This window comes from Mustela lutreola, chromosome 17 (genome assembly GCF_030435805.1).
Source record: "Mustela lutreola isolate mMusLut2 chromosome 17, mMusLut2.pri, whole genome shotgun sequence".
Taxonomy (NCBI): domain Eukaryota; kingdom Metazoa; phylum Chordata; class Mammalia; order Carnivora; family Mustelidae; genus Mustela; species Mustela lutreola.
In genome coordinates, this window is record NC_081306.1 from 37,523,534 (window position 1) to 37,778,377 (window position 254,844).

General features: G+C 54.9%; 4 protein-coding genes and 1 pseudogene across 17 annotated transcripts; 3 read left to right on the plus strand and 2 right to left on the minus strand.

The window, feature by feature from the left end:
- Positions 1–7,369: 7,369 nt before the first annotated feature.
- Positions 7,370–45,186, minus strand: MMD2 (monocyte to macrophage differentiation associated 2). 5 transcript variants are annotated; one of them, XR_009349248.1, is made up of 8 exons: positions 44,418–45,179; positions 23,264–23,345; positions 21,701–21,861; positions 19,519–19,593; positions 16,918–17,019; positions 16,120–16,189; positions 12,228–12,589; positions 7,370–10,113 (listed from the first exon to the last, which is right to left on the minus strand). XR_009349248.1 is itself a non-coding variant. In XM_059154800.1 (7 exons), the coding sequence occupies exons 1-7, from the start codon at positions 44,462–44,464 to the stop codon at positions 12,386–12,388; spliced, it is 741 nt and encodes a 246-aa protein (XP_059010783.1). In that variant the 5' UTR covers positions 44,465–45,179; the 3' UTR covers positions 7,370–12,385. The 5 variants fall into 5 exon arrangements, 4 of the variants coding, with proteins under 4 accessions (XP_059010783.1, XP_059010787.1, XP_059010786.1 ...); XM_059154800.1 differs by having other exon boundaries at positions 7,370–12,589; XM_059154804.1 differs by lacking the exon at positions 44,418–45,179 and adding an exon at positions 32,639–32,843 and having other exon boundaries at positions 7,370–12,589.
- A 15,290-nt stretch (positions 45,187–60,476) lies between these two features.
- WIPI2 (WD repeat domain, phosphoinositide interacting 2) lies at positions 60,477–98,194 on the plus strand. Its single transcript, XM_059154468.1, has 12 exons — positions 60,477–60,735; positions 67,266–67,348; positions 84,936–85,105; positions 86,410–86,506; positions 86,872–86,969; positions 87,366–87,458; positions 90,961–91,031; positions 93,640–93,747; positions 94,451–94,615; positions 95,426–95,533; positions 96,252–96,382; positions 97,502–98,194. Exons 1-12 carry the CDS (start codon positions 60,662–60,664, stop codon positions 97,612–97,614), a joined length of 1,311 nt encoding a protein of 436 aa, XP_059010451.1. The 5' UTR covers positions 60,477–60,661; the 3' UTR covers positions 97,615–98,194.
- A 15,300-nt stretch (positions 98,195–113,494) lies between these two features.
- On the plus strand, positions 113,495–135,823 carry SLC29A4 (solute carrier family 29 member 4). Of its 4 annotated transcripts, XM_059155097.1 has the most exons (12): positions 113,495–113,581; positions 114,188–114,276; positions 124,811–124,981; positions 127,554–127,685; positions 127,919–128,032; positions 128,431–128,559; positions 129,858–129,932; positions 131,458–131,705; positions 132,225–132,360; positions 132,443–132,630; positions 133,537–133,777; positions 134,783–135,823. In XM_059155097.1, exons 3-12 carry the CDS (start codon positions 124,822–124,824, stop codon positions 134,920–134,922), a joined length of 1,563 nt encoding a protein of 520 aa, XP_059011080.1. In that variant the 5' UTR covers positions 113,495–113,581; positions 114,188–114,276; positions 124,811–124,821; the 3' UTR covers positions 134,923–135,823. The 4 variants fall into 4 exon arrangements, with proteins under 4 accessions (XP_059011080.1, XP_059011079.1, XP_059011081.1 ...); XM_059155096.1 differs by lacking the exon at positions 113,495–113,581 and having other exon boundaries at positions 113,912–114,276; XM_059155098.1 differs by lacking the exons at positions 113,495–113,581; positions 114,188–114,276 and adding an exon at positions 121,410–121,613.
- A 1,272-nt stretch (positions 135,824–137,095) lies between these two features.
- Positions 137,096–220,836, minus strand: TNRC18 (trinucleotide repeat containing 18). Of its 7 annotated transcripts, none has more exons than XM_059155090.1 (30): positions 220,447–220,836; positions 217,809–218,241; positions 198,113–198,268; positions 195,885–196,010; positions 193,750–195,456; positions 186,848–186,950; positions 186,338–186,543; positions 185,751–185,897; positions 185,111–185,301; positions 183,343–183,769; positions 181,014–182,024; positions 175,938–176,113; positions 175,271–175,407; positions 174,917–175,045; positions 173,080–173,251; positions 171,303–171,663; positions 167,330–167,602; positions 162,450–162,692; positions 152,345–152,775; positions 148,551–148,703; positions 148,033–148,174; positions 146,251–146,368; positions 145,806–145,881; positions 145,608–145,716; positions 143,506–143,622; positions 142,751–142,915; positions 141,043–142,361; positions 139,195–139,431; positions 139,010–139,084; positions 137,096–138,709 (listed from the first exon to the last, which is right to left on the minus strand). In XM_059155090.1, exons 2-30 carry the CDS (start codon positions 217,993–217,995, stop codon positions 138,503–138,505), a joined length of 8,901 nt encoding a protein of 2,966 aa, XP_059011073.1. In that variant the 5' UTR covers positions 217,996–218,241; positions 220,447–220,836; the 3' UTR covers positions 137,096–138,502. The 7 variants fall into 7 exon arrangements, with proteins under 7 accessions (XP_059011073.1, XP_059011072.1, XP_059011074.1 ...); XM_059155089.1 differs by having other exon boundaries at positions 183,343–183,772; XM_059155091.1 differs by having other exon boundaries at positions 181,026–182,024; positions 183,343–183,772; positions 220,447–220,835.
- LOC131820248 (U4 spliceosomal RNA) lies at positions 180,543–180,611 on the plus strand (annotated as a pseudogene).
- Positions 220,837–254,844: the final 34,008 nt, after the last annotated feature.

Sequence of the window (254,844 nt, forward strand, 5' to 3'; positions counted from 1 at the left end):
GTTTATAGGGTAGTCAACCTCCAAGGGGATCCCCAAAGGGCCCTCCAGCCTCAGCAGCCCTCAGACGGATGCCGTCCTGACTGTCAGGCTGACTACATCTCCCCAGGGTCCATGAGCCAGACCCACCCAGCAGAGCTGCTCCCAAATGCCCAACCCTCAGAAACCGCAGGATGAGAACAGTTTCTTATTGATTTAACCCACTGGTCTGGGGACAGTTTGTGACGCGGGAATAGATAGCTAATACCTTTTCCGGGAAGGGCTCCCTGTCCTCCAGACTTGGACCTGCACTGCTCTCCTGTGCTCCCGGGTTCGCATTCTATCAAACCCTGCCTACCTGGCCTGCTGCCCGCTCTATGACCCCTCCAACCCAGCACTCCAGCCACGCAGAACTTCTGTTCTCAAACGTGTTCTGTAAAGGCAATCCCCTCATTTGCCTTGGTTACTGCAATACTGGATGCCTAGCAGGTGCTCAATTAAATACTGGCTAAATGAGTAAACAAAGGAATTGATAGATTGCCACCCATCTCCTTCTCGTCCCTTCAGCTGGAGGCTTATCAAGGGCTAACAACTGAGTTTTATTCATCTGCCCCAGGCCCATGGGCAGGTGAGCAAAATAAGTTTTTGAGCTGCAAGATTGAATGTCTTCGGAAATCCAGGGAATAAAACAGTGTTGAGCTGCCCCACTATGGCCACCAGAGGGCGACAGAGACCGGAATATCGTCAAGGAACGGCGCTGGCGGTCCAAATGCAGGGTTCCCAAGAGATGACCTGTTTAGAGGCAGAAAGACAGGGCTCCTGTCTCTGGGTGGGGGGGGGGGGGGGGGGGGAGGACCAGAGGAGAGGAAGGACAGGTGGCAGCAAGAACATGCACGGTCTTAGATCCCCGTCTTTCTTTCTGTCCAAACAAGGGATTGAATCCTGGGATTCCATTCTCAATGAACTCGGCACTGAAACCCAAATCCGGGTTTGGTGGTTCCCTGTACACTTGTCAGCCAAAACTCAGTGATTGTTACTTTTCTTGCCGTGTTGTATGTTGAGCAACTTCCAGTCAACAGTGTAGTACTTCCTGGCACTGGGAACGTATGGGGTACCAGGAATATGGAGAAATGATACTCGATATTACTCAGTTTAAAGTTGATATGGTTATTCTGATGTAGGTGCCTAATAGGCATTTCGATCTGCAGCTCAGGTGAGACGTTTCATTGGAAAACACTGATTCCAAGCACAGACACGGGAAATGAAGCCAGGAGTAGGTGTGTCCAGTTGAAACAAAGCTTTCCACGCCATTAAAATGGCTGAGGTCAAGGTCACTTGACCCTTGCTTGCTTGGTCTGTTCTACGAAACCTGAACCCCATTTGTCAAAGATTTTAGTGCCGTAGGGACTTAAGAAATCACCCACCTTTGTGGTTAGTAAACTATGCATGGGGAGGCAGGCTCTGGAAACTCTAGTTCCAGTCTTGGGCTGGGGAACATACTGAAAAGTTGTCTTTTCAACCATAGGAATTAGGATCAACTACGACCATGTGACAGGATCACAACATAAAATCCCGAACATGGGCACAGGTGGTCTCAAGAAACACACGTCTGAAACCAAATATGTTCGGCTAAGTCTGATATTTCATTATTTTGTTTACTTGGTTTGACGCCTGGGACCATTTCTTACGGAGGGTACCGTTTGGTTTATGTATGTACGAGAACAAATAATTAAGACTGAGAAAATATGATGCAGTAACTTTTTGGAAGTGAGAATTGGGAACACGTGGTCATTTTTCAATTTGGGCTGAAAGAGCTTGGTCCAGCTGGAGACCTTTCTATCACCCAAGGAGAGACATGTGTTGTTGGGCTGGCAGAAAGGGCTACTTAAGATGGCGAAAGTTCTGCAACTCTGCTTTCCAGAGTCTTGGAACCTCGCCCGAGGGTGCCCACCTCCTCCCGGTGCAACTTTCCCGGCTCCCCTTCTCCTGAGCCCTGAAACTTCCTCCGGAGAGTGTTTTTAATAAATCTTGCCTTGCAACCACTTTGCCTGGTGTTGTGTTTATCTCGCCGGAAAAAAAAACTTTACATGTGTCAGAGCCTTAATCTAATTCAGTGTCTACACGGAAGCCACGAGAGGCTAACCGACTTGCCCCAAAGCACGAAATGTTATAACATTGCTTCTCTGTCGCCAAACACATTCAAGAAGAGGGGCCAGTGGGATAGACCAGGATTATGAACGGTGATAATTTCTGGGTGATGGAGTTTGAGGCAGGAGCCAAAGATAGCCTGTGGATACATCTGCAACCTACACACTCCTTCCACTGTAACTCAGACTCTCCGTCACCAGGTGGTGGGGAGATCTGCCTTCCCTCCCCCTTGAACTTGGGAGGACTTTTTTTTTTTTTTCCTGGAAGGACTTTTTAGCTGTGTCTACTGGAGAACATGGCAGAAGTGAAGACTTCCACAGCTAGGTCATAAAAAAGGTCGTGTCTTGTACCTGGCTCTTTCTTTCTCTTGGGACCCAGCCGCCCTGTTGGAAAGGGAAACTCAGACCAAGGGGCCAGTCACTCGGTGTGTATTAAGATGTCTTTGCTTTTGATGTTTCCATGGCTGGGCCCTCACACCCATCATGGGAAGACTGCCCGTCCCGGGGGGTAGTTGATCTCTGGAGAGAGTCACCCACCCACCTGCGAGGCAGGTGGTCTCCAGAAAGAGATGGCGACCAGCCCTCCCCCACCTTCTCTTTTGGGCTCCTATATTCTCCAGACCAATACTCCCCTGGCCTCTTCACCCCAGGACCAAGTACCACACAAGGAAGGACAGACAGCCCCTCGGCCCCAGAGCCTACGGAAATTCTTCAAACTAGTCGACCTGAAATCTGATCCTAAACCTTAACTGTTCTTTCCCTCGGAAACCACAATTCACATGTCTTCCCCTTGCTCTCTATCTCCTGATCGACCCTAGAGCTTCCTGCGTGGCCCCGTGTGGCATCCTGTGCTCCCCACCACCACCCCCCGGAACTGTGAGGGACACACTGTCCTATCCAGGTCAGTCATTTCCTGATCTCTTGGCCTTACCATCCCTGAATAATAAAATCTACATTTTAGAACAGGCTGCTTGGTCAGTCTGGCACCCTCCCCGGCTGCCAGGGTCACCCACCGGACCTGTGAGCGGACGGAGTTCACCACCAGGCTTCACACCTCGGGCTGAGGCCCAGACTCTGAATTCCCAACTGACGGAAGCCATGAGAGATGCCGGTGATTACTGATGTTCTAAGCCACTGTATTTTAGGGTCCCTCGTTTTGCACCAAGAGACAGAAGAGTTTTTAATTTACTTTACGCTTTTCTGAATATTCCAAGTATTCTACAGTGAACTGCTCTGATAAAAAGAATGAACAGATGTCATTTTTTAATAGGTCTTATTTGTTTTAAAGATTTTATTTATCTGAGAGACAGAGACAGAGCAGTTGCATGAGACCACAGGAGGGGCAGAGGGAGAGGAAGAAGCAGGCTCCCCGCTGAGCAGGGAGCGGGATGCAGGGCTTCGATCCCAGGACTCTGGGGATCATGACCCGAGCCGAAGGCAGATGCTTCACCAACTGAACCACCCAGGCATCTCTGGACAGACGTTACTTTAAAAAGACAGCCAGACAAGCGTGACCCATCTTGAATTTTTTTTTTTTTTTAAGTTCTTTCTACTCCAGGGCAAACAGTAACATTGACCAGCAGGATTATTCCTCTTGGCTACAAATGTTTATCAAAGGTCGTATTAATACAAAAGAGAAATTTCACAAACACAGAGAAGGTCCAATACCAGCAGGACGTCTTTTTTTTTTTTTTAAGTCATGCCACAGATGCTAGTTTCCAACACTGTAGACACGACACGTCTAGAAAAACACATGTGAAAGGCAGTCAGACCTCCTGCTCCCCAGCCCCACCCCTCAAAAGAAAGGACTTCCCAAGCAACAGGAGTGGAAAGATTCCTCGTGAAACCCGGGGGAGTAAACAGGAGTGGCGGAAAATTCATTCCACGGGAACCAGGGCCCGGGATTTGAAATTGCTTCTGGGCGCACAGTAGCTTTTGCAAAGTTGCTCATTTTTTAGTCGGATTCGCTGTCTCCCTACCTTCCCAGCCCTGACTGAAGGCACAATGACCCACATTCCTGAGGTCTCTATGACCATCCAGCCCCTCTAGGTCCCCCGAACCTGGGGCCATCATCAGGACAAGAGACCCCAAAATTGGGTTTTGGATTCCTCTTAGCGGGGTCAGGGTTCTGAGCAGCCAGATCCTCCAAAGCTCCCAACTTCCTTCTCCTTAACTGTCCCCATTTGGCCCTGGGTCCCCAAGTTCTCAAGGTCTGGCCCCACGAGGACCCCTGCCAACCACACAACTGGGCACTTCGTACATAATACCAATGCCCATGCCTTCCTGGGACAGAACCACCGAGATCAGTTTCCAGAGCTGATGGCCCAGACCCACTTGTGAGACATACAAGCACTGTTAACAGGTTGCACCCGGCACGCTGAGAGAAAGACAAAGGCAGTGTGGGAAACAACCCTGTGCATCACGCGGCGACGGACGTGTGAACCGGCATCAAAGTGTAAAATGCATTTCTTATGATGGATGTTGATCAAAAATTTTGGAAAACACAGACGTCTGGGAATAAATGGAGAACGGCTGACCCACACAGCCTCAGCCTGATCCCATGAGACATAGGTGAGCCTCCTGTGAGGGCCTGCAGCTGGGACACGGTGACCCCCCCCCCCAATGGCAATGCCACAGCAAGGGTACAGGTGGGTTTGAGAGCCCATCAGGAGGCCGGCTTTGCAAAGAGTAGGTGTCCAGACACCCGCGAGCTGAGGTTGTGTGGGCAGAGAGAATCCACGCAGACCTGGGGTAACCCACTGTGGCTTCACCCCACCACCCACGGGGCCCCAGTGATGAAGGGCCGCCCCACAGCTCGGGTCTCTGTGGCTGTCAGGCCCTGTGGGAGGCATTGGGATCCAGTGTCCTACACCCCCTGGGGAGGGCCCCAGCCTTGGCCAGTTCCCAAAGGCAGGAGCACATTTCATCCTTGGGCCTCGCAGGGCTCAGGCAAAACTGACGGAGAGCAGGAACCGAGCAGCCAGAAAACGGCATTGCTCCGGTCAGGGAAACGGGGCCCTGGAAGGACGTGAAAGAGATGCCTGGTCCCCGGTCCCCAGAGCTCAGCTCCCGGGGAGCAAGGCAGCAGAAGGAGGACAATGTGACAGTCAAAGGCCATGACGCGGATTCCAGCACGGCCCTGCACCACGGATGACCTTGGGCAAGTCACATAGCCTCCCTGAACAGCCTCAGTTTCCCTGTCTTGCCGGTTTTGCCGGGAGAGGTACACAAGAATGGGAATGTGTACACGTTCAGAGCTGTGTGTATACTGCCTGTTACACTGATAAAGACGGCGTCGACTGCAGAGACGTGTACGCAGACCTCAGCATGCTGCTCAAACAGCTCTCCAGAGACACCAGGCTCTGATCTGTAGCCTTTGCCGATTCCCACGGCGTCAGGATTCCCACTGAGACCAATCTCACACTGCTCCTGGTTTAACAACTTGCCAGCCCCGGGATATTTAACCACTGGTCTCCAGGATGTCATAAGCACGCAAAGCACAACACCTCCACGGCCTCCTGTCTCCCATGGGCAGTGGACAGCGACAATCAGGATCCCGTAGGCCCAAGCAGCCATGTAACAGGCAGCGGGCAGCGGGCAGGGACCCCTCCCCAGTCCGCACCTCCCTCTTCTGCCCTACCCCCACTACAAACCAGACCACCTGCAGAACAGGGCTGTGTTCCCCTCCCTACCCGCCCCCCGCCCCCCACAGCTCACGCCCCATGCCAGGGCCGGAGCCGGCTGCTCTAAACCTTCCAGAAAAACCAGCTCTTGGTAGAGCCCACTCAGGGCAGAGTCAAACCCACTACAGGCTTGAGTTGGGAAAAACCAGCCCGGGAGCCTCCTACCAGCATTCTGGCTTGTCCTCTGATGTTCAGACTCGCCTAGAGTAAAGGCCAGGGCAGAGTCCACGAGGACCACCGTTGGGAACTTGCCCAGCCCTGGATGCAAAGGGCCAACATATCCACAAGGGTGTCCCAGACCAGTGCCCACACCTGTCCTGCCTCCCCATCCTGCTCCCGTCTCCAGGATCCTGCCAGTGTTTTAGGGAGTGAAAACGGGCTAAAATGAGGGAAGTGTTGGTCTGGGATCTCAGCCCCTCGAGCGACATTTGTAACCCGCTGTAAAACAGGGAAAAGTCTAGATCAGTGGTTCTCCACAATGTTGGGCCTCCCAAGTTCCTTTCGGGGGCTCACGAGATGAAGCTGTTTTCATGAAAGCACTACGATATGGTCCTGCCTTCATGCAAATGGTTTCCAGAGACAATGGCACAGGTGACTGTCACACACTCACTGAAACCCAAGGCAGGGGAGTCCTGTGGGCTTCTGCTGAGCCAGATGTTTAAGAGATTTGCAAGAACGTGAAATCATGCCACAGCCCCCCACCGAAGTCCCTTTTTGTTTAGAAAAATGTAGCTCTTTTTAATAGAAAAAAATGTTACTGATGTTAACGTGTAGGGAGTGTATCTTTACGTGATTTAAGATAGTTTCAAATACTTTCAGTTTGAGTTTCTAGTATGGCGAATGTTAATATTAGATATATCTAACAATACTGAACAAAAGTTCTTTGGTGTCCTCCATAGTTTTTAAAAGCACAAAGGAGCTCCACGATCATAAAAAGGCAGGAGAAACACTACTAGCACTATGATGAAATAGCCCCCCTCCCCGTATGGGCTTTGTGCCCACCCTGGACATGCACAGTCTGGAGACAGACCAGCAGCTGACAATCAGCCGAGCGAGACCACCAGCTCCTTTTACGGCTGACCAGATGGAAGCCCAGAGAGGGTAAGTAACCTGCCCCAAGTCACACAGCATGTAAGAAGTTCAAGCGCACTACAACCATACACGGAAAACTGGGCCACGAGGGAGGGCTCGTATTTCCTCCCTGCCAGACACAGAGACCCCATGCCACCTGTGCTGGGCTGTGAGAGAGGCAGCAGGCTGCACATTCTGTCGCTGGAGGGGGACAAGCCTGGCCACGGTGCCTGGGGAAGGAAAGAGAGGGCTGTGGGAGGAGAAGGCACTGGCCCCAGCTCTCCCCGGCTCTGCACCCCGGGCAGGTCACTCCTTGGCCCTCCCCCTGACTCTCTGGGTACAAAATCGACCTGTCCCAAGCCTTTTGCGTCATGTTCAAGGTCTTGCTACTCAGCCTCCCAGCCTTGGAAGCACAGATCCCGGCCGGCCACCTGCACACAGGCAGGATGTCCCGCTGGGACCTGGGGCTTGGAGCTCTTTATAGGGGTCCAGTTTCTGTGTGAGCAGGATAGCCTCAGGCCAGAGAATGTCCTGGGTGTAAGCCCAGGGATGGGGGGCGGCACCACTCCTGCCGGGCTCCCGGCCACTAGGAGCCATGCCATATGGCTACACATTCTCCCAGATCAGCCTCTTTTGAAAGCTTCTGTCAGTGCTTCCAACACGGACCTGGACATGGGGCTAGTGAACAAAGCCTCAGACCCTCAGTATAACCAGTCAGAGCACACAGGCCAGTTGACAAGCCCAGCGGCATGTCAGCAGCAGCTATTCACAGGCTGGGAACCCTAAAATGGACTTGCCGGTGTTTTAGGGAGCAGACAGTGGAGCGGGGGAGAGCCCACGGCTGCCACTTATTCGCTGTGTGCCCTCGCATGAGTTACTTCACTTCTCTGAGCCTCAGTCTCCAAGTCGATGAAAGGGGATCCTCCCCGCTTCGCAGAGTTGTCGTAAAGACCACACAAATCCCAGGGCTTGGCACAGAGCTTATGAAGCATTAGGGATGGAGCCCAACTTCAGGAATGGCCCGGGTAGAAACACGGGCTGCTAAGGGGTATTTGTGAATTTCCGACCTTATGAATGTCGGAAACGAAGTGAGAGAGAAAGAGCCCAAAGCAAGAGCCATGGTTAGGTCCTTTGCTCCTGGACACGAGTCTGTCCTCTGGATTCTGACCCGGGAACCCCATCACTGACATGTGGGGCATGGCCTCCAAGTAGATGAGCTCCAGAGTGGGGCTTCTGGAACCGGTGTCCAGACTCCAGAGCACGATCCTGATCTACTGGCTCAGCAGCAGTCCTAGGCGGGGTGGCAGCAGGGATCTGGGGTCCAGCAAACCCCTGCAGAGGCTCCCTGGCCAGATCCGAGGGAGTTGAGAGTCTGGCATGCTGGCCCGTGGAGGGCTAGACCCTGAGCAGGTCTGCCTGGCTCCAGGTTTCAGACCCCGGAAGGCAGAGCATCTGGGCAGCCCAGTGCCAGGCCCACTCCCCCACCTGCCAGGGCCCCCAGGGACCCCTAGCTAGCTCCGTAGCTCCGTGAGGATCTGGGAAGTGAGGGAAGCCGTGGAGGCAGTGGTGTGCCAGACGGGCCCGTGCGGGCCTTCAAGGGCCAGAGAGGGGGAATCCCTCCCAAGACCTCTTCCGTGATGTCACCTCAGCGGCTTGAAATCAGCCATGGGAACATTTATGCCATGAAAATCAGCAAATGCTACACACCAGTGTTTTGTTTTGTTTCTGAAATTCTTAAGGATGTTCAGCCCAGCATTCCTCCTTGGAGGACAGACATGGGGGCAGTGGGTGTCCTTGGAAACAGGTGGTGCGGCCGTGGGACCTGACACTTAGAGATTAGATAGTCCTGGCTTCAAAGCTTGGCCTTGCTGGATGGATGCTGGGTGCCCTTGGGGAAGTCGCCAAACTTCTCTGTGCTCTGGCTTCCCACTCTGTAAGATCAGCAAATGGACCTTACCCAGCAGAGGGGACTATGTCAACCAATGGACAAGAGCGTCAGGAAGCCGCCAGCACAGAGACCGGCCCCCCGGGAGGGGCGCCCTTTGGGTAAAGCCTCTGCCAGACCAGATTCCTGCTCCTTCCCCTCACACCTGCGCTGCACCATACCTGTGAGTGTGTGTGTCTGCATACTCACGTGGGACGGCCCCAGGTTCTTTCGGGACCCCGCAATGTGGTTCCCAGAACCCACCTTTCAGCATCTGGTCGTGCAGTGTGTGGGGGTGAAACTGACCAGTGCCTTCTTGACTAAGTCTCTAGGTTCATTTCCCAGACCTCTGAGCTCTACCTGCCTCTCTTAGCACCTGAGCTGTCCCCCACCCCTGCTTCCCAGCAGGGGCCAGACCACAAATTCAGGAGCTCAGTGGAGCTGTGGGAAAACATTCGGAGCTCCATAGCATTTGCAGATGAATTTGGAAAGGAGAGCCTGGTGCAGTGAAAACCCAGGAGGGCAGCATTTTCCGGAAGCCCTCCGGGCCACCCCACTGTGCTGGGCCCCCGCCCACCACCAGCCTGGCTTTGGGCCCTCCATCCAGACCCCCTCGCAATTCCCATCCTGCCCCCATCCCTGCCCAGTGCTTTCCTAGGATCCTCCCCAGCCTGACCCTGGAAGAAGGACGCTCAGCCCTGTTCCCACCATATGCACGATTTCCAATCAAGGAAAAAGGCAGCTCTGGTCCGTGATGTTGGCTTAAAGCCCACCGGCCTGAAAGCTGCTGGCTCCGGGGACGGCCGTCAGCAAGCTCCGCTCAAGGCCTGTCAGGGATAGCCTGCCAGCTGGCAGGCAGGACTCTCCACCAGCCAGCGCACCTGCCTTGGCTGGCCCTCATGATGGCCAGGGGACTCGCTAAGCAGGCTGTCACCTCCAGGCCTGTCCCCCAGCCCACCTAACTCAGGAGCAGCAACAGAAGAGCCCGGAGCATCGAAGAGTCCGGAGCATCGAAGAGTCCTTCTGACCTTCTCCCTGGTTTCCTGGGACATGACAGCCACTCTGCAGGATTGTTCTAGCATGTGACAGCCTCAAAAGTGGCCAGGAAGAGGGAGCTGGCATCTGAGTTCCCAGTGCCCTGCCCTCTCTACCCCACCTGCCCAGCACACAGACTGGAACACTTACCCACAGGAGGGACTGGCCTGAGGAACATCTTTTCCTTCCCTGCACTGCTGGTGACACACTTTGGGGGAGGTCCGGGGTCTAGGTTTGGGTGAAATGGAATGCTGGGAAACTCACTTTCACAATGATGCTGAGGAAGAGAAAAGGTTCATGGGAAACAACCTTAATTGGACCAAGGGGAAGGAATGTGGTCACGGCCCTACAGCAGTGTCCTCACCAGCCTGTCCACAGTCGGAAATTCCACCATTAGTGATTCACTCCTTTGGCCAGCACAGCTGACACTCCTGGACGAGGGTCATCTTCATTATCAAAGGCTGCTTCCCAAGGACAGCTAAAGGAGCTAATCAGAATACCAGGCTGGGTATTTCACATTCATTACCTCACTGAATCTTTAAGCAAACTTGCAAGGTGCTGCCTTACTATCCCCACCTTAGAGCTGAGGTTAAGGAACTTGCCCAAGCCCTTACAAACAGAAGCAGCCAGACTGGACGTCAAGTCCAGCAAGATACAGCTCATCCCTTAAAGAGCTCCCAGGGTGGGAGGCAGGTGCAAAGACCAGGGTGATGAAGGATAGAGTTCCGAGCCTCGATGCAGGTAAGCACAGGGGCAGGGTGGAGGGGAGGTGATGGGAAGTGGGTGGGAAGCCCTAAGTCAGAGGAAGGCCAGAAGTCCCTCGATACTGATGCCTGAGCAGGGCTTTGCAGGATGAGTAGGAGTAAGAGGGGTGGATGAGGGGGTGAACCAGCACCTCCAAAGATGGGCATAAAGGGGCAGGCTGTCTTGGGGACAATCCAAGATCAAATAGCCAAAAGGAGGGGGCAGAAGGAGATACAGGTGTCACAGAAGGAGCTCAGCTCTGGGGTCAATAAAGAAGTCCCAGGTCAGTGTCTCTGTCCCCCCATCACTGGCAAACTTCCTCTCCCCACACCAACCTCCAACCCTGACCCCAACTGACGGTGGGCATACTGGATGAAGGCAGCTTCTGGAGGCTGGGTGTGCCAGTGTAGAGACACACACACACACACGGCAAGCGGACAAAGCTTACCCCCAGAGTCTGTCAGCTCAGAACCCGCCTGTCTGAGGAATGTGTCTGATGGTTTCCTACTGGCTTCGGTACATGGGATTTCAGGAACTCTGAAATACTTTGGAATGTACTAGAAATAAGCACAAGGCGTCCTGTCTTGGAGGCTGAGAACTGTCTGCCTTGAGAGATGCTTGATTCGGAGAGTCCCAGGTTCCCGTTCTGCTCAGGAGCTGGGCCTGGATCCCCTTCCCCAGTAAACATCCAAGCATCAGCTACAGAGGGGCCAGCCCAGGCCCAGGGTGGGGATGCTCTGAGGACAGGTCCCTGGAAGCCTTGTCATGGGGCCACTAGGGGCTTGAGAGGTAGGGGCATCCCAACACTGGGAACGCTCTGCCCAAATCCCTATCAAACTAGCCAGGTAGCCAGGCCTTCTCTCCAGGTCTCATCGGAGGAGCCTCCAAGGGCCGCTGCTCGGCACCAAGCAAGAATCTGAATGCTGGCATCACAAGCCCTGAATCTGGAGCAGGTGAGCAAGTCCCCCGGAACGAATAGCTCCAATACTTTCTCTGGATTTTTTTCAGCAGAAGAAACGGCCAAGTAACGGCTTCCTCATCCCCTACCACTCACTCCTCCTCTGTTCTGAGAGACAGCTATGCGGAGCAGAAGGCCAGCGGCTGCTTGGGCTGTCTGCCTCGGTCTCCCTTCACTGCCCCCCAGACGGCCTGCACCGGGAGATTCCCCCGGCAGGAGATAAGCAGGCTCCCCAACATGGTCGGACCGTGCTCCCACGGCAGGACACACTGGACAGGAGAGTCTAAGGGGTGCCATTGTGAGTGATGAGTCCATAGGTTCGTGGCCACTCAGAGCCCCTCCCAGAGGAAAATCCTGATTCTGCGCCATGCTGCAGTTGATTGGTGATGTCTGCTGTGGTCACGGATATTCACCATCCCTGATCTACAGGCTGGGTGACCTCTTCCCTGAACAGGACACAATCCCCCAGCCAGGACTTTGGTCGCAGAGGAGGCCCTGGCCAGTGAGGTACAAACTACTCCACCGACCCCCACACGGGCCCAGGGTCCCCCTCGTCTGCCAGGACAATGTCTGCTCCCTTTTCTGTGGATGTTAATGTTGGTTGAATTAGGAAACACTTGCCTAGAATAGAAACACGTTACAGGGTTAATTGCTTCTCTGCCAAAATGACTACATGCTTTCTTCCTCACCTGGGACCCGAAGGACATTCTGGCTGTTCCCAGGAGTAGCCTCCGACCCATCAAAACTCTGCCCGTGGACGTGCAGACGGGCCTGGGAGCAGTGCTCTGGACCAGAGTTCATAGAAACACTTCTCGCGATGCTCTGGCCCTGTGCAGTCTGGGCTGCCTCATTTGGACACCTTGGCCTGCAGGGTGCTGGGCAGATAGAGGTATCTCCAGATGGCATAGTAGTGGGTACCAGCCCCGAAGGCCACAAAGAGATGCCAGATGGCGTGGGCAAAGGGGATCCTCCCGTCACTCTTGAAGAACACCATACCCAAGCAGTAGAAGACCCCTCCAGTCATCAGCTCCCAGATGCCCTCGGTGTTGGGCTGTCAGGAAGGACAAGGGTGGGGGCACAGGTCAGAGAGGCAGCCGCCAAGGCTGAGAGCCCCTTCCCACCACTCCCCCACACCCCAAAACGAAAAGAGACGTGGATGGCGAGCCAGCCCAGATGCCTGGGTAGGAGGTCTCAACACGTGTTGTCTATCCTCTCCAACTTAATTCTCAGATGTTACCATTTCTATCAAAATCTCGAAGACTATTCCGGGTTCACAGCAGCCAAGTTTGACGTATACTGTATCACAACTTTCTTAAAAGGAATACAGGTCCGGGATGAAGAATTATAGAGAAACCAAACAAAAAAACATTAAGAAAAAAGGAGTCGTCCTTGCTGTCAGAGATGGGCGCTGTTAACACCCACATGAGTGCTTCGTGGTTAAAGGGAATGGCAGAGACTGAGCGAGGAGAACCTGCCATACCATCACCCCCCCACCGCCCCCCGCCTCCCCGGGGCCACCCATACACCTGTTACAGGCTCCCACTGCTGACAGTATCCTTCCAGAAACACACGCTAGGCACTTCAGGTGGATGTACGAGGCCCAGGAACTGACTGTTCCAGACAAAGCGGTTCCTTCACCATCTCCTCCACGCTGCAACTCCACCTTGGGTCACTGCCCTGTGGGGGGACCCGTCCGCGTCTCACAGGGACAGCCCCCTCCGGCGTCTGAACAGCTCCATGGTATTTCAGCGTCCTTGCGGACACGGATGCCCTCGGTCCTCGAGAGCGTCATACTGGAGCATTAATGACCCAGGAGACTCAGCCCCTCCCCGCTCTTGCAAAGGAGGCAGGCAGGACCACATGTGGCGGTCATGGAGACGCGCCCACGGCACGCACTACGGGAGGAAAGCGGGTCGCAGAGAAGAGGAACAGCGGAGTCCGTATGTCTGCGTGGCCACATCGATTTGCATATAAATAAATAAATGAAAAGAACTCGCAAACTGAACGGTGGTTGCAGCTGGGGCACCGTACTGGGGAGGAGGGGGATGGGGGGCTTGGTTCCTTCACGCATTTTCAGACTTATTTTTTGCAGGGACTGTGTATTTAACTATACCCTGACTATACAGAAGTATATATATGTACTTAAACATATGTAATACATCGTTTGATGGATATTGTATAACTTAGTACTTATTTCATGCAATTTATAAAATTTATACATTTTTTAAAGATTTTATTTATTTATTTGACAGACAGAGATCACAAGTAGGCAGAGAGGCAGGCAGGGAGAGGGGGGAAGCAGGCTCCACGCTGAGCAGAGAGCCCAGTGCGGGGCTCGATCCCAGGACCCTGGGACCATGACCTGAACTGAAGGCAGTGGCCTAACCCACCAAGCCACCCAGGCACCCCTAAAATTTATACATTTTTAAGTAAGTTTCAAAGAGTTTTTTAAAAGTCTAAACTTTTTTTTTAATCTTTTTTTTTTTTAATTTATTTATTTGAGAGAGAGACAGTGAGAAAGAGCATGAGTGAGGAGAAAGTCAGAGGGAGAAGCACACTCCCCATGGAGCTGGGCGCCTGATGCGGGACTCGATCCCAGGATTCCAGGATCATGACCTGAGCCGAAGGCAGTCGTCCAACCAACTGAGCCACCCAGGTGTCCCAAAAGTCTAAACTTTTAAAAAATATTTATCTAACATAAATTATATAATGTAATATTTAATATACTTCATAAAATTTTTTTAAGTTTTTAAAATTTAAATTGCTTTAAAATTTCAAGATATTACAATATAATAGTTGGTTTAATATAATTCATAAGATCTTTAAAATAAATGTAAGTGAATTCTTTAATATTTAAAAAAATTAAACATTTTTCATTTAAATGACAGCATACTTATTTTATTTTTTAAATACTCTTCATAGATTTTTTAACTTTTTTAAAAATACATTTAAATATTTTAAATTTTTTAAAATGTTAAAAATATTTATTATAAATTTTTTAAAATCAAAAAACAAATATAAAAGAATTTTTTAAACTTTAATATTTGTTTACTATAAATTATATAATGATATAATGTAAAGTTTAACTTAATAATCCTCAGAATTTTTTTAATTTTTTAAAAAGTAAATTTAAATATTTTTTAACTTTAAAATTTTAAAAATATTTAATCTAGATACAATAATATAATATTTAATTTAATATTATACAGCCTAAGGTGTGCCTGGGTGGCTCAGTGGGTTAAGCCGCTGCCTTCGGCTCAGGTCACGATCTCAGGGTCCTGGGATCGAGTCCCGCATCGGACTCTCTGCTCAGCAGCGAGCCTGCTTCCCTCTCTCTCTCTCTCTCTCTGCCTGCCTCTCCATCTACTTGTGATTTCTCTCTGTCAAATAAATAAAAAAAAATCTTTAAAAAAATTTTAAAAAAAATATTATACAGCCTAATAGATAAATATACATATTTAAATAAAAATGAACTTGGAGGGGAAAAGGCAGTCTGTGAGAATAAATACAAATCATTGGGGAAATGCTGAGCAGACGAAATGATGGGGCCACAGATTAAAACATAATTAAGCTACCTTAAGCAAAACAGCTTGGTGTCAGGATAGAGACGGGCCCCTGGGCGAAACAGAACTGAAATAGCGAAGGGAGACCCACATCTACGTGTGAATTAAACGTGACCAAAGGAGCTCATGGAAACGACAGATAATTGACATCACTGGCTAGGGGCTCAGGGACGGATCACCGCGTCCAGGAGAAACCACAGCGGGAAGGTTAAACCACAAGACAGACAGGAGAAGACACAGGTAAACATTTACGTGAACTTGGAGAAAGAAGACCCTCCTAGCCATACCGCTTAGGTTTGTAAAGCTATAAAATGTTTAAAAACACAAAACCCCTACTAAACTCGACAATGTAGAATTTTACCACCTCCCAATAAACCACTGTATAAGATAATAAACCTGGGGAGGGTGCCAGGCTGGTGAGTTTACTGTGCCCACTTGACAGATGGGACAACTGAGGCTGGCAGAGGCGAGGTGGTCCACGTGTGGCCCACCCAGCTGCTTCTCTGCCTGGGCTCTGCCCCTCACGGGTCCAGGCGGAGCGGCCCAAAGATCCTCATCCCCACAGTCAGGGGTGATGGGGGCCAATCTCAGCTCAGCCACTCAGGGGCGCCCCCACCCCCTGCGTGAGCCAGCCAGGCCGTCATGAACAGGACCTCATGTCCCTCTCCAGGGACTTGGGACTTACTATGTCCCAGGCCCCGTCCTATTCGCTGTCCATGGGTCTTCCTATCGAATCCTTAAACACACAGGGAGCCTGTCACAGGGATGGGAGCTGAAGCGGGGGGCCGGGGGCTGACGCGGGGAGGGTCGCCGTGCTCCCTGGAGGTTAGGCAGGGTCAGCCCCTGCAAGGCCAGGGAGTGGAGCCCCCCAGGGCTAGCCTCTCTGCTCTACTGAGTACCTCTTGAGGCCTCAGCTTGCCCAGGCACCAGAGGCGGGGCTCAGACACGGCCATCCCCAGAGTCACTCGGGGTCCCTCCAGCCCGCTGGGGGCCCCCTGGCCGGGTAGGTGGGACTCACCATTGAGAGGATGACCAGGGCGGGGAAGAAACCCATGATGACGTAGCAGAGCAGCTCCACCAGCTTGTACCTGGCAGGAAGACAAGCCATCTGGGCCTCGGAACAGCCTCCCCAGGAGGAATGGCACACAGCTCCCCGTTCTGGGTAGGAGGGACACCCCAACCAAAGGAGTGAGAAGAACGCTGCCCTCTGCCCAGCCCTCCTGGGCTCTGACGTCACCCCGGGACACGCGGCAGGTGCCGGCAGAGCTGGGTGGCCCTGGGCAGCTGTCCATCCCTCTGGGACTTGGTCTCCATCAGTGGGAGAACAGACCAGGATTGTCCCTGCTAAGTATAGCGCATGTGCGGGCCCCTGCCACAGCTCGGGCCAGGGGCTGTCATCACCACAGGATCCCAGGACCTCTTCCCCGCCAGGCCCAGGCAGCTGCCCTCCATCCGTCCGAGTGGCTGCACTGGTTGACAGATTTGCCCTCCCTGGAAATTCCAGAAGTCAGCTACTCCTTTTTGCTTCCATAGCTCTGTTTCCTTCCTCATACAGCAGAATGGAGCCTCTCCCCTCATCTAACAACCCAGCTTAGGGAACACAGGTAACACGGAACCTACAAGGTCTTTTTTAAAACCTCTTCAGATCGACCCTACAGGCTGTGGCTCTGGTGGCCACCCCCGGGGCCTGAACCCCAGGATGCCGGGCAGAGCTGTGCCCTCATGTTTTGGGGTCGTCCTGGAGCCTCCTCTCCCCGAGACCAGGGAGGAGGCCCAGCCCACCCGATCCCCTGCCCCGTCCCCAGCCTTGGCTTACCGCTCGTGGAAAAAGAAGACATAAATGGTGCCCACCGAGGCCATGATCCAGACCAGCCAACGCATATGGGAAGCCCAGGGGCCCAGCTCCCGAAGGTTCAGCCTGAGAGAGAGCCAAGAGCACAGCCTGAGGGGGGTTACCCGGGGCCCAGCCCCTCCTGGGAAGACAGACCCCAGAGAAGCCCCAGGCCCCGTGGCTCTGCAAGTGGGATGTGGGCTCTCAGGGTGGAAAGACAGAGAAACAGACAGAAACAATAAGCAATGATTAGAGGAAAAAGGCTCTTCCTTCCTGATTCTCCCACCAGCTTCCAAGAGCGGGCTTCTCTCTGCGCTGCTGGGCTGAGGCCATTTCCCTGGGGCAGGCACCTGCAGGGGCCTGGCTCTCTCTAGCATTTGGCTACAGCAGCAAGGCCACACCCACGGCCACCCTCCAGCAGCCTCTCTGTCACCTCGTGGGCAAAGGCCAGGACTTTTCCGATGAAAGGGGGGGGAATCTCTGCCCTGGACAGAGGTGGGCCTGGTCTTAGCCGTCCCTCATTATCTGTCACTACGGGCTTCTCTAGATTCTGTGTTTGACCTTCATTGATGGATTCTCCCCTCCTCTGATCTTCTACGATGAATCCTTTATACCAAATGTGCCGCGTTCAAATCATTGTATGGTTTCTGTCTCCCAACGGCACCCTGCCAGATACACCGCGCTGTGGCATTGTCACAGCAGCTGGGAACCAGGAGACCGGTCCGCACTTAGGTGAGGACATCTCCCGGCGTGTCGCTAGGTGTGGTGGCGAGCAGCGAGGGGAGAGTAACAGGCCTGTATTATTTGCACACGTGAAGAGAGACGTGTAACTGTGTGCGGGACACCGATCAGAGCCCCTTGTCGGGTGGGGAGCAGGAGATCCTTCTAGAAATGGTTGATGATGGCAGGGGTTGCGGGGGAAAGGAGCCTTTCACTTTTTTCTGGAGTGAATTTCTTCAATGAGAATGTCTTATATACAACCTCTGTCCACCCCCGTGTCCCCCAAAAAAGCAATCGGCTCCGAGTCCAATTGTTATTATAAAGAAGCTCATGTATAACTGGAAAGCCTAAAGGTAAAAAATAAATAAATAAATAAACCGACACATTACTCGGAAGAGCCATTGGTGAGGATCATTCTAACTGGCTTTCCGAACAGACACAGAACAGGACGGTGGGAAGGAGACTCAGTATAAAATGGGTCGGAGGGGACGGGCAGAGGAAGGGAAGGAGGAGACTGGCTCAGATGGGGTTGTGGGGAGCCTCGACGACACAGGTCATTGCTTACTGAAATATCCCACTGAATCTCCACCTGACTTTAAAAGAAGAAAATGAACCCTCCCCTCCCCCCACAAAAAGTGTGCTGCATTGCAAACAAATATTTCTGCTCCTCTCTCTCTCTCTCTGCTACTCCTGAGGCTTTCAAGAATCTTTAAGAATAGGGGCGCCTGGGTGGCTCCGTGAGTTAAAGCCTTTGCCTTTGGCCCAGGTCATAGTCTCAGGGTCCTGGAATCGAGCCCCGCATCAGGCTCTCTGCTCAGCAGGGACCCTGCTTCCCACTCTCTCTCTGCCTGCCTCTCTGCCTTTGCACACGTGAAGAGAGACGTGTAACTGTGCAGGACACCGATCAGAGCCCCTTGTCGGGTGGGGAGCAGGAGATCCTTCTAGAAATGGTTGATGATGTAATCGCTGTCTGTCAAATAAATAAATAAATAAATCTTAAAAAAAAAAAAAAAACATAAAAATATGGGGTTTCCTGACTGAGGCAAGGATGGGGAAAACCCATGGTCACTCACACCCCCACCCCCCCATGGTCTTCTAGGGACCTCCAGGGCTTTTCAGAAAACGGCGTGAGAACCATTCAAAGAAAAATACCCACCAAATGATTCTACACCGTCTTGCCCCATGTCCCGCTTTCCCATGCACCCAGCCCGGAAACTGGTCACCAAGCCCCTTTGTCTGTCTAACTCCTCCCACACAACCAATCAACCCACTCGGCACATGAAACTGTTTCTGGAGGTCAGAAAAGGCCGCCTCTTAGCAACGTCATAGGATTTGAGCCAACACATCCATGCGCGGGTACTAAGGAGACTGACTGTGGCAAGGTCTCTCCTACCCAAGGGATGGAGCGCCCCAATCCCAGAAACATCTACAAGCAGGGGACGGCCAGGAAATGTTATGCTGTTGTAGAAAAACAAAACAAAAGACGGGGCATTCTTCAATGTACTAATACAGAGAGTCGCCCCCGGTGAAATCACCAAGAGAGCAAAAGCAAATCAGAGTTTGTATAGTGCCCCTCCTTTTGCATTAGAAGGCGGAGGAAAAGTATAAACACAGATGCATTTATGGTATTATGGGCACACACCTGGGGGCTCTCTTTGCACAAAATAAGTCTGGAAAGAGACTCAGGAAACTGGCCGTAAGTAGTTGCTTCCAGAAGGAGAACGGGCAGAGGGCGTCTTTTTACCGACATGCTTTTGTGCGGGGGTCAACAGATGACCCAGCCAAAGAGAAGACATTCAGAGAGAGGAAGCCAGGCCAGGCCCCCCACCACCTCACCACTGCCCAGGAGGATACAGAGATACTCACCAGGGTGCGTAGGACGCCGCGATGAAGAAGTAGATGACCATACGGTCGAACATGTGCAGGCAATGCTCCACCATCCTGGGGCAGAGAAGGGGTAGGGGACAGGGTTAAGGTCCCAGAGCCACGCCCTGGGACAAACGTGCCTCCTTGCCCTGTAGGTGCAGAGGGGACTGGGCTGGAGGCTCAGATGCCAGCATTCTGGTTCAGGTCCAGGTCTGGAGCCAGAAGACCCAAGTTCTAATCACGACCTCATCACTTATGGACTATGACCTTGAACCAGCTCTCTGATCTGTGGGGTGGGGAGGACACCAGCAGCCCATCACAGGGCGGCCGTGCGGGTTAAGCACATTGGTACTTAGCATAGCACCGTGCGTATCAGGATGTGCAATAAACCTTCACCGTTTTTGTCGTGACCTCACGTTGAGTAGCCAACGGTAGCCGTCAAAGTGTTTGCCCAGTGTGGTGGCCAACCTCCAAAATGGTGCCCAAAGAGCCCCACGTGCTGGTATCCACACCCATGCGTGGTCCCCTGCCACGATGAATAAGGCAAACACATGTAACCAACAGAGGGCTGAAGAAATATAGTGATTTCTGAGGCTGGATCATAGACGCTCCAAGGTTTTCCGTTATTTAAAACCCCTGTGACTGGGGCGCCTGGGTGGCTCAGTCGGTTGAGTTGTCTGCCTTCGGCTCAGGTCACGATTTCAGGGTCCTGGGATAGAGTCCCACATCGGGCTCTCTGCTCAGCAGGGAGCCTGCTTCCCTTCCTCTGCCTCTCTGCCTACTTGTGATCTCTCTCTCTGTCAAATAAATAAATAAATAAGTCTTTAAAAAAAAAAAAAGATAAAACCTCTGTGACGTAGGGTAACGTATTACAGAACCACAGATAACTACTATAAACTGATTCTGCCCAGAAAACCGCAGCCCTCGGTAAAATGGACCAGGGATCCTGCGTGTAGTTTCATCGCGTGTCCTCCTAGAAATGAAAGTGGCAACAGCCGCTAGCGTGATGCGTGCAGCGTGGGCCATAAGCACATCACTGGTCTAAGCGTATTTATGAGCATTAACTTCTTAATCCCACCTGGAAGACAGGTGCTGTTTTTTTCACCGGCTATGTGACAGGTGAGGACAGGAAGGGCCAGCACAGTCCCACCGGGGGTTAAGCAGGCATTAAACCCAATGACTGGTTTCTTAGTGAGAAAAAGGGGAGGGAGATTTGGACAAAGAGACACACAGGGAAGAAGGCTGCGTGAAGACACAGGCAGCCGGGAGTGACAAGCCGGAAGTCTAGGAACACGGGGGCCCCCAGAAGGTGAAAGAGGCAGGATTTTCCCCTAGAGACTTCAGAGGGCGCACGGCCCCACCGACGCCCGGATCTCGGCCTTCTGGCCTCCTAAACTACAAGAGAATGAATTCTGTTGTTTCCAGCTGCCCCATCCATGGTCTTTTGTTGCAGCAGCCACAAGAAACTCATACAGTGGGGCAGGACCGAGACCCACAGAGAAGGCAAGAACGGGAAACAGGAATGGGAGCTAGAGCAGAGTCACGGGGCACCTGGGGGGAGGAGCGGGCCGCTGCAGCTGGAGATGCGGGGTCACTGCAGAAAAAGGGACAGAGCTTCCATTCAGGAAGAGGAAGAAAGTTCTGGAGTTGGGCGGTGGTGTTGGACCCACAGTGTGAACGTGTTTAAAGCCCCTGAGTTGGATGCTTCAGACTGGCAAAGAGAGTCCATTTATGTTATGGGTATTCGCCCCAGTGTTTTTAAAAATGGAAAGCAAAGCAAAAATTTAAAAAATCCGAGACAATGCTCAGACCGCAGAATTATTGAAAAGATTACGGGTGATATCTGTACGCGAGGCCTGGACCTGGGACGGTGGCGGGGTGGGGGGGGTGCCCAGAAGGGGAAGGTCATTCTGACGGTTCTGACAGTTAGGAGGGTCCCTCGTAACAATACTGGGAGCTGGGGGCTTGCTCTCCGGGCTTCTTGGGGGTGAGCAAAGGAGGCTCATGGGGGGGTGAGGTGGTCTGCCCAGCTGGGACCCAATCCCGGGTGGCCAGCCGAAGCAAAGACAGCGTGACAGTCATCGCCCCAGACCCCTCTGGGTTCAGCTAGGCACGCCCCCCACCCACCCCGCCCTGGTCACCTGCCCGGCCCACATCGCTCCCGTGGACTAGGCAGAGGCACCTGAGATGGCTCTTCTTCCAGGAGATGGTGTGGAACACTGTGGACACCACGAAGAGCCCACAGAGGCCAAGCCCATAGACCCAGGCGGAGATGGCCTCCCAGTCGTCGTCGGACAGGAAGTAGAGGTTGGAGCTGCCGAGGATGCTGGGAATGATCCAGAGCTGAAAGCAGAGAGGGGGCGGGTGCTGCAGGGCCAGGCTTGGCCGTGGGGAGTGGGGAGGTACACAATCCCTGAGCTTCCCCGAGCATGTGCCCACCGTCTCCTCCAGACTCGCAACGTCCAACAGAACCTCCGTCCCTGGTGGGAAGGTCCCAGACCAGCACCATCCAGCATGGGATCCACTGGGCCCCTGACCGCCAAGTCGTGACTTGCCAATAACGTGAAGTTTTTTGTTTTATTTCATTCTCATTGATTTTAGTCTCAATTTCAGCCACCCCACGGAGCTCGTGGCTACCATATTGGGCAGCACGGCTCTAGAGAAGATCGTGGAAAACACGAAGGCTCCCCACCTCAAGGAGCATCGCTGGTCACCAGCCTCGCGGTCCCCGGGCACGCCACGCTACCCCACACCCGTGTGGTTGCCCATGTAGTTAGCGCCTTCTGGAGAAAATAGACCTCCCCACCAGGCCCACCTGGAGAGCCCTTCTCTCTTCACACCTTGGTTAACCCATCATTTCCCTGGAGAAGTCTAGAACTCTCCAAAGCACTTTCAGGGACCCCCCTCCCCGAAAGTGTGCCCAGTTCTGCATGTCGGGAGCACCTTTTCAGGAGAAACGGTCTCCAATAGCCCCAGCCAAGAGAACTGTAACGTGAGTCGCCCAGGTCATCTTGGATGTTCTGGGACTCGTGTTTTTAAAGGGAGAAACAAACAGGTGAAATGAATGTGAATACTATATTGTGTTCAACCCAGTAGATCCAAAATACTGTGTACTATACACAAATATATTAAGGAGATATTTTACATCCCGTTTTCCCTGCCATGGCTTCCCAAGTGGGCATGAAGGTCATGCCCGCGGGACATCTCCAAGGGACGCGCTGCATTTCAAGGACACGATAGCCACTCGGGGCCAGCGGCTACCAAACCGGACAACGTGGGTCTAGAGTTTTCATGATTTCCAAAGGGGTCCCCTGCCCAGAGAAGGATTTCTTAGACAAGACAAGGACTCCAGGCAGAGGGAACGGCATATGCCAAGACCTGGAAGTGTACCTTCTATCCAGGAAACAGCACCTTCAGGCGCTGGAACCTGGGAGAAGGGTGTGGCAGGAGGGAAGCCGGCTGACTTACGAGCTAACTAACACTGCTTCCTATGGGGTCCTGATGCTGTGCAGGAACCAGGGAGCCAGGAAGGTTCGCAGAGCAAAAGAGAGGCACGCTCAGTACCACAGTCCAATGTACCCAAATGGCCTTCCCTCCAGATGCCACTCACTCTTCCAAGGGCCACAGAGGCTGTCAGTCGGGACACTGTCGTGGAAGAGAGGTGGACTCTCTCCAAGGGTGAAGAGGCTGCGCCCCTCCCACCTGAAAGTGTCTCCTGCTCTCCATCCCCCAAAAGCCAACTCACAGCGTGGGTGGCGCAGTTGGCCGCATGCTCGTACTCGGTGGGCTGGTACCTCTTGTGGGCGGGGACTCGGTGGTTCATGAACCTGGAAAGACAGGAATCATTCCCGGAAGCTGGGCCAGGAAGCCGGGAGCAGCTGTGGTCCCAGGATTCCCCGGAGACCTGACGTTGGGGTCCCTCCTGGTGGGAAAAGAGGATCCCTCCCCTCCCCCTCCTCCCTCCCCTCCCCATCCCCCTCCTCCCGAGCCCCCCTCCCATCTTCTCCCCACCCCCCTCTCCCCCCTCTTTCTATGACACTTTTTTTGAACTGGCCAGTATGTAGTAGTGCCTGATCCCCAATGTGGTATTTGCTGCAAAACTTCGCTAAATACAAAATTCTCTTCACTTCCTGTTTCTCTTTTCCCTCCGTGAGACATAGCGCAGGGCTCCCTGCTCCGACAGCCTGATCGGGTCTCACTTGTGCCCCCACCCGCATAACCACCACCACGCAGGAGGAGCCCGAGCTCATGCCCCACCCCCCACAGGAAGGGCCCTTAGGGCCCCTCCCAGTGACTCTTCCCTCAAGGGAAACCACTTGCGACACTGTCATCATTGATTAGTTTGGCCCGTTCTTGAACTTCCCATCAATGAGATCACACAGCACAAATCCTTCTTTGTCTGGCTTCTTGGGTCCCACGTGACTTGGGCGAGATTCATTCATATTGTTGGACGCCGGGAGCGGCTGTTTTCATCGCCATAGAGAATTCCAGACACTATTTATGTTATCCGCTCTCCCAGAGGTGGACGGTCCGATCTGGGGCCACCACGGAGAACCCTGCACCACACAGTTCATAGAACTCACAATCCAGAAGGCACCAGATTCAAGCAGAAATCCCAATACCATGTGATTCATACTCCCCATCCTTTCAGGAAATCCTCAGGAGCTCCTACCACATGCTGGCTGGAGTTGAGAGGAGGGATAAGGCAGAGTGTGAAGGACTCCAAGAGGGCGCAGGCTCCCCAAGGCACGGGCACACCCGCATAGCACCCAGCTCCACAGTGGGCACCAGCCAACAGGTATCAAGGGATAAGTGAGTTTACCAGACAAAAAGACAGGTAGGAGAAGGAAGGGCACTGGCCCACGAAGAAGTAGACATGGGTGTGCAGAGCAGGGTGGCAAGCAGCCCAGCGTGTACGGGGCAGTGTTACGGGCTGGTGTCTTCCCAAAATTCCTATGTGGATGGAGGTCCTAACCCCCAAGGACCTCAGAAAGTGACCCCATCTGGAAACACAGCTGGAGCAGGTGTCCTCAGTTAAGATTAGGTCCCACCGGAGGAGGGCAAGCCCCTAATCTGTTTATGGGGAAAGAACCACCGAGCCGAAGCCCACGAGACAATGGAGACACAGATCACAGTGATGTGACCACAGAGGGCTGCTGAAACTGCCAGAGGCTGGGAGACTGGCACAGAAGCCTCTCCAGGGCCTCAGGAAGGAGTCAGCCCCGTCGACACCTTGGTCTTGCACTTCTGGCCTCCGGAGCTGGGAGACCAAATTTGTGTTCAGTCACCAAGTGTATGGCCATTTGTACCATAGCCCTAGAGACCCTAACATAGGTAGGCACTGTGTTCATTTTGATAGATGCCGCCCAAAAGCCCCCAAGAGGGCTGGTGCCAACGAGGCTGAGGGCGGGCAGAGGCCAACTGTGCAGAGACACGGCCGACGTCTTTCTCCAAGGTGGGAAACCGAGTCTGGGGCTGAGGGAGCACTTGTCCACCTGCCACCAGGCACGGCCCGGCCCGGCCAATCTCTCCTCTGCTCCCTTAACAAACACCAGTAAGCTACCCACGGTGCCAGCCGCACGGGTTCAAGGGCGACATCGCGTTGCCATGGCGACCCACGATGGGCAGCTCTTTATTTGTTTCTGGGTTTCACAAAACCCTCCTTGTCTCTGCCCCGTGCTCCAGCCACTGAACAGGAGAACGGCGGGCGAGAAAAAGGCTGGGAGACGAGAGCCCAGGGCCCCGGGGCAAACGCCCAAAAAACAGAGTTCCCACAACCCTCCAGAGCCAAGAACTTTTTCTTTACCTCCTTGTGGCCTACTTTCTTCCTTCAGAGCCTCTAGGCAGTCATTTCTTAAGAGAACAACGAATTGTTTTATTTAGGCTGTCACTTTTCCTTTGCATTTACATATAGTATAATTTCTTGCCCTTTTTTGCTACCCAGTATTATGAGCTCAGGCAAATGGAGACTGACGTCACCACCACCACAATCAAGATTAATAACAGATCCTTCATCCTCCCCAAACACCCACACACATGGGGTCCCTGATTACCCCTCCCTAGGCGCGTAACCACCACCCTGTTCTCTGCCCCTATAGCTTTGTCTTTCTACGTGTAAATGCCCTCGCAGGGTTGGCCTGCAGCAGTTTTGTTTTGGGTTTTTTTTTTTTTAAATGTCTAAAAAGAATTTATTTTATAAAGTCAAGTGCTTTCAGGTGGGAAGAAATGGCTCTGAATGCCAAGCAGGGATTTACTTAGTTCTACTTAAAATACATCTAAGGGGGCACCTGGGTGGCTCCGTCAGTTAAGCATCTGCCTTCGGTTAGGTCATGGTCTGGGGGTCCTGGGGTCGAGCCCCGCATCAGGCTCCCTGCTCAGCGGGAAGCCTGCTTCTCCCTCTCCAGTTCCACTCTGCTTGTGTTCCCTCTCTTGCTGTCTCTCTCTGTCAAAAGAATAAATAAAATCTTTAAAAAAAAATAAAAATAAAATCATCTAAGATAAACTTGTTTTATACAAGGAGAAAATGGGCCCTCCTAAATCACACATTACTGTTCTTGGCGATTATTCTCAGCACTTCCATCCTATCTCTCTGGCTTTTTTACTGGGCATCATGTATGTGAGGTCCATCCGTGTTGTCACTGTGTTCCGATGCCTCCTTCCTTTTTACTGCTGAGTCCTATTCTGTCGTCTGGACGTACAACAGCTTGTTTATCCGTTTCCCAGTAGAGAGATAAGGGACTCATTTTTAACAGATGAAGCATATAGATAAAACTGAGAATGTTCTAGAACAGAGCTGACAGGCAAGGAGCAGCCTTCCAGATTTTGGGACGTTCCTCTCCAAAGAGTTGATATTTCCAGGAGGCTGTTACTAGTTAAACTAAAGGAGGGAAGTGAGCCTTTCTGCCTCCTCTCTGAAGAACAGAATCACCATTCTGTGGCCAACCCTTCTGCTTAGATAACCGCGGGGCCATGGCATTTGTGAGGGAAGGGGAAGGCAACTCCACATGGAGAGCTCCCATACAGTCAGGATCCAGAGTGCACGCCAGCAGGGAGGCAAGGACAGAGGCTGAATTCCATTCTAAACAGATGAAGTCAGGGCTTTGGAGCTGGGCATAGCTGCATGGAAAATCTCTGCAGAGTTACTTAGGTGCTTGGAGACCTGGGGGGAAATTACTTCCCTTCTCTGCACTGCAGCTTCCTTGTGAAAAAAAAAAAAAAAAGGAGACACTACTACCAACCCTACAGGTACCATGAGGTGATATGACTCAAAAGTGGGGCACCTGGATGGTTCACTCAGTTAAGCAACTGACTCTTGATTTTGGCTCAGGTCATGATCTCATGGGTCATGAAATTGAGCCCCATGGCAGGCTTTGAGCTCAGTGGGGAGTCTGCTTCTCCCTCTCCCTCTACCCCTCCCCCTGTTCATGTTCTCCCTCTCTCTAAAATAAGTAAGTCTTCTTAAAAAAATGGCTCAAGAGGCCACAAGAATAGACATACTTTTCACCTCTTCCTGGAGAGCCCAAAGAGCCCAGGCACCATTTTTCTTACTGATGGTTGACCCACCCATGTACCTCTCATTAAAGCCCACCACATCCTGGCAAAGTAGATATTATTATTCCAATTTGAAGGTTAGGCCAGTGGTTCTCAACCTCGGCTGCACAAGGACGGGCAGGTCAAAAAACCGTTATCCACCCATATGATAGGATAATACTCAGTGGTAAAAGGGAAGGACATTCTGATATCTGCTACGCATACAAACCTCAAGCATGGGATGCTGTCCCATGAGTGGAAGAAGCCAGACACAAAAGGTCTCATATTATATGGTTCTATTTATACGAAATATCCAGAATAGGCCAATCCGTAATGACAGAGATTAGAGGTTGCCGCAGGCTGGAAGGAGCAACCACTTAATGGGTACAGGATCTCCTTTTAGGGGGATTTGCCATTCACTTTAAAATGGCAAATTTGGGGACGCCTGGGTGGCTCAGTTGGTTGGACAACTGCCTTCGGCTCAGGTCATGATCCCGGAGTCCCGGGATCGAGTCCCACATCGGGTCCCAGCTCCACAGGGAGTCTGCTTCTCCCTCTGACTTTCTCCTCGCTCATGCTCTCTCACTGTCTCTCTCTCAAATAAATAAATAAAAATCTTTTTTAAAAAGCGTAAAATGGCAAATTTGGGGGGCACATGGGTGGCTCAATCAGTTGGGCATCTGATTCTTGATCTCAGCTCAGGTCCTGATCTCAGGGTTGTGAGTTCAAACCTTGTGTTGGGTTCCACACTGGGCGTGCAGCCTACTTTAAAATGAAATAAAATAGGAAATTCCATATGTCAATTTCACCTTAATTTTTTTTTAATGCTAAGAAAAAAAAATCACCTAGGAAGCTTTTAAACATGCCAATGCCCCCAGCTACATCCCAGATCAAATCATCTGGAATCTCTAGAGCTCCACGGCTGGGACCCAGGCATCAGTATTAAAGCTGGGACATCAGTGGGCCGCCGAGACAGAGAAGCACTGAGTGAGGTACATGAAAAGCCCAAGCTGGAAAAATCCCAGTAAAGGAGTTAATCTGAATATCTAACAGTAGATCAGTGGTAAAGGCATCCAAAGATGCCTGGGAAAAAAAGAGAAGAGGTGGATGGTATTGGGATTTCTGGTCACAGAGGACTTTGGCTGCCCCTTATTTCTTTGAACTTGTAGGACTGGGTGGGAGATAAAAGGAGATTTCCCATTGCCCTATACTGTCTGAATTTTTATGGGATTATATTCAAGGTCTTTGTGTGTAATTAGAAGTCAGTTTTTTTAACTGTGTAATGAGATAGGAAATGTTTGCCATATATCTTTCATCAGGTGGGAAAGTGACTATATAACTTATTATGATTATAGTAAGGTCAAAATATGTATACAGATGGAAGAAGTCCCATTAATGCACGAAAATGAAATACATATTTGTGGTGAAGCCATAGGATTCACTCTTTTTTTTTTTTAAGATTTTATTTATTTATTTGACAGAGAGAGAGATCACTAGTAGAGAGGCAGGCAGAGAGAGAGAGAGAGAGAAGCAGGCTCCCTGCTGAGCAAAGAGCTCTATGCGGGACTCAATCCCAGGACCCTGAGATCATGACCTGAGCCAAAGGCAGCAGCTTAACCCACTGAGCCACCCAGGCACCCCATAGGATTCACTCTGGATGGCATTTTTCTTCTTAAGAATTAATTTAAGGGGGGCACCTGGGCATCAGTGGGTTAAAGCCTCTGCCTTCGGTTCAGGTCATGATTCCAGAGTCCTGGGATCGAGCCCCGCATCAGTCTCTCTGCTCAGTGGGAGCCTGCTTCCCCCTCTCTCTCTGTCTCTCTGCCTACTTGTGATCTCTGTCTGTCAAATAAATAGATAAAACCTTAAAAAAAATTCATTTAAGGGTTTGGAGGGAAGAATGCCTATCAGATTACAGTGTTGTATCATGGGCTGGGAGAGATAATGGTTATGGGTGAGAATGCCCTTCCTTAGGAGACACATGCTGACCTGTTGGAGGATAAGTGTCCGGATGCCTGGAATTTATCCTCGAAAGGTTCAGAGAGAAGAGAAAGTGATAAAGCCAACATTGCAAAAGGTTAATATCCAGTGACTCTAAGTGAATGGCGCTCATGAACTTTTCTTGCAACTTTTTTAAAAAGATTTTTATTTATTTATTTAATAGACGGAGAGAGATCACAAGTAGGCAGAGAGGCAGGCAGAGAGAGAGGGGGAAACAGGCTCCCCGCTGAGCAGAGAGCCCGATGCGGGGCTAGATCCCAGGACCCTGAGATCATGACCTGAGCGGAAGGCAGAGGCTTAACCCACTGAGCCACCCAGGCGCCCCTTCTTGCAACTTTTTGATACACATTCAAAATCTTCCCGAATCAAAAGTTGGGGAAACTTTTCTTAGGGTCACTATGCCAATGCTTTTATGATGTAAAGGTTGCAGCAACAGAAGACCAGTCCTCTGCTGGGAGGTGATGTCACAGACACGATGGGATGGTCACACAGAAGACAGCAGTGGGAACTTCTGGAGCCCAAAGGGCAGCAGGAAAGGAGTGGGAAGGTGGAGGAGTGCTCAGAGGCTGGAGGTGGGGGGGTCCGCCAGGCTGGAGTGGGAGCTGGGCCTGTGGCAGAGGTCAGGAGGCAATCCCAGTCCCAGGATCCCAGCGCTGCAGCCCCAGAACCATTCCTGACTCATTCCCCAGGAAACTGACCCTGCGCTCAGTGCACAGCTGCCCAGAATAAAGGAAGTCCTGGAGGACAACATCTGGAGTTAGGCTGTCTACCCATGTCCCCCTACTCTTGTAGGGCTGACAGAGCTTTCTCAGCGGCTGCAAAATGTTGCCTTATCCCCATAACTCCCTAAAGACATTATCAATGCACCTCGGTATTACAGATCTCAAATCTGAACATTTTTAACTGATCATGAAAAGGAGAAGATAACGTGACTTTATAAAATGTTTGCATTGGCTCTCCCACTGTCCACAAGACAACAACCATACTTCCCAATACATTTCCAGTTACCAGCTTCGGAACTAGCTGGATGGGAAGGTGGGTAAGTAGACCGGAGAGAGGCAAGCGGCTTGATAGGCAAGTAACTAGGTAAGTAGATTTTTGTCTGGAAGGTTGGGTGGATGGATCCACGAATGGGAAGATGGGGAACGAATGGATGGATGGATGGATGGATGGAGGGCTGGGTGAGTATGTGAGTAGGAGAGATAGGCACACAGCTTGGTAGAAAAAGAAGTGTATAGGTAGACGCAAAGTTGTCTGAATGGACGGAAGGATGGATGGCAGAAAATCTGTTTTCCAAGAGGAACACCAAATCACTTTCAAGTGTTTCCTTCAAGTAAATTATGCTTAGCTGAGGCTCAGTGTTCTGCCTAATATAGCACCGGAGTCCCAGGAGATGCCTGTTCCAGTCCTGTCTTAAAGTGGCAAGGGCTTTCCCTTCCCTCCTCCTGCCTGAGCCTTGCTGCAAAGTGAGCAGGTCCGAGATTCTGACTGCCCTCTCTCTTACACAAGGATTCAGAGACGCTGAACTACAGGCTAGGAAGTAGTGCCGCTGAGATGTGAGCCCAGACCTTCAGACTTCTGGTTTATTCTCTGCACTGCACTCACGCCCCCTTTCAGCCCTGTCTTTGGTTCTGCCATCAGTCTTTTACATGATAGTATAACATATCTGGGCTTCCTCTCCAGAATGGAGAATCTGGAGGCAAAGAATGGAAGGGACAGAGCCCTCTCCCAGCTCCTAAAATCACTGCCTCATTGGCCAGTGGTCACAGCAACCCTGGTCACAAGTGGCCCATGATCCCCAGTCCCCCCCCCAAGCCCCAGCTTTGTCAGTCCCTCCCATCTTAGAAAGTCTAACACCAAGACTCAAAGATCTCATACACCTGGGCAAAACCCTGGTCACAACACAAGAACAAAAAGAGCCTGTGTCCCATGGGGACCTGCTTCTTTTGTTTCCTATCCCTGCCTTAGACCCCACAATTTTCCCCACCCCAAAAAAGCCCTCCCCATGGCCCATAGCCATCATGTTTCTGGGCCTCCCACATATCTTTTCTTCTGCCTAAAAATCCCTTCCCCTCCTCTCTAGCTGGAGAACTCCTATTCAGCCTTCAAAGCCCAAGTCCAAAGGCCCCTCTGAAAAGCTTTTCTTGATCCTTACACCCCCATCTGGACTGGAGAGTAAACAGCTCTCTCTCACCTGTAGGTCTCTGCACAAGCCGCTGCTGTCATGGACCCCTTCTTTCTCTTCCTGGGGCATTCCTAGGCAGAGAGAGTGGCTCCTTTCTTTGGACTCCCACAATTGCCCTTGCAACGCTTATCATAGCACCTGCGACATGGCCGTGGGTGCTTCAGGGTCGGTCTTGGCCCCCAAACTGCAAACAAGGGCCTGTCCCCAATTTACCTTCATCTTCCTGGTACCAGGGCACAGGCAGGCATACAACAGGTAAGGCCCATGTCAACTACCTGAATCGCCCATCATCTCAGTGTTTATGAAGTCATTACGACTTGAGAGATAACAAGTTAAGAAAAGTCCCGGCTTTTAAAACCTTCCAAAAATTTTGGAGCAGACAGACTCCCGAGACGTCTGGGTCAATCCAGCCAGGATGAGAGGTTAGTCCAAGGTCATGCAACCTAAGAGACGGGCCCAGGAGCTGAACGGGAAAAGCAGAAGATGTGATGGGAAACCCTAGGGGAGAGACCTCGGAGAGAAGGGTGGGAAACACTACTTTTTTCCCTTATATTTCTGCATTCATTGTTTCACCGGTTCCAGTGTCCATCTACTACATCAGTAATTTTTTAAAATCTCATCGAAAAAAAATCTTAAACACGGAAGTCCGTATTTGGAATCCGTATTCGAGACCAGGCGTTCTCAAAACGACCGCATCAGAGTTGGGGGAGGGAAGCGGCTGGTCGCAAGGAGAATGCTGGAAACTACCCAAAAATGCTCCTCCAGGGCAGGAGGGACAGAAACTGAGGGAGCCACACCATGGAACGGCGGACTGGGTGGACAGGCCGGCAGCTGCACAGGGAACCCGGCGCGCATCTGAGACACGGCGCTGGACCACGGTACCGCTCTTCGGCTCTATTTCTAGAAATTTCAAAGAATCAGCCACAGGAGGCTTTGGTGATAAAAACCTGGACAATGGGTACCCTCGGGAGTGGGGGACAGTGTCTGGAGCGCGCCTAAGGGGGGGTGTCTGGTACTGTTTGACACTTTGATCTAGGTGCTGATTCCCCAGCGGGTCTGGGGTTTGAACTAGAAGCGAAAGGCAGGCTCTCCTGTAGGTTATCATCCCGCAGAAGCCCGCAGAGCAGCCCCACGCTCCCGAGGGCTAGGTCTGGGTGGGGTCTGAAAAGGGATGCTTTTCGGGGTGCCTGGCTGGCTCAGTGGGTGAAGCATGGAATACCTGACCTCAGGGTTGTGGGTTCAAGCCCTACATTAGGTGTAGAGATTACTTAAAAATAAAATATTTTTTTAAAAAGAGGGGTGGAGGATTGCTTTTTAAACCATTTCTGCCCCAGGCGGGGCCGAGGGTGGCTGACCTGCCGGGACCCCACCGCCTGGACCCCCCAGCACATCCCAGCTGCTCACCGCCCCTCTTGTCAGGTCCAGCCTCGGAGCTGCTGCAGTTTCTCCCTCTCCTCCCAGCCCAGGCCCAGGGCTGTAGCCCCCAGAGAGAAGCCGCCTTCCTCTCCCAGGAAAACTAGAGCGGCCGGCCCTTCCGGACGGGGCCGTGCCTGGCAGCGGGCAGCCCTGGGATCCCAGGACAGAGGACTAAAGAGATGCGTCCAGGCTTCCACACAAAAGGGGATCTTGTCTGTCTGTCCCACAGAGGCCAGGGCAGCCCAGGGCCAAGCTGGCCCTGGGCCCTGAGAGCCTCCCCTTCTCCAGCTTGGCCCCAGGATGCTTCTTTGTGTCCATTCATGAATGCAGGCCCCTCCTGGGTGCAGACAGCATTTTGGCTCAGGCTTTGGGAGAGAGTTTTTGGGCCGGTGCCTCCCCACAGTGGTCTCAAGATCAAAATCCCCAGGGAAAGCGAGTGGGAACAGGAAGGGGGAAACTGAGGAAGGGGTGAGAAGGGGACAGGGGAACTCTGTCACCGTCTGTAGGAGGGAACACAGGCCTCAGGGCATTCCATGTGGACAGCACCTGGAGGTGTGTACCTGGAAGGACTGGCCGGACAGACCTGGACAGACCCCAGCCCCAGCGCCGTACCCTTCCTGCGGCTCCCTGGGGAACGTCCTCCCCTCTGGGATAATGAGAGTCCCCATCTCTGAAGCAGGGACCACCCCTGTCCCCTGCCTCACTGAAGTTGCTGGAAGACAGCAAGTGAGAGACCTTTTGAACCAGAAATCCTAGGTTGGGCGAGGGGCCTTCCACAGTCCTTGCAACAAAAGCAGAGGCAAGCCCACCCCCCCACACCCAAGCGCGCAATGGTTTCCTGCCTGTGGCACTCGGCCTATGCCAGGGACACAGTGAGCCGAGGAGGGTGCCAGGCCTCTGTGCCCAGTGGGGAGCATCCGACGCCTGCCCCACACGGCCTCCCAAGCAGAACCAGCTTGCTTCTTAACAAACCCCTCGGCGGCTGCGTGCCCTTCCCTGGGCTCATTCCCCACTCTCTTGATGTGCCTTGGGATCACCTCTCACACTCGCTGCTTGCCTTTGGGTCCTTGTCTTGGGGTCTGCTGCTGGGGAGACCCAAACTCAGGCAGCTTATCTGTGACTTAAGAGTCGGCCTCTCCGGACACCAGCCACAAGGCCCCCGGGCAAGCAAGCACCATCACTTCTCGGTGCGTCCAGTCCCATCTGGGGATGCGGCTGTGACACCAGAAGGCTTGTTTGTACAGCACTCCACGGTTCGCAAGGCTCGCTCACACCCCACCCCCTGGCTCCTCCAGGCGACAGCTGCCTGAGCCTGGGACCTATGCCTGAGCCTGGGACCTACACCTGCTCAGTTCACTGACGCTTTCCCTGGGGCAGAGCCTGAAATGAATCTGAAGTCACTCCTCACCTCCCCTCCAAAGCCCTCGGAGCTTGCGGGGGGGGGGGGGGGGGGGCGGGGGGGCGGCGGCGATGCTTCCTAGCCCATTTTTCCAAAGAGGAAATGAGGCTCATAAAGGCGGCCAGCAGAGTACAGCCAGACCCTGACTTAGGGATGCAAGGGCTTCTCGGGGACCATGGCCCTGGCTCTGCCACCAAAACGCATGGCCTGCAGCCTCCCGCAGACGAGGCCGCCCTGGCCTCCCTGACCCATCCCCATCTCGGTGGTCTTCCCCTCCCTGCTACCACGATGGGACTACAATCCAGAACATCCCCCCTGAGAGCTCATGGAAAACATCCCTTTCATAGTGACGGCCCCTGGAACGACTAGCCCTGCCAACCTAGCGTCACCGACGGCCCTCCCGGGACAGGCAGAACCACAGGAACCCCGAAGCAGAGGGCGGGGGATATGCAGAAGCTGGATTTCCACCCAGCTCCATTACCTATGACCAAGATTCAGGCACCCATCCCTGAGCACGGAGGCTGCCTGCTAGGAGATCTACACCTCTCTGGGACCAAAGGCACACATACACACACATGTACACACACATGTGCACACACACACACACACACACACACTCACAATCTTAGAATATCTACTCTACAAACAGACTCATTCACTTTGTCCTCCGGAGGCCTTTCTTGCCCAAAAATGAACCATGGTTTTCTCTTGGATGAATAATGAAGATCCCACCACTTGGGTACACTAAGTGCAGAGAAGTTTGCGGGGGGGGGGGGGGTGGGGGCAGGCGGGGGGATGGTGCTGAGCAGCCGGATATTCAAAAGGAGCCAAGGGACCCCAAGATCAATCTTGGCATCAACGGAAATGGGGAAGTCAGATGTCTAACACCCCCCCCGGAGAGACGCACGGTGAAGTGTCTTCCCTTTCTGGCCAAGAACGTGATCCTGAACCTGATCTAGCCTCCACAGGTATGCTAGCTAACACAGCGCGAGCCCCATGTGGTTAAGGAAATACACCTTCTCTAAAACTAGGTAAAAGTTACAATTCAAGCGCATCAGTAGCACAAGGGAATTATTGCCAACACTCTCAGGTTAGGGAAAACCTGTCCTCACCAGCTAGAGATGTGCACTGAAATCAGACCCTCCGGGATTTGTCATCAAATATGGTGGCAGAGAGAAGAAAGATGAAGCAACTTTGGCGAAACGTTGGTAACCGTCAAGTTCAGGCTACAGGGCGTCGGGGGTTCATTCTTCTCTCTGCTTTTATGAATGAAAGTTTTCATCAGGTGAGGACTGGAGTATTTACACAATCGCAAAGTAATCCCTCCCCGCAAAGGCTACCAATTACCGAAACCAACAATAACTTTTATAGACAGAAAACCTGGAGGACATCAACGTGAGCAAGCGATTGGGGTTCACTGCCCGTTACGAGGCGCCTAGAAGGACTGGCATCGCTTCCACCAAAAACATGGAGACCAAAAACATGGAGCCTCAGTCTAACCACGAGACCCCCAAACAGAACCCAGGGACCCCCACACTGGGACAACCTCCAGAACACCCGGCCTGGACACCTCGGGCCCAGGAAACATGGACATCTGACAGGAAGATGGGGGGTGAATTCTGGATTTGATGAGGTTAAGGAAACAGCGCAGGGCACCCCGAATCGGACTTGGCAGCCGGGACAGTGATGGGGCAAAGTGGCAAAGTCAGAATCTGGAAGGTTCATGAAATAACCTTGCATCGATGTTCACATTCCTTTTTTTTTTTTTCCTCCTCTTTCCCTTGCATTTAATAAATGACCTACATGTGTGCCCATTTTCAGCTAGGTTTCATTTATTTATTTATCTTCTTTTTTTCATCATGGTAAAATATTCTCAGTGTAGACTTTACTGTCTTAACCAGTTTTCAGGGTCCAGTTCAGGGGTGACAAGCACGTTCACCCTGTTGAGAAGCCGCCACCACTATCGGGCTCCAGAATGTTCCATTCCCCCCCACACTGACCCCCACCCCCGCCTCAGGAGACGCAACAAGCTGCAATCCTATCTGATGGCACTCTCTCTCCTTTTTGGCCACACCTGCCTCCTCTCACTCCACTGGGCTCAGGTGGAACCACATACCATCACCCCTGACAAGCCATGCCTGACTCCCAAACTCCATGCTCCAAAGGATCTAGACTTGACATAGCCCTTCCCCCCTGACCCCGGTGACAGGCCCAGGAGTGGCCATGCGATCCAAGCCAGGACACAGACATTCGAGTCCAGGATAGTGGTGATTCTGCCAGGAAAGAGAAACTCTGGGTCCACAAAGGCTGCGAGCAGTCCAGACAATGCAGCCCCCAGAGGAAAGAGAGCCCAGAGACAAAGAGAGACAGCCCGGGTCCTCTTTGAGACCCTGGATCCAGCTGCACCTGAACCCAGACACTCCTGAACTTTTTCAGTTCTGGACACAAACTCATTTCTTTTTTCTGATGTTCCCTTCTCTCTCTACCTCCCTTCCTCTGTCCTGCCTTCCTTCTCTCTCCTCTAAGCCAGTTCAAGTTGAGGTTTTCTGTTATTACTTATGCCTGAGAGTACATGGCTGACCCTCAAGCACCAGCCCCCCCACCCCCAAGCCCCGGGCACTCGAGCAGAAACCGTGCCCATCTTTCCCTGCATGCTTGTCAACATTTCAATTCTGCCATCACTCACATGGTATTATTGGGAAACTGAGTCCTCCCCTAAAGCATGAGCTTCCATATGTCTTGGATGGAGCCCGCGATTCTGTATTTCTGACAAGCACTAGGTGACGCCAGTGTAACTGATCTATGGAGAACCCTGCAGAGCGGCCTTAGAGGGTCCTGCTCTCACCAACACCCACAAACCAACTTAAAGGATCCTCATGCATCTGGGTCACGGGGGATCCAGTGCTCATCACTGGCAACAGTCCGAGCTATCGCCCCAGCCATCTACTTTAACCCAGGCAAGACCCAGGAGAGGACTTCTCCACCTCTCTTGTCCCGTGTCCTTGAGACCAAAGACAATTGCAAACCCATACAGTGGAGTACTGTTCAGCCCTAGAGGAAGGAAACTCAGACACAAGGGATGAACCTTGCGGACATTCTGCAGAGTAAAATAAGCCAGCCACAAAAGGACAAACGCTATATGACTCTACTTACGAGAGATCCCCAGAGTCATCGGAGTCCCAGAGACGGAAAGCAGACGGTGGTGCCAGGGGCCGGGGGAGGAGAGGCAGGAAGGGGGTATGTGATGGGACCAGAGTGGGCGTGATGATGCACAGTGACGTGAACGAGCTTTTATGCCCCTGAACAGGACACCTAAAAACGGCTAAGATGGTAAATGCAATGTTAGGTATACTTTATCACATTAAGAAAGAAAAGACCGTGTCCATGTGCTATGGAGGTCTGTGGGTGACACCAGATAACGGGGAGGACATGGCCAGCCCCAGTGCTGAGGTCAGAGGGAAGCCACATTAACCCATCCATCAAAGCCTTGCTCTCGGGAGACATGGCGCACGGGTGCCTACCCGAGAGTCACTGCCCAGCGGTCTCAGCCGCCGTGTCCCACTCTGCCCATGGTTCCAGGCTCCATATATACTCAGGACCTGACCCAGAATTCCCAACAGGGGCACATGGCAGCCGAGGAATACCATGCACGATTCATAAATTCGTATTTACCCTGAACTTGCCCTCATCGGGGCCCGATGTGCCCACCAGAGACATGATACCTACTCTTCACCTTGGCTCTAGAGGTGAGAAGTTTCCTTTTCATAAGAGGAGACTCCATCACACTTGCAAAAAAATAAAATAAAATAAAATAAAAATACTTCAGCTGTACTTAAGCCCTTAAATAAACAAAATACACATACTTTATTTTACGTAAATACTTTCTGACTTCAAGTTTTATGCTTATTAATCTTCATTTGTATTTTGCCTTTCAAATTTAAGAAAAGTTTGGATACTCTAGAGTATCAATTTTTTATATATTTGGTTTACTTTATAATTGTGGGGTATCTTTTATTTTTATTTATTTATTTTTTAAAGATTTTATTTATTTGACAGAGGGAGAGAGAGCACATGCAGGGGGAGCAGGAGAGGGAGAAGCAGGCTCCCTGTTGAGCAGGGAGCACAATATGGGACTCGATCCCAAGACCCCAATATCATGACCTGAGCCAAGGCAGATGCTTATTAACTGACTGAGTCATCCAAGCGCCCCTAGATTTGATTTAAATAACCACAGGTAGGGCCACGTGGATGGTTCAGTGGGTTAAGTGTCTGACTCTTGGTCTCAGCTCAAGTCTTGATCTCAGGGTAGTGGGTTCAAACCCAGCGTCGCACTCCATACTGGGCATGGAGGGGACTCTAATTACTTAATTAATTTAAATAAATAAATAAATAAATAAGTAAATAAATCAAGAGCCACAGGTGGCCTAGTGCGACTGCCCTGGATTACACAACTCTAGATGATTACTAGAACCCAACTTAAAGGGAAAATCTTGAATGGAAATAACATAATTAATGATTTTGCTGCAATGAAGAGAAAAATAACTGGTATGAAATATACAGCAATGAACAAATTATGCATGCCTCTATCTTACTCCCCATTCAGGCACGGCTGGTCCAGCTATAAATGCCAAGGCACCCGCGGCCAGCCTTCAACCGCCCGAGGTCCACGCTTTACCAGAGTGTTCCATTTTTGTCATTATAGAAGTATATTTGCCCAAGAGGACAGAACCTGTTTTGTTGAAAAGCCTGTTAGCTAGATTTTCAACTTAAAATATTCAGACATATGGTGTGTGGGCTTCCCGCAGGACACTTGCTCTGGCCCCATCATTGCTCAGGACGGGCCTGTCGGTGAACGAAGGAGGCGGCACACAGAGAGCACGAGCTCTGGCCCTGTGCCACAAACACAGGTGACCGTAGGGATCGAGATCCCCATGGTTGTGTGGGAGGCAGAAAAGGAAAGCACGGTCCAGATATGAACCTCACTATGTGCTCTGGGACCAGGAGCAAACCATGTAAGGATAAAAAACAGTGACTCCTGGGGCGCCTGGGTGGCTCAGTGGGTTAAAGCCTCTGCCTTCAGCTCAGGTCATGATCCCAGGATCCTGGGATCGAGCCCCGCATCGGGCTCCCTGCCTGCTTCCCCCTCTCTCTCTCTCTCTCTCTCTGCCTGCCTCTCTGCCTACTTGTGATCTCTGCCTGTCAAATAAACAAACAAACAAACAAACAAAAAAACAGTAACTTCTGCCCCCAACAGCTAAGGGCCAAAGGAGATGGTGAAAGGAAGGTGCACGGTCCAAGAAGGGTGCCATGGGTCGGTGACGAAGTTGCCTACTTAAGAGAACCCAGCAAAGAGATGAGCAGAATCAGAACACAAGCTCCAAGCTCCTTCCACTCCTGCTCCCCAAGGATACCGCTGTGGGAAGAGCTGGGCCCTGACCTTCATGTGGCCTTAGCGGCAACTTCAAACCCGTGGCAAGAACAGAGCGATGGGGGCCATTCCTGGGGGCACCCCAAGACCTGGTCCTTATAAACTGGGCAGTCAGTGAGCATCACAGGGAACTGAGACCCACAGGTGTTGGCTAATGCCCAGAGGTTAATTTCCTTGCCCAAAGGTGCACAGCCACTAGTCATTCACCAGATCTAACTGGTACCTACTCAGATGAGGTGCTATTCTGGGCCCCAGGGAGGCAACAATGGGCACAGACAGCGGAGACGACTCTTCCCAGCCTCCCTTGCAGGAAGGTGTGGCCACATGCGTAAGTCTACCCCTGGGAATGGGAACTGTCTTGTAGGACACAGAGAATCCAGCTTGGTTTTCTTCCCAAGTCAAGAATTAGAACACTGCCAGGACCCAGAAGCACCCTGTGTATTCTCCCCTCCCCTAGAGGTAACCACTGAGCTGATTTTGCAATAATCGTGTTCTTGCTTTCCACATACCTTCCTTCTTCTGCATTCCTAAACGACAGTTGGTTTGCGTGTTTTTAAGCGTTGAATGATGGGATTCATACCTTCCTTTGTGTTTTGCTATCACTCAACACATCTATGAGATCTATCAACACGGCTGACTAAATGGGAAAGTCACCCTCCTGCAGGGTCTTTATGGATATCCACCATGCTACCGATGACCTTTGGGATGTCTCCAGGTCTTGCTTATCACGAACGACACTGATGAGAAAATTCTTGTTCGTTTCCAGTGACGCACGTGTGCACAGGTTCCTCCAGGGAAGATCCCCAACGAAAAACGAGCAGCTTTTGCAAAACAATCGGTCTTTTTACACTTTGTGTCCTCTTGTTTGTCTTTTTCTCATTGTAGTTGTTTACATGTTCTGGACGTTAATTATCTTGGTGGGTAAATGTGCTGCAAATATATCCTTCAAATTTACTTCCTTCATGGCATTTTTCAGTGACTAGAAATCCATAATTCTTGGGGTGCCTGGGTAGCTCAGTGGGTTAAAGCCTCTGCCTTCGGCTCAGGTCATGATCCCAGGGTCCTGGGATCAAGCCCCACATCAGGCTCTCTGCTCCGCGGGGAGCCTCCTTCCTCCTCTTTCTCTGCCTGCCTCTCTGCCTACTTGAAATCTCTGTCAAATAAATAAATAAAATATTTCTTAAAAATCCATAATTCTTAATGCAGTCTGGTTTACCCATCTACCCTGTAATGATCTTAACTTTTTGTGCCTTCAGAAATCTTTACCTAACACGAAATCCAAAAGATAGTCTTTCCTATTTTCTAAAAGTTTTCATTTTTTAAAAATTTCACTTCTAAGATTTTTAATCCATCCAGAAATGTGGTAGGGCTCCAGTTTCACTGTTTCTGTCTGGATAACGAATTGTCTCAGTACCGTTTATTCAATGGACGAAGCTTGCCTCGTCTGATCAGCAATACTACCTTTCTCAAAAACCAATGTCTTTATAGGCATGAATCTGTTTCTGCTCTCTTTATTCTGTTCCACTGGCCAATCTGCCTAGCCCTGCACCAACACTACAGTCTTTAATTCCTATAGCTTCATAATAAATGTATTTCTTGATCTAGGCAGACCATTCAAGGGTTCCGGTTAGAACCTGAAAGATGAGCTGGTCCAACCACCCAATGAAAAACAGAGGCTCAACAAGAAAAAACATCTTTTACAGTATCATACAGCATTTAACTTGGAACAAGGTTAAGGGCTGAATGGTTGTGTTCTCCCTCCTCCCCACAAAAAATTCTTTTTTTTTTTTTTTAAGAGATTTTATTTGACAGAGAGTGAGATCACAAGAAACAGAGAGGCAGAGAGGGGGGAAGCAGGCTCCCTGCTGAGCAGAGAGCCTGATGTGGGGCTCGATCCCAGGACCCTGAGATCATGACCTGAGTCGAAGGCAGAGGCTTAACCCACTGAGCCACCCAGGCGCCCCCCCACACACAAAAAATTTTTACGCTGAAATCTTATTTCCAGTGTGATGGCATCTGGAGGTGGGACATGTAGGACATAATTAGTTCAAGGGGATGGGGCCCTCATGAATGAGATTAGTGCCCTTCTAAGAGGCCAGAGAGCGGCTCCTTCTCTTTCTGCCACATGAAGATACAACGAGAAGTCTGTAGTCCGTAACCCAAAAGATGGCCCTCGCCAGGACCCAATCATGCCGGCACCCTGATCTCAGACCTCCAGCCTCCAGAACTACGAGAAATCATTTTCTATTGTTTATAAGCCATCAGTCTACGGTGCTTCCTTACAGCAGCCCGAACTAAATGAAACAAACGCACATCTCTCGTCCTGGAGGATATTCCTGTGCTATTGAACACGGCAGCCGCCGGGCATGTCAGGCTCTTGAGCACTTGAAAAATAGCTAGTCCAAACCGAGACGGGCCATGAGTATAAAATACACAAATAGATCTCAAAGACTTGCTGAGAGAATGAAATGCAAAGAGAATATTAAGTATCTCATGAATGATCCATTCATATTGATGACATGTTGAAATGCAACATTTTGCATATTAAGGATCAATTACAATACATTTTTTAAGTAATTTCACTGTTTTTTGCCTTAGAAAACCAATCACACTAAATTGAATGGCTACTAAAAAACGTACAATTACGCATGTGGCTGGTGTGACATTTCTACTGGATGACGCTAGCTCATACTATTAAAGTCACTCAATCAGGAAGCCTTTATTAAGAACCTAACTTGTGGGCTGTGCCAGGGTAAGGGCCATGCCACAAGGAAGGGAACAGAAATAGTTCTAATTGATGTCCTCTACTTCCTCCCTGGACTTGTCACCCATAGAACAGAACCGAAAAAGCTCCTGGTCCAGCCCCTGGCACAGCTGGAGAGCTCTAACCCAGCCAGGGAGGGCAGCACCAGAGTCCAAATCTACAGCTCATTCAGAACAACCCTCCTGTCCTTACAAATCAACCAGCGGAGATCCAGAGAGGTTGAGACACTGACCCGAGACCACACAGCAGATGCAGGACAGGCGAAGGCCCATGGTACCATGGTACAGGCTTCAGAGCTCATTCTGCGCCTGTTTGCACCTGCGGCCTCAAGTCCTGGAATCTGCCCTTTCCTTCCAGCAAACCCTCTATCAACTTCTACCTCAGAATAGCATACAGGACCGTTGAGAACAAGCCTTTGAAAATCTAAGTGCCCATATCAGAGAGGATTCCATGGATTGGGGCAGCCAGTCCCTCCCACCTTCCAGCCAAATGAAAACCCACAAGAACTTCCCCATGTGCCCCCTTCCAGTGGGACTCCCCAACCTCACGAAGAAGACATGCACAGCCTCCCCCCTACCCATGCCATGCTCAGCCTGGACATCTCTGATCAAGCTCTGCCATCTGACCAGAACGTGTGGAGACCTCCTGGGGACAGGGACCCTCAGCAATTGTCAGGAGACAATGAGCCACATAGATGTGAATATCAAAAATGATGCCACTCTGGGGCGCCTGGGTGGCTCAGCGGGTTAAAGCCTCTCCCTTCGGCTCTGGTCGTGATCTCAGGGTCCTGGGATAGAGCCCCATATTAGGCTCTCTGCCCAGCAGGGAGCTTGTTTCTCTCTCTCTAACTGGCTGCCTCTCAGCCTACTTGTGGTCTTTCTCTGTCAAATAAATAAATGGGATCTTTAAAAAAAAAAAAAAAAAAAAGATGCCACTCTGTCTCAAATTCACCCCCTGCCTACCCCACCCAGAAGCAGTAGACCCAAGGGGCAGGGCAAAAAGTCAAGCAGAGCAGGCTGGGTGCCCCCCCTGGGTGCCCAAGCACAGGCAAACGCCCACACTCCTGAAACAGCTTGTCCTCCCTCAAGACCTCTAGGGCCTGAGGGCTACTTCTAGGAAAGGTTTTCCTGCCGGCTTTCAGGCAAGCAGACCCCAAAAAATCTCAGAGAAACTTAATGGTTATGAACCTCCCCCATTTAACTTGTAATCAGTGCAAGGTGGAGCTTGGCTTCCACTCCGCAGTCCGGCGGGGAGGGGAGGGGGGGGGGTATCTGCCATCACCATTTTAGGAGAAACTGAGCCTCAGGGCTGTGAAAATGCCAAGATGGACAAGCAGCAATCCCTGGGTTTTAAGCCTCAGTTTCCCCACCTAAAAAGAGCTTTAAACTCATTCCTCCAGTTGTCATGGGGGCGGTGAAGGCTGGGGGGGGAGTGGGGGCGCGGTGAGGGAAAGGGCAGTGTAGGGGATACTGGGGGAACCCCGCTGGGGCGTGCCAACACCTTTTCTCATTAACAGAAACACCGGATAAAACTGAGCGATTACTCTGCTCCGGGAGCCACGCAAAGTGCCTCACGGGGTGCCCAGGGACGGGGACGTTCATTATCCCCGTTTTGCAGACCTGGAAATTGAGGTTCCGGGAGATGAAGCGACTCGCCTCGGGGCTCGCCGCCAGGAGAGCAGGCGCTGGGAACCCGCGCTCCTTCCGCTCCGCGGCGCAAAGCTGGGCGGCGAGACTCTCCCAAAGACCGCCAAGTCTCCTTGCTGGTTTCTTCCGGCCGAAGCTAGGGTCCATTTGTCAACTCGAATTCTCGGCGCGGCGAGGGGAGCGAGGCCGCCGGCGCGGGGCCGGGAGAGAGCCTCGACCGCCCCTCCCCGCGCGCCCCCTCCCCGCGCATCCCCTTCCGGGGCCCCCCCCCGACCGCGCGCGCGCGCGTCCCCTTCCCCGCGCGCCCCTCCCCGTGCGGTCCGCTCCCCGCGCGCCCCCTCCCCGCGCGTTCCCCCTCCCGCGCGCGTCCCCTTCCCGGCTCGCCCCCTCCCCTCCCCTTCTCCCCGCGCGCCCTTCCCCGTGCGGTCCGCTCCCCACGCGTCCCCCTCCCGCGCGCGTTCCCTTCCCCGCGCGCCCCTCCCCGCACGCCCCCTCTCCTCCCCTTTTCCCCACGCGCCCCCAAACCTCACCTCGCGTACTTCGTTTTCTGGAAATCCAAGAGCCGGGGAGCGAACATCGCGGCGGTTCCATCAGCACCCAGCCCGAGGCTCCGACAACCGGCGCGAGGCGGGAGCGCGGGAGGCAGGGAGGGAGGCGCGGGGCGCGGGAGCAGCAGGTAGGCGGGCGCGGGGCGGGGGCCGGCCAGGGGGCGCGCGGAGCCCGAGCTGGAGCCGAGCCAAGCCGGAGCCCGAGACGCCGACGCCAAATCCCTAGCAGATGGGGCGGGGGCGGAGCCGGCGGGGGGGCTCCGGGCCAATCGCCTTAGTCCCCTCGGCCGCGGCCCCCTCCCGGAGCCCCGCAGACCCCTCCTGCCCTGGCTGGCTAGGGGAGGAGGAGGGGCGATAGGGAGGGATGGGGGCTTCCCCTTGGAGCCCCTTCCCTCCCTCTCCGGGTGTGCCCTCCCCCGGTAGTTTCCAGAGCGAGGTCACGGCCTGCTAGACGGAGCCCCGCTGTCCTCGGCCGGGACTGGGCTGGAAAGGGAGCGGACACTGCTGGTGCGCCAGGCGTCCAGGCCCCCGGCGTGGCCGGCCGGGGGAGTGGACTTGTAGCTCGCGCTTCCCCCAAGGCCAGCGCCTGCTGCTTCCGAGCGCCTGCGAGGCGCGACGGCCCATGGGATCCGCCCGGGAATGGCCGCAGTCTCTGGCGGAACCTCTCCACTCCCAGAGACTGTGACTCTAGGAACCCTCACGACCCCCAGACAGGGGCACGCGCATTTTAGTGTCGGATCGCAGCGTACCCACGATCTGCCCACTCACCCACCCCACCCCCCATCTTCTACGAAATGCAGCTCTCTCCTTTAGGAGACCTTGGTTCGGGTTATAGGCTGTGGGAAACCACCAACAGGAGCGGATGACACTTTTGGGGACTGAAGGAAGCAGAAGAGCCTTCACCATGGAAAGACAGGTGTCTAAACTGAAAGGCAGGCACCTCCTTCCCCTCTCCTCTCTCTTCCCTTCGGTTCCCAAACCCCAGCTCCCTGTGATTTTAAATAACAAGGCTTTCTTTGAGATCCTAGTACACATTCAGGAAATAATCTCACCCAGGGCAAAGCCACCCTATGGAATTCATTTCTGCACTCCCAAATGCTGGGCACAGAGACACCCAGGATTAGTGTGGACAAGAAGAATTGCGGGTACAGGCATTCACAGGCTGCGGGGAGAGGGAGGGCTGGAGACAGGGACCAGAAAAGGGGTCTGGGGATGTTTAGGAGGTCAAATGGATTTTAGAAGTGAAGGGTGACCCCTAGGCTTCTGGCTGGCCCTGCTGGGTGAGTACTGATGACATTTGTGGGTGTGGATAGAGGGGGAGGACACCAAGGGAGGAGCAGCAGGGAGTTGAGGGAAGATACAATTTGGGTTTTGGCCAGGTGGACTTGAGGTCAAGGTTCCAGGTGAACTGGAAAGTTCCTCAGAGCAAGCTGCAGGTTTTGAACTTTCATCTGGACCTCCCAGAGCGGCGACCTCCAGCATGAAAGCCACCAGCCTCCTGTGTCTGGTTATTTCTACGTTAAACAAAATGAAATGCAATTTGAAATGCAGCTCTTGGGTCACACAAGCCACATTTCAAGTACTCACTCACGAGCTACATGTGATCCCTGGCTGGCGACGAGCAGCTGTTGGAAATGAAACAGAAAAGACATTCCGTCCAGAGTACTCGATGCCAGGAGAGAATAAGTCACGTTCAGGAAACTTGTTTCAGTTGTCTCTTTACATTTTGGGAGAGGCTCATGGGTACAGGGACCAACACCTCCTGTCCTCTCAATGGAGGAGGGAAAGAGACTGAGAGGGACCAGGGGACCCTCCCCAGGTCACACAGCCTGAGGACCTGCCCAGGATCGGAGCTCTGAACCTGCATTTCATGGCTTCTTCCCTGACCCTAACCTCCCTCACCATTGTTGGGACCCCCCGACCCAGGCCTTATTGTTAGTCCTACTGGGACACACCTGTCCCCAGGTGCCAGGCATACCTCCTCTTCTGCCCTCAACTTCAATTCCAAAAAGGTCCCTGCTGACTTTATAGAAGTGAAAGCCCCCAGGGGTCTGACCTCCCTGTGGTCCCCTCTTCCCCAGGAAGTCCAGGGCAAGCCCGGGGCATCGATCATCATTGAGTGCAGCCATCCAGAAGCTGAGGGAAGCCACAGGTGTGGGACCAGAGCTCCGCAGGCTGCTGGCCCGCTGGCCTCCTCCCGGCCCCAGCCTGTGGTCTACCTTCCCTAGGTCTTGGCAGTGGGCTCAGTGGGGCCCCAGAGGAGACCCCTGAAGGGAAACACAAACCTCAAACTGGATTTTCTTTTTCTCAAAGAGCAAAAAAAAAGTTGAATAAGAAATGTTACTATTTTTACTGCTGGGATCCAGTTGTTATGGCAACTGAGGGCCTGACTCCCGGGGGAGTCAGGGTTAGACTGTGCATGAAGGAGATGGGGTGGGTGCCGGGGGTGGTAGCAGCCACCAGCCAGGCCTTGGGCTCCTGACCCTGGAGCCCTCCGGGATCGCCGCTGCCCCACTCCCACCTCCCCGGTTCTGTCCTTTCCCCCCATGGCAGAAGTTCACCTGTGCCCACGTCACTGTGGCCAGCCGTCTGTTTGGTGCAAGCCTACCTCCTGCTCACTGTGTGGGTTCGGGCTCCCCCAGCCTTGTCGCCGGGCCTGTCCATCACCACTCCTGGGAGGGGGTGCCTGTCCCCTTGTCTCCAGATGCAAACTGCAGCCCTTCCCACAGTGACAGCTCACGGTCACCTAAGAGATCGGACCCACGACCAGGTGGCCAAAACCCACCCCATCTTTCCTGGGACTCTGGGGCTCCTTCTCTGACCCCCGACCCAGAAGGCCACCCCACGCCACCCCCTCGGTTAGGCCAGCCTCGACTGGGAGCTCTGAAGGTGGCCTTCCCAGGATCCATCACCTGCCTCTGCCACCAGCTAGCCTGTGTGCCCTGAACCCAGGTGCTTCCCACTCGGGGCTCAGTTTCCCCACTTGTAAAGTAGAAATAACAGCACCTTCCTTGCAGGATTACTGAAGGAACAAAGGCAGCCCGGGCCCAGTGTCATCACTGTTACGACCCCTCTAGTCCCCTCTGTAACTCTACAAGGGAGGAGTGCCCTTCCTAATTTGCAGGTGGCTGTCCTCAAGCAGACACAGACCTACATCTGTCTGTCCCTCAAATGCCCTGCACTGTTGAATGCACACTGATTAAGCACCTACTGTCTTCCTGGCTCTTTGGAGGGGCAGAGTGGCAAGCAGGGTGGGAGAGAAAGCCGCCCACCCCCAGCAACCACCCATGCTTTTCACCCCTTCCCTGGATGGAGCCTAGACCACACCACCAGTCTCCTCCCATGAGGCCATCCTCTGCCATCTGTCCCCAGGACCCGATGGATGTCCCCTTCTGACCTGACCTGATCCTCCTCCTCCCTCCTGGTGACTTCTGTCCTCAATCAGCAGATCTATATGCTTAGCAACAAAGTCCCCATTGTCCCCATTGTCTTGGCCTCACCAGCCATAGACCAGAGCAACTTTCTGAAACACAAGTCTGATTAAGTCCCTCTCCCTAAAATCCTTCAGTGGCCCCCTTCCCTTCAGGATGGAGTTAGGATAAAACAGCCTTGCCCAGCCCCCATACCTAGCAAATGAATCCAAACAGACTCCCAGAATGTGTACAGGTTTCTCATGCTCTGTGACTACGCAGATGCTGTTCCACCTGGAAGGCCTTTCCCTCTCAGTTTGGCTAGCAGGTCTCTAGTTATTCTTCCAGATCCAGTTCAAAAGTCACTTTTGCTGGAGGTTTTAAGGAAATGGGCTTTCCTTCTCTTTGTGCCACCTTCGAACCAGCCCAAGGCCCCATGGTATTATCCTGTCAAAGCCCACCAGCAAAAGACTTCAGGGAGGTTTACTGACTGGTTGCAAGAAGTCAGAGGGCACGCCATGGGGAACCATAGGGGTCTCCTCCAGGACGGGTCAGGAAAGACTCAGGGCAGAATTTGTACTTGCCTTAGGTGCTTGGGGAAGTTCAAGGAAGTGGGGTTGTACTTTTTACTGGATACTATTAGGAAGCAGGACCAATTTTTGGTGGCATATCTTCTTCTCTAAAAGGGGGACAGAGCAGGGGGAGGGTGGGGCTGTGATTGACAAATCGGTGAAAGTCATTTATGTTAGCCAGGAGAGTATGGCTTTTTGGTATTTTTGTGCTTTGCACGGGGACCTTAATTTCTGTGGCTAGACAGGTTTTTGAGCTGGTTTTGGTCTCTGTCTCACTATACCAGAGTCACAGAGTGGCGTTGTCTGCAACGGGTAGACAACCCCTGGCTGGCTGGGACTCCCTTTCCTCTCTCAACCCTCTGCCGTGAGATCAGCTTCCTGCCCAGCTTCTTCTAACCTGTGGGGACCACGGCTACGGACAGGACTGGGTTCAAGGTAAACACCCACGCCCGGTAGGTAGACGGTGAGTGGACAGTAGGCAGCTGTCCCACATAACTTTTCTCTGGCGTTGGCTTTGCCACCAGCCAGCCACATCTTCCTGGTGTGCAAAATAGGAAGAAGAAGGATAATACAAAGCCAGACAGGTGCTTTGCCTGCATCGGCCTCTTTTCCTGTCTCTGTCAACTGCCCCGGGTCGGTTCTGCAGTGGAGGGGCGCTGTGGGAACTTTCTCACTGACTTTGGCCCAGGGGTGCTCACCTTCCAGCGTTTCCTGGGAAGCTTGCCACAGTCCTGATGCCTTGGGCCCCCTCTCAGAGCCCCTGGCCAGTTGGTTGGGGAGCCGCTGAGTACCTGTGTGGTTCTACAGATAATCTGGGTGAAGTCCAGACAGAGTCTAGAGTGTAAGTCTGTCCTTGGTCTCCCTACCCCCCAGAGGTAAGGCTCCCCATCCCAGATCTCACTGTCCACGCTCTTCTCCAAACACCACCCACCAGACTGCTATCTACGTGACCGAAGACCATAGGGGTCAATGTCAAAAGTGTAGTGCACTCTGCGGAAACGCCGGAAACATTTTTAAATCCTCCATCAGCCCCTTGCACCTCTAATGATATGACAGCAAACACACTGAAAGCTGACATCCACACTGAAGCAGTCCTCAGCTACAAACTTGCAAATGTTACTCCTTTCAAGCTTCTCTCCAGTTTCTGGCTGCTCTTGGTCGTTTCAGATGGGATCTGATGCGGGGAACAAAGGCAAAAGAACAAAAAATTAAATTTCCTTCCGATGTACAGCCCATTGACAAGTCCCTGGGACGGGCAGAGTGACCTTCCTCTAGAAACTGCCTCCATGTTAATCTTTGCTAAGGTCAAAAGGCAATCTTAGCTTAACATTATCTTGACCTCCGGGATCCTGTAATTCTCCTTTAACACGCAAAAAAATCCTTTGAAAACTTCCTTTATCTCTACGTCTTCCCCCAAGATTTTTCTTAGCAATCATCCTCCAAGCATGTGCACCACTGATATGCATCTGAAGGGTCTCATGACTAGGGTTTTACTAGACAGGAATAAAGATCCTTTTCCTAACAACAGCTAGCCCCTCAAGGTCCTGGAAACCTTGCTTCCAAATTCCTAAGAGACTTACGCTCTCCCTAACCGCCTCTCAACTTGAAAGTATATAATGCACGGCTCTTTCTACCCAGGAGTCCTGTCCCTGTGCTTTAATTAAACCACTTTTTTGCACCAAAGACATCTCGAGAATTCTTTCTTGACCATTTGCTCCCAAACCCCAACACTTCCTATATCAGTATCTATATCTATATTTTATCTATAATCCATCTCTATGTACATGTATGTGTAATTTATATACGTATGTCTGTATACATACACACACTCACATATAATTTATATATATACTTGTAAATATCAGATTTTATAATATATATTCAGATTTTATTTGATCCAGGTTGTTAAATAACCAATATTCAATCTAGTAAAGCCATAATTGGTTTTACTAATCAATTCATGAATATCGGGCAGCATCCCATGCAGCAGGCAGAGGGAAGCTCCACTGCAAGGAAAGGAAAGATTTTTTCAAGACACAGAGAGAACGGAAAAGGGACACTATATGCAAAGAATGCGTTATTTTAGACAAGTTTGCCCTCCTGTGGGGAACAGGAAAGTGTCTATCTGTCAATTTCCTAGTGCCAACCAGGAAATTCCAGGTTAATGGGTTCAAGATTACCTTTGCGGGGGAGGGGGGACACTGCAGTTAGATTAGGTATTAAGTCCAGGTTTCCTGATGTGAGGCTCTTAACACAAATGACTCCCTTTAGGGCCGATAGCTTTCTTTTTAACCATGTCTGTCTAACTACTGCAGAGCTTGTCTGACCAGGATCCCCTGACCCCTGTCATCGCTCAGAACTGGGACTCTTGACTGTCCATTCTTGGTTTAGCCTACTGTGTGCTGGACTCTGAGCCTGAAGGAGCAGGGTTTGTCCTGGTCACTGATCAGCTCAGCTGGGGAAGCCACTGTGACCGGGGCAAGGGAGACTTTCCTCTCTTCCAGCTTTGCGGGCCTGGAACCAGCTTCAGATCTTTGCAGGAAGGCAAAGGAGCAGCTCCCAGAAAACAGCTTGTTCCAGCTGGGGTTCCTGGGAACTAGGCTCTGAGAAGAGATTAAGGCAATGAGATTGATCAAGGGATTATTCTTGGGGTGGACAGCAGGGGCAAGGTGGTGGGAGGGGGGCGCTTCCTATCCACCAATCACTGGGTGCAGCTGCAGGAGAGGGGCACAGCAATCCCTTAAGGGGTCTGACAGCCTGGAGCGCACCTCCTCATTTCTAGCAAGTGCCTCATCGGACCCTCTTTGAACTGTCCCAGACTCCCACCACCTCCAGAGGAATGCTCTTCTCCCTTCTGCTCTACTCCAGCCTTAGCCAGGAATCCAAATCCCGAGCTTCTAAACCAGCAGAAATGAGAGCAGGAAGTGAACTAGGGAAGGGAGGGTGTGGGGGCCAGATCCTGGGGCATCTGGTCTCTGCATTCTAGACACCCCTCATCTCAGCACACTATCCAAATCCTGGAGGAGGAAAGGAACTTGGAAGTTACCTCTGCCTTTGCCAAATGCCCAGGGCACCATTCAAAGGACATTAGACCCAGAGACGCGTCCACACAGGCTGAAGCCAAATTCAAATCCAGGCCCTCCACTGACTTGGGGGCCTCAGATTTAAAGCAAAAACAACCAGGCAGGTAAGATCGGTAATGATAACCTGATTTGTCATGAGAAGAATGTACACCAAACTTCTTGCTGGGGGAGGAGGTGACTTCCCCCTTAACACGAGAGGATTGTCCTCTGGCTTTTTATTTAAAAAATTTCCCTGGGACCCCAGGAGGAAAATATCATTTTCTAAATATTCATAAAAACTGGTGTGATGTGGTAAGTAGGTTTTAAAAAACCTACTCGTTTTGGTTTTATACGTACAAGAAACACAAAACTTAATTGCATGTTTAAAGAGAAAACCATAGGACCAAAATGGCGTCACTTCAGTTAAGGCCCTAAGTCAGCCAAGACTTAGGCCCAATCCAACTGCAGTTTCAAATGACCCAGAAACATAACCTTTAACAGGTCAATAAGGGAGTTCCCCAGTCAGCTCTAGGAAATCTATGTATAGACCCCATCCATTCCCCTTAGAAGGGTGATCTTGCCTAAAACAATGGATTCTTTGTTATAACAATCTTCTCTATTTTTTAGAAAGAATTTATTTATTTATTTGAGAGAGAGTGAGAGTGTGTGTGCACACAAGCAGGGGAGGGTGTAGAGGGAGAAGCAGCTTCCCTGCTGAGCAGGGAGCACCATTTGGGGCTCGATCCCAGGATTCTGGGATCATGACTGGAGCAGAAGACAGACACTTAACAACTGAGCCACCCAGCCATCCCTGTATAGCAATTTTTAAAAAAGATTTTATTGATTTATTTGACAGACAGAGATCACAAGTAGGCAGAGAGGCAGGCAGAGAGAGAGGGAAGCAGGCTCCCTGCTGAGCAGAGAGCCCAACACGGGGCTTGATCCCAGGACCCTAAGATCATGACCTGAGCCGAAGCCGAAGGCAGAGGCTTAACCCACTGAGCCACCCAGGCACCCCCCGTATAGCAATTTTTTTTTTTTAAAGGCCGTATCTTTGTACCTGTCATGCATATATATGCAGAAGAGATAAAGTTCAACTGTGTGGTGCTCCCAGGCCCAGTTTTGCTATAATTAATAATTATAAGCTTTAATTAACATCAGTCACAGAAATGTTCACTGTTTGAATTTCCGGGAGCTGACTGCCTGCTCTGGCTTTCAGCCCTTCTCTCTTCGGGGCCTCTCTGATATGTCCCAGGCCTCATCCATCCCTGTCCAGTCTGCTCTACTCTCCTACCTCCTGATTACTGGACACCCCAATCCCAGCCCCAACAAGAGGATTCAAAGCATAGGATCCAGCCTTTAGAGAATCCCCTTGGGTCCACTGTCTGGGCCTTGCTGGCCTCTGGTGGCAAGAAGCAGAATTATCACATTATCACACATTAAAAATGACAAGCCTGGGAGCTGGCTCAATCTGGAAGTGTCGGGCTGAGAACAGGCCTGCTCACCCACCAACCCACCCTGAGGATATAATCAGAGTAACCTTCTCAGCAATACATGTCAATTTCTAAAATGCACGGACCTTTGCCCCATTGACCCCCGCTCTGGGAATCACAGATAATATCTTCTTCCCAAAATGTTATTTCCTCTAGTTCTAAGTCAAAGAGAACAAGAGGAACATTCTCAATTATCCTCGTGTTAAATGAAACCCACAGGAAAGTAATCAGCCAAATCCAGAATGTGGGGAGCTCTCCTGCTACACCAGGGAAGACTGACTTCATGCAGAAGCCAGAGTTGAAAACTCCAAGCCTGAAGAGAAATCTGGTAGATTCCCACAGCCCTCCTGGGATTCCGGACAGCTCTGGGAGCCAGGAAGAATGCACCACTCCAGAACATTCAGAGCGGCTGTAAATGGGGTAAACTTGAAGGCATTCTCCGTGCTGTATCCAGCTGCGTCAAAACAGGTGGAAACCTCATTGGCACGAGGAGCTTACCAGAAGTTCACACCTGCATTTACGGGACAGTTAGGTCCTGCTTCTCAATAGTGTCTCCTAGCAAGCCAGGGTTTCAAATGATATTCCAGTCAACCTGGCCTTATGGAAGACGGTGCACATGCCCAGGGCTACACCCTCTCGGGATAGACCAGAGAAAGAGCACTGAGCTACGAGTTTCTGGCTGAATATGGCAGAAACAAGTAAATTCTCTGAATTACAAGAGCAGCATCTATCCCATACATACAACAGGAATGGCAGAAATCTAATTGGCCAAGGGGCTTTTGCACAAGCTTGGACTCATCAGTGGCTCCTGCTGCACCAGCGATGACCCTAGATAGGCATGTTAAGGGGCAAAAAGAAGAGGAAAAAATCAGAGATTGCTCAGGGTGGGACTCAGGGATGCAATTCTCAGAATCAGTCCGGCCAAGCCACTGACCAAATAAACAAATTCCAAATGGAATCATCCTGTAGAGGCAGAAATGCTTTTGGCAAAATCTAACGACGTTTCACAATGAAACTCAACCAACTCGGAATAATAGGAATAAAGGAGGGAACTTCATCCACATGATGAACTAGCAGACTCTTGGATCAAATAAAGGCAGGCTTTGAAAATGGAGCTCTTTGGGGAGCCTGGGTGGCTCAGTGGGTTAAGCCTCTGCCTTCGGCTCAGGTCATGATCTCAGGGTCCTGGGATCGAGTATTGCATGGAGCTCTCTGCTCAACAAAGAGCCTGCTTTCCCCTCTCTCTCTGCCTGCCTCTCTGCCTACTTGTGATTTCTGTGTGTGTGTGTCAAATAAGTAAATAAAATCTTTCAAAAAAGAAAAGAAAAGAAAATGGAGCTCTTTGGCAAAAACTGTACCAGAATGGTGACCATTTTTTGGGGATGGGAGTTCTGGGGAGCTCCAGGCCCTTTCCGCCCCTTCCAGTGATGGCTAGACTGCTTGTTTTTACACCTGTCACCATCGCAAGGCTGCCGATGTTTAAAGCTACCGATATTCAAGCCTACCATGGAGTTCGGAGGGAGAGATGGTATCAGGAAAAAATAAAAATGCTATAATCTGCTTTTACAGAGATTCCGCTGTTGTGCTTGTATAAACACCTCTTAGAAAGTTGCAAGCCTTAAGAGTTCCAAAGAAGGGGTGCCTGGGTGGCTCAGTGGGTTGAGCCTCTGCCTTTGGCTCAGGTCATGATCTCAGGGTCCTGGGATCGAGTCCCACATCGGGCTCTCTGCTCAGCAGGGAGCCTGCTTCCCTCTCTCTCTCTCTGCCTGCCTCTCCATCTACTTGTGATTTCTCTCTGTCAAATAAATAAATAAAATCTTTTAAAAAAATAAAAAAGAGTTCCGAAGAAGTTAATTTTGCTCATTTTGGGCAGTGTTCTCATTGCTTGCACGGAGGCATGGTTTTCAAAGATTCTTGCCCGCCTCTTCGGAAGTGCTTGCTGCCATTCATCCAATCTCCATAGCGCCCCCAAGAGGCGAATTATCTAGTCCTTGTTATTATTCAGGAAATAGATGTTCAGAGAGGGTGCGATCGTACTTAAGGAGACATACCTCCAGAGAGCCTGAACCTGGATTTGAACCTCAGTGTGCCTGTCTGATTTCAGTGTTGTGCTTGTCCCGACCTCCCTCCCACTGCCTCACCTACTGCAAGGTACACTCCAACGCCCTTTCACTCAGCCCGTAGTTCCCTCCTCTGTGCCAGCTGTTCAACCCACGGGTTTATTTAGAAACTCGCCCGTGGGAGGATTGCTCATCTCTGAATGTGGCACATGAGAAGACTACTTGAGGAATGCTTTAAGCACCAGCAGATGACGGTTCTGGTCTAAGGTCGAAAGGAGGAAGGGAACCTCTTCTTCATGGGATTGGCATCGTCAGGTCAGTTAGCTGGAGGATTCCTAAAGTGATGAGAGAAGGTCCCAAGCATCTTTCCTGCTCTACCTGCCATCAGGAACGTCAGCTCATGCCGTCCCCAGGTGAGCTGGGACACAAGGGTGCGCTTCTGAGTCACACACAGGTCAGCTCTCAGGCGCAAATCCAGGCTACTACTCCCCCAGCAACACTCGCCTGTGGTTCCCGGTGCCACCCAGAGAGGAGAGCAGTGGGACCAATACCGGGTGAGTGGGCAACAGCCCTCAGCTCCAGCCCATTATGGGCATCACAAATGGAGGCCAGAGTTTAGTTCTTCAGGCACTAAGTTCCAAGTTTCTAAGTAATCTGAGCTCAGAGTAAACAAGACAGACAGAAACCCTCCCTTCCTGGAGGATTATGTTCTGGTCAGAAGGGGGTGTTTTGTAGTCCCCTAGAAAGTGGTAAGTCCTATGTAGAAATATAAAGCAAGGAAAGGGATAGAGAATGTGAGAAAGTGTGGATTACCTTTTTTTTTTTTTTTAAGATTTTTGTTTATTTGACCGAGAGAGAGGGATCACAAGTAGGCAGAGAGGCAGGCAGAGAGAGAGAGGAGGAAGCAGGCTCCTGGCCGAGCAGAGAGCCTGATGTGGGGCTCGATCCCAGGACCCTGGGATCATGACCTGAGCCAAAGGCAGAGGCTTAACCCACTGAGCCACCCAGGCTCCCCAAGGTTACCATTAAAAAAAAAAAAAAGATTTTATTTATTCACTTGAGAGAAAAGAGAGAGCTCTAGTAGGGCTGGAGGGGAAGGAGAGGGGCAGAAGGAGACGCAGACTCCCCACGGAGCAGGACCCTGAGACCAGGACCTGAGCAGAAGGCAGATGGTTTGGAGGTTACCATTTTTAAAAGGGTTATCCAGGTGTTCATACCATATGTCTTCGGGCCAAGAAATTACATTAAGGAGAAGGAAGCTTGACAATGGGCTCATGCCTTTGGAATTCACCATTCCTCTCACGTATCCTATTACCCACATAGATGGTAGAATGGCCTCCTGAAGGCTTAGCCAGCTAAGAGGCCACACCCTGTGGGGTTGAGATGTCATTCTACAACATTCAGGACATGCTGTCAACTGGCAGTAGAGATGGTGGCATTCCCTTGCAGATTACAACTAATAATCCACTGAAAAATTTTTTGGTTTCTATCCCTGCAGCCCTGGGTTCACTGGATTTTGAGATTCTAGTCTCAAGGACCCCTATTACTTCAGGGAACAGAGTCATGGTTCTGGTAAATTGGAAATGGAGTCTACCCCTCCCACCCCCACCCCCACTCCCACCATTTGGAAATCTTCATTGGCTGAACCAATGGAGAGAGAAGTTATTTTCCTGGATGAAATAATAGAAACTGGGTGGCTTTTCAAAATGAAGTCAAGGACGGAGTCTAGAACCCAGGGGGTTTATTCGAACACCTCCTTACACGCCTTTGTTAAAAAATAATGGTCCACAGGAAATTGTGCCAACTGATAAAGACAGAACCACTAAAGACATTGCTTCTGTGCTACACCTTGACTTCAGTGATTGGAGGTGGGCTCTGCAGACAGCCACATAGGTATATTTATACATTTACATATGTTTATTTATATAATATATAACTATTTATATATATTATATATTTATAATATATATTATATATAATTATTATATGTAATATAAATATAGTTGCATATATTTATATATACATATATTCTATATTTACATATACTTACATGTATGCCTATATACATATATATATATATATACCCAACCACTAAAATCAGGACACAGGACACTTCCCACTCTCCAGTGGGTTCCCTCCTCCCCACTCCCAATCAATCCCCCACCAGAGGGAAGCACGACTCTGCTTGTTTTTTACTTCATATAGATGGACTCATATAGTATTGTGTTCTTTTGTATCTTTTTACTCTTCTCACTCAGTATTATACCTGTGAGATTCATTCATGTGTGTGTGGCCTTTTAATTGCTCTGTAGTATTCTTTTGTATGAATGTATCACAATTTGCTTATTCATTCTGTCATAGATGAATGTTTCAGTTATTTGTAGTTTAGGATTATTATGAAAAAGCAGCTAGGAGTGTTCCTATACATGTCTTTTGGGAAAATATATACTAATCACTATTGAGGATATACCTAGAAGTGAAATGGCTGAGTCATAGGGAATATGTACGTTTAACTTGAGTAAATACTGTCCAGTTTCCAAAATGATTCTATTTTTTTTTTAAGATTTTATATTTAAGTAACCTGCAATTTCTACACCCAGTGTGGGGCTCAAACTCAGAACCCTGAGTTCACACACCCTATCCAATGGGCCAGTTGGGCGCCCTGATTCTGAGAATTTAGACTTGTACTCAGTGTATGAAAGAAAGTTCCAGTTGCTCCAAAGTTATTGTCTACACTTTACGTTGTCAACTATCTTTTTAAAAAAAATTTTTAAAGATTTTATTTATTTATTTGACAGAGAGAGATACAGCAAGAAAGGGAGCACAAGCAGAGACAGAGGGAGAGGGAGAAGCAGGCTCCCCACCAAACAGGGAGCCCCCTGCGGGGCTCCATCCCAGGATCCTGGGATCATGACCTGAGTTGAAGGCAGACGCTTAATGACTGAGCACCCCCCCACCCCACCCGGGGGGCCAGGTCAATTATCTTAATTTTAGCCAATAGAGGATGTCAAAAGTTTGGAATAAAAAATGACAATCAGGGGTGCTCAGTCATTAAGCATCTGGTTTCGGCTCAGGTCGTGATCCAGGGTCCTGGGATCAAGCCCCACATTGGGCTCCATGCCCGGCGGGAAGCCTGCTTCTCCCTCTCCCACTTCCCCTGCTTGTGTTCCTTTTCTTGCTTTGTATACCTCTGTTAAATAAACAAATAAAATCTTTTTTTTTAAGATTTAATTTATTTATTTGTCATAGAGAGAGAAGCAAGAGCAAGCACAGGCAGACAGAGTGGCAGGCAGAGGCAGAGGGAGAAGCAGGCTCCCTGCCAAGCAAGGAGCCCGATGTGGGACTCGATCCCAGGATGCTGGGATCCTGACCTGAGCCAAAGGCAGAGGTTTAACCCACTGAGCCGCCCAGGCACCCCTCAGAGGTATATCATTATACAGCAGCTCCTACAGGGACTATTCACTCTTCACAGTGATTGGTTACGATATTAGAATTTTCTCAAATGCAAGAGAATTGGTTAGCAGTTATCACATAACAATTTTGGGGAACTACTTTGTTTCACTTATGATTTTCAGAGACACCAGCAAGAAGTGACTCAGGACGAGTTAGCCTTGCCTGTCTTGCAAAATAAGCTAAATTAAACTTTGCTTGTCTGACTAAACTGGTTTTGTATACTCAGAGTATTTTCAAATCTGGTCTCTGTTTCTTCCTTTTTTTTTTTTTTAAGATTTTATTTATTTATTTGAGAGAGAGAGAGAGAGAGAGAAAGAAAAGATGAGGAGGTGGGCGGGGCAGAGGGAGAAGCAGACTCCCGCAGAGCAGGGACTTGACATGGGACTCCATTCCAGGACCCTGAGATCATGCATGACCTGAGCTGAAGGCAGATGTTTAGCCAACTGAGCCACCAGGTGCCCTTGGCTAGTCTTTGTTTCTATTTGATTTTAACAGGTAGATGCACGCAGTATCTCATTTGCTTTTAATTTGCATTTCCTTGATGAATATTAATGATGTTCACCTTCTCAGGGGCTCATTAGCCATTTTGCTATTTTGTGAAGTGCCTGTGCGCAAGTATTTTGCCCAGTTTAAAAAAAAAAATGAGTTGGTATTTTCCTTACTGATTTGCAGAAATTCTTTGAACATTCTGGAAAGACCTCCTTTGTCAAAACTCATTTTGCAAATATATGTATTGCAAGTATATGTAACACATTCTGAGGTTTGCCTTCTCAACATCTCTTGATCGTTTATTGATAAGCAGTTGTGCTTCATTTTGATGAAGATTAATGTTTTATATGGTGGTTGGTACTTTTTAAAGTACTTGCTTAGAAAACTTTATTTACCCCAAGGTCATGAAGACATTCTCCGATGTTTTCTTCCGGAAGGCTTCCTGTTTTACCCTCACATTTATGTCTACAATCCATCTCAAACTAGTTTTTTAGTTAGGCGTGAGATAGGAGAGTCAGCACCTTTTATAGAAAAGACCCTTCCTTCCTCAACGATTTTCAGTGCACTCTTGTCTCTGTGGTTAGAAATAACTTCCCTACCCACAAATTTGATTGTGCCGTTCTCCTGCCTAAGTATTTCCAATGGCAGCGCATTGTTCTTAGGATAATGTTCAGTCTTTTGCTTAATATAGCTTAACAACACCCAGCTTGGTTTGGCCACCTCCGATTTCACAAGTCAAATCTGTCTCGTGTTCGCCGTCCCATCTGAGCTCAGACACACTGAGCACAGCATTCCCGGGACACACTCTCATCTGTGGACCTTTGCGATACAGAATGCTTCCATCTCCTTGGACTGGTTACCTACGATTCAAATTCCAGGTCTCCCCTCCTTCAGGAAGCCTTCTCTGACTGCACGGTCCTTATCCTTTAAGTCTAGGTTGAGCGACCTCATTATAAGCTCTCTTGTACCCCGGCTTGTAATTATGTTTAATTACAAGTAATCTGTAATTTCTCTAAGGGAAAGGAGACCCATTTAGTTCACATGGAAAGTACTTCCTAAATATTATTTAATGTATGAATATGTATAAGGTGGACTCCTCCGCGTGGGCCTTGAGGAAAGGGGTTTTTGTTCTCGGATCCAGCACTCGGCAAAGAGGTTAGTCTTTCTGAGCTTCAGTTTTCAAATCTGTAAAATGGGAATGCAGTGTTCTCTAAGTAGCATTGCTGTAAGCATCAGATAAGATGCTGTACATAAATATTTAGCACGACTGGCACATGGCGGGCTCTTTTAATATGGATAAAGTGATGGAGTGTACCGAGCACCTAGTCTTCTCCATGCGCATGCGCCGCCCTGGGTCCGCCAGCAAGCCCGGCTGGCGCGTCCCCACGCGTGCGCGTGTTCGACCAGAACCCCAGGCGCCGGCCAGAGGTGAAGGGGCGGGACCTCCGCAGTACGCCTGCGCCGTGGGGAGGCCGTGCGCCGAGGAGGCGGGGCCGCGCAGGCGCGCAGAGTGCCCCGGCTCCGGAGCATAAACAAGAGCGGGCACGGGATGAGGCGGCGGTTGATCCCCGGGCAGCCAGCTGCGGCCAGCGAGGCGGCGAGCGGGGCCCGGCGCCGACCCTGAGCGCACCCGACACGCCCTCCCGCGCGCGAGCCCCGGGCCGGGCCCGCCCGCCGCGCGCCCACCATGAACCTGGCGAGTCAGAGCGGCGAGGCCGGCGCCGGCCAGCTGCTCTTCGCCAACTTCAACCAGGACAACACGTAAGGCCGGGCGGGCATCGGGGGGCCGGGGCCTGGGGCCGCGGCCTGGCGTCGGGACGGGCGGGAGCCTGGGGCCGGGGCTGGAGCGGGCGGGACCCCGACCCGGAGGCCGAGGCCGGGGCCGGGCCCGAGATCGGGCCTTGGAGGTTCGGCGTGGAGGCCGGGGAGGGCGGGGGCGCCCCTGGGGGCGGGCCCGGAGCGTGGAGGGAGGGGCGCTCTGCTCGGGGACCCTCCGCGCGCTGCGCTGGAGCTGCGATCTCTGGGCGGGGAAAGTGATGGAGATAGGGAGGTGTTGCACCCACCCACCGAGAGGTTGCTTTACCCTGTGGGACCTCCCTTCTCACAAAGTTGGGGCACAACTTTGTGGCTTGACCTGTTGTCTCAGACGCTTCCGAAGCGGTGAGAGTGCGTTTCTTCCTGTAGTCCACCTCCCCTTCTTCGTCAGCCCTCTTCCTCCACTCTTTCCCTTCTTCAGGACCTTCTCCTAGTCGCCTCATCTTAGGGCCTCTTTCCCTTCTTTGCTTTCTTTTACTTCTTGTCTCGCTGTTCTTTTTTAGGTGACTTTGATGTCCTGCCCAAGCAAGAAACAGATTTAGCAATAACCCTGGCCTCTGATCTGGGGAGAAACTGAGCCCAGAGGGACATCCTGGGGATGTCCCAAGGGGAAGAGCGGCCACTGATGCCCACCCAAGGTTTGGAACGGTGTTTGTCCAAACCCATGTGGGTTTGAGGCTGATTCTTCGGAGGCTGTGTGGGTGACCTGTGAGGATAGTTAATAGATGAAGTTTCTGGAGAAGGAAGGAGGAGTTGTGGAACTGGAAGGGAGAAGAGCCATCTTGGGAAGTGAGTAAGAGGAAGTGATGTAAGTGAGGAGGAATGGGTCATTGGCTTCATAGTAAGTAGTTGATTGAGTTGTTACTGGCTGAATGGTATCAGCAAAGTAGAAAAAAAAATTTTTTTTAATGAAAAGTTCATTGTGGAAGGGCAAGCAGCAGGTGCTCAGCAGCATCTCCCCAGATTTGGGAGGTTAGTGCAGAGGGTCCGGCAAGGGAACCCCACTGAGGGTGGAAAGGAAGCCAGTCTTCTTCAGGGACTGCAGGTGAGGAACCTGAAGTTCACAGAGGTCCAGAGCTGTACTTGGATCTTCCACTTGGCCAATAGTGGAGTGGGGGATGGGACTGACTTCTTTGCCAGTGATCTTCCCAACCTTTCCCCACTGTCTTTTCTACCTAAAAGGTAGGAGTTTGAGGACAGTGAATTTAGAAATCATACTGTAGCAATAACTGCCAGATATATAAGCATACTGTGTGACCAAAAACCAGTACAACAGAAACATCTTGGACAACCTGTTGCACATGGTTGTAATTGGGATAGACTATATTATATTCATCCAAGAAGCGAATAGAGCATTTCAAACCATCTGTGATTTGGTTTTTCAGCCCTTAGTATTTTGAGATCGGTAAGAAGTGGTAGCTTCGTAGTTGTTTTTATGTCTTGTATAAATTAGTGAATTTCCAAAACATTTTATACCTTTTTTTTTTTTTCAGGTTTTCACTACCCATTGTTTATTTGAAAGTAAATAAAATATGAGAATGTGTTCTCTTTGGCTCTCATTTCAAATGGGCTACAAATCCCATATATAATAGACTGTATCAGTCTGGCTTGAAATTAGACCTTTTCACACTTAAAAATCATGTGCTTCCTCACTCCTCAGTGGGTCCTGAAGTTCAAGAGATTTCTGAGATTTCTGTGTCCTAATTTGGACTTGCCAGAGACCTTGATATAGTATGAATATAAATTGTTAAGGGTAAGTTAGGATTATACTAGAAGTTTATCAGTTAAAATGACTATAGTTTGTCTTAAAGAAACACACGAGTTCCTGAGGAAAGGCTGCACGGTTTACCCCTTTGCCTCCCTTATCCATCTCTAGAAACTATAGAGGAACACAGTTTTTCACAAGACAAAGGTGATTGGTGTGGGATCCACATCCACTGTATTGAGTGAGAAAATCTGGAAGCCATTTCACTTAGTAGAATAGGTGTATGTTACGCAGGAAGGCTTAACAAAGAATACTCCTTGTATAGCTAGCTATAGCCTGCTTTTTTTGTCCAGAAAGTGTGCTCATTTTTCTAGGATTCTTTCCCTGAAAGTATGAATAAGTTTTGTTTTGTTTTGTTTTTGTTTTGTTTTGTTTTGTTTTGTTCTTAAGAGCACTGAAAGCACTAAAACAGCTGATCTCAGTCACTTATTGTCTAGTTAGTTCCAATCCTAGTTTCTGGAAGTAACAGTGTGGAAGGTCTATTTTGGAGGGATTTTTGGCTTTTGAAATTGAAGTTAACAAACTATTAAGTGGCAGAGTGTCACTTAAATGAAAATGTCAAGGACTGAAGTCCTCCATCAGATGCCACTTAGCTTGTGGGAAGCCCGTAGTTGGGCAACGTCTGTTTTAAACAATACTCCAAAAGGGGCAGATGAAAGGAAGGGACTTGGTTTTCCAAGTTTTTCGTTTGTAGCATTGTTGTTGTTAGTGTCCAGAAAAGTTATAGAGATGCTTGTTTAAATGAGATTCTTCTAGGTTACAGCAATTATTCTGGGAAAGTCACTAGTCTCCACTTTCTCCTCATCAATAAATTGAGAGGTTTGGTTGTGGATTGATTTTAAGGATCCTTCAGCCTTAAAGTTTTAGGTTATTCTGCCTGCTGGGTAGAGAGTGTGTTGGAGGAAGGCAGGACAGTCACCCAGGAGGATATTGTCCAACAGCAGTGGCCCGTGGAGAGCAGCCTGGTCAGCCGTTGGGACTTGGTGTGACTTGTGGGATGTGGAAAGTGCAGGGCAGTTAAGGTTACTCCCAAATCCCTCGTTTGGGTTTAGGGTGAATAGTGATTCCATTATGGGGGAAAGGTTAGAGGAAGTTTCAATCTGGGGACAAAGGGTGAATTCTGCTTTGGCTCCTGTGGAATTTTCAAGGCTGTGGGACTATGCAGGTGGAGATCTAGGCTGGAAATCTGTGAGCTGAGGGAAGGGCCTGCTGCTCGATTAGCTTACAAGCTAGGGCCCAAGGTCAGCAGTTCAGGTGGTTTCCTTTTTATGGGTGTGGACGAATGCTATGCAACCCTTTAATCAAGTAAGAAGGTGACGGAAAGGGAAAGCTTTTCGGGACTAATTACTGATAAGAAGGCAAAGAAAAGAAAAAAGGAGTTAAGAAAGAGATCTGATTCACATTTGAGGGTTTTTTTTTTGTTGTTGTTGTTTTGTTTTGTTTTTAGTGGCATCACTGTCTTTTAGATAGTGGACACTCAAGTTTAAATTTAGTGACAGACTTGCAGTTAAAGAGGGTGGGTCAGACAGGAGCCTTTATTTTGTCTCCCTCCCAAAACCCTACTACAAATGTCAACCAGTAAAATACCAAAAGATATTTTAAAAAAGGTTGAAACTGGTAAGGAAGGAGTCACTAGCAACAATATTTTGGCAGCTAACAAGTAGTAAAGGAACTTGGCTCCCAAATTTCTAGTGGAGAAAGTAGAGAGCCAGCCTAGTTTAAACTGCAGAATCCCCAGGCTCAGGATTGGCAGTCTAGGGAAGCTCCAGAAGTGGGATACAGGGGGACAGGATGACAATACAGAGGATTGGCCCCAAGCATGTTCCAGAAGCACTCCCTCTCCCATCCTAGCAGAGGACTTGGACCTTGTCTCCAGGGTATATAATGGAGGTCTCAATTTTGACAGCAGGTGCCTCTGAAGGCAGGGGTGTAGTAGTGAAGTGGGGGCTTGAGTAGATCTGTCCTTTTTTCTATTATAGTGAGCTGGGTTTTCCCTTTGTCAATAAAAGATCTCTCTCTCTCTCTCTCTCTCTCTCACACACACACACACACAAACGTTTATTGGGGAATAAGATTATTTAAGGAGGAAATCTCAAACTTCTCTGTTACTCTGCCTCTCCCATTAATATGTCTGCCATTGTATGGTCAGGCAAATCATGAGAAATTATTAAAAATAGGACCATTCCCCAAAGAGGGATGTACGAACCTGATTGCTGGTGTTACCACCCTTTAAAAAAATCTACCTTTATTGATAAAGTATGCATTCGTATTATAGTATATATGCATGTCAAAAAATAATTGAAATAACTGAAATATTTTTGGTTACATTTTTGGCTGACTGAGGTTTTGTAAACCGTACAATTAAAATTCTAGCTAAGGTGTTTAATATCTTAAATCAGCTTCGGAATATCTGTAAGAACATCTAAGTTCTGATGTTTGATCACCAAAGCCCAGTTTTGTTTTGTTTTGTTTTGTTTTGTTTTTTTTAAGATTTTATTTATTTATTTATTTGACAGAGAGAGAGAGATTACAAGCAGGTAGAGAGGCAGGCAGAGAGAGAGGGGGAAGCAGGCTTCCCAGGACCCTGAGATCAAGACCTGAGTCGAAGGCAGAGGCTTAACCCACTGAGCCACCCAGGCATCCTCAAAGCCCAGTTTTGACAGATTCTTCTGTTAGGAGCACAGCATCAAAATCCATGTTCTCATTAACTAGTTAAAGCTCCTTAACTCTGCCCATGAAAGAAACCCTCTCTAAGCTTCTTTTATATATAAGGCCAATAAGCTTGGTGATTTGGTTCCTAAGTCAACAAGAAATTAGAATGGGAGAGGGGCTGTTGATGCCGGGGGCAGGGCCACAGGAAGTGACACCTGTCAGCAGAACAAAAGGTGGAAAATGTATTTAGAAACTCAGCACTACAGCCTGGCCATCTGAGGTCAGTACACAAAACCCTCAACTCCTTGCTAGCATCTGAAAGGGTCACTGTATTGTAATAGTAGGGTAAGTTTAATGATGGGAGCCCCGGAAAATGTTAAGAATTTCCCATCCCCTTGTGATAGGAACACAGGAAAGCATATAGTACAAGAGCGACTTTTTCTCCTTTTTTTTTTTTTTTTTTTTAAATTTTAAAAGATTTTATTTATTTGTTTGACAGACAGAGATCACAAGTAGACTGAGAGGCAGGCAGAGAGAGAGAGGCGGAAGCAGGCTCCCCGCTGAACAGAGAGCCTGATGCGGGGCTTGATTCCAGGACCCTGGGATCATGACCTGAGCCGAAGGCAGAGGCTTTAACCCACTAGGGCACCCAGGTGCCCCCTTTTTCTCATTTTTTAATCAGAAATGGTAGGGGGGAGGTGTTGGTGCTTAATAATAGCAACCATTAGTTATCTGGAAAACATTCTCCCAAACACCCAACTTCCCAAAAGTTGTAGATTGCTGAGAGTTTGTCTTATTCTTAGCTTTCCTAAGTATTCTTCTATTTTTTTTTATTGGCACCTTATTGCTTTTCAAAATATTTACAGGTAACAATACCTAATCACTTCATTGATACAATTAATTCAGTACAGTGAAGTATCCCCCCCCCCCCAAAAAACAGACTGGTAGAAGGAGTTTTGTTGTTCTTTATACATCTAAGATGTATAAACCCATTACAGCTTAAAAATTTAATAGTGCTTATAAGCAGCTCCGTTCTTAGAATGTACTCTCCTCCTGCATATGGATGAAAGAGAGGTTGGAAATCTCGAGTTTTTAATAAGGTTTTTAATAGGTGAACTGGCCATTAGCGGGGCCCTGGTTTTTCTCTTGGTGCAGATCCTCCTGGTCTTCTGGTTTGTCTCCTGCCCCTGCTTGTCTCCACGCCCTCCCAGATACAATTCACAGCGGTTCCAGTGGCCACTTCCTCGCATGTCCCACGCTTCCTACTTCCTTGGCGCATCTTCTGTGTCTCAGAGCTGTGCTTTCTTCTGTTTGTTTGTTTGTTTGTTTCCTGCGCTCAGTCACGTTCCAGCGGGTAGTATCGTCCAAGGAGGAAAACCCTCATGGAGGGTCCCCCGGCTCCTGTGCTGGGGGCCTGGAGGGCCCGCGAGGTCCCTTGAGGCCTCTCAGCCACCACCTGGGGGCTGGTGTCCGGTGTGAGTGGCTTCACCTCTTCTTCGTAGGTCAGCTGTGCAGGCTGCTGCCAGATTCTAAGTTCGCTCTTTGCTCCGTTTTATTTCCAACCCACTGTCCGGCCCGGGCGTGACACAGGTGGTCGAACTGCATTTGCTGGGGTCTGGCCCAAAGGCCGAAGGGTGTCCTCGTCCCCTGCGCTGTCCTTGTCTTCGCTTAAAGTTTGGGGCGTCAGCTTATTTAGCCTTTGGACTGGCATGTAGGTGAGATCACCTGAGACACCCCACTCTGCCCCGAAGGGCTCATTGACCTAGGGCCGATTACTTCCATTCATTTGTCGCATTTATCTTTAAGGTTTTGTAGGCTTTAGACAAGAATACTGCCTGGACTTCGCTGACCTTCTTTCCCTGGCTGTGAGCCGGGCCATCTCGCCCTGCCCCTTTCCCCTTTCCTGCTCAGCCACCACTCACCTGCCGCTAACTCTCTGAAATGATTGGTGCAAATTTTTGGTAGAGTTGGTGGTTGCTGGTTGGTAACTTGGAGCTAGTTTGTGCATTATCACTGTCTACACGTATCAGCTCTTATTTCTGATTTGGCTTTTTTGCAGGTCCCTAGCTGTTGGTAGTAAGTCCGGTTATAAATTTTTCTCCCTTTCTTCTGTGGATAAGCTGGAACAGATCTATGAATGCAGTAAGTGTTTGTTTTATTTTTCCCCCTTCTTAAAAAAAAAAGACAAATGATACTTGAATTGGAATGCATTCTCAAATTCTGACACTGTGATTGAAGCCCCGAGACCCCTTGACCAGTGTTCTTCTCATCCCTCGATCCCCACAGATGGTACGTGTCCTCCAAGGTCTGTGCGTGCGCGTACTTCCACGGGTACGCATAGAAACATTTGTTTTATGGGTGGTTTTTTCTAACACATGATACCATGTTGTATGTATTATTCTGTCATTCCTCCCCACTTTAAATGCCATTATGTAAACCATTTTGGTTTCTGTTCTAAAGGGCTTCCAGAAAATGGAAAACCTCACAGCTGCTGTAGGAATGATTTATTTTCTTCTGTTGTCGTCTTCTGGCAGTCGGGTCACCCACATGTCAGAAGCGATACGGGACTGTGGAAGGGTTGTGTGAGCTTTGACTTCATGCTCAGTCACTCACTTGTGACTTTACATAGACTGCTTCATCTCAGACCTGAGTTTCTTTGGTTTTCGTTTGTGTGTGTCTGTGTAAGTCATGCTTGGAGATTGCATGGGAGGTACAGACCCCTCCTCCCCAGAGTGAATACACTAGAAAGCTTGGGGCTCTTCCTACATACATAACTTATTTCCTATGCACTTAACGTAGTTACACACATGTAACATACACGTAAAGGTATATTTTTGGTTTTGTGTGTGGTTTCGTTTTATAGAGGCGAGCTTGTAATACACTTTGTTCTTTATTTTTGTTTTTAAAAACGTGACCTCTTTTAGATTGACGTGATTGGATTTATGTGCAAATGTTGGGAATAATACAGATGCCTTACACCCTTTTCCCAGTTTACCGCAGTGATAGCGTTGTGTGAAAGCGCAGGGTAGCGTCAACTGCCAGGAGAGCAACATTGACGGGACCTGTCGCTCCCATTCGGGTTTCCCCAGTTCTGCTTGTACACGCGTGAGTTTTTAGAAGTTCTGTACGGTCTTAACGCCCTTGCACGTTCCTGTTCTACCAAAAGCAAGACTCTAGAAAGTTCTGACACGGTGGGATTCTTCCTGCTGTCCTTTTATGACCATACTTGTCTTCCTTCTGTCCCCCACCCCAATCCTGGCTGATCACAAATCTGTTCTCTGTTACTTAGATTTTGTCATTTCAAAAATGCCATGTGAATGGAAGATTATAACCTTTTGGGGTTTGCTTTTTTTTACTTAGCATAATTCTCTGGAAATTCAGCCAAGCTGTTGTGTGTGTGTTGGTAATTCCTTTTTTATGACTGAGAAGTATTCCATGGGTATGGCCGGACCACAGTTTACCAGTCCGCTGTTGAAGGGCAGCTGGGCTGACTCCGGTTTTTGGCGATTACAGATAAAGCTGCTGTGAACAGAGCTTTGGGTGGATGTAAGTTTCTATCTTTCTGGAATAGATACCTAAGAATATATGCTGGGCCATATGGCACCCCCCATCTTTTTTTTCTTTCTTTTTAAAGAAGCTGCCTAAGTATTTTCCAGGTAGCTGTACCGTTTTACCTTCTCACTGACCATGTATGAGAGATCCACTTCCTCTGTCTTTGCTGGCATTTGGTGTTAATCACTGTTTTTTTCACTGTGGCCATCCTGATAGGTATCAGCAGTGCGGTTCTCATTGTGCTTCTGATGGGCTTTTCCTTAACAGCTAATGACGTGGAGTGTCTTTTCACATGCTTATTTGCCACACGCATATTCTCTTTAGTGAAATGTCCACGTTTTCGCCCATGTTCTCATGGGATTATTTGGGTTTTTCTTTTTTGATGTTGAGTTTTGAGAGTTTTTTTTTTTTTTTTTTTAAAGATTTTATTTATTTATTTGTCATAGAGAGAGAAGCGAGAGCAAGCACAGGCAGACAGAGTGGCAGGCAGAGGCAGAGGGAGAAGCAGGCTCCCTGCCAAGCAAGGAGCCCGATGTGGGACTCGATCCCAGGACGCTGGGATCATGACCTGAGCCGAAGGCAGCCGCTTAACCAACTGAGCCACCCAGGTGTCCCAAGAGAGTTCTTTTTATATTCTGGATACTAGTTCTTCGTCAGACATGTGGGTGTTTTGTTTGAAGATTTTATTTATTTGACAGAGAGAGATCACAGGTAGGCAGAGAGGCAGGCAGAGAGAGAGGGGGAAGCAGGCTCCCTGCCGAGCAGAGAGCCCGATGTGGGGCTCGATCCCAGGACCCTGAGACCATGACCTGAGCCGAAGGCAGAGGCTTAACCCACTGAGCCACCCAGGAGCCCCAGGACATGCGGTTTGTAAGTATTTTCTCTTTCTATGATAAGCAGCCCCGAAACCTGCCTGTGGCCTGACCTCTGTTAAGAATCCTTATTAGAGAATTAGGAGCTGTCCACACAGCATACTTGTAATTGGTCACATGGGGTGTGCATTCAGGGAGAGACTGAATACTTAGCATTTCAGCTCCGTGAGTGTGCAGTTGTACCACCGGATTTCTTCCTTATTAACAATGTCAGTATCTCCCTCCTGAGCAACTATTCCAGTGCTGCCAACTTGGCTTTCTTGATGGTCTGGTGTTCCATTCTGGAATTCTCTGCCTGCCGATAGCTCTGAAGAAGGGGGAGGTGGGGCGAGTAGGGCCAGCAGGCTTCTCCTTCGTTCTTGGTTCCATTCACTCCATGAACACCTCTCAGGGACCTGCTGTGTGCTGGGCCCTATTCTGCGCATGGAGATGCGGTAGCGGCCATGTTCCTGTCCCCTTGACACTTGTGGTTAAGTGGAGAGAGACAACAGAATACATGGATCTGTGTCCAGTGTTAGGCTGGAGACATGGCAACAAGCACAGACACAGATACCACCTCCCACCCCTGTTGCATAAGACGAAGACGTCGGGGAAATGTCACTTCTTCTGCTGTTGCTTGAGATGGAGGAGTTCTTGTGGTCTGCCCCTAGGGGAGAGGGTTTACAGCCTCCCTCCAGGCCTCGGCCCCCTCTCCTCAGTAGCCCTTCGGGTGACCCCTCCCCTCCATCAGTGGAGTGGCGGACTTCTCTGCTCTCCGATGGTTGTTGCTGCCCCAAAGGCTAGCACCCAGGCCTTCCCCCAGGAGCTCTCCAGTGTTTCTGACTCATATTTCCTGTGGGTTGCCTTAGAGTTTACTCCTTTTTTTGTTTTCAGACTTGGCCTGCTGATGATTACTAAATCTTCTTTTCAAAAAGCCTCTTTTCTTGTATGAAGCTCGAAGATGCGATCTGGGTGATAAAACGGCTGGGAACTCGTGTGCTTGCTTATCTCAGGTGGCTGTCAGTAGTTTGAAAAAAATCTCCAAACTGGTCACCTTCCCATGGTCTCACAGAGATTGTTCCCTGCAGGGGATTTCTTCAAAGAAGGGTAGCCTGATCTCTGAATTCCATCGGGTTTTTATGAATGACTAAAACATTTACTAACTCTCCGCCCCGGTGAGCCCCTGAATTGTGCAGTGAAAGTGCGGCTGTAGTGACTAGGGTCAGTCACCTGCTTTGAAATCCGTAGAATCCCCCACCCCCAGCACTCATCTGTTCCCTTGAACTTTATTTACTGATTCTTGGTGCCTCATTTTTTTTTTTAAAAGGTTTTTGGTGGAACAAAACGTGATGTCTTGATAATACTGTAAAAAGAGTGGGTATTTAGTGACCAACATGGTAAGGTGGAAGATTTCTTTGATCTTCTCAGTGAACTTTGACCCTTAGAAATAGGTGATGAAAACAAAGAATTTTTTTAAGGGTTAATACTTTAAACGGGAAGTGATAAAATTCTTTCTTTTTCTCCTGGAAATTCTTTTTCTCCTGGAATGGTGTCCAACTCTCCTCTCTCTTGCATACTTTCTTTCTTTTTTTTTTTTTAAGATTTTATTTATTTATTTGACAGAGAGAGATGACAAGCAGGCAGAGAGGCAGGCAGAGAGAGAGGAGGAAGCAGGCTCCCCGCTGAGCAGAGAGCCCAATGCGGGGCTCCATCCCAGGACTTTGGGATCATGACCTGAGCCAAAGGCAGAGGCTCAACCCACCGAGCCACCCTGGCGCCACCTCTTTTTTTTTTTTTTTTTTTTTAAGATTTTATTTATTTATTTATTTGACAGAGAGAAACAGTGAGAGAGGGAACACAAGCAGGGGGAGTGGGAAAGGGAGAAGCAGATTTCCCACCAAGCAGGGAGCCCGATGTAGGGCTGGATCCCAGGACCCTGGGATCATGACCTGAGCCGAAGGCAGATGTTCAACCAACTGGCGCCCCTCCCACACACACTTTTATTGAGTAGATCAAAGAATCAAAGAATGTCTGTTCCGAAACAGGTCAGCTACCGAATCAAGATTGGTTTCTGGGGACGCCTGGGTGGCTTAGTTGGTTAAGCAGCTGTCTTCGGCTCAGGTCATGATCCCAGGGTCCTGGGATCAAGAGTCCCACATTGGGCTCCTTGCTCGGCAGGGAGCCTGCTTCTCCCTCTGTCTCTGCCTGCCACTCTGTCTGCCTGTGCTCGCTCTCGCTCCCTCTCTGTCTCTCTGACAAATAAATAAAATCTTTAAAAAAAAAAAAAAAGATTGGTTTCTGGAATTTTTCTACAAATAGACCCAGAGCAAAGAATACACGTGATGCTTCGAGGTTTCGTGCAGGCTCGTAATCTCAGCTGCGTTTCACAAACTCAGATCTTTGCTCTCGGTTACTGTTGCTGTCACAGAAAGAATGAGCCAGAACTGGTCTTGGGAAGAACAGAATGAACAACTGCTCGTTCTTCTGCTGGTGATTTAAACAAACAAACAAAAAAAGCCTTTCCCCCAGAAATAGTGGAAGATTTTTTTTCCCCGTCTATATTGTAATTTCTGAAGCTGCAGGAACTCCTGTGTATGTATTTCCTGTTGTTTGTGCCCATGCCCTTTTGTCCTGTCATTCTCTCTCTCTGTCTCTCTCCACTCTCTATCCCTTGTGTGTGTGGAGATAAGTACATAACATGCAGATATGTTGATCTCCCTTCCCTGAAACAGGATTGAAGTGAAATCCTTCCCCCGTAGACAAAATAAAGGGTGTGTAGATGTCATTTGTAGAGTAGCCCATAAGTTGGGAGGAAAAGTTGGCTTTTTCACATTCTGCATTGTGTATGTTTGCGTTTTTAAGTGTCTGAGCTAAGAAAACATACCTCAGGGAGCATTGAGCTCTGAAATCGAGCTTATGCGGACTGTTCTGACCTGCACAAAGGTGACCGGCCCCTGCTTTGTCACCAGCCGGACGTCCAGACATAGAGCACCTGTCATCTGAAGACTCACCGTCGTCGACCCTACAGGCTGTCACCTGCCCCTGAAGGTCTGAGAAATGGTGCTCTTGAGATCGTTCCGATTTGACAGACAACCCTGGTTGGAATATTCATTTCCATGAAACATGGTTTTGGATCTTAGGGGAAGAAATCCAGCGGCCTTTCTCTGCCTAAATCCATTGTGATAAAGAGCGGGCTCTTGCCTCTCCGTACAGCTGCAGGTGTCTGGCAGATGTGCCTCGTTTGGACGTGCGTCTTGTCTCTTCCTGGTTTCTAGAAGTTTTATCCTTGTCAGCTCAAAGCAGCACCTGCAGAAGCAAAACAGCATTCTTTTTTAAATCAAGTAATTGGCGTTCTTAAATGAAGTTTCAGATGGGCAGTCTCTGGGAAGAACATTTGTTGGAAACTGTAGCCAAGGCCTCCTAGAATGGGCCTTGAAGACCAAGCTTTCAGCAACACCTGAGGTCACTGAGGTTTACGTTCAGACTTTCTTAGGGGTTGGTGGGTCAGGGGAGTGTTTATCGGGTCCGGAGTCTCCGTGGCAGGCCACCTTGAAGAATCATAGACATTTAGCCTTCTTTATCCCGCGTTCATTGGATGCAGGGCCCTTGGGTTATGGGTTGATGGCTGGTGTGCTATAGTTGCGTGGGAGGGCTGTGTTGAGTCTGCTTCGGTTTAGTGGGAAGTGACTGCCCGTGTGTACATGTTTAAAGGTGCTCTTGAGAGTGAGGTATCCTGTAAGAATGTTACAGAGCCTCTTGGAATCCTGCAGTAGAAAATTAACTGGCCCTAACCACCGACAGCACAGAAAGGCAGGGCGCGTTATGAAGGTGTGTTTCTTTCTGAAAAGGCGGAGACCCTTGGTGCAGGACAGAAAGGCACCCCAAGGCCGGTCCTTGTGTGTGGTTGCCGCTTCCCAAGTGGGGACGGAAGCAGGTTAGCTGCGAGGTCACCCGACTCATCTGCCCTTTGCACAAGGACCTTGGGCTTTTCCTGGTTCCCGGCTCCTTTGGAAGTCTGATGAGAGCTGTGATGGCTTCTGAGACCCCGAGGCCTGCAGGAGGTTTCTAGGATTCAGGGCCTTGGAGTTTCCGAGAAGACCCCACTCACCCCCACCCCTGCCAGGAGGTGCCACCCAACAACTCACGTCCGCCCTCCACCCCCGCTGTCTACACTTCTTACCTTGCATCTTAACATTTTGGCCAGAATCCCAATTCTGCAATCGTTTGTGCTGTTATTTATTTACTTATTTTAAAAAGATTTTATTTATTTTAATTTGACAGAGAGAGACACAGCAAGAAAGGGAGCACAAGCAGGGGGAGTGGGAGAGGGAGAAGCAGGCTTCCTGCTGAGCAGGGAGCCGGATGCAGAACTCTATCCCAGGACCCAGGGATCATGACCTGAGCCAAAGGCAGATGCTTAAGAACTGAGCCACCCAGATGCCCCATCTGTGCTGTGTAACAGCTTTTTCAAGATGTAACTTACATACTGTAAAAATCACTGATTTAGTGTACAAGTCAGTGGGTTTTAATACATTTCCTAAGTTGTACAACATACCGTAATCTAACTTGAAGACCTAGTTCTCCCTAGAAGAAACCCTGAGTCCCTCCATGGCCACTGGCCGCCTCCCTGCAGCTGCCTATCTGCTTTCTGCCACGGCGCGACGGCTGCCCTGGGCAGCTCAGATAAGCGGAGTCCGGTGTGACCGGCCAGCTTTTCTCACTTTGAATGTTTTCAAGGTTTATCCACGTGGGAGCCTGTCTTGGCACCTCATTTCTTTTACTGCCCAGCAATCCCCCCTTCCACGGACACACCATGTTCTGTTGCGGGATGCCGGGGGGCTTCTCCTTCTCGGCTCTTGTAAATGGTGCCGCTGTGAGCGTTCGTGTGGACGCGTGTTTTCTTGCCTCTTGAGGCAAGAGACACCTGTCCGAGTGGAATTGCTGGGTGAGATCTCTCTTTGGCCCACTGTGAATAGAGCGGTCACGTAAACCAGAGCTGGGAAGATGAGATCAACAAAAGAACATGTATAAATGGACAGATACTGCCGACTCGCCCTTGAAAAGGGTTCTTACTAACAGGGTCTGGGTGCCTGTGTTCTGACCTTGGCACTGGGCATTATCAAACATTCATAGTAATGATCTAAATTCATAGTAATGAGCTAAAAGATACATTCATTTGCCTTTATGTTTCTAAAATTGTACCTGAAATGGAACTCTATTTTTTTCATGTGCTTTTTTTTTTTTTAACTGCTTGTTTCTTTCTTGTTTTTTAAAGTTCCTTTGCCTGTTTTTCTACTGGACTATTTGTCTGGTAATAAATAAATACATTTGACTGATTTAAAAGCAAATCAGCCACTTGTTGCAGGTTGCAAATATTTCCCCTGGATTGTTTGCTTTTTTTTTTTTTTTTTTTTTTAAGATTTTATTTATTCATTTGACAGACAGAGACCACAAGTAGGCAGAGAGGCCGGCAGAGAGAGAGGAGTAAACAGGCTCCCTGCTGAGCAGAGAGCCCGGATGATGGGGCTCAATCCCAGGACCCTGAGATCATGACCCGAGCCAAAGGCAGAGGCTTAACCCACTGAGCCACCCAGGCGCCCGGATTGTTTGCTTTTTGACGTTGTCTGTGGTCTTCTTGCCGGGTTGGAGTCTTGAGTTTTTGCCTACTCAGATGATTTGTCCGCTGTCTGAAGGTTTCCATGCTTTGGAGCACCAGAAAGGCTCCAGACAGGCGTTTCCTGTATCAGGGGTGCATAAAACAACATTCTCCGGTGGTGTCTTTAGTTCTTTGGTGTATTGTGTTTTACATTAAATACTTGATCGACCTAGAATGCATTTTGATGTTATTATATCTTTCATTTGTATTCATGGGCTGGAAAAGATGGTTTTCCCGTGTCCTTTGTTATTTAGAGGGACTTGCTGAATTATTTGGGGTGAAATATCAAGATAATAATGAGCCTCTTTCGAAACTTCAGAGAAGAAAAACATAGTTGAAGCCAAATGGCAGAAAGATAAGATGTGTTTCAAGCGATGGGTATAGGAGGTTTATTATACTGCTCTCTTTTATGAATATTTGCAGTTGAAAAAAGCTTTATGACTCCCGCATCCCCCCATTTAAAGACATCCTAAAATTACATCCACTTTTTTTCCTCCATTACAATTTAAAAAATTTTTTCAGATTTGTAGTTGGTAGAAAAAATAAGCAAACACCCCAACCCACTACTTGTTCACTTTCTCTACACTCAGATTTAAGCAGATGAATGACACATGCTGTCTTCTTCCCACCATTTTGTTCATGGACATTTTCAAACACAGGGAAGTTGGTACAGCTGCACCATATGTCCACCCTTAGAGTCTCATTAACACTTCACGGTATTCATCCTGTCACACGTCCGTCTGTCCCTCTTTGTGTGCATCTCCCCAGGCACCGCAGGCATCAGCACATACTTCCCATAAACACGCCACCGTAAATGTTACTCACTAGGGGGTGCTGTTTGTTTTATTTTGAGGCAATACCTACTTAAAATGGACTGCATAAATCTTAGGTAAACATTCTGTGTTTTGACAAGTCATACGGACATATCAAGGTTTACCGTCACTCCAGAAAGTTCCCTCATACTCCTGCCCCCCATCAGCTCCAGCTCCCTTTCGCCCCCTAAGAGACAAGGCTTGTTCTGGGTTTTCCCGGCTATAGATGAGTTTTGCCTGTAATAGAATGTCGTGAAAATGCAGCGTGTACTCTTCGGATCACATTTCTTTCAGTCACATAGTGTTTCTGAGGGCTCCCATACGTGTTTTTGAGGGCTTCCATACGTGTCTCAGTTGCCCGCTGTGTGAATACATGGGTTTGTCCTTCTGTTGATGAACATCTACAGTTTTTCCAATTTTAGCTGTTATGGATATAGTTGTTATGAACATTCTTGTACAGATCCCTTTGTGAACCTGTTTTCATTTCTCTTAAGTCAATATCTAGGAGTGCAAAGTGTGTTCTGTTTTATGAGAAACTTCCGGATTCTCCTCTAGGAGGCTGTCCCATTTTGTATTCCCACCCGTGCTGTATGGGATTCTGGGCCTGTGTCCTCACCAGTGTTTGCTGTTACTAATCTTTTTAATATTAACCATTTTGATGTGTGCATAGTGATAAGTCATTGTGGGTTTTTTTGGTTTTTTTTTTTAAGATTTTATTTATTTATTTAGAGATGGGGGGGCAGAGAGAGAGGGAGAGAAAGAATCTCAAGATTCCCTGCTGAGCACGAGCTGGACTAGGGGCTTGATCCCATGGCCCTGAGATCGTGACCTGGTGCTTAACTGACTAAGCCACCAAGGTGCCTCTGGTAGCACTATTGTTTTTTTTATTTTTTATTTTTTTAAGGACTTTATTTATTTATTTGAGAGAGAGATCACAAGTAGGCAGGGAGAGGTGGGGAAACAGGCTGCCCACTGAGCAGAGAGCCCGATGCAGGGCTCTATCCCAGGACCCTGAGATCATGACCTAATTGGAAGGCAGGGGCTTTAACCCACTGAGCCACCCAGGTGCCCAGTAGCTCTATTTTAATTTTTTGAGGAACCTCTCTACTTTTCCAAAGTGGCTGCATTGATTGACACCCACCAATAGTGTACAGAGGTTACCTATTTTCCATGCCCCTGCCAACGCTTGTCACATTGTGAAGATTAGTCATGTTGAGCATCTTTTCATGTTCCTGTTGACCATTGTATATCTTTGGGAAAGTGTCTATTCTAGTCCCCTGTCCATTTTTTAATTGGGGTATTTGGTTTTTTGGTGTTGTGTTGTCTAAGTTTTTTTTTTTTTATATATATTTTGCATATTAACCTGTCATCTAATAAACGGTTTGCGAGTATCTTGTCCTTTTCGTTTTCCTGATGGTTTCCTTTGCTGGGTAAAAGCATTTAAGTTTCAAATAACCCCATTTGTTTATTTTGGCTTTTGTTTCCTTTGCCTGAGAAGACTGGTCCAGAAAAATGTTGCTAAAACCAACATCAGAAAGCTACCGCCTGTGGTGTCTTCTGGAAGTTTCATGGCTTCAGGTTTCACATTCAAGTCTTTAACCCATTTTTAACTTTTTTTGTGTATGGTGTGAGAAAGTGATCCAGTTTCCCCGGCTCCGTGTTTTGAAGAGACTGTCTTTTCCCATTGTATATTCTTGCCGCCCCTGTGGTAGATCCGTTGACCATGTATGGGTGAGGTTTTTTCGGGGTCTGTTCTGTTGGTCTCTGTGTCTGTTTTTGTGCCAATACCATACTGTTTTGGTGCCTGTAGTTTTGAGTATAGTTTGAAATCAGCATAATTCCAGCCTTCTTGTTCTTTCTGAAGATTACTTTGGCTGTTTGGGATCTTTTCTGGTTCCATATAAATTTTAGGATTCCTTTTTCTGGTTCTGTAAAAAATGCCTTTGGTGTTTTGATAGAGATCGTGTTGAATCTCAAGATTGCATTGGGTAGTGTGAGCATTTAACAGTGTTAAATCCTCCAACCTATGAACATGGACTATCTTCCCATTTATTTGTATCTTTTCCAGTCTCTTTCATCAGTGTCTTACAGATTCAGAATACGGCTCTTTGACCACCTTGGTTAAATTTATTCCTAGGTATTTTGATTTTTTTTTTTTTTTTAAGATTTCATGTATTTATTTGACAGAGATCACAAGTAGGCAGAGAGGCAGGCAGGGTGGGGGGAAGCAGGAAACAGGCTCCCTGCTGAGCAGAGAGCCTGATGCAGGGCTCGATCCCAAGACCCTGGGATCATGACCTGAGCCGAAGGCAGAGGCTTTAACCCACTGAGCTACCCAGGCGCCCTTATTTTGATATTCTTTTAATGCAGTTGTAAATAGGATTGTTTTCTTAGTTTCTTTTTCCGTTAGCTCATTATTAGTATATAGAAACACAGCTGATTTCTACATGTTAATTTTGTCTTCTCTGACTACTGAATTCATTTGTAAGTTTTGATGATTTTTTGGTGGAGTCTTGAGGGTTTTCCATATTATAGTATCATGTGATCTGCAAGTAGTGATCGTTTTACTTCTTTTCCAATGTGGATATGCCCCCTCTCCATTTTAAGGCCTTCAAGAAAACGGTCATATGGCGAGGCCAGAGGACTGCTTCTGTTAGAATCCCATGACTAGCATTGCCGTGCCCGTGGCTGATTGAGCTATTTGCACATCCCAGGGAGATTATATCAGTTAGTCTACTGGAAAAGTAGGACATATTTTTCTCTCCAAAGTAGGAAAAAAACTGCCACTTGTGTGGCAGGATGGACAGTGATTCGTATCTATATATCTTGATCTACCTACCTGCCTTTTTTTTTTTTTTTTAAGCTGCTGGATGGTTGACACACAACATTCCATTAGTTTCAGGCGTACAATGTGACTGCACGACTCTGAAGGCATGCCGTGCCCGCAGCGGCTGCAGCCACACCGCCCGTCTGCATACGGCGCTCCTGCGTCGCCACTGACTGCATTCCCCACGCTGGGCCTTCCATCCCCCTGGCTTACTTCATACCCGGGAGCCTCGCTCCTTTCCCCTCCACCCATTCGTGCCCATCCTTCCAACTCCATTCCCTCTGTCAGCCACCACTTTGTCCCTTGTATTTATGAGTCTTTCTTTGGTTCTGTTCTTAGATTCCACACGTAAGGGAAACCATGTGGTATTCGTCTCTCTCTGTATAATACCCTCTAGGTGCGTCCATGTGGATCTCACTCTTCTTCCGTGGCTGAATACTCTCCAGTGTGCGTGTCCACCGCAGCTTTATCTGTCCGTTCATCCGTGGACACTTGGGTTGCCTCCAGGTCTTGGCTATTGTAAATAATGCTGCAGTAAATGTAGGGGTGCGTACATCTTTTCAGAGTAGTATTTTCCTTTTCTTTGGGTAAGTACCCAGCAGTAGAATTCTGGATCATATGGTATTTCCATTTTTCTTTTTTTTAATTTATTTGACACAGAGATCACAAATAGGCAGAGAGAGAGGGGGAAGCAGGCTCCTGGCTGATCAGAGAGCCCGATGCGGGGCTTGATCCCAGGACCCTGAGATCATGACCTGATCGTGACTGAAGGCAGAGGCTTAACCCACTGAGCCACCCAGGTGCCCCGGTATTTCCATTTTTAATTTTTTGCGGAGCCTTCGTACTGTTTTCCAGAGTGGCTGCACCTGTTCACATTCCCACCAGCAGTGCCCCGGGGCTCCCTTCTCTCCACATCCTCACCAGCATTTGTGACTTCTTTTTGAGGATAGCCATTCTGACTCATGTGAGGGGGTATCTCATTGTGGTTTTAATTTGCGTTTCCCTAATAGTTAGTGATGTTGAGCATCTCTTCTTGTGTCTGTTTGCCATGTCTGTCTTTGGAAATATGTTTATTCAGGTCCTTTACCCATTTTAAAATCAGATTATTTGGTTGAGCCAAGCTTATATATGTGTGTGTGTGTGTGTGTGTGTGTGTGTGTGAGATATTAACCCGTTATCAGATATGTCATTTGCAAATATCTTCTCCCATTCAGTAGGTTGCCTTTCCATTTTGTTCATTTCCTCTGCTGTGCAGAAGTATTTTATTTTGGTGCAGTCCTCATAGTTTATTTTTGCTTTGTTTCTCTTCCCCGAGGAGACACATGTAGAAAAATGTTGCCAAGGTTGAGGTCACAGAGGTCACTGCCTGTGTTTTCCCTGAGCAGTTTCGTGGTTTCAGGTCTCACATCTCAGTCTTCAGTCCGTCTGGAGTGTGTTTGGTGTGCGGTGTGAGGAAGGGGTCTGGGCTCATCCTTCCACGTGTGGCCGTCCAGGCCTCACAGCACCATCTTGAAGAGATTTTTCTACCCGTTGGGTATTCTTGCCTCCTTTTAATTTGTTTGCTTTCCTGTGGCTATGCTCAGGGCTTCAGCTCTGTGTTGGATAGACGTGGCGAGAGTGGGCGACCTGGTCCTGTTCCTGCTCTTAGGAAAGGAAGCTCTCCATGCTGACCCGTGAATGCTGTGTCAGCTGCTGATTGTCACCCATGACCCGGATCAGGTTGTGGTCCCCCTTCGAGTTGTCCATTTATCCAGTCATTACCGTGTCATCAGTTGCTCCACTGACACATGGGGCAGCTCGGGTGTGAGGACAGATGCCTCAACCCTATGGTGATGCGTGTGAGTGACACACGGGCTGCCGGCCCTCCCCGTGTTTCTTCCCTGCTTCATAGCTCGGCTCCTGCTGTGGCCAGACTTTGTCACTTCCTCCCCACCTTTCGCGTTCCCTTCTGCCTCCACCTCTCCGTCAAGATTTGCCAAGGTTACCCCAGATTCGGTGATTGCACCGCACAGCCACTCTGGGCACAGTGGATGTTTCTGTACCGCAGCATCTTCCCTTAGCTTCGGGGTCACGGGGGCCTGGTTTTTCTCCCCCTCACTCAGTCTCCGCTGCTGGCTCCCCTCCTCTGCCTGACCCTGAACTGTTGAGTGCCGCCCAGGGCCCTCAGCAACACGCGGCCGGCTATTGGCCCCTGTTCACCCCTCCCTCCTCGTGCCTGGAGCAGCTCTCTAATTGCATGTGTCGAATGGGTGAAGGAAATAAGGTTGTGTCAGACAGATGAGTAGAATCCATTCTTTGAAGAAAAATAGTCCGTTCTCATTGTTTACTACAGTCGTCCGGTTCTGTCAGGTTACTGCGAATAGCAGATTAGCAGATATGGAAGAGCTGCTCCCGGCGTGGGGCTCCTGTGAGCCTCTGGTCACAGTGTTTTCATCAGATGATGAATGCATGAGCTTGTTTCATGTGTTTCTGTTTAAAGACATCTTATTTGAATATATATAGTTGATTTATTAAGGATGAACTCACAGCAATAACACGGACTCATGCTAAACAAAGCTTACCAGCCGCACACGATTCTCCGGGGGACACGGCCCGGCCCTCTTGCCCTTGGGAGCACCGGACGGCGCTGTGGCTGGAGGCCGTTGTAAGCTGTGGGATCACTGACCAAAAGTGCAGGAGGCGAAAACACAGACCGTGGAAAGGACAGTTGTTCACGGTGTGAGCTGAAAACTAGAAAGCGGCGGGTAGCTCCCTGTTCGGCTTCTGATGGGAGCGCGTGTGTCCCGCGCACTTAATCATTTTCTTGCTGCCTTGTGTGTGTCCCCAGATCACTGTAGAAGCAGCTCAAGTATTAGTTTTGGGGGGTTACAGATACGCTTTAGCAACCAGGCAAATTTACAGATACAGAATCTGAATAATGAGGATTGACTGTACTTGGAAATGAGTTGTTTTCACCACTGATTTAATTTAGGGGGTAGTAAATTTCAATAACTTTTACTTATTTTGTAAGAACTCAGTGTCCCGTAGGCCACCTTCTCTTCACTGTTTCCCGGTCGTGCAGTGAATGGAGCTGAGGCTCCAGCTCCTGTTTCGCCATTGAGGAATTGGGTACCGGGTACCAGGTCTTTTTTTTTTTTAAGAATTATCAAATTTTAAATTTTTATTGGCATATGCTGCTTTGATTTTTGGAGGGAGATTTAGAGAATTTTATTTTTTTAATTTATTTTAATTTAGTTTTTGTATGTGTGTTTGCCAAAATTCATTGTTTATGCACCACACCCAGTGCTCCATGCAAACCATGCCCTCCTTAATACCCACCACCAGGCTCACCCAACCCCCCCACTCTCCTCCCCTCCACAAGCCTCAGTTTGTTTCTCAGAGTCCACACCAGGTCTTATAACTAGTGAACAGCACAGTCAGGACTCAGTCTGATTTCCACGGGGTGCCCTGCCTCTCTTGGTCCCCGTCATACCCCCGACCTCGTGAGCACTGTGGTACCGGCAGCGCTTGCCCAGTGCTCATGCTAGAATGAACGCACTTGGACTTGACCCCCCAAGGGCATGGTGCGCCTTCCCCATGGACACAAATACCGTGGGCAGCATTAGCCCATTTTTAGATAGGTCCTTATTCAAGAGATTGCGTTTTGTTTAATGGTAGTTTGAAAGGTTTGGGACGTACCCCAGAATCTAATCCTAGGTCTGTATCAGTCATCGGACAAGCTTCTAACCAGCTGCTCTTGGGGTGCCAGGCCTAGGGGGGTACACCCTGACCTGGCTGGGGACGCCGCTGGCTGGCCAGTGGTAATGGGATAACTGCCAGAATGAGAAGCAGAGAAAGTGATTGATTAAGTGCATCCCAGAAAGTCATTAAATCTTGAAAAAAGACCAAGGTGTAAAGGGCAAGGGGACCCTGAAGAGGGAGCCTGGGGACAGGAATGGAGGAAGTGCCCTTGGCCCCCAGCCTGAGCAGCCAAGTTTGGTGGCCCGGAGCCCTCCCGGCATCTGCCGGTCCAGCGGGCCTGCTGCTCACCAAATAAGCTTCTGGTCATAATGTGGTGTCCCCGCTAGTTTCCAAGGGGAAGGGGCTGGTCAGGAAAGCAAGTATTGGGACCCGAAGGGCCTTCTCACTGCATATGACCAACAGTCTGGTTTCCCGTCGGTCTCATCTGAGCCCAGTTGCTGTGGGGATTGAGCTCTGCCATGTGCCCGTCAGCACTGCGAAGGCTGGAGACACGCTTGTCAGTGAGGACAGACCAAACACCCAGCCTGCGTGTGACCTCAGGACCTCCCTTGACTCTGCCTTTCTGCGGAGAGTCAGGGCCTAGAAGGGACTGGCCACTTTCTGAGATGCTGCCGGCTGACACCTACTCTGTCTGCATCGAGCCCAGCCTGCTGCTATGGGAACGAGAAGTGGTTTGTGTAAACGTGACCGGGAATCAGACACTTGATTTCACAGCCTATTCCATGCTAAGGAGCAGCAAAATCCTATTGTTCTCCCGCACAGCCATGTGTCATGTCTCACATCATACACATATGATTCTGGCTACCACCGTGTATGTAAGTACCTCGCCGTGTTGAGCGCATCAGGCCATCACAGCCACACCGAAATGGGTGATACCACGCATTTTCCTAGAAATTGTTTCTCTCTCTTTTTAAAGATTTATTTTAGAGAGCAGGCAGAGGGGAGGGGCAGAGGGAGAGGGAGAGAAAGAACCTCAAGCAGATTCCTCACTGAGTGCAGAGCCTAGCATAGGGCTTGATCCCGCAACCCTGAGATCATGACCTGAGCCAAAATCAAGAGTCAGGCGCTTAACCAACTGAGCCACCAAGGTGCTCCTAGAAATTGTTTTGTCTTAATTTAGTAAGGTCCCTTAGAGCTTGTTTTTTCATTGTCTCTAGTAGTTGGGTTTCTAAACTAACTTAACCCTGTCTTTGTTACAACATTTAAATCCAGCAACAGAGCTAATGGAAAGGAATCCTTTCGAGGAACTTTGTATTTTGTCTTTTGTGTACGTTTTCATATTCGGGCATCTGATTTACAGTGGAAACGCTGCTGTGGCTTCTGATGGTCCGACCTTCCAGGTTCCCCTGGGCTGGACCTGTCTGGTCATCTCTGCTCTGTGTGCCCAGCGCTGGTCCAGAGAGAGGGTATGGCCGCAGGTCATGGTTGGGTTGACAAACGGGTGTGTGCTTAAAACACCAGGCCCGGAGACAGGCCACATGCAGAAGCAATGTGGATTGTTGCCTCTGATTTTTCTACAGTCCAGTCTTCTCTTTGCTTCTAGGTCTGAACTTACCAGGTATTTACCCCTGAAACAAGGGCAGGAATAAAGATCGGGGGACCTGTGGGCATTTAGTGGGGGTGGCTGGGTGTAAGGTACTATCTTTGGAAGCTCTGTTGTACCTGTGACTTTCTATGTAAGATGTCGTGTATGCTCACTTTTAACTCAACATCTTATGAATGGAGGGTGTCCCCACTTGATGTGGCGAGTGGGGAGATAATGGGTGTAGAGTACTGGCTATGGGCCATTATTTGCAACCCCCTCAGCAGTAACATAGAGGAGCTGTGATCCCCATTTTACGCACGAGGAGGACAAGACGTGGAGAGAGCGAGTCATGTGGAGATTACCTGGGGCCCATGACTTGTCCAGTGCCAGTGGGGAAGAGCCAGGACAGCAGGTGCGATCAGGAACCTGAGGCCTCTATCCTCACGGAGCTCTGGTTCCAGGGTGTGTATAAGGAGCCACCCAGGGAGCAGAATGGTATGAGGAACAAGGAGACCCAGGGAGCAATCTGTCTGCGGCTCACAGGCCGTGAGTGTGGCCCCAGTCTGTCTGCCCGCAGGCTCTGACCTCCACCCTCAGCTATGTTCTGGAACCATCCCCGTAGCCCGGTCCTGTCCCCAGACAGCCACCACATCAGCCTGTGGCGCTCTGCTGGGCGTGCGCGTGCACTTGGATGTGCGTGTGTGTGTGCGTACGGATTGCAGTTGTTGACACGAATACACATGGGTGCTGTTTTCCTGCTTGCAGCTGATACTGAAGATGTGTGCATTGTCGAGAGGCTGTTCTCAAGCAGCCTGGTGGCCATCGTCAGCCTCAAAGCTCCTCGGAAGCTCAAAGTTTGCCACTTTAAGAAAGGAACCGAGATCTGCAACTACAGCTACTCGAACACCATACTGGCCGTGAAGCTGAACAGGCAGGTGAGTGGCGCGCGGCCCAGACTGCCGGGTGTGCTGGCCGCGGCTCGCTGCTCAGTGTGCCTCAGGCCTGTTGCCGCCATCACGGCTTCCTGCAGTGGTCTAGGACAGCTGGCGGTCCTGGGCCCCCAGCCCTGGGCCCTGCATCGCTTCACGCCAGCTCCCCGGGTCAGCTCTGTTTCCTCAGCGGTTTGCTCAGAGCACGCCGTCCCTTGCTGTCCCCCAGGTTGAGTCCCCTCATCCGTCAAGACATGAGCAGTAGCGTTTCTCCGCACACCATACACTTGTCTGGAGGGCTGTGCCATGGTTGATTCACCTTCTTCCACTTTTGTACATGTTACTTGGAAAAAGTCCGCTGGCATCTTCTTCTTGTTTCCCTTTACTTTTAAGATGAAGGACTTACTCCTTTTGCTGTCTTCCCCAAACTCACAAAACGTCTGGCGCAGAGCGCGGACTCAGTGGCTGGCAATCGAGTTCAGTTCACAACAATATCTTGTGGCTTTTGCTTTCCTACCAAATGCAACACGGCCCCTGAGATCCTCCAGCTTTTCTGTGACAGTCACGTACCCCACGCGCAGAAAGCTAACGCAGTTGCCCGGCGTGGCTTGCACGTCACCCCGGAGGGAGGGCATCCACAGCATGCCTACCGGGTAGATGGTTGTGGCAGAGGCCTGCCGGCATTGCTCTGCGAACCAGAGGACGTGGTTACGATGGGAAATGACAAGGCCCAACATGTCAAATATTCCTTAAACGTAGAACATACACATGTACGCTCACACACCAACTGACGTAACGGTCTGCTGGGCGCACGGACCACAAGCACGTCCCTGCTCTGTGTGGTGTGGGTGTGGACTTCCACACCTGCGGGTCGTGAGTTCTGAGACTTTAGAAACCCCCACGCTTTTACTTCGGTCTCGGCAGACTGCGTTCAGCATGGGTTTCCGAAAGCAACTGACCTTTACCAGACCCGTCCTAGGCACTTGCTCTGATTTTCACAAAGGGAGGGATGATCCGGACAAACTGAAAACCCAGACGGTACCTTCCTCAGCTGCATTTGGCTGGTTTCTGCAGCTGTGCAGTGAGTCGCACGGGTTGAAGTCCTGGTGCAGTTGGCGGAAGTGGTCACGGGGGCAGGCGCAGCTGGCTGCAGACGTGGCGCTCCAGGAAAGCCGCCTGGTCATGGCCAGGTCTGCGTGCTGTTCAGGAGGGAACCGGGCGTGTCTCTGGCCAGGAGCCGGTTCAGTAAGGGAGGGAGCAAGGATCAAATTGGCTCTTGATGTTTGCTGTTTCATTCTTATCTCTTCTAGAGGCTGATAGTGTGTCTGGAGGAGTCTCTCTATATACACAGCATTCGGGACATGAAGGTCCTGCACACGATCAGGGAGACGCCCCCCAACCCTGCAGGTAAGCTCAGCAGGGTGAGATCATCCGCTTTTCTGATTGTACCTTTCAAAGATGAGCTGTTTTCTCCTTGTAGGTCCCACCCGGGTAGACAGCTTTTGAAAGTATTGATCTTAAACCAAGCAAGCTGCCGGCCTTCTGCTGCTAGTCTGGCAACCACAGAAATCATTGCTTTCATCAGCTTCCAGTTCGGAGGCTGCTCACGAGGTCCCACCCGTGGCCTTCAGTCTGCCCCTGGGGGTGGTGGTTGGGGGCTGCTGCGGCCGGGCCTGGAGGCTCACACCTCTGATAGGGGCTGACCTGTGGGTAGCAGCTCAGCAGGACCCCCCGGGCCTGACTGTCCCTGTTTGGTTCCGCGTGTCCCGCAGGCCTGTGCGCGCTATCCATACACAACGACAATGGCTACTTGGCGTACCCAGGCAGCGCCACCATCGGAGAGGTGCAAGTGTTCGACACCATGAACTTGGTGAGGCCCCTTCTGTACCGGGTCCCTCTCACCAGCGGCCCCGCTCTCTGCCCCAAGCACCGGTGCATCGCTAGCATCCGCTTTTCCTTGGGTGGGCAAGGCGGGTTTCACTGCTGCCTTCCTGGTGGTGGCACAGGGCTGGGCAGCCTCTGCCTGCAGATTTCTGCCTGTGTTCCCCCGGCACGGAGCCCCTGGCCGTGTGGCTATTTGGGGGAGTGGAAAGAGCCCCAGAGAGCAGCGTTTCCTCAGCTACCCCCACCCCACCCTGTGACTCCAGAGCCTGTGGTTTTCGTGTTGAACCGGTTGGGGTTTTAGCCACAACCACTAAGCTGGCCCTTCAGCCTGAGGACCTGTCTTGCTGCATGGCGGCCGTGTCACTTTGGTTTTGCCTTTCAGAGAGCAGCGAACATGATCCCGGCTCACGACAGTCCTTTGGCAGCGCTGGCGTTTGACTCCACTGGAACCAAGCTCGCCACTGCCTCGGAGAAGGTGCGTCTGTTGTGGCCCGGTAGGAAACTGGCTTGGGGGTTTGGCGCCCCATCTCGCTCCGTACACACACGGTCCAGGTAGCAAATGGGTTTCTGTGCCGACCGGCTCCCAGAGCAGCACACGTAACAACCCGCTTGGGGCGCGCTCCCCGCCTTTGCAGCGCCCGTGGTCGGGGCGGGAGCTGCAGAGTCGGGCGGAGGAGGCGAGCGTGCGTCAGCAGCACCCACGGCGAGCTTCCCGGGGCTGCGAATGCATGCTGGGGCTGGCAGGGCTGAACACACTTCTACGTGCTTCCTTTCCTCCTTCTGTTATTAATTCACCGTTCTCTTTCACTCTCTGTGTAATGCAAGATTTTTCTGAGTTGGAAAACACTTCAGTGGCTGTACCGTATTCAGTCCTGGTTTACTGGAATGTTGCCCTTTGGGGAGGTTTCTGTTTTTCCTAACATTTAGATTGCAATGGTATAATAACATTTGGAACATAACTAATTAAGAATATAGATGATTCTTACATATGCATCTTTATTCACTTAAGAGATTGCTGTGAGTGGGCATCTCAGTGGCTCAGTCGGTTAAGCCTCTGACTCTTGATTTTGGCTCAGATCATGATCTCAGGGTTGTGAGATCGAGCTCCATGTTGGGCTCTACACTGGGCGAGGAGCCTGCTTAAGATTCTCTCTCCTCCTCTGCCCGCCTCCCCCCAGAAAGGAAGAGTCCAGTGGGCAGACTTTCTGTAAAAGGATGTGGTCTTTTTGAAGTTCTCTCCACACAGGACAGAGGACTCCAGCTCCCATGACAGCAAAGGGCCCTCGCTCTCTTGCTCACACGGCTGCTACATCTTGTTCCTTTGCTGGTCCTCACATCTCGATAGCTCCGCTCTCCGGCCTGGCTCTTGATGATCTCCTTCGTTCTGGCTTGTTCTTCCCTTCTGAGCACCAGTCCCCGCTTTCTAGCTGCCTGGTTGAGCTCTGATGCTTTCTCACAAAAAACTCAAAGTAGCGTCTCTCCCGCTGCCTCTCTGCTCGGCCCAGCCAACCACGTAAGAGCCAAGAAAAGTCAGCTCACTGGAACTTTCCTGTGTGGGTCTCTGAGCTTGACGCTCACACACGGTTTCTGTAAGATCATCTGTGGATCACTCAGTCCTCGGGAACCCTTTATCTTCATGATCGCATTCCATCCCCTCAACAAGGTCAACACTTGTTCATTTCGTATCAGGGGTTCAGAGACTTCAAATAATTTGCTCAGAGTCACCAGGTTGGGCGGCCACAGAGACTTGGACTCCAAGCCTGGCTTTGCTTTTAAACACCGCTGGCCATTGACACTGTTACCTTGCCCGTTGCTACTGAAGCGGCCCCCTTGGTTAATAGTCTCATCTCTCTTGTTTTCGTTAGGTCCCGGAAGCCCCCTAAAGCACTTTGTGGAATCTCAAGGCCATTAAGAATAGAGCAATTTTTTTCTTCCTGGGCTAGGAGGAGCAATCTTTTGATTTCCTTTTAACCCCCCCCACCCAGTGTCCCTCCCCATCCTTCTGGGTGCTGGGTGCTGGGGCTGTGCCTAGATGGGTGCCTAATCCTGCTTTCAGAGTGTAGGCAGGGTAGGGGCCTGGGCAGGGTGGGGGGCCGCAGGGCGGCTGGGGCCAGCAGCCCTTTGTTAATTAGTCTTATGCACTAGATATGCCAGTTAAAAAAAAAAAACTATAAATCAGAAAGTTGAGACCAGGGGCACCTGGGTAGCTCAGTGGGTTAAAGCCTCTGCCTTCGGCTCAGGTCATGATCTCAAGGTCCTGGGATCGAGTCCGCATCAGGCTCTCAACTCAGCAGGGATCCTGCTTCCCCCTCTCTCTACCTGCCTCTGTCTACTTGCGATCTCTCTCTCTCTCTCTCTGTCAAATAAATAAATAAAATACTTTTAAAAAAGAAACTTGAGGGCACCTGGGTGGCTCAGTTGGTTGAGCCAGCTGCCTTTGGCTCAGGTCATGATCCTGGACTTCCAGGATCGAGTCCCACATCGGGCTCTCAGCTCCTTGGGGAGTCTGCTTCTCCCTCTGACCTTCTCCTCTCTCATGTTCTCTCTCACTCATTGTCTCTCAAATAAATAAATAAAGTCTTAAAAAAAAAAAAAGAAACTTGAGACCACAAAGGATCAAACCTTTGCTGTGGTTATTTTCCTATGTGATTGTGCTGTTTTATCCCTCTAATTCTCAAGAATTATAAACTCATTTGGTATTCTTTTATCCAGAGAGAATCATTGTCTTTAAAGAAACATTTTATTGTAAAGATTTATTTTAGAAAGTGAAAGAGAGAGCGTGTGTGTGCCACACGCAGGTGAGAGGCACGGGGCAGGGGTAGCCCTCTTGCTGAGCACAGAACCTGACTCTGAGCTCCATCCCATGACCCCGAGACCATGACCTGAGCCAAAATCAAGAGTTGAACACTTGGGCGCCTGGGTGGCTCAGTGGGTTAAAGCCTCTGCCTTCAGCTCAGGTCATGACCCCAGGATCCTGGGATCGAGCCCCACATCGGGCTCTCTGCTCGGCGGGGAGCCTGCTTCCTCCTCTCTCTCTGCCTGCCTTTCTGCCTACTTGTGATCTCTCTCTGTCAAATAAATAAATAAAATCTTAAAAAAAAAAAGAGTTGAACACTTAACGGGCTAAGCCACCCAACCACCCCTTTTAGAAAACATTTTAAAGAAAGGGCAACGGTTTCTGGTGTTCTGTAATTCGGTTGTTTGTAGTTCATTTATTTTTACTATGTATAACAAACAGATCAGATGTTAACAGTTTCAATACTGAACCTTTTGAACCTTCCAAGGGGTGTGGTGTCAGGTGACACACTGAATAGTTCTTCCAGCCCTGCAAATTTGAAATACTCCCTGTTTTCAGGTTTTCTGTTTTGTTCTAGGAATCTCTTTCTTGTGCTCTTTTATTCGTGTAGCTTGCTAGGATTCTTTCAGTGTCGAAGTCCCATTTGTGCTTACTTTCTTGGTTCTCTTGACTTCCTGTCCCAGATGTCCCAAGTCCTGTCACTTTGGGGGAGGCGGGCCCTGGGGTCCTGGCATCTCGCGGGTGCCTCGTTTCCATGCGGGGAAGTGCGGCAGCTCACCGCTGGCTTGTAGCCTCCTCTGTCGGGTCCCGGACCCCCCACCCCGGTCAGTAACTCAGCCTGAAGTACAAGGAAGGATGTTGGGGGCCGCGGACCTCTCAGACCTAGGCTGGGTTAGGTGGTGCCCCCGACGTGCAGCACGTGCTTCGGGGCTCGGTGCGTGAGAGGCGAGTAGTCACGGGCCTTAGGACTAGAGCTGGCGCACGTGTGACGGCCAGGCCATTGGTGTTGGGGAGAAGCAGTGAGTCGCGGCAGCCACATCCGAAGGAAGGAACACTGCTGGGGGACAGACGCTGCCGGCGCGAGGCCCCCTCGTCTGTCCTTCAGATTCTCGTGGGAAGGAGACACGGGAGCCTCTCCTTGGCTAAAATTCTTTTTTCTTTCCTTTCCCACCTGTCACAGGGGACCGTGATTCGGGTGTTCTCCATTCCAGAAGGACAGAAACTCTTTGAGTTCCGGAGAGGAGTGAAGAGGTAAGATACTTCGCCGTTGATCTGGCACTGAGTCTGGACCTCAGTTCCGTTTCTCGGGGTCACGTGGAGACGTCAAGCCGAGCTGGGCACCGCACTTGAATGCGGAAGTGCTTTCAGCCTAGCCAGAGGGTCTGCGGAGGCTTTGGAGCCCTCCCGAGGGGTAAAGGGACGTTTTTATAAAGCAAAGTGGTTTCCCTTTGTCTGTGGTCCCACTGAATGGAGGGCGATGGCCGGACAGCCCTGGAATGAGGAAGGAGTGGCCTGCGGGGCCGCATGGCTTCCTCCGCCTACTCCGAGATGGCAGGCCAGTGACTTCGGACCCGGCCAGCCTGCACCTGTCCTGCTTCTCTACCCCTGAAAACCTGCACCCTGCTCCCCCTCCACCCCATCACCACTTATTTCCCTGTCTGTCTACACACCTCCCTTCCTTGATGCCTGCTTGGAAGGAAGGATTGTCTGTCCTTCTGAGGCCTGGAGCCTCTGCCACAGGACTGGCTCGGGGGCTCTGGTCCCCATTCCAAAGGGGCAGCTGAGAACACCCACCTCAGGGCCTCAGGGCGGAAACTGGGCCAGGAAGTGTTCTAGAACTGACCCCCTGGGACCTCACACTGTTTGACTGCTGTCCTTCATCTGTGGGTCCTTCCCACAGACGGCACACACACGTTTTAGGGTCCTGTCTCCCGTGCCCCAGCCCTTCCCCATCACGGTCTCCTGGTTTCTTTCCTTTTTTCCCTTGTTTTCCTTATACCACACCATTCTAGATTGGTCTCTGGCTGCTCCTGCCCTGTTTCCTTTTCCCATATCTCGCCTCTGCCCCGGAGCCGCTCTCATCCTGTCCTGTGCAGCCCCCCAGCTCCCACGCCATGTTGTCCGTGTGCTCATGACCCCTCCCCTGTCTGTGGGGCCCAGGCTGCTTTCCTGAGCTGTTTCCTGATGCTGGCCCTTCAGCCACCAGCCAGAGTGTGCCCCTGTCTATCTGCCCATCATCGCTCATAGGCCTTACCTTGGGAGACACTGGCACTGTCCGTCCGATCCAGTACCTAAGCCAGAGTGGCTCGGAGGGGCTCAACACTGGCCCCTTTCTTGCTTCCAGCTAGGTAGCGGAGTATCAGTGCCCAGGTCAGTCCCACCAACCTCCGTCTCCCCAGGACCCCTGCCTGCCTGGTTTGGATCCCGATCGTGTGACTTCTGTGCCCCTTGGTCTCTGCTGTTGGCCCATTTGGTCTGTTCATCAGACCGTGGCCCCGGTTGCTCTTCAGGGGTGTCCACACAATCAGCACAGCTCATGTGGAGCCTTCAGGGCACCTCCCGCCGGTAGAGCTAACTCCACACGCGTCGGGCCTGCTCTCTAAGCCCGGCCTCCCACACCCTGCTTCTTCAGCTCTCTTCCCAGTTGTTCCCAGCTCCGGCCACATGGAACTGTGATTCCGCGGAGGAGTGATCTGTCCGTACAGGGTCTCCTGTGCCGGTGTCACACCCGTGATGGGGCCGACTCCTGAGCCTTTGACGTCTGTATTGAGTGTCTCTGCCTTGGGGAGGCCCTCCGGACCCTCTCATGAGCCCCTGTTCCTCTAGCACAGCCCTGGCACACCTTCGCTCATAGCACCTTTCCCGTCCGCACTCACCCCTCGTGGAGCCGTCCCTGATTCATCCCCTGGGCTTTGTCCAAGCCCTCAGGGCAAAACGTGCGCTGTCCTTGTCCGGCCGCAAGGAAGTGCACTTACTGGAGGTTTTGGCATTTTTACAGTGATTCTTAGAATCAACTGTAGAGTCTTAGCATGTTGAAAGTTTTGTTTTATTCTTAAATATTATCAAGGTTGTCAGTTTGCTTTTTTGCACGTTAAGAATTGCTGTAATTTAAATTCTCGGCTTTTCTTTTGCTAACCTTAGTGCTGTAAATCCAGCCTAATACAGCTGAAAATGGTTTTGTGAAGCCTCGATGCCCTTTGTTGTTTGGAATGTCAAAGAAAATGGGCTAAGAAAATACCAAAGAATTGCTCTTAACTTGGTATTCCCTTTAAAACATTTTCTTTTCTTCAGAAAAATTTTTTGAAAAGATGTCTGCAGGAGCGCCTGGGTGGCTCAGTCCGCTGAGCTTCTGCCGTCAGCTCTGGTCTTGATCCCAGGGTTCTGGGATTGAACCTGCTTCTCCCTCTCCTTCTGCCCCTCTCCCCTTTCCGTGCTCTTTCTCACTCTCAAATAAATAAAATCTTTTAGGGGGAGAAAAAAAAGGAAAGAGATCTGGAGAGGAGTAAGAAAGATACTGGTAGACTCAAGTGTCGTATTCGGGGAACTTCTTTTCTGACTTTTTACAGTCCCTGGAGAGGGGCGCCTGTGTGGCTCAGTGGGTTGAAGCCTCTGCTTTCGGCTCGGGTCATGATCCCAGGGTCCTGGGATCAAGCCCCACATCCGGCTCTCTGATCAGCGGGGAGCCTGCTTCCCTCCTCTCTCTCTGCCTGCCTCTCAGCCTGCTTGTGATCTCTGTCAAATAAATAAATCAAATCTTTAAAAAAAAAAAAAAAAAAAAGTCCCTGGAGAGAGGTTGCAGCTCGTGGGCACCAGGGGCTGTGGGCAACAGCGTAACCCCGCCCCTTCCGCTCGCCCCCAGGTGTGTGAGCATCTGCTCCCTGGCCTTCAGCATGGACAGCATGTTCCTCTCTGCGTCCAGCAACACCGAGACTGTGCACATCTTCAAACTCGAGACTGTGAAAGAAAAGTGAGTTGCAAAGACACATTTGTTGCACAAAACACCAGGCCCTTCTCCCCTGCCTGGATGGGAACCCCGGCACAGACACTGCCCTGCCTTCAGTCATTTTTGCCAGTAAAGGCCCTGGAGCTGGTTCTCCAGTAAGTGTCCCCAGGTCCGGGCGCGGCAGAGAAATGGCCTTCCCTGAGAGATGAAGCCGGGAGGGTGACAATGGGCGGCCTGGGGGCCGTGCACCCGTCCGCCTCTTAGCACCACCTTAACCCACAGACGCACGTAAGAGTGGGCGCCCCCGCCCACAGGCGGTTTCCGTTTTCACAAGACCCTCTAGGGTGAGCATTATCTGTATGCTGTCTCAGATCATTTCAAATGACTTTAAATATGTGCAAGATGGACAACCACAAAAATGGGCTCTGGGAAAATAATTTGAGATTTTGCTTATGAGGTTTTTGGAGACTTCGTGTTAAAAGGATGTGGGGCGGGGGGCGGATCGTGAATTTGGCCTCGTATATCTTCGCATTTTCTGCTAATCATCTACTGGTGTGTGACAGGCCTCCTGTGACCCTTCCCAGAAGACACGCCCGTAGGGCTCCCAGGCTCTCCAGACCTTGTCCTTCTCTGCCCCTTTTTCCTGCGGGATGGGGAAGTCCTCCTCAGGCTTCAGGCCTGGCTCCCGCGAGTCGCTCCGTGTCTGACCATGGTTCCCCCTTCCCAGGCCTCAGGAGGAGCCCACCACCTGGACTGGCTACTTCGGGAAGGTTCTCATGGCCTCCACCAGCTATCTGCCTTCCCAGGTGACAGAGATGTTCAACCAGGGCAGAGCCTTTGCCACAGTCCGCCTGCCTTTCTGCGGCCACAAGAACATCTGCTCACTGGCCACGTGAGTAGGGCCGGGGTTGCCACTCTCGCGTTTGCCGCTGTCCGTCCAGTCGAGGGCCTGGTCGCAGACCACCCACACCCCCCAAGCTGGCGGCACTGGGGCCGGGCTAGGTTTCTCCTGGGCCAGGAACTTGGTTCGAAGCGGCAGTGGAGGGAGCACGCAGGTGCCGCTTCCATGTTACTAGACGCGAGTGGTTCGTCTGCAGTGTTCTGATCCAAAAAGTCTTCCTCCATCGGTTGGGATGTTTATAATGGTAATGAAGAAACACCGCAAGGGAAACTGCAGGCGGGTACAGGATTCACCCCTGTGGGGCCCTGTCTGTGTCGCCCTGGGGCACACGGATCGCACGTGGTGTCTCGTGAGCCTCATTGGATGGCCCAAAGCAGAGCCATGCAGGGAAGTACAGTCCTTCCTGGGTTGGCACGTCTCTGATTCCGTGAATCTTGTGTCATTTTACTTCGATCTTGTGCAGCTGATAACTCAGGTGAAAAAGCTTATGAAAACACTCACCATTAGCAAGTAGAGAAGCCGTGAGACTGACCTTGTCTGCACCAGTTCTCCCTTTGGCTTTGGTGTTTAGGTGCACGAAGTGTCCCCTCGGCTTCAATGCTGCGGCCTCAGGCAGGGCAGCGGGTGTGATCTTTGTCCTGAGTAGATGATCTGTGGAGCGCATGGCACCGACCTGTGGCTCCTGTGGAGCAGGGGTGAGGGGCTTCCTCCCCAGCCTCGCGGAAGGCAGGGCTGCGGGTGTAGGAACAGCGTTGGCTGCAGTCCACGGTCCTGGAACGTGGCTCCTTTTCTTCTCGCTAGAATTCAGAAGATCCCCCGGCTACTGGTGGGGGCATCCGATGGGTACTTGTACATGTACAACCTGGACCCGCAGGAGGGCGGCGAGTGCACCCTGATGAAACAGCACAAGTAAGTGGGCCTCACGCCGGCCGTTCCCACGGGAGCCAGGGGTGCGAAGGGACACGTCCCCATGGAGCTGGCCTGGGCTGGGAGGCCTTGCTTCCCCCCAACTCCCATGCTTCCCTGCCGGCGTCCCGTTTGCTGTCAGGGCAGAGAGCGGACAGGTGGCTGGTGTGGGGTGAGGCGCACTGCAGCAGGACCTGGGCATGTTGCAAGAAAGGGACAATGCTCTCGGTGTCCTCCCCAGTGTGGCCACGTCCCCGAGCGCCGGCTGTCGCCCTGCGACCTGCAGGTGTCCTCTCTGAAAGGAAGGCGTTAGTATCTGTTCATTGGGAAGTAGTGCAGTTTGCTTTTGCTTTCGCTTTTTTAAAACTATCCAGAAATTCTCAAAAAACTGACACTACAATACTGTAACTGTAATGGGGGAGAAAGTGAGCGTGGTTTTTTGTAGTAAGTTGTTTATGATCTTCTGTCTTAAAACTGCAAGATTATCTCACTGGCTATAACTTTTTCATCTGACTACTTCCTATGGACAAATTTTGGTGCCAGCTCCACGTAAAGAGACACGCGGGGAAGGAGCTGATTGAGCTCCGGGCGAGCAGCACACTCATGTGTCCAGCCCGAGCGGCCTCTGGCCTCTGCTGTGGCACGTCTGGCCCCGCGGGCCCCGAGGCGATGAGGTCAGGACCCCTGAGCGGCCTCAGTGTTCTCACTCTGCTTCCTCCAGGTTGGATGGCAGCATGGAGACAACCAATGAGATCTTAGACTCAGCCTCTCACGACTGCCCCTTAGTGACCCAGACCTACAGCACAGCGGCCGCCACAGGGGCTCACGTGCCTTCGTCTCCGACCAGACTTGGTAAGGGCCGTGATGCGAGCCCGGAAGGTGCATGGTGCCAGGCCCTCGCGCGGCGGTCTGCGCTTGGCACGCTTCCCCTGAGCTGCATTGTCCGCCCGCCGCTTCCCCTGCGGGCAGGGGACAGGTGGGCTCAGAGGCGAGCTCTTGTCAGCTGGGGATTGCGGGCTGAATCCTCTGTGTCCACTTTCGAAGGAGAAATAGTCACGATGGCTCAGGCTGCTTTGGGTACATAGAATCGTCCTTGGGTTGCTGCCGCTCAGCTAAAATATTACGCTAAATTCTGACGTTGCCAAGCAGGTGTCCTTGGTCCTGTGTCATCATTCAGTAAGCCCACGTGGGACGCCCCTCAGCTCTCGGGCCCTGGGAGGACGGTGCTGTAGGCCGGCATTTGGGCCCTCCCGCTGCGGGTGCTGGGCGGCCGGTGAGCAGACGGACAGATGGGCCGTGCAGCCGTCTCCCCTCCCCGCTAGTCAGCTTGACCGCAGGTGAGCGATCCTGTAGGTTTGCTTCCACGGGAGACTGTGCTCGCTCACCGTGACTCTGAGATGAGGTGGCCCTTCTGTCAGGTGAGGCGCCAGACGTCTTGTGTCAAGCGTTGGGCATCACCAGTTTGAGAACTGTCCCCGTCCTCTCTGTTCACAGAGGGAAACTTGTGGCCTGTTGGGAAGCCCCATTCACTGTGCAGCCGTCCTTTTGACATTTACGAATTTTGGAAAATAAAGGACTTCATCTTGAGCTGCCCAAAGCTGCCGAAAGCTTGTAGTCAGAGAAGGATCACAGTTTAGTCTTTTTTTTTTTTTAAGATTTTATTCATTTATCTGACAGACAGAGATCACAAGCAGGCAGAGAGGCAGGCAGAGAGAGAGGAAGGGAAGCAGGCTCCCCGCTGAGCAGAGAGCCTGACTCGGGGCTCGATCCCAGGACCCTGGGATCATGACCTGAGCCGAAGGCAGAGGCTTTAACCCACTGAGCCACCCAGGCGCCCCCACAGTTCAGTCTTGATGTGCACCGTAGCCTGCAGCTGTCCGGGTCTGGCCCCGGCAGCTGCCAGGCCCTGCCTCCCCGCCTCCCCACCTCTCAGCCCCCCAGCCCCTGAGCACGGCCACGGTCTCTCTGCAGCCTACACAGATGAGCTGGGAGCAGTGGGCGGCGCGTGTCTGGAAGAGGAGGCCAGCGCTCTGCGGCTGGAGGAGGACAGCGAGCACCCTCCTATGATTCTTCGGACGGACTGAACTTGACCTGTGAACTCTGACCCCCGAAGCAGAGAACACTGGCTTGACGGAGGACTTTGTTATGCTGCTATGAACTTTGACCTGAGTTGGGGAGAGGATGGCAGAGACTTAAAAAAAAGAAAGAAAAAAAAACAAAGATCGTAGCTGTAGTCTCATTCCATACTGTTGAGAAATACATCGTTTTCACTTCAGTGGCTTTTAATCCTGCTTAGGAATCTTAGCTTTTTGTTTGTTTTCTCTTTTTGCCAAAATTAACTGTTTGGTGAAGCCCTTGAAACCTTGCTTTGCATGCATTAATGTGCCAAGCCGGCGTAGGAGAACTAGAAGCCACTTTTTGACAACTGCAGTTACTTGGTTTCTAAAACCTGCACATAACGAGGTGCGCACGTGAGGACGAGACGGCATCGGGCAGAGCGGTTCTGGGTGTCGAGGCGGGTTCTGCTCGGGCGGGTCCAAGAGCCCTCTCCGGGCTTGCCAGGCCGGGGGGCGTCCGCTGTGGGGAGGAGTCCTCTCTCCCCACAGCCCCTCCTGGGCCCTTTTCCCCATTTTATTTTGTTAATTAAATTCTTTCCAAATTGGATTATTCTGGGATTTCTTGCTTGCCGGACTTTTATCTTCTTTCTGGCCTTATTTTCCATGTGGGTGCTGGAGAGAGGCCTTCTTTCTGGTATGCAAAGTCTTCCTCTCGGGCAGCGCGTGCTCTGGAAAGACTACGTCGGACGGCCAGAGCGAAGGAAAGTGGTCTCACTTGTGTAATTAAATGACCTGGTCTTTAATTTTCCTGGTGAGAAACTGCGGTGGAGGGGAGTTTGCTCATCTTTAGGGAATTTTGTAGCCTTTCCCTATACCCATGGAGCCCAGAATCAGAGTCGGGGGGGCACCCAAACTGCCCTCTGACCTTGCGCCCTGCCCTCTGTCAGGGGCTCTTCTCACCTGTGTTGGAAATACTAGAGACAGAAACGCAGTGCGGGCGGCAGTTGGCTCTGAGCACCTGCTTTTTGGGGTGATATGTGCCTTTTCTATTTTCACCTTACAGAGTTGTTCAGAGTGTCGCGAGATTGGGGTCACAGGTCCTAGTGTTAGCCCAGCTCCCCTTTTCATTTTTACAGAGTTACACGAGCGCAGATACCTCGAACTCTGCATTCCAAACCAAGACATCCAGCAGTCCAAGCTTTGAGGCAATTCAAGTGGAGTTAATGGTGTGAAAAATCATGATAGATTCTTTGGAACGGTGACGGTTAAGGACGGGAGTGAAAAAAAAAAAAATACTGGATCCGCTCTCCTTTCTCCCTTTGTAGGGCTTCTAAGCAGACGGGGCCAGAGCTCTGGGTTGCGTTGGTTGAGGCCGTCGTGTGGCCTGGAGAAAGGGAAGGGCGGTCGTCAGTGGCGCAGACAGCCCACTCCACAGGCCCAACCTCGAGGTCAGCCCACAGTTCTGGGGCTGCGTGTCCAGCGGTCCGCTTAGGTAGAAGCCTCTGTGCAGAGGGCATCCCGACTGCGGCGGAAGTTTCTAGAAGCGCTGGTTATGGCAGCCACCTCTAGCACTGTGCTAGTCAGAAATGAGCTTCCCTCAATGGCACCTGCCTGCCCCTCCGATGAGCTGTGAGCTCCGTCTCCGCATCGGCTGAGCCCTGAGCAGGGGTCCTCCTCACCCGAGGACTCGTGGGTGCAGACTCGCTGTGTCAGGCCTGGGAGGCCCTCTCTCTGACCCCTCTGGAGCAAGGCGCTGGACTCCGTGTCTTCAGGGGCACATGTGGCCAGGGTGAGTGTTCTTGGGAAAATTGGCATCAAAGGTTTCGCATGGTGGGCGGTGGGGCGCGGAGCTGCGGCCTCCTCCTTAACGAAGAGAGAACTTTCTTTCCTGTGTGTGTTAAATACTGCCTGCCTTAGCGTCTGTTTGCTGGCTTCCACACTCGCAGCGAAGTGTGGGAAGTCAGTTCGGCTCCATGGTTTCTCCTGGCAGAGGCCATGGCCACGTCTGTCCTGGGAGCCGGGGGACTCCCTTGCCTGTCAGCCACCATCTCCTCCACGGCAGGATGGGCGCTCAGAACAGGCGACCCGAGTGGCCTGTGACCGGCAGGGCTGGCCAGATGCTTCGAGCCTGAGACGCGGGTGGGGACACCGGAAAGGAGGGAACCCGAAGAAGCTGCCGAGGTGCCCATTCGCGGGGCTCCTGAGACGAAAAGGCACCCGGCTGAACCCGACGTGGCCCTCGGTTGGTCACTGGACACCAGGGTTAACTTTCTATTACCTCAGAGTGTTCCAAGCTCCTGAAGGAATCGGGATAGGAAACAAAACCAGACGCTTCCTTCACTGACCCGTGGGGATTGGGACAAAACCCTTCATGTTTCTAAAGCTGCGGAAGCCATGGGTGGATTGAAGCCAGAGCTGAAAACACCCGTGTGCAACCCCCGATTCTAGCGTCTTCCTGTTGCCGTGGCCTGTGAGGGCCCCCTGGGGGCCCAGGTCTCCTGTGCAGGACCACAGGACAATCCTTGCCTGGCAGGCTACGGGCACCTGGCAAACCCCGGAACAGAAATGGGTCTTACAGAGGGGAGCCGAAGGTGGTTCTCAGTTCTTGTCTCTGAGTACTAAGCTGGTGGGAAAGGGAAAATTAACAACGTACGTGGCACAGTTGAGGTCACGTGGCTCCCTTTCATCCCTGCCTTTCCCGCTCCCGGTTTCCAGGGCCCCTAAGAGGGCCCCTGTGTGGATCTTGGGCAGGGGTGTGGGCAGACGTGCAGCGAGAGCACTGCAGGTCTGCGGTCGCCCCAGAGCAGAGCCCCCTCCACCAGGGGCCGGTCCGCCCCCTGGCCACCAAGAACCACAGAGTTCCCAGGCTTTGCCTCCTCACGGATCCATTTAGGGAGCAGATGAAAAGACGGGGTCATATACAGAAAAGACCAGGCATCCTCAGGTCACAGACTCACAAAGGGAAACGAGGCGGTGGGTGGCGGGACCAGTGTTCCTGGCTCGACACAGCTGCCCGTGGCGGCCTTGGTAATGGCCTTGGTAATGGCCTCCGTGCTCTGCGCCAGCCGTGCTGGGTTGGTCTGTATGTCCCCCATCCTACGTGTCCAGAGGTCCCACCTTTTGCATGCAGAGAATGATAGGACTTCTCATTTAAAATATCTTTGCGACACTGTAGCTAACACAGCTGGAAATCCAAATATGTTATTTTACAAGTGTACTTAATTCTTAAGATGGACAGGTCGAGAACTTGGTGTCAGAGAGGGAAGAAGACAGTGTGCATTCAAGCCACTGGTGTGCTGCTGGGGAAGAGTGCTTTCTATAGAATTCTCTTTTGTGAACAACTGATTTCTTACTGAAAATATGTAACAAGAGTTCATTGCTAAGCAGAGCTCACTGATGCATATCGCAGTTTCCACCCACGTCCTAAACCCCCATGGCCCGTATTGTAGCTTTTCATCCCGTGGATTTTGTGAAGCACACAAAAATTGGCAGCCCCTCTTCTCCTTCGCTAGTATCAGACCAGGAAAGTCTTTCATTTGGAAAAATTAAATCTTTTCAAAGCTCAGAATTTTAAGGGACTGTTTTGGTACGTTTTCTCCATATTATTTCATTCTTTACTGAGTTGTAATTTAATTCTGTTCCTTCTCACATTTCCTTTTCAGGGGAACCTATTGTACGTGCTGCCCGTGTGTATGGGGTCGGGGGAGGCGGCAGTGTGTGTGTGTGCACGTGTGCTCGCGCGTGTGTTTGCCCGTGTGTGCACACACGCATGTACTAAGAGTAAATGTGCTCCCTGGTGACATTCCAGACCCAGTCAGACCGGGAAGCCCTTGCCGTTTGCATTTTACAGTGGCGTTAAGACTGTGAAACCTTTCCTCCCCCGGTTGCTTCGTGCCCCTCTCCCAGGCTGGACGTCTCTTTTGTTACCACACTTAAAACGCACTGTAATCCTTACCTAGAATATTATGGCAAAACAGCAGAATCCTGCAGTCCGACTGAAATCTCATAAAGGTTTTTCATCCAGAGTTGATTTCTGTCCTTTGTGAATGAGATGACCCGGTTCTTTCTACCAGCGCTCTGGGCCTCCCCTGACAGGTGGTCCTCGGGACGCTGTGTCTCGCAAGCGGGATGGGTCGGCTCAGCCAGGTGAGGGCTGTCCCGCATGGAGGCCGCTGGAGGTGACGGCCTGTCAGTGACGGGGAGGCCCCGGAAGGAGTTCTGTGCACGTTCTCACCTGGGCTCCGCTGTGACTTGGGGGTGGACTAGTTCAGTGGCTTCTATTAGAAGCGTGTCCTTCTGAGCGGGCCATGGTTGAGCCACGTGGCTCCCTCCAGGCGGGAGGACTTGCTCCTTTTACATCAAAGGCTCCAATAGGGCTGGTTAGTGCTCCACTTCTGAAGAGCCCGAAGTGCCCCCAGCAGGTGAGTCCCCGAAGCCCCTGGGGATGGCCTCCCTGCTGTGTCCCACCGGCTGCTCGCTCAAGGACAGGGATGCACCCACCAATTTTTCAGGGAAACACACAAGGCTCCTTCTGTCTTGCCATGGGCTCATTTTGGTTCCCATTTTTTACAGAGGGCATTTGTGGTTTTGTTTTTTCTGCTGTATCTCTTTTTGGTGGACGAGCATGAAGAGGGACTTGCGTTCCCTTGCCGCGGCCAGACGGCGTTTCCAGGGAGCGGGAGGCGGAGTGGCGGGGACGGCGGAGCAGTGGGGCTTTCTGCCACCCTCTAACGTCTCTGGAGGAGGTCCCCCCACCCCCCGACTGCCCTTGTTTGACCCTCCCTGACCTAGCTGGAGTCTGCCAGGCCCAGGACACGAGCGAGTTCAGGCAAGTCCGCAGGGGCAGGAATGCTGAGCTGGGGATCGGCGACATCGCACACGCTGGGCTGTGTCCATGAGGGGCCAGTCCTGCAGGGCACGAGGCCCCTGAAGCCAGAGGGCACTGTGCTTGGTAAACGGAGAGCATTCTCAAGTCCGACCCCTTTTCGAAATGATGCCCTGGGGACTCCGGTTCCAATCCTAGCACCAGCCCTAAAGCAAGCCCTTAAGTGTAATCAGTGAAACCCTTACCAGTTTCTCCCTGCCGCCTTTGTCATCACTGCAGTGGCTGTGGTCCTGGAGACTGATGACGTTTACAGTGAGCGCTTGCTCCCGTTTCCATGATGGCCCAGCTGCCCCGTGTCCCTGGCTCCCCCCCGGGGCCGGGCTTGCTCTGCGCATGACCTCCCAGAGAAGAAGGGCCAGGCACGTTGGCATGGCCCCTAGCAAGGCTCTTCAGGGTTTAGGAGGTCACGGGGGCAGGTCACCTCCCAGGTCAGCCTGGTGGGAGAGGCCCTCGGTTGCTGGACTCCTTTCGGATAAACATGACAAAATCTATTTAAAACTTGAAATCTCTTGTTCTGGATTGCAATTACGCTCCAGTGAGAGACTCGTTTTTGGAAACCCTCAAGGTAAGGTTTTCCTGAGGGGGGTACGACTGTCCTCCATCAGCCCGAGATGCCACCCTCCCGTGATGACGCTGTCGGCCCCTTCCCTCCTCCCTCCAGTGGGGGTGCGCCAGACCCCCGCTCCACGGCGGCCACCGGATAGGGGCTGCCACTCCATGGGGACGGGTGCCGGGCTGTCTTCCTCTATCTCGGAGCTGCTGGACTGTGTGGGCATCTGTGAGGTGCGGGCCAGAGGCCCCATTCCCCGGGTCTAGGACACAGGGGCCTGGCGGCCAGTACTGCCTCCTGCCCGGGGAGGAGTGGCGAGTACGGGGGTCCTCCAGCGTGACGCTCATCCCAGCCCCTCCCGTGTTCAAACAGGAACCGGGGTAACGGTTATCCAATGATAAACACAGAGGCTTCGTGTGGACAGTGTCCCGGCCACCAGGACTCTCTTCCGGGTTCTCGTGGGTGGTTGGACGTGGGGCCGAGCAGGCGACCTCCGCCGTCACCTTGTTGGTGGCCCCGAAGGCAGGTGGGTCCTCAGTACTTGTCGTGGTTGCCTGAAGGGGCCCGTGGGCTGGGTCTCTCCCCTCTAATCCCGCCGCAGGCCCAGCGGGATGTTTCCACTCTGAGTGCCCCGGCCACGCTCACGGCCTCCCCTCGGGGGGCTCCGCTCACAGCATTCATCCCCTCAAATACAGCGCATTTCCCGTCCGAGCCACGGCTACGCAGCAGATCCGTGAATGGATGGAAGGAATGCAAAGGCTTTCTGTTGGGCTTTGCAGACAGCCGTACTATCCCTGAGGATATATTTAGAATAGGACACGTACATACATTTTCCTCCTGGGTTTTCAGGACACCCCCACGTGTCCTCGTGGCCGAGTCGCTCTCCGTCGTGTGCAAGGGAGGTCACTCGTTTGCACCTCCTCCTGGGCTTGGCCGTGCGGCTTCTCTCCTGTTCAGGGCTGTGACGAACAGGGTTTCTGCCCACATCCCTGTACCCACGTGTCCTGGGACATGCTGCGGGGCTCTTTCTTTCCCAGGAGTGGGGTTGCCGGTGGGACAAGGTACCCCGTGCAAGATAGTGACAGCATAACAAACGTCCTCACACACAGCCGATCACTGAAAACTCTGCTCAAGACGGTTCATTGTCAGTCTCCATTCTGCCGTCGGGCTGGACCCCGCTGCTCCCCAGAAGGCTTCTCGGCTCACTTGGCTGGAATCGCTCCTCTGTCCCCTCGTGGCTGCCTGGGCTTCCTGGCTGCATGGTGGCTCGCTGACGGTCCAGCATCTGCCAGGTCTCTTTAGAACAAACAAAACCTGGTATACTGTTCCCTTGACCTCATCATCCCAGCCAAAAGAGGTCAGAGGGTCGGGGCAGGTATGAGGCGGGGAGCCACCGCTCCCGCAGGACGGGAGAGGTGATGACCTCCATGCTTCGAGACCGCGCCAAGGTTGGACCAGTTTTCACTTCCCCTCGCAGCCTGTGCAGACTCAGGTCCGTGCGTGTCTTCCCGCCCCACGGGACGCTGCACATCTAGTTCACACGTGTGTCTTTACAACGGAGAAAAGGAGCACACCCGCCACCCACGTCCAAAGAGCCGCCCCACATCCCCGGCAGGAGCGCAGAATTCAGATCCCTGGGCCGTGGAGAGGCGGGCTTGACGGCTCTGCTGATTGAGAACCCAGAGCTCTGTGCCACCGCGTGGGGGCTGCCTTCTGGGGGGTTCTATTTGCATAAGCTGGGGGAGAGCTTGGCTGCCAGAGAGCTCTGAGCAAAGGTTCGCAATAGCAACACACATGCTCCGAGGAGCTTAAAATAAAACCTGGTAAAGAAACCGACCAGTGAAGAGAAGATGTCATTCCCCAGCTGTCACTTAAAAATGCTCAGCCCTGGGCGCCTGGGTGGCTCAGTGGGTTAAGCCGCTGCCTTCGGCTCAGGTCATGATCTCAGGGTCCTGGGATCGAGGCCCGCATCGGGCTCTCTGCTCAGCAGGGAGCCTGCTTCCCTCTCTCTCTCTCTGCCTGCCTCTCCATCTACTTGTGATTTCTCTCTGTCAAATAAATAAATAAAATCTTTAAAAAAAAAAAAAAAAATGCTCAGCCCTCCACTCGTCTGCTGTGTTCGCCTGACTGTGCTTCAGCCGATTGGGGACTAGATAGAGCATTCCCTTTTGAAAGGAGATGCCGGAGAGCCCACGGGGGAGGCAGCCAGGCAGGCGTCGTGGTTTCTGCTCCAGAAATGGAAAGGCTGCCATGGAAGTCTGTGTGGGCTGGTAGGGAAACGTGGAGGGTTCTAGCAACGGGAACGAACCTGGTGGACGCAGAAGCACCCCCACTCCGGCTAGAAACGCAAACGCCTAACAGGGCTCCAAAGAAAGAAGGGGAAATGCTCAGGGTGAGAAACTCGAAAGGCAACTCTGCTGAAAAGGGACAGGACAGCCCCGGCCACGAGCCCTGAAGAAGACCCAGGACCCGTGCCTTGTGCCCAGGGCGGCAACGGCAGTGTGGGGAAGGCTCGGGGAGCGGGGACAGACTTTCTGTCTGGAACGATGATGGAAGGTTCCGGAATTAGTGGTGAAGGTTACACAACACGCATGTACCGAACGCCGCTGAACTCTACGCTTAAAAATGGCTAAAATAGGGGCACCTGGGTGGTTCAGTGGGTTAAGGCTCTGTCTTCGGATCAGGTCATGATCCCAGGGTCCTGGGATCGAGCCTCACTTCAGGCTCTCTGCTCAGCGGGGAGCCTGCTTCCCCCTCTCTCTCTGCCTGCCTCTCTGCCTACTTGTGATCTCTGTCAAATAAATAAATAAAATCTTTTTAAAAATGACTGAAAGAGGAAATATTATAGGATGTATATTTTACCCCAATTAAAAGCAGAATAAAATACAGTGGAAAGGAGAAGGTGAATTTTCATCGTCTGCAAGTAACATGATCGTCTCCCTGGAAAGCCCAAGAAAACCCATGAGAGTGTGTCAAATCACAGAAAAATGCTCAGTCCGGTGTCTGGTCATGAAACCACACAGGTCAAGTCTTCTGCGCTGGCAATAGTGAGAAAAACACAGCAGTGGGAGCCGGCAACAAAAAATCGAGCCTCACGGCAGCAGAGGTCTACGACGCGAAGAGTGCCCTTAATGGAATGACCAGTCTACACAGGGAGCAACTCAGGTAACGCTTGTGTAGTGAATGAACCCGTCTTCCCAGAGCAACGAAAAAGAAACACGAGTAAGAGAAAAGCTGTGTCCTGTTTTGGAAGGGAAAAAACAACAGTGATGAGCAAGGACATTGATGATTCTTTTGATGAATATAAAGACGTACGGATTTTTTTTTAAGATTTTATTTATTCTGGGGCGCCTGGGTGGCTCAGTGGGTTAAAACCTCTGCCTTCGGCTCTGGTCATGATCCCAGGGTCCTGGGATCGAGCCCCACATCGGGCTCTCTGCTCAGCTGGGAGCCTGCTTCCCCCTCTCTCTGCCTGCCTCTCTGCCTACTTATGATCTCTGTCTGTCAAATAAATAAATAAAATCTTTTTAAAATTTTTTATTTATTCATTTGAGACAGAGAGATACAGAGAGGAGGAGGAAGGGCAGGGGGAGGCAGAGGGAGAAGCAGACTCCCCGCTGAGCCAGGAGCCCCACGTGGGGCTCGATCCCAGGACCCAGAGATCATGACCTGAGCCAAAGGCAGAGGCTTCACCCAGGTGCCCAAAGACCTACAGACCCATAACAAAAAAACAAAAACAGTAATAATGGCTTGTGTGGGATGTGAAAATGATGTTCGTGTGCCTACGGATGAAACTTTGGACATGAGTAAGGACAGATGACCATCTGAGCAAACGCAGAAGGGTCTGTCGGCATTCCTTTTACAGACCTTCTGACCCCTTTATAAGACTGACTCTTTTCTTTTTTCTTTTTTTTTTTTAAGATTTTATTTATTTATTTGACACACAGAGGAAGATCACAAGTAGGCAGAGAGGCAGGAAGAGAGAGAGAGGAGGAAGCAGGCTCCCCGCTGAGCAGAGAGCCCGATGCGGGGCTCGATCCCAGGACCCTGGGATCATGACCTGAGCCGAAAGCAGAGGCTGTAACCCACTGAGCCACCCAGGCGCCCCAAGACGGACTCTTTTCAAAATGAAGGGTGGGAAAATTGACAAAGCATTCGGGGAAACGCGAGCACTGGTGGTCCATGGCGATGTTAAGGAGACGTTCCCTCTTCCTCGGTGCGGTAATGGTACCGCAGGGATGGTTTGCAGAAGTGCCCTCTCTTAGACATATAACCTGACATACTGGGGTAACACAGGATGTCAGATTTTCAGAGTCTGTGATGGGGAAAAAGGTTGAGCAGCCAGCCTTGCTCCTGCGGCGGGCTGAGACGCACACACGCCGACTAAGCGGGTCTGGGCTCAGACTCGGTCCCGGGAACCTCCTGCCACTCCCCGAGGCCAGTGGCGGCACAGCTGGGACCAGGCCACTGACCTCCGTGTTCCTGGGCCACGTTCTCCAGCGCACAGCACGTGTTCATTTTCTCCCTCCAAGACCGAGCTCAAGAGCCTCTCCTTGAGGTCAGGGACCTCTTGGAGAGTCTCTAAGAGCCCTTCACCGGGAAACCTCATGCTCGCCCAGCTGGGAGGCCTTCCCTCTGGGAGCCTATAGATGTCATCGAGTCCCGCGTGTGCGGAGGACGATTTCCTGAGTCCTCCTTGTGGGAGCCGCCCAGGAGAGGCTGTGGGGGGTGCCCCCCAGGTGCCCAGGACCCGAACAGCCACCCCCTCCCCTGAGCTGTGCCAGGACCCCATCACCCAGGGAAGCTGTCTCCAGATAGGCCTCCCGGGCCTGAGACGCCCGTTCCCTCCCCGCCTTCCTCCGGGGGAGGTGAGATTTCTCGCTGCCTCTAAACTCTCAGAAGAAATAACTGCCTGGAATGGGGGGTCAGGGAGAGGCTGGATTCTGGGCTCGGGGTTGGGTTTATTGGCTCTGCTTACTCTGGACACAGCGTCAGACGAACTCACCCGCCACTCTTGGCATCTGGTTTCTATCCAGACTCTTCCGTTCTGGGCATGACTGGCTTCCAAGTGACTCCCCAGGTGCCAGCAGAGGTCTGAGGCCTCTTGGCAGCAGGCAGGAGGGGGGGTACGACCCGGGAGAGAGTGGACGCTCAGCCCATGGCTCAGCAGCTGCCGCTCTGTCCCCCACGATGGCCCGTGGGGATCGCCAGCCCAGAGAGGCCGCACGTTCACAGCAAAATCAGGAGGGAGATCCAGAGGCTTCTGTATCCCCCTGCCCACCCCCCCACCTGCACTGCCTCCCCCCCGAAATCCCTCACCAGGATGGTGCGTTTCGTTACAATCCATGAGCCCGCAGGGACACAACATACAGGTCCGTAATTCACAGTCAGGTTTGCTCTTGGTCATACGGTCTGTGGATTTGGGCACACGTGTGATGACACACGGCCATCATTATAGTGTCCCACAGGGAAGGTTTACAGCCCTGCAGTCCTCCATGCCCCTCCGCCCCCCACCACCCCTACTACAGCGGATCCACCACTGTCCCCACTGTTCCGCGTTTTCCCGAACATCATAGAGTTGGGATCCTGGAGTCCACGCATTTTCAGACCGGCTTCTTTCACCTAAGTATGTCCCTTTAAGGTTCCTCCATGTCTTCTCATGGCTGGATGGCTCCTCTCCGTAGTACGAACGTGAACCCGTTGTAGAACACTGTTCCCGTCTGGACCGATCACGCGTTCCCCATCACCTTGATCCGGACGTCTGGGCTGCCTCCAAGTTTGAAGAGTTGTGGATAAAGCTGCCGGAGGCATCCATGCAGAGGTTTTTTCATGGGGACACGAGCTTTTTGCTCCCGTGGGAGCTCAAGGGGGCTTGGAGCATGGGGTCCAACCCCTGATCATATGGAAGAAAGATGCGGAGTTTATTTCGAAACCGCCGAACTCTCTTCCAAAGGGGCGGCACTAGGTTACATTGGGCTTACTGGTTTGGTTTTTACTCTGATCCAAATCTGCTAAATTTCTTCATCTGGAGGCCAGATTGGCCACCCCTGCCCTCAATGCCTCTGCCCCTAGCCAGACTGGCAGGCCCTCCAGTCTGGGGGCGCAGGAAGGAGGTGGGGCTCCAGAGGCTGAGGTTTGGCCTGGCAGGGGGGTGGCAGTCACCATCAGACCTGGCTCTGGCGGCCAGCATGGAGAGCGTGTAACCACGCCATGCAGGGCCTCCCGGGGCCTCCTGCCAGAGCTGGGGTGCTCCAAAGTTCTGGGGCACACCGGGCGGAGTGCGGTTGCCAGCAAGGACTCCTGCAGCAGAGGAGGCCACGGGGACACACGGGCACTGGGACACACAGGCGGGGCTCTGGGGTTGTTTGGGGCGGAGTCCCCAAGAGCCAGGAGCTGCTGCTCCCAGGCCACACCTGCACCGATGCCGGCCAGTGTTTCTCAGGGTGCTGAGCCTCTGGACCCACTTGGTCCCGACCTGACAACGCGGTCCTCTTGCCATGTGCCACACACGGTGTTGGGCCCTGGGACGAGAGCCAGGACTAGCCTCTGTCCCCTGGAGCTGGCAGTTTCTCAGGAAGACAGACAAAATGTGTGCCCCTGATCTTAGGGCCCCACAACGAGGGTAGCAGGTGGCGTCAGGAATGACTGCCCTGGGGAGCTGCTGGTGACGGGGCTTTGATGACCCACAAAGGGGTAAGTAAGCAGACGGTCGGGGGGTGGGGCCCAGACTGTGCAAAGGCCCAAGACGCAGATCTCTGGTGTGTTGGGGGCAACCTGGGGAGCACGAGGGACAGGGAGGGAGGAAACCAGGCTCCAGAAGCTGGCAAGGCCCCAAGTTGCACCCCTGGAGGGAGCCCAAGTCCCACCCAAGAACAGCGGGGATCCCCCCCCCTCGGGGGGATCCCCCTCGGGCCCTCCTCTTAACCTGTACGGAGACCCTATTTCCAAACAAGGTCACGTTCACCGGCACTGGGGCGTAGGACTTAGGCGTACTTTTGGTGGCCACAATTTAAGCCACGACGTGCCACCACGTACGAGGCCACCATATGGAGGGGAGCGGTGTGGCAAGGAAGCCACGGCAGCTCCATCCCCTGCGCTTTGAGCCGTGGCCCAGGCAGCAGACCCACGAGGGGAAAAGCCCACCCTCGGCACGGGACGGACCGCATTTGAGACGCAGAGTGAGAACCGCCCAGCTGAGCCCGGTTCGCTTCCCGATCCGTGAGCAGAATGAGTGGCTGCCGTTGCCTCAGCCCTCGGTTTGGGGGAGGCCGCACCGGATCACTGAGCCAGCACCCCACTTTCCAAAACGGCCACAGCATGTCATGCTCCCCCCAGCAAGGGCCGGGCGGGTCTCTTCCCTCACGTCGCCGTCACTGCGTGTCATCACGTCCAACGCTGTTGGGACCATCTGATGGTTGGTAAATGATAGGAGACACCAGCTTGTGAACCCGCGATGCGCTGTCTGGGGCCCGGCTGTCTGGGAAGCCTTGGCCCCTCACATGGGGAAGCAGAGTGCCAGAGGCACGTGGCTTGTGCGAGACCCACCGTGGGCCCATTACTGGCCCCGAGGCCCCCACTGCCCCCCTTGCTGCTCCATCCAGAGCCTCCACGTTTTGTGTGGTGTCCACAGCTTGCGTGTCACCTGGACCCCGCAGAGAGAATAAATGGCACACTCAGATTGGGATAATTCCAGGACGATTCGTCTCCAAGAGCAGAGGCAGAGACCCGAGCAGCTGTTCCCAGACCCAGGGAGTCGGGGAAGTATCTGATACCGGAGCCTGCAAAGAGAGGATCTCTCAGAGAGGGGCCCTGGGAGGCTGTGACAGCAGGAGAGAAGCCACCAGCCGAGGTCACCAGGTGGGAGTCAGCGAAGACATGCCCTGAGCCCACCCTCCTCCCTCTCTCGAGTCTCTCGTCGGGGACTTCCACTGACCAGACCCAACCAGAAGCCAAGGGAGGGACCCCGCTGGTGTGGCCCCTACGGGGAAGCCTCCCTGGGCACAGAGCAGACTGGAGAGGGCCGAAAGGCAAACACAGGAAGACGTTCCATGTAGTCTGATGATGAGTCCACCATGGCTATCCTATCAGTGCTGCTGAGATGTGTGGGCCTCCAGAGCTGGAAGAAATCTCCCTGGGGGCTTCTTGGTCTTTGGGAGGAAGTGGGGGCTTCACTGAGGATCTGATGAAATCCAAGTGTTCCTCCTCCTGGCATTAGGCACATCCCCATCTCCTCCAGTCCCAAGCAGCAGGAACACCAGCTGGAACAGCTTTCTACCAGAAAGGGAATTTACTGGAGCATAGCGTAGGTATCAGGTAAGGCTAGATCCAGGGTCACAGCATGGTCAGGGCTTTGCCTCTCTCTCCTTTGCTTGTCATCCTGAACTTCACCTTCTGCGTGTCAGTGCTTGGCACATAGCAGACAGCTTGATCTTAATTTCCCAAGTCAGGAGACACCACAGGGGAAGCCCACGAGCTCAATCCAGCCACAGTTCTGAGGAAGGCTCTGGGGGGCCGTGCACAAGCCATGCACCCATGCCTGACCAACCGCTGTGTTCCCATGGATTCTGTGCTGAGACTGGCCTTCTGCCTCATGCCCAAAAGCCCTGCCTCCCTGACAGGGGCTGGGGGCTGGGGTGGCATGAGGAAGCTTTTTGAACCAGCACTAACTGGGGCAACCACAGTCCACCCCCTTAGACACCGGACATTCCAGGGGCCGCTGACCACTGCCAACCTCTTTCCTTTACAGGAGGAGGAGCAGAGCCCCAGATCAAGGTCACCTAGCAAGCGGAGAACAAAGTCGTCTGGGCTTTCTCTGGGGGAGAGTCTGAGATCTGTAAATCCTTAAATGGCATTATCAAGGGACAAGGACCGAGTTTCTTTAATCCTCCAAGGGGATTAGGAAAATGCAGCCAAGCTAAGCTCCTTCCAGGGAGGAAAGAGCTAAAAGAGCTGCTTTCCAGCAGCGCTGCTTTTCTTCTGAGTGTCGGCCCACCCCTGGAGAACAGGCAGGAGACCCCACAGCGAACACCCTTGGCCTCCGGACCACCTCGCCCCCTAACCCCGCAGCCCGTGATTGATTATAACGACCACAGGCACTGGCGGCATCTGACAGCTCAGGAAGGCTTCCGAAGCGGGGGGGGATCCAACCACGTGAATGAAGGCATCCCATCTGGAACGTGGGCTCAGGCCTGTCCCCGAATTTGCAGGGACTGGGTCAAAGGTCAAGCAGAAGACACCACCACCACCCCGCCCCCGGTGTGGGTATAAATCAAGCAAACACGTTGAACAAATGTGTTCTGTCTCACACCCTCTAACAACCTGGCGTGAACTGGGCTCCCTTCCAGGACACGGGGTTGGGGGAGGGGCAGGCAATGACACTGCCGACCTCTGTCTTCTCGTCCCCCCAACCCTAGCCAACCCCAGTCCACTACCTCCCTTCTCCTCCACCCCTGCCAGCCCCGTTGCTCCCGGTGAAACGTCACACGTGCAGGAGTATGGACATCCCAGCCTTCAGGGCCAAGTTCTGCCCTCACACTCCATGCCTGCACGCCCCTTGGTCACCCTCATTCCAGGGCTGCACGCCAGCCACGTAGCCTGTCATCAGGAGAAATGTCCCCACAGAGCCCCAGCAGGGGGCTCGGGACTGCTCAGATAGGGAACCAGCGTGGGGACGCTTGGCAGCGTCCCTTTGGCAGGATCTGGGGGAGCTGTGTTCTCCAGCCCAGCCCTGAGAAGGCAGAGCTGAAGCATCTAGAATGTTCCCTCACTAAATCCCACAGGGTGCAGGGACATGGGTACTGTGCCCACCGCCCCCCAAGGGCCCCAGGAGACCCTCCTGCATCGGCCCCCAGCACCCAGGCCCGCATGCCCTAAGTGTTCTGGGGACCCCCACTCCTCTCCTGCCCTGTCCTGCAGGGGTTCCTGCTCAGGCCTGCCCGGGCTGCTGATCCCCCCCACCGGGTTGCCTGGATGTTCTGGAACCGAGGGACGAAAAGTATCCCCCACCGCCCGACGTGGCACGTCACCCTTTCTTCCACGTGCATCTGCAGCCTGAGCTGTCCCTTGCACCCGGCGGCCCGCAGAGAGCCACCTGCACGGACCTCGGGCTGGGCGGTCCAGCCTCACCGTGAAACCCTGCATGCCGGGCACAGAGCCCAGAGCATCTAGAGTCACTCCTGGCAAGACGCCCCGGGCACTTTACTGTTGATCCTGCCGAGCGTGGCTCACAGCTGCCGGGCACTGACCTCAGTGCTAGCGGGCTCGACGGTCGGCACATGTCCTTCACGTCATTAGCGACGACCCTGTGATACAGCCACTGTCGGGAACCTCCTCTTGGCCAATGAGGCAAGTGAGCCCTGCTCAGCGGTCCCACGGCTAGGAGGCAGAAGGCCCCGGGGTGGACTCAGATTTGTCTGATGCCGAGGCTCAAACTCAAGCTTTCTGCTCACCCGAGCGGAGGAAGGGACAAGGCTTCGGGGGACAGTCTCCAGGGACCTTGATGAGGGACCAAAGGGTCCTGGGTGGGGTGGCCGCCCTGTGTCTCTCTCTGCCGTCTCCAGGTCGGTGATCTCACCGCACACGAGGCCCCACAGACATGGCAAGCAGCTCACGGAAACGTCTAGACCCGTAGCCCCCTCAACAGATGTCCTCCAACCAAGGAGCAGCGCCTCTCACTCGGCTGACCTCCCTGGGTGGGTGAATTACCATCTTTATAGTCAGAGGAAACAATAAAGCTATTTTCAGCCTGGGAACAAAACGAATCCAATGGTAGATAAAACCCCAGAAGCTGGTGCTGGGAAGGCCCGCGCTGTCCTCCTGTCGGTTTCCTGTGTTTCCTCTGCCTGGGAGGGGCCGTGTCTACACCACAGGGGGTGGGGGTGTGCAGACGGAGAGGGGAAGCGGCTGGGCTGTCTTCTGAGGTCGTGGCGGCTGTGCAGTCCCCATCGGCTCTACAGAGGGCAGGTAGCGAGGTCCAGAAAGGGTGAACTCCCCGCCCTGGGACACACAGCCTGCGGGCTCTGGGGAGCCCTCCCCGCGGCCCCCCGCAATTGCTCCAGTGTTTTCTCGGCGCTTGGGAACAGATGGCTCCAATTCCCACCCACGGAAGCCAAACATTTTCCCTGGTTACCCTGCTAATGTGCTCACAAGCCTCCTCTTGTAAATAGAGAGTACAAAGGCTCCCGCGAACAGCGTGCCCGACCAGCGAATTCCGAGTCCACCGGAGAGCCCTCAGACCGAGCGCAGCAAGCCCCAGGTAAGGCCCGGATGTGGCGCAGGTGTGGCCCGGAGCCCCGGCCGCAAGCAGGGTACCGGCTCCAGGCGCAGACAGGCGCGGGGCTCCAGCCCTGCTTCCGCCCCTTCCACCGAGACCGGCTGGGAAAGCCCGGGCCAGCTTCTGGGGCTCCCCGGCATCCTCTCATCTGTGAAATGGGCGTGAGAGCGGCGGGACGCGAGACAGCGTGTAGGGGCTCTGCGAACCGGCCGGTGTCACTCTGCCCTCCCCGCACCCCCATGGACAAGATTCCACTTGTGAACAGCCCCTTTCACTTCTGGAGCCCCCCACCCCCACCCCAGGCACAGAGAGCAGCTTAGCTGTGTGACGCTGGCCAGATGCCTTTACCTCTCTGGGCTTCATCCTCACCTGTAAATCAGGCTGTCATGGCAGCTGGATACCCAGTGAGAGCTCCGGGTCCTCTCTATTTCACCTAAGTCCCGGGAGGCTTCCTGGAGGAGGGGACAGTGGCCCAGAGCCTTTGCAGACAAACGGATACTGATGGGGTAGAGGGGAGCTTGTAATGACCTATGCGCCCTCCAGGTAGAGGGAACTCTGTGAGTAAAGCTCGGAAAGGGGTTGCCTCCCTGCGGGGGAGGGGACACCACAGGAAGACTGGGTGTGGCTGGGGTGACAGGGAGGCAGCGGCATGGCCCAGGAGGGCAGGGGAGCCAAAGGTTTGGACCCGGCAGGGAGGGTGGCGTCCGTGCTCCCCGCAGCTCCCAGGGTCCCCAAGGTTCCCCCCGACACACACCTCACCCACAGCAGCCATAATGAACAGCTCTCCCTGCTCAATGCTCTGGGAGCCAGGCCAGGCAGTTTCTGTCATCCTGGCCCGCTTCCAGCCGCGGCAGCGCCGGGAGCCTTCATCGCAGACCGCTGGCCGACCTGGGGTGTCCTGAGTGCTGGAGACCCGGGAGCCCATTTACGGGCTTGGGGATCCCGGTCCTCGAGCCTGGTCAGGGGGTGCCACCCCTTTGAGCTCCAGGACTGGGATTGTAGGGGTCCCGGGGCATGGCATAACCCACGGGACAGACAGGGGTGGCCGAGGAGGGACGCGCGTCAGCCTGGCTTGGCTGTGTGACAGGAGCCTCCCCGCTCTGTCCTAGCTTCCCCCCCACCAGAGTCTCGGTGAGAATCTGAGCAGAGCCTGCTGTCTCTACGGGGCCACCCCACACCCCCCGCATCCCACCCCGCTCAGCACCGCACGGGTATCTCTGCCCTCTCAGGAGAGAATGATGGGCTTTGCTTGTTTATTTGATTTGCCTTTTCTGCCCAGATGGCTGGGTCTCCTCTTCTCCCAAGCCTGATGTCACAGTCCTTGCACAGAGACAGGGGCCGTGGGCTGGGCCGACTATGTGTCCTCGCTGGGGGACGACAGCCAAAGGCCTTCTCCTCTCTGGGGCCGGCGCCTGGGCAACTCCAGGGGCCTTTCTGTCCACGGTCAGAAATAGGTTTTGCCGCCGTGGTCCCTGGGGCCTCGGGTGCCTCCGTGATCCCGTGTCCCGGGGCCACTGTGACCATGAACCGCGGTGCATATGGGGCCGAGAGCCTCCCTCCCCGGGGGGAGCCCCACCTCACCACTCACCTGCCGGCTTCTCCACCTCTGAAAGGGTGCTCCCCGGGGCACCCCGGTCTGTGCAAGAATTAGAGATGACTTCGGCGAAGTCATCTTCGCCAAGCGGACATGGAGGAGCAGAGACCCCCGTCCCTCCCCGATCTGCTGAGCCTGGCCCAGCCAGGCACGTCCATAAACAGCAGCCCACGCACCGTGCCTCCCTCCGCCCTGGGGGGGCTCCCTCCCTGGCCACCCCGGCTGCGTCCTGGACAGGCCCCAGGCTCTTGGCTGCGAGTACCGGTGGACGGGAAGATTCTAATGGGCTTTAAGTTAATAAGTTGGGACTAAATCAGGTTTGAGCTCCGTAGGGAGCAGATGGCGCTGCTGCGGTGGCCCAAAACAGCCCCGCAGGAGCCGTGCCGGGCAGGCCGGGGCACCGCGAGGCTCTCTTAATTCTTCTCTCCCCTCCAACATTTTATTATGAACATTTCCAACATAAAGAAGATCCACGAGAATGGGCCGAGAGCACCCATATGCTCGCTGTCTGTGTTTGCTCCGTTAGCTTTCTGGGACAGCTGCCCGTCCCCCCGCCCCCCTCCCCCGCCAGCCACCAACCCATCTTGCTGTTTTTAAGACATTTCTAAGTCAGTGGCAGACAACTTCACTGCTAAACATGCTCGTCACTAGCTAGAGGTCGATATTTGGTTTGGGTTTGGGTTTTTTTGGGTTTTTTGGTTTTGGGTTTATTGGTGGTTTTGTTGTCGTTGTTGTTGTTGTTGTTATTTTGTTTTGTTTTGTTTTTTGGGGTTTTTTTTGGTGGGAGTTTTTTTAGGCAGAATTTACCAACAGTGAAATGCGCAAATGTAATGGACACCAGATGAGTTTTGACAGATGCACACACTGTGTACAGTGAGCTCTGCTGAGATAGAGAACATCGCTGTCACCCCAGGTAACCCCCAGTGCCCCCCACGATTCCCGAGGGGTACCACTGTTTTCATTGCCTTAGAGCCGCGTTGCCTCGTCTAGAACTCCATATGAATGCATGTGTGCCCTTCTGTGCCCGTGGTGCCTTTCCACTTGCTGCAGCGCTCTTGAGATGCCTCCTAATTGTTGGGGTGTCAGTCATGTGATCCCTTTTATTGCTGAGAACTAAGCCACGGTCTGGAAGGACCACTGTCTAGGTACTCATCTCCTCTGGGGGATGCCTGGGCTGTGGCCAGGTTTTGGTGTGGACATGGCAAAATCTCCAAGGTGCCACTGTCCAGAGTAACGGATAGGGCTGAGCAACCCTCCAGGCTGGGCTCGAAACTTTTGGCGAGATGGGAAGGCTTCTGAGAATCATAACACTTGGACTCTCCTGGCTTAACTAGAAGTCTCCAAAAACTCTTAAGTGCCATGTCCCAGAGCCCCAAACAGAGAGAGGATGTCTCAGAACCATGTGCCTGTGCAGCTTTTACCCACTGGAGGGTGTTATAATCTGATACACAGGAAGCCCATGAGGTTTTCAAGGAATCATATCGGCCTGGACTGAACAGAACTGAGGCAAACCCCTGCTGGTGGGGCCTGAGGCAGATCCCAGCACCACCTCTCCCGGCACCGAGTTGGCTGTGCCACAGGGGCCCAGATGACTGGACAGGCATGCCACAGGCTCCTCCTGCATGTCCGGCCACAGCCTGTCACCTGCTGCATGATTGGGGCCTTTATTGGCTGCATTTTTCATCCTGGCAGATGGCTTTCCTCCAAGGGAGGGTTGCTTACAGAATTGAGAGGACAGACATCAACTAGCAGAGACCTCACTGGTATCAGAGAGGCCCGGGTGTCACTGGCAGTGACAGCAGGCCTGGCCCCGAGCCTTGCCCACCCTGGTGCCCCCAGCAGGGAGCCCCTTCCTGGTGCTGCACAGAGCCCTCCAAAGTCAAGGATCCAAAGTCACAGGCTCAGCATGGACCTACCAGCCGGGGACCTTTCTGGGCCTCACACATAACCTGGGCGAGGTCGCTAATTGTCCCACGTCATAGGGGAGCCGGGAGATTTATTTATTTCTTTTTTTGAGATTTCTGTGTTTATTTGAGAGAGAGAAAGACAGAGAACACACACAATGGAGAAGGGGAGAGGGAGAGAGAGAGAGAATCTGTGCCCAGCACAGAACGCTTTGAGGGGCTCCATCTCCCGACCCTGAGATCAGGAACCCAGCTGAAATCAGGAGTCAGACGCTTAACCGACTGAGCCACCCGGGGAATCCCGGCCCCACTTCATCCTTGACACCAAAGGTTCCTTCGTGCTCTGCAGAGCCCACAGCTGGATAGCACCCGAGGAAGTCTTCTAACCCAGCCAGCGATGGGGATGGCCCGCACCTCTCAGCTCTGAGACCTTCTCGGAGGCACCCACCCCTCCTACCACCGATGACCCTTGAGTCCCCACAATACAGCCTTGAACCCACACACACACCACCATCCTCTGCTCAGATCCTTTGGACACTGGGCGACATCAATCACAGGCTGGGACTTTGGCCCTAATCCAGACCCCAAAGGCTCTCCTGTTATTCCAGCCCCCGGCAGTCCCTCTGCCCCGAGTCTTCCCATCACTCGGTGCCGTCAGGAGGGGAGCACGGGAACCAGGCAGGGGAGGCAGATAAGATGTCTATCTCCTCATGTTTCATTTTCCATGAAAAAACATGTTTGCAGCAAAAAGCATGACAAATCGACCTGGGCTTGTAGAAATGGTGGAGAAACAGGAACATTCAGGAGCACAGGTCTGCAGTTGGCTACATTTCTTTCTAGTCACTTCTCCATGTGGAGGGAAGGTTCTGGTTGTGTAACTGTGTAACTCGCGTGTCCCACTTGAAAAAAGTGAAAGTTAGGGGCACGTGGCTCAGTCAGTTAAGGGTCTGACTCTTTTTTTTTTTTCAAAGATTTTTATTTATTTTTTCTAAGATTTTATTTATTTATTTGACAGACAGAGATCACAAGTAGGCAGAGAGGCAGGCAGAGATAGGGGGAAGCAGGCTCACCGCTGAGCAGAAAGCCTGATGTGGGGCTCGATCCCAGGACCCTGAGATCATGACCTGAGCCGAAGGCAGAGGCTTAACCCACTGAGCCACCCAGGCACCCCGATTTTACCCATTTTTTAAAAACATGTTGTGGCCTAGATGCCAAGTGTCTTTTGGATTCCTTCCCATTCCCTGTTTCTGTGTTCCTAACCACTTTCCCCCCACCGGTTCCACGGTCCGGGGGTACCTCAGAATCGTACATCCCAGGGGCGACTTAGGACTCCTCAGTGTGGTTACACAGACGTCCACGGGCTCCCCTGGGTCTTTCAAATATAACGATCACATTGTCTGTCTGCACACGATGACTCTTCCTTTACCGACTCTCCTCGGGTAATGGGGCTGTATTTGCAAAGCTCCGCTGTTACAACACCCATCTTTGGGTACAAAGCCTTTTCTGTATTTAGAGTTATTTCCTTGGGCTAGATTTTCTGGATCAAAGGGTAAGCATGTTTTTTAGGCCAATTTACTTTCCAGAAGGGCTGTTGCAATTTGCACTCCCACCAGCGACCGAGGATTAAAAATCCAGGTCGGGTCATGCCTCTTCCTCCAGCTGAACCACTCTGGGGGGCTCCCACCCCTTCCCACTGACAGCAAGACCTCCCCTCGGGCTGGGTTTCTGCCCTGACCTCACCTCCCATCTTTCACCGGAAGGTTCTTCCTGATCTTCTTTCTGCTCTAGAATATAATGAGCCTTTTCTGGCTCCCAGACTTCGCCCTGGCCGTTCCCTGCGCCCAAAACATTCTTACCACAAACCACCCCACAATGGGCTCCTTTCCGTCACTCTGTTCAGGTGTCACCTTCCCAGAATGGCTCTCCCTGACCACTAGGCAATGATGCCCACCCCAGTCCCCACAGTCACACACTAGGCCACCCTTCTGTCCTATTGTCTTGCTGGCATTGGATGCTGCCCAAAATGTCTATTTCTTTGTTGCCAGTGTCCCCCCTTAGACTGACACCCCCTGGGGGTGGAGACTCCCCCCACCAACCTGTCCCCGGTATCTAGGGCAGCGTCTCACACACACTGAATAATTTTTATTTACACCCAGGAGAGCTCCTCGGCATGGCTTCCTGCATAGGCCCTTTCAAAGTTCCAGACCCACCGAGGAAGCACGAGACTCGTTTACTTTAAAATCAGTCATTTGGGGCACCTGGGTGGCTCAGTCAATTAAACGTCTGCCTTTGGCTCAGGTCATGATCTCTGGGTCCTGGGATCGAGTCCCTCATCTGGCTCCCTGCTCAGCAGAGGGTCTGCTTTTCCCTCTCCCTCTGCCTGCCTCTCTGCTTGCGTTCTCTCTCTCTCTCAAAGAAATAAATAGATCAATCACTTTGATCAGCTGGCCATCTCCCCTGTTCAAACAACACGAGACATGTGCAGGGCTGAGGATCCAGACAGAAGTCAAGCAGGGGCTTACTCACAGGGGGCTGACGGTCTTCCAGAAGGGACGGGCAAGGCTTTGAGAAATGGTGCAGCTCTGGGCTGACTGCTGGGTGGCAGAAGTGGGTCTCACCCCAATAGGAGGACCAAATCTGCTGGGAAGCGAGGGGAGGCATCCAGGCAGGAGCCTGGTGGGGGCCTTAGCAGCCACTTCCTCTGACCCCGGTCCTGGTGGCCCAGTCCTGGCGGGGGTAAGCTGGGATGGGCCTGATTCCCACAGACACAGTTCCCAGCCCCAGCGGGACCCAGGACCTGTCCACTTCTCACCTGGGTCCTGTTCTCACCTTGTGGTAGGACCCCTTTCCCTGCATGGACATCCCCCTCCATCACTGGCTCATGTCCTCTGCCAGCGACCCTGCGGGCTTCTCTCTGCAATGTCCCCTGAGCTTCCACAGCGTTTCTCTTAAACCACGTTACAGAAGAGTAAACTGAGGGTCCAACAGAAGTGGGTGAGCTGGGACCCTCAGCCCTGAGAGACCGTTAAAATTCCATCCACCTGGGAGAAAACCGAGACTCCCAAGCTGGGGGGAGGACACACTGGGCAGGGGTGGGGACCATGCAAGGGAGAGGCACAGGGGTTGAGTCAACCCCTCGACCTGGCTGGAATCCGGGCACCTCACAGTCTCCAGTCCACGGACTCCTATTCATCCTTCAAAACTTTGAGTCCGGCCACCCGCGTGACCTGTTGTACCCACTAATCTGGGCACAGCAGGCCTGCCCCCTCCCCAGAGGACCCAGGGCAGGAGGAGGTGGGCATGGGAGTACTGGGCCTCCACACCCATGAGGGGAGGTGGTGGGCTAGATCAGTGGGGGTGGCAGGCTACATACGACATCCCCACCCCGGGGGTGGCCGGGTGCCACCACGCCCCTCCCTGGGGAATGGGGGCGATGACCTCAACCTTGGCCCCGCCCCCGCCGCTGCGGGCTCCCAAGGATGGGCAGGGTGGGGGCGGGGCTCCGCGCGGGGAGGGGGCGGGGAGGGCAGGGAGGGCGGGGCAGGCAGGCGGGGCTCTGCGTGGGGGGCGGGCCAGGGCGGAGCGCGGTAGCCCCCAGGGCGGAGCGCGGTAGCCCCCATCGCGCTCGCCGCTGCGGCTGCGCCCCCCGGACACGCTCGCTGACCCGGGCGGGGCGGACAGCGGACTCGGCGGAGGACAAGGGCTGCGCCGGGCCCGAAGCGCCGAGCGTGGGGCGCGGGCGCCCAGGGGTCCCGGCGCAGGGGCGGCGGGCACGGGCTGGGCTGGGCGCGCCGAGGACCCCGGGGCCCGGCCGTGCCGAGGTAAGCGGTCACCGCGGAGGTGGCGGGCGGGGACGGGAATGGGCTGGGACGCGGAGACCTGTCGGAGCCTTTGTCTGCGGCGCGCGCGGCCCCACTCCGCGCCCCATCCCCCTCCGCGCCGACTCGGGGCAGCTGAGTCCCGGAGCGGGGGCACGTGGCTCCGGGGACCCCAAATCTCCCACCCCATCCCATCCTTGTTCTGGGAAGAGGGTACTCCTACCCTGCCTCATCGAGCATCTGGACTGGGCCAGCACCCCCCCCCCCCCCCCAGTCAGCCCATTTGAGAGCAAAAGACCCAGACCCAGGAGAGTGGCCAGTGGTCCTAGGCCATGCCCAGGTCTGAGAGTCACCTCCCTCCCTAGGCATGCCCAAAGGGTCCTTCCACCTGAAGTTCCTCCCTGGACCCCGTCCTCTGCCCAATCTCGATCTCGCCTCTTCTCCCAGCCGGCTCCCTCCTAGCTTTTGGAAAAGCCTCTGTAAGAGGCAGGGCCTGTGCCCAGGGGTCACCTCATGGTGGCCTGGGGAGTCTGTCTGTTGCCTAGGGGTGCAGGGCTGGGAACCAACTTTGTTGCTGATAGGGCCACACAGACAGAAGCAGCCTGGGGGACGCAGAGTGATGCCAGCCCTGGGACCCGCAGAAACCGAGGCCAGGGAGGAGGGGCTGGGGCTGGGTTGTGGGAGCTGCCGGCCAGAGCCTGTGGCCAGTGCCTTCACCTCTCCAGTGGCAACTGCAGGAAGGGGGCAGCCTGGGACCTTGAAACCCCCTTTTCTGCAGGCAGAACCAGCAGGGAGTAGTTGGGCAATGTGTGGGCTTGGCTGTGGGGGAGCAGCAAAGAAACTCAATGGGCCTAGGCACCGGGGCCCAGGGACATCCAAGGGTGTCCTGCTGGCTAGGGCTTGTGGCCCAGGATGAGTATGAGGCCTAAAGAGGGCCAGCGGGCAGGCTTTCCAAATCGAATTCAGGTTCCTTGGCCCATCTAGGGGGACACGCTGTAGAGGAGTCAGCCTGGCCTGGCGGGCACATCTCAGTCACAGGTGAAATGGGGGTGCCAGAGCTGCTCAACCTGGCTGGGACTCTTAACGCGAGCTGCGTGACCTCTGGCCTTGGCTCTCTGTGCAAACTGGGGGCCCGTGAGCCTGGGTTTAATGATGGCTGGGGTCAGGAGCCCACTCAGGCCCACAGCAGTGCCCGGATTTTGACCCCCCAGCGACCCCCACCCCAATTCCCCAATTTGTGAAGTACTGGCTCACCTTCCTTGTCCACAACAGGGATGGAGGGAAACTGAGGCTTATGGGTGGACATGGAGGGGTCCTGGCAGGGTGGGGGGAGCAGAAAGGAGCCTGTGCACTATTGGATTTTTATTTTTTTAAGATTTCACTTATTTATTTGATACAGAGAGACAGAAGGCAAGCAGGGGGAGTGAGAGAGGGAGAAGGAGGCTTTCTGCCAAGCAGGGAGCCCGATGCGGGGCTCCATCCCAGGACCCTGGGGTCATGACCTGAGCTGAAGGCAGACAATTAATGACTGAGCCACCCAGGTGCCCCCAGTTTTGGATTTTTAAACCCACGTGCATGTCCTTACATTTTAACTAAAGAGGCACAGGAGAGGAGGAGGAATGGGCAGGGGTTAGAGCTCATCAGGCTCCAGGCCGTGGGTGTAGAGACTGAGGGGTCTGGGAGGGAGCGAGTTGGCCTAGGAGAGGTGGAGACGAGCCACCTCAGTGCTCCCCCCAATTCTGTCCCCAGCGAGGTCATGCCTAGAGGCCTGGGGCTGCCACAGGGGAAGCCAGAGCCCCCTGCCCACCGGAGGGGCCCAGAGCAGCACGTGGGGACAGCAGCTGAGGTTGGCATTATGGGTGGCAGCTGCCTGCCTCCCCGATGAGCCAGAGGGAGGAGTAGGGCCACCTCCGGGCTCGATGCTGAGCACGTCCGCCTTCCCGGGTGGCGTGGCCAGGCGCGGCCAGGGTGCTGCATCTTGGGAAGCTTTGCAGAACACAGGTCAGGGGTCCGGGGTTCGGGCATCCTCCGGGGCTGGGCTTATGCCCTGCGTGGACTGCGGTGGGGAGTCTTCCACTGCTGTAGACCACTGTCTGACGCTGGCTCCTTCCCCAGCCTTCCTGTCTGCCCGGGAGGCCAGGAGCACAGGGCCCTGGAGCTCTGAGCCTCCTGTGGGGGGATCCTGCCCAAGGCCACGGTCATTCAAACCAGGCCCAGCTCTGTCCTAAATCCCACCTGGTACCCCCAGCTCCAGATGTGGCAGGAGATGCCAGGGCTGGGGGACACTCAGGAAAAGCACTGAGCCAACCGGGGGTTACGCCTGCCTCCCAGCCCCCGGACGGAGAACCCCGGACCCTCTTCTCTGTGCTCGTGGGTGTCCATCAGCCCAGGCAGTCCCCAGCTGGCAGAGCCAGCTTTGCAGGCAACTGCAAAGATTGGGGCAGTCCCAGCACGCGGGCTCCCTCGGGAAGTGGGCGCTCCGCACACGCTTGTAGTGGGGGTATCTAGGGGCCACGCTCAGGGCCCAAGGCTCTGGTGTTGTCTCTGTCTCGGATTCCCTGGGAGGAGCTGCAAGATCAATAGTTAAAAATCATTAGAAACACAAATTGCTGGGCTTGACTGGCCCAGTCGCTAGAGTGTGGGATCTCAGGGTTGAGAGCTCGGGGCCCATGCTGGGTGCACAGATTACTTAAAAAAAAAATAAAATCTTTAAAAATGAAAAAAGAAAAACGGATAACTCTTTTAGGGGGGAAAAAAACCCCAAGACTCTCCCTGTCCCCAGCCCAGCCCCCAGTGGGGCTGTCTCTTCATCACGGATGAATTAGCTGCCTTTCCTTTAAAGGCAAAGGTTAGTAGACATGAAGCATGAGAAACTGAGGCGAGACAGGAGGAAGAACTTCCCGCCCCAGCACGGGGGAGCCACGGTGCTTCACAGTGTCCCGCGGGCCTGGGTCTGGGTTGGCACGGCCCCCCCTTACTGTCTGGGAGACTCGGGGGAGGGCACCCTCGAGGCTCGCGCTCTGCCCCCGGCTTCCTCCTCCGCCCCGTCTCTCGCCCTGTGCGCCACTGTGCCACCCACATGGGGCTCCCTGTCCCCGTGCCTCGAGATGGGAATGGCGTGTGGCCGCCAAGTTGCAGGGGCACGGCAGTGGCCGGGGTCCCCCGCGTTCCCTCAGCCCGTCTCCTCCCGCTCTGTGCAGCCCAGGCTGCCATGGGCTCCGTGGGCAGCCAGCGCCTCAAGGAGCCCAGCGTGGCGGGCACGCCGGAAAGGAGTGTGGTGATGAGCTTCAGCTTCGACAGCTGCCGGCCGGAGGAGGAGGGGACGGCGGGGACGACTCAGGGCCAGGGCGTCCCGGGCTTCACGGACTCTGGTAAGTTGGGGGAGGGTGGCAAGCTGGGATGGGCAGCGAGAACCCTCGCAGAGCCTTGGGGGGGGGGGGTCCTTAGCACAGGACATGGCGTCCATCAGGAGGGGTCTGCCGTGGGGACGATCAAGCTGATGTCTTTGTCGCTTTGGTCACCTTCACTGGCCTCCCTTCAGTGGAGATGGGTAAGGGCCTGAGGGGAGGGCCGAGGTGTGAAAACTTGATTTTTCGTCCTGGCTGTGTGACCTTGCACAAGGGCCTAAACCTCTCTGAGTGTCGGTTCTCTCACCTTGAGAACATGGGCCAGTTACCTCTGCGACCAGACTTGCTGGGTAGAGGGCCGCGTGCGGGGCTGATGCTGGACGGGTTTGGGTTCAGCTCCTTTCCTCTGGCAGCTTAGACACCTTGGGCAAGTTACCGTTGTCTGGGCTTTGGTTATGTCTTCTATGAAAGGGGAACCGTCCAGGAGCCATGTTCAGTGTAGCCCCAGAACATGGCTTAGGGCTGTCTCTGTGCTCATTTGGGGGCGTCTCTAGTTTATGCTGGCACAGTTGTAGGCTCGGGAATTGGGGCTTGTTCTCTGGTTCCTGCCCCTCTCTCTGCACGTGGGAAGCAGAGGTCCTGCAGGCCAAGCCCTGAAGCGGGTTGCTCCCCAGTGCCTCGGCAGAGCCAGCTCTGGGCCCGTCCCCAAGGTGCCAGACGTCCCCTGGCCTGGCATGGCACTAGATAACCAGTGGCCATGGCCCTGGCAGCTGGTCTATGGGACCACAGAAGCAGATGGTGGCCATGGCAATGGTGGGTTTTTTTGTTTTTTTGTTTTTTTTTTTAAGATTTTATTTATTTATTTGTCAGAGAGCGAGCATAGGCAGACAGAGTGGAAGGCAGAGTCAGAAGGAGAAGCAGGCTCCCTGCGGAGCAAGGAGCCCGATATGGGACTCGATCCCAGGACACTGGGATCATGACCTGAGCTGAAGGCAGCTGCTTAACCAACTGAGCCACCCAGGCGTCCCAGCAATGGTGGTTTTAACTATAGTGGCCTTGGTGACAATCACTGGGTCACTCAGGGTTCAGCCAAAAAACAGAGCCATTAGGAGAGACATGGACAGTAGACAGAGTTGTATGAATGATCCAGGTGTAGATATATGTACCTGTGTATGGGTTTATTTCAGAACAGAAGCAACTACAGTGGAGCCTGGCCAAGTGGCCTGATGTCCATAAGGCAGCTGCTTCAGGAAACCCCAGGGGCCTGAGCTATTTGGGGTCTCAGCTCTGGGAAGACCTGAATGTCTTGCCTGATTAGGCCAGGCCCACCCAGGGCAATTTCCTTGTGATTAACTTAGAGTCCACTGGGGAGGGACTTTAATCCACAAAATCCCTTCCCAGCAGCAGCTCATTCAGCACCGGACTGAGCAACAACGGATTAGTTCAGCCTGCCAAGTGAACCCATTAAACTGACCCATCACAGCCCACCCCTTGCCCGGCTTGGCTCCCAAACACAGCTCTGTAACCATACTTAATCTCCAAATAAAGACACTTGACAGAGTCATACCGCTGCCCAAAGCAACACAGCTAAGCCCTCTACCACCCAAAACACGCCGACGCTTTCCCTGGAGGACGCCTCATTCCCGTCTCTCGCTTGACAGCCCATGATTCAAATACTGAGATTTAATACAAGCACATCCTCTGTTAGCCCGTCAAGTGATGAAGTGGACAAAACCCTGGCTTTGGGTGAATACGCAGACACAGACAGACAGACGTATTCCTATCGAGGTCAGGGAGGTCACATGGCCATGGCTGGGGTTTATGACCGCCTTTCCCCACTGCGCAGTCCGTACCCTTTGCCGCAAACTCCTCAGCCGGTAATGCTTCTTGGCCCAGTGGGGTGACCCAGACTTTCATTTCTAAAGGTTACAACCGGATTGTTCTGTGTTCCGTTGACTTCAGCCCCAGGGAGTGGAAGTCATAAGAGGTGCTGTGAGGAGCCTCTTGCTTTGCAGACGTGCTCCTGTTCTGTTCCATCTCTGACCTCCCCTTTGTAGTCAGGATGAACCGCCCCAGCCAGGACGCCAGACCTCTTCTCTGCCTGTGGCCGGTGGCCGTTTGGCTTCCCGGTCAATGGCACTGGCGTGTCTCCACTCAGAAGTGTTTCTCCCTTGGGAACCTGGACCCTGCCTTGGGGCCAGCCGCCTCGGGGCACAGGGGTGGGAGGCGGCCGCGTTGCTAGCGGGTCTCTGAAGGTTCTCGAGGGCGGTCCAATTCCCGCGTCCATGTGTGCGCTCCCTGGACACCCGAGTGCTGATGGGAGGACTCAGCCCATGAAAGCACAGACAGCATCCTGGGGTGTCTCACCTTGGCTGAGTCTTCCAACGGCCCTTCTGCCGCATTGGTGATGGCCGTGGGGGGTTGCCGGGACAGCTCTGACAGTGAAGGGGGACGGGGTAGCCACATGCCGGTGGATAGGGCGGCCATGACCGTGGTGGTTATAGGGATGGCGGTGCTACAGTAGACTCTGGTCCTGGCACAGTGGCCAGGGCTTCGAGGGGTCCGTCCCCCTCTTACCAGCTCCCTCTGGCTTCAGCGGTCGATGAGCCGGTGCCTGACGACGGCTACCACGCCATCTACTTCGCGATGCTGCTGGCCGGCGTGGGCTTCCTGCTCCCCTACAATAGCTTCATCACCGATGTGGACTACCTGCACCACAAGTACCCAGGTGGGTCCCCTGAGCCCCACCCTGCCCCGCCCCAGCCACAGGCCGGCCGCCACCCTCCCAAACCGGCCACCACCCTCCCAAAACTCTGCTTGGGGAGCCTGTGTCACCGAGTGACTCGGGGCAGCCACTCCCCATCTCTGGGCCGTCAGCCACTTTCAGGCACCTGGCGAGGAGGGGTGCGGAGAGCGGGGCTCCCCCTGAGCATCTGCTGCTGGCTGCCCCTCCCCCCACAGGGACCTCGATCGTGTTCGACATGAGCCTCACCTACATCCTGGTGGCTCTGGCAGCCGTGCTCCTGAACAACGTGCTGGTGGAGAGACTGAGCCTGCACACGAGGATCACTGCGGGTACGCTGCCTGCACACTTGGCCGGCCGCTCCCCTCCCCAGGGTCCCAGAGACTCAGTCTCCCCGTGTGTGAAGTGGGCACGCCTCCTAGGAATGTTACAGGGGTCAGCATGTGAAAATAGGGTCCAGGCTTTTGTGTACCCCGACACCGTGCCATGGGGCCCTGCCTGCTCTTCCCCGTTCCTTATCCTCTTCGTGGCAACATCCCGCTTCAAGGCCCGGCTCAAATGGTGCCTCCTCCAGGAAGCCTTCCAGGCACTTGTAAAATGTCCTCAGCCCTCTCAGTATTGAGAAAGGCAGACAGAGAGGGCACTTCTGCGTGGGCTCTGCAGGAAGGATGGCACGAGGGGAGACCCCAGCCCAGTGCCCACCGCCCACCTCTCTGGCCTCTCCCCCTAGGCTACCTCTTGGCCTTGGGCCCCCTCCTCTTTATCAGCATCTGTGACGTCTGGCTACAGCTCTTCTCTCATGACCAAGCTTACGCCATCAACCTGGCCGCTGTGGGCACCGTGGCCTTAGGCTGCACAGGTAGGAACCTGGGCCGGGGTGTGGGCAGGGCTGGGGGGGGCAGTGGTGCTTCCAAGTACCCTGTGCTTCCAGAACCATCCTGACTTGCCACCGTGCCACAAACTATTTCAAGCCTACGGAAAGCTTGCAAAATCCCCATAGACCTTTCACGTCAGCTTGCCCGTGGCTGACGTCTTGTCACGCAGGCTTTCTCTCTGTCCCGTCACACCCATAGATACATATACGTTTCACCCCTGAATACATATACATATAAAATCATCTGTGTTTTCACCTTACACCATGTGGGAGTTGCCTAGATACTAATGGTTGAGAGTGTATTTTCTAGAAGGTAAGATATTTCTCCATCGCCACGTGACGGCAGCCTGAGTCGGGAAACGTGACACTGCACAGCGCTGTTCTCTGTGACCGGTGTCCATGCATCACCTGTCGTCCTGATAGCACCCTTTATAAGCGTTCTGTTTCTGACCCAGGATCTGATCCGGGATCACACCGTGTTCACGGTCATGTCTTTAATCCCTTTTAATCCCACATGGTCCTTGGCCTTCTTCTTTGATGGTGGTGATGCTCGGAAAGGTCCTGGCCAGTTGCCTTGTATCCCTTCCACGCTCTTCGAGCAGAAAGAAATAGGTTGCCTGCTATGAGCCTGTGGAAGAATTTGGGTGACTGTCTGTGTTTTTCAGTGAAGTCAGGGCTCCGGGAAACAGTGTCCTCAGGTCCGTTTCGTTCTGTTCTGTTTTGTTAAAAAGCAGATGCCTGGAAAGAACAGGTGATCTAGTTTTCCTAGTTTGACCTTTCCGGTCTGTCCATGTACACCACGGATTCGCTAACCTGTAGGGTCTGAGCCCAGGCGTCTTAACCCCCAAGATGCCGCTGAATGTCTAGAAGCTTGTTGGTTAGCATGAGAACAGGGAGGCCATGGCAACACCAATCTCCATGGCTTCCTAGAACAAGACTTATTTCTGGTTCTGGCTGCGTGTCCCAACATGTGGACGGAGGCGAGGCTCCACATGGTCGCTGGGAACCGGGCCACTGTGGTCTCCGTCTGTCACACGGGGCCTCTTCGGTCACTGCCGCTAGGGGAAGGAAAATGCAGAAGTCCACGGGAGCTTTTCTCTGCCTCGGCCAAATGTGATGCGTGTTGCTTCTGCGCGTGTATCATTGGCCAGAACTAGTCATGGAGCCGGCCCGTGGCCCCTGGCACGTGCTGTTTGGTGGGAGGGGTGGGTGGAGCCCATCTCTGTGCCTACCTACAGGTGATGGTGGCATCTCACAGTTGCTTCTCTGTTTCTCCCCCCAAGTGCAGCAATCCAGCTTCTATGGGTACACGGGGATGCTGCCCAAGAGATACACCCAGGGCGTGATGACCGGGGAGAGTGAGTATCTGCAGCCCCCCCAGGAGGAACCCCCAGTGAGGGGCCGCGCTCCGAGCAGGGGACGGGGACCGCCATGTCCTCCTGCCTGGCGGGTGGGGGCAGGGACTCCAGGCAGGAAGGGAACAGCTGTGACACGTGCACCTCTGCACCGGGGTGCGTACCTTTGTGATGGGAAATGCGCGATCTGCTCCGAGCAGGGCGGGGTCTAGAGGGGCTTGGCGTGCTGGTGCGGCTGGGTGTTCTGTGTGTCTGTGTGTGCGTGTATGCGGGGGCGGGGGGGGTTGGTGAGCCTGTCCAGACTATGCTGTTTTCTAGACCCACACACTGAGCCCTGCCTGGCACCCCCACTCGGCTTCTCAGACTCACTGTCCCAAGCCCCCATCTCCAGTCCACCTGCCCCTGCTCAGCAAATGACACCCCCAAACCCGAAGCCTACCCACCACCCTTAGACTTGCCCTCCAGGCTGATCCCTGCACTCCAGCCTGGGGCAGGGTGGCCGTTCCCCTCTGGCCCTGCCACCCCCACCCACGTATCAGGGCCCCTTTGCAGCACCTCCCTCCAGATGTTCTCAGGCTCTTTCCGTGCGGGGCGGGGCCAGGGCCCGCAGTGTGGTCCAGGCAGAAAGCTGTCTTCGGGATACTCTGCACCCCCTACCATGTGGGGAGGTTGCTCAGATGCCCCCAGGGCTCCAAGCCTTACGTCTGTGGAATTTGGTTCCAGGAAGGCCCGGGGCAGGCGGATCACTTCTGTGTGTTTTGTCATGGAGGTGAGCAAGGCGGCTGTCGAGTGGTGATTTGAGGTGGCTTAGGAGCCCAGGAACCCCACACCCTGGGAGCAGCCCACAGTGGTCATGGCCTGCTTCTGCCAGACGCTGCCTCGCGGCTCACGGTCACACCCCACACCCACATCCTGCCTGCCAAGACCCCACTGCCCTCCCTCGTGATCTCGAGACCACACCCACACCTGTCAGCTCCCGGCACGTGAACAAGGACCACTCGTGCCAGCCCCTGCCGGGGCTGCCCCCCCCGAGCCTCTGCCTGCCCCCCAATCCTGCTGGGGGCTCCCCCTACCTTCCCCTAACCCCTATCCTGCTGGGGGCTCCCCCCAAGCCTCTGCCTGCCCCCCATCCTTCTGGGGACTCCCCTCTAGCCTCTGCCTGCTTTTCCATCCTGCATAGATGTTGGCATTTTTATGCGACTTATTTACAGCACCTGCCCCCCATTGAGTGTTGAGGAGGTAGGACCCCTTTCCCCCTGCCCTACTGTGTCCCCAGGGCTGGATGGTGCCAGGTACACAGCAGGTGCTGTATAAATGCTCTTGGGGTGTGTGTTTGAGCAGGCCACAGTGCCAGGGAAGAGTCGTCTGAGCAGGCGCATTCTGTGAACAGCTCCCTGCGTGCCTGGGGCCTGGGCCTGGGCTGGGGCAGGTGCTGGGCTATGGCCGTTGGGGGATGGGACCAGGTTGGGGCAGGGGGGCTTTAAGTGGACTTTGGGGCCCAGGCCCAGCGCGCATGCTCCCCACCCAGGCACAGCAGGTGTGATGGCATCCCTCAGCCGCATCCTCACCAAGCTGCTGCTGCCGGACGAGCGGGCCAGCACGCTCATCTTCTTCCTGGTGTCCGCCGGCCTGGAGCTGCTCTGCTTCCTGCTGCACCTGCTGGTGCGGCGCAGCCGGTTCGTGCTCTACCACACGGCGCGGCCCCGCGACAGCCGCCCGGGCCGCAGAGCTGGCTACCGCGTGCACCACGACGTCGCCGCGGGGGACGTCCACTTCGTGAGTGTGCTGGGCGCTGCCGCCGCCAGGTCCCGCCAGGCTCCTTCCCGCGGCCCTCCTCCCGTCTGCGGACCCGAGTCCCGGCGGGCACAAGCCGTGCGGAGCCGTCCTGCGGGTTAGGGCGCCCTCTGGTGGTGGCATGGCTGCATGGCCCCGGAGAGCCCACGGTGGGCGCCCATAGGAGGGCGCCAGGAGGGTCGCGTGGGTGGTTGGGGGGGCAGCATCCCTGCTGGGGGGTGGAGGGGGCCCTCTCCACTCCATGGTGTCCTCAGCAGCGAAGTCCTTACAGACGGGGGGAGGGGCTGTAAGGTGTCCCAGTGCTGGCACATACGGGGCCCCTCAGTGGCCAGGGAGGTTCCCCGAGAAGTGGCCTCTGGTCTGAAACCTGACCTGTGCGGTGGGTAGCTGTGAAGATCCACAGGAAAGGCATTGGGGGCCAAGGGAAAAGCCAGGGCAGATACTTGGGGGGCTGGAGACCCCTCATCTCCCATAGCCCACCGGGCTCCATCCTCCCTCTAGGAGCACCAAGGCCCAGGCCTGGTCAATGGCGGGTCCCCAAAGGACAGCCCGGCCCACGAGGTGACCAGCGGGGGTGCCTACACGCGCTTCGACATGCCTCAGCCCAGAGTGACACGGAGCTGGCCCTCCTTCCAAGGTGGGGGCAGGGGATGGGGTGTTGGGGCTGTCCTCTGGACGTTGCCGGGGGCGCCCCCTGACCCCCGGCCCCCCGCCCACAGCCCTGCTGCTGCACCGCTACGCTGTGGCCCGCGCCATCTGGGCCGACATGCTCTCCATCGCCGTGACCTACTTCATCACGCTGTGCCTATTCCCGGGGCTCGAGTCTGAGGTTCGCCACTGCGTCCTGGGAGAGTGGCTGCCCATCCTCATCATGGCCGTGTTTAACCTCTCCGACTTCGTGGGCAAGGCAGGTTTGCAGCCCCTCCCGTGCCCCTGGGATAGGAAAGGGCACCGCGGGGTTGAAGTAGCAGAGCCTGGGGCCCTGTGGGGAGGGTCCTCGAGGAGGGGCAGGCCCTGAGCTGAGGACACCTGAGCTCCCGAGTGGGGAGAGGAGCAGCCAAGCTAAGACGCCCCCAGACGGCGTACCCCACCCGCCCCACAGGTGGCCCTAGTGACCCTGCAGGGCAGCAACACGCTGTCGGTACCCACAAAGGCTGGGGCCGACCTCATTTTGTGTCTGCACTCCCTAGCTAAGGGGCCTCCACAGACAGCACAGAAAGTACTACCAGGGAGCAGGTCCCAAGGGGCCAGGAAAACGTGGGCACAGCTCCCTGAACTACAAGCGAAGGGCAGGGTTAGAGGTCAGGTTTAGGGTAAGCTCAAGATTGTCATCTCCAGGGCAGGCCTGATGTGGGCCTTCTTCTGGTGAAGGAACATGAGGCTCAGAGAAGTAAAGCCCTTTGCCTGAGGTCACACAGCAGCGCGGTCCGAGAAAGGAATCTGGTTCACGAGGGAGCAAGGCTGAGTTAGTGAGCTTGACCCCTAATCCGGCTACTTCCTGCTCCGCAAACTGTTGCAGGCGCACCAGACCCTCAGGGCCTCGTTTCCCAGGCAGGGTCAGGAGCCTGGAGGTCTGCACCCTGGGAAGGTGCGGGGGACACGGTGGGAGGAACCCATGCAGTGCTCAGACGAAAGCAGAGTGTAGCAAGGACTGTGCGTTGCTGTAACAAGGGATTTGATGGACTGAGTGGTCACAGCTGACAGAGAACAGGGACACATGGGAGCACCCAGGGACAGGGACCGGGTCTGGGGGCCGCAGTAGGGAGGGGCAGTGGGCTCCGGAGAGACCGTGAACGTGCCCGGCTCCCCACAGATCCTGGCGGCTCTGCCCGTGGACTGGCGGGGCCCCCACCTGCTGGCCTGCTCCTGCCTGCGCGTGGCCTTTATCCCCCTCTTCATCCTGTGCGTCTACCCCAGCGGCGCGCCTACCCTGCGCCACCCGGCCTGGCCCTGCGTCTTCTCTCTGCTCATGGGTGTCAGCAGCGGCTACTTTGGCAGCGTGCCCATGATCCTGGCGGCGGGCAAAGTGAGCCCCAAGCAGCGCGAGCTGGCAGGTAAGGCAGGGAAACGGAGGCCCACGGAAACCAAGGCCAGGTAGCCAACAGGTGCGTCGGGGTTCCAAGGTCAAGTCAAGCTCAGGGAGCTCAGAGGGGCGGAACGTGCATCAGTCACTTATTCCTCTGGGCATCGCACAACTACTCTTGAGTCCTGACTGGGTCGGGCCCGATTCCAGGCACCGGGGACCTGGGGCAGTGATCCCTGTGCTTGTGGGGCTGACGGTCTCAAGGTGACGCGTGACAGTACATGCAGCGTGACGAGTAGTGGACAGAAGCATGACAGAGAAAAGCCAAGCAGAGCAAAGGGATGGGGGGGCTGTCGGGCTGGCGAATTTAAAATGTAAGCGGGGCAGTCAGGGAAGGCCTCCCCGGGGAGGTGAGTTTTGAGCAAAGAGCTGGAGGAAGTGGGGAGGGAGCCAGCCGTGGGGCAATGCAAGGGAACAGCCCATCCCACGGTTGGAGGGAACAGCAGGGGTGGGGTGGGAGGGAGGAGGGAGGGTAAGCTCGTCCAGACCATAGGGGACAGGGGCTCTGAGAGGGCGGGTGCCACGTCTTTGCAAGAAAGTGGCAGGTGTTGGATCGGTTTTGATGGTAGAGCCCACAGGGCCGGCTGGTGGGTTGGGAGAGCAGACGTGACACAGGAAGCGGGGGTCAAGAGGGGGTCCCCAGGCTGGGGCTGTTCCAGGATCGCCACCCCCTGAGATGGAAGGGAAGGGGGGTTGAGGGCACGCGGTCCTGCAGTGGTGTTCTGGGCACGGTGGTTCGAGAAGCTCTTAGACATCCTGGATTGTCCATGACAAGGAGGGATGTGGATTTGGTGGGGGGGGCAGGAGACAAGTAAAGCAGCAGGGCCTGGGGACCCCGTGAATCCACTGGGGCCTAACGGTCCCCGGCTGGCCGCCTGCTCCACGCCCAAGGAGCCGCAGCATGGACTCGGGGCCGCCGGGCTGGTCCTCTAGCGCCCTCCCCTGCCCGCCGCCTCAGGTCCGGTGTCGTCCGCAGGGAACACCATGACCGTGTCCTACATGACGGGGCTGACGCTGGGCTCGGCGGTGGCCTACTGCACCTACAGCCTCACCCGGGACACTCCCAGCAGCTGTCTCCGCACGTCCGCCAACTTCTCCTTCCCCTCCAGCCTCTGAACCAGGCCTGGGCACCCCCCCCCCCCGCACCACAGCCCCTGACCCGAGGCCCGAGGCCCCCTCCCACCCCCCTGCCTACAGTGCCTGCGGGACCCCGGCCTCCTCCGGTGACAGTCACGCCCGTCACTCCGGCCCCAGGGTTCTGCTGAGCCATCGGCCACCCCAGGCCACCCAGCACTGTGCTCCCTGTTCTGTCTCACATCTGCCCTTCCCCGTGTGTGTGTGCAGTGCCTCCTGGGGTCGCGGCCATCCCCGGCCTGGAGAGCAGACCACCCCACCCGTGGCCCCGTGACCCCAGCCCTCCTGTACCAGGGAGCCCTCATGGACAGAAGAGGTCCTCAAGGAGAGGGGCTCCCCACTCCCCCCCATTCCCAAACACTGGTTCTCCCAAGCAAAATCCATTTGCCATGAAGGAACAGTAGCCTTGGGTCCTGGTGGCCTCAGACCATGGTCTCCACTGGCCTCTCCACGACCACAGCTTCTGCACTGGCCTGGGTGCCCCCTCCCCCTGCTGCCGTGCACCCGGGCGCCCATCTGATGCCACCGGCCTGGCGGTCTGCACCTGCCTGGGGACCCCCACCACATCTCTGGCTGCTCCACCCTCTGCTACAAGGGACACACTCCGGCGGAAGTCCTGGCCTGCGTCAGTCCTTGACCTTCATTCAGCGAGGCCCGAGGAGGGACGTGAGTCCCTGTGCCGAGGGAGGGGTGTGGGGTCCCTGCCCAGCCAGGACCCTCAAACTGAGGGAATCCTAGAGCATCTTGCCAAAGACAGGCTTTTCCAGGGGAGGAGAGCCTGCCCTGCCACGCCCATGGCACCCCTGTGAGCACCCGCCCCTGTGTCCTGTCCCCCGTCTGTCCACTAACTGTACCGCACTGGCCATTAAAAGATGAAGGCGGAGACCTGCTCAGCTGCGGCCTCTGAGTAGCATCTGTGCGGGTGGGGGCTGTCCCCGCCACCTCGTTCACTGGGGGTTGGGGAAGGGGTCCTGGCGGGATGGGGCCACCCACATGGCTGGGCCCTCAGTTTTCCCATCTGCCAAGTGGCCTTGTCCGTACCCAGGCCTGAAGTTCCTAGGCGGGGGGAAGGGGTGAACCAGTCCTGTAGCGGGAGGATCTCCACGCACCAGCCAGGCGGTGGACAGTGGCGTGGGCACTGGAAGCATCTGGGGTGCGTAGGGCACCTTGGTGCTCCTTTGGCTCTCGGGTCAGGGAGAAGGGCTGCACCCCATGCTTTTGAACAGGGAAAAAGACAAAAGGCAGGGGGAGCTTGCCCCCTGCCCACAGGGATGGAGCTAGGACTGGAGGCTGAGGGTGCTGGGCTCCAGTCTTGCTCATGCTGCTGATTCGTGGGATACGAACAACTTTCTGTATGGTTTGGTGTCTTAGTTTCCCCAAGCAGTGGTGTTGGTCCACTTTTTGGTGTTGAGTCCCTTGGAAAAGGGTTACACAGAGGGGCTGGCCATCAGAGGGGCTGTGGTCCAGGCCTGCAGCCTCGGGGACCCACCCACCGGGACCCCCTGGGCAGGTTATCACCGCCCCCTCCACCCCACTCCACCAGATGGGCGCCCTGGGCAGCCATGGGAGCCAAGACCTGAAGGCAATATCGCAAGGGGCCACCAGGTGGCGCCAGAACACTGCTCCAGGTGGGTGTGGCCGCCAGGGAGCCGGTGACTTAGTTTCTCTGATCAAAAGGCCCACCAGGGTCCTTCCCTTGGCAGGTCGCTGGGCAAGTACCTGTGGGGTCAGCTTGAGAGCTGAGAGGGCAGGAGGGGGGGTGGCAGCACTAGGAGCAGGGCCCAGCCTCCCCCAACCCTGCAGGGGTGCGTCCCACATCCCCACCCAGGATCCCTGAAACCACTGCACTTGGCCTTGTTCTGGGGTCTGCAGATGTGGGCGTGGCTGGGAGCGCAAGACCTCCAGCTTCGGACTGGCCAAGAGTGCTTTTGGCACCAATGGTGCTGTCCCCTATTTCAGCCACCCAGCATGGCCACTTCTGGCTTTTGATGTGGCCAGGGCCATTGAGAAACCCATTTCCCTTCACTGACGGGAGCTTGGGTGTAAACAGCCCTGCATGAGGGGGGCACCCCGCCCCCCGCGCCCCCATCCTGGCCCTGGAAAGTTAGAGGGTACCCCCCCCAGACCCGAAATGAACCACTCCAGACAACAGCAGTTCTCCGATTATAGCTTTTTCTCTTTTGTTTTCTTTTTTTATGAAAAAGATCACACAGAATTCGCCAACAAAATTCCAAAAGAAACTTAAAAAAAAAAAAAAAAAAAGAAAGAAAACAGTCCCCCAAAAAACAAAACCGAAGTCTGGCTTTTCCTTCCCTTAAGATTGTCTGGACGAGGCCTCCCGTCCCCCTGGAAGGCGCAGGGGCTGGTAAGTGCTCTCGGGGCCGAGCGGGGGGAGCAGGGCGGCTGCGCCCGGCCGGCCCCCTCTCCCTCCTTCCGCCTCTGCTCTCCCTAACTGCTTCTCTGTTCTGGGGACCAGTACAGTACACCTGGGCCGGGTGGGGGGCGGGGTGGGTGTGCTCAGGACAAAGGAGGCCCGTGAAGCTGGGTGCTAGACACTCACAATCTAACAGGAAACAAAAAATAATATTCTGCACGTCAGAATGTGTTCGCTTTTTTTATAATTTCATAGCTATTTTTTCACAGTTTTAAAAAGTTTATATTTATATATATTTATATATATTTATCTTTATATATATAATTAAAAAGTTGACTCCATTTAAAGGCGTATGATACAGGGGCGGGGAGAGTCTCTTGTCTTGGTACAATAGAACTGTACAGGTTAGAGAGCTGCCGCTCCCTCCAGGCGGCCGGGGCCGGGGCTTCAGCACCATTGGGGTTGTGTGTAGTGTACGGGACCAGGCCGGGAGGAGTGGGTCTCCCCCGGGCCTCAGGGTGAGCAGCCTCCCCCAACCTGGCACCTGGCTCTTGCACCGGAGTCCAGGCCATCCTGAGAGGGCAGAGGCCGGGCTCCTGGCCGGAGCCCCGAGCAGCCCTGGCCTGGCCGGTGAGAGGGCAGGCGTCTGGCCACCCCCCCCCCCCACCCCATCTCACGGCTGGAGACTTGGGGTGCAGCTCCGTGCTGAGGGGGGCTGGGCCCTAAGAGCCCCGGGGAGGGCCCTCAAGCAGCAGGAACCCCAGAGCGAGTGTCAGTTTGGTTCCTCGGAAACCCCCCTCCCCGCTGCATCCCTGCTGGGCCTTGGCCTCAGCCTGGAGGTGCTTGGGTCCTAAGTCCTGGGGGCCCCGCCCGGCCAAGTGCTTACAAGGTGCTGGAGGGGCGGCCCCAGCCCAGGGCCCAGCAGAGCCATACCCTGATAGCAGAGAGGAGCCCCGGCGGGAGGGGCGCCCGGGGGGGGCGTGGGGGGGGGCTGGGGACGTGTGCACACGTGTGCACGCACGTGCATGCATACAGGCACACACATGTACACACTCACGTACGCCGGGCCGTCCGAGGGCACACTTGCATGCACACAACCAACGCGCGTGGTCCCCGAGACGTGGCAGTGATGGTGAGGGGCCCCCGTCGGCGCTCGGGGCGTGAGGCAGCCGGCAGGGCGCGGGGCGCTCAGCAGAGCACGGGCACGCCGTCGGTGGAGAAGATCATGCCCGTGGTGGGCTCGTAGGTGCCCGCGAGGTAGTACAGACCCTCGCTGTCCTGGTACTTCTTGGTCTTGAGCATCTGCTCGTACTGCTCCAGGCCCACCACCAGGCACTTGTGCGACACGGTCTGCACGTCGTTCTCGTCCACGTGGGAGGACTGGTAGAGGGCACGCTGCGGGCACGGCGGGCAGGCGTCAGGGCTGGGGGGCCCCTGAGGGCAGAGACAGAGAAAGACCCCTCTGCCCCACCCCCGAGAGGCCGAGGCCAGGGCTCAAACACAGAGCACAAGAGAGATCCGACAGACACACAGACCAACACAAAGGCCCGAAGGCCTAAGGGCCCCAAAGTGCAGGGAGACAGCGCAGCGACAGCACCGAGCCAGACACAGGGCTGGGGCTGGGGGCCCGGATGCACCCCGTCCATGCTGGGTGTGGAGAGCCTGTGGGGCTTGGCCTCCACCCCGAGTCCCTACCTCCATGAAGTCCTTCCTCTGGCTGGAGGCCCGCAGGGCAGCAGGGAGGCTGCGGCCGGACTTCTGGTCCCAGTGCTGCGTGTGGGACGGACAGAGGGAGGCTGTGAGCCCTGCGCAGCCCTGCCCGACCCCACAGCCCAGACCCCTGGCCCCCACCTCTGGGCTGCTCAGCCCCCCCGCCTCACCTGGCCCTCGTGGAGGCGCTTGCCCGGGCTGGTCTCCTCGGGGTGGTAGAACCACTTGACGCGGACCACCATGTTGCTGCCCCACGACTCCCACATGCTCTGGATGCGGCCGATGTACGGCAGGTTGGGGCGGCCGGCGGACAGGAACACGGCGCAGTCCCCGATGCGGATCATCTCCTTGCCACGCACGATGGCCTTGTAGAAGAGCTTGCGGGCCTTGCCCTTCATGCCACGGCGCTGCGGGACACGCTGTGGGTCAGGGGGCCCTGGCCGGCCCGCCCCCGTTCCCTGAGCTTGGGGCGCCCTGCGGGGGGGGGGGGGCAGGCTGGGAGGGAGCCGACCCCCTGCTCGCTCTAGCTGGGGAGCCTTCCTCACCCCTCTGCACACGGAGCACCTGACGTGATCAACGCACCGCTAGGAGGGGCTTCTGTTCCCTGTTCCGGAGCGGTGCTGGCACGGGCGCCTGGGAGGGCCCGCAAACCCCGTACCCACTGTCCAGGAGGCTCGTGCAGCCATGCCCAGAGAAGGACAGTGAGCCCCATCAAGGGGACAGGGCAGGCTTCCAGCTCTAGCAGCATCCCACCCCCACAGCGGTCACACTGTGAACCCTGTGACCGCTTTCAGGTCACCGGCTACACAGCCCCGTTCTTACACCCCCACAGGCAGCGTGGGGCTGGGAGTCGGCCGCCCAGGTGGCCTGATCAGGTGCTGTCCTGGACCACATCCACACCCCGGGGACATTCCTGACTAAGGTCAGCCCTGGGCCCGCATGATCCAGCACAAGGCACACATCAGCCAGGCCCCCAGAGCGTGCTGGGTTTCTCTTAGTCACTCAACAAACACTTCATAGACTGGCACAGAGACAGACATGCGGGTCCAAGACGGAACACACCAAAACGCCAAAACCCACCACAGCCCCAAGGAGCTCTGGGGCAACCATCCCCCCACGGATCAGACCTCAGCAAAGCTAAGCCTCCCCACGGAAGCAGCGCGATCCCAAACTCAGATCTGAAACTCCCTCAGCCAGGGGACTCGGCCAGTTTGCCTGAACAGCGGAGACCGGCTCATTTCCAACCTGCTGCGGCATGCCCTTTTCCTACTTTTAATTCCTTGGACCCCAGTGGGAACAGACTTTCTCAGTGCCTTGTCACTGAACCCTATATATGTCCTCAACACCGCTGAATTTCTTCTCCGCTCAAGGCTGAAAATAAATTCGAGCTGAAGTGGGCAGCTACGGTTCCTACCCCAACCTGTCTCTGGCAGCCCCCAGGCTTCCCGCCACCTGTGGCCACTCCCTCCCTCCTCCGGCCACTAGGCTCCCCCCCCCCGGGGGGCATCTACGACAAGGCCAAGTGACCCTAGACCTGGGCAGCCAGCACCTGCTCCCTTCGATCACAGGTGGGCGGGCACCCGATGAGCCCCCACAGCGAAAGCTGCGCCTCCTGCTGGGGTCACATGCCCCCCACCCCCCGAGGACAGCTAAGCACGAAGCCCACACCGAGAGTCTGTGGGGTTCTGAGAGCCCCTCTGCATGGTGCCTGGATGCCCGCCCTGGGCGCCCATCCCTGCCTGCTTCCTGGCCTGTGTTCCGCAGAAGGGCAGGTCTGGGCCCCACATCACACGCAGCACTGCTGGGGGTGGGTGGGGAGGACGTGGCTTTGGACACCAGATCCGGGGGCCACGAGCACAACATGGGATCGCCTCGCACGGCTCATCCCAACCCCACCCCGGCCCCGCCCCAGGTCTCAGCAGACCGGAGGAGATGGGAGGCGGGGCCCACGGCGGCAGACACCCCCTCCCCCCCCCCCCCGGCCTTCCCCCCCCCCCCCCCGCCCGGCCCTCAGGTACCTGGGTGGGCTTGCCGAACCACTTCCAGAGCTGCCGGGCAGGCAGGAAGGCGGCGATCTTGGGCCGGTTCTCCACGGACGGCAGGCGCTGCCGCTTGGCCAGCTCCTTGGTGGTCGGGAGGTGGACGCCCTCCCTCTTCTTGGGTCGGCTCTTGGCCCCCGCCCCGGCCTGAGCCTTGGCCGGCAGGGGCTGCGGGGGCTGGGGCGGGGGCGCCTGGGGCGGGGGCGCGGGCGCCTTCTTGCCCGGGGAGTGGGCCGAGGAGTGCCCCTTGCCCGCCGGCTTGGGCGTCTTGCTGGGGAGAGCCGGGGCGGCGGACGGGCCGGCGGCGGGGGCGGGCGCCGCCTCGTCGTCGGAGCTGCAGGAGGAGTCGTCGGTGGTGGACGACGAGGACGACGAGGACGACGAGGACGACGAGGACGACGAGGACGACGACGACGAGGACGACGACGAGGACGACGACGACGACGACGACGAGGACGACGACGACGAGGACGAGGAGGACGAGGAGGACGACGACGAGGACGAGGAGGACGACGACGAGGACGCCCGGGAGCTGGAGGCGCTGCGGTTCCGACCGCCGCCGCCCTGGGCCTCATCCTCCCCCTCGGTCTCGGAGCTGCTGCTGCTGCCGCCGCCGCTGTCGCTGCTGCTGCCGCCGCTCTCCGACTCCTCGGCCCCGTCCTGCTCCGCCTGGCCCTTGTCCGGGCTCTCGGGGTGGCCCGAGCTCTCGAACTCGAGCCCGGCCCCGGGCTCCTGGGCCAGCTCGCCGTCCGCGGCCTTGGGCCGGGCAGCCTTGGGCTCGCCGCCGCCCGCGGCCGAGGGGTAGCCGCCCAGGGTCAGGAGGCCCTTGGGCTCCTGCCAGGCCCCCGCCCCCGTGTCCTCTCGCAGCAGCAGGGCCTCTTTGGCCTTCTTGCTTTTGGGCGACGTCACGCCCTCGTGGTCCAGCTTGACAAGCAGCTCGGCCTCCTCCCCGGGCCTCCGGGGGCCCTTGGGGGCCGCCTCCTCAGCAGCCCGGGCTTTCTTGGGCTTGGGCCGGGTGGCGGGCATGGTGATGGGCATGGCGACGAGGGGCGCAGGGGCCAGGACCGTGGTGGGGGCCGGCAGCTCCCCGAAGGGCTCGGGAGCCGGACAGCTGGTGAAGGTGGATGGTGCCGGGCTGGGCTGGGCGGGCGCTGGGCGGGCCTTGGGGGCTTTGGCCCGCTTGTCCGCAGATTCTGGGGGGCTCTTCTTGGAACTCAGGGTGCTGAGGGGCTCCAGGGCCAACGGGGTACTGGGGACCTCCTCTGTTGGGCCCCCCTCCTCCGGGACAGCAGCTCTATCTAGAAGAGAGAAGAAAAAAGCTTCTGTGAGGCTGGGGCCAGGGGCTTCCCGAACCAGAAAGCCCTGTTTCAAGCCCAGCCCTGTGTGCCCCCAAGCAGCGCCCAGTCTGGGCTCCACAATCACTGTCATCCTATAGGTGGTGACCCCAATGTGGTCCCCAGCTGTCTTGGCTCCAAGCACTTGTCCCCGGATGCTGGAGTGAACCACCTGACTGAACCTCCACTCTGCTCCCAACAGACCAGCATGCCTCCCAGGGCCTCAGTCTCCCAATCTGTCACACAGTCCAAGTACCCCGAGACCAAGTCCCCACAGAGGCGTGTGGCCCGTGCCCACCCGTTCCCACACCTGCCCCTGGGCCTCGGCCAAGTCTGAGCTGGGACTGACATACCACTCTTGGCTTTGGTGCTGGGTTTCCGCCCACGCCCTCGTGCCTTGGCGCCGGGCTCCTCCGTCCCCAGGGTGCCACCATCTTTGCTGTCCCCAGTGTCTTTGCTGGTCTTCCGGCTGCGGCGCTTGGCACTTGGCACCAGGAGAGCTGGGGAGGGCTCCGCACCTGCAGGGCACACAGACGGGGGCTCAGGCCCAGGTCTCTGCTCTCCTGGCCACCAAAGTATTGTCTGTCGTGGGGGACAGGGGCTGGACGACCCCGTGGCTGATCCCACGTGGCCTGCCTGCAGGGGCTGCATGGCTGGGGAGAGCGGCCCCGTCTGCAGGGGTGCAGTCAGGTGTCTGCACGCACAGGAAGCTCCATGGGGCTCCTCAATGAACAGCGTGGGTGCAGCTGAGCCAAGACTGCCCCGTCAAAAACACGGAGGAAGCTCAAAACCACTGAGCCCTAGAAGTCAGGGAGTCCGGCCAGGGAACCCGAGCTTCGTATCACACACAGGGCCGAGGCAGGAATTCCATGCTCTCGTGGACACCGGGAGCATGGAACATCCGGTACCAGTAACTGGGCTGGGGAGCCCGAGGAGCCCCTTCCTGATGCTAACTTGGGGAGCCTGACCCACGGCTCCTGCCACGGCCACCCTAAGGGTGTGAATGGTCCGAACGTGGCCAGAGCCCAGAGTCGGGCTCAGCGGGGAGCCAGGTGTGGACGTGAGGGTCACCCCCGCCCCATCCCTGGGCAGCAGAGCCGGCACTCACACTGGATCTTATAGTCGGGAGGCAGGAGACGGATGTGGGAGAGGGGGATCCTCCCCGTGTCCCCATCATCAAACTCGACGGTGATCAAATCCCCGTCATCCTCGAGGCCGAGCAAGCCTGTTGGCAGAGGGGCAGAGTGAGGAAGGCCCATGGACCTGCTCTCTGAGGGGCACAGGGGGAGCAGACACCAGCCCGTGAGCGGCCCTGGGCTTGACCTGTGCGAGTACAGGTCTTCAGTGGTGCAGAATGTGAGCTTCAGGGCACGTGGTCCCAGCAGGAGCCCAGGGTCAGGGGACCACAATACCGGACAGGCTAAGAATGTACGCCTAGGGCACAGCAGAGCTGCTCCCACATGCAAAAGCCCCGCCAGACCCCAAGGACAGGGCCGTGGGCAGGGTGCCGGCCTGCAGCTGGTGCACCCCGGCTGCTGAGACCTGGGGTCCCCACAACACAGGTCTGTCCACACACAGTTTCCGATCTGCTTCCTAGGGACCAGCAGGGCCAAAAGGACAGCCTCCCAGGAGAGGCAGATATGGACCAGAGAGGTCAAAGGGGAGGCCAAAGAGCGAGCACAGGAGCCCCTACGAGGGAGGAAGAGGGGCTCAGGAGACCAGGAAGCTGGAGAAGCCCCACAGGGAAACCGTAGATTCTCGGGGAAGTTTAAAAAAACGGTAACATGGATACAAGCAACAAGATATGAAACAAAATAATTTTTTTAAAAAACCATGAAGACAGGACACAAACGTTCAAAAAGGAAAGAAGAGATGAGGAGAGGGAAGGATTGATTCAGAAAATAAAAATCTCTTGGGAATTCCTCCCATGACAGCAGGAATTTTAGAAACTCAAGAGATCAGAAGGGCCAGAAGAGCGCGGTTAGCGGAGGGTCCTCCCCGGGAAGCGGAACAAACAGGGGAAGAAACAGACAACCAAAAAGAAAAAGCTAGAAGTGCCACCAGCGGCCCAGCTCGGGAGTGCACGTCCCAGGGACCGGCTCACGGGGGCAGCGCCGGCGGCTGGGGACAGAGGACATCTGCTTCACGGAGCCCTCCGCCCCCAAGTCTCCAGCAATGCACGCGCGCGCGCACACACACACACACACACACACACTCACTCTCACTCTCACTCTCTCTCTCTCTTCCAGCTCCAGGAATACTGACAACATCCTAACAGTTTCCAGAGAGCAAAAGCAAGCCTCCTACAAAGCCCTGGCAGTAATCACGGCACTGAACTTCTCAGACATCGGAAGCCGGGTGACAATGGCCTGGTGCCCCTGAGGCGGGGGCAGAAAATCATTTCCAACCCAGGCCTGATGCCCAGCTCAGCCATATATCGAAGCACAGACTGAACGGCGATCAGGTGCGCACCTAGTGGAAGGATTTACCTCCCACAGGCTTTCTCAGAAAGCTACGCAGAGACTCTCCAGGAGAAATCCAATTCTCAGAGGGATGACTGGGGAGTCCCTAGAGTGACCCCACCGTGGCCCAGGGCACAGAAAACTCCGGGGGAGCTGAATCACGATGAACCGTGACCACTGAGACCTCCTGCCTAGCACTCCCACACCATCCCGTGTCTACACGGAAGCTAGATGGCCGCGGGCTGTCCTGTTCTGGGCAGCGGGTCGGGGGTAGTGTTTTTGGTAAGGTAATGGACATCCACACCCCCATCTCCCGGAAGTGTGTAGGGTCTGCGATGGCTACGGGGCGTGCTGTTCAGCTCCTATTACTTTCATCAGTCTAGCTCCCCAATCTCTTACTCTGCTAACAGCACCCCAACTGTCCGGGGGGCCACGATCCCCTCTTGTCAGTCCACATGTGGAATCAGAAAGCTAATGTTGCTCATGAGTGTTCCGGGTAAGACCCGCGGCAGTCAGTGACACCCGTGTGACCCGAGCTCCATCCCAGGACTTAAATGGGGATCAGGAATCAAGAGGGCTCCCTCGATGGCAGGACCCCCGAGGGGCTGATGTGAAGCCAGAGGGCCCGAGGGCCTGAGGCTGTGGCCAGCCCAGAGGCCTGGTAAGTCACTCGCATCTGTGCCCACTGGGGTTGAGGCCCGACCGAATGGGGGAACAGGGGACACCGGGAAGACACCGGGGGACCCACCTCGGACCACGGTGCCCGGGTACAGGCAGCGGTACTGCTGGCTCCAGTAAGCCGCGATCCTGGTCCCCTGCGGCAGGAAGCGGGTGGAGGCCGGCCTCACATCGTTGATCTGGAAAAACCAGGGACTGAGCACCGGGTCGACCAGGAACGGCCCCAGCCCCCACCCACCCCACCGGCGGTCGCCAGCCCGGCCCTCACCGCCTCCTGCAGCAGCTGCTCCAAACAGTAGATGTGGGGCCGGTTCCCACGTTCACCCTCCACCACCACACGGTATCTGCAAGGCCACAGCACGGGCGCGCTGATAGGACGGACCCCGTGGACCCTCCTGCCCTCCCCCAAGCGCCAGCTCTGCCTCCCAGACCTCCCAGGTGGGACACTGGAGCCTGGGGGGCTGTAGACACCCTGTATAAACCTAGGGCAAGTCTTTCCCCTCCTGGGTCTGTTTCCTCCCCTGGATGGAAAGGGGTTCCGGGTCCAAGAGAGGCCGGCACATCCCGGGGGCTTCCGGGGCCGTTCACCCAGCTCCGAGAAGCAAAGCCGCCTGCCCCCAGGGGCCCGGCACCCTGGACATGGGACCAGCGGAGGGTCCTCAGGCCCTGAGCCCAGCGCCGCGACCCACGCAGCCCCCTGGGGCCCCACTCACATGTCGGGAGAGTGCACCGTCTGCACGTGGCCCGCGTACAGCAGCTTGTCGTCCATGGGGATGAGCACGCGCAGGCCGTCCTTCAGCTCGTCCTTGTCGATGACGCAGGAGCGCGGGGCTGCAGGGGGGCAGTGGCGAGGCAGGGCTGGAGCCGGGGGGGCAGCCGGAGACCCACTCTCCCTGCCCCAAGCTCCCAATCCCCCACCCCTGCAGGCTGTGTGTGTACATGCGTGTGCCCACCCGTGTGCCGGACAGGCCTTGTGCAGAGACACACGGCAGAGCCATGAGCAGCCTCTCCTGTCCTGACCCAGGCCTCTGGAAAGCTTCCAAGCAGGGAGGAACCAGGCGTGACAGCCTGCTCGTGCTGGCCCTCCTCTACCCTAGAGACCACGGCTGCTGGGACCTGGGCGAGAAGCTCCAGGTCATTGTACCCCTGATGGGCTGGCTACCCCTTCAGCCAAACGTCCAGGACATTCCACTGAGAATGTAACTGGTCCCGGCAGAAGCCAAACTCCAAACTTGCCAGCAAGGCTGTCAGCCCTCACTGGCCCCTTGAACCACCTCTGAGCCTGTTCTCATCCTGAAGCTGCCTCTGCCCTTCGGCTTGAAGGCCACCTGCTCCTGGCACCCCAAATCCAGATGCACCTCAGTTTTCCTCCTCCAGGCTGGGTCACACTGCTTCCGACATTCAGGCCCACTCTCCTGCCCCATGGGACCCTGAGCCTGGCTCCACCCGGCTGCGATCAGGCTAGACAAGCCCGCACAGGTCACCGGGCCACACAGAATGGCCCACCCACCTGGCCATCGCCACCTGCACCCACGCCACAGCCTCACCGTGGGCGCGTGGACTGCCCACCCCTCCATGCCCAGCGTGACCACGTGACTTCCTCTGGCCAGTGGCACAAGGGAGGAGCTCCCACTTGCCCTCGGGAGCCTCTGGCAGCACAGCCATCGTGCCGAGCAGTCCCTTGAGCCCTCCTGCTGCTGGAACGGAGCCCAGCTGGCCCGCAGACAGGGGAGGGCGGACACCTCCCGCCATCCACCACTGAGAGGCTGTCACACACCACAGCTGACTCCGGCTGGGCGGAAGGCCCACAGCCCTGCTCCTCCTCTTGCTCCCAGCTGCCCCACCCAACTCACATCCTCCGCCACCCCTCCGAGCCCCAGACCCCGGGGGCCACGTGCCAGGCGTACGTCGCTTCCCGGGGACATCCTCCGGGCTCCTCACACTCCAGCCAGCAGAGCACAGCACAGGACTGCCCCTGCCCCCTCCGCGCCTACAACTACCCGTCCGCACCCCTTCTCACCCGTTCACACGCCGCCCCACAACGTGCCCAACCCCACCCCATCTCCCTCAAACCACCCCGCCTCCGTCCGTGCTGCCCCACTGCGCTGCAGCCCACCGCTGCTCACCGGGATCCTCACGGGGCCTCCCACCCAGACTCCCAGTCCCCCCTCTGGACCCCCCCAAATCCATCCACGACAAAGCAGTCAGGAAGCACTTTCCAAACCGCTCCGGCCACACGGACTTAGACAAACTGACAGGGTCTTGTTTCCACAGGGCAAAGACCACACTCTCCCTGTGGCCTGCGAGACTCAGCCATCGGCCTCTGCGGCCCCCGACCCCGTGCCTCCCCCCCACCCCGTGAGCTCACCAAACCAGAGTCCAGCTGGCCTCTCTCGGTTCACCATGGACACCAGGCCCCCAGCCCCCCATCTCCCCAGGTACCCTCCTGGGGCCGCCACTGCCGGCTAGAGCCCCCACGGCCTTGCGGTACTCACCCGGAGTTAGCGGCCGCTCCACGGCCCCGCCGCGGGGCAGGTGCTCATCCTCGGAGAAGCTGGAGTCCTGGTTGGGCTCGAAGTCCTCCTCGGCAGCCATGCTCTCCATCAGCTTGCTCACAGCTCCTCCCTTCCCCCGATTCTGGGGACAGAGCACAGCAGGCCAGTGCCTGAGGGCGCACCATCCCAAGCTCTGCTGCTTAGGACCCTCCCTAGACACCCAGGGTCACACGTCCGGCAGCAGGGACACCTGCCACAGGTGCAGCAGGGACACCTGCCACAGGTGCAGCAGGGGTCCAGCTGGCCTCAGCCCACAAGCCCAAGGGAGGGCAAATTGGGGCCACACGTCGGTCGGATGGTCAAGCCCACAAGTGCTGCTGCAACACCTTCAGACACAGTGGGTCTGAGGATGAACAGCCCAGCCAGGGACTGGAGGGCACAGGGGCTGGGCACACCCGGGCTCACCCCTGTCTGCAGGGGCCCATGGGGACCTCATTCTTGGGCACAGCAGGCCTTACCTCCTTCTTCACCTCCTTCCCTTTGGCCTTGGCCTTGCTCCTCTTGGCAGCGGCCGGGGAGCCGGTGTGGGGAGCCCGGGCGTCGGGGGGCAGGGCGGGAACACGGGGTGGGGGCAGCGCAGCCCCTGAGCCAGCCTCCTTCCCCTTCTTCTTCTGGGTGAGGAAGCATCACAGGTGCCATCAGAGGCCGCCCACCCCCGCCACTCACCCTCCAGGGAGAGGAAAAAAACACCTCCTCTCCTTCCCACAAGCGTGTTTTTTCTTAATCCTAATTGTTTTATTACTACTATAAGTTACTTACTGTAAAAAGAAAAAAAAAAGTACCCAAGTGCATGTAAGTGTAACTTCCTCTCCAGTGCAGCCCACCAACTCCACAGCACTAATTAGAATCACCAGTGGCTGCCTGGCGCATCCTTCCAGAACCTTCCACCAGCTCGTACAACCACGTAAACACACAGGCTATGCAGACACATCTGCACACACATGGTGTTCTTCTTCTTTTTTTAAACACAGAGGGGAATTTACCAAAAGTCCTGCCTTACAACTCCTCCTCCCCAAAGTTTATCTGATAAACACGGAGACTGCGTCACGTCAGCCGCTGCTCGTGACATGATGTGTGTGTATGTGCGTGTGTGTTGAGCGGGGGCGGGGTGCAGGTCATTTAACCCCCTGCAGCGGATGGAGGCACAGGGGTATCCACTTCCAAGGGATGCCACAAAAACAGGACAATACAGGTGAGTTCCACAGGCACGTGCCAGAAGGAGCAGGCAAAACCCTTCCAACTACCTCTGGGGCACCCCAGCAGTGAGGGGAGAGCCAAGTCCAACACACTCCAAGCCCCCCCCAGGGATGGGGAGCGGGATGAGCTGCCCCTCCGCCCCCCACCACCCGTGCCCACGGTGTGGAAACCGGTCTCAGAGCACCGAGAGCACACCCGCCGGCTTCAGGCATCAGGCACCAGCACCGGGCTGTCCCGGGACCTTAGGGAAACACTGGCGCATCACAGATCCAGTTACAAGCTTTTAGGCCAGCGGTGACGGTGGAAAGAACAATGTGGGGGTACTTGATGCTAGGAGCCAGCTCAGGCTAAGGGCCTGCACGACCCAGGGGAGATGGGCAGGCGGCAGGATTGGGCACAATGGGGGATCACCTTTTTAAAAGACACATTCCTGAAACAACCAACCAAGATCATGGACCAGAGGATGTGGGAAATGAAGAAACATAAAGAGAAAATCCCGAGCGAATACTAAAAAGACCACTGCAGACGTTATGGCTTCCCAATAGACAAGTGACATCCACAGCACATGGCATTCTAAGGGACAGAGCAGATGTCGGTACAGGGACAGAAAGTATTCGGTGTGGCTCCCCACTTGCAGGGGGATGAGACAGAATTACATTTTCTTGTTTCGGATGCACGCCTTCACCGTTCACATTTCGGAAATCGGAAGGCATCCTGGGGATCGAAGGACCGTCTGTAATGTGGTTCTGTTGACTTTTCCCCCAAACATCTGTTGTAAGTAGCTCACCCCAAGGTGACCATCTCTGCAGCTGTGCGTGTGGGGGCATTGGGGGGGCGGACAGCAAGACGGGCTCTGGGTGGACTTGTACTTTCTTCCTTTCCTGCGACCTCCACACCACAGTTCTAATCAGACAACACTGACAACGGTTTATTTCCCGCTGGCCAGAAAGCCCTTTCCTGGGAACCTTCTTTTTTTTTAAGTAAGAAAAGAACTCCCGGGGAACCGGGGTGACTGGTCAATTGAACATCCATCCGAATCTTGGTTTGGGCTCAGGTTGTGATCTCAGGGTCCTGAGTTCGAGCCCCAAGTCGGGCTCTGTGCTCAGCAGGGAGTCTGCTTGGGATTCCCTCTCTGCCCCTCCCCCGCAAAATAAATAAATAAAAATGCTTTTAAGAAGGGTAAAATAAAGGCTGATGGCAAATAGCAATGTACAAGTCTCAGAAGGATATGGAAGCGTATCTCCCAAAACTACGAGCACTGGCTGGTCCTGGGGGGGGGGGGTTCCAGGGGCATCTCTGTCCTCCTTTGGTCAACAGTTCGCCTGCTCTGTTCCAGGCCTTCACTGTGCCATCAGAAGGCTGGGCTCAGTGAGCCCCTGCGCTCCTCCCCAACACAGGGTGCCACGTCCTGGCCAAGGACCCAGGGGCCAGTGTGGCCCAGGGGGTATTCAAAGCTCAGCCTGGGTGATCATTAGCAGCCATGACCTTGGCGAAAAGCAAAGCCACCTGTGAAGTCCAGTTAATACGTATAACCTGTTTCACAAGGTCTCGTGATACGCGAAGATGGGAAGAAATACAAACTTGGTCTCTGCCCCTGGCTCCTGATCCAGGGCTCCTAAGCCCCTTGGGACGTCCCAAGGATCATCGGAGCACCTTTTGTCCTGATAAGAAGACTGCGGGTTAGCCCCCCGCTAGCCTTGGGATGGGCGCCAGTTGCCAGCAACACCAAGCCAGGTGGAGGAGCCAGGAACTCTGAGTTCAACCCACAACCCCCACATCCACCGCAGAGGGGAGAGGGGAGAGGGTCCAGAGACTGAGTTAATAATCCTGCCAAATAAGTCCCCAAATAAACCCTACTTGAGGGGTTCAGGGAGCTTCTGGGTTGGGAGTACCTGCAGAGGGCAGGAAGCGCCTCTGCCCCTGCCCCTGGCCTCTCTCCCATCTGTGGCTGCACTGTATGCCTCCTGATCAACCGTCACAGTAAGGAAAGCGCCCCCCGGGTTTTGGGCATCTCTCTGGGGAATCATCGACCCTGAGCTGCGGGTCCAGGAAACCCCCGCTACACAGCCAGTGCTGCCGCCAGAAGCTCGGAGCCAAGCTGAAGCCCGGGACGGGCGTGAGAAGCGGGGCTGAGCTGAGGGGCCGTCCTGTGGGACACGGCCCTCCGCCAGCTCCAGGGAGTGTGTGCTAGAAGGGTCGTGAGCGGACAGCAGTTTCCCTTTGCTGGTAAAGGACGTACAAAGTGGTAAAGGGGTGAGAGGCCACCTGAGCCCTACGGCGGACCATCTGGTGAGACCACCACGAGCACGTTGTAGTATCCAGCACCTTCCCTCCAAGGCCTGGGGAAGGCTGAAGGGGCTCAGGCCTCTGAGTACAATCACCGCCAAGGATCCAAGAACACTGCACCTGCCTCCCCGGCCCGTTACAGGAAATCAGTGCCAAGTCTCATCCCTCAACATGACATCTTGTAGAATGTCACCGTTATCCGAGAGATCACCCTCCATCGGGGTTGGGGATGGGGAGGCCGGAGTCAGAGGCCACTGCCGAGCTGCCAGCTGCTAGGCCTGAATGCAACCACACACATGGGCCATAACCCTGTCCTAGAGAGCTCAGAAAGGAAGCATCCTCCGGCTGGGGAGGCCAGGCAGACAATTCAGGAAGAATCCCACGGGCGGTCGGGGGGAGCCACACGCCACAGGAGGACCGACAGAGTCAGACTCGGTCTGCGGCACAATCAGCCATGTAGCACATAACCGTGACCGCAGAGACCCTGATCTATGGTTCAAGCTCCTCACGGGAGTGACGGCCCTTACTCCAACCCGGAGACGGGCACCTGTACAGGAGCCCTTGCTCGAGAAGCACACCGAGTGCCTCCCTATCACAAGTGGGGGTGGGGGGTTCAGCAGTGCTCTCCTTTGGGGTCCCTGCACCTCGCTCCCACAGGAGGGTGTTCCCCTGGGACGGGAAGGGAGGGAGCCCGCCCCTGTAAGGGAGGGGTGAGGCCAGGTCCCTTCCTGCCGCGCCCCACCCCCCAGGCCCTGCACGGAGCACCTACCTTCCTGGGGTCCTTCCTGTCCTTGGCACGGCTGGTGTCCTTGCGGGGGCTCAGCGGGCCACCCTTGCCGCAGCGGCTGGGCTTGGTGGCAGCAGGGGCAGCGCTGCTGGGGGCTGGGGCGGCGGCCGAGGCGTCATGCAGGAAGATGCGCTCGCTCCGCCGCCGTGTCCACAGGTCGTCGTCGCTGGCCTCGGGCCCCGCCTCAAAGCCGGGCTCCTTGGCGCCCCTCAGCTTGCGGGTCTTGCGCCCTTTCTCTGCCGCCAGCTTGGCCTTGTCGGGGCTGGTGGGACCAGGGCCCCGGGCGCTGGGTGCAGGGGAGGCCAGGGAGGGCCCGGGCTCCCCTAGTCCCTTCTTGGGCCGCAGCAGCCCGGTAGGCGACCGCTTCCGCACCTTGACCTCACTCTCCGAGTCCGTGTACTCGAACTCCGTGCCTGCGTGCGAGACGAGGGCAGCGGCTATGGACAGGGGCTCTCGGCACCCCCACTTCCCACCCACCCAGACACCCTGGCTGCCAGCAGAAGGCCACGGTCCCAACCTCCTCCAAGGGAGGCTTCTCATTTCCAGGAGAACCTGAGGCCCAGAGGAGGAGGAGGGGGAGGACTCACGGGGCCACAAGCCTCTGAGTGGCAGGCCCTGCTGGCCCCATTGCTATCCCGAACTGACCCCTCCCCCCACCGTGGCTGCCCAGACTCTGCTCCCTCCTCCTCACCCCCCAACCCCCACAAGAACATCATCAGGGACCATGAAGATTCCTGCTTGGCCCCACATGAGCTTCTCCTCTGCCTCCTATACGCCCCGTGGGAATCCCAGAAGCCAGGGCAGGCCAGAGAGGGCCTGACGCCGCAGGGAAGCAGCTGGAAAGCCCACATGAAATCCCCGAGCCCCACAGGGCCTCTCTCAGCTTCCTGGAGCCGCTTCTCAGAGATGGGGAGGTCCCTGGCACCCACTCCCTTTTAGAGGAGAGGCCCTGCCAGAACTCGTGCAGCACTGGGGCCCGGCCCCCTCCTGTCACACCTGAAGCTCGGCCCTTCCCAGAGACAAGGGGCAGGGCTCAATCCAGGCCCTGGAGCTGCTGGGCTCCTCTACACACAAACCTCTCCTGATGCCCCGCTGTTCTCCAGCCCTTCAAACCAGCACCTGAACTACTGCTGGGCCCTGGACCGCCATGTCTCTCCGGGCCTCTACTTGGACACCTGCAGCCTCCTATCTGAGAAGGTCCACTTGGCACCCTGGGGAGTCCTCTGTCCACACTTCATCGCCACAGGCACACAGCCCACTGATCTGTCTATCTTGTCCTGCTCGGCCCCACAGAAACAGATCCCTAATTTCACTACCCCAGGCCTACTGACCCCAGGGCAGCTGGCAGCCTACCCTCCAGGGCTCCTCTGGGAGGCCCAGCCCCATCACCCAACAGAGGCAGCCAGGGCAGTGGGCTGGGCTGCGAGGGGACACACTCCGTGGGAGGGAGCCACCGGCAAAGCTTACCGATGCCACTAATTAATCTTTTGTTAACAGACTTCCCACTGCACAGGGAGGCAGCTGGGGGCTTTCATGGCTGATTAGGGGTGCAGGCCATAAAACACAGGCTGGATTTCTGCTGTTGGGTGTAACGGAATGAGGCCGTGTCTCACGGCAGCCTCCAACAGAACCCCATTGGAAAACCTAGACCCCATCCAACACTTCAGGGACGACACCTAGGGCGCGGGACTGCTGGGTGGACAGGGCAGTGATGGACAGTGGACACATGCTTGGAAGAGGGAAGCGGGACCACATGAGTAAGGTTGGAGGTTAAATACTTGACGAGGCCAGTGGGGCAGCAAGAACGGTGCGTGGTGGGGGTGGTGGCGTGTTCTCCGGAGGGCCCTGGGGTGGGGACAGGCAAGAAGCCCAGAGAGCAGGAGCACGTGCCCAGGCCTCAAGGCCGCATGGTGACATAGCAGGGAGTTGAGTCCGTGCCCTTGACTTCCACCCGGCGTCCTGTGCTCCTACCCCCTCCCCAAGAAATAAGGCGGTAAAGGAGGAACAGAACCGACAAAGCACTAGAGATATAAAACAGAAGGGTAAGACACAAAGAGACTAAAAGTCAAATGATGGAAAGGATATAAACCACACTAACAGCAACTGAAGAGCTGAACGTGCTCCACTAAGTATCAGACAAAACTGACCTTACAATAAAAATTGTTAGAGGAGAACATATTTAAATGATTAAATGGTCAGTCCCTTAGAAGATACAATTTATAAACAGAGATGAACGTAATCGGGAAGCATACAAAAAAAGATTATACACCATGACCAAGTGAAATTTATTCCAGGAACAGAAAGTTGCTTCGACATATAAGAAAATCAATGTAAGGTACCATATTAATAAAGGACAAAAAACCACACAAACAACCTCAACAGACATAGAAGAAGTAACAGACAAAACCCAACACTCTTTCATGATAAAATCACTCAAACCAAGAACAGAAGGAAATGTTCTCAACCTGATAAAGACATCCATAAAAATTCACTGCTGACATGACGTTTAATGGTGAAAGAATGAATGTTCTTCCTTGACGATTAGAAGACAAAGATACCTGTTCTTCCCACTTCTATTCGACATTATACAGAAGATTCTAACCTAGGCAATTAGGTTAGAAAAATAAATAAAAGGTATACACATCTGAAAGGAAAAAATAAAACTATCTCTATTTGCAGATGACATGATCTTGTATTATAGAAACTACTACTAAAAACCTACTAGAACAAATGAGTTCAGCAAGATTGCAGGATACAAAATCGATATGCAAAAATCACCTCTATTTCTATACACTAGCAATGAACACTGCAAAGATGAATTCGATTTACAACAGCATCAAAAAATACTCACAAATTAAAATTAGTGCAAGACTTGTACAGTAAAAACTATAAACACTGCTGGAAAAAAATTAAGCACATAAATAAAGGGAAAGACATCCCATGTTCATGGATCAAAAAATTTACACTGTTAAGATGCCAGTACTCCCCAATACGACTTATTGATTGAACACAATTCCTATTCATAATCCGAGTGGGCTTTTTTTGCAGGAATTCACAAGCTAATCATAAAATCCATATGGAATGCAAGGGTCTCTGAGGCAGAAAGACAGTCTTGAAAAAGAACAAGTATGGAGGACTCGTATTTTCCAATTGCAAAGCCTCCTACAAAGAAAGATTCCTGTGGTAATCTAGACTGTGCTGCTGGTCTAAGAACAGACATCTACACTGATTGACTAGAACAGAGGGTCTAGAAATGGTCCTTCATATTTATGTTCTGTCGATCTTCCTTCCACTAGGGCACCCAGACCATTCAATGGGGAGAGAACTGACTTCTTAACACAAAGATTCGGGGACAATGCTGTCCACAGGCAAAGACCCCTCCATCCCTCCATACACAAAAATTAACTCAAAATGGATCACAGCCCAAAATGTAAGTCACAAACCATAATCTTAGGAGCAAACAGGACTGAGTCTTGGCCTTGGGTTGGGCAATCCTTTTTTTTTTTTTTTTAAAGACGCAAACGCCAGAAGTACAAGTGATAGCTTTGGTCACCATCAAAATTTAAAACTTTAGACAACTTACAGAATGGGAGAAAAAATACTTGCAAAACCATGTTTCTAATTAGAACGTTATAGGTAAATATACAAAGAACTCTTACTCAATGACAAGATGACAACCCAATTAAGAAGTCAGCCAAGGGTTTAAATGGGCATTTCTGCACATACAAAGGTCTGCTAAACATAAGAAAGGGTCCTTCTATCACCAGGAGAAATCCAAATCAAAACCACAATGAAAGACCACAGCACACCCACTAGAATGGCTTCCTCCCCAAGAAATAAGGTATCATCAAAAAGACACATAGTAACAGGTATTGGGGAGGAACTGGGGAGGAAATGGGAACCCTCACAGAGTGCTGGGGGAAATATAAGTGGTACAGCCACTTTGGAAAAGTTTGGCATTTCCTCAAAAGGTTAAATACCAAGTTACCAGATAACCCAGCAAGTGCACCCTTAGATCTGTAGCCACAACTGAACACACGTCCACACAAAAACGTATACACCAATGTTCCCAGCTGCATTATTCATGACAGCCCAAAAAAGGAAACAAAACCCATTAAGTAGATAAACCAAATGTGGTATATTCATAAAATGCAGCATTATCCAGCCATAAGGTCTTAAGTCACACAAGAAGAAACAATCTGAGTAGACCTTTATCTATTAAAGCGATTGAATCAATAATTAATAACCTTTAAAACAGAAAATGCCACGCCCAGATGAGGTCACTGCTGAATTTAACCAAACATTTAAGGAAGAAATTAAGCCATTTCTCTACAATCTCTTCCAGAGGATAGAAGCAGAGGGAATACTTCCGACTCATTCTAGGAGGCCAGAATTACTCTAATACCAGAAGTATTAAACCAGAAGATGACAGTACAAGAAAACTACAGACCAGTATCTCTCATGAACATAAATGCAAAAAATACTCAACAAAATATTAGCAAGTGAAATCCAACAAGGTATGAAAAAAAATTATACACCACAACTAGGTGAGATTTATTGTTCAACATCCAAAAATCAATTACTGTAATCCATTACATCAACAGCCCAAAGAAGAAAAAAATCTCATCATATTAATAGAAAGCATTTGACAAAATCCAGCCCAAATTCATAATAAAAACTCTCACTAAACCAGGAATAGAGGAGAACTTCCTGAACTTGATAAAGAACCATAAAAACCCTCCATCATACTTATTGAGAAAAACTAGAGGATTTCCCACTAAGATCAGGAACAAGGCAAGGATGCCCCAGCTACCACTTGTTTTCAGTATCATACTGCTACAAGTCCTAGCTAATGGAGTAAGACAAGGGAAAGAAAGTATATTGACAGGGAAGGAAGATAGAAAGCTGCCTTTGTTCACAGACGACATTAAGAGTCTATGTAGAGGGCGCCTGGGTGGCTCAGTGGGTTAAGCCGCTGCCTTCGGCTCAGGTCATGATCTCAGGGTCCTGGGATCGAGTCCCACATAGGGCTCTCTGCTCAGCAGGGAGCCTGCTCCCCTCCCTCTCTCTCTCTGCCAGCCTCTCTACCTACCTGTGATCTCTCTCTGTCAAATAAATAAATAAAATCTTTAAAAACAAACAAAAAAAAGAGTCTATGTAGAAAACCTCACACAATCAACCAAAAAAATCTCCTGGACCTGATAAGCCATTACAGCAAGGACACATTTTACAACCTTCATGTATATAAAGTCGCTCACTTTCCTACATACTAGAAATTAATCAGTTGAATTTGGAATTTAGAACACGATACTGTTTGCGTTAGCACTCCCCAAAATGAAATACTTAGGTTAAATCTAACGAAATATGCACAAGATCTATGGGATGAAAACTACAAAGCCCTGATGAAAAATCATTTCCACACTCAAGGAGAAGAAGACCTGATACTGTCAAAATGTTCATTTTTCCCAATTTGGGCTATGGATTCAATACAATTCTGCACAACATCCCAAAAGTGGATACCAAGCCTACTAATGTCAAAGTTTACATGGAGACCCAAGACACCCAGAATGGCCAGCTCAAGATGGAAGAAGAAGAACAAAGTCTGAGACTAGAAGTACCCAGCTGCGAGGCTTACTATAAAGCTACAATGATCATGACAACGAGTTATCGAGTTTTCAGCAAAAGACAAGACAACCAGATCAATGGAACAGAAGAGAGCCCCATAATGGACTCCCATTAATATAGTCAAATAATCTTTCACAACAATGGAGAAAAGGATGTCTTTTCAAGAAATGGTATTGGAACCAGTGGAGATGCACAGGCAAAAAAGAAAATGTAACAAATCTTACACCCTTTACAAATTAACTCAAAGTGGAAAAAAAAAAATTAACTCAAAATGAAAAAAAAAAAAAAATTAACTCCAAACGGATCACAGGCCTAAAGGTAACACGCAAAATTCAAAATCTCCTCGAAGATAATATAGGAGAAATTTAGATGACTTTGAGTCTCGCAGTGAGCCCTTAGATACACCACCACCAAAGGACCAATCCACAGAAGCTGGACTTCCTAAAATTTTACATTTATGCTCTGTTTAAGACACTATAAAGAGAATGAAAAGACAAGCCACAGCCTAGGAGAAAATACTTGCAAAAGACACACCTGATAAAGGACTGTTTTCCAAAACCAGATAAAGAACTCTTAAAATCCAACATTAAGAAAACAACCCAATTTAAAAAGTGGGCCAAAAATCCTAAAAGACATGTCACTGCAAGTTACACAGATGGCAAATAAGCAAACAAAAAGATGTCCCACGTCATGTTACTAGGGAGAGGCAAATTCAAACAAGATACCATCACACAGGTGCCTGGGTGGCTCAGTGGTTAGGCCTCTGCCTTCGGCTCAGGTCATGATATCAGGGTCCTGGGATGGAGCCCCACATCCGGCTCTCTGCTCAGCGGGGAGCCCCGCCTGCCTCTCCGCCTACTTGTGATAAATCTCTCTGTCAAATAAATAAATAAAATCTTAAAAAAGAAAAAAAAGAATGCAAAGACGGGGCAGCCACCACATAAGACAATTACAGCAATTTCTTACAAAACCAAAAGGACTCCTACCATGTGACCCAGCAGTCACACTCCTTGGTATTTACCCAAAGGAGCTGAAAACTTACGTCCACATGCAAAAAAACTGTATACAGATGTTTATAGCTGCTTTGGACAGATGAAGGGGTGGGGTACGAAGGACTTTTAGGCAGTGAAACTACTCTGTAGGACAGTACAATGGTGCCTACATACGTCTGCCCAAACCCAAAAATTGTACAACACCAGGAGTGAATCCTAATGTAAACTACAGATTCTGGGTGACAGTGACACGTCTGTGGCCTGCAGGTTCCTCAGTGGTAACAAGCGAAACCACTGGGAGGGAGAATGTTGATAATGGGGGAGGCTGTGCATGTGGTGGGGAGGCAGGGGGCATAGAGAAATCTCTGTATCTTCCTCTCAATTTTGCTATGAGCCTAAAACTCCCCTGGGGTGCCTGGGTGGCTCAGTCTGTTAAGCAGCTGCCTTTGGCTCACGTCATGATTCCAGGGTCCTGGGATCCAGTCCCGAATCAGGCTCCTTGCTCCGTGGGGAGCCTGCTTCTCTCTCTGCCTCCTCTGCCTTTACCACTCTGCCTGCTTGTGTGTGCTCTCTCTCTCCCCCTCTCTTTCTCTCTATGACAAATAAATAAATAAAATCTTTAAAAAAAAAAAGGAAAAGGACCCAACTGTTAAGCTGTCTATAAGAGACTCACTTATGAAGATGAGGGGCACCTGGGTGGCTCAGTGGGTTAAAGCCACCGCCTTCGGCTCGGGTTGTGATCCCAGGGTCTTGGGATTGGGCACCGCATCAGGCTCTCCGCTCAGCAAGGAGCCTGCTTTCCTTCCTCTCTCTCTGCCTGCCTCTCTGCCTACTTGTGATCTCTGTCAAATAAATAAATAAAATCTTTTAAATAAATAAATAAATATGAAGATAAAGATAAGATGACAGTAACTGGCCGGGAAAAGATATACCATGCAAATAGGAAGCCTAAGACAGGTGTAGTGACTGTTTACTACCACATAAAAGGGATTTCAAAACAAAACATACTAAGAGATAGAAAAGAACACTTTGTAATGATAAAAAGACCAATTTAACAGGAAAACAGGAAATCATAAATGTATATATGTACCTAATAACAGAGCTTCAAATACAGGAAGCAAACATCTATAAGATTAAATTACAAGGAGAAAGAAAATCCTGCAATCACAGGTGGAGGTTTTATACCCATCTGTAAGCAACTGATAACACTAGACAAAAACCAGCAAAGATTCACAAGATCTTAACACCTCCAATCACACTGCCTTGCCTGATAGAACTGAATGATTTACAGAGCACTGTATATAATGGCATCAGAATACGCATTTTTTTTTTAAGATTTTATTTATTTATTTAACAGAGAGAGAGACAATGAGAGAGGGAACACAAGCAAGGGGAGTGGGAGAGGGAGAACCAGGCTTCCGGCTGAGCGGGGAGCCTGATGCGGAACTCGATCCCAGGACTCTGGGATCATGGCCTGAGCCAAAGGCAGACGCTTAACCACTGAACCACCCAGATGCCACAGAATACACATTCTTTAAGTGCCCATGATACATTTACTATGAGATACCATATGGCCTCAATGTTTTAGTTTTAAAAGACTGAAATTACAGAGTATTTTCTCTAACCAAGATGGAATGACATTAGAAATCAGTAATACAATAACCAGGTAACCCCCACCAATATTTGGAAAATAATACTTCTAACTAATCACTGAATGAAAAGTAGAAATCACAAGTTAAGAAATGTGTTGAACTGAGAGTAATAATGAAAAAAGGACAACAGACAACATGAGAGACGCAGCTAAAGAGAGCTTCAGAGAGAACTTCGAAGGTCTCCACAAGAAAACGTCCCAAGCTGATTACCTAAGCCTGCATGTTAAAAAATAGGAAGTGGTTGGAAACACACCGAAAGAGAAGGAAGGAAATAAGAAAGAGCAGAAATTGGTGAAATTGATAACTTCCAGTCATGCTGATCAAGAAACAGCAGAAACAAATTATCTGGTTTGACAATGAAAAAGGAGACATCACTACAGACCCCTCAGACTTTAAAGTGTAAAAAGGGAACTCTTTGCCAATACAGTTGAGAACCGGGATAAAACACAGAAGCCTGCAAATTCTAAGATGGCTGATGCATTCAGGGACAGGGGCTGTGGACAGGATGCTGCTGTCTGGGTAGCCACAAGCCTAATGGGGAAGGGGTCAGACAGGTGGCACGTGACCACGGGACATCAGGGAACCAGTCAGAGGTTCTCAGCAGGGGAAGTGGTCTGGTCAAGTTTGCGCTTTAAGAGCCCTCCAGCTGCTTATGTACGAAAAATACCCAAGAGGAGTATGCAGAAGGGAAGCCAGCGCCACTGCCCAGAAGAGCCAGGCCCAAATCCCCCAGGGAACAATGGCAGGACATGGTGGGGTTGAAAGGGAGGGAGAATGAAGAGCTGAAAGAGGCAAGGTCAGGGCCTGAAGACTGTGAGGCTGCCCCAAAGATGAGGTCCCATGAGGTGGTACAGACCATAGGAATGAGCTTTTTTTTTTTTAGGAATGAGCTTTTGTCCTATAGCGGGCAGGACATGAAGCCAGGGGCACTGGGGGAGATCCAGGGGGTAGAACAGGCTAGCATCCTAGTGCTCATTCTCCCTGTCACAGCCCCTGCCAGAGGGCCTCACATGGACCCCGGAGGTTCAGAAAAGGGCAGGAAGGCCAGGCCGAGGACTTAACCAGGCTGAGGCCAGGTGAGTGCACACCCTGAACACCCATGTTCCCCAGAACCCCATGAGGGGATACTTGGCCAGGCGAGAATGGGGGTGGGCCTAGAAGGTGGTCCCCTGTTTGTCTCAAGAAGGCTGGGGATGTAAAGAGGAAGGAAATAGGGCCAGGACAAGGCCTAGCCTCCTGCCCGAGCCTGAGGACCAGCTGTCTCCATCTGCCCATCAGGGAAATGGGAGGGTAATCACAGCTAACAGTAACAGGGCACGTGACCACCCCCAGTGATGACCTTTTCCAGGCCCCAACCCCAAGCCTCATGCCCATCTCACCAAGTGAATTGCCTCGAATGCCCAGACTTAGCGGGCCTGTACCTCTAGTTCTAAGTATGCTTAGCCGATTCCCACCTCTCTCTCATGGGTCAGTCTAGGTATTTCCTGCCTAGAGCAGCCTCCTTGGGCTTCTACAGCCCCCCACGGTGCAGACCTGAGGCCTCTCTGCTTCCTGGAGCTACCTATCACCAGGCACCTAAAATGGGGGAGTCAGGCTATGACAGGGCAAGTCAGGGGCATGAACAGTGAAGGTCAGCCTGCATAGCTCTGGAACCCCCTCCTGAGGCAAGTACCAGTACCACTCTGCTCATATGGGGCTGGCCCACAAGGCAGGGCTCCCCCAGCCCCCAGCTCTGCCCCTACCCTTCTCCAAGCCCGTTTCCGGCCTGCAGGATGGGACAGTGGTGTCCCTGCGTGCCACCTGCGGGTACGTACTTACCCATCAGGTTCTGCCGCTCTTCCTTCTTCCGGGCCTTCTGCTTGGCCTCCAGCTGCACCACTGATAGCGATGGCCCCACTGTGGGGCTGGGGAGGGCGCTGGCTGCAAAGCGAGCCAGCAGGCCCAGCCCACTCTCCTCCAGGCCTGGCGACAGGGCCCGCTCTCGGGCCCCCAGCCTATAGCCGCCGGCGGCCTCCTCCTCCTCCAGCTCATCCTCCTCGTCCTCCTCCTCGGAGCTCTCATCTGGTGCAGAAAACAGGGGGCGAGTCAGAGCCTTGGCCTCAGCAGGTACCGCCCCCCACCACCCCGACTCAGCCGGAGCACCAGCGAGAGGTGCACGGCTCCAGCCTAGCACCTCACTCCTCATCAGCCGGGGGTGGTTCCGATACCAGCCCACAAATCCCCCCACCCCTGCCAATGGCCCAGTGCCCCCATCAAAGCAAGCCCAAGACGCGGGCATCCCGGACAGCCCAGAGGTGGGCAGCAGCTTTGGGAATCAGAGGGTTTCTGTAAGGGGGAACACGAACATGCACCTGTGCCGTGGGGAGGGGGACAGACACACGGACAAGGACTGGAGACAGCTCTCTCCACCATCTCACGCACACACGCACACACACGCCCCGACGTACAACATGAAGGCTGAGAAAGGAGGCAGGAGAAGAGGAAAGAGGAGGCCAGGGAGGGGCGGAGAGGGGGTGGGGTGAGCGTGCCAGGGACTCAGGGGCCTGGTGGGGGTGGCGGGGCATGGGTTCTGAGGCTAGTGACAGGAGAAGGTAGAGTTCTATCTCTTCTTGAGCAGGCTCTGGGGTCCAAAGTTGACTCCCAGCGATTCCCCTGAGCTGGGGAGCCTGGGGTAAATCCTGGCCCTCTGGGAGCACTTTTGCTCATCTGTGGCATGGGCCGGCCCTCCCAAGCCATGCACCCAGCTAAGGAGAAAGCACTTTGCAGGCTGAACAAGGACCAAACAGAAACAGGACCAGCCTGTTGTACAAAAAGAAACTGCTGTCCCCAGGGCCAAGGGAGCCACAAGCTGGCTATGCCTCCTGATCTACGAGGAGCCAGGGAGGGAGGGCACGCAGGTCAGCTCTCCTCACTCTGTGCCAGGGGACTGAGGCTTGGCGTGGCCGAGCACTCGGTCAGAACTCAAACCCAGGGCTCCTTGGGTGTCTTGTCACCCAGTGTCTCCTAGAAGGGGGTGTTCCCTGCACGTGAACCAAGCTCTCCACCAAGAACAGAGACTGCAGGGAGATTACAACCTTGCTCCTGACCTTCCCAGGGAGACAGCCTCACACCGCCAGAGTGGGCAGGTGAGGGCACTGGGGGCTAACTGCCCAGGGACACCCGCTAACTCTGCCTGGAGTGCTGGGCACGTGATGGTGGCTCTGGGGGGCCACTAGCCCAGGGCAGGGCCAGGCAAGGCCAGAGGCGACTCTCTGCAGCAGATAAGGTGGCCCATACCCCCACCCCACCCCCCACTCTATCTTGGGCAGGGAATGCCTGGGCTAAGGGAATGGAGAGGGGCAGACACAGCCAGCCAACTCCATGTTCTCCTGCCACACCCCGAGCCACCTCTGCTTGCTTGGGTGCAACCAGCAGCCCCAAGTGGTGGCCCCGGGTGCACCAAGGGCGGCAGGGGGTCTGCCTACCCAACTTTCCAAGGGAGCCTGGGTCTCTGGGGTGAGGGAGGTGGACGTGAGCTGCAGGAATCCCTGAAGGGCGTTGAGAAAGGAAGGAGGCAGAGACAGAGGGTTGTTAAGAGGAAGAGGAGGATGGGGAGGAGAGGGAGGAGGGAGAGGAAGTAGGGGAGGTCCGGCTCCCAGAGCAATGGATGAAGCAGGATGGAGGCCAGCGGGGCAGGCAGGCGGCAAGCAGGCAGTGCACACTTGCGATCCATCCACATTGCGGACATCACATGGTTGTCTCCGCCCCAGTGGGCCACAGCGGCAAAGCAGGCTAAGTGTAGGCAGACTTTCGGCAGCGCCTGGGTCCCCCACATCAGGCCTCCCTGGGGTCGGCCAATTTGAGCAGGGTGGCGGGCGGTGGGGGGGGCGGTGGCTGGCTGGGGTGGGGGCACAGAATCAGACGTGTGGCCAGTTTTCCCTTCTAGAGAACACCTTCCCTGGCGGCTCAGGTGTGGAGACTCCAGAACTCTCCCCCATCCAGAAAGATTCCCCACCAGCAACGTACAGTGGGGGAGGGCTGGCTCTGGGTTTCTGGATGCCTGGAATGTCTATATTGGATACCAGTCAGCCAGCAGCAGCCCAATCCCCGCACCTCGACGTGGAAAAAGTACTTGGAAGGAAAAACCCAAAACCAGGGTTCGCTTCCCACAAAGCAAGATTGGTGGTCTCTGGAGACCCTCCCCACCTCCGGCTGCTATGAGCCTGAAAAGCCCCCACTGGCTGCTTCCCATGGTGGCTGGTCTGCTCAGGCTGGGGTATGCGGGGCAGGGGGAGCAGTGGCGGGGGTGAGGGGGTATCTCCGGACCAAGGAAGCCTTTCTGGAGCTGTCCACACCTGAGGCGAGAGAGCCTACCAAGGGCAGAGGGAGGAAAAGTCCCAACAAAGCAGCCCAAGGTAATACAGAAAAACTTTTTCTTACAAAAACCAAAACCAAAAAAACTTGGCTCGGTATGTGGGGTCGTCTGGTGTAGCTTGGTTCGGTTTGGTTTTCTAAAACCCGATCGATAAATGCCAAAGCAATCCGCTGCTGCCATAGCCGATGGGGGCAAACCCCGAGGAGGGGAGGTGCAGGGGGACACAAAGAAAAGGGTTTTGCCTACCTACGGAGCAACGAGCCAGGCTCGGACCCAAGCTCAGTGACCCGCTGCGCCGTCTGCCCTACTCCCAGCCTTCGCTTTGCGTCCAGAGTGCAGCGTGAGAGCAAATGCAAGAGACCAAAACAGACATTCAAAGCATCATGGGCAGGGATCAAGGGGGAGGGTATGGTCAAGCTGCTGGGGGGAGAGAGCAGACACTAGAAAGCCAAGCAGTCAGGTGTTTTAGTACCGGATGTCAGGAAGACCCTATTACCCAAATATCCCTGTCAAGACCTGACCAGCGTTTTGTGTGTGTGTGTGTGTGTGCGCGCGTGTGTGTCTGTGTACGCGTGCAGCAGGGCCCCTCGCCTCCCCTATCTGGGCTCTCTCCGCTGCCACGTCTGGCCTGCTCTGAGGGGCCTCTGGCTCCCTCTGCCCACTCTGGGCAAATGGCCCTGTGCCAAGACATCTGAAGGGGCTGCCTGCTTCTCTATGGGGTCGGGGCTGGGGTAGGAGAGCTTCAACTCACAGAAGCTGGAACTCTGGCTTTAAAGGGGAGGAGCCAAGAGGGGAGAGGAGCAGGTCAGGGAGGGAGGAAAGAGATCGGTGAACCAGCCAGACTGGTCCAGAGGCCAGGACTCGGGGCAAAGGAGGCTGACTGGTCAGTTAGTGAATTCCCCACTTCCTTGGCCCAAACTCCATTCTCTCGCAGCAGCCCAAGAGAACATGGGTCCCAAGGGCATCTGGCTCCCTGCTGTGCCATTTCCTGGTCACCCAAATGGACCTGGGCAAGTCAGGATAGAGGTGCGGGCAGGGAGAAAGCAGACCAGGAACGGGAGCACAGCTGGAGTCAGGGTAGCCTCTGGTCCCAGGGCCTGAGCCAGTTCCCGTCCAGGTGGGCCCCTGCATGCCCGGGCCCCACCCCAGGGGGGACGGGGTCTAGACTCTGGGAATCCCTGAAGGGGCTCCACCCAGAAGCAAATCCCTAAACCAGGGTGAGGAAACACTTAAGAATCCCCTGGCTCCCCCACTTGTCCCTGGGACGCCAAAACCAGGATGTCCACCGGGATCACAGAACCACACCCTCTCCTCACAGGTGAGGCAGATGGGCTGGGGGTGCTGCCAGCTGACCAGGCCTGTGGGCTCAGGGGCCAGTGCTCTCTCCGAAGCCCCGGGCCCCCCGCCGCTCAACATGGCAATGAAGCCCACGCTTTCCAATCTCACAACAAAACTCGGGGCGGCAAATGGTCTTGACCCTGCACTGCCTACACGCCCTTTAAAACAGAAATACGTGTTAGAAAACAAGTGTTTATATTTTTAAACCACTGTTACACAGGAATAGAGCTTTAAGAAAATAAAAAAACAAACAGGCAGCTAAAAAACAAAACAAAACAAAAACAAAAGATGAAGCTGGAGGTGAGCACAGCTGACTTTAAGCCTGAGAAATGAACGCATGCCAACAGCTACCAGGGATATTTGAGTAACAGAGAAGAGTGGCAGACGGCCTCTTCCAGCTCTAGCCCTTGGGGGAGGTAGGGGTGCGGGAGGCAGGGGGAGGGGAAGGAGGAACGAATGAGGGGAGCGGCAACCTAATGGTCTAGTAAGGACACAGCAAGAGAGACAAGGCACACGGGTTTAGTTAAAAATGAACTCGGTATGTTTAATAAAGCTTGGTATTACCAAAATCGCGGTACAAACATCAAGTCACACGCCCACACGACAGAATTCCATTTACAAAATGTCCCCCCGGGAGGCCTCCGAGAGAACCCGACCCAGGCCTGCGGTCTAGGGGGGCAGAGGAGGCGAGGAGGGGGGCAGAGGGGGAGCGCGGAGGAGGGGGAGACTAAAAACAGTCCGTATAAAGGCTCAAAAAGAGCCAGGCCGTGGCGTTATCACAACGATACAGGTACAAATAAGAACAAAAATAGAAGGACTCAGGCGGATACAGCAGGCTACGCTGCCAAGAACCAAGATGGCCGCCCTTCCCGAGGCGTCCCAGGTGGGCCACCTCTGCCCGCCATCTCCTGCCATCTCCTGCTCGCTCGCTCTCTCTCGCTCTCTCTCACTCACTCTCTCTCTCGCTAGAAAACACGGAAGGTACTTTGTGTTTGGAGCTAGTAACCTTGGTCAAACGAGTCCTCCGAGGAATCGCTGAAGGAGGAACGGGCCTCGACCTCTTGAAGCAGCAAACAAAAGGGCTGCTTCCTGCCGGCGGCCGGCTTGGGTTTCAGAGTCCGGGCGGCCGCCAGGCCCCTCTTGGTCAGCTTGGGGCCTCCGGGGGGCTTGTTCTTTGCCACCATGCCACACAGGATGGAAGACGTCAGTTTGGAGCTGGACGGGCCTTGGGCAGACCACTCGTCCTTCAGGAATTCTTCGTCTTCCTCTGAGTCCGTATCTGCAGTCAAAGTAGTTTTTAATAAAGTAAGTCATGGAGCGCTGGGAGGAGACGGAGGGGCTGGCGTCCCTCGTCACTCTCAGTGGCTCTGAGAACGCCCTGGCGCGCCGGGGCAGAAAGCTCCGAGTGCCTACCAGCCGTGCAACAGGCCATGTCCCACCGCCTAGACCTCTTCTCCCTGGCCTGGAACTCGACTCTGGCCTGGGAGGCCCCCGGGCCACAGGCCTCATAGAGCTCGTCCTTTCCAGACCCACCACGCAGCCACCTCTGCCAACAGCCTTTCCGGGCCCCAGGGCAGGCAAGAGCCCTACTTTCAGGAAGGCCTGAGCCAGGGCCATGGAGGTCACTAAACCCAGCCCACGGCTCCTTTTGAGGAGAGACAAGACACAAGAAAAGAAGGGCTCGGGTAAAGCTCTTCTACTCCAGAAGAGCAGTTTGCAGTGGCGTGCTGGGCGGCGCAGGCAGACTGGGGAGCAGTTACACACACACACACACACACACACACACACACGCATCCCAACTCCCCGCCCAGCAGCATCGCAATGGCCACCGAACGCAGTCACACCAAGGAAACTGGCAAGTGATGTTCCAACTCAAGAATTCCTATCAAAGGGCATCATTACCAGCACACTGCTGCTGGCTTCCCCCAAGTCTCCTGCTTTCCTGCACAGCGCGGGAAGGCCAGGGTTCCCAAGCTTTCCGGGGAGAGGATCACCCAGCTTTAGGGAAAGGGGACCATCAAGAGGGCATAGCTCTGGCCCCTTCCAACCTCAACCCAAACGTTCTCATGCCATTTTGATCCGTTTTATAAATGGGGCTGGGCTGTCCAGCAAGATCTCATTGGAAAAAACGGCTCCACAGCCAAAGACTGTAATCCCGTGATCTGATAAAAATCCACGCTGAACACGAGGAACAGTAACGGACCAGAGCTAAGCTCTGGCAGCACCTACCATCTCCATGCCCACAAGAAACTACATGGGCACGTGCACGTGTCGGGTGCGGTAGTGAGTCAGAGGCAGAGGCAGTTTCCGTCCTCTGGCTGCCTCCGCCTATACCTACCTATGCTTTCCACTCCAACTAAGACCCCAACTCCAGGATGGCCTCAGAACTCCAGGCAGGGGTAACACAGACAAACCCCATCACGCCTGTCCATCCTTCCCAAGCCCACATCCCCAGCTGGCAACACTGAGGGTGATGATGACCGAGCTGGCTTCCCACCAGGCATGCATGTCTCCCAACCCCAACAACCCAAAGTTGAAAAACAAAGCCGTTTTCTCTCTTCCTGTATCCTGCCACCCATCTCTGTGCTAGAAAACACTCTTGGCTTCTTTGTGACTGCGCCCTCTCATCTACCTACAGAAAAGCCTACGTGAAAAATACAAACGAGGGATGCCTGAGTGGCTTAGCTGGTTAAGCGGCCGGCTCTTGATCTCAGCTCAGGTCTGGAACTCAGGGTCATGAGATCGAGCCCCACCTTGGGCTCTGCACTGGGCATGCAGCTTACTTAAACGAGGAACTCTCCTCAGAGCCAGCTACCTACTATAGCCAGCATCTAGTTGGACACAGATCTGATCGCTCTGCTGCAACTTTAACTCCCTTCTCTCACCTGGACAGTGGAATTTTCGACACCGGTGTAATAGACAAGCAATCCAAATATGGCTTTGTGCGTGCAAACATTTGCACACAGGGGACTCACTGGCTCAGAGCAAGCCAAAGACCTCGGAAACTGAGCTCATTTCTGGCCTCCAGATGTACAAGGACAGGATACTTCTTGCAGTCAAGACAGCAACTCCCCATTCCCTCCAACATTCTAAAACCCAGAGATGAAAATATCAGAGAGTCCTTCTTTCCTCCTCCTCTGGGACTATGAGTTCTGAGATGAGCTCATGGTAGCCATGGACCTAGTCGTATCATACCCATCCAAAGCTGAGGGCCACAAAAGCTATGGCAATCAAGCATGTCCTCAACACATAAGGCACAAAGGAGCTGTTTACCTCACATATTTGTCTCTACGTCAGCCCTAGAGACCCATTAGTCCTGAGTAACCAAACATACAAATGTTAAACGAAAAAAACAAAAACAAAAACAAAAGACACCAACAACAGCAGCAGCTTAAACTTATGCCACAGCCAGCTTTTACCAACGTGAACTCACTAGAGCTCACAACAGTCCTGTGAGGGCAACAAGAATTTAACTCCAAGTCCATAAACACTTTATTTCCTTTCCTCAAGAAAACAAACTTTAATAGCATTACAGGTGTCTACCTTCCTGCACTTCACATCCAACCACTCTTCCTATAAACCAAGAAGAGCCGATCAAAAGCCCAGATACCCACATCCAGGCAGTCCAAACAAAAAAGCCCTCCACCTGAGTCAGGGCATGGGGACTCCCGCAACAGACCCTGCTGAGGACTGGTGGGAGCTGCATGCGAAGCCCCTCCAGGCCTTTCTACAGCAGCCACTGGCTTTGTGTGCCTGGTTTCTGGGCATTTGGGGCTCCACTCACACACACACCAAGGAGCACCTACTACCCACCACCACAGGCCCATGGAAGACCAGCCATCTGCACACACAGCATCTGCCATATAGCGTCCCAGAGCCAGCAGAGACTGCACACAGACCCGGGAGCACCTATTATGTGTCACTGAAGGCTGTGAAGGGCCAGCCATCTGCCTGTGCACACGCCCGCGCACACACACACACACACCCTACACACCTACTACACACCACTGAAGGCTGTGAAGAGCCAGCCTTCTGCTCAGGCACACACTCACACACACACACTCACACCCAGGCGCACCTACTATGCGCTACCTAAGGCCATGAAGGGCCAGCCATCTGCCAGCGCGCACGCACACGCGCGGACACAGAGCACCTACTACGCGCCACTGAAGGTTGTGAAGGGCCAGCCATCTGCCCGCGCGCACGCACACCCAGGCGCACCTACTATCCACCACCGAAGGCCGTGAAAGGCCAACCATTGCGCAGGCACGCACGCACACCCAGGAGCACCTACTACACGCCACAGGAGGAGGCCCCAGGCCCAAGTCTGGGGACCCCGGCTCAGGAAAGCCCAGGGAAGGAGCTCCCATGCAGCAGGCTCCAGCCAGTGAGATGACAACGAACAGCCCCCCTCAGTCCAGCAACAGTTGCGCTTCCCGGTGCCTCCCGGTTCTACGCTCCCCACCCTCCCCACCCGGGCGGTCCACCCCCGGGGCACAACGTAGGGCAGCCACCTGGAGTGCTGTGGGAAACACAGACGCAAACACGGCCGCACAGCCCTCAGTGCGCTGCCCAGCACCGCCCGGCACGGCGTGCGCTCTGCGAACAGACGCAGTTCCTCCGAACGCCCCGCCAGGGGACTGAGAGCCGCCTGTGGGCGGAGGACGCAGGCTCCGCTCTACGGTCGTCGTCGCAAACGGCCGCTCGAGGCTGAGCAGCCGCTGACTCTGTCGCGCAAAGGCCTCCGCACCGACTCTTCTCTGGCAAAGGCGCGAAGGACCTCCACAAGCCGGCGGACTTCCCCTCCCACCCACCAATCACAGGCACTTCCGCTTTCCATACCCTCCGCCCCCCCACACCCCACCACACTTCCGGCCTAAAGCCCGCGCAGAAGCAGGAGAGACCTTGGAGCGCCCCTGAGAGAGAGGAGACTGAGGAGAGAGGAAGCGGCCCGGGGCGGCGCGGCGTCTGCTACTTACTGTAGGAATAGCTGCTCACTTCTGAGGCGAACGGGGAGTGGGCCGACTTGGGCTGGCCTCTGGCCTTGAAGCCCACCTCCATCTTCCTGGCTTTGGCGGCCCTTTTGTGTTTACCTTCTCTGGAGGCTTTGAGGGACAGACTGAGGCCTTTGGCCAGCGCCTTCCTGTCCTTGCCCAGCAGGCTGTCGTAGGGCGTCAAGTACCTGCCGCAGCCCCCGCTCGCTTTGGACTTGCCCCCAGAGCTGTCCGAGAACTTGAAGGGCGACTTGAGCTTGTCCTGCTTCGTGAGCGACAGGGCCTTGTCCAGCTTGCTGGCCAGCTGCTCCTGGTCACTGGCCATCTTTTTCTTTTTAATCTTCAGCTGTAGAGGGAAGTCACGGGTTAAGATGTTTGGCGAAAGGACGAGAGTGGGCTTCAGCGCACGGGCTCTGATGAAGCGGGGCTCCGGGCCCTTCTCCCTGCCTCCGTGGCCTCCAGCAAGTTGCTCAACCCCTCTGAGCCTCTGTTCTCCCCGATCCGGAAAATGGGGAGAATTACAGGCAGGCCTCTTGGGGTTGTCGTGAAAGTGACCTGAGATGAGGCCCTTGAAGCTCTTATCACAGTGCTGTTACCCTGGGTGCAGCGATCGCTAATGCTGGCACTGCCACTGGCTCTCCCCGACGCTCTCATGCCTCCTAGGGAAGCCCTTCAAGCAAGCGGCCCTGCTGATACTCCAGGAGGTGGGGGAGGGGGAGGAGGAGGCATGCAACCAAGACAGAAACCTCCAATCCTAGCACGGTTCATCCATTTAACTTGACCACCTGAAGCAGCCCAGGAAGACTACAGCACATCCTAAACTGGCCCATCCAAGTGAATAGGCGGGAGCTGCCAAGAGAATGCCTCGGGTGTGCCTCGGATGCCCGAAGCAGTCAACAGCAGATTCGAGTTCTCAGATTAAATTCCTGGTTGCCATGTCTGCTGTAGTTGTTTGCTATCAAAAGGAAATGTGCAGTTACAAAGCCATTAACGCCCCTCGTTTGAACACTTTAGCTGTCTTTTCTTTAATCGGTTAACGTATCATACGGGTGAGAAAGGAGGGATAGGGTCATTTGAACAGCCAAGAAGCATCCCTCACGATTTGCAAATAAAGGATCCTGACATACAGACTGGTTCTGTTAACTCCTCCTGGATCCAGTCTCCCTTATGTATTTCCCTCTGATGGCCAAATCAACGAAAAGAGTTCCCTTCTGCGGAGCTTTATGAAGAGGGATGACAAGGTACATTAGTATTTAGAGACACAGGCCTTAAGTGGACGATTTCAATGCTCTGCAGAAATAAGAAAAATCAAGGAGTTGGCTCTCACCCCATTACCCCTGGAGAGTTCACGAGGAAATTACAATGGCATCAAGCCCTTGTTTCTCAGAACTACGGAATGGTGAAGCTGCTCATTAGACAGTTACACTGTTAAACAACAGTAATTGCATTATTTGGTTAAGAACTTGCAGCCTCTCTCCGTGGCTTCAGCAAAGGGTCATGGAGCACACACAGGGGGTGTGGCTTTCAGTCCCAGCTCTACCTGAAGCTGTGCTACTTCTAAGTTTCTGACTTCCTCTGGGCCTTGATCCATGCCCCACCCCACCCCCCAGCCCAATAAAACTGGAGGACAGTCCCTCTGGCACTAAAAGCAATTATTTCTACAGTTTCTGTGCAGGACTAGGATGATCAACAGACCTGTAGAGGGAGTGTGAACTCTGGCACACCTTCCAGACCTTCTACCCTAGGATGGCAGCTTACTGACCTGACTCATGAAATCTGATGAGGATTCGTGTTCGTCCCAAGGCTGGCTCCTGCCCCTCGCTTTCCCCGTGGCAACAAGGCCATCATGTTCCTCCTCAGGTCCCTTGTGCCTCTTCCTCATGCCTGCTCCAAGCTCGTACTCCTCCGACGTCAGCAGAGGCTTGCTGCTCAGCCTGAAACCCAGATGCACAGCTGGTCAACACCCTGGCCAGCAAAGACTCAAGGGGTGGGGGTGGGGGTGGGGTCCGCCCTCACGGCCCTGAAGGCTGGACTCCGGATGTCGAAGCACAGACAGTGATGGCAGAGTGACGAATCTGGGGAAACAGATCCTGCAAAGCTATGGTGCTGGGATTCTATTTGTGAATGGGGCAGAATGAGTTTAATAGGAAAGAAGAAACACTTCTCCACGGCAGTATCCTCTGCTGGCCTCTTTCTCGCTCGTGCTTCTTCATACATACACTCACTCACACACACATGCACACCCCTTATCAAAACATGCCAAGAACAAGGATCAGAAATGTCAAAGAACTCCCAGAACGGGAGGGGGATTAAGGGTCTCCAGCTGGTCTCCTGCACCCCTGGGATTAAGGCAGTCAAGAATACAGTCCCAGGTTGAAGGCTTCTCTTACCTACTTTAAGCTAAACCTTCACAAGTAATAAAAGCAACTAATATTTACTTGGTGCTTACTATGTGCTTTTTCCCAGGTCAGGGCTTTATATTCCAACCACAACAATGTTCTACATGCTGGTTTCTTTACACAGGGGGAAACAGGCTCCAAAAAGCTAGCACACAGCCCAAGGTCACAATAAACACTGGATGCAGGTGTGACGCAAAAGCAGGAAAGCGTGCCCATCTCAGGGGGCCGTGCTCCGACGCAGGGGCTGCCTGCTGGCGACCCCAACCTCTGCTGTCTTCAGGAACTGCTTCCCTACCCTCCTTTGGCCAGCTGTAGGGAATTTCTTCCGGTCTTCATCCTCTCCTCCAACAGGAACATCCGAGAAGGATAAATGCAATTCATGGGGGCCCTTGGGGAGGCCTATGGCCAACCCACTGCCTCTCCTGTGCCTTCGGAAGCCACCCTGCGGCCCCCTCTGCTTCCTCAAGCCAAGCACCAGGCTGCCTAGTGTCTGCCCTGCCCCAATAACCCAGGCCGAGGTGCATTCCAACCCCGCTGCTCTGATGGGCCTCATTCAGCTCATGCTACTCCCGACACCCAGAAGATCGGAACATCACCCCCTAGCCCAGCCCAGAGGAAGAGCTCTCATTCCAGCCACCATTCAAGAAAACCTCCAGAGGTGCCACACGCAGTTTCTGCTACCACTCAAGGAACACACAAAGGAGCACCCCTGGGTCACAGGCTCAGGTGCAACAAGCCAACGGGTCAGGCCAGGAGGACAGGAATAACACTGTCAGTCACACAGGGAACCAAGTGACAGCACAAGTCAGAGCCCGTCCTGGCGGGGCTGAAAGTTCAGCGAATCCCTCCGTAGGGAGGAGGTACGTGGAGAAGGGCAGGAATTCGTCCCTAACCCTGAAGGAAGCAGGTGTGGCAGGAAGGTGGGGGAAGGGCTTGGCTGACAGCACGGACACCTCTCTCCCTGGGCTCATCTGCCATTCACTGCTGGGGGGATGAGTCTGCCTGTCCGTTCGCCACTCGCCTGGCTCACCCTCCTGGCCCGGGCAGCGCACACTGTGCTCCCTGAGAGCTACCAACCAGGCGGGTCAGAGTCCGAGGGACTCGAGGTCCCCGGTGCCCAGACGCAGGCCCTATGCGGGCCTGTACTCCTCCCCTCCAAGCTCTATGCCAGTTCCCGACCCACCGAGGGGCCAGCCTTACTTTCCGCTACTGTTGCGGCTCTTCCCTCTCTTGCGGGGGGGCGACAGGGCGCTCAGGGCGTGGGTCCGTTTCCTCGGCCTGCCAGGGCCTCTGCGTGCCAAGCTTCTATGGGGTTCCTCGCGCCTGTCCCTTAAAAAGAATCACACGCTTGGCTGTGAACCTGGGGGGTAGAGGGGGCGCGGAGGACGACACACGATACGCACACGTCACTCAGGTCCACACACACCTCTAATGGCCTACCACAGCCAACCTACTGAGCACCAACGCCTATGAGAGCCCAAGCAGGCCTCCGCCTGCTGCGGCCTTGTCACCGGGCCGGCCGGGGCCGCGGGATGCGGCTGGGGGCACACTCACTCGGGGTCACGGCGTCTCTGCAGCTTCACCAGCTCTCGCTGCTTCTCCTTGTACCGCCGCTGGACCTCGGCCAGCCGCATCCGGAAGTCCAGCTCCATGGCGTCCATGCTTTCCAAGGACGACTTCATGGCATACATCTGCGGGGAGAGCGGGGTGAGAACGCCGACACCCACCAGCTCCTACCACCCGCAGGAGTGGCGAGGCTTGATGGTGACGGGGCCCTAGCTCGAACCCCATCTCTGCCACTTATTAGCCAAGGCCGTGGGCAGAACGCAGAATAGGGATCAAAACCCAAGTCCAAAGGACTGAGCAAGGGCTGTGTGGCCCCGGACAGCTGCTTAAGCAGCATGGCCTGTCGCGTTACCCATCATTTATAGATGGAGGCTCAGAAACGTGAGGTGCTTGCCCGGGGCCCACAGGCAGCGAGGGGCACAGCCAGGGCTGCTCTTCCCAACCCATCAGGCAGTCGCCCATTGTCCCACAGATAAACTGAGACCCAGAAAGGGGAAAGAGTTCGCCCAGGACTGCACAGCAAGTCAGTGGCAGAAGCTGGTCTCAGATCAGGCCCTTCCAACTCCAAAGCCAGCCATGTCCCCAGCAAGATGGCATCTCTGTGGGATCCATCCCAGAGCCCACAGGCAGGCAAAAACACTCCGGGACACCTCACCCGTTCCTCCTTCTTCTGCATCCAGCTGTACTTCTTGTTGGGGTTCAGCTCCCGCGGAAGCCGCAGGTTCTTAAGTGGGTCCACGAAGGGGCTGTCCAACACCTCCTTCAGCATGTGGCTGCTGGCTGCCAGCAGGCTCTCCAACGAGGGCCGCACCGCTGGGCCCCGCTCTGCACCTGCACATTGGGAGGCAGGTGAGCCCATGCGTCTATGCCTGCCCTTGGGGGAGGATTCTAGGCGTTGCCTGGGGGCAGGAATCCTGGACTCAGCAGCCAGCCCGACCCCAAAGAGGGAGGAGAATGAGGCCCAGGACCAGCTCAGGGCTTGCCTAAGGCCACATGGTGGCCCCAAAGATGCTGACTACACCGCAGCCTTTCCAAGAAGCAAGAAATGGTGCATGGTGCTAAATGAGAACGAGCGAGAGCTGGGGAGCACACAGCATGACCCCGTTCCAAATGTCCACTGCTACACAAAGTCGTCGTACTTTCTGGAGTGTGCCTCTTTCCGCTTATCTGCCCTTTACATTTTCCATGAGGAATATGCACGCTTTTCACTTCCAGAAAAACAGGAGCCCAAGTTAAGTTTTATAAACTGTAAAGCTAATATGAGAACACAAGAAACACAAACCTGGCAGAAAGGGGTGAAGAAAGAACATCTTCCCCTCCCCAAGAGAGGTGCCCCTGCCACCAGAAGTGCCGAAGGAGACATTCTGGTAGAAGACCCCAGAAACATGTGCCCGTATTCGAACACAAGCAATGTCCATGGGCATCCTTTATAAACACGGAAGAACACCTCACCTCTCTACGCAGCATGGCAAAACGAATGTCTACCACATGTTATGAGCCTGAAACTTACAACACTGACACCTCTGCAGATCAAAGACACCATAATAACAGCAACTTTACATGACCAGACCCAGTAACAGGTGCCTAAAATTCTCTGGCACTGCGGAGATTTAATCAATCTAAATAACTAACTCTTTACTAATAGGACATTTTAGTCATTTCTAAATTTTTTTTTTTGGTAGTGGGTGGATAGGCACACAGTCAGGACATGCAGGTTCTAGGAGAATTCCCACCTGTGTGAGTAACATAATCGAGGTACGTACATTTCTCTGACAAATATTCCAGCCACCTCCAGAAAGGGCGCACCAACCTAGCATCTCAGCAGTGGCTCATGGGAGGTCATCTCCCCTCCAGTCTTTCCCAAAGTTAAATAAGTTTTCTTTCTTTTCTTTTCTTTTTTTTTTTTAACTGGTGTTTTCTCAGTGATCTAACGTGTGATCGGGTTTTGTGAGTGTACCTGAGGTGCTAGTTTTTCACGTGCACCAAAGAAAAAAGTATATTCTTTACTACCGATGCGTATAGCTCCATAAAATCAACATCAGTGACTTTTCTCGCGTGGCTCAGGGCTTCTCGACCTTGGCGCCATCCAAGTTGGCTCAGCTCCTCCTCGGCCCCCCCACCCCAAAGTTGTGGCTGTCCTGGGCATGCGCTACAGTTGCTGCAGTGGCATCTCCTGCCTTTGCCCACTAGATGTCAGCAGTACTCCCCCGAGCAGTGACAACCAGGAGTGTCACCACCGACTAAGAGCCGCGGGTTCTGCTCTTCCATATCCTTGCAGAAACTGAGGAAGCAACCCAGTGAACCCCGTCAGCTCACAACGGGGGCTGGTGCGGGGCTCACAAGGTCCTCCAAGCCATCAGAGTCAGCTGCTGGGTAAGGCAGGAGAGGGCCACCCCGTTACAGAGGAGGGGACCAAGGTGCACCTTTGTCTCCTCCTTCGCCCTCCAAACCAGTCCTGCTGGGGCTCTCACGACTGACAGCCCAGGGAAGCCGGGATGACCCTAGGCCAGCTGCTACGGGATGAACGGTGTCCCCTGCCAAATCCACACGCCGAAGTCCTGACCCCAGGACCTCAGAAAGTGACCTTATTTTGAGAACCTCTAAAGAGGAAATCAAGCTAAAGTCAAATTATTAGAGGAACCCTAATCCAGGAGGACTGTGTCCCTAAGGGAAAGGGAACTCTGGACACAGGCACAAAGGGGCAACCAGGTGAGGACACAGGAGAGACCTCCACAGGACCCAGCCCTGCTTGCCCCAGGTCTAGAACTTCGCCCCCTCACCCAACTAGGAGACAACACGTTTCTGATCTCTGAGTCCCACAGTCTGTGGTGTCTGTGACAGCAGCCCCAGCTAACCAACACACCAGCCTTGTGGAGGTACCAGCACGGATGTGACCCATGGGCCATGGGGAAGCTCTAAGTGCCACCTGGGGCCTTTTGTGGAGGACTGATGCTCTGTATCCTGTCAGCAGCTGCTGGGAAGAGAAAAGGGCTACCAGAACCTTCAGCACACACAACCCCTACACACCAGCACCTCCCAAGTGCACTAGCCAGCCCAGGGCCACAGATCCAGCCCAGGGCCACCCAGCCAGCCCTGGACCACACCTCCTCAGCAGAAACCACCTGCAGGTCACAAAGTCTCCCCCCGCCAATCCCCAACTCCCCACCTCCTGAAAAGTGCTCTTCCACAGGTCAGGCCAGGAACCTTGGACTTGCTCTTACACCCACCCAGAGTCTGGCAAAAGCCCACTGGCTGCACCTTAACTTCCACTCAGAATCCTCCCGCTCCACGCCTCCACCTGCCCCACCCCACCCCCAGGGCCTGGAGCCTCCTCCTGGGTCTCCCTGCATCCACCCCTGTCTCAGCATCAATTATGCACACAGCCCCCAAATGACCCTACTGAAATCTGATCCTATCACTGGAACTCCAAACCCTCTTCCAGGAGGGCCCGGGGACCCCATCCCCTGCCCAACCTGCCAAGCTCCTTGTGGCCACCACTTTCCTCCTTCCACTCCACTCTACTCCCAGCCTCCTGGCTCCGGTTCCAATGTGCCACACACAGAGCCACACCCACCATTCACCTCAGGGCCTTTGCACCTACTGTTCTGTCAGCCTGGAATGTTTCCCCCAGAAGAGTTCCTCCCTGACCTTCCTCAGGTCATTTCAATCAAGAAGAGGATCCCTGGCCTTCTCGCCTCCACCGTGTCCCCTTCCCACTGTGTCCACCTATAACTGCCTGTCACCACCCAACAGTGCCAAGGGCTGCACATGGACAGCCTTGTCTAAAAACCGTGCCGGCACACAGTTAAATGAGGCAGGGGCGGGCAAAGGAGCAACGGTGGGCAGCAGTCCCCATGCCCCATGGGCAACCCATCTTCAGCCCCTCCTTCCCAACTGGGCCCTCTGCAGCCCCCACTGAAAACCCAGCACCTGCTGGCAGGACTCCAAGAGGATTTTCATTTTCTTCTAAAAAATAATTTTTTTGTATGGAACTATTTAAACGAGAGAAAAGAAGTCATGAACTTTTCGACAACAAGAACCCAACAACAGGGGCACCTGGGTGGCTCAGTGGGTTAAAGCCTCTGCTTTCGGCTCAGGTGATGATCCCCGAGTCCTGGGATTGAGCCCCGTGGAGCCTGCTTCCTCCTCTCTCTGCCTGCCTCTCTGCCTACTTGTGCTCTTTGTCTGTCGAATAAATAAATAAAATCTTTAAAAAAAAAAAAAAAAAGAAGAACCAAACAACAGACCCCTGTGGGGGAGTGGGCGGCACCCGTCCAGGCTTCCAGGGGGCCACAGGACCATGGCAATGAACAGGCCTTGAAAATGTGGCCTTGGTTCTGACCTAGCCATTTTCCCGGGGAACAGACCCCCAGGAAAATCAGAGGGACGGCCAAGGATTTTTCTTCAGGCATAACCATCATATTACGTACAACAGCAAAACAAAACAAAACAAAACAGAGGGCAGTACCATCTAGGACTAAGTTACTGAAGGTTGGGCCCTCCACGAGCTAGAAAACTTGACTGTCCCTAAAAAAAATTGTCAAGACACACAGCTCTGAAAAATATTTCATAGAGATATGATAAGTGAAAAGGGCGGCTCACAGAACATTGTTTACAAAACGATCTTAATTTTAGAAGTGGTGTGTGTACAGAAAAAGTTCTAGAAAAAATGCACCAAAACACTAGCAACACATTACCACCCTGACAGCTGTCGCCTGGGCCCTTCCCTCCTTCATGCCAGTTCTGGGCCGAGCGTGGGGTGGTGAGGCTCGCCTGGCCCACAGCTCCTTCTGTACACATTTCTTGGAACGCCCTGAGTTTCTGTGTTGAACACCAGTGGGTTTGTACCTAGCCCAGAATTCACTGCCCTTCTGCTGACAGTACCTGTTTCCTTCTGAGGGCTACCCTCCCCTGCCCTCCAGAAGGGAGAGCCCCGTGAGGGGCAGTGAACAATCAGCCTGTTCCTTCCCAGCTCCCCAGCCACCCCTTGCTTCTGCAGAGAGCATGAACCCCAGGGAGCCAATGAGAATGAATCAAACTTCATTTGCCAGAGGTACCCAAGAAAGTGGTGGCCTCTTTTTAGAGTCTGCAGAATCAGGTAGGCCTGTAGGCCTGCAAGGAAGTGCTGGTGACCCCCATGGGGGCAGTGGGCCTGCTGTGAATGAGGCCAACAGACAGGAAAATGGAGCAGCTGGAGAGAGAGATGGGGAAGGGGTATATAGGGAAAGAAACTCCTGATGACTTGAAACGTCCAGATCCAAGCTTTGCGCAGTGGCAGTATCGTAGCCAATGAGGTTTATCCAAGGCGCGATTATTGCTAATTGAAACACCCAGATCCAGCCATAGCTGAAACTTACTAATTATCACTGTACTTAGGTTCCAAGAGCCAATCAATTTACCCCACCATTTTCTAAGTTCAAAGGAGAGTTCCTGTCCCCTACAACACCAAGAATGGTGCCAGTAAAAAACCCAGCACTGACAGAACAAGGAGAAACGTCATCACTAAGAAACCCGTAGATCCGGCTGCATGGCAACATGAAGGCGCTTGGAACACTACTGACCTGTAACCAACTGAAATGGTCAATTTCATTATGTGGATTTTGCCTCCACTTAAAAAAAATAAAAACCAGACACAAATAAGCCATTTCCTGAGGATTTTCAAAATTGTTAAATTCTTACAAAAGAATTTAAAAATGTAAAAAAAAAAAAAAGCCCCAGAAACCAAGCACACCTTGTGGCTCACCTCCCACCTCCTGGCTCCTCTTCTCCAGCTCCAGCTCGGCAATCTCGCTCAGCAGGGTGATCCCGTGCAAGAAACTCTGCTCCAGGACCAGGCTCTGCGCTGCCTCCAGCTTCTCCAGGGCCTGGGTGCCAGGGCCCGGGGAGGGCAGAGGCCTGGCCTGGGGCAGTTCCGCAGCTGCCGCCAGAGCGTTCATACCAGCCAGTGGGTCCTCCAGGCCGGGCAGAAACTGGTCGGAGCCTTCTTCCTCCAGGAAGCAGGAGCCGCTGGGCACAGGTGCGGCCTCCCTGGCCTCCAGACTCAGGCACTCCCCGTCCCCGGCGGGCATGTCACAGTCCGCCAACTCCAGGCTGGGCCGGGGCTCGCTCGGGGCTGCCTGTGCTAGGCCCTCCTCAGGCACCGCCTCCGCCATGGACACAGCCATGGGCATATCGACGGGCACCTCCACGGGCTCCTCCTTGGCCTCGACCAGTGTCTCTGGTGTCAGTCGCACCCCCAGGTCCGGGGTGGCTGTGCACGGTTCTGTCCGGCCTGGGGAATCGACCCGCGCTTCGGCCCCCTCCGTGAAGTCCGGGCCCCCGGGGGGCTCCATGCCCCCCTGCCCGCTGGCGCTCAGCGCCTGGGCCTCCAACAGACCACTTCCACAGCCAGCCACGGGGCTTGGGGCTGCCAGGGCTTCCTCGGGAGCCAATGTCAGGGGAGACTCCAAGGAGGGCACCTCTGCAGGGCCGTCGTCCACGTCCTCCACCTCGGCCTTCACCTCCCGTTCTACCAGCGGCTCTTCGTCGGGGCCCTCGCGCAGAGGCTCTGGGATCTTGGAGGGGGACAAGCGGATAGGCTTGTCTTCAGGCGACAGCGCCAGGCGCTCGGGCCCATCGGCCGGGAGCGGCACATCAGGGGCCCGGCCGTCGGCATCGGAGGCCGCTGTGGGCTGCAGCAGGAACGGGTAGGGCCTCCCGTAGTGCGGCGGCAGGGTTTGAAACGGGTACCTGGGTGGGATATCTGCCAAGGACATGGAGAAGTCAGCAGTGGCGCTCTGTCACATCTGACATCCCTCATGTCCTCATGCACATCCACCCACCAGCCAAGACAGAGACCCTGTGGCCACCCTCCTGTCCCGGCCAGCCTACGGAGCTGTGACCTCTTCCCGGCAGCATCTGGGGACATCGGCATGTCCAGACCATAGAGAGAAAAGTCAGCCACCATCCTGTCCCCAAGGGGCTTCAGGTCTCAGAAGCAGAAATCATCATCGGCTTGCTTTCTCTCCCCAGCCCTAACCCCACAGGATCCAGCACGAGGCTAGCCCAGAAGCAAACACTCAGCAGACCGCCCACGGTCCTCACCCACCCAGGACATCTCCGGTCCACCATTCCCACCCCATCCCGTTAGAGCAGAGCTGGGGCACCCAGGTTGTTGCAGTGTTGCCCTCCCCCCAACCTTCCTACTCTACCCTTCCCCCATCGAAGCGTCCTCTCCAAGAGCAGGACTGTCTGCGGGCGGATCTCCACAGTGCTCCCTGGGCTGACCAGGGGGAGATGGGCGCACACAGCACCTCCCGGGGCCCAGGCACGTACTCTGTGCCAGACATCAGCAATCTCCCTAGAGAGGGGCAGCCACGTGCCCCAAGGTCACACAGCGTTCTGGTGGCAGAATCTCAACTTGAACTCACATCCTCCCGGCCATGCTCTCACACTCGTAAGGGCCACCAGGGAGGAGGCATGCCATTCAGGCCACCGCTGCACGTCCCACTGACCCAGGCCGGGGTGGGGAAGAGCACTGTGCTGACAGCGGGGGGGCACCCCCAGAATGGGGATCCCCATGCTACTGTTCTCACTGTGCCCACTCAGCAGCTCCCGTGGGCCAGCCACAGTGTGCCTTACAGTTCTAAGCTTTGCTTGATCCTCAGAATGAGTCCTTCAGAAACAGTTGGGGTTTTTGTTTTGTTTTTTTAAACCATAGCTTCTGTGCCCGCTGTGGAACCCGCCATGGGACCCACCATGGGGCCTGAACTCATGACCCCGAGATCAAGGGTCAGACACCTTACAGATGGAGCCACCCAGGCACCCCAAGGTAGGTTCGAACGTAACTGTGCTCCCGAAGTGGGGCCCGAGAAAGGCCGAGCCCCCCATGCTCATGCGTTCATTCCAGAGCCTGGAAGCAGACCCGGCACAGGGCAGGCACCCAGCAGACAGAGGAAGGAAGGAAGGGCCGGACCCATGGAGGGTACATGGACCGGCGGCGGGGGACAGCTCTGCCAGAACCCGAGCCCCCTCCAGTCTGAGCAGCACGCGGCCCCTGGGGGTCTGAGCCTCACTCCTACCCGAGAACAAGGCCTGGAAGGGGCTGGGCGCTTCCTTCTCCAACTCCAAGTCCTTCTTCTCCACGACATTCTCAGGCGCCTCCTCCTTGCGGGTGATGCCAGGAGTGGGCGGCGGGGAGGCGGGCGGCGGGCTGCTGGGGTGGGAGCTGGGCGTGGCGGGGTAGGCATAGGTGGGTGCCTTGGACACATCCTCCAGTTTCTGGATGACCTTGGCCTTCAGGGCAGCCACAGGGGAAGCGCGGGGAGATGGTGGCGGGCTCATGGCCTTGCCGTAGGTGCCCGTGGGGCCAGCAGCCAGGCCAGGGGGCTTCCGAGGCAGCAGCCCAGGGCCTGGGGCAGCCAGGCCGGCCTTGCCTGCAGCCTCCAGGCTCCGCTTGCTCACCTTCTCCTCCATCTCCACCCGATGTTCCTGGGCCTTCAGCCGTTCCTGCTGGGGAGGCGGCCGGCACGCAGGGTGAGCACAGCAGGAGGCATCACCCAGCACCTCCCCAATCCCCGGGGGCCCCTCAAGCGGGGTCCAGGGTGCAGGCTGCCCACCCTCCCGGCCTGCTATGGACATTCCATCCTGACTCGCGTGTAACAAGCACAGCGTTCCTTGTGGAACCCCAGACAGGGCTGGTGCGGGGAGGGGGGGGCGCCTCCAGCCTGGCCCTGCTGGGAACCTGCTGTCAGGACAAGGAGGGCAGGGCAGAGGCATGAGGCTCCTGATGTTAAAGGAGACACCCCACTCCCCACACTTTGATGGCATTAGAATAGCTACCCTCACGGGGAACTCACTACCTACTGAGTACGCTCCTGCCTTATCGCCTTTGGGTCTCAAAATGCCTGTGGTGGCGGGAGGGGGGGGTCTCTTCCTGCATTTGATGCTCTTTGAGGCAATGGAAGGACAGCCAGTGCTCATGGGGGAGGTGAGGGGGGCAGGGAGCCAGGCAGTCACAGAAAACATACTGGGAAGAAATGCTCCCAGCACCAGCCACTCTCCTGATTATTAAATCTCACTGATAATCCTGATGACGCAGAGTTACTAGTACTCTCCAGAGTAGGAAACCTAAGCCCGGAGACGTTAAGTCATTCACTCAAGGGCACAGAGCCAGATACGCCAGAGCTGAGGGTCAAACCCCAGGCCCTGGCCCTGTCCACTGCCCTGCCTGCTGCTTGGGCCACCTCAGTGGACTTCCCTGGAGTGGCCACTGCCTGAAGGAAAAGGGACAGGCCAAGCAGCAGATAGATGTCCTGGAAGGAGGCAGGAGGAGGCAGGAAGGCTGTGGACTTCTGGGAGCCCACCCACGTGGGGAACCCCTCGTCTCCCAGCTCTTGCGATCAATCAACACAATGGTCAGAGGCCAGCCCTGGCCTGAGAAGGGAGCCTGGACCATGGAGCTGGCAGCCCGGCCGGGGGAGCTCAAGGAGGTGGTCAGCCTGGGCTCAGAAAACAGCATCCAATGCAAACTTCCCCAGTCCAGCAGGCTGCCTGGCCTGCCTCGGTTTCCCTGCTGCACCCTGTACCCTGCCAGTCTCCATCCACCTCTGGGCCTTGCTCACGTTGTTCCCTGTGCCTGAAGGGTTTGTCCATGGTCAACTCCTTCGGGTCTGTGGGCTGACGCTTCCTCCTCCTCCAGGTGGCCCTCCCTGACCACCAGCCCCTGCCCTCTTTTCTCCCTCACAGCTCTTAACTGCTGAGCTCCTGCCTGTGGAGCCATCTGCCTCTCGATCCCTGGGGGGCTGCAGCGGGCTCCCGGCCCCGTCACCACCCCTCCCCCCCACTCACCACGAGCTGGGCGCTCCTCTGCAGTTCCAGGGCCTGGGCCGCCTGCTGCTGCAGGTACAGGAGCTCCTGCTGCCGCAGGAAGCGCTGCTGGGAGAAGAGCTGCAGCTGCTGGGCGTGGTGCAGGGGGCCGCGGCCCGGCGGGTACAGGGCAGCCCAGAGCGGGGGCGCCGCGGCCCGCTCCATCAGCTCCGCTAGGGGCAGGACGCACAGTGAGGCTGCATCCGCCCCCCAGCGCCCCCGGCCGCCCCCTCTGGAGGCGGGGCAGGGCTGGCCCGGAGCCTCCCTCTGCACCCACCTCCCTGGCCCAGGGCCCAGACCCAAGAGCTCCATCCACACCCCAGGTGGGATGTCCCGGGACTCTTAGGGCAGGAGCATGCCAACAGGGGGTCTCCAATCGCTTCCTCCCCACCACACCCAGTGGTCTGCCAAGCTGACTCCTGAGGGATGGGAGGCACCAGGGCCAGGGGGGAGGGGTGTGCAGGCCCCAGAAAGGAAAACCTGCTTTGGTTCTGGGTAGGAGAACATTAAAACCAAGACGCCTATGGATTTTTGACACGGGGAAGCCATGGACATCAGAACATCCTCGAAGCCCCGGTCTGCCTCCTACCCATGAGCCCTCCACCCAAAGGCCACCACTTACCAAAGTGAGGCAGGTGGTCGCTGGGAATGACCACCAGCTGGCCCGACTGGGGGTCCCTCACGAACTGGTAAGCTGATGGCAGGGAGCCCCCCAGGCCAGGCGGGAAGGCGGGCGCCATGCCCTGGTGCAGAGGAGGTGGGCCCAAGCCTAGGAGGACCCAGAACCGAGTCAAGGCCAAGAGCCGGGGGAAGGGGGGGACAGGCCCAAGCCCTTGCTGTCTGCTCCCCAGACTCCCACCTCCTCGGGCCTCCAGGCAGGAAGCTGAGGGGTGACAGGCTGCAAGCATGTCCACAGCCACCCACCCCTGGGCACCCGCTTCTAATGGGCTCAGCAGAGAGACCCCCAGGCGGGTGTCTTAGTGACCACCTTCCTCGGACTCATGAAGGAGCTCAAGTGCAGGGAGAGGATGCGAGGCCCAGGCCCTGGCCACAGAAGACAGGAGGCCGCTCTGGGCGTGGGTCCCACGAGCAACTCCCCTCCACCCACAGTCATGCCCCGGCACCAGCCCTGGGCTCCAGGCAAGAACATGTGGGGCCCACTCTATCCTCAAGCACCAGATAAGGGGAACTCGCGCACCCCACACCCACCGTAGGGGTGCCCGGCGAGCCACATGGACGTGCTACCCGAGCGGGGCAGCCAGGGATGAGTGCCCAGGTGGGCTGCGGGGTCGGCGGACCAGCGCCCGGAGCCTGCCAGCGATGGGCCACCGGTCACCATGAGGTTAGGGTTCAGGCCATTAGCAGCACAGCTGGTGGGGTGCAAGCGGGCCAGGTCAGCCAGCTCCTTACTTTCTCTGAAAGGGAAACAGGCATTGGCAACAGCCCCGTGGGCCTGGGGAGGGGATGGGGGAGAGGATGGTTATCCCCCCGAATACCCAGCGGACACCCAGCATGAAGAGGAACCAGCTCTGGCTCAGAAAAGAATGGCCCCCCAGGACCTCCCCCAGGAGGGGCGACACACACTCCCTGGAGAGGGACTGTGGGGCCATCTGGCCTAGGATCCAGGTCGTGGGTCAGGATAGCTCCAGCTCCCAAGACAAGAGGCCACACCCACTAGGGTCATGCATCCCGGCCCCTGGGTAGCCCCCAAGCCCTCACCTGAGGAGCTTCTCCTGGTCTCGGTCCAGCCGCGCCCCCAACAGCCGCTCCTCTCGGTGCCTGGTCCTCTCATCCCCACAGTCACCATCGGCTCGGCTGTGCCCTGAGGGGAGTAGACAGGTGGTGACCCCCAGTCCAGGGCCCCAGCGAGCCCCCCTCCCGGCCAGATGTCCTTGGTGCCAGGCCCTTCCACACCCCACGGAGGGCCGGTCTATAACTCGCACTCCCATGGGGAGCCCCCCAGCATGCTGTTAAGACGGATCCCGCGAGAAGGCCAAGTACATTCACTGTCGCAGCTCTGCTACTTTGGGGCTGGGAGGGCAGAATCTGGGGGCGGGATGGGTAGGACTGGAGGGAGGACCTCAAGCCAAAAAAGCAGCACAGCCAGACCCAGGTCCCCGGGAATCCGCCACCACCCTCAAGCCTCACGGAAGTCTCATCGGGGTGCTGGCTGCTGCAGACATGCAGCTCATCTTTCTAAAACCGAGACAGGAGAATAAAACGAGACAAGATGATCCACATGGGGGTGAGCAGAAAATGCGGGAGCTGCCACTGGGGCTCCCCTGTCCCCGCCCTTGCCCAGCACGCGCCACCCACCCAGGCTAGTACCACCACACCTCCCATGAGCTGCCCGGCCCCCAGAGACCCCTCAGAGCAGAGAAGGCATGTCCCCAAGTCCAGCCTGGCACTCAGCCAGTTAATCGAAGGGGGGGTGGGGCGGGGCAGGACCCCATGGAGGGCCCCCACCGTCTCCTCTGTCCCTCCTCGGCCCGCCACCTTCCTCCCACTCTGGCCCAGCCCCTCCTCCTAGGCGTTTTCTACACCACGAGCTGGAACTCGGGACACATGTGGCAGTCCAGGGCACACTAGGGCATGGGAGGCAGCAAGAGACCACACAGAAAGCCCCGGAGACTTTCGTCAAAACGGAAACCCACTGGGGCTGGGATTCATGCTCGGGGAGGAGGCCGCTCCCAGTCCCCCCAGCACGCAGGTGTCACTGCTCCAGCAGCAGCCCCCACCCTCGTGGGAAAGAACCTCACTAGGAATGCTGCCATCTCCTTAGTCCCCCCCCCGTACCCCCAAAACCAGGTGCTCGCAAAGAACAGAGCCCCCAGGAGAGGTTCAGGGGTGCCAGGGCATCTCCCCGTCCTCTGGGGAAGGCCGGAGCCTGCCAGCCCCAAGACCAAGGGCAAGAGCCCTGAGAGAGCATGCCAGAGACCCAAGCCCATGTGCCCATGGACCAAGTGCACAGAGGGACAGCCAGCAGCCTAGCACTGGGGAAAGAACGGGACCCAGAGGCAGCTAGAGACACTGGGACAGTGAGAGCACCGCAAATGCCGGGGTGGGCGGGGCCAACAGGGGAGGGCGGGGCCAACAGGGGAGCGCAGGGACCTTTTGGCAGATCAGCGCCAACAACAAGGGCATCTGGCAGCCTGGCAGGAGTGCGGGCGGACAAGGGAGACTGTGGCTTCACAGCCTGCCCCTGGGGGACACCGAGGTACATCCCTGGCCACCTGCTCAACCATTCAGCAAGGCCACGGTCAGCAAAGGCACTGAGCAGACGCCGTGTATGCCAGCTCAACGTCACTGCAACCCCTCCGGGCCCCAGGCAGGGAGGGGAGAGGCCCTCCGTGGGAACACAGTGCCACAGCCAGGTTGGGCTGAGACCCAGCCAGGGTGCCCCTTGCCTCCGGCGTCAATCAATGTGGCTCCCGTATCCAAAGGGAGCCTGAGCCCACTAGCCCACTTCATTAAGGACTGGAAGGGGCCCTGTTCAGGGATCCCCCGAGGTAGGGAGGGCCAGAAGGGCAGCCCGGGCTGCAGGCAGGGCCAACATGTGGATGGCCACCCAGAGGCCTGTGACTGGGCTGGGAATTCAGCATGTGCGCCCAGCTTCCTTCTCCCAGAGGAGATGGCCTCCCACTCCCTGGGCCACCCTGGACTCAGGCACAGGCTTTGCACTAATTCCTGAAGTCCCCAAAAGGGACAAGTGCCCGCAGGGTATCCTGACTCCAAGTCCCTTGTCCTCTGGCCCGATGCCTCTCCATTGCTGTGACTGTCACCAATCACTCAGGGTGTCAGCGGCTTCCCATCTCTGGCCCTACCTCCCACGGCAAACCTGTCTGCAGCCCCACCCACCTTGGGGGACCCACCAACCCCAAGTCAGAGCCCCAGAGCAGCTCTCTCCAAATTCGGATGGTCTCTGAAGAAATACGACATGCCCACACTACCCAGGCTTGGCTGTACTACAGATCTACCCTCCTCCTCCCATGTCAACCTGTCACCTCTACCGCCCTTACTCACACCTGTCCCTCCCGCAGAACGCCAGCCCCATAGAACCATGCCCCTATGACCTTGGATTCCTGCACTCCAGTCACCTCAGGGCCATACATGCTGTTCCCTCTACCCAGAGTGCCCTTCCCCAAGAATGCTTAGGCTCTCCTGTCAGAGCTCGGCTTAAAAGCCACCTCCTCCAGGAAGCCCTCCCAGACCATTTCTCCTCCACGAAGCTCCCTATTTGTCTCTCTCCCATCAGTGACCACAATTATGCTACTACCTTGCTTGCTGATGATTTGCCATTTGCTTCCTCCATAACCCTATGTACTGCTCTGGTTCAAGGAGTCCCGCTCCTGGCTGTGTACCTCTTCCCAACACAACACCTGGCACTGAGGGAGCTACTCAATAAATATGCAGGAAAGGAAGGAAAGAAAGAAGGTAGGGAGCGAGGAAGGGAGGAAAAGAAGAAGGAACCCTACAGATATCTACAGAAAAAACGAGCTATGTAGCAGGAATAGCAAGTACAAAGGCCCTGGGGCAGAAGCGTGCCAGAGAACATCAAGGAGACCATGGTGGCTAGAGAGACTTATAAGCAAGAGAGGTGCCTAGAGTTGGGATAACAGAAGAGGTGGGTACAGCCTACAGGGTCCTGGAGGCTGTGGAAGGGAACGTGGTTTAGATTTTGTTCAAGGTGGGAGGGAAGCCAGAGGAAGAGTGAACCAGAGGGCCCAATCACTCCTCCACGCTGAGTCCCAGGCCGGTGGGAGACCAGCTCCTCCTCCATGAGCCAGGCATGTGGGGCAGGGCCCAGAAACACAAACCTCACCCCAGCCCTTCTCTGCCCAGAAGGACCCTAGATCTTCTCTGTGCATCCACTCACTCAGGGGTCATCAACCCAGGACATGGGACCCAGAACTCAACCCACTCTAGATTAGGAAACTGAGGCACAGGAAGGCCAAGCAACCTGCCCAGGTCATACCCCGGACTGACAAGGCGGCTTCTCTGGCTGGGATTGGCATCGGAGTGTCTTCCCGGCCGCTGAGGAGCTGCACGGCAAGGTGCTGGGGACACGGCAGCACAGCTGTTATCACGCATTTGCAGCCCCGCCCCAGGGCCCAGGACCGGGAGGCCACAGCCTCTCCAATCCCAGTAGAGGCCAGGACTGAGGCCTGGTTCCCACGGCAACCCCATCCCGGTGTCCCTCTGGCAGATGTGGTGCGGCTGCTGCTGGCTCAGGCTGACCGAGCCCTCTCTAGGATCCGGGGCCATCACTGCTGCTGACACCCACACGACCCCAGCTCTGCCTGGGGTGATGCGGGAGCACCCCCACAGCCCCTCCTGCCAGAGTCCCCATCCCCATGCCTCCACCACAGCGGTGACACCAACAGGCAAGAAGAACACATAGGAGCCGTAAACCTGGGCCAAGGTTTGTTCAAGCTCAGCCTGCCCCTTCCAGCCCAGAGACCCTGGGCCACTCCCTTCACCTCCTCAGGGCCCCCTCTCCCTGAAGGGGAAGCCAAGAGAGCAACAGATCCTCCTGCCAGGGGTTGCTGGGGGCCTGGGCTGGTTCCACCTAACGACCAGGTTCTCCCGGGGCCACCCACTGAATGACAGTGGCTGTGCAGGGTATCCGGGGACATAGCACCTGTCACTAGGGCTCATGGCCATAGGTCATGCCTGTCCTTACCCCATCTCCGGGCCTGTATGGCCCGCCAGGGGCATTTCTCCAAAAGATCTAGAACTCACAGGCGCTGACACAAGCTCTCAGACCCCAAAACGCTGAACGTGTGCCAAGAAAGGGCAGGCCTGGTTATGACACACCTACTTTGTGCCCAGCAGCTGCATGGTCAGTGCGGACACCAGGGCCCAGAAGGCTCGGGCCTCCTGTGTTAAGGTCACACACCTGATGAGGCAAAGATCGGCTTTGAACCCACTGACCAGCAGAAGGCCCTCTCCAAAAATTCAAGAGACAGGGAAGGTAAGAAGAGACCAGGAGACACAGGCTGACTACCCCCCACTTGGCCGGGGTGCCCCCAATTCCTGCCTTTCCCCAAGTGTGCCAGTATTGGGAAAAACCACTACTTCTGATGGGAACTGTGTTAAGGGAAAGAACCCAGCTGCCTACTTTTCAATGGCTGCCAGTGACAGACCATCGCCTGAACGACTCATCCCAAGCCCATCAGGGAGGTCCTCCTTCCTCCCTCCGTCCCTACATTCTGTCACACACGTACACTGTTACACATACACGCACTGTCACATGCTGTCACATGCTGTCACACCGTCACATCACACACGTTGTCACTTTCACACTATCACACTGTCACACTCACACATTCATTCACACACAGTTGCAGTGTCAGGGTCACACTCATTCAGTCACACGCGTGGTCACATATAACGTCACACACATTTGTCTCACATTCCTACTACAGTCTCGTGCTGCCAGTCACTGCCAGTCACATGCCCTGCCACAGTTACACTGCCTTTCTCACACACACCCTGTCTCACACACAGTTCTCTCCCACACTCATACCCACACTCGGACCGCTACAGTCACACGCACTGTTGTACGCAGTCACACGCACTGTCACAGCATCACAAATTCTCAGTCCCACAGTGTCATACCATCACACATTCTCTCACACACACACATACCCTGCCACACTGTCACACGCACATGCACTCGCACACCGTCTCACGCATGTTCACGGGCGCACTCTCATAGGTCTTCTCTCAAAAACATACATTTTCTCTCACACATACTCAAATACTCTCTCTCTCTCTCTCTCTCACAGGTCCCCACAGACATATGTCCCTTGGACCTGGGCAGATCCTCAGGACTGTGAGCCCCCAACAGGGGTGAAATACCATGTCACATGACCATTCCTTCAGAGAAAGGACCCAAAAAGATCTCGGGCCTCCCAAAAAGTTCCCCGGATGCAAACCTCTGTCCTAGCAGAAGGGCTCATCCCCCACCAAGCCAGCCACCACTGACCCAGAGCTGTCATCCGCTCCTTCAATCCCAGAATGAGGCAGTGCCTCGGGCCAGCCGCCTGGGTCAAGGAACAGGCTTCCTTCACTCAGGCTCCAGAAAGAACCATGGACGCAGTCATTCCACAAACATCCATGGAGTGTCTCTCACTCTAGGCTGGATGAAGATCCCCGGCAGCTACTGTGTGCATGCAAACGGCTGGGGCGAGGGCCAGCAACCCTGTGCCTTCCTGGGCGCACCTGGGAGAGCAGGGCTAAGACAGCAGGGACAGGACGGTGGCTAGGCGCCATGGACCGAGGCCAAAGTCCAGAAGTTAGCACAGGTGGGCCAGACCAAGATAGGGAGTGGGTCCCAGAAGACATTCACCCAAGATGCCTACATAGCCTCCAGGAGTAAAGTCTGGGAGGTATAGGAAAGGAGGCCACGTGGATGCCAGAGACAGGGGCCCAGGACAAGGGTTAAGGTCTAAGCTAGGTACCAGCTGCGTAAGGGAAGCTGGCCGGACACTGGAAACAGAGGCACGGGGAAGAAATCCAGGCCAGCTATTGAGAAGTCACAAGAGCAAGGACAGTGGGAAACAGTCTCAAACGCCACACCACAACACACTAGACACCATCCAGGTACGGGGTACAGCCTAGCGCCCACCCAACCTGTAGAAAGCATCCTCGGCTCCACAATGGGCAGATCAAGTCCACAGTTCCAACAAAAATGCCACAAACATCAACCCTCCAAAACCCCATTCCAACAGTGCATATACAAGGGACAAAAAAACACATCGGACCAAATCCCAGAAAAAGACTCGGCTTCACCAATACCTAAAAGAAACACACCACTCTTGCCCACCGAAATTAGCAACAGCCTTTTTTTAGGCACTGAGGTACCAAACATCAAGACCCATGAGAACACAGGGACCCAGTTTCTATCCATCACCCTCGGTCACTCATTCACTCATTTATCAAACACCTACTATGCACCAGATCCCACACTAGGTCTGGGGAACAATGAACTAGGTAAGGCAGTTACTCCCTCAAGGATTGAGGACTGAAGACTTAAAACCAGCCTGCTCCTAGGAACCTATTCTTAGAAAATGACTCAAAATACCAAGAAGGTGAAACACACAGAAATATTCAATACAGCATCACAAGCACAAAAACATCAGAGAAGCGGGGGGGGGAAGCCCACGAGAGGAATGGTTAGCTGAACTATGGTGTGTGCTCTAGACAGGACAGTGAAGGCCGTGAAACATTTTTATAATGATTTCCCAACAGGGAGAGGAAAAAAGCCACAAGGTAAGCATGAAGAATGCAGGGACAGGCACTGGGTGTAGTCTAGGAACCCTGCAGGTGCAACAACATGGAATCATTGGGAAGTGTTCAGGGTGTTGGGAAAATGGGAGTCATCTGTCCTTCATCCTTTCCGTTTTACACGTTTTTCTACGTGCATAATGGAAAAAGCAGTCAGCTTCAAAAGAGCAGCTGCAGCCCACAAGTGAACCAAGAACAAACGGTAGCAGGAGAGTGGGGAGCAGAGGTCAAAACGAGCCTGAGACAGCTAGATGGGAAGCAAAGGTGGCCAGGATTTGGAAGGCGAGGGTGAAGCCTGGAGATGGTGAGAGGTGGGACCCGAGACCCACCTTTGACGTTGCTCAGCGACAGGGAGCGCTCCTGGTCTGCCAGCCCAGGCCCCAGCCGGCCACTGCCGCCACTGTCCTTCTGCCGGGCTACGGCCACAGCAATGCCCACGGGCGGGTGTCGCACCTCTGCCTCTCCCTGGGCCCCAGAGCCCTCACGCCCAAAAGCCTTGGCGCTCTCGGGCCTCTCCGGGTCCCGCTTCAACTGCCGGCCTCCACCGGCCGCAGGGCCGCCAGGGTGTGGCAGGCGGGCCTGGGTGCGCGGGGCGCCCGCGGTGGTGGGGGCAGGCTCGGGTTTCATGGTGCCCAGGCCTCCGAAAGGGCTCTTCTTGCCGCAGCCGCCAGGGCGCACGGCCACGGCCTCGCGGGTGAAGCTGCCGCTGTACTTGATGAGGCTCTGCATGGCGGAGGCCTCCCCCGGCCCGTGGGCCGAGGCGTGCACGTCGGCGCCGGGCCTGGCGCAGGCGGCCGCGGCGCGGGGCAGCGCGCCCCCGGGGTCCAGGTAGGCCTTCTTGGAGGCGGCCGCCTCCTCCTCGGCGCGGCTGGCGTGATGGTGCTGCGCGGCCAGCACGGCCATCTGCGTGGTGGCGAAGTTGCCCAGCTCGAAAGGCTTCCACTTGGGCTCAGGGCCGGCGGGCGGCGGCGGTGGCCGCGCGGGCTCCAGGCCGAACAGCTTGGCGGCCTGCTGGGGGGCGGCGGCGGGGCCGCGGGGGGCGCGCTCGCAGGCCCGCGGCTCGGCCTCGGGCTTGAGCAGCTCCTTGGCAGGGAGGTAGGCCCGGGCGTCCGGGGAGGCGCGCGCGGCCCGCGCCGGCGGGGCCTCGGCGGGTGGCGGCCGCTTGAGCGAGCGGATGACCGAGTTCTTCTCGCGGAGCGCCTCGGGCCGCTCGGGGGGCGGCCGCGGGGACCCGGGCGGCGCCTGCAGGACGCCGGGCCTGCCCACCTCGCGCTCCCGGGCCCGGGCGTCCCGCGCCTGCGACGCGATCTGGATGGGCCCCGGGCGCTCGTCGAAGGCCTCCACGGAAGGCACGAAGGTGGGCGCCACCACGCGGTGCTCGCGGCCCGGCTCGCGCGCCGCCGCCGCCGCCGCTGGGAAGATGGTGTAGACGCCGGCGGACGCGGGCTGCGGCGCGGCGAAGGCCCCCGCCGGGGCGGTCGGGGGCGCGGGCGGGCCCTTGGGCGGCGGCGGGAGCGGCGAGGGGCAAGGGCACGGCCCGGGCAGCAGGGCCTCTGCGCGCCGGAGCCGCGCGCTCTCGTCCTGGCGCGCCGCCTCCTTGGCCACCAGCGCGGGGAGCCCTGCGTCGCCCGCGCCGTTGCAGAGGCTCAGCGCGGGGGGCGGCGGCGGCGGTGGCGGGTTCTTGCCCTTGCACTCCGCGGCGGCGCCCGGCCCGCGCGGCGGCCCCAGTTCGGCCAGGAAGGGCGATAGGCGCTCGGCGAGGCGCGGGGGCCCGCGGTCCTGGCGCCCCTCCGCCCGCGCCTCCTGGGTCAGGTCCACCACGCCGCGCGGCCCCGCAGCCTCCTCGCGGGCCCTCGGGTCCTTCTTGCCGAACAGCGGGGGCGGCTCCCCGCCGCGGCCCGCCCGCTCCTTGGCTGGACCTTCTCGCGAAGAGCCTTTGGCCGGGGCGCTGGAGGAGTGGCCGCCCGGGGTCCTGGAGGAGGGCGCGTGGGAGTGCAGGGCGCCCGGAGCCCCCGGGGCGGGCAGGTAGAAGCCGTCTGTGGGGGAGAGAGGGTGTGGGCGTGAGGGTGTATCCTCCCTCCAGCCAGGCAGAAGCGGGGTCCCTGAGGGGCGCTCCGTAACCCCCAGGTTACGAAGGAGGTTGGTGCTCGGAGCAGCCTTTGGGAGGGGAGACTCTGGAAATGAAGGGTACTGAGTTCCCAATCTCGCCTTAGCTGCTGACGGACCTTCCCGAAACTCAGTCTCACCTGTGAAAGGGGCGGAGGCCAGGACTGTTTTAAGGGCCTAAGGGGACTGGGCGAGCACAGCATAACCAGAAGGCACCAGAAGGCTGCAGGGGGGGGGGGGGGGTGTGGCTTAGGGACAGGGTCTCAGAGAACAATATTGGGTAGTGGTGGGGGCCCAAAGCCCCTCAGAAGTTACCCCCCAAGCCCAGTCTCACTTCTCCTGCCCCCCCTCATCATACCTTTCTGGGTATCGAAGATGCTGGGCTGGCCCAGCTGGCTGAGGAGGGGGCTCCCGCTGCTGGGGGGCTCCAGGTGGTTCAGGTGGAGGTAGGATGGGTACAGCCCGCTGGGCAGATGGGAGAAGCCTGGAAAAGAGAAGAGAAAAGCTGAACTGTGCCACCACACGTACCGCCCACGAGAAACTTCCATCCATCCCTCTCTTTTTCTTGAAAATAAAATATTTTAGCCTGGTTTATTCACGGAGTCCTGAGATGGACAGCCAGCTCCCCAGGGCAGGCTTGCCCGCCCCACCCCACCCCCAGACTGTGGCACTTCAGCCCTCCCTCCAGGCCCAGGCAGCCCCAAGGGGCTCAGGCTCTCAAAACCCCCGAGAAGAGGAATCAAATGGATGCAACCAGGCAGGGGACTGTGGTGATGACGCTGATAGTAGCCCTAACCACAGGCCCAACACTGCCAACAGCTCTGCCTTTGTTATTCTCACAGAAACTGCAACGAAACTCTGTGAAGCAGGTAGGATCCTCACTTTATAGATGAGAAAACAGAGGCTCAGAGAGGACCCCTGGCTAAAGTCGCCCAGTATAGAGGAGCCTGAAGTTCAATGGAAATCACTGGGACTGTTCACCTCAGCCTAGCACAGACCCGTGGAGCGGTTTACTGGTTTAATCAGTCCGTTCTCTGCTGTGTGACTCCGAGCAGGTCACTCACCTGATCTAAATTATCAGCCGACACTGCATCTGCAGCTGTCGGTCAATGCCTCCTGGGGAGAATCCTCCCAGTCTTCCCCCCCACCAGGGCTGCCCAAAATCGGGGCTCCGTGGGACAGAGAAGTCGGGAGGGTAGCCACAGAGAAAGCAGACTCCTCCGAGGGCCCACGGAGAACGAAGGCCCAAGAGCAGCTCAGCAGGGCCCAGAAAGTCAGGCAGACTGGTGGGCTGGCGGGCACTGGGCACTAGGGGAAGGTCCTGAGGCTCTGCCTGGGCTGGGGGTCCTCTTGGACCACAGGCCTATCAGAGATCCTTGAGACGCCGGTCCCACATGCTCCCAGCTGCCCCCAGAAGACCAGAGATCCAAGGCCTGACCCTGGCCGCAGAGAACCCACGCTCCTCCCACAGTGCCCTTAATAATGGCGTTCATGGATAATGGCACGTTAACAACAATCACAGAATAATCAAGACCACCTAATGCTCATGATCTCTTTCTGCCCCTGAAACACCACATGGGATCCCCCCCTGCCTTCTCATCTGGGAAAGAGACCTAGCAATCCCTCTCTCACAGCTGGTCGGGGGTGGGGGATACGGTTAAGTTCGGCTGTGCAGTGCGTGCACAGGTCTGTAACCATTTCTACATGACTAGTGTTTGCGACACGGGAGAAAAAGGAGTCAAGAAGGTTAGTGGTACAAACTGGCAGCACGGAGACACCAGGCAGCCTCTCTGCTCTCCAGGCCTCCCCCCACCCCCGGTCCTGCCCTGGCTGGCTGAAGTGGGAGGCTCAAATGAGACCCCAGTCCCAAAGGACTGCCCACCATCCCAGGCCTGGAGAAGCAGGACCACCCCCACCCCACAGGGGGTACAGATGATGACAGGGACTTGGTGAGACTCTGGCAGAGGACATGGGCAGACAGTGAGCCGTGAAAAGCCCAGGAAAGCCCTCAGCCTGCAGCAGATGCTCCTAGGACCCAGCATCCAAAGTCCATCAGAGGCGGGGAAGGAGCTCAGGGTCCCCCCCAGGCCCATCTCTTCACTGACAGAGGGGAAGTGTGGCCCCAGGGGGATCCAGGATTTGCAGGGCTCCCAGATGCCCACAGCTTGGAGTGCCACTGAGGAACTGCCACAGGAGAGCCCTCTGGCCCTGGTCCCACTGCTCCAACAGTGATTATTGAGGGACCCCAGGGGTCAGTGATGAGCAGAACAAACTAGGTCCTGCCCTCAGAGCTCACTCTGGTAAGAAAATATCTGTCTTCACAAGTGAGAGGTGCACCAGGGAGGGGAGTCCGCTGAGTCCTACAGGATGAACAGTGGGTGAGTTAGGGGCTGCAGCAGAGGGAACTGGCTTGTGCAAAGGCCCTGCGGCAGGGAGCAGAGGAAGCACTAAGCGTTTGAAAACCAGCAGGGAGGCTGAATGACCAGGGCTTGCCCCCCACCCCCAGCCACCGCAGGAGAGATGACCGGAGGTGGAAGGGACAGCAGCCCACAGCCCTCAGCTCCGCCCACCTGGCACACTCCTTACCTTCATGGGCGTGAGCGGCCCACAGCTGTACCATAGGCAGGTTGCTGGGGGTAGGGGAGCGGAAGGAGAGGTCAGAGGGCAGGGGCACGGGGCTCCCATGGGATGAGGCTGAGGGCCCCATCCCGCTGGCCACAAAGCTGCCCAAGAAGGCCTCGCCTGCAGAGAGAAGGGGGGGCTGTCAGGCACCCACCAGGCCCCCACTGCCCGGCCCAACACCCCGAGTTCCCCATGTCTCCCCCGCTTCTCAGAGCTGACACTGGCAGGAACACCAAAGAAACCTTCCTGGCCTGCCCCAGACCCTTGGGCTCAGGACAGGCCTGTCCCCTCACATACCCAGTATTTGAAAATCCTGCACACACAGCCCCAGAGGAACAGGCCAGAAGGAAGCCCACCACCACGGAAGGCCCTCACCTCCGAGACACCCAGTGCTCGGCAGGAGAAGACAGTCCCCCCAACCTGCCCATGAAAGCTGAGGTACGGCTGGGGGCAGGGACCTCCTGAGGCAACAGCGAGAATAGGTGGGAGGTGGGGGTGGGGGCTCAGGGTCTACATGACATATAGAGCTCCCAGTTCAGGAAGGATCCCACCCCCTACCTCACCGGTAAGGACCCTCCTCTGAGGAGCTCTGAGCCAGCCTGGTGAGGGAGGAACTGTGCACCCATTTAAGGCATGAGGAAGCTGATACTAGGGGTTGGGGGGGGGGTGCCTGGTCCCTCAGCCAGGGACCCGCCGCCGGGGACACACACCCAGCAAACATCCCAGGACTACAGCGAGTCAGCGAGAGAAACAGCACAGGAAGGAGAGCCCCAGGCGTCCCACCCGACGTCCCTCAGATGGGGCATGCCGTGGCCAGATGCCGCTTGGGGAATAATGCGCAGGGGGCCTGGGTGGAAAGCACCGGGCGCTGTCACACCCCATGCCAAGAGGGACACCCCCTCACTGCCGCCCCGAGGAGCACTGGCCCTCGGGATCCATACACCCCACCCCTCAGGAGAAGATCCCAGCAGGCCTCCAGGTCATGGGCCAGAGGGAGCCTAGGACACTTGGGCAAGGGACTGCCCTCCCCTGACCTCAGTTTGCTCATCGACAAAATGGGAACACTAACGTCTCCCTTAAGAGGGAAGCGTGACCTGAACAAGAGTAACAACGCAGCGGTAGCACCCAGTCTGCAGGGATCCCGAACCCTCCCCCAATGCCCCCAGGAGGAGGGGCAGAGGCCTGTAAACAGAGCTGAGCCGGAGGATCACCAAGCATCCAGCAGAAGCTAGTCTCCGCATCCCCGGAAGCAGGTACTGTCTGCAATGACCCAGAGAAGTGACTCTAGGGGGGCCCCAGGTCCCAGGCCACAGGGGGTTCCCAGAGCCCTGTCCCACCTCTGGGTCTCCCGCAGCCCCGTATGCAGGGTCTGTATACAACAGGTGCTCACTCGCTGCCTCCCTGGTGCACAGGATGCCAGAACGTCCATCCCACTCCCTTTGGGGGGGCACGCGGGGAAACCAAGGCTGCAGGGGCAGGGCTTCCGCCTTGGTCCTCCAGAGGGGAGACAGCAGCAGGCAGGGGGAGCACACCTTCTGGCCACATGTGCCATCCAGCACCCCGCGTCTGGGGAGCCCCCCATGCTCCAGCCCAGCCTCACCCAGCCCCCTCACCGGACTCCAGAGCCAAGCCTTCGGGACCGAGGGCCATGGTGGCCGAGCAGTACACCCATGTGGCCCCAGCCTGGGCAGCAGGGCCTCTGGGCCCCGCTAGGCCCCAGGCTTCCTCCTTGGCAGGCAGGCAGGCGGGTAGAAGGCTCCGGAAGCCGGCAACCAGAGGTTTGCGCAAGGGCTTACATCAGCCACCAACTCTTCCTGCCTCGGGCCGTGCGGAAGCCGGGTGGCCCAGGCCTGCCCCTGCCCAGGCTTGTGAAACCCGCCCAGCGGCTCCCAAGGCCTGGTGGGGCGTTGGTGCCCGGATGCCACCAACGGCTCCCGCCCGCCACAGGGGCTCAACGGTGCCCCAACTCCCTTCCCTGGGTCCGGCCAGGATGCTGGTGCCCCGGAAAAACCACGGGCCAGTGCACACCCCTCCCAGACCACAGGATCACAACCATGTCCAATGGACACGCCAGCCCCACGTCAAACCAGCCCCCGGGTCGCCCTGAAGACCCCTCCCAGGGGCCCCCCGGCCACCACATCCAAGCCTCCACCAGTGACACCTGGTTACAACACAGACCCCTCCGTCATCCTCCCTCCCCGCCACATCCAGTGCCCGGGACCTGCCCGGCACGTAGCAAGTGTCACTTTTTGGACAGCCGACGGGAACAGTTTCTAATGCCCTCGGGGCAAAAGCAGTAGACATGTCAGGATTAGGAGAGAGGGTAGGTATACCCTCTGACCCCCAAGGACACCATGTGCCATCGCAGGCCATCTGGCTCCATCTCCGGGAGGCTTGGTGAGGCCCGGCCCCCCACCCCAGCAAAACTGGTGCTCTCCTCGAAATCTAGCTATGCACCCCTGCTGCTCCTCACACCCACCCCTGGGGACCCACTGGACTCTCCCTAGACTTGGCTGGAAATCCTCCCATCTCACACCCACCCCCGGCAGAGCGCCAGGCCAGCTCCCACCCTGATCCCAGGCTGCCCCCTGGTGGCTAGACGTGCCACCTGCTCCGGACGTCCGGGGAAACTAATGCCAGCCACCCACAACAGACCATGATTATCCTTGATCATCCTTCGGAAGAGTAACAGCAAACACCCTACCAACACGGACAGGAACCTGGCATCACACGTGCCTAAACCACTTCACTGCCCCACGGGTCGTTTCTGGAATCTTCTCACGGGTCTGAGGACAGCCAACAGTCTCAAGTCATGGTGGTGCCCCCGGCCAGGAGCAGAGCTGGACCCCGGAGCCCACTAGGGTACCCGTCAGAGGGTTCCCGCCAAGTGCCCAGCTTGCCAGTCACAACAGACCAGGCAACCGGGCCCACAGCCAACCGTGTCGGCTGCACGCTATCTGTGCGGACCCTACAGGAGCCACCAGTACTTGTGGCTGCAGAGCAGGGACGTGTAGCTGGTGAGGAAACACATCTTTAATTTTATTAAATTTTAATTAATTTAGACTTCATTTAGCCACGGTCCAAACAGGAGTGGGGAAGGGCATGGGGCCTCTGACAAGCCTGGGAAGGGAGGTGACAGAGGGGTCCCCAGGGATGACAGGAAGACCAACCCTAGTTCCACTGCCCATTTGCTCTGGGACTCTGGGCAGGCTTCTGAACATCTCCAGGCTGTGCAAAGTGGATCACAGAGTAAAAGGTGATTTGTGGAATGCTTCTGTGAAGTCCCCGGCAATGCTGGCCCAAAGTTTTCACTCTGTACCAGGACAAACCCTGGGGCTCAGAGAAGTAAAGCAAATGCTCAAGGTCAGGGTCTGAGTAGGGCAGCTTCCTCTACCCAAATTCCACCTGCCCCTCCTTAAAATCCAAGTTTACTTTTATTAATTTTTTTTAAGTTTTACTTTCTATTTATTTATTCATTTATTCAAGGGCGAGAACGCACAGGTGGGAGAGGGAGAGAGAATCGGAAGCCAACTCTGCACTGAGCACAGAACCCCACGAGCGGCTTGATCCATCGACAGTGAGGACCACGTCCTGAGAGGAAAGCCAAGACTCGGACACTTCACCCAGGCACCCCTAAAATCAATTTTTTTTTTTAAGATTCTATTTGACAGAGATCACAAGTAGGCAGAGAGGCAGGCGGTGACGGGGTGGGGGGGAGGAGCAGGCTCCCCGCTGAGCAGAGAGCCCGATGCAGGGCTCGATCCCAGGACCCTGAGACCCTGAGCCTGAGCCAAAGGAACTGAGCCACCCAGGCACCCCCTAAAATCAATTTTTAATTTAGAAACCAGAGAACTGGTGACTGCCCATTATAAATGCACTGACTACAACTGCATCACATACTTTCAAACGGCTCATTGTGCAGGGTTTGAATTTCACCTTGAACTGAACAAGCAGCCACAGGTAAGCTCTACTCTCGACGTCTGATGCCAGCAGTACAGTGTCCCCCAGGGGGCCAGGCTTGACCCATCAACCAGCCTCCCTGCCCACGGTGCCCCAATGCCCAAAGCAGTCACCCATCCCGGCTCAACCTCCCACAGCCCTGGGGCCGCAGGAACCTTCTCATCCTCATTTTACAGACTGAGAAACTGAGGCTCAGGGGTTGGTGCATGGGGGACCATGTTGTTTAGGCAATGCTACTCCAAGCCCTCAGCTTGGGAATCCCACTGTGGCGGGCCCTTAGCTCTAGCCAGCCACTGCTACTTGGACCCTGAGAGAAGGGAAGCCCCCACGGGAGGTGCTTAGAAAATGGTCTTCTCCCTCTCTGGTCCCCAGTGCCCCAGGGAGAAGGCAAGAGCACCCTGGGTGGGGGGGGGGCAGGGGCAAGAAAGGAGGCACAGAGGCCCAGCTACGTGTAGTGGGCCCCCTCCACTGTCTGGGGGAGGGGTTCAGGGTCCCTCTGGGAGCATGAGCAGCAGGGAGCTGGGCAAGGGGACCTTAGCCCGCTTCCTGCCCTCCCCAAGCTGAGACCCACCAACATCCCTGCCCCTCCCACCCCACATCCTGCTGGCCATGGACAAGGACCTCAGGAACAGGAGGGAGCCAAGAGCTGGGGGATGCTGGCTAGCCTGCTTTCAGCCATCGCCACCCCCTCACTGATACCTAGAACACAGGAAGGGTGTCAGGGTTTTGCTGCCACTGAGGCTGGCTAAGATCACCAGAAGGCAGAACTCGAATCCAGACAAGTTCCACCCTTCTGTCTGTCCATCCATCTGGTCCATCCATCCATCCCTCCCTCAATGCTTATGTAGGGCTACTGTATGCTAGGGGCTGGGGAATGAAGTCGACCCAGATGTATTATGTAAAGGGGCTGTGCCCTTCCCATCCGCTAGCAGAACCCCCCCACCCGGAGTAACAGTGAGGCCACCTCAGCTGGCTGGGGGCCTCCCACCACTGTAACCAATGGGAGTCACTGAGAACCCCTCTAGAAGCTGACTATATAAAATGGGCACCTGAAGTCTTCACCGGTGGGAGCAGGGAAGGGTACTCAGGGTGGGTACAAAGGTTTAGTAAATACTGAAGGACTTTATCACTGCAAATGGGCTGGGCTGGAACATGGAACAGCAAAGCTGCACCGGCTGCACCCCAGGGCCTTTGCACCTCAGCCTGGAATCCATTCCTCCCTGCAGATACGGCAGATCGTCTGTAAACTCCCATCTGTGTGTGTGTGTGTGTGTGTGTGTGTGTGTATCACTCCCCTCTCTAACATCTCAAGTCACACTTGATGAATTCAGCCTTCCCTAACCCTGCTGTTTTATTTATTTTGCTAACCACGCTATTTTAGACTGTGACCCACCCCACCCCCACACCCTTTCCTGAATTATTTTTCTCCATAGTGCTTATCACCACTGATCATACCAAATACACATTAATCCCTCCTTTATTGTAGCTCCTTGTTTACTTACTGTCCCCCTCCACCCACTGGCGCAGGAGTCGGCAAGCTTTTTCTTGCCAGCGCCAGACAATAAATCATTCACGCACCGGGGGCCTCTTCTGCCTGCTGCAGGGAAAGCAGCCTCGGACACCACTTCAACTATTGGGCTTTGTTCCAATAAAACTTTATTTACAAAGACAGGAGGTGGGGCGCCTGGGTGGCTCAGTCTGCTGAGCGGCTAACTCCTTGATTTCGGCTCAGGTCATGACTTCAGGGACGTGAGCTTGAACCCCCATAGGATTCTGCCTCAGCATGGAGTCGGCTTGAGATTCTCTGGCTCCCTCTGCCCCTCCCCCTACCAGCACCCTAAATAAATAAAATCTTTAAGGGGAACAAAAAGCAAACAGGAGATGGACCTAATCTGGCCAGTTTGCAGGCCCCTGCGTTAAAATGTGGCTTCACTCCACCCCAAGTGCGCCCTACACTGCACACACAGTAGCTGCTCAATTCGGATTTACGGATGGGAGGGATGGGCAAGGTCAGGATCAGCCAGGGCTGAGGGAAGAAGAGGGGGTGCTTTCAGCCAGCCTTAGGCTTGCTAAAAGGCTTCAAGCCTTTGCTTCATTCTGTCTCCCCAACCCCCTCCACCCTGCTGGAGGGGTGGTGTGGGGGAGTTCTGAACCCTTTCGCAGATGAAGAACTGAGGCTCTAATTCCAAAATCTACACTCTAGCACTCAGCCACACCACCCGGACGCCGGACTCTATTTTCCTATTTTTCCTCCCCATGGCCCCTCCCCTGAACCACAACAGAAACACACACACTGTCCCTTTCTGTTTAAAAGGTTCTGGCCTCGGAAAAAGAGCCTGCATCCTTGACGGTCTCACCAAAGGCTATCAGAACATCTCATCAGCAAGATCAAATCAGGGTGATCGCCCAGAAAAGAGCTCATTCCAGCCCCGAGCACGGACATGTGACTCAGGCGTTTCTATGACAGCAGCTGAAAATAGTGTGAGGACCCTCCGGATAAAATGACCTTCAGACTCCCACTGATCCTGAGATGCTGGGACTTCTGTAATATCTGAGCGGGGGGGGGGGGGGGGGGGGGGTTGCCGCCCTCGCTGCTGTATAAAGAGTCTTATCATTCAGTAAGAATCCTAAGCAAATCACCAACGACAGTAAATGGCTGAATCCGGTGAAAATTTGTCGTTAGGATTACAAAGAAGTATTAAAACGGGATGATGTCATTTTCCTGTATCGAATGAGCACATGTGGGGTTTGGTTGTGGGGAAGGAGGGGGCGAGGCGGGAAGCAGCCAGGGGCGGGTAAGCAGAGGGCCAACCTATCCCCAGCTTTTGGAAAGCAAATCAGCAGAACTCTTCAAGGCTGGGAAAAGGCACAGACCCACTTTTGGGGGTCCCTCCCAAGGAAACCACCAGATGCACTTACTAGGATGCTCACTGTGGCCAAATAGATGGAGAGTTTCAGTGCACTCCAATCCAAATTCCGACAGCTGTGTGTGTGTGTGTGTGTGTGTGTGTGTGCGCGCGCGCGTGCGTGCGCACACACACACATACCCGCCTGCACAGTCCCCAAATGTTACATACAAATGGAAAGCAGAATCTGGGAGTGGTCTGTCTGTGCACACCCATATTCTCTGGAACATTATTCACAAGAGCCAAAAAGTGGGAGCCTCCCAGGGATCCGCTGGATAAACAGAATGTGCCCCAACCATGCAACCGGACATGATTCAGCCTTAAAAAGAAAGGGAGCTCTGACATGTGCTCCAACACGGACGAATCTTGAGGATGTTACGCTAAGTGGAAATAAGCCAGACACAGAACGACAAACACCGAGACAAAAGTTGGAGACCTCTTCTATGAAGTCCCTGGGGTCGCCAAGTTCACAGAGACAGAAAGTGGAGGGGCAGGTGCCAGGGTCCTGGGGTTGAGTCCCACCTCTGGCTCCCTGCTCAGCAGGGAGTCTGCGTCTCCCCTCCCTCTGTCGCTCCCTCTGCCCCTCCTGCTTGTGCTTTCTCGCTCTCCCTCAAATAAATAAAATCTTAAAACAAACAAACTAACAACACACACACACACACAGAAAGGGTCAAAAAGAGCCAAGGCGACCTTGACTTAAGGATGGAAAACAACGTGGGAGGCCTTTGCTATCAAACACCCAAAAGTAGAACACCCACCCGAGGGAGGCCTGAGTGCCATCGGCACAGGGGTACCTGAGCAGACTTGAGACAAGCCGGTCCACAAACAGCCCCACAAGTACACAAGCAGAGAAAAGATAGTGCCGTCAATACACGTGGCTGGTCAGCCTGGACATCTGTGCGGGAAAAGCCATGATAGAGCCCCTAACTTCACACGGCACGTCAACACCAGTTCTAGGTGGACGGTGGGTCTCCACCCAAAAGGCAAAAACAGGAAAGCCTCCAGAAGAGCCACACTGGAAAATACCTTCACATCTGGAAGGCAAACAAAGGTTTCTTACAAACCGTAAGAAAACACAAACCAAAAGGCTGAGATTGCTATACGGAACTACACTACAACGAGAAATGTCCAGGGGTGCCTGCGCGGCTCTGAAGTTAAGCGTCTGACTCAGAGTTCGGTTCAGGTTCATGGTCTCAGGGTCTGGCCCTGATCTGGCCCTGCGCTGGGCTCAGGATTCCATGGGGAGCCTGCTTGAGATTCTCTCTCTCCCCCTTCTGCCCCTCAGCCCTCTTGCTCTGGTCTTATATCTGAAGATAGAAACTTTTATTTTTTTTTTTTATTTAAAGATTTTTATTTATTTGATAGACAGAGAGAGATCACAAGTAGGCAGAGAGGCAGGCAGAGAGAGAGGGGGAAGCAGGCTCCCCGCTGAGCAGAGAGCCTGACGTGGGGCTCTATCCCAGGACCCTAAGATCATGACCCGAGCCGAAGGCAGAGGCCCAAACCACTGAGCCACCCAGGTGCCCCTGAAGATAGAAACTTTTAAAAAATGAGAAGTGTCTATTCATCCCAGGACACCATTAAGAGAAGGAAAAGGCGAGCCACCCCGTAGTGGAAATAGATCTGTGCATCACGTCACCAGGGGAGGGTCTGTATCCAGAATATATAAAGAACCCCCACAACAAGGAAGAGAAAGACAACAGAACATAGAAATGGGCACTGGGAAGGTGGCAAATTCGTCCAAATAGCCAGGAAAATGACTACTCTGCCTCTCTGGGGTTTTTTAAGTTTATTATTTTTCAGTAATCCCTACACCCAACATGGAGCTCGAACCCATGATCCCAACATTACGAGTCACGTGCTCCCAGGGCCCTGGTATTCCGCCTCTCAAACCGGGGAGGAGATGTGAATTAAGAGGGGTTAAGGTCCATAAGGAATGTGGGACAATATTAAACATGAATACACGTGGGGAGGAGGTGTAAACAGTCCAGCTACTCTGGAGAACAGTTTGGCAGAACATGGAAACCTGCCCCCACGGGGATACACCCAAGGGTGAGGCGCAGGAATGAGCAGAGCTAGTCCAAATTTAAGAGGCTAACCAAGGGTAGCAGTTGAAATCCAGAAACAACCCAAACGTCCATCACCAGCTGGATAAGCACACCGTGACATCGCCACGGGAGGAACGCCTCCAGCAAGACAACCTCCGCCCCAAGAGCAGGGCCACGGAAAAGTCTCACTATAAAAGACACACACGAGACCATACACTGCACACTTCCTCATACTGCACATGAAGTGTGTGGACAGACAGCTCAAATCTCTAGGGGTTCGATGGGATCACCTGGGGACAGGGAAGGGGGAAATGACCCAGGGTTATGTAGGCGGGGGGGGGGGCTGTGGGGAAAATATTAACAGCCGTACATCTATGATCTGTGCCCGTTTCTCTGTGTATCTTAAACCCCAACAACAAATATCCACAGAAGGTAGGTCGGGGGCAGGAGGAAAGCATCCAATCTGAACCTTAACACACAGTGAATATCGCACTCTGGGTAATTTTTAACAACTCTCAGACTGAGAAAAATCCGCACAAACTGAAGCAAGTACATAAATGAAAATGAGGCAGGAGAGGAAAAAGGAAAGAGAAAGAAAAATTCCTACCCAGGACCTAGTTCTCTTCAACCCCGAGCTTGCCAGCAGAGAGCTCAGGCCTCACTGCTAGATCCCCTGGCTTCCCAGCTGTGTGGCCTCGAGGGGGTACCACAACCTCTCTGGGCCTTACTTTCCTCTAAAGTAAAATGAAGGCAGCGGGACAGGAAAGAAGCCGTGACTGCAGGGCTGGGACGTGAGTAAGCAAGACGGATGGACAGAGCTCCAGGCTGGGATGGTGGGCGGACAGCTTTCTCTACATTGTCTTGATCTGTAGCTGGGCCACTGCCATTGTCCCCCGGCTCCCATCAGTGTAACGGGAGGCAGCGGTGGAGGTTCCCCCCAACCAAGCAGAGGTCTGGGAGCGGCAGGAGCCACCAGGCCAGATCAACCAGCTCCAGCAGGGCCTTCCCGGGAGGGGAGGAGTCCTGCTGGGCCCGCCCCGCCTTCCCTCCCCAGCTGCCTCCCCTGCAGCTCCAGCTACTGGGTTCTGTTCCTCCAGCTCCCTCTCTGAGTCACCGCCTACCAGGCCTCCCTCCCCGTTCTGCTGGGAGCCAACCCCGACACACACACACACACACACACACACACACACACACACAGACACACACACACCCAGGAGGTCAGACCCCAGCAAGCATTCTCCAGCTCCCCGCCACCAGAGAAGGCCTATCTGGCTTGAACTCCAGTCCCACTTCCAAGGACCCCCGGCAGGCTGGGACTTTGCCTGGCCCCAACCAGAAGCCCAGCCCACAAAGTAGGTACTCAAGTTGAAATCAAGGGAATCGCAAAGCAGCCCAGAGGGGTCAAGGCCACAGCCCTCACGGTGATATGCAAATGCGTCTGGGGGGGGGGGTCAGGGCTCCCGCCCTTCTCACTTCCACACCAATTACAGAGGACTTCCTTGCTGATTTTTCCCCTCCCTTGCACCGAGGTCTAAGGCCTTCTAGGCCCAGGCCCGAAAGTTAGGAGTCCTGTTGAATGGAAATGGCAGGAGCCAAGGAATGTGGGCACCTGGGCCAGGGGAAGGGGAGTGGGCTGGATCCCAGAAGCCCGGACAATACAGATCGGTCCCGACAAACCCTTTCCCAAATGCCAGAATTTCATGGGAACGACAGCCATGCGGTTTACAATGGAGAGAAAAGAAAACAAGACAGGAATGGAAAGGAGACCACCCTCACCAGGTGGCTCAGTCGGTTGAGCACCTGACTCTTGATTTTCGGCTCAGGTCATGATCTCATGATCTCATGAGATCTCATGATCTCAAACCCCCCCACCCCACAAAAATCACACTCCATGCTGGGCGTGGAGTTGGCTCAACACTCTTGCTCCCTCACCCTCTAACCCTCCCCCCCACTCACCTATAGGTGTTAGTCTTTAAAAAAGAAAAAAATGGGTGCCTGGGTGGCTCAGTTGGTTGGGCGACTGCCTTCGGCTCGGGTCATGATCCTGGAGTCGCGGGATCGAGTCCCGCACCGGGCTCCCGCACCGGGCTCTCTGCTCAGCGGGGAGCCTGCTTCCCCCTCTCATTCTCCCTCTACATGCTCTTTCTCTCTCTGAAATAAACTTTTTTTACTTTTTTTTAAAGATTTTTAATTTATTTGACAGAGATCGCAAGTAGGCAGAGGCAGGCAGAGAGAGAGGGAAGGGGAAGCCGGCTCCCTGCCAAGCAGAGAGCCCGATGCAGGGCTCGATCCCAGGACCCCAGGATCATGACCTGAGCTGAAGGCAGAGGCTTTAACCCACTGAGCCACCCGGATGCCCCAATTAACTTTGTTTAATTATTTAAAAAAAAAAGAAAATTATAAAAAAAGAAAAGAAAAATGTGGTGGGAAGGGAATTACAAAATACTGACAGAATTAATGTTAATACCAAAAAATTACAAAAAAGAATTCATCCTGAGGGACCTGTTTCCAGATCAGTATGGCCTATGGAGTACCCAAGAGAGCAAATGGCAAAGGAATCCAGAGTAAAGCACATCCATGCTCAACGTCAGAACACCCGTTCCATGCTCAACGTCAGAACACCAGTGATGAAAAGAAAAGTTACAGTAAAAAAAAAAAAAAAAAAAAAAAAAAAAAAGGAGTAACAATGTTAACTACCTACCAGGCTTATTTTGTGCCAAATAATGTTTTGGCCTTTATGTGTATAAGCCCTTTCAATCTTCATAGAAAAGGTAGGCACTATTCCTCATTACACACACACACACACCCCTAAAGCATGTCCAAGACCACATGGCCAGTAAGCGGTGAAGCACGAATTTCAGTAATTCTAAAAGATTTTAAGCATTTAGAAAAGAATTTAAATTTAAAAAAAAAAGGTTCACAAATGAAGGTCAAGAATCAAAATAGCATCACACTTCAGTAACACTGGAATTTTTATTTTTTTTAAGTTTTTATTTATTTATTTGACAGACGAAGATCACAAGTAGGCAGAGAAGCAAAACACGCAGAGAGTGAGGAGGAAGCAGGCTCCCCGCTGAGCAGAGAGCCTGACGCAGGGCTCCATCCCAGGACCCTGGGATCATGACCTGAGCCGAAGGCAGAGGCTTTAACCCACTGAGCCACCCAGGCGCCCCAACACTGGAATTTTTAAAAGGTGACATTGCAAGGGTGCCTGGGTGGCTCAGTGAGTTAAAGCCTCTGCCTTCGGCTCAGGTCATGATCTCAGGGTCCTGGGATCGAGCCCCGCATCGGGCTCTCTGCTCAGCGGGGAGCCTGCTTCCTCCTCTCTCTCTGCCTACTTGTGATCTCTCTCTCTGTCAAATAAATAAATAAAACCTTTAATTCCTTCAAAATATTAGAGGCAAATTATTTCCAAAATGCCAGTCAAGTATGATGGTCACATTAAAGGCATTCTCAGGCATATTACGTCTCCAAAAAACTTGCCTTCTGTAGATTGATTCTTTCACAGAAGACTACTGAAGGATGTGCTTGACCAAAACAAGGAAGTAAGGCAGAAAAAAAGGCAGGCAAGGGAGTCAAGAAACAGGAGGTCTAACACAGCAAAAAGGTAAAGGGAGTCTCAAGGACATTGGCTCCGCAACAGGCCCAAGTATCAAGCAAACCACACTGGAACAGGAGGATGGAAAACTCTAGGAAAGAAACCTCCAAGAAAAGCAGCAGCTCACACAGATCTGACCAAATGAAAAGTGCTCTAAGAAACTGGAAGAAAGAGATTCTGAGATATTCCAGAAAAAAATTTTTAAAGGCAATTAATAACTCCAGGAAATAAAAAAGTGATTTTCACTATACTATAGCCTGGCTCAAATGTGGACAATATTTACAAGGCCAAAGCCGTAATAGTACACCTGGTTTAAACACAACTGTATAGGGAAAATAAACGTGGTGGGGGGTGTGATAAAACAAGATTAATATTTACTAAGTGCTTCTTTTTTTCTTTAAGATTTTATTTTTTTATTTGACAGAGAGAGGCACAGTGAGAGAGGGAACACAAGCAGGGGGAAGGGGAGAGGGAGAAGCAGGCTTCCCACTGAGCAGGGAGCCTGATGAGGGGCTCGATCCCAGGACCCTGGAATCGTGACCTGAGCCAAAGACAGATGCTTAAAGACTGAGCCCCCACTAAGTGCTTCCTATATTACAGATACTGTTTTAAATGTTTTTCATGTTCTTCACTATTAAATCCTCACAAAAATCTCATGAAATAGAAACTACTGTTTTCCCTCATATTACAGATGAGAATATTAAGGTACAGAGAAGTAAAGAAACTTGCCCACGGTCTCACACTAATAAATGGGACAGTCAAGAAAGACTCAGACTCGGACAGCCCGTTGGAAACCTTCATCATCCACACAAGTCAACAGAGAAACATAACCAGCAGCAGAAGCAAGTTATTACATAGAAATAGGGATGAAAAGGCCACAAGAAATAGCCAAAAGACTTAAATTAGGGAATCAAGACTAGGGAGATAGGAAGCAGGGGATGGCTAGTTTTCTTCATAATCCTTGTAACACTTACTTAAAATGAGGCGGAACTTTTACTCTAAGGTTTATATTAAGCATAAAGCAGAACTGCACACTGTCAAGGGAGGGGAGCTTTATAGTAGGAAGACTATTTCCCAATAAAAGTTAAAAAAATAAAAGAGGTGGGCACCTGGGTGGCTCAGTGGGTTAAGCCTCTGCCTTCGGCTCAGGTCATAATCACAGGGTCCTGGGATCGAGTCCCGCATCAGACTCTCTGCCTACTTGTGATCTCTCTCTGTCAAATAAATAAATAAAATCTTTAAAAAATAATAAAATAAAATAAAAGAGGAGAAATGTTTAAAAGGCACACACAATGAGATGCTAACACACAACCCCCAGCATGAACAGAAGCTGAAGAAACAGACAATGTCTTACTATGGGCAAAGACACGGAGGCACCAGAACACTACCACTTAGAATGGACAATGGTGCAAACCACTAGGAAATTCACAACTATTAAGACTGAACGTACACCCTGTGACCCGGCAATCTGCTCCTAGATATTATTTCCAAACAGTAAGTGTGTACATATGTGCACCAAAAGGCCATGTTCATAACCCCAGTGTTGCAAACACTGGAAACAATCTCAGTGTCCATCGACAGGCGTGGATAAATGGTGCTATTTTTATGTATCATTCTCTACAACAAGAGATCAGTTACTGCACACACCCAAAGATGGATGAATTTCACACATAAAACACTGAGCGAGACCAACCAGAAATAAAAGAGGGCTTGCTGTGTGATTCCACTGATAGAAGTTCAAAAATAGGTAAAACGAATCTAAGGTAGCAGAAATAAGAATGATATTGGAGGCAGGGCTGATAGTCCCTAGGGGGAAACATGAGGGAGCCTTCTTCTGGACGCTGGAACCATCCTGACCTTGAGCTTGTTGGTAGTTACATGGGTGTTCTCATTTTAGAAATATGCAATGTTCTCAACACTCCCAATTGAAGCGTATTACAGTGTATCTGTTACACCAAAAAAAAAAAAAAAAAAAAAAAAAAAAGAGAGAGAGAGAGAGAGATTAAATTAATGGGTTCAGGTTGGGACCTTGGGAGCCCCAGGAGCCCAAGGGCCATATACACAATTCCAGAGGCCCCTGGAGAGGACCGGACTAGAACAAGGAATTAACTTGTTAGCCTGATGACTTGAGTCATCAGTTAACGATAACAGTAATTACAGCAATCACTTTTACTGTAACTTTTGCAGAGTGCCAGGCCTAAGCTAGGCACCTGGAAGGGACCTGCTTGATCAAACGTCACAACCGCGGAACACATTTAGTACCGCGAATGGCCCCATCTTACAGATGAGAAAGTCAAGGCTTAGAGAATGATTGCACACCCAGAACGTGCAGAGAAGTTAGATGGCAGACTCCAATCTAACCTCAGCCCCTCCCTAGGCCAACCTGGAGACTGCCGGGCGGAATCTTTAGATGGCTTGTGAGGGCCCAGAATGTGCCAGATTGTGAGGGTGCACCGCGAGGGTGTTTTGTTCATGTTCACTAACTCATGAGGACTGACTACGGGGCCAGGGCTCCCTGCAGCCCCTGGGGAGGCCCAAGACCTGTCTGGACACCAGTTCCCACGCCGCCGCCCCACTAAAGCTGGGCTGGGAAGTCCAGGACAGGGGTGGAAGACAGGGCTCTGTGTGACCAGAAGGGAGCTAAGTTTGCTCCCACCCCCGAGCTGGTCACTTCCAAATCAAGAATGCTTAAAATCACCACCTTCTCCCCAGTTCTGTTCCTGCACATCTCCCCCCCCACCAGCTTTTCTCCACCTTTTCCGCCTTTCTGGATCCATCTGAGCAGCCCAAGCCTCTCCCAGGCCCCCAAACCCTGGCTGCCTCCAACCTCCTTCCCTGGCCACCGTCACCTCCCCAACCGCCTCCTCACCACTATCTACCAGACAGCCTCCAGCTGGCAACCCAGACGAATTCTGTGAAATGCTTATTCTGAAATAATTTCAAACTCCAAGAGAAGTTGGAAGTAGCACAATGACCCGTCACATGACCCTCCCCAGGTCCAGCCCTCGTGAACTCTCTCACCCTCTACGTTACCCAGCATCCGTGAGTCCGTGATGTATCCGTGTCTCCCATACGTATAGATAAATTACAGATACTACTTTTTCTCTTCCCGAGCCATTCCTGAGTCAGCGGTGGCCATCGCATCCCTGTCCCTAAGCATGTCAGCGTTCTTACTTCCAAAAAGCAAGGACATTCTCTTCCAAAAGCACTGTACAGTTATCAACTTCATGAGACCTACTATTGATCTGATACTATCAGCTAATCTACAGCCCATACTCCAATTTCATCAATTGCCCCCAGGATGTCCTTTAGAGCAATTTCTTCCTTGATCCAAGATCCAATCGCAGGCCATACGTTGCCTTTTGCTGTCACATTTTTTTCTGTCTTTTAATCAGGAACATTTCCTGGCCTGCCTTTGTCTTGTATGCCACCAGACACTTTATTTTTTTAAAGAGTCCAGACCCTTTCTGTAAAACGTTCCTCACTTCGAATCACTACCTCCTTTTAAAACCCTGAACTGCCTTCTCAATTCCTCAGCGTGAAATCCCAAGACCTCAACACTGGTCTTTGGGGACCTGCAGGGTCCCCTTCCTGCCCTACCCCCAGCTCCCCCACCCCACCCCCACCCACTGCCCTGCTCCTATCGACACTCACTCCTGGGAGACCCTCACTCCAGCTCAAACAGACCTCGGCACACTCTTTCCTTCACAGCCTGTACCTCTATTTAAAAATTATTTCCTTCGCTGATTTGTGTGCTCGCTGCCCAGCCCCCACACTAGGATGGGAGCTCCAAGGAGGGCAAAGATTTTTGTCTGGTCATTGCCAGAGCAGTGCCTGGCCTGCCGGACGCACTTGGAAATGGTTTGCCGAACCATGTGAACAAGAAAGGAAGCGCCTGGATGGAGAGCCAAAGAACCGGCAGGCTCAGAGAGCCAGTGGGCTGGGGAGACCCCTCTGGAGTCCAGAACCTCCCCCAGGCCTCTGCCACGCTTCGAGCTGCTTCGAGCTTCGGGCTGGAGGAGGAAGCACCCAGCACATCTCCTTTATCTCTTGATCGCATCACTCCACCAGCCAGTCCCACTGATTAATCTCTTTAAATCAATCCCAGTAGGCCGACGGGCTGGATTCCAGAGATAGAGCTGATGCGCCCGGGAAAAGGCCCGTGGCCCCCTCCCTATTGTCCACTGGCCAGTCCAAAGTGCATGGCCTCTCTCTCCATACTGATCCCTGGGTTCCACCCCCCATTCATGTATCTTCCAGGGCCCAGCCAGCCCCAGGAATGGGGGCAGGGAGAATAAACATCCAAGTACAAAATCCTGCTAATAGGTCTTTAATTGCAGCCTGAGGAGGACCTGGAGTCCAGGCCTCCCAACCCCATAGCAGAAAGGCAAGCCTACCAGGTGCTTGTCACTTACTTGTCCATTTCACTGACTCCTGCTAACATTTAAGGACTCACTGGCTACAACAATACTCAAGGTTATGGGAAAAGTAATGGCTAACCAAAGCTTTCATTCTTGACCTACCTCCTCTTCTGCCCAGGAAAGGGTACAACCCCTCAGCCTAGACCCATGATACAGGAAAAGCAACTTCTCCTGGACATCTTCACTCACCACAACCCCCATCAACACCTGCTTGCATGGGGTCACAGCCCAGCCCAGAGCTCTGGAGCAAACTCCCTCTGCCTAGGAGGGCTGGATTTACAGGCACTCCCACCTACTCGGCCTGAGCAGACTGGGAAGGGGTCCAGAGATAACCCGACCTCTCGCTGCCTTGCTGTGTGACCCAGGGCACAAGGCTCAGTCTCTCCCTGGTTCCCAGAACAAAAACAAACAAACAAAGATAGGGCTGATAACGCTGGCCAGACCTAAGTTGCTGACAGCCAAGTAGGAGAAGCGCCTCAAAGAGAAAATTTAGCACCTGCACCCAGCAAAGAAAGGGGGAGGGGTGCTGGGTTGAGGAATTTGTAATCCACCCCACCCAAGCAATGAATGGGAAGCAGCTCTCCACCTCCAGGCTAATGGGATTAGCACAGGGCTGGGCTCTAGGCGTTGGCCTAGGGTCCAGGGTCTCCCAGCGGCCACTCACGGTGGGAGGAGTAAGGGGGAGCACCAGCGCCCTCCGGGCCTTCCTTCCCAGGTGAACACAGGCCAGCCAGCTCTTCCCAGAGCCTGCCTGCTACTTCCTCCATGACCTCAGCGGCCAAGCACGCAGAAGTCAGGCAGCTCCAAAAGCAGGAGGCCCAGAAGACGGGCCTTTGCAGCCACATCCAACTGGACTTCCTCCTCCTGCCTGCTAGTAACCTCCTGCATCAGCCTCCCCATCGACCCCATGGGTGTTACGTGGTCTGCCATGGGGCTCTGGCTTGCTGCAGGCAGACCCAGGAACCCCCTTGATAGGGGCTGTTTGCACTGTTGCTCATTAGGGCTTTTGGCCTCTGGTCAGGCAGGAACCAGACTCGAGATGGGGCGCCCTCTCCCTGACTGGGGGAAGGCAGAAGGCCAGCCAGGAAAATCCAGGCTCTGACTCCCAGGCTGAAGAACTTGGTCCTTGCTCAGGACTGAGTGACCCAATGAGCTCGAAAGACACGGGAACACAAAAATTACCTTGGCCTCTGGGGGCGCGCAAAAGGGGATGGCCCCAGCGGCCCTTTGTACCCCAGGACAGCCCAGACCCCTCCTCTAGAATCCCCGCACCCCTCCTTCACCCACAGCACACATTTGAGAGAAAATCGTAGCCCTCGTCATGGACCCCTGGGCGGAAATGTGGCCGCAGCTGGGGGGGGAGGCCGCACACGCAGGCCCCGAAGCCAAGACCCAGTCCTTGCGCCCCCGCGGGTGGGGATGTATGCGCTTGCTGCCCCCAGAGTGCCCCTCCCCTGCCCAGCGCTTCACAAAGGCCCTTTGTCCCCCCCGAGCCCCGGGACTCCGGTTCCTGAAAAGTTCCATGAGAAAAATCAAAGAGAGGCAAAACCCGGCGAGCGCGGCCTCGGCTAGAGCGGGCAGGATCGGTGGGACAGGGCCAGGGAGGCCAGAGGCGTCCCTTCCAACGCAGAGGGCGCAGTCGGTGGCTTCCCGGAGAAATCGCAAGCCTCCCAGTCTACACTCTGGAAGTGGGAGAGATGGATTTTTTTTTTTTTTTTTTTTTTAAGTGAAGCGTAGGACGCCTGGCGAAGAAGCTGGAGGCAGCCAGGGGAGGGACCGGGTGTCCTTCGGAGGCAGGTCTAGAGGTCCCCTGGTCTCCCTTCCCGACTGCAGCGGCCGCGTCCAGCTCCAGACAAGCTTCTCCTGCCCGGGTGCCATCCCTAGCGAGCCTGAGCAGCCCTCTCGGAAAATGGCAGAGGCCTCCGGGCCCTCTCCGCCACCTCCTCCCGCGGTTCCATGTCAGACCCAAGGTTTTCCCTACGCGGCTCGGGGCCGGCCAGATCCGCTCCCACGCCGCTTCCTTCCCCTAGCTCCGGGATGGCGGTGGCCCAGTTTCTGCGCCCCACCGCGCTGCGCGCCCGCCGGAGAACACCGGGTTCCTGGTGTCGGAGCTGCTGCGCTCCTGCCGGGGTGTGAGTTCTGGGACAGCCGCTCTCCTCCCGCAAGTGTCCGCCCGCCGGCTGGAGGCCGAGATCTCCGCCCTCCCCACAGCCCCACTGCTGAGGGGTGCCCGGAGACCACGCGCAGTGCGAACGGAGGAGCTGGAACGGAACTGGGGCCCACGGGCGCCGGGCAAGGGCGTTTGCCAAGAAAAGGATCCGAGCTCGGGGAACGGATGTCTCAAAGGGTGTGGAGCTGGCTTATTCTTTTCTTGCTCAGATTTTGAAACCCCCAGCCTGGGCTGGAGCCGCAACGCAAGGGCCCCGGGATTTCGCCCCGGTGGCTCGGATTTCGGCAGATGCGTGTGCTCTGGGAGGGCACCGGCGCACCGGGGAAAGGGGAAAGCAACCAAGCCGCGCACCCCTTTCCCCCGGGTCCTCGGGACTGGCCTTTGTCCCGGGCCCGGGGAGCTGAGCCTGTCCTCACTCCCGTGGACCCGCCGAGGGAAAGGGAGGTGCCGCGTCTCTGCCGAGAATGCCCAGGAACAGGCCGAGCAGTTTTTCCCGGGCCTCCCTCCCCAGGATCCCGCGGGGACCGGAGTGGACGGCCACAGCGCGGGGCACTTACCCGGGTGCGGGTGGAGATTGAGGCCGGCCATGTACTTCCCGGGCGGCAGCGGGCCGGGCAAGCCAGAAGCGGGCAGGCGTCCGGCCGCAGCGGTGCCCACGCGGTGGCTGTCCATAGCCAGGCCGGACAGCAGCGGCGGCGGGGGGCCGTGCACGGACCGCGGGGGCCCGAAGTCTCGGCCATCCATCCTCCGCGGGAGTGCCGCAGCCAGCCCCCCACCCGGCCCGCGGGCCTCGCTCAGTGGGACCTAAAAGTTCGGCCTCGGCGTAGTCCCAGAGTCCTCGGGCAGCGGGGGCTCCGCGGCGTGCATGGCGGCGGCGGCCAGCGGGGCTTGCGCTCGGCTGCGGGCCCGCGGCCCGGGGCGCACAGGCGGCCGGCGGTGGGGCCCCTCCGGGCGGCCAGGCGGAGCTGCGCGAGGCGGCGCACACGGCGTCTTGGAAGGGAGAGGAGATGGGCCGCAGAAGAAACGGGGTGGGGGGGGGGAGGAAAAAGGAGGGGGGGAAAAACAAAGTTTCAGAAAGTCGTCTTGCCGTTCGGGGTCGGGGACTGCGGATCGGGTGGCCAGAAATGAAATCGGGGGTAACCCCTTTTCCATAAAAAGTAAAAATCCGGGCGCCTGGGTGGTTCAGTGGGTTAAGCCGCTGCCTTCGACTCGGGTCATGATCTCAGGGTCCTGGGATCGAGTCCCGCATCGGGCTCTCTGCTCAGCAGGGGGCCTGCTTCTCTCTCTCTCTCTCTCTCTGCCTGCCTCTCCGTCTACTTGTGATCTCTCTCTGTCAAATAAATAAATAAAATCTTTAAAAAAAAAAAAAAAAAAAAAAAAAAGTAAAAATCCATGCTCCTTCCTCCAGCGGATTCAGGCTCCCCGGCACTTGGCTCGGTAAGTGGCCGGCGGCGCGCTGCGCCCCAGCCCAGACTGGCTCGGCGGCTCACGGGTCCTCCCGAAAGTGGGAAAGGCCCCTCAGCCGCGCCCCGGCTGCATAAATACAAAACCTCCCAAGTGGGACTGATTCCTGGCCGTCACATGCTGGAGGGTTTCAAACCGCGAAACCTTTTTCCACGAGCAGTTCGAAATCTCTCCCTAAACCCTGTGTCACTATCTGATCCGGCAAGTTTAATATTTAACCTTCTTGGCCCCTGGCCTGCCTATTTTGAGTCTGCTTTCCCTAAGCTCGCCCTGAGCCACCAATTAGCGTTTTTTGTTGTTGTTGTTGTTTTGGTTTGGTTTGGTTTTTTTTCGGGAGAGAAGGTGCAAAGCCAGTTTATTATTTTTAAAGAGACTTCGTGCCTCCTCCCGCCGCCCCCCTCGGGCCACTGTGAGTCGCAGAGTCTGAGTACGAGGACCCGAGACGTGGCATTCTCGCCCCGAGGACTGGAAAGAATCCTTCAAAACAAGCTTTGGTTTCATTTTCCAACGCCTTGGCCTGGGAATCCTGCGGCCCGAGGACGTGGCCTGGCGCGGGGGATCTGGGGGGGAGGGGGGCGGTCAGAGTGGAAGCAAGGGGCTCTAGGGTCTTGCTCCTACCCTAGCTTACCACCCCCAACCCAAAAATAATCTACAAAGAAAACCTTCGCAACGCGGGCAGACCAAGGGGCGCCTCCCCCAGCGTTGGGTAAATCCCCCTGTAGCTCCAGTTTAAAGCTGTTTGTTTAAAAGATTTGTCCTTTGCCGATTCCCATGGGGGCGGGAGGGGGTCTTGGAGCCAACCGTGCCCTCGCTCTCCGTCTGCCCGCAGCAGCTCGGATTCCAGATTCTGGGAGGCCCGGGCGCTCCTAGAGCCGCCGATCCACGCCAAAGCCACCAGCTCCGGGTGCCCGCCCTGAGCCCCGCGACCGGCGCCCAGCCCCCCGAACTGCAGACCCCCTCCGCCGCAAACCCCCCCGGTCTCCTTCTCCAGCCTCCCTCCCCAACTTCGCTAAGGGTACTTATTTTAACCCGGTTTTGGTTACAAACACCCCCTTCCCTCCCTCCCTCGCTCACTCCCATCAGGCTCTGGTTACCAGATCCGCGTTTACTTTGGAAAAATCTAAGATCGCCACATCCGAGGATACATGTCTTAAGGAGGCGATGAGCTTTCCGTGATTTTTTTTTTTTAATGTTCTTTGTGTAGCTTTCTTTTTAAAAGCTAGCGCTTCGGAGGCTGCCCCGACGCCCCACTTTGGGGAAGTCGAGGTGAAGGCCCCCGGAACACCCTCGCTCTGGTCGAGAAGCTGGCTCGGCCATCTGCGGGCTCCGCTGCGTTCTCTCTACTTTTCTCCCCCTCTTAAATGCAGTTAAAATGGCTGAATTCCGGCTTTTAATTAAAAACAGCCTATAATCGAAAACGTCTCGGCGTCCCTGGCTCCCCCGCCGCCTGCCGGGAACCGAGAAGGGAACCGACGCCCCTCAGCTCGGCTGGGCGGGCTGGAGCGGGGCTGAGGGCTCAGGTGGGCGCCCGAGGCACCATGGCCCGCCCCCACCCTTCCCAGGGTGCCCCCACCTCCCCGACGCCGGTCCCCGATCCAGCTCTTGGGGGCCGGAGAGCTGCGGGGATCCCCCCCGCGCTCCCCGAGGGGGCGGCGGGTTTGGGGGGTCAGCCGGAGAAGTTTGGAGACCGTCGCACCCGGCCAGGGACGGACGGGCGGCCCGGCGGCGTACCTGGCGCGGCGGGGCTCCCGGTCCTGGGCTCCGGTGACTGCGACTCCGGTGGTGGCCCCGGCTCCCGGCGTGGCTAGGCGCCCGTGCTGCCCGCCATCCCGCGGCTGCTGCTCCCCTTCGCCACCCGCAGCCGCCTCACACTTTTTGCCCGCCTTTCCTTTTTTTGGTAGAAAACCGCTCCCTGGGCCGAGCGCTCGGCGCGCCAACTCCTCCGCCCTCCCGCGGCCCGGCTCCCGCAGCCCCCGGAAAAGCCAGCTTTCCTCCCGCGGAGCTCCCCGCTTTTTAATAAAATCCAGGTAGCGCCGGTTTAAAGAATCCCAAATCTCCATATACAGCCCGGGATTGGAAAAGGTACATTACACAACCCCCCTTTCAAGTTCCTCTCGCTGGATCTAAAAAAAAAAAAAAAAAAAAAAAAAGCCAGCGGGAGGGGGGAGGGGGCGGCTGGGGGAGGGGAGTACTCTCCAGCGAAGAAACACGCATTGTTCCCGGGTGCCCGCCTCCCCCCCCCCAGGCCGGCCCCCGGCCTCCATCTATTGGCCGCGCCCACCGCCAATCACGCGCATGTAAACACCTTGGCCCTCAGCCATTCCTATAAAACCAATTACGGACCAAGGGGCTCCAGCAGTTTCCAGGCTCCCCACGGCGGGGCTGAATGATCAAAACTGGTGGTGAGAATTTTTCCCGGCCGTTTCTAGGCAGCCCTCCCCCTCCACCAGCTCGGACCCCCCCCTTTCCTCCCTCTCCTCCCTCTTCCTACCCCCTCCCTCGGCGTCTAGGCTGAGTGATCAAAATAGAGGAAGATGGTTGTCGCCGCAATCCAGGGCTTTGCAAGGCGCGGTTTAATGGGCCGCCTGTCAGCTTCCTGCTCGCAGGAGGAGGTGACAAGCCGAGCGAGCCGGGAAGGGCCTGGGGCCCGGCGGGCTGCACCCCGCGCCCGGGCCCTGGCCCCCTACCTCCCCTGGGGCGCGCCTTCCAGAACGCGCGCTGGAGACGCCAAAACAGACAAGGGCTGCTTTTTCCCTTTTTAACTCCCCCTTTTAAAACAAAGCAGCGATTCATTCCTTTTCCCCCGGCTGCGCGGTTGGGTGGGATGGGCAGGCGTGAAGGCCGTTTTCCTAGCCTCGGCCTGCGGGTCCCTCCCTGAAACGCGGTGTCAGATGGTTACTGATTAATATTTTGGAGAGGCCGCGGCGGCGGGTAGCGGGTGAGTCTCTAATCTTCTAAAAGGGGTTCCTATAGAAACGCGGGCCGGGACGCGCCCCCCGCTCGGCCCCGACCGGGGCCGCGGCGCTTTGCACCGCGCGCCCTTCCCCAAAGCCTTTCTTTGCGTGGGCGCTCCTCTCCCCTTACCCCACCCCCCAAAAAAATCAGAGCAGAAAAAAGGATTAGATCGGCTGAGCGCGAACTGACTCCCTCTCGATTCTGACATTTCAGCCTATTAGCATTTCTCCACGGGGCCTTCTGAAACCTATTAAAGTGTAATATTAAAAACCTCTTGGCTGGGGTCCTCTCTCGCCTTCCATCCGCCGCGCCCCCTCCAGGGAGGGCGAGACCGGGGGGGGAAAAAAAAAAAAATCTGTTGAGCTCAGAGGAAGCAGAAGCCAAGCCCAAAAAGTGCTTGGCTGGCCGCGGCGGCGGGAGGGGGAGGGGAGCCCCAATCCCCCAGACTTTGTACTTTTATTTTGCGCTTTCAGCAAAATCCTTTCTGGGTTGAGTCGCCGGGAGCTGCCCGCGGCAACCTACTTGGCTGCGGGCGCTAGGACTGCGGACGCGGTCGGAGGGGCCGCCTTGGGGCCCCGCACCCTCTCTACAGCCCCGCAGGGACCCGTGCCCGGCTGGGCATTACGTACCCTCAAATGGAAGCTTGGAGGGGCAGAAATCCTTGCCGATCCTGCCTCGGAGAGCAACCGCGGTGATTAGATTTTAATTAAAACAAGAGAAGCCCGCTCTTTCGCCCCGCGCAGCGGACTCAGCGTTTTCGCATCGCTGGGTCTTTTTTTTTTTTAATCCATTTTTAAGCAACTTTTCTGGAGGGGGGAAAATGAGCTAGTTAGCGCCCGTTTGTTCTATTTTCTTTTCTCCACTTTTAGACGAAAACGGGGAGGGGGGATAGGCTTGGAGAAAGCGAACTGGGGGTGTCTAATTTAATTCTAGTATAAATTTGAGGAAAAAAAGTTCAGCCTCTTGAGGGCAGTTTCAAGTTGCCCTTCCAGGAGCCTCTGCGCTGGTTTCGAGGCTGCCCTCTTTTGGAAGCTAGAGCTCCGCAGTGGGAGGAGGGAGGAGTGAGAAGTAAAGAAAGGAACGAAAATAGCCGGAGCCGAGGGGAACAGCGGCGGTGTCCGCGCTTGGAGCAGGGCGCGCAGGTCTCAGTGGCGGCTGGGGCGGCGGGAGGTTCCCGGTGCGGCCCCGGGACGGCCAGCAGCAAAGACGGAGAGGAGAGGGGGGTTAGAAAAAGGAGGTATTGTGTTTTGTGTGCCTTGGGGGAGGGGGTTGACTGCAGAAATAAGTGCAGTTGAGCTGCGTGGGGCTGCTGGAGGCCGAAGCAGGGGAAGGGTCTGTGCGTAGGGGCGCAGCCCCGGTAGGCGCCGAGCATCCTTGAGCCTTATCCGAAGGCCTTTGTGGGTTCCTAAAAGGCCCTCCCACGCCTGAGCCCCCATCGTTTCCCCACCCCCCTGGTTGCCCTCCAATATTCGGAGCCCAGACCCTGATCCCCCACCCCATTATCCCCGCCCTGGATCTGGAATGGGGTTTTTTTGTGGGGGGGTGTTTTTTTTCTTATTTAATTTTCGCATAGCTCAGGCAAAAAATATGTATCTTGACAAAGTTGAGGTGGGGAATACAAAGGACTTGAGGGTTGGGGGGGGAGGCCTATTTTTATAAATGTTTAATGTTTTCACCCCTGGATGCTCCAAGACGCCGTAATTGTGATGGCGGGGTATGTGCGCCATAAATCATTTAGTTGCTAATAAAAATTCTGCCTGTTTGCCCTGCATTTGCCAATGGCGTTTGCATTTTCCAAGTATGTGCCTTGTCTGCGTGGCGAACCGAGCCTGCATTTCATTAGGGTCGCGGTTCGGGGCAGGCGAGACCCCCCTCCCCCAACCTCCTCCTCCTGGGCCTTTGTGGGCCCTAGGCCCCCTCTCGGCACACACTCACGCCCGCGGCCGCGCTAGTCACCGCCGGAGCCCGGCCCCGGCGCAGGACCTGGGGACGCGGCGGCTGCTCCCGGGGCCTGGCGGCGCGGTACCCAGGGCGGCCTGCCCGCGCCGGCTCTCCGAGCGCAGCGTGCGTGGGAGCGCAGCGGGTCCCGCCGAGGGGCTGCCCGCCGCGGCCGACCTGTGCGCACCCTGGTCCTTGCACGTCCCCCGCCCCTCGCCGCTGGGCCCGCGCCCCGGTGCCCCCGCAGTCGCGGGGTAAACAGCGTCCGGAAGCCATCTTGGGGCGGGGGGAGGGACAGGTCCCAGGCCCAGGGGTGGGCGCTGCCCGGGCTCCTTTTAGAGACCCCTGCCATTCGTAGGGCACCCCTGGGGATCCCTTGCTGAGCTTCGGGGGCTGGGGAAGCACTCTTCCCGCCCTGGCGGACCATACTGCGATGTCAGAGCCAGGCCTGGGCGCCCTGTGCGGGGCGGAGTGGAGGCGCCCGGTCCGCGGTCCGCCCGGGTCTGGCCGCCATCTTCCGCCCCCCCCCAACATACTTCTCTGTTTACCCGGCGGGGTCTGCGGCCAAAAAGTGGGTTGACGCAGTGTGTGTATACGTGTGTGTTTTGTACTGACTGGGCAGAAAATCGGCTGGGATGGGGGGTGGGGCGGGGAGAACCGCCTCGAAACCCAAACCTTAGCTCCTGGAGAATGCGCCCAGGCCCGCGCAGTCGTCCGCGGCCACCCTGGGCTGCGGAGCCGAGAGCCCTTTTGTGTGTTCTAGGCGTCGGGCTCTGTGCACGGGAACCGACTGACAAAATTATTCCCCTTTGTTTTAAAACCAAAGAACAGGGGCGCCTGGGTGGCTCAGTGGGTTAGGCCTCTACCTTCCGCTCGGGTCATGATTTCGGGGTCCTGGGACTGAGTCCCGCATGGGGCTCTCTGCGCGGCGGGGAGCAGGCTCTGTTTGTTCTCTGCCCACTTGTGATCTCTGTCAAATAGATAAATAAAATCTTTTAAAAATTTTTTAAAAAAGAACAGGCCAACTTGGAGCCCGGTTCTCCCCGGTGGTGGCTTTGTCACGGTGGCTCTGCCCTGAGCCTCAGCAAACGCTGCCCTATTCGGGCAGAACCCAGCGCTTTCTGGAACCCTGGTGTTGCTGGCCACCTGCATACATTCTCCCCTTCTCCCAGAGAAAAGTGGCAATTTTTGGTAAGCAAGGACACCTGAGCCACCTCCACCCGTCGCCCCAAACCGTCTGGGGGGGTGAGGACGGACCTATGTCCCCACGCTGTGCTGGCTTCTTGGTGAAGGGGACCCCGAGCGTTCACCGGCCTCTGCTGCCCGCTCAGGAAGCCCTGGCCGGATCTGGGGCTTAAAAGAGCCTGTTTCCAGGTCCCTGGTCTGGCAACCAGGGAGCTCCAGACCTGGGCACCTCGAAAACCCGGAGAGGCTGCACCCGGGACATCCTTCTCGCCCTCCGTTTTCTGCGACTGGCTCAGCCATATTCAGCGGAGCTGGGGTTCAGCCAGCCTGGCCACGAGGGGTCCCAACCCTCCAGAAAGCCAGAGGACGCAGCGCCAAAGCCGGAACGCCGAAGGGGCAAGAGCGCTCATTCGGTGGGCAGAGCCGTGGCTGAAGCACCAGGCTCGGCTGCAGCAGATCCCGATGTGTCTCAGCTCCGCCTCCGGCCCTGGCCCCTTTCCCCGGCCCCGGGTCGGGTCTTCCATTCCACTGTTTGGCTCGGAGAGGTCGGAGACGTGCTGGGTGCACAGGGGGCCGGATGCAGCCATAAATCTCTATGCAGGACCTCCTTTCCCGCTGCTCACACGCTGGTGCTCCTGGCCGGCCTCCCATCCGGACTTCACCGGGGGCCCTGCTCTCCCGGTCACAGCCTGGGGTTCCTGGGACGGTGCAGGGAATCAAGCCAGGAGCTTCCCCGTTCACCAAAGAGAGAAACGGACTCACCCATTCAGTGCCATCACCTTCCATACCTGGAGTCGGCGGACCCCAGCCAGCCCGGGCCTCACCAGATCGCAGCCTGGGGAAGGGCCACCGGCCAGGCACTAGCTCCTAAGAAGGTTCGGTGAGGCTGGAATGGGCGCACGGCCACCTGCTTGAGCCCAATTGCACCGCCATTAAGGGGTGACACCGGGGTTAGATCATCTTTTCAGAGTTCAGCCAGCCCCACTTCTCTGTTGACCCTGCTTTAATGCCGCCCCATCGTTCTGCCCTGAGTCGTCCTCCGGCGTGGGATATAGGGAGATGGGCTTTTCCCCCTTTATTCTTTTTTTTTCCCCCCGGTGTGATGAGGACCATGCAGGGTGTCTCTGGGAGCCATGCTGGGAAGCGGGGGCTCATCCAGCTCCCCACCCCACACCAGCCCATCCCTCCCTCTATGCCAGGCATACTCCGGACTTTTCGCCTCTCAGCCCCGAGTCGGCTCCCACATCAGCCACCAGCTTTCGGCTTTGGCGCAAATAGCCCAACCATGGGGAGAGCGGTGATCGGCGGGGCGCTAGTGGCCGCCTGGTAGGGGCGGTGGTCTTTCTACCTGAACAGTCACAGAGCATCTGGGGGACAGACCCAGAGAAGGTGCATTTGCAATAATAACTCTTAATGTCACCAGCCTCGTGCGTCTCTTTGCCAGAGGGGCGGGGAACAGGCCTCTACGCGGGCACCTCTCAGAAGCCGCACAGGCTGTGCGCGATCGGGGACAGACACCTCCAAACGGTCTTTGCTCTTTGCTCGGGACTCCGATGGGGACGGCCGTGGAAAGGCGAGGCATTCACCCCTCGGAGGCGCCTCCCCCAACCCGTGCCAGTGACACACTGCTGCAACGGCCTGCGACAGAGGCCGGAGGCAGGTTGGGTAAACCTGGCCCCCAGACGATCTTTCTGTGGGAGCCTCGGCTCCTTCCTAGAATTTCTTGAAGCCTCTTTGAAGAGACTGCGAGGGCTCTGCGGGGCCCGGAGGAAGTGGAGCCCTGGCTTCGCCGTCTGGGATCCAAGAGCCTGCAGGGCCGCATTCCGGCCCTGCCTCCCACCCTGGCCCCAGCCCCGCCAGGGCGCCCCAGGAAGCCTCTCGGAAAACAAAGGCTGCGGTTTCAGCCCAAGGTTAAAGTCCACCACGAGCCTGTGTGTTGGTTTTTTTGTTTTTTTTTTTTCTTTTCCCCTCTCCGGAATCCAAGAGCGATAGCTAGCGTTTCTCCAAATAAACCGCCAATAAATCAGCTCCCGGGGCTGCCCAGGGCTGCCCGCTGAAGAGCTCTGCTGACCTTGGGGAATGGTTTTCCTGGTTAGACCCCCACCGAGGCCGGGTCCCAAGGGGGAGAGGGCCACGGTGCCATACTCCCGAGAGAGGCAGGAGAGGGGGGAGGCCAAGGGCATTCGTGGGCGTTACCGTGGCCCTTGTGTGCCCAGAGGGTGCGGGGAAGGTTTGGAATTGAGGGGCGGTGGTTATTTGGGGGGGCTGGGAGTGCCTGGCTGGTAGGGGTGATTGTAGGAGCTGCCTGCTTTGGGGGAGGTGGGCCCCATGTCTATTAAGTGCCTGGGGTGCCCACACAGTTCTAGGATGTACAAGGCCTCTTCAGGGGCCTCCTTCTTTGTCTGGGTGTACTGGGTGTGCTCTGCAGGCGAGTTTGTGCGGGTGTGACTAATGGGATTTATGAATGTCAGTGCCAGGGTGACTAATGGAGGGCTTGGCAGCACGTGTGTTGGGGGAGGAGGGGGCTGCACCTAGGTGGGGAGTCAGGGCTCCAGGAGGAGGCTGCCTCCTGCCTGGCCTTTAGGGGCTCACTTCTCTGGCCACCTGGCCCCTGCTCTGTCTGGACCTCTGAGCACCCCCTGGCAGGCCTGTGTGTGCTCAGATTTCTGGAGCAAAGTGCACCCCAGCTGTGCCCCCCCCCCCGGACCTACCTCTGTCCCCTCCCACTACCCTGACCCCTGTGCCTCTGCACACCCAAGCCCTTCCCCATCCATGGCACACAACTCCCAGTTTCTTCTTTTCCAGGCTGGCTTTTTCTTTTAATGCAAACTGGCTCCTGCTTCGTGCCAGCTCTGACAGTCCTCTGGCTTGGGTACCATAGTGCCCATTGGACAGACGAGAAGCCCAAGGGGAAGTGACAAGTTCACACAGCTCAGGCGTAGCACCATATACCCTCAACTACACCAAGCAAGGGGACAGATGTAGAGCCCAGCATCCTTTGGGCCTGAGGTATGGGTGGGTGAGGTCAGGTCTTCCCTGAGAGCAGGGCCCGAATTCCATACTCCAGGGCCGGAAGGAGAAGTCTTCAGGAGAGCAGACCCCCAGGCTCCCCCACACCCGCTGTAGATACCGGCTCAGAACACACCTGGACAAGGACCTTTTCCATCTCCCTGGGGGTCTTCTGGTGTCTAACACACAACACACACACACACACAATCTCTGAGTGCTCTTGTAAGTGTGCCTGTTGCTGTGCTGCTATTTGCACATGTAGGACAGGCTATCTGTCCTGTGCCTCTGTGCCCCTGTCATAGATACACTGGTCACAAGGATCCCTGTGACCCAGAGAAATGGGCTGGTCTTCCTAAGGTCGCCCAGCCTGGGTGGCAGGCAAGCAACCCCAGCCCTGTTTCTGCCAAGCCCTCCACCTTCTGTGCTCCTCACTGTGACTCCAGGGCCCACAGGGGCATCTTGAGAGCGGGAACCTGGGAGCCTCCCACACCCTCAGGCTCCCAGGACCTCTGTGTCTGTCTCTCGCACACGTGGGCATGCGTAGACACACACAATGTGTGTCTCTCCGTTCACCTCCTTTTTTTTTTTTTATTCTTCTTTGCCATTTTCTTTCAAGCAGAAAATAAAAACATTTCCCATGGCTACAGCTTTGAAAGCTTCCCTCTTCGCTCTGCCTTTCTCCCGCCCCCACCCCCATGTGGATCCATTTCTAGAGTCAGCAGAAAGTCAAAAACAAATCCTGAAGATCAAACCTGACAGCCCACCCCCCCCCCCTTCCTGCATCCATCTCCTTTGCCTGCATGTCTTAGCCTGTCTCCACCCTGGAGATGAACAGGAGGGAGCCCCCCAGCACAGGCACAAATGCACTCCCACACCTTCTGTGGCCACGGGGAGTCTCTTAAGAACCTTCCAGAGCTGCCCGTGCCAGAAAGGCCTGCTCACTCAGTTCCTCCTGCTGGAAGTGTCTGGGTTCTTCCTCCCACTCCCCTTTCCAGCCCTGCTCTTCCCAGCCCTCTCCTCTGGGAGGCTGCCTGTTGTAGATGGAATACCCACAAAATGCAGATACTCAAGTCCTAACCCCTGGACCTCAAAGTGTGACTTCCTTTGGAAACAGCGTCAGATGTCATTGGTTAAGGGGAGGTCATACTAGAGTAGGACAGGCCCCTAATCCAATATGACCGGGCCCTTATGAAAGGGGGGCACTGACAGATACAGGAGGAAGCCTGAAAAGACAGAGACAGAGACGGCCCTGTAGGAGACAAAGGGAGAGGCGAGAACCAGACTCCCCTCACAGCCCCTGAAGGAGCCCACCCTGCTCACACGTATGGGCTTCTGGCCTTCAGGACTGAGAGGCAGTAAATGTCTGTTGTTCTGCAGGAACAAAAATGCCCCAACGTCTCAAAGGCTTAGCCCAACACATAAAAATGTATTCTCCCTGACACGTTGTCTGCTCTGAGCCCGGGCGACGCGTCACGGCACCCTAGCCACTTACGGGCACCCAAGTTGTGGACCTTGACGGGAGATCATCACAGGGAAGGGAAGATCACCGCCTGGGGGCGGGGGCGGCGGTGGGGGGGGTTCAACCGCCAGAGCCCAGAAGTGGTAGGTCACTTGCACTCACCAATCATGTGGCCACACCCAATGAAACAGTGCTAGAAGGGGGGGGGTCGCCCCCCAGCCCCGCCCCGTGCCCAGGAAGGACAGAAGAACCTAAGATTTTAAGTAATCTCTACATCCAACACAGGGCTCAAACTCGCAACCCAAGACCAAGGGTCTCGTGCTCTAGGCTGAGCCAGCCAGGCTCCCCCCCGACCTTGGCACTTTCTTAAAAATTGTGGCAAAATACACATAACATACAATTTGCCATCGTAACCGTTTCTGAGCGCACGGTTTCACGACACCAAGTCTGTTCCCATTTCCGTGCCAGCAGCCCCACCGTCCGTCTCTAGGACTTTTCCATCATCTCAAACTGAAACCCCGTCCCCCAGAAGCAGCTCCCACCCCCTCCCTCGGTGCCTCCGACACCCACCCTTCTGCTTCGTGTCCCCATCAACGGGACTCCTCTCAATACTGCGACGTAAGTGGAATCCTACAGGATCTGTCCCTTTTGTGTCCGGCTTATTTCACTTCGAGTAATGTCTTCAAGGTTTCACCCATGTTGGAGCAGGTGCAGAACGTCCTTCCTTTTTAAGGCTGATTAATGTGCCATTGTGTGGCAGGACCGCATTTTGTTTATCCGTGCGTCTGTTGCTGGACACTCGGGCTGCCCCCACCTTATAGCCCCTGTGAAGAACGCCGCTGGGAACAGATAACCCTCCAAGTCTTCGGGGTCTCTACACAGAATTGGAATGGCCCGAGCCTGTGGCATTTTTATTTCTTTAAAGATTTTATTTATTTATTTGACAGAAAGAGACACAGCGAGAGAGGGAACACAAGCAGGGGGAGTGGGAGAGGGAGAAGCAGGCATCCTGCCGAGCAGGGAGCCTGATCCGGGGCTCGATCCCAGGACCCTAGGATCAAAACCTGAGCTGAGGGGCGCCTGGGTGGCTCAGTGGATTAAGCCGATGCCTTCAGCTCAGGTCATGATCCCAGGGTCCTGGGATCGAGCCCTGGATCAGGCTCTCTGCTCTGTGGAGAGCCTGCTTCCTCCTCTCTCTCTGCCTGTCTCTTGCTGACTTGTGATCTCGGTCTGTCAAATAAATAAATAAAATAAATCTTTGGGGCGCCTGGGTGGCTCAGTGGGTTAAGCTGCTGCCTTCAGCTCAGGTCATGATCTCAGGGTCCTGGGATCGAGCCCCGCATCAGGCTCTCTGCTCATCAGGGAGCCTGCTTCCTCCTCTCTCTCTGCCTGCCTCTCTGCCTGCTTGTCATCTCTCTCTGTCACATAAATAAATAAAATCTCTAAAAAAAAAAAAAAAAATTAAAATTAATCTTTAAAAAAAAAAAAAAAAAAAGACCTGAGCTGAAAGCAGATGCTTAACGACTGAGCCACCCAGACGCCTCATCCTGTGGCATTTTTATGTCTCATTTTTTGAGGTACGTCCATGCTGTTTTCCGGGCACAAGTGTTCCAGTTTCTCCACATCCTCGCCAACACTTGCCATTCGACGTAGGGGAGTTGGTATCTCATTGTGGTTTTGATTGGCGTTTCCCTGAGGACCAGTGACGTTGATCACCTTTTGGTTTGCTCGTTAGCCATTTGTAGATCTTCATTAGAGAAGAGTCTGCACAAGTTTGCCCATTTTTAATGTTGTTGTTTTTGTTCTTGTTTTTTTCATTTTTAATGTTTTGAACTGTTGTTTTGTTTTCCGTCTTCAGCCCTGTTTTTAACACTGTGATCACCAAACTGGAACACTGGAGTGGGCCACCGGAGGGTCTCGGGTTTGCAAGCCTCAGGGAGGTTCTGCTCAGACCACTCCAGTTGTCAGGACACTCCTAAAGGTCCACACACTCATGTCCTTGCATTTACACCCTCCTGTCTGTTTCACAAATACTCACAGGGTCGAGCCCTGATTAAGTGGTACAGAGTGGCCCAGAGTCCTGTCCTCAGGGAGCCTGCGGTCCAATGAGTGGGACAGTTTGGCCTACAGGGAGGGTGGCGAGTGCAGACGAGGAGGAGCGGAGGGCCTGGGAGCGGGGTGCAGGCCAGACCAGGCAGGCCCTCTGTCCGCAAGGAGGAAAGAGGTATTGGAAGGAGTCCGTTATCAACCTCCTTAAATAAAAGGAATCCTGGGGCCCACAGCTAAAAAGCCCAGAAACAGAACACCCGTGGGGACGGATGGACCCTCCCTCTCCCCCAACCCTTCCATTCTCCCTCCGCTTCTACTGGCCTTACTCTCTCCCTGGAGCATCAGTGGTGCAGGAGGGCCTGGCCAACGCCAGATCTGCAGCAAGAAAAAGGAACCTCCCCAAAGGGACACAGGGAGAGTTGGTAGTAAAAGGAAGAACGCCAGGCAGGAAGACCCTACTCAGCTCTCTACCCATCAAGCCCTTCTCTGAGGGCAAGATCAAATCAGACCTGAGAGATGCCGGAGGGACAGATCCCCCCATGGAGACTTGCTAAGGAGACAGAAAGTCACCACGGGGCTTGCAGTAGCCACCAGCCCTGTGTTCCTTCTCCTCCCCCTCCGTCTCCCCCTCAGGGGTTCAAGTTCTAACTCAGCCACCTGCTAGACCCATGACATTTGCAGAGTCACCTCCCTGTCTCCTGTTGACCTGTCTCTCCTGCCCTCCCTGTGTCTCTGCCCACCCCACCCACCCGCACACCAGGTCACAATCCCAGCTCCAGGTGAAAACATGCCACACTATAGGGCATGGTCCCGGCCTTCCCAAAGCGCCAGTCACGACCCGTTGTAACCTCGGACAATGGCCACACGCGGTATCTCCCTGCTGCAGCGTGACCTTGACATTCCTCCCATCCAAGGTGGCGTTGCCTATAACAAGAGGCGCGAAAGTGACACGGCATGGCTTCCGAGGTCAGGTCAGAAGAGGAGACTGCCAGGTCGCCCTTGTGTGTTAAGAGGCTCACGTGGTGGTGAGCCAGCAGGTGAGAAGCTAGATTGCCCAAGGCCACCAAGCTATAAACCCCTCCCCCATGCTGAGGCCCTGAGTCGTCTCTCCAGGGGACAGCCTGGTGAGGTCCCACCACCCGCCAGCACTGACTAATGCAGGTGAGAAGAAGGAGCCTCCTCAGAGCTGCATGAGTGAGGCTTGGGGACTGTGATGGCTCAGATCACACACCGGGCGGGCGGGTGGCCGAGCAGGGGCTGGAACCCAGTGCGGTTTGCTCACCCTGCCCCCAGACTGCCCTTCTTTGTGGCTGCTAGAATGACCATGCTCCTGGGCCCTCCTGGGCTTGAGCAGGAGCCCCTCCGGCCTCTGTCCCTCCCATCACACGGCGGCCCCCCCGCTGGGTCTATCTTCATGTGGCGCCCTCCACTCTGCGTGGGTCAGTCTCTGTGCCCCTTCTCCCCTTCTTACAAGGACAACAGTCATATTTGATGAAAGGTCTGCTGTACCCCAGTGGGCCCTCATCTTCCTCGATCACATCTGCAGTGACCCTGTCTCCAAATAAGGCCACACGCTTGAACGTGTCTTTCTGGGGCACGCAATTCAATCCGCCACCCCGACCCGGGGGCCCTTGCCCCTCGGCCTCATCCTGCCACCAGAACACAACGGAAGCCCCTCCCTCAGAAGGCGTGGGGTCCTCCAGCCTTCTGTGAAGCAGAGGGGGAGACTGAGGCCTCCTCGTGTACCCACCTCCCTGAGGCACACATTCCCTGGCACGTGCCCCCACTGGAGGGATCCAGCCCAAAGCCACTGTGGCTCCAGGGGCTTCGACTAGGGAGGCCCAGGGACCCGGGCAACCCTCGGCCAGTGACTGTGTCCAGTCAAGTCGTCCTCCACCCTCACGTCCCACACCCTGCAAGGGCCCTGGCAGAGGCAGGGCTCAGACCCAGGATGCCTGGACCAGAGTTCCGCCTCTACGGCCTGTACACCTGTTCATGCAGCTCCCTCTCCTTTCCGGGGGTGTTGCCATAATGCAGGAACAGAGGCCCCGGTGGGGCAAGTGACTTGTCTGAGATCACATGGCGGGCTGGCGATGTGATTGGGGTCTTGAACCCCAATCCTCCTGACCTGGCTGATTCCTCCCAGAGGCCCCTGCACCCCTCTCACAACTGCCCACGGTAGGGGAGCCTACAAGCAGGGGAGCCCAGGTCAGTCTGCTGAGGCCGCGGTAAGTCCGAGATCAAAGCGCACCCAGCACGGGCTTCTCCTGCGGCGTCCCTCCATGGCGTGTGGACACTGTCCTTTCCCTGTGTTCTCCATGGTCATCCCCCTGTGCATGTCTGTGTCCCAACCCCCTCTTCTCATAAGCATACCAGTCCTATTGGCTGACGGCCTACCCTAGTGACCCCCTTTTAACTTAATTACCTCCTTCAAGGCCCCATCTCCAAATGCAAATACGTTCTGAGGCCTTAGGGGCTAGAACTTCAACATACGCATTCCGGGGAACATAACTCAGCCTGTTTGGGCTCCTATAACAAAAACCCAGAGCCTGAGGGTCCTAAACAACAGGCATGTACCTATCACATTTCTGGAGGCTGGAAGTCCACGATCAAGCCAGCAGCAGACTCAGTGTTTGGTGAGAACCTCTGTCCTGGTTCACGTGTCCTCACTGTGTCCTCACATGGTGGAAGGGCCAGAGGGCTCTCTGGGATCTCTTTTATGAGGATACTAATCCCATTCAGGAGGGCTCCATCCTCAGGAATTAATCACCTCCCAAAAGCCTCACCTCCTAATACCATCACATTGGAGGGGCGCCTGGGTGGCTCAGTGGGTTAAGCTGCTGCCTTCAGCTCAGGTCATGATCTCAGAGTCCTGGGATCGAGTCCCACATCGGGCTCTCTGCTCGGCAGTGAGCCTGCTTCCTCCTCTCTCTCTCTCTCTCTGCCTGCCTGCCTCTCTGCCTACTTGTGATCTCTCTGTGTCAGATAAATAAATAAAATCTTAAAAAAAAAAAAAAAAAAAAATACCATCACATTGGAGGTTAGGATCTCAGCATACGAATCTGGGGGGGATACAAACATTCAGTCCATAATACAGCCCACACCAGAGGCCCTCTGCTTTATCATCTTCTCCCCCATGTTCAACCCAGTAGACCTCTGTAGATGTCCACCCAGTGAACAAATGAAATGACATAATCCCGGTAGGGTTTTGAAGGATGAATAGGAGTTCACTAGGCAAAGAAGGCAGAGACAGACATTCCTGGCTAAAGGAACAGTCAGTCCGTGCTGAGGCCTAGAGACCTCCCAGCAGGGCCTACGTGGCTCCCTGGTAGCATGCTGAGCCAGACATACCCCACCCCCTGCACCCATCCCAGGTGACTGGCCACCCCAGGTTAACACAGGTTGACAGGCCACCCTGCCGACTTCCCAACCTAAGCCAAGGCCCATCCAGCCTCCACACGGAGCAGGGCCCCAGCGCCTCTGCACCCAGGAGCCCAGCTTCAGTGATTCTAGTTATCTCTTTTCCCCTTCACGCCTGGGTGGCTCGAGCACTATTTATTCAAACTTGCATGTTATTGGTGTTTTCGTTGAAAGCCCAGGAATTATTCATGGCTGGTTTCGGTTCTCTTCTGGCAATGACCGCGTCTTTGTACACAAGGTACAAATTATCTGTCAGTTCAATTCACCGTCAATCAGAGGCTACCCCAAGCACCAAGCAAAGGAGGCTCAGAATGTTCTAGAAGCCAAGTCTGGCTAGAGGGAGCAGGGGCCTGAGCAGATCATGGTCCCCTGAGTCACTAGGGCCAGGGGTCGGGGAAGGGATACAAGGGGGGTGATCGGGGAACAAATCCCACCTCTGTCCCTTTTCCCTCCTTTAGCCTGATGGGCCTCAGTCTTCCCATATGAAAAATGGGTGTTGACGGAAGTCTGTCATGGAGACTGTCCATGCTGCTTTCCACACGGGTTGTCACCCATGCCCAGCTGTGTGACACATGCAGGGGGCCCTCTGTAAGGCCTAAAGAGGGGGGCAGAGATGCCAAAGGAAACAAGAAATGAACACAGATGGGTCAGCCTCCGCTGCTCTAGGGGGCTGATGTGAGAACATGGCCCGAGCAGGGCCTCCTACTGAAAGGTGGGATTTCCGCCACCCTGTTGAAGCTGGTCTCTCGACAGAATGGGAGTGAACCAAGGGTGCTGTGTCTGAGCTAGGTCTCCCCCAACCGGCACCTCCTGCTTCCTATGTCTTGGGGGTGACACTCCTTGAGCCCAGTCGCCATGCTGCGAGGAAGCCCAAGCAGGCCCGTGGAGAAGGCCACACAGAGGGGGGCCCTGTCACCAGCCTGCATGCACGTGTGGGCATGGTGTCACCTTGGAACCCTCGGGGGGGGGGGGCGGGTTGCACCGTGGGGAGCAAGAGGCACTGTCCTTGCCGAGACTCCTCCCACGGCGGAGTCACAAGCAAAATAAATGACTGTCATTGTTCTGGGGCCATCATACTGGGGTGGCTTAAGTAAAACATGAGGTTCAGTTGAAAATAACTTCGTAGGCTACGTCACATACACCTCCCGTGGGGGCCCAACGCCCCCCGTGTACCCATTGCCCAGACTTGCCCTGTGGGCCTCCCTGCGGTGGTCAGCTCACAAGTTCCTTTACTTGAACTCCCCTCCAAAGGCCCTCCCCCGCGGTCCCAGCTCTGTTTTCCGAGGTACGGGGGGTTAGGATGCCAACACATGGGCTTGGAGGGACACAGCTCAGCCCCTCCAGGTGGAGGAACCAGCCTGGACAGAGCCCCAGACCGAGGCTGCTCGGGGGAAGCGACTCGGCCAGGAACTGGGCAGCGAGACTTGTCTGATGCTGCTGAGGCGGGGCTCAAGAAAAGCCTAGAGTTGGGAACCGGGTCGGTCGTCTTCCCGGGGCCACAGTGTGGAGAACACCTTAGCTCCGTCCTGGGTTGAGAAGCTTCTCCCCAAAATTCACGTCTGCAGAGCCTCAGAATGGGACCTTCTCGGGAAACAGGGTCTTTGTAGATGTCACGAAGATGATGACAACTGAGGGGCACCTGGGTGGCTCCGTAGGTTGGGTGTCTGACTCACTCTTGGTTTTGGTTCAGATCATGAACCCAGGGTCGTGAGATCGAGTCCCAAGTCGGGATCCACGCTCAATGAGGAGTCTGCCTGAGATTCTCTCCCCTTTCCTCAGCCCCTCCCTCCCATGCTCTCTCTCTCAAATCAATCAATCAATCTTTTAAAAAAAAGATGATTACAACTGAAACATGGTTAAGATGCACAGAGAGAAAGAGCGCGCACAAGCGGTGGGGGGGGGCAGCAGACAGAGGGAGAAGCTCTCTGCTTGGCTCTCTGCTAAGCAGGGAGCCTGACATGGGACTCGATCCCAGGGTGCAGGGATCACGACCTGAGCTGAAAGCAGGCACCCACCCAACTGAGCCACCCAGACACCCCACTTTTATATCTTGTTTTATTTATTATTTACTTACACACTGGATTTTTGGAGTAGGCCCTAATCCGATGACTACTATTCTTATAAGAACTGGGAGCTTTGGATACAGACACCCACCTTGAGGAAAGGGGCCGTGTGACCACAGAGACAGACGTGGGGCTGGGGTGCACAAACCAGGCAGCCACCACCAACTGCTGGGAGGGAGGCAGGATAGGGAGTGTGTAATCTAGGACTTCTGGCTTCTGGAACTATGGGAAAATCCATCTCTCAGCCACTGAGTGTGTGTGGCGATTTGCTAGGGCAGCTCTAGGAACCCAGGCATCCAGGGTCCCCCCAGGGCCCCAGCCGCACAAAGAACTGGGTGCACGTGGCCATCGACTCATGGAGCGGATGTTCTTTCTGGACACGGACAGTTCCGGAACCCGCCCTTCTTTACACATCCCCATCAAGAGGGTCCCCGAGACCCTACCCCCTGAACCAAGGCAGGCCTGGGAAGGCTTGGACCACAAGAATGGGGCCAGAGTGCTGCACAGGACGTCGGGGGCTTGGTCAGGAAAGGCTGTGGTCCAGTGTAACTTCCCCCTGGTTCTCCGTGCGCGCGGCTGAGGAGGGCCACCAAGTCTAGGGTCCCATAGCCTAGGACCATCACGTTGCAAGGAGGCCACCAGGCGGCGCCCTGACAGGCATCCCCACACCTGTCGCTGTCACTGGGTCACCTGCCTGTGCCACCAGCCTCCCTGGGTCCAGGCCTGCCGCACTCTGTGCTGACCACCGCGGAGCCCACTGTGACCACGTGACAGACCACCGGCGGGAGCAGGGCTGAGCACCTTCCTGATTTCCTGACCCGCAAAATCCTGAGCTAAAAAAAGCTGGTACTGGGGCACCTGGGTGGCTCAGTGGGTTAAAGCCTCTGCCTTCAGCTCAGGTCATGGTCCCAGGGTCCTGGGATCGAGCCCCACATCAGGCTCCTTGCTCAGCAGGGAGCCTGCTTCCCTTCCTCTCTCTCTGCCTGCTGCTCTGCCTACTTGTGATCTCTCTCTCTCTGTCAAATGAATAAATAAAATCTTAAAAAAAAAAAAAGCTGGTACTGAGTGGCTGCGCGTCATCCCAGTTTGTTACACAGCAGTAGTAACTAGAACAGCCACAGGGGCTGGTGTGGTTAAGGCTTACAATGGGGTGCAGGGCTGCCCGGACAGGCCCGACAGAACACCTTGCACCTCCCCCTGGCGGGCCTGCCCCACACAGAAGGGAAGCTGGCCACGGCCCATGGCCTGCTGGGAGGGTCTCCCGTGGCTGCCCGTGGCTGCTGCTTGTGGGAGAGAGAGCCCCCCTACCCGCAGGGCCCCATTGGGAACCAAGGGCCCAGTGGCCCCCCGCAGACGGCTGTCTGCACAAATATCTGCTCTACCCACAGCGTCCCAGACACAGGGCGGAGGGGCCCCTGGTGACAACACAGCCACCACGCCTTTATTGTGTCTGCTGTGCAGCAGCTCTGCCTGTCTGGCCCCTCTCAGTCGGCCTTGACATTGGTATTTAAACACGGCGCAGAGCCCCTGAGCCCACCCAAAGACAGCAGAGGCCTGTGCACACAGGCGCGCACACACGCACATGTGCTCGCATGCACGCTGACCTCTGAACGATGCAGCCGGCCCCGCTCTGCAAGCTGTCCCCGAGAAGGACGGCCGGGGCCGCGGGAGGAGCGCTGGGCATCGGGCCCAGCTCCACCACGGGTCCCCCGGGGCCCGATCGTTTCATCTGCGGTGGGGCTGAAGACACTGACAGCCCATGGTGGGCACGCAGGAAATGCTGCTGACACGAGGTGATTCAGGGGAGCAGGGAGAGAGACTGCCTGCCCTTCCCACCCCCTCTGCCCCCCCCCCGGCGCCCTCAGGGGTCCGTTGAGGCCAGCTGCCACAGCCCAGTCAATGCCTGCTTTTTGACCGCGGAACTAGCTGGTTCCTCCTTCCTTCTCACCTGCCCAGCCTCCTCCCTGAGAGGGGCAGTGAGCATTTAAGAGGGTGGCACAAACTGGGAAGGAAACACACACACATTGAGCACCTCTTGTATGCGTGCTCCAGCAGGCTGAGCACCCCCCCCCCCATCAAGTCCATCCAATACCTGCCCCTCTCCCCGCCTCCCCGGAGGCCCTCCGTCCCCAGGCCCTGTACCCCGCCAGTTCCAGGATGCACCTTCCTTGGCCGGGCCAGACCCAGGTCTGCGTGGTCTCCCCATCTCCACCAAGATCTGAACGTGCTCATTAAAGATCCCGAATCCTGTGGCTTTTCAAACAGAGCCCCCCACCCCCGGGGCTTGAAACCAGGGGATTCAAAGGCACTTCTCCAGGTCTCCAGCCCGAGGAACGGACAGGGGAGGAGTGGGTGCCTGGCTGAAATAGAGGGGGGGCCCCTGGGGGTTGCTGATGACTCAGCCAGCTAGGGCAGGTAGAGGGGCCTGAGCTGCCTTGAGGGGCACCAAGGTTCCTCTCCTTCCCCTCCCCCTCCCCCTCTCCTCCACCCGCCCCTTCCCTTCCTCCTCCCTCTAAAAATACCATTCTGTGGCCCTCTCTCCCTCTCTCGTTCCTGAAATTCCACCCTCAGGCTCCTGCTTGGGCTACACAACCCTTGCTCAGCGGCAGGTTGGCTCTGGGCCTCAGTGTCCCCATCTGTAAGCGGGGACAAGAGCAGGGGGACCACCTGGCAGCAGAGAAAATTCTGGGGTCTGTCCCACACAGCAAATATGCTTCAAGCTCCTCTTCTCACCCTGGGGATTGGGGGGTGCGCAGCGGGGGGCGGGGGGGCAGGACCCTCTTGTCCTTCCCCTCCTGGGGCCATGGTCTGCAGGGAGCAGCTGCAGGACACAGCACCCCACCCCCCACCATGCCTGGAGTGCCTGCCACCAGCCACCCACCACCCAGGAAGGGGGCAGAGCCTCCCCCAGAGGAGGCTGGGCTTGATGAGGTAGCAGCGTTGTTGTCCAAATGAGGCGCTGCAGAGGGGAGACTGCTAAACATCACACACGACAGGTGGGCAGCCCTAGCCCCTACCTCGTATCCACTCACACACCCTCAGGCTCACTGGCCAGTCTCTGGAGCTCTATAGCCTCCCAAGACCCCTTGGCCTGTCTCCTGGTGCTCTGGGGGCTCTGGGGGTTCTGGAGGTCAGGGCTCGGGAGCTTGACTTGGCTGCGTGGGCCGTGGCAGCCATCAGGGTGTTGAGAGGAGTGACTATGCTGTTTGGGGACCTGACCCGGCTCATTAAGGGAGGGTCCCCCACAGTACCCGCAAGGGGACAGGGGGAGAAGCCGAGCTAGGGTGAGCCCGTCATGGCTCAGGGTTGCCCCGAGGTAAGGGATTCTTTTCAGGGATCTGGCTCAGGCTCTGCCACACCCACGAGGCAGCCCCAGGGACCCCAGGGCTGGCCTCTGAGAAAGGCCAGGTGTCAAACAGATCTAAGGTCAGACGCCAGGTCAGAGTCCTAAGTAGGCTGGAGGCGACCAGGCAGAGGGAGAGGGGTAAGAAGCACGTATAATGGGGACAGAGTTTCAGTTCGGGAAGATGAAAGAGGGGGACTGTGCCCGACGTCCCTGAACGGGGCCCAGGGCGTTGGGGATGGGGACGGATTCCGCTCCTGGGGGAATCCAGCCACCTGGCAAGGGCACTGTGGGGACGGCACTGTGGGGACTTTCATTTTCCTCCTTTCCTCCCAGAACCAGATCGTCCCGGGAGACCTAATCCCTTCTGGGGATTTTAAAGTCTCCGACTTGTCAAGGAAGAGACCAGCTCCTGGCCTGAGGCAACGCCAGCTTCCCATTTTAATTGGAGCGTTTTTAGCCCTGAGCAGGAGGTTCCCAAAGTCCCAAGCCTCCCCCGCTGTGCCCACAGGGACAAGAGACATGTGCCCGCTCTGAGCCCAGGGGCCTTCCGAGCCTCCACAGCCCCATCAGCAGCCCGTTCCTGTGGGGGGTGGGCACCCACAACTGTGCCAGGTGGGTGGACACCGCTCCTCTCCAGGAGGGGCTGCTGGGCACCCATCGGCCCAGCCACCAACGGGGCAGAATCCCCCCACTCAGACCTCCACTCAGTGCCAGTGTGGTGGAGCCTCCCGCTGGCCCAAGGCTGTCCCTCTTCGATCGCTGAAGGTCTTGGGTCCAGGCAGCCTCTCGGCCCAGCCCACAGTCCCCCTGCCACCAGAGCCAAGTGGTGTGGTGGGTTAAGCAGTGTTCCCCCCCAAAAGACACCTTCTCCAGGAACCTCAGGATATGACCTTATTTGGAAACAGTTTTTGCAGATACGGTTAACACACACACACACACACACACACACACACACATACGGTGTGTGCGGGGGCGGGGGGGGGGGGCAGAGGTCGGAGGGAGACCCCCCCCCTCCAGCCAGGGAACACCGACTTTCAAGGAGAGCCAGAGCCACCAGAATGTGGCAAAGGCCTGGAGCAGATGCCACGTCGAAGCCTCCAGAAGGAACGGACCGGCCAACACCTGGGTCACAGACCTCCGTGCTGGAAGCCCTAGCCAGGCCCGGAAGGGTGGACACGGGGAAGGGGGCTCGCTGCCTCCACCCCAGGCCTAGTCCCAGCCCCACCGCGGCTCCCAGCTCCCGAGGGCTAAGTTCCTGCCGCCGCTCCTGCACTGGGCACAGGATCTGTTTTCCATAAACACTCTTTTGAACCGAATTTCATTTTTCTCACCCAAGGAAAGCATCTGGAGGAGAAGGCCCAGACTCTCAGGGTGGAGAGTATAGGGGGAGGAGGAGGTTCTGGGTTTTGTTGAGGGTTTTTCCTTTTTCCTTTTTTCTTTTTTTTTCCTGGCATTCTCTGTCCTTCCTGATTTTTCTCAAATGAACATGGGGGTAAGGGCGCGCCTGAAAGTGGGTTCCTGCCCCCCCACCGCGGGGGGGCTCTGAGAACAGGGATCCAGGGGCAGGGGAGCAGAGAGGGAGGAAGCAGGTTCCCCAGGATGCACAGGACGCAGTGACCAGTGCTTGGTTCTCCTCCCTGTCACCCCGTTGCCCCCCCAAACCCCGTAACGAATGCTGGGCACTGGGGAGGGAGGCGGTGGGAGGGGTACTCCAGGCAGGTAACCGCTAGGAGCCTGTGACCCCCAGGCTATCAGCCCTCCAGTGGGGCCGGGGAAGAGAGGGCTTCCTGCAGGCTTGGGATCTACAAGCTGATCTACACAGGCTGGGGCCTCCCTGCCCCAGATGGGGCCCCACATGGTCCCAGGAGGCCGCAGAGACCACCCGGGCCGGAGGCACCCACGCGGAGAGCGGCAGGGACTCGGCGGAAGCAGCTCCCCCCCCACCAAACTCAGCCCCTTTGCAGCATCTTTAATTTGTTTGTGCAGAAAATAAGCTAAGGGAGGCAGCGGAGACTTTGTTTAAAAAAGAGCAGGCCTCAGCATTTCCCGGGCGCTGGCAGCGTGCCTGGGAGGGGGAGGGGGAGGAGGAGGGGGAGGAGGGAGCATGTGCATTCATCTCATTCCTGTGTGGCATCATGCCCTCGGCCGCTGCCTCCACCACCCAGCAGAGGCCCAGCCGGCCTCCGGCCCCCCAGCTCTGAGTCCCGCAGCCTCCTCGGTCCTGTGGCCTGAGCAGACCTGAAAGGCCCCTTCCATGGAGACCTGGGCCCACCCTCGAAGCTCAGAGAGAAGGGACAGCCGGCACGCCAAAGCCAGGGCTGCCCCAGGCTCCTGCCTCCCTGGCCCTCAGTGACCATCCTGTACAATGGCATTCCTGGGTCACTGACCCTTAAGTGAGGTGCAGGCAGGTCTACAGGCGCGTGGGAACGGGGGGTGTGCCCGGCGTGCCCTAGGACTCCTGGCACACAGAGGCTTCCAGATCGGAGGGGTCAGCAAGGGCAGATTCTCCTCATGGGCCCCTACTCCAGGCCAGTCCCTGACGGCTCTCCGGGGCACAAAGCTACAGAGCGGGAGGCCAAAGCTCAGAGAGAGGCCGGCCCCACCCTAGAGCCCGCAGTGGTGGAGCCTGGGTTCTCACTGGCCTCCTGAGGGGAGAAACTCCTCGAAGCCCCCCAGGGCCCTGCCTTCCCTGCTTGTGCACTCCACGGCCGTAGCTGCCCAAGGCTCCTGGCAGGGGTGGCTCTGAGCTTCCCCTACCCTGGGGGCCTGGCAGGGCTGGAGAAAGCCCCAGGAGAGGTGCCAAGGGCACCCCCCATGCAGCCACACCTACTCCTCCAGATTTCGCAGGCTCTGCTGACCCCTGCTGGCCAGGCGTCCCATCACCATAGCAACCTGGACCCTGCCTCCCAACCCCCCAGCAAGGAGCGGATGGGGTAGGGGTGGCTCCTGGCAGATGGGGCAGTGTGGGCCCGCAAGCGTGGGGCCCACCAGGAATGGCAGGCCAACTCCAGGGGCAGCTTCCCATGAGTGCCACAAAATGCTGTGCCCCCACCCTGCCTGGCTACATATCTCCCCTTCCTCCACACCCCACCACCCCAAAGACCCCAGAGCCAGGGTCTTCCGTCCAGCCCCCAGTCCTCACCACAGGACTTGCCCAGGGTGCAGACTTCAGGGGTTCCCATGACGGGCACCATGAACCTTCCCTCCCCACTGGAGCCACCAGAAGGCAGGCAGGGGGTGCCTCCCCCCAACCCCAGCTCCTCGGGTTTCCCTCCTCCATACTGCTGGCCTGCCTCCTCCTCTGTGCCTGGGCCCGGGCCAGCCACCCCTCACCTGTGTGCCTGTCACCTCTCACCTGGGCGGCTGTTACCCCCTCACCTGGGTGTCTGTCACCCCTCATGCAGGTGGCTGTCATACCCCAGGCCCAGGCCCTTGCTCTTCTGTAATCCCCAAAGTCACGAGTGTGTGTGTGTGTGTGCGCGCGTGTGTGTGTCCCATGGGGAAAGTCCCAGATCCTCCCTCAGGCCACACAGGCCTGCTGTTCCCAGATGGGGGCTTGAAGCCTCCTATTCCCATTTCCCAGAATGGTTTTCCCAGCTCCCTCTCTGTTCAGCAAAACCTTCCAGGACATTCTACCAGCTCTGACCTCTCTGGGCCCTGCCCTTACCTGGGGATTGTGTCCCCCCCCGCGATGGTGCCCCAGTGACACTGCTATGATTGTGGGGTCCCCATCATGCCTGGGCTAAGCCCAGCACCAGCACTGAGAAGCATTTTTTGACTTGGGTGCCTCCTGGCCTCTCCCACCCCTGCTGACCATGCCCTTTGAGATGAGACAAGTCTGAGCCCTCACGCCCAGCACAGCCCACCTGGGGCTCCCTGCCCCCAGAACCTTGCACTGGACCTCAGTACACAGAAACGGAGAGCTGCAGTGACCCTTCTGGAAGCCTTCTGAGCCGGCCACTCAGTGGTGGGGCCTCGTGATGGGACATTGGGCTACCTTCTCTATTGGTCCCTTAAGATTGGGCAGTGGGCCAGAAGGACTAAGAGAGCCCTGGTCTTGCCCTAAGGTGGTCGGGGATCTTTGGTTGGTCCCCACCTCCAGGGCCTCAGTGTCCCCATCGGTATTCAACAGATTGGACCCATCTGGTTCAGACAACTTGGTGATGCCCCAGATCCTGATGGCTGAGGGGGAGACCAGTCCTTCCCAGATGCCCACCACACCCTGGGTACCCAGTCAGTCTGGGGGTTTGGTCCAGCACCTGCTCCCAGTCTTGCACCCAGAAAACTGGTGGCAGCCACTATATATCCGTGCCCAGAAAGTCAGGGCATATTGGCCAAGTCTGGCCATAGCCATGGCCGTGGTGACCAGAAGCCATGTGTTGGGTCAGGGGAGGCCCCATGGGCTGGTCAGTAGATCAACCTTGCCTCCCAAAACACCTCTAACCTCTCTCTCTGTGGGCCTCTCTCCATCCGCATCAGTCTGTTGGGTTTGGGTTTGTTTTAAAGATTTTAAGTCATCTCTCCACCCAGCGTGGGGCTTAAACTTATAAGCCCAAGATCAAGAGTGGCATGTTCTAGGACTGCCCCCTGCTCATCTATTCCTCTGATTTCTCTCTGCTTCTCTGTCTTGCTCTGTCTCTGGCACTCCAGGCAGTAGGAACAACCTGTGCAAAGGCCCTGTGGTAGACCAAGCACAGAGCAACAGAGGGCTCAAAGGGAGACAGGCATGCAGATAGTAGAGCATACAGAGGCAAGAACATGAGACAGGGAAGGGACAGCACCACTGAGACTCAGACCAGGGCCATCCCCTCTAAGAACAGACTTGCAGGTTGACAGAGAACAACTCAAATCAGATCAGTTCAGGTCAGATCCACGACAGTCATCATACTTGTGTATCAGAAAAGGATCTAGTAGACGCTGTGTGCTCCATAAAATTCAGTCTATCCCACCCCCATTCTGTAGTCTCCCCCATGGTTTGGGTGGACCCTAATTGGACCTAGCAAATCAGGGTGTTCTCATCTCCCCGGTCATAAGAATTGGTTCAGGGGTAGGAATAAACAAGGAATCCCATAGCCCAGTTGGCCAGTCACCATCCTAAACTGAGTCCTTGGAGACACTATTACTAAGCTGCTGGATCGATCCTGACCTGAAGTCTTCCCTACTGGTTCTTAACTGAAATAAATTCCCTTTATTATTAAGCCATTTTGCACTAAGTTTTCTATTATCCTCTAGAATTTGCTTCCAAACACATCCCGGGAATGTGTTCTCCCAGAGACTCAAGGTAGCAACGAGGCCACCTCGGAAGCCAGACAGAACAGTTTCCAGATGGCAATAAAGCAAGGAATGCCTCTCCAGTGTCAAGGAGGATCAAGCTGCATTTTAAAAAGCAACAAAAGGTCTGGGAAATTTAACCCTTGGACAGTAAAGGCCTGCAATGCTCCGAGTGGGCGAGCGGGAGGGTGTAGGTGGCTGGCTTGGTGATGGGATCCAGGCCCCCTTGCTCAGCGGATCTCCAAGTCAGGTCCTGACGAAAATGCCACCCCAGCTACTGTGTCTGGCTGGCCTGTGCCCACAGCCTGCCGTCCAAGTCTCTCCACGACTGTGCCGCCAGCTTCCCCGCCACCCGAGCCACGCTGGAAAATTGCCCACAAGTTAAAAGAGATTTCTTTCCAGCAGACATCGCTCCGGCAGATCCGAGCCTTATCTTCCCCTTCCAGAACGAGTGTTGTTCATTTCACTTCCTAAAATTAAAAAAAAAAAAAAACAAAAACACACACAAAAAACCAAAAAACGAAAACCAAACCGCAAACTGAAAAACAGGTGGGGCCGTTTCAGGATCTGGCTGGAGTTTGTCTCGGAGCTGATAAGGAGAAGCCTGTTGCCAGGCAACATGGTAGCGAACCGCTGGGGAGAAGTGCCCGGCGTTTCCGGGGCACCCCCACTGCCCCCCAAAGAGCTGGGCACGAGCAGGCCCAGGGCTCAGTAAGGCCTTTCTCATTCTAGAGAGGTTTCATCCCTAAGTATTTGGGAGCCCAGAGGGATGAGGAGCAGAATGGAGGAACCTGCCTGTGCAGAAATGGCATGAGACAATGTGTCACTAGGGCAGGAAAGCCAACAGCGACTGCCCCTGGGGGCCGGGGCCTGGTCCACTGAAAGCAGTCAGAGGGAAATGCACGTCTCGCCTGGGAACTCCGACTGGGAGGGCTGCTGGTAGACCTCAGGCCAACAGGGCCCTGCCTTGACTCAGCTCTGGTCCACGAATTCCTCGGTAAGTGGCACAGGGTATAGAAATTGCCTGATGAAATGTACAGCTGATTCAAAAAGCCGGGAGAGACAGGGAGAAACAAAACAAAACAAAAAAACAAAACAATTTTCACTTGATCACCACCCCCAACCCAACCAAACCCAACCCAACGCAACGAAACCCCGCCAGGACGCTCCGTGTCGGGTGGGCTGTGTGACTGTGTGAGCTGGTGGTCAGCTGGTCAGGGTGGCGGACATGACGCCACCCACTTCCCAGGCCGTGCGGTTGAGCTAACGCACTTCATGGAGAGAGGGCTTCAAAGAGCGTGTGGTCCACAGTGAGGACCCCCGCAAACACAAGCTATTACTGCTGTCCTTCCAATAACAATGTGTGAATGTAATATAGTCATTAAGAACAAGGGGGCCTGCATGGCTTGGTTGGTTAAGCAACTGCCTTCAGCTCAGGTCATGATCTCGGAATTCCAGGATCGAGTCCCGCATCGGGCTCCCGACTCCACGGGGAGTCTGCTTCTCCCTCTGACCTTCTCAGCTCTCATGCTCTCTCTCACTCTCTCCCTCTTAAATAAATAAATAAATAAAACCTGAAAAAAAAAAAAAAAAAGAACGATCCTAAAATGAAAAGGCTGAGAGCCGAAGGCAAACATGGGGTGACATCTGTCACTTGCAGGCCCCTGTCCTCTCCAGTGTCCCCGCCCACCTTTCTCCCTCCTCCCCGTGACGCTGCTGTCCTTGGCTTTGGGGTGGTTAGCGATCTCCCCTCTGTCACAAAACCTCCCCTGATTCTTGTGTGTCGAAATCTCCGTCCTTCCGAAACTCAGATCCAATAAGGACTTCCTTGTCCGTCTTCACCACTGCCTCCCTGTGGACGGCTATTTCTAGAGACACCTGCCTGGGTTTTGTGTTAAATTCAGCAGCTCTACGCAACAAGCATGCACGGTCTCACGCTGCTTGCGGGGGAGAGGGGTGTGTAACTAGAAGCCCCTTAACCCAGTGGCTGTGACTCAGGCTCTCCTTCAAGATGACAGTCGAGCTGCTGGCTGGGGCTTCAGCCATCAAAAGGCTCAACTCGGCCTGAGGCTCCCCTTCCAAGAGGGGTCACTGGCCTAGCACTCAGCCAGACATGGGGAGCCAGACAGCTGGGGGTGGTGAGGCGTGCGACTAAGAAAGGATCACCACCCCGACAACAGCAGACATCTTTTTTTTTTTTTTTTTTAAGATTTTATTTATTTATTTGACAGACAGAGATCACAAGTAGGCAGAGAGAGAGGAGGAAGCAGGCTCCCTGCTGAGCGGAGAGCCCGATGCGGGGCTCGATCCCAGGACTCTGGGATCATGACCTGAGCCGAAAGCAGAGGCTTTAACCCACTGAGCCACCCAGGCGCCCCAACAGCAGACATCTTAACCCAAACATTGAGAATGAACTCGAATGGCCATTTCTCCAGGAAAACATACCAATGGCCAATAAACGCGTGAAAAGATGCTCAGCATCTCTCATCATCGGGGAAGTTCAAACAGAAGGGGCAGCCACTTCACAGCCACCTGGACAGGGCTGCTGGAGACGTGGAGAAACCGGAATCTCCCTGCTAGTGGGAACACAAATGGTGCCTTTGCCGCAGAGGACAGTACGTCGGCACCTCGGAAACTCAACACACCGGGTGCTTAGCTTGCTCATCTGGTAGAGCAGAGGACTCTGGATCTCAAGGTCATGGGTTCAAGCCCCACGTTGGGTGTGGAGTGTACTTGAAAAAAGTTTTTTTCGACACAGAACTACCCTAAAATCCAGCAAAGAAGATGGAAAGAAGGAACCCGAAGAGAGATGTGAATGCACATGTCCGTAGCAGCATAGATGGCAATACAAGGCAGAAGTTACTCGGTGGATGGATGAACAATATCACACACACACACACCCCACCAGGCCAAAACGAAAGACTGACCAAACCAAGGGCTGGCGAGGATGTTGGACAACCCAAGGAGCCTGAAGACCGGCTGCCAACCCTCCGCTCATGGGGTCAGAGGCGATACCACACACCAGGGGGGCATCTGGAAATGTTTGGGGGCTTTGATGTGCTGGTACATGAGGCATCCCTGGCATTGAGCACGGAGTTGGCAGGTTGGGGGGGGGGGAGCCGGGGAAGCTAATGTCCCAAAGACGTAAGACGTCACCCCACGCGGTAAACCGTCCTTCCCAAAAGCCAATGTGGAAAACTCACCAGGAAGCCGTGAAAGCCACTTAGTGGGTTCCGTCCAACTGAAGTTTAGTTTTCCAACGAAGGACAAAACAACAGGACAGGAGAAGACAAGGTCAAGTATCAGCATGCATCCCTCTCACTCAGGGCGCCTACCGCTTCCCGACTGCCTAGTTTGGGGTACTATGCCTGTGTTCTCCATTCTAGGTTATGATGTAAAGTACAGTCTTACTGGGGGCCCAGGAGGAAAAAATGTCACAAACACGAGGTGGGGGTCATGGGGGGATCCCTGTGGGTGTGCCAGAAGGAGGAGGCGAACATGTGTGGCCACGCCCCAGCAGGTGTCCGCAGTCTGTCCGCCATGGTGTCCTGCAGCTCTTGGTGCCCCACAGACGCCCAGCAGTAAAGGAGACTATAGGCAGGGCACACCTCGGAGGGGATGGTGCCCCTAAGCTCAGTGGGAGCAGTGTCTCCATTAGGCTCTCCCACAATCCCACTGCCCAGCTGGAGGAGGGCGCTGTGGGCTGGCCTGGGCCGGGCCCCGAACGCTGAATGGGGCCAGTGGCGGAGGTAAGGCCTAGGAGGTTTCCGGCCACTGGATGAGGAGTAAGACGGCTGAGCCCCAGTGAGGACCCCGAAGAAGCGTGCACGGCAGGCCTGGTTGGGGGTGTTTTCTGAGCAGGCAGAGGTCAGGACCGGGACCCTCAGAAGCTCTGCCCTGGGCCCGCTGAGCCCCCTGCTGGCCATCAGACCCTGGGACCCATATGCACAGATGGAAGGGACAGACGCCTAGGAAGGGTGTCCAGACCCACCCACGTCTCCTCTAGAGCCAGTGCCCGTGGCGACGGCGGGCCTCACCCTGAGCCGCCAGGCCCAGCCAAGTCACCGGGGGCCACTGCCAGGAACCGGAGCAGAGGGCAGGGCACACTTGAGTCCCAGCACCGTGGTGGCTGTCCTCACGTGCCAGACCCTGTGCCCAGCTTGGGGACACGAGGGAAGGGGGACACATGGGACCAGCAGGGGCTGCAGCCCCAGGGGAAACTGACCAGATGGTGAGTGTGGCCAGCTGGGCACACGGGGCACCTCTGGGGCTCACAGAGACCTGTGGTACCGTGGCTGACAGGTCAGGGAGGGGACAGGTGGCCACACAAGGAAGTGTGCTTTTTACTCCCACGTCGTGTGTGTCAGGACGGCTACGGATAGGACTCTGTGTGTGCGTGCGTGCATGTTTAGTGGGTTTTTTGTTGGCCAGGGGTTGAGCAGGGGGTGGTCTGTGTCTGCTTCAGAACAGCCTGTTGGGCCAGAGTGGCAGATTCCAGCATGACAGTCGGCTTCCCTGGCCTGGTCCTTGTCAGCAGAGGAGTCTGTCGGGGGCTTGAAGTCCCTGCAGCAGGGCCTGCCCAGTCTGACGGCAGAGGCAGAAGGGCAGCCCCCTGCCCTTCCACACCACCCCTACCCCCTGCCCGATGCCCTCTGCCCCAGAGCAGCTGTTCCGCCACTGAAAGGTTTTTTCTCCTCTCTCACTGTATCTTTTCTTTCTTTTGCGGGAGCAGCGCTGCTCCGAGCTACAGTGCTTCTGGGAAACAGAGCCAAAAGTCTTGTTTGTCCAAAGAAACGATTCTTCCTCCACACGCGAGTACTGTTTGTGCGTGAATTGCCCCTCGCATGAGGTTGTCCTTGGCCCACCTCTCTCCCGGTGACCGTTCTGTCCCCGCAGGAGTTTGGCCCTGGCAGCTGGACATGCACGCCCCTTGGCCTGCTCTGGGCCTCGGTTTCATCAGCCCAAAGAGGGGTCGAGAGTCCTCCTGGAGGAGACCACACACATGGGGTCGCCAGCCCCAGCGTCACACGGTCGCTGACAACCCCCCATCGGTTGGGCCCTGGGAGTCCTAAAAGGAGCTTAGACTGCTTCAGGGGTCAAGGGCAAGTGGACGAGAGGGGCCCGGGTTGGGGGCCCTGCACCAGCCCTGTCTTTGCTGGGGTTGGGGGGGCGATCAGCACTGCTGGGACCAGACCTTTTCTCTTCTCAGCCACCCCACAGGGTCTGTGGCTCACAGCTGACCTGGCCGCCTCCTCCCGGAAGGACCTACAACCTTGCCAAGACAAGGATGACTGCACTAACCCGTCTAGGGTTCGCTGCTGCTGTTGGTTATTGGTTTGTTTTAACATTTAGGGCTTTAAACACATTTTAGGAACAAAAGTCCTTAGCATCAGTTTTTTTTTTGTTGTTTGTTTTGTTTTGTTTTTTGTTTTTGCAGACACAAGCGTTCCGCACAGACCGACCTGGACCGAACCAGACTGAAGAGTCTCTCTCTTGTTGGAATGAGTTCATGTCACCGAACATTCCAACAGCCGGTCCAAGCCTGAGCCCAGACCGGGTGCTTGCGCAGGGGAGACGGGCCAGCATCTTCCCTGGGGAAGGTCCTCATCCACGGAGGGAACAGATGAGCTGTAGGAGAGGAACCACACTCTATTCGCTACTGGGGGGGAGACGGTCCCTGCTGTACAGACACCTCAAATTCTAAACACCTTTGGACCCTAAAATTGGATTTCTAGGAACGCCTTCTGTTCTAAAGAAAGAAACACACACACATAGTCCGTTTATAAGAACACTCACTGCAGCTGTTTCCAGAAAAACAAAACTGGAAGTGACCTGACTGCCCAACCATGGGGGATCAGTTAAATAAGTCTGGTAAGTAAAGCCATCACAAGTCACCGTGTATCAGACCACGGGGGGCAGGAACGTGTGCACCACATACACAGGAAGCGAAAAGAGCTCTGGGCGAAGTCATTTGTGGAATATAATCCCGTTTTAATCTCTTCGAAACCTACGCACACATCTCCGCAGCCCAAAGACAAAGGCTGGAAGGATGCGCACTGAAATATTAGTGTTGGGATTACTTTCGTGTTCCGTTGCTTATACTGGCTGTTTCTCAAATGAGCTTTATTGTATTAGGAAAGAAAGACGGCTTCCAAAGCTAAAGGCAGGACAATAAGGGCCATTCGCAGTGATGTCTGCACGAGGCACCTGCACTGTCTTGTGCAGGACAAGAGGGGGTTGCTTCTGTCTGGAAGGGCCCGGACCAGGGGGAGAGCTCCCTAGGAGGCTAACATCAAAGGCAGCTGGATGTTGAGGGACACGGCAGGCGGGGGGTGGGGGTTTCCACAGTCACTGGCAGAACAGGGCACTGAAGTGGAGGGAGCAGCACAGGAATGGGCAGGAGAGACCTGGTGGGTCCCTGAGGCTGGCTTGTCAGACAGCCGAAGCCCCCAGTAGGGCCCAGGGCTGGGGGCTTGTCCCCAGAGGTCAGGGGTTACTTACGGAGTCTGTGCTCCCACGGTCTCCAGGTCCCTAGAGAGCAAGCCGTAGGAGCAGAAAGAAATGGAATGAAGCACTTCTTAAGGATATAAAACAAAAGCTGGGGAGCCTGGGTGGCTCAGTGGGTTCAAGCCTCTGCCTCCAGCTCAAGTCATGATCCCAGAGTCCTGGGATTAAGCCCCGCTTCCAGCTCTCTGCTCACTGGGGAGCCTGCCCCCGCCCCGCCCCGCCAACCACCTCTGCCTGCCTCTCTGCTTACTTGTGATCTCTTTCTGTCAAATAAAGAAATAAAATATTTTTTTTTAAAGATTTTATTTATTTATTTGACAGAGAGAAATTACAAATACACTGAGAGGCAGGCAGAGAGAGAGAGAGAAGGAAGCAGGCTCCCTGCTGAGCAGAGAGCCCGACGCGGGACTGGATCCCAGGACCCTGAGATCATGACCTGAGCCGAAGGCAGCGGCTTAACCCACTGAGCCACCCAGGCGCCCCAAGAAATAAAATATTTTTTAAAAATTTAAAAAATAAAAAATAAAACAAAGGCTCTCATCTTCCTTATAGATAGGGTGTCTATAAACCAGTAAGAAAAAAATAACATAAGGGTGCCTTGAGGGCGCTGTCGGCTGAGCGGCCGACACTTGGTTTTGGCTCAGGTCACGATCTCAGGGTCCTGGGATTGAGCCCAGCATCAGGCTCCACACTCAGCGGGGAGCCTGCTTAACATTCTCTCTCCCTCTCCCTCCGCCCCTCCCCTCTGCGTGTGCAAGTATGCACGCTCTCTCGCTCTCTGTCTCAGATAAATATTTAAAGAAAAAAGTAACATAGAATGGAGACTCTCAATGGCCTTTAAAATAAGTAAAAAGAAGCTCAACTTTGCTCATAGAAGAAATGCTCAGTGAAATCTCACTTCAGTACTATTTTTCACCCACCCGATGGGCAAAATTCAAAAGTTAGTGAACATCCTCTATTGGCAAGACGGTGGGAAGCAGAGATTCTTGGACATTGTTAGTGGAAATGTAAGTTGGTTCAACCCATCTCTGTGGAGGATGACGCGGGCGGTGCCTTTCTAATCACAAAGGCACATGCTCTCCGAGCCGGCACTTCCTTCCCGGGAATTTGTTACAGACCCTTCCACACGTGTAAAGTAATAGTCAAGCGCTATTCTTAATTTGCAGCATCGTATGGAAGAGCAGAAGACTGAAAACCATCAAAAATTTGGCCACAGGGGATAAGCTGAGGTCCTAATACAGCATACAGCACCCGCGGAATATTACACAGCCGTCTAAAGTGACGGCGGTCACGGGAGGAATAATGGCCAAGTGGGAACCTTTAAAACTCACCCTTCATAGAAGCAATGGAAAAAACTGGCCCCCCCAAAATGATTAGAATCGACTTTTCCAGAACTCTGGAAATCAACCAGAGGCCTGTAGCAACCGGGGGAATGTTCATTCCAGAAAAGTGACGAATCTCGGTAGGTTCAGCATTTTGTGGGGTTTTGACTGCCTCATCCCATCTCTCACTTGGCAGCTCAGCAGTGGCCTTGAACACCAGCGGCCCATGTTCCCAGTCCCGGAGGAGCCGGGAGGAATGGAGGGTGCTCCAAAGCCTCGTTCTCCAAAAATCCGGCATCCTTGGATACGGTTGCTGCCTCCCTGGAGTCCCCGTTGGAGAAATTCTCTTTATTTGACCTGACTCAGAGCTCACTTCCTGCTAAAAGCCTCTCCCGGGGAGGGCGGGGGGCATTTGTTGAAAATAGTTACGAACAAGTGCTTCAGTGTAGTGCAGCACCTTAAACAATTCACAGTCGGCGCAAACACCAGACTAACCAAAATTACAGATAAATAAATAGTAGACCAGTCCAAAAGGAAAAGCGGGGGGATGAAAGGTTCATAGGGGCTTTGAGAAGCTCTTACAGAGTCCGATCTTCCATCTTTGGTGGGGAAGGGACCCTGGGGTCCCTTTAACAGGGCACTAAGGGTTCCTCATCACCTCCCAAAGGCTCCACCTCCTTTATATCATCATAGTAGGGGGCGGGATTTCAACACGTGGATTTGGTGGGGAGATACAAAGAGACCATTGCACTAAATGATTCCTCTTCTAGGAGGCCCCAGGAGTGGTCAGATTACAGAGACAGAAGAAAACCCAGCTGGTGCCTTAGAAGGACTTCCGCAGAGCCCACCAAGGCTCTATGAACGGGTCCCACCTCCTGGACCCAGAGAGGGGTTCCTCGACCCCCGAGACCCCGGGGGGGTCTAGCATGTAACTGTGTGAGCCCAGGTTTTACTCTGCACAAACTTACCCTGATCTTGTTACCACAGCTGTGTGGCACCGTGCCCCCCCAACCTGCCTTTGGGATGAGTGTCCTGTGACTAATCCCTCCTTCTAGGGCACAGAGACCCGACCTGCTCTGGTTAAGAGCTCCATACTATGTTTCTCGTGAAATTATTTTTGTTCACTTTGTTTCCCTGTGTGTGTCTTATCTTGTTTACATTTCAGAATTAAGCTCCTCCATGACCATTGTGGAGAATCTGGAAAAGGACCGAAAAGAACTGAAAGAAACAAAGTCACCAGAAATCCTTCCCTTTGGTGGAAATGCCTTGGCCGGCTGCTCTGTGCGCAGGGAGGACAGGTCAGGGGTTGCAGGGGAGAGAGGCAGGGGGGAGTTCCTTGCCCACTGCCAACACTGTGGTCAAGGACACAAGTTAATGTTCATACGGTCCTGGAGGTCAGGAGTGTGACCCGAATCTCACTGGCCAAACTCCTGGTCTCACCAGACCTGGCTCTGGCTCGTCCCAGAGGCTCAAGGGAAGATCCCGTCTCCTTGGCTTTCCCAGCGACAGGAGGCACCAGGAAGGCCACCGCATTCCTCGGGTCCTGGTCCCTCCCTCCAGCAATGCTGCAGGCTCTCCCTCCTCTGCTTTCTAGGATGCTTGCAA

What these genes read in the sequence shown, in the direction of transcription:
- MMD2 (XM_059154800.1), bottom strand. Translation starts at nt 44,464, where the DNA reads ATGTTCGCTCCCCGGCTCTTGGATTTCCAGAAAACGAAGTACGCGAG. An exon ending in CCAACTGCGCCACCCACGCT is followed by an intron (nt 21,862 to 23,263) that starts GTGAGTTGGCTT and finishes CTCTGCTTTCAG; the next exon opens with CTCTGGATCATTCCCAGCAT. An exon ending in CCCTGGTCATCCTCTCAATG is followed by an intron (nt 12,590 to 16,119) that starts GTGAGTCCCACC and finishes CCTTCCTGACAG; the next exon opens with CCCAACACCGAGGGCATCTG.
- WIPI2 (XM_059154468.1), top strand. Translation starts at nt 60,662, where the DNA reads ATGAACCTGGCGAGTCAGAGCGGCGAGGCCGGCGCCGGCCAGCTGCTC. An exon ending in GGAACAGATCTATGAATGCA is followed by an intron (nt 67,349 to 84,935) that starts GTAAGTGTTTGT and finishes TCCTGCTTGCAG; the next exon opens with CTGATACTGAAGATGTGTGC. An exon ending in CCGTGAAGCTGAACAGGCAG is followed by an intron (nt 85,106 to 86,409) that starts GTGAGTGGCGCG and finishes TATCTCTTCTAG; the next exon opens with AGGCTGATAGTGTGTCTGGA.
- SLC29A4 (XM_059155097.1), top strand. Translation starts at nt 124,822, where the DNA reads ATGGGCTCCGTGGGCAGCCAGCGCCTCAAGGAGCCCAGCGTGGCGGGC. An exon ending in CGTGGCCTTAGGCTGCACAG is followed by an intron (nt 128,560 to 129,857) that starts GTAGGAACCTGG and finishes TCTCCCCCCAAG; the next exon opens with TGCAGCAATCCAGCTTCTAT. An exon ending in TCTCCGACTTCGTGGGCAAG is followed by an intron (nt 132,631 to 133,536) that starts GCAGGTTTGCAG and finishes GGCTCCCCACAG; the next exon opens with ATCCTGGCGGCTCTGCCCGT.
- TNRC18 (XM_059155089.1), bottom strand. Translation starts at nt 217,995, where the DNA reads ATGGATGGCCGAGACTTCGGGCCCCCGCGGTCCGTGCACGGCCCCCCG. An exon ending in CAGAGACGCCGTGACCCCGA is followed by an intron (nt 175,046 to 175,270) that starts GTGAGTGTGCCC and finishes ATTCTTTTTAAG; the next exon opens with GGACAGGCGCGAGGAACCCC. An exon ending in CAGCACCAAAGCCAAGAGTG is followed by an intron (nt 142,362 to 142,750) that starts GTATGTCAGTCC and finishes TCTCTCTTCTAG; the next exon opens with ATAGAGCTGCTGTCCCGGAG.